Here is a 243,793-nt window from a genome sequence, read left to right on the forward strand (position 1 = left end):
TCCTCTTTCTTTAATGATGATAGATGAAAAAAACAAACAAACGTGTCTTACAGACAAAATGAACATCCTTGCTGCTGCTTATAAACAGTTGAGACATTTCTTTAAGAAAACCTGTAAAAATTCCAATTAGAGCAGAACTTAGGTCTAATAGGATTACACATTTTTTAACCTTTTTAGATTTTTTTTGTATTGAAAATACTCTGCAGATTTGACATTTAGCATTGGTGGTCAGTTACAGAAACTGTATTCAGCTCTTTATATTCAAGACACTCATTGTCTCTCCTTCTTACGTTCAGCCTTCGTTAGTCAAAGTACAACCCAACCTCTGACATTGACTCATTGTCTTACACAAATGTTTTAGATGTAATTGTTTGTTTGTACTGGACTAAGATCATATGTTGTTCTGAAGCTCAATGTGGCTCCATAAAAGTTTTTTTTAATAACTTTGGCCAGAAATGATACAGGATACAGGAGATTAGAGTTCTTAAAAATTAAGAACTTTTAACATGCTAGCCTTATCATTCTATGACACAACACAAACAAAGTGGGAGGACATATGAGGTTAATTAACTTACCAGCCACTGACTAAATGCACCTATGTGGCCTGTGTCATTTCTTAAAATGACTGCAAGCACATCAAGACTTGAGAGACAGAAGCTCCCAATTAAGAGGTAGTGATTGCCAAAAGGTGAGTAGGGTTCATAAATGACTTTTCCTGTAAACCCAGTAAACCCACGAATATCTCAAAGGACACAATGTATTTTTTAGCTGTTATTTCTAGAAATACAAACACTCACCTTGTTACATGAAACATAACAGTTTTTATTTTGGCCAGTCCTTGCTGTTGCTAAAAATGGTAATTATGAAGCAAAATGGAGCAATCCAGATTACTCCATTTGTTTATCTCACACATATCTGAACCAGAAAAAAGTTCCGTGCTGTTGTTGTTCAGGATGAACTGTGACATTCCTTTTACCCAAACGGGCAACCTTGCCATTACTGCCACCTTCTGAAAACACACAAATGTAACCTGTTTCTATGTTTGACAGGTCACTGTGATGCAATATTTGAAGCACAGAAGAAGTGCAGCGAGAGGCGATTGTGTTGTTCCTCCCAGGAAAAGTCTCCCGGGTTAGTCTGCAGTTCCTGTAAAAACTGCACCATAACTGTCAAAATAGGAAGGAATGGTCATTATGAATTTCCTTTTATTGTCATTGTAATATTACAATAATAAAATATTTCATCATTTCATATGTTGTTTTGGCAATATACAGTACAGACCAAAAGCTTGGACACACAGTTGTGTCCAAGCTTTTGGTCTGTACTGTATATGTTACTGAATACAGTCCAAACCTCACAAGCACAATTACTTCTTTAGACTACCCATTGTTAAATATGGGTAGTTTATATTTAACAGATATGAACTACCCATATTGTTCATCTATTTGGTGAACGATCACTAATTAGGTGATCATTCAAGTATAACAGTTACATTAAGTTCATCCCAATCACAGCAGTTTAAGATGTGCAAAAATCTTCAATAAGAGTTTAACTCCATCTTGATAAATAATGATTCTTGTCTTGTTTTTCTTCGATGATAAACGATACAATCTACTTCCAAATTTCTTCAACTATATGCTGTCAATACACAAAATCGGCCTCATCAACGCAACTATCATCTTCACGAAGGCTTAAAGTCTGCCAATACTGTTACAACCTAATTCTAGTACATTTCTTACCCTAACAAAAATACAACAATCATTTTGTGAATTATCCATTTCTGTAATTTTTTTTTTGAGGACCCACAAAACCTTGGGTGCCTAGGCTGCTGCCCTTATAGGCACTTTTCCAAAGTGCAGCCCTGTTTGTGAATGCCCAAAGTGTATGAACGGGGTGATGCTTGTTGTGGGTCTCTGTTACAACTCAAGGCTAATGAGATGCTCTTCACAAACCGCAGCATGTTTCAATAAATCCACGTTGATTTACTATTCCTTTGACTGATTATACGAATGTAAATATTCAGCGGGAAAATATATAGTCTGGCTGACAGAGTGTCTTTTGCGAGCACCGCCATGCCGCCACTGCTGGGTCAGAGCTCCATTGCCACTCACAATTATTTATTAGGCAACATATTCACTCTCTATCCATCACCGCATTGCCACCCGGCCCGGTCACATCTCTTAATGTTTATTACAGTGTCCCACCTTCCACCAGGAGAATGATTGACGCTTTCGGAGAGGACCGAGGTGGGACTTGCGCGCTCCTTCCTCTCCAATCGTGGCTCGAAGGGGGCGGAGGCTCTTCATCCCATACTCTGATTATGAGTCAGTTACCAGACATAAGCGAAACAATAACACTTGGTGGGCCACTTTGCGCTCAGATCCTTCGCCGGCAAGTTGATACTTTCAGCGCATCGAGCTCCCGATTATTTGCAGCCTATAGCGGAGGAGCACAACGCGCTCCACTTTTAATCAGATTAGGAACCTTTAATGTTCAATCCTGGTTTTCCTTCGTCCCTAACGTAGCGGTGCAGGAGTGGCCAAAGCCAAATGCAGCGATTCAGATCAGATTTCACCTAAACCAGCTGGGAGAGGGACCGACAGAGAGGGAGAGAGAGAGCCGAGAAGAGAAGAGAAGAGAAGAGCAGAGCAGAGCAGAGCAGAGCAGAGCAGAGAGAGGGTTTGTCAGTCTCCCTCCTCCCAAATCCAGAAAAGCTTACCAAGGAAAAAAGGAGGAGTGTCTGGGCTCAGATAGACGCGAGGAATCCAGAGGAATTTCCCGAGGATTTTTTTCTCTTCATTTCCCCCTCCTCTTCACATCAAATTAAAAACAACAACAACAAGAAAAAAAAAAAAAAGTTGGAGGGGAGGCAGCGGGGACCGTGGTCAGGGATGGACGAGCAGCCGCGGCTGATGCACTCCCACGGGGTAGGCATGGCCGGACACCCCGGCCTGGCGCAGCATATGCAGGATGGCACGGCGGGGACGGACGGAGACGGAAGAAAGCAGGACATCGGAGACATATTACAGCAAATAATGACCATCACAGACCAAAGCTTAGACGAAGCGCAGGCAAGGTGAGACGCAACTAAAAACACTCGTGTTATTTATGGGAAAAGATGGAAATATCAGAGGAAGGGGGGAGATAATACTCGCTTGTAACAGAACTGCCTGTAAATGAAACCAATAACGCCCACTGAAGTGCCGAGACTGGGCGAAAGCGGCAAACAAAACCTTAAAAACTTGGAAGATTTCATAATTTGACAACTTTTGTGTGATCATTTCCTATCAGAATGTATTAATTAGCGCCTGATTATTGCGGATTAAGAAAATCAGACCAGTTTTATCTATGAGGGGACTTGGCAGCTCAGTTACTCAGAGTCTTTTGGCTTAATTGTTACAAAGGAGCTTACATTGTAATCCTGTGCCATAATAACAGGATGCAGATCCTCTTCTGTGGTTTACACCCAGCACTAAAAATAAAGAGGGAAAATTAAAGAAATAAAACATGTAAATGTTTAAGAGGTGGGTTGTAACTGGATAGATTTTGCCCTATTAGTGTGTTATAAAAATATCTACATTTTCAATATTTAGCACAGCTAGTTCGAAAATTAGTTTTATTTAGATGCACCAATGAGCTTTTCTTGGCCTGTGCCGATTTCTTGTTTTGGTCGAGATGTAACCTGCCGATTCTTCAATCTCAATTCGCAGTTGTCTGACGCTGATATTTATTTTATTTTTTAATTCTACTGACCATAAAAGAGAATAAAATGATACCTCTTTGTTAATGGTGCTAGTATAAATGCAAAATAGAGTAAAAAAATATTACAAGACAATAATGGTGAATAAACTGGCCAGATTTTACTTGCAAGAATTTGACCTGCCAATCATCAATCAGAGCCAGTGATGGGAAATTGGTTGCCTCTCATCTCTGGAGGATTTAATTGTGCATATTTTACACTGCTTCAGTATTTTTGTTCTTGTTGTTTAAATGTTCCGATGAAAAACAATACATTATTTAAATTTGACCTGAAAATACCAACACAATGAAGGGAAAACTGGCTGATTCCAGATGGTGAATATTTTGCCATGCTCCTATATTTTTTTAAAATTATTGATCAGCAGTTAGAGCCCATGAAGGGAAAATTGACCAATGTTGGTCTTTAGATAACTCTGTGCACATTTTACCTTACTCCTGCAGTTTTAAAAAAATTAAACAGCTTAAAAGTGAGATTTTGATTTGATTTGCTGATCACAGATTAAAGTCAGTGAAGGAAAAATTGGCTGAATCAAAATCTCTGACTGAATAATTGGTGCATAATTTTACCCTGCTCTCATGTTTTATTTCTAATGACAGCATTAGAAATAAAAATAATAATAATAATAATAATAGATGTCTATGTTTGTTTGCTTGAGTATTGACCTGGTTATTGATGTGCTGTCTTCTTTTTAGGAAACACGCACTCAATTGCCATCGAATGAAACCTGCTCTGTTCAATGTCTTGTGTGAAATAAAGGAGAAAACAGGTAAGGACGCACATAGATGAGAAGCTTTTTGGCTGTAACAGCACCATCTTTGTGTCTCACCATCACTTTCTATTTTTTTAAATAATTGGATTCAGCTGTATAAATACCACGTCCTGTTTTTACCTACAACGCATCATAAAACATATGTGAAAAAGCAGAGAAAACCGGCTGCTGTTGGACGGCAGTGTTATCATTTTAACCTTCCTCACCCCTCTCTGTGGGGCTTGATTTTGTTGTGTTAAGTGAACAGTTTTTCACGCAGAGGTATTTTCTGTTTATGTTCACGACAAGGGTCAAAGCCACTAAAAGGAATGCGTGAATTATCACTAATTTAACAGCAGATTAAAAAAGGAGAGCGGCTCCTGTGATGAAAGGCTGCGAGTTGTCTCGGAGGGACGTGGCACAGTGGCGCTTTTCAAGGGAGGAAATAAAACAAAATATCCAATATAAGCTTATCTGAGAGCACAACTTTGAGGCTGTCTGCGAGGTTATTGAGAGGGAGTCACTTTGTCGACTGGCTTGTCGCGTCGCAGCCGTGCGAGATGGCTGAGAATAAACACAGGGGCCGAGCCGCATGGAGGCAATACTGTTTTCATTAATATAACATGAACTTCTCTGCGCTGACATTTCATCTGTATGAGTCAGGGTTTGGCACAGGTTTCTCTAAAAACAAGAGGGGAAACATGTAGACACTTGAGATTTTCATCAGATTTACAAAGAGCGCAGGCCCCTGCGGAGGAAGCTACAGTGCAGGCTGGGGGCCCTCGCTCCTAAATTGCAAGGCTCGGAAAAGTGAAAGAGTAATGCCTGGCTCTTTGTAAACTGTCTGGCGTCTCCCTGGGTTCAACCAGAGTTCGTTTCCAAAAAGAAGAACAAAGTGACTTGGACCTTTTCCTGGCTTTTCCCCCTTTGCCTCTCCCCTCTTCCCACCGTTCTTGGCAACCAAGCTTCTGACAGGAGAGAAGCTCTCCTCAGACTGCAAATTGTCCTCCCCTATGTTTAGTACCAAGTTTGGAAATGAACATGTTTCAAATGAGCTTTTATTTTTTTTCTCTTATTGCTTTGCTCTTTTTTTCTGTTTTACTCAACGAACATTCACCTAACCTAAACATCACAAATCTCTCGATGTCTTCTCCAGCTTCATGAAGAAAAGCATTTAGAATCTATGAATAACGTAAACACCCCCACTCACGCAAACACACACACACACACATGCACGCACGCACGCACGCACGCACACTTCCAGAGACACCGAAAAAAAAATTCCCCCTGTCTGAAATTGAAGAGCTGAGCTGCGGCTCATCTTCGCCTATAGGAGGGTTTGTGCAGACGAAACTGAAAATCCTTTCACTGCAGTGACAGAGAAAATGACTCAAACCTTCACCATGGCATTTACAGCCAAATGTGCTGAGTGCAGTGTATGCGAGTGGAGTACAGCCTGTAATTTGTCAAGACTTTTTTATATTCTTTATAAAGAGTCAGCTTCTCCTTGCTTTTTACATTGTTGCAGTCATAGTGTCTCCAAGAAGAGATGACGAGCACGGCGGCTCCAATTCAACCTTTTACCAAAGAGAGGAAGAGTTTCTCCGCATTAGCGATTATTTGCTGCATGTTTGAGCCATGTGCGCCTCTTTCTTGCTCTGTGTCGGCAGTGTGAGCGTTGACAGCAGCAATATGGGTCACTGCCGCAGTGAGGTGTCCATTGGCAGGCAGCTGACAAACAAGGCGGGAGTGCATGCCAATAGTGGACAGAGGAAGCCTTAACTGATGACCCCGCGCCACCTCGCTCCCCTTTTGATTTGTGCCGGGGTCGCTGCAGTGTCACTGCGTTGGAGTATTTAGCAAGCTTAAACAAGCTCAGGTTCACACGCCTGGCTTATAGGAAACCAACAGCGAAGGTTTGTGTTACCTCACTTAGAGACGGTCTTTTGGCAGCTAAGGTCGTGTTTCACAGAAACATCTTCCTCCCGCCCTTCCGAGCCCTCTGCCTTTTTTAATCTTAAACTATCGACATTGTAAGCAAAGTTACTGAGAGCACTCGGGTTTGTTTTCCTGCGCTCTGCTTCATATCCTGTGACTAGGGCTGGAAAGCGTCTTTGTTTGCTTGGAACCATTACGGCGAGGGAAGCTGGCACGTACAGGTTGACTAAGTAAGAGAAGCCAGACACCAAGTCGGTGTTTCTGGGTGTCAGATTTCAGGCCGACTCACTCCCCACCACCACCGCCAGTTTCTCTCTATCTGCGGGCCTGGGACTGTTTCATTTCGTCAGGCCTCTCTGTGTCAGCGGCCTCACGTTACATCCATGCAGACTCGGGTCAGATGGAGAGCTCCTGCATGACTAATGTGATCAGACGGATAATGCATTACACCGCTTGAACTTATCAAAGCTAGAGACCTGCTGAATCAGTCTGTCCTGCTAACAGCAGTCCTACCGAGAGTCTGCAACGCTAATTAGGCAAAACATTTTAGATATTCACAGCAATCAGAGCTCTTTAAGGCTTCTTAAAGGAATGGGAATGCAATTGAAAATATTACACTTTTCGGCATGAAGCAAACAAGAGCTGTTATTATTTAACAGCATGGCGCTGGCATGGGCTGCTTACAGGTACGGAGGAGAAAAGGGTTTTTAAAAAGTTACAGTTTCAGTATAGTAAAAAGAAAAAGAAATGGCCATGCTGTTCCTTTAAATGTTTAAAATAGTTCCAATGACCCGATGTGCAACAGACAAGATTTAAACATTTCTGATACACCTGCCAGGCAAAAGATCCCGTATTTTTTATTAATTTGACAGTAATATGACATAATTACATATTTAGTACTATACTTGTGGATGGAAATAACACATTTTAATCTGTAGTGTCATTAAGCATTCATGTAGGACAGACTGTGCACTTGCAAGACGCTTTCTCATAGACAAAGTTCAAGTTCGCTTTCATGCAAGAAAAACGGCTGTGATTGTGGAATAATCATAATTTCTAACTGGAGATATTATACACACTACTACATGCCATCACCTCTGTCTAGCACTGAGATAAGGAAACATAGACAGAATATTTCAGTGGAAGGTGAGGAATACAGTTTAATTTGTAAGCCCAGCGTCTGTGCTTTTTCTTATGCTTGTCAACCTCGGCTAAAGATGATGCCTTCATGTTGCTGAAAAACAACAAGAAGCTTCTCTAACTTCCACTTCCAGAAAAGATCGCAAAACTTTTAGCATATATGGCTAGAAGATATTTGAGGATTTCATTTTGTAATTATTTTTATGCATTTCAACACAGTACTCGTTAGCCAAATTTCTAAGAGAGTGTGTAAGTGATGGGAGAGATGCAGTAGACTAATGCCCTCCTCCCCCGCTTGCTGCTGCACACTGCTGATCAGCTGAATAAAATGAGGCTTCTACATGTTTAGCTCACTTACAATGAAGACATATCCACCCTTTCAGTTTTATGGAAATATTTTCAGCAGCGAAAAACTGTCCTGGTGTGAAAACTTATCAAGGTTTCACACTATTAAACTACAGTTGACAAACTACGAGTAACATTTCTGTTAAGCGGGTGACTGCTGGTAAATACCATGTGATCATACATTTGTTTTTAAGGTTGTCCTTAACACCCATGTCAAGTTTTCTGGGAACCTTTTTAAATAATTAGACATAATCCTGAGAGTTGCTTGGAAAGTTTGGCTTAAACGGAAAAAGAAAGAACAAAAACAAGAAACCTTTGCTTAGAAATGACTGAATTTAGATTTAAACAAGCATTTACTAATTTATGACTTGTCTGACTATTAAATAAGCAATTTATACGGTGACTCCCTCAACAGGCCTGATGTAAACCTGCAGGTGCATCGCGATAATGTCAAATGGCTATTTCCAGCATTTCCTTTAATATCAACACTAAACGATGATGGAGGTACTCGTTGAGCTCCTGTGCAGCAGTGGATAAACTGGTCACTATGGCTCCCAGTGCTGCTGTTTTTCAGTATTTAATTGACACGGCTGTCCATGATGAGTTCAGGGGTTAGTGTTGCCTCTCTTTGTTACTCTCCTCTCATATCCAGTGACAGATGGAGGCATTAGTCTCCAATGTGGCGCTGTCCTGAAACTAATGGCTATGTCCTTGGTTTCCCCGTGCTAGCTGGGAGACTGTATATCTGTCCCTGGCTTGGAAGTGCAGAAGCAGCAGTTTATCCCCCACTACCCCCAGCCCCTTCATGTTTTAGTTTCCACGGAAATAAGACCGAGCAGGACTTTGTCTGCTCTCTCATAAATAACCTCAAAATAAATAACTTCAAAATGAGAGTGAAGTTTTTTTTTTCTTTTTTATCTGAGAAAAGCAGGCTTTGATTTGTGAGCTTATATGAACCTCTTACCAGAAATGTTCATCCAAGTGAGGGATAATACCCATGTGATATATTTTTATGGAGGATGTGCAGATTGTAGCTTTAAAAGTAAGCTACAGGATATAAAAATAATCTGCTGTACTTTTTTTAATGTCTCATTTTATATTTGTACTTCATTACCCGTGCAGTTCAGGAAAACCTACAAGTATTTCAGCCGCTCTCCTGTCCTCCAGCATAAACTCACTTGCAATTAGGACAGCTAATATATTATGCAAATGTTGACTGGTTTAATTGAGACATGTTAATCATGTTTTAAGAGGCTAATTACAGCCCTGTATATCTGAGGTGGGAGTAGTAATTAGCCGTGATAACAGATCTGGCTGTAGAATGGTCATATGCAGTGTTGCGATGTATAACTACAGAGTACCTGTGTGCTCATTTACAAACATCTGAACATTTCTTTTTATTATTATTTTTTATATTGCTATGTTTAGCAAATGTCTAAACAATGCCTTATTGCTGGGCTTTGTTTTATTACTGCGTATTGTGTTCACAAGAATGAGATGAGGTGAGACATTAACAATATTTTTTAGGAAAAATAAAGTCAGGATTCTGTGACATTGCTTAGCTTTTTATCACGATATGTTGCGATATTAATTGCGATGGTGATAAAAGTGACAATAAAAGGTATTTTAAAAAATTCATTTGTCTGTTTGGCTGTTAAGCTGTCAGTATATGCAGTCAAAGCCTCAAGCGAACAATTACTGCTATAAAAATACAATGTGCCCATTATTAAAAAGGGTACATCACGACAACAGTTGCATTCATTAGTGTAAGTTGGGTGCAAAACAGTTCACATTATTTGCATTCAGTCATCTTTTGAAACATAAACACATTTATTGTTGATGAAATCAACAGTGGAAAAATAGTCCACACAGTTAAATAACAATTCTAACCATGGTTTTGATCATAATAATTATTTTTCATAATTATACAATTGCCTTTCTCTACTAAGAAGCAGAGGAAGGTTTTCATACACCTTTATAAAGAACCTGTGTAGAACAATATTATCTTTGTAAGTTTAATTGTATACAGTTAAAGTTTGGTCAATTTAAATATTTTAGATTTTGGACTAGATGTGATGCAAAGTTTCTGAGTATATCCAAAACAGCTGCCACCCTAACCTTCGTTACAGACTAACATTTAGCCAGACGCAGTATTCTCACAGTGCTTATATTATGTTCATTTCATCAACAGGTCAAACAAAGATCTGCTTCTATTCTTCCTTCAAAATAAAGGCCTGAAATATAATGTTGATATCCTTGAAATAAATAGTTACAAAATGCATCTGTTTAAATATGCCCCCAATTTTTTATATTTATATTTTGACTGTATTTGTCTTTCTGGTCATCTGATCCAGCAGTGTTGATTGTTCTGACAATTGGGCTCTTATCCTGCACACAACCCTGTTCTTAGTTTTCTGGCATCTGATCATATTTGGATCCATTACACTAAGAATGCCCTCCCACTTATCGAAAATAAAATCGCTTTAGAGAGGAAATTTGCTCCATGGCTGGAGTGGAGTTTCTTTTTTATCGGATGTTTATCTCTGGAGCAGCTTTTAGTGTCTACACAACAGCTCCGGTGACATTATTGCCAATTCAATTGCCTCAGTTATTGTTTTTTTTTTCGTTATTGGTGCTGTTTAGATTTGATTGGATTTTGCACAGACTTGTGGAATTGCGCCTCACAGTTTGACCAGTCAAAGCATACATTCTCATGTTGTTGGAGTTGAAACCTCTGCTGTCGGTCTGGGTCAGTGTGAGGTTGCAATTTTATAATGACCTTGACCAAATTTACAGCTTTATTTCTACTGGCCTTAAAATAACGTATCATATATATTGACTATTACAGTTACAGTGTTATCTGTAATATTCCTTTATTGTTATTTTTTGTTATTTATTTCCACAATTTACAGCAATGTAAATATGCAGAAATTAGAAAAGTAGGTAAATTTCATCCCCAGTCCTTCTCAATATATTGTCTTAAAAATATAGAATATTTGCAATTTTTTTGTAGTTTTAATTAAAAGTGCTTATTGCCATTCTGCTCTTTATCGAACTACACTACAATTATTGTGATCTTGTATTAACTAGTTAATTAGTGAAGCTATCTGCTCAGGTAGAGCATCAGTCAGCTGCTTAAGTGACAAGTTACTTGTAGCTCGTCTATAAGTGTTTTAAAACACAGTTTTCTCATTTGGAGTTATAGGTGGCACTCTTTTGGTTTCCATGCAATAACTGTGTATTTTATAGACAGATATTTGCCTGTTTTGTAAGTAAAGGATAACCATAGTAACCTAATTTCAGCCAGCTGAACAGTAGAGTGCAGCAAGAAGCAAGGGAGGGCCTCTGCAGCATTACTGAACGAGCCATGCAGCAGGAAAAACTCCTGTGGTTTCTCTGGCATCTTTTTAAAAAGACTTTAAACTGTAGGAACCTAATCATGTATAATTATAGCAGCTTTCAAACCACAACCTTTTAATTTTTGTTATACCTCTCAAAGCATCCCAACTATAGTTTTAAAATTTATCGCTTTAACATGATGGTTCCGGGTTGGTCTGTTAGTTTTCATAACATTATTAACTTGAAATATTCCTCTGTCTCATAAGCAAGGGGAAAATGCTGTAATCATCCAGTGCACGGCAACAGGTAGGGGAGGGGCAGCGTGGCATGGTCTGTATAGCCAGAGAAAACCCTGATCGCTCATGTACTATTTATGGCATTTCACACAAAAGAAATTACTTTAGGTATAGTGTGATGAATATGAAACAATATTTTCTAAAAACTTTGTACGCCTTGATAATAAAAAATGTCTAACATTTAGGTTATTATTTATTGAAAAATGTATAATTAAAATTGTGTGGTTACCCGTAATCAGACAAAAAAATAATTGCATATGCATTCATGAATGCTTGTGTAATTTGATGTAGGTGGGCTGCCTGGCTCGTCGCCACTAAGATGTAAGTGGCATGTTGGCAGCACGTTGGGGTTGTACAAAAGACCTCTCCCCCCCACCCTCCACTTCCACTCCCCGACTTCGATGAACAGTCAAACATAAGACGGCGAGCACTCTTCCCTGGCTGACTTAGTAAAAATGACACAAATTAATACATGCTGCTTAAACAGGAGCAAGATTAATGGTTGCCTTTCGCAGCGGCTTAGATCCTCTGTCAGTCGCTGCTCGCTGCCCAGATGGAATCAACACCAATCAATGAGGCTGCCGACTCTCACTGGATATCTGCTCATGATGTTGAGGGGTACACGGAGATGCACACATTTACATATGCTTTGAACACACAGTTACTTATGCCACGCAAAATAAAAATGATAAAAAAAAAAAAAGAATCACAAACTTCCTCCTGGTATTTCTTCCTCTCCCTTCAGGTTTCCTCTGTATAAACCGCACTGCATATCGTGTATTACATCCCATATAGTCAGATGTTCAATCAGGTGCCACAGAGTCAGATGGGAAAGAGCAGCAAGGCTGATGGCTCAGTCGTGATTGGATGTTTCAATTACTGATAGTAATGCCATGGTGTAGTGAGTCATGCAGTGCAGATAGCACCATTTATTTTAATCAGGACAGGGGAGAGATGGGTGTGGATATGTCTCCCTCATTTCAGAGGGAGTTTCACATTTAGATGCAAGGGAGTGCATTCCCCTCTTCTCCAAACACACACACTCTCTCTCTCTCACGCACACCCACACACACTTTTTCTTAGATGCATGCACAGTCACACACATACACACGCTCAGGTGGATTGAGAACGGAGGATAGGTTGCCTTGGGTAACGCGTAGCGACAAGGTACTCTCTCGGCGAGCTATTCTAATTTATGTTAATAAACCTTGCAGTTGCTGTGAGAGACAAAGGGGCCAGAGATGAGCCTCGGTAACCTCGGTACTTTCACTGGAAGTAAAAACACAGAAAAAACTGTTAGGAGATAGTGAACTGTAGAGAAAGACTCTTCTCACTGAGGCACAGAACGATGATAAATTTAGCCACACAAAGAGTTATTTTGTGGCTGCAGAATCAAACAGTCTCATGCTTGCAATTTTCAAGTTTGGTGTGCGGTGTTTACTATTTCTGTGTCAGAGTCTGTGTTGGAAGGGGCAGGGATTGGCAGGCGGGTTGTCTCCTGGGATCGTTGCTGCTAATTCCGCGGGGCTCCGAAGAGACACTGGATGCTGCAGCTTTGGATCACTTCCCAGGGCAGATGCGACACCACAGGTAGCATTTAACACAGTGGGGCAAAAGGATGAATGTTAACAGAGGTCAGGGTATGGTCTGATGGCCTGCAGTGCTAAGACCCTCTTGGTGAGATAGATAAGAGCCCTGAAATTACCTCGAAAAACGGCTTGATAATTTTTTTGGGGAAAAAAAAGTTTTGCTTTTTCATATCATTATGTTGCTTCTTTTAGTCATTAAATTGCCATCAATCTGAAAGCTTAATGAATATGATCTTGTTTTTACATTGTTCAGCTTTTGAATCCAAAGTGGGTTTTTTTTTTCTGCAATGCAAACCATCACCCCGCTAACACCAACAAGGATTGATAACACAACAACTCCTTCCGCTTCTGTAATATATCCATATCCCTAACCCGAAGAGTGAAAGCTGTGGATTTCCTCTGTGCCTGCTGTCTGCCAGCTTGCCTTTGGCGATGTTAGTTCTGGACAGTTAACTCCCACTGAAATTATGTTAATTGCTGTCATTTTCTTTTTTCTACTTGAGCATAATCAGCAAATTATATACTTCTGTTCATTTATTACAGAGCCACTCCTAACAGGGTTTTTACCCTTCAAAGATCAAAAGTTAGGAGGGGAGGTGGTTTGCTCTTATGTTTGTGTACTCATTTGTCATATTATGTATCAGCTGGCTATTACGAAAACTGTAATGTGCCATGAATAGTTTGGTGTAGTCAAATTACATAAGGTTATATCCAAAGATTTTAATTGGTTGCACTCCTCAGAAACATTCAGTAAACATGGAAAAAAAATGCCAGATTTTAATTTATGCTGTGAGTTTTATTTGCCTGGTAAATTTACGTGGTAGATCATTTTTGCTTTCTAAAAGCTCACTTGATGTTGTATTGCATGTGTGCATTGCTAACAACGATGCGCTAATCTGTCGTTCCTGTCTCCGACTCAGATCAGGATAATTTAAGATTAGGTATTTGACAATCAGATGTTCAAATCCAATTTTGTTTTTTTTGGAGGGCTTGGAGGGTTGTACTTATTTGTTAAAACTATCACTATGTTGGCAGTGCTCCCAGTGCTAACTAGTAATAACCAATCAAAGCCACGAGGACAGTGTTAGCAATGTCAATCATACTTGTGTACATGCCCCACTACAGCTAGGCAAGTTGTTTCTCTGCCATTAACACATTGAGTCACTGTCAGTACATGAGGTTGACTGACAGCACTAAGACCCTCCTCCTAGCTCTGATTGGTTGTTTAATAAAGATGTAAAAAAAATTATATATATAAGTTACTGCAGATTTAAGGTGAGGGCACAAAATGCTATAAATATATATAAAAGGCCTAGAACTTTAAGATATAGTAAAATAAGACACACACCACATTTCATCAGGAGCAAACTTTTTTTTTTTCAAATAGAGTCTTAGCAGGATAGCTTTAATATGCTCTGTTTACACAGGTTTAACTAGGCTAACAAAGTTGCAACAGTGGAAACTCTAAATACAAGAATTACATGTAATTTAATGAGGTTGAACAGATAGTTTTACATCCTGACCATTTGTATGTGGAAACAACTGGCCCACCAATTCTGCCAGCACTGGCACCCTGTACACAACTGGCTTTAAATGTGCTGACTGAACTGGCGTCGCTGTCTGCAGGGCTGTAAAAATAAATCGGTCATTACACAGTATTTCATGCCTGTCCTTGAAATTTTTAGGAAAAGTGCCATAACATTGTTGTTCCTCATAGTTAAGCTAAATTTGACAACACATTTGCTTGGTGAGTGCTCCGCTTTCCACTTTTTCTCCACATTGCACACACCTTGTTGATTGTTCTAGAAGAAAGTGCTTCTCCAAAACCTTGCTTTTGCTGCAACATGCGGTGAATAACACGGTAGAAGACAAAGTGCAAATATAGGAGCAACACATGGAACCTCCTGACGAAACACAGCCATGGCTGAGAGAGGAACTCAGCCACAGCCATCCTGTACATCCACGTACAGAGGAAAACTCATTTTTAGGAAACCTCTGTAGGATTTACATCTGTATACATTTATATTTCAGTTTAATTCAAAAATACTTTATTGATCCGAAAAGAAAATTTAATTTGTTTAGATGTGTTTGTATGTAGAGTTCCCATTGTAAAAAGTGTTGACATCTGAAAGGCATATTACTTTATTTGCTTATAATCAAATGTATTTATTTGCTTTCATCAACTCAAATCATTCATCAGCTGACAATGTTTTCATTGAGAGAATATTGCTAAACCTTGAATGAGGTCTTTTATGATTTCAGTTGTTGAAAATTAGACTCGTAAAATGTTTATTCTTTTTGTCTTGTGCACTGTAAAAAAAAAGTCTCTAAGTTACGTTAATATACCGGCAGCTGTGGTTGCCAGAATTTTACCGCATTTAAATGGATATATGTGCCCATATAAATTTTACCGTATTTATACAGTAAAGTTCTGGCAGTCACAGCTGCCAGTATTTTACTGTAAATTAGAGACGTTTTTCTTTACAGTGTGCAGACAAAAATGACAGAAAATATTATTCTCCTGCTCCCTAAGCCTGTTTAAATAATTAAAACTAATGTTTCTGACACATCAACAACTATGAATTGAAATTCTTATGACAGATAAATTTAGTAAAATTTATTTGTCATGACGGAAAAAAATGTAGACAATTGGTAAAAATATATCACATTGATTATTACTTTTAAAGTGATTTAGATGCCATGTTTAGGCTCTGGTCAGTGGAATATTTTCTTTAATACTTTAAAACATAGAAATAGCTAAATGTATCTCCTTTTTTTGCAGTTTCAGACAGACTCTTGAAAACTTTCTCATATCTCGCCCTTCCTATGACAAAGTGGGGAGTAGAGGATGCAGAATAGGTGACATCATCCAGACAGATAAGAAACAGATTGTTTTATATTGAAAGCTGATTAAAAAACAGCTGCGATTCTTCAAATTTAACTACGCGATTCTCAACATGTAATTAGAGCCAGTACCCAACAACAAAAACCTGGAATCAGGATTTGAGTTCAGGATTTCTCTTACAGAACAGATTTGACTTGACTTCTTTTTAACAAAAACAGAAAAGCTCTAAAAATATCTTATTTCTAGATTAAAGATGATGTGGAAATCCTCCCACCATTTATTTGATTAACTGCTGACATTTCTACCTCTGATATTATGCTTTTTTGTGAAGTGCTTATGTGATTCCCCTTTGGAACCACTTTGTGTGTGCATCTCTGCACACATAAATACAAACATGCACCATGTGGTTGTCTGCTGAACACAAATAGACTGCCTAGAAAACCGCTACATACTATCACTCCCAAAATAGGAAGGCATGTGTGATAGTTTAAACTGATAGGACAGGATCTGTCATTTTGCATTATGCTTGATCCAGATGGCACAAACACAAGTATTTCCAGACATCTTGGTTACTTTTAAAAATATGGAAGGTTTCTGTTAAGACTTTTGTTAAGAATTCAGAATGTTACATGTAACATATGCTGATTTCTTCCCAAGATTTGAACCAGCAGCCTCTCTGCTACACGCATGTTTTTCACCCCTAAAGGCAAACTCGTCCTCCTCTTCCATTATGTTTTTTATTTGGCTCGCCAGCATCACCGTGCAGCCTGTTTTATTGTACATGTCCTTCAGCGCCGTGTTTAGCAGTCTTCTGCCCCTAAAGACATAAAACTCCTTTATGTTCCTATTACTTGAGTTTACGGAGAGCATCTTCAGCCGCCCCGCCTTCCGATAAGATCATATTGATAGATTGATATTGGGAGAACCGTAGTGCGATAAAGGCGCGGGGGTTAAGAGCTTCTTGGATAGTTTAACCTTGATAAAACAGTTGTTTCAGTGAGGCTGATTTCGCCCCATCCGTCTTCATCCGTCAGGGCCCCGCTGAAGTATGCAAATGAAGGCAATAGAGGGAAGCGCCGTGTGCGGTTAAATGGGGCGTTGCGAATGTGCGGTGTACCGCGCCGACGGGGTGATACTACTTACTGTCCAAATTTAGTGTGTCTTTTCTGAACCCTGCTTCCTCCCCCCTCCCCTGTCTGTTTTGTCTACATTTCAAGGGAAAAAAAAAAATACATACGTATATATTTATACTTGTCCTGAGAGGATCTGTGCCCTCTCGTAAAAAGATTACAGCTGTAACAGAAGCAAAGCAGTTTATGTGCTTATGTTATTATTTTTAATGTGTTTTAGCTGGAGTTTAGAGGTTGCAGCCTCTTATTTGTGTCTCTCAGTGTGCAGCACAGGCATCTACATGTTGCAGTTGGTTTTATGGCATGCTCTCCCCATACATTTTAGAGCATGGCTGTTTATTGTGCTAATTAGCAAGTCTGGAGGTGTAAGGGTAATAATCTTTGTGATAATAACTGTTTATGCCTTAACACAGCGCTCCGTTCAGAGTTTATGTTGCTCGGGCAGCTTCATTTGCCTGATTAGTTTTGTACCTACTCAGCAGCATTAAGGAAGCTTTTTTGTGTGTGTGTCTGTTTGAGTCTCTCATTTATCTCACGTGTCTGTATATTGATTGATTCCCCTGCTCTCTCGTTATTTTTGCTCTGTTCTTCACAACTCATTTTACAGAAAGACGAGGCCAGGAAAGGGTTACCACATCTCCTGTCTGCTGTCTGATCAGCCGCCACACATAGAGCTGTCAGTCAGGAGCTTTCCTGCCTGCCCTTTTGTTATGGAACGCCAGCTCTGTGGGTGGGTCCTCTGGGTGATAGATGGCTCGGAGAGCCTATCGGACTGCGAGAAGCATCCATCTCTGTCTGGTGCCTGTTAAACAATCTTGGGAAAGCAGCCATGTAGTCCTAACTACCACTGGCCTCCACTAAAAAACCCCATTAACATTAATGAAGGATAGCTTTAAAAGTTCTTCAGTAATAGGCTTGAATTGGATTTATGAGTCAGATGGTTTGCCAGAGAGTTGCTCTTAAAAAAGGTCTCCGTTTGATAAATGGAAACGAGCATTTGAAGGGTTTCTTTTTGGAATTCAGCTTGATTGTTTTTTTTTCTTCCAAAATTTAATTTTGAAGCAGCACAATATCTCAAATGGCATTATCAATGAGTGTAATATGCCTATCATCTATCAGACTTGCTTGAATCCTATATTATGTGTTTAGTATTCAGTATCATACATGCAAATTCTGCCTAGCAATCATTTTTTCTGGCTGATTGGATAGACTTTCACTGCCCTCATTACCAAAACTGGATGTATGTTCTGCTGCTTGTAGCCAGTCCTGACATTTTCAAAGTCTTGCTCTTGTTCTGCGCTCAACTGGATTTTTTTTTTTACTGGACTTTAACATGAAATGACTAGCTACATTCAGAAGCAAAGTTTTCAACTTTGACAACTTTAAAAATGTATAGTGTTTATAAACTTTTGCGGTAGAAACTACATTATTATGATAGCAGCAACTGTCTAAATAATCTTCTTGCATTAGTTTAGCTTTCGTCTTGGACTTCCTGGAAAGCCTTTGTCTTCGCTCAGTCTTGGTTGAGGAGTTCTTGACTACAATAGAAACCACAAAGTGTGGTCGAGACATTGTGATGATGGAAAAGAAAGCAAGGAGTCAGGAAAAATTAGGTTAATCTTAATCGATGTCGTCATAGGAATATGCAACGATTCTGTGATACTCTGCAGCTCTGCTTCATTCAGATTTAAAATCAAGATGCAGCTTTGGTGGCTGCGAGGGAAAGCGAGGCGTTTGATGTTTTAAGCCACTGAAAAGATAAAGCTGCCTCATCTTTAAGCACTCTGCTGCCCCCCTTTTGAGAAAAAGTAAGTTCCTAATACTTTTTTTTTTTTTTAAAGGCCTTTCATCCCAGCTGGCACTGACCATTTCAATATCCTGCAACTACCACTTTACCTGTCTGCAAGGTCCCTATAGATGGTTGATGCGAAACTGCCATTAGCCGGCCAATTCCTCAGCCACAGATTACCGCGCCGGTACGTGGTAATCACAATGTTGAAAAGGTCTGATTGCATTCCACCCAACCTACAAAGTGTGGCATAAATGGGTTTTCTCAAAGGTCTGAAGTCGGTTGTTGGTGTGCCATCATAGTGCATTAGGACTGTCAGGAGCAAAACAGCAATTTTTGAAACCTCTCTGTGAATCTTAAAAGGATGCAGAAATACACTGGGAGGCAAACAAGGCCTTCCTGAGATTGTTGAGTCGAAGCGTTTTCTGTGCGAGCTGAGCTATAAACTCACCTGCACTGAAAATACATTTATTGTGAACATTGCTAATCCCCCTCCACCCGTTCTCTCCCTCTCTTCCTCCCCAGTCTTTTTCTCCTTCCTGGCTCTTCTGCTCACCTCTGATGTCATTAGCAAGAGGGAGGTTGAGGCAAGAGAGGAGTTGCTATTCTTAATGAATTCTGCTTTGTCTTTGGACTCCCCTACCTAGTTAACCCCCCTTGTGCTCAAGGTGTCAAATTAGAGCAGCTGGGGAAAAAAGAGGGGAGAACAAGGGGGGATGAGCAAAGAACATCGCATCCACAGCTCATTTCCCGACTCTCCTTCAAACCACCCTAATACAACATAATATTCATGAATATTATCCGTGTAACAACTGTGGAAAAAATGGTTGGATCTGCTTCACATATTCCACTTTCATGATTAAGAAGCTGGTAGGGCAGTTAATAACATGTTACTCGTGCACTGCTGTGCACCGATAAGGAAAACGTAACGTAGCACATCTGCAAGTTTCTGTGGTTTTTTTCCTTTTTTACTGTTATGAGAAGGATTTTTACATTTTAGCGCTGGCAAAAAAACTACTTGCTGGATTAGTTTTTTCTTGAGTCACAACCTCTTATCTTCTGCTCCCTAATATTTTTGATTTCTTTGCATGTGCAAAAATGTGTGGGAACATCATTTGTGCCGTTTGCAAAAATCTCTAAAATATCCTGCCCCTTCTAAAATAATTCACACAAAAAGAAGAATGCCCAGTTTTGTGACAACTACACAAAGAAAAGCATAACTACAAAGAAGGAATAACACAGCGAAATACATTTTTTAGAATTGCCCTGCATTTAGTTTCATCATTTATAAATCATCCTGACTAGCTTCTTCATCACTGCAGGATAAAAACAAAACAAAAAATAAAATCAATCCCACTACACGATGTGGCACCGCCAAGTACATTTTGGGTAGCAACTTTTTCTCTGTATCTCTTATATTGCATGTGGAAAACTGCATCGGTACTTCTTCTATCTTTCTGTAAATACCCGATTAACATCTACCCTGATTTTCCCTCCTGAGTTTTTCTCTCTGCAGCTCATCCAAAGTTGCCATGGGCCTATTCACTGCTTCTTTGAATAATACTCATTGTTCCTGGCCTGTCAGTTTAACTGTTTGGCCATGTTTTAGGACAGATGCTGCAAATCTATCTTCATTAAAATGTGCACGATATCAACATTGCAAAGAACTGTGAGGAGATCAAGCAACAGACATTAGATAAATTTATGAATATGATGTTCATACTCTTCATACCAGTGACCAGTGACTCCACTGGAAAATGTTTTAAGAGAGCATTGAGGTGCTTTGGTAAAGTTGGCAACAGTACTGCCTTGTAAGTACTTAATTTATCAAAAGCAAGTTTTTTCCCCCCAATAAATCTCTTTTGGTGGACAGGAAATGATGTGCAGGTATTTAAAATTATTTTTCCACTTCCTGTACATCTTGGACTTGTGTTTATGATGAACCAAAAGCGTAAATGCATGACTGCTGAAGACTTCAGTGTTTTTTCATTTATCATAAATCAACCTGCCATTGCCCCGGTTTTCTAATCTCAGAATATTGTTTTACATCATAACTCCACTTTAAACCTCTTCACAGTTTTATTTTTGACCTGTCTGTTGTTTGTTTTCATATTGTTCCCTAAAAAAGCTGTAAGACCTTCAAAGAACAGCTGCATTTATACTTAGATTATGTCACACACTGGCAGACTCTATTGACTTAATGTGTGACTTCTGAAGGAAGTTGATTGCACTGGGTTTTACTTAAGGGTAGCAGAACAAATGGGGATAAATGTAAATGCAGACCTTTTTTTCAATTTTTTATTAACAAAATATTGCAAAAACCATGTGTTGTTTTCTTTCAACACATCCTTCAGTAATTAAGCACTGCTTTGTGTTGGTCTAGCTTCTGAAATCAAAAGCGAAGTTAAAGTGTGTACATTTGCAAAGCATTTTATTTTAGAGACAGATCTAGGAGCTGTTTGAATGTTTTACCCTCTGGTTTGCTCGACCATGACCAAAAGTACATTAATATGCTCAGACATTTCTTCTTTGAAGAAATTTTATTGCTGGTTTTTCTGTACTTCTTCAGGAAAATACAGTGTTATTAATTTGAATGTAGTAGTGTAGAGCTCTGTGTAATCCTCAAAGGAATGTAAAACAATCAAACACATCTGACTTCGACAGATATTTTAATAAATAAAAGAAAAAACTGGTCTGTTCTTTAATCTGTTGCCTGAGTGGAGTCTCAGTTTAGCATTTCAATCACACTCTTTCCTTTTATCTGGCAACACCTGCAGGTTCATTAGCAGCCAAAACTATCCAACCAATCATTGTTCAAATAGTTATTTTAAATTCTTACTTCGGATCCCGGAGTCAGATATGAAATATGCCGTGCTGATAAAATTGATTGTTTCCATTTGATTAAATGCCGAAGCCGTTAAAATGGCATGTCTTAATATGTCACGTCAGGTGGCTTCCATTAAGACTGGGAATAAACTGATGTGATTTGTGACCCAGCCGCATTTGGAGTTACCGAGAGGCTTAACCCGAGCTCGCCTCCTCTATATTTGTTTTAGCTGTCCATGCAGCAGACTCTCCAGATGAGGTCGTGAACTTGCTGCACCGACTGTGTGTGAGTGGGGTGGACAAAGTAATAGTGCTAATGATGGTGATTGCAAGTCTGGATGGCTCACTTACACATTGCTCCAGTATCTGCTACAAAATAAGAAGAAAGAGAAAAAAAAAAAAAGATTCGACCTACGTCTTTTTTCCTTGTAGCTTTGGGGTCAGGTTTTCCTGTGAGCCATGTGGAGATGTTGTTGTTGTCTGCTTTCACCCGGGCATCAGTGGTTGATAGTCCTGAGTCAACAGAGAGACCCCCTCGTGGCTCTGCTTACTCACTCCTGAGCCCGGCGTTTAGTTTTCCTTGGCAGACCCGGGCCACAGCTCATTAGACTAAGAGAATGCGCTTGCCTTAATTAATGATATGTAAATATCCTTGAATTGGCCACATTTACATATTAAGAGAGATTTGTGGAATCTGTGGAGTAATATATTTTAATTAGGGATTAATTAAAAATAATGGGAATTTCATTTCGCCTGGCAGGTTGCGTTTGGTGCGCCGGGGCTCAATCTTTGAACGCTGAGGCAGATACAAGCATGTGAAGGAAGCTCAGTTCTTTCACCCACCGCTCTCTGCGCTGCATACAAACATGTGCCCTCACACACACACACATACACACACACACCCGCGCACACACACACTGGCATCACATTCCTTGAGATGCCAGACTCTTCCCAGGGGGTCTCCACAAAGCGCTGCAGCTTTCAAAAGCCGGCGAGGAGGAAGCTTGAACACCCACAATATGTTTTTTTGGGGATGGTCCCAGTTTGGCTCAGTTTCATCTCCTCTCATTTTTTTCTCTTCTCTGTGTAGTTTGGGAATGGCTCTCAGACACGGAACACTAGTTAGGCTGGCAATTATGTTAATGGAATGCCATTAGGCCATGATTGTATATGAGTGAACGGGGAGCGAGAGCAAGTTTTCGTGGCCCAAGTCAACGTATGCTTTGATCCACTTCTGAGAGGCTCTTCATGTCCTAACAGATTCTCTAATTTCCCAAGCAGCGTTCTGAGGTACAGCAAACAGACAGGATTTCTACACAGTCTGGAAAAAAAAAAGTATGGAATATGAGCAGAACATTTTTTTTCCCAAGGTCTGAATAAGTATAGAAAAAGATTTGGATTTCCAGGATTTATTCCCAATCCCACTGGCCAAATGTTGCTTTCCTCCTTTTCTACCCTATCTATAAAGTCATTTATTTGTCCAAACTTCTCTCCTTTCATTCCTCCTTGCATCCTTCCTTACATCAGACCTTATGTCCCTCTTTCCGTCCCCTTCTCTTCCTTCTTTCATTCCTGTTTATTATTCCCTGTCTTTCCACTCATCTCCCCTTTTTTTCCTTTCATTAATTTTTCCTTTTGTACTTCCTTGTTTCCTTCGTTGTGTGCTTGTGTTCCTTCCTTCCTTACTTTCTATTATCAGATTTTACTTCTTTCCTAGTGCTCTTCCTTTGTTCTGTCTCTCCTTTTGTCATCCCTCCTTCCCTGTGATAACCCGTCTCTCATCGTCTCTTGCCATTCCCTACTTCTCTCAGTTTCGTATTTGTTTCAGGTTCCAGATTTAAAGCCTCAAACATTGCATGTGTAACCATAAGTTCATATTTGTATTTTAAAATCTGCAAGCAGGACCTGTTAATTTTTGCAGGAAAAATGTGCATTAACACCATTCAGTCTGACCAATATGTCAAGGGTAGTTTTATTTCAGGCTATCTGCGCTGGCTAATGATGTACTCAGTGCGTTGTTTTTCCTCTGACAGCTGTGAAAATAAATCTGAATAGAAACAAAGAAACCATCTGTCATCGGCACCACTAATGGCAGTGATAGCACGACCACTATCACCTCATCTCCTAGGTGGAAATCATCCCCATTACCAAGCATCAGGGCTGCTTCCTGCTTCCTGATGCTCCTCACAGCAGCAGCATCTGCATCACACGCACATACATGCCATCTCAGTCCGCCTGCAAAGAGGGATTTTTGATGTATTTGATGAAGGCCATTTTTTTTGTTTTGGATTTATTTATTTATTTTTTGGTCATTTTCAGCACATTTACAAGCAAATGCCTGTTTTTCTTCCAGTTCTGCTCAAAGCAGCGAGAGCTTCTTTGGCATTTCTGATGTGTCGTCAGCGCGCTGATGTTATTGATCCAGGACCTTCCGAATTCATTAGGAGATCCAGCCCCAGCCGTGCTGCATCTTTATTTATGTTGCTGCGCCCTCCCTGGCCTGCCTCTATCTTTCTCTCTCTCTCTCCCTCCCTTCCTCTTTCATCCTCCATGCATTATTCTTTTATTATTCTTTTACAGCTGCCTTATCGTCTGCATTTTGGTGAGGATAAGACCTGTCAGCTTTGGGTCTAGTCGGGGGTGATGATGGGAGACTTCAAGGGGAGGAGGAGGCAGGAAGATGCCTGCTGTCCCCCTCTTTTTCATCATATGAAACGGTCCCCCTCCAGCTCCCTTCCTCCTCTCCACCTTGCTTCTTTCTTGCACTCTCGCCTTCACTGTCTCCCTTCGTAATGAGAATCTTTCTCTAATTGAGGGAGCTGCAGCGAGCTGGCCGAGGGCGGCGGGGTTAGATTGTGATACTGGCTACGTGACCGTTATGCTGATAGAGGCGGCAGATCAATAATTTAGGCCCTGACCTTAATGGTGGTGTTAAAACGCTTATTCTTCCGGAGTCTGGAGGCCTTAAAGGTGCAGAGGTGGATAAAGGCGCTGGATATGCAGGTGGGGGACGAGGGGGGAAGGGGGGCAGGAGATGGTGGGCGAAGAAGATAAGAGTGAGAGGTGAAGAAAGACGGGAGAGGGAGTGGGTATTTGCAGCCAGCCTCTCAGACTAGTGAAAAGGAGGGGATCATGTGTGATGTTTTTCCTGCCGCTACATTCACACTCTCACATTGTCACCAGCATTCATCCTCTTAGTATCCATATGAGAGCCATAAGCTTTTCTTTCTTTTCTTTTTTCATTATTTCTTCTTTGCATGCTTTTTGGTATCTGCTTGTAATCCGTTCTCATAACAAAAAAATAAATGAAAATATATAAATAAATAAAAATCCTCCAGCCAATTCTCACCGACAGAGAGAATGCATCAGCAGACTCCAGAAGTGAACAAAGACTGCAGTAACGAGTGGGTTTAATCTGGTTCTGGGCTTGTCTTGTGCCTCCTCGCTTTAGGCTATGCTCAATGAGGATTCGGACAGCCATCGATTTGATTCTGAGGGACATTAACGTCACAGCCACATGCATCTCCCTCCTCTCTCTCTCTCTCTCTGAAACTCTCATTCCCTGCTGGCAGGATGCGACCATCCCAGCTTCTCCACCCCCCCCTCCTTGCTCCTCCTCACCCACCCAGTCACCCTTAGGGGATGATATATTAGATATAACCAATTCAATTTTATGCAGCCAGGACAGACGCCCTGGGGACATAAACACACACATTTTTAATACACTCCTCACCAGGAAGCCCGATGCGCCAGAGCCTGCGGCTGCCCTGGGTCTCTTCTCACACTCAATTATTAATGTAACGGCCACAGTGGCTTAATTAAATAATAAAGAAGAGCTCACTGCGAAGGAATGGTACAAGGACAAGTCAGGGAAGGGGTGACTTCTCTAAATGTGTGGTCTTGACATGTATGAGAAGACAGAAACATTTGGTAGCAGAAGTGTCTCATTATCGCCAAATATGGCAGGAGAAATAAGTATAGAACAATGTTTTTTCTGGCAAAATGCATTTCTTATGGGGCTATTGACATGAAGTTTACACCATATTTGGGTAATAAGCCAAATATAGTTCATAAATAAAAGCAAATCAAAACAAATGTATAAATGATAAATGATTATGCATAATAAAGTGGAAGGAAACAAGAAGTAAGCAACACACAAAGGCCCGAAAAGCCAACAAAATTGCTTGAACTTATTAGTATTTAGCAAGTAGTCATCTGCCCTATCAATGCAAATTATTATAAATCTCCTTTAGTCATAATTGATGGCCTAAATACTGGTTTCTCATTTGCAAGGTATCATACAGGAAGCATTTCATAATGGATAGAATAAAAAAGCTCCTTGAGGACTTCACCTTATTACTGCAAACTATGATGATGCTCTTTGCTAAATAAACATTTCTAAACTGACTGTTCCTGTGAGCAATTTGAGAAACGGAAAGGAAAACCCTTTCATCATGAATCAACCGCAGCCATGTGACCTTTTTGAGATTTCTACCGGATGAATCGAACAAAGAAGAAGAAGAGTTGTCTCTTCTGTTCCTACCGCTCACAAATTGCTCTACATTGATCTGGGTTTTGCCTGTACATTTTTTTCCAACAAAACATTATGGAACTTACTCCATTACAAAGACTTATTTGCACACGTCGTCAGACTCCAAAAAATAAAACCACGTAGCAGTTTTCAACAGATCATCTAGACAAGCCATAAAATACTGAGAAGACACTGCACATCTCAACAGTAAATGTTGAAGACTTTAAGACCCCTGTGCGGATGAATGGGTGGAAGTCTTGCATGTCCATTGTGTCTCCATATAGTAAATATATTGCAGCGTGTTCAGTTGGTGTTCCTTATACTATTACATTTTATGAAGCACAACTAAACTTATTTGTAGATATATTTTATTAGATTTTTTTTTGTGTGGAATACTTGTTGGTTTCTTACCAACATCTGATGTGAATTTTATGTCAGTATCCCCTTTCGAAATATATTTACTTGACATGTTCAATACCAATTTTTCCTGCTGTATACATCAGTTGTTACTGTTTTTGTGACCGTTCATTTAGTTTGAAACCGTTTCGGTAACATAACACTCAATCAAAAAATGGTTGCTTCTTCAAAATAAATCATTTGAAAGAGAGGTGTAGGCTTTTGGCTCAAGACTCGATCTGCTCATAAATCAGCCGTCTAGAGAGTCGGGTCAAACAGGGTTTGTGATTCTTCAACTGCGTAAAAAGACTGATTTCCTCACATTATGGATTCCTGCCACCTCCAGGGCAAGCTGAAGGAAGTACTCTGTCTCCGACGTGATGAAATGTGGCGTTATCTTTTACTTTGTTTCATTAGATTCACTGGAGATTACACACCAACCTGAAAGACTGGATTTTCCAGCTCTCTAAGACGAGACATCCTCTGGCCTCGGGGCAAAAAATATATATATTTCCCCGCTCCCAGCTCTCATCCCCACCCCCGTTTCTCTGGGTTCATGTCAGTTTTAACTAGTAATTAATTATTCAAATTCTTTTTGAAATGCAGGCCTACATTTTGAGTGGCTTGTTCAAAGGCAAAAGCATTTTTTTTCTCTTTCTTTCTTTTTTCCCCACTAATGGCAAGTAAGCTCTGCCATTAGATTGAAAAATAGGCCCATTGTGTGTGTTGACTTGGTGGCTTACTGCGATGAAGGATTGCGACAAACTGGAGTGTTTAAATTGGCGAATTGAAATTAATGCCCCCTCAAAGCAGGGCTTGCTGACGATACATTAAAGCTAATACTCCGGCGAGGTCGAGCAAATGTTTGTTTATATACACGAAAAACACTCAGAGAGAATGAAATGATTGGATTTTGCCCAAGTAAACACTTACATTAAAGAGCAAAGAAGCAAATTGTAATTCAGTGAGGTGTGGGTGCTTCTTTTAAGTAGACTAATCCTTCCAGGCGTGCGTCATTTATGCTTTTCCTTTTTTAAATCTTCACTATTTTTCCCTTTTTTTTTTTGAAAACCACATTCTCATAACATATCCCACAACTTTCGCCTGCTGAGACACTGAGACGCTTTCAAAGGTCACGCCTCAACTCTGTCTTGTCACATCTCTTATTCAGGCGGGTTTTTATTTATTCATGCCACTTTTTGATTTTAATAATTTAATGCAGTGAAATGTTTCTTTCATAAAGCAATAAAGTGCTCGAAAAGGAGCGTTGACTTTTCCCAAATATATGGTCATATGTTTTTGTTGTTGTTGTTGTTTTTTTTAATGCATGTAAAGCTGTTGCTGTCAGTGGCTGCTGTAATGCGTATCGATTGAAATTACCCCTCGCCGCAGCCAGACGGTCCCTCAGATGCCGAATGAAGAGTGTATAAGAGGCTCCGTTTTTTGTACTTTTCCTCCTCCTTTAGAATTTACTGCCACTGGCTGAGAGTGGTATTTATTTTCCTCACACTCGGCTCCGCTATCCTGGAACTGGCAGAGTGATTTTGTAGAATAGAAACATTATAGACTGTTAGTGTCAAAGTGTTAAATGTGATGTATAGAGCTGGGGGTTTCAGAGGGAAGAGGAGGGTTTGGGGGGGGAGGTAAGGGGGTTGAGGTGGAGGCAGTAAGGAGGTGAGCACTGCCAGCCATGACTGGAGCAAGGTGCTCATGGGAGAGAGGAGCCATCCACCATGTGAGGGATGGCAGGGTAATGTGGCGGGAGGTAATGGCTTTTCTCAGTCCGCCGAAACAGAGGGGAGATCATTAGGGGCTGCTGTGCGGCACGGCGCAGTCCGTTTACCCCCCCGACTCCGCCGGCGCCTCCTGTCAGAGCAAAGGGTGTGGAGATATTCACTGTATCTGTCTGTCTGTTTTTACTGCAGCGCCACCAGCGTCACTCCCGAAGAGGATCGGCTGTTTGATTTTTATTCTTTAAACAGACTCTCCAGCTCACAACTCCCTGTGTAATATATATATTTTTTCCTATCCTTTCGGCTTCCATACTCGCTTCATCCTGTTCAGGGTTGCGAAAGATAACATAAACACAACTTTTTGACCGTTTCTTTGTGTGATCGAGTATTACTTTATAAGCGGTTAATTTGTTAGCGACAGAGGCGTCGTCTTGAAAAGGAAGAGGGATCAAAGCCGTCAACAACTCAGGGTACTTCAAAGTAACTACAGCTTTGTTTAATTGGAAAGATCATATAATCCTGATTTCGTGTCATTATTACAAAAAAAGCTAATGGCGCAATCAAAAAATAAAAAAAGATTCCTTTTGATCCTTTTTATGTAATTTTCTCTGAAGTGTACTTTTTGTTTGAGTAATAGTCATGATCCAGTATGAGATTTTGACACAACAACAATCTTTCATATCATCATTGTTGTTACAAACAATGAAATACAGTTGTGTAGTGTAATCTAAGTACTTTTAATTAAAACAGAAAAAACACAGTTATTCCTTTTGCAACAAAACCTATTGGGTTTGGCGGTTATGATATTTTCCAGTAAATTTGTTTTGTCTTCATACACAGATAGGCAAAATTTCAGAATGAACACTTGCCAAATTTGGTTGTAGTTTTCATTTAAATGTCGTTATTGTGCTGAATTGTATAATTTATATATTATTTAACATTATTATTATTATTATACATTATTAAACTTTTAATAGAGAAATGCACATATAAGAAGTAACACAAGCTAGCAAATTAGTCAGGCTGTTTGCTCAGATAGCAAGCCTCCATTCAACCCTTTGTGGACTGTTGTTGAAAATTCACCTCAAACCACTTCAGGTATTGATGTTTTTAATGGCGGTTGATGCATTTTCCACACACTTTTGGTTTAGCAATCTCTACTTAATTCAGTTTCTGCTTGATAACAAAACACTGACAGTATTTTTGTGTATCTAATTCAAAACATTTAGCCAGTAAAAGGTCAACAGACATGCTAACTATGGTAATAAATCAGTGCTACCATAATAAAATAGATGAGTTGTGTTTCTTTAGTTTCCAAGCTATTGCTGATTCTGTTTTTTTTTTACTAGAAATTGTTAAATTGTTTTTCTTGTAAGAGAGGGAGAAACACAACTTCGTATCAACAGGTGGGTGGCAGGGAGTGCCGTCTTGCTCTATAAAACTCCAGTCACGCAGGCACTTTCTTTAACAGGTCTATGAACAGACTTTAAACGGTGTGAGGGGAAGCTTTCAGCCCTTTTGAAAATATAAAAACTCTGCATACCTTGACACTGTAAAACTGTAATTTCCTAACAGAGACACTTTTGTTTGCAATGCCCCATTCATATGGATGCAGTCGTTCTTGTTCAGCTCATTAATGAACTTTGACAATTTCTTTGATTTTGTCAAAGGGTTTTACAGTACAGTTTCAGCCATTCACACTCGCATTTGTACACCAATAAGAAGATCTGGAGACACCTCAGGGTTAAGTGCCTGGCCTTGGGGTCATTGACATGCGTAAGCTGGAATTGAACCGACAGCCCTACAGTTGCATGAAGACTACTCTACCCTGAGCCCCAGTCGTGCCTTTGAGTCACAGTTGCTCTATAATTATGGTGTATTTCTTTACAAGCAATTAATTTACTAGAGACAGAAATAAAAAAAAAGTATCAAAGCCATCAAAATAATGTTTTTCCCAAAATTCCTATTTTTCATTAAAGAGACCAAAAGATGCACATTTATTGTTCTGCTCTCTTAACTGCTGAAAACCCTCACACGGAGTGGGGAATAAAATATTCCTTAGATCTTTAAATTATTGTTTTGGAAATCTATTTTTTTTTCTTTGGGTTCATTTGTGTCTTTGGACTCACATTGTTTACAAGTGATCATTTTTGTCTAAGTATATTTCTCCTCAGAAGTGGTTTCAGCCAAAGTTTGGCTAAATCTTTAGGAATTTCCGTCCATCTTCCCAGAGCAGCAGCAGCAGCAGCACTCTCTAAACTATTTACCGTGAGCAAAGAAAAAGAAGATAGACTTTTGGGGAGCTTTTTGTGAAATGTTTGAAGTAAAGGTGTGCTTTTTTTACGTCAGCATGGAGTCTTTGCTGCCGGTTAACAGCACTTTGAGCCGGCGTTCGATTTTTGCCCCGGTGAGCTTCCACTCCACCGTGACAGAGAAGATTGGACGTCATTAAGGTCTGCAGTCCTTCCGCTATCCGGGGGTGTGTGAAATAGGCTCTTTTTGGCTGCCAAAAGTGTGGCCTGTTATTGTGTATCTCCATCTTTCATGTGAATTGACACACATGCACACAAAGGTTTGCAGCGCAGATGACCAGAGCTGCCTGTTCATCTTTTGGTGTCGTTTACATGCTCTGTGTCCGCTTTTGCACGGCCCCTTCTGTGTTAGCTGGAGACTGCTCAGTGAGTCACATCCCTAACGAGACGACACATTGTCAGGCCGTAAGAAAAAAGAAAAAAAGCTTCTGAGAAATATGATCGCTCCTGTAAAACGGGCCAATTATACCCCATTGACAACCTTCAAAAACCCACTTTTATTGGCCGATTCAGCCAAATAAAATTTTACTGCGCAAGCTGAGCGGGACGCCGTCGTTTTTGCATTGCTTTTTGAAGCTTAGCCTTTATATGATCCCCGTTATTACACCTCTGTGACATTTAAACTTTATTGAACAGGACTTTAAAATCTGTATGCAGTCTATAAAACTGGAATTTATTTCTTTCAGATGGGAGGAAAGTCCTCCAGTAGTGCAGCGCTGACTGGAGCAGACTGACGTGGTTTTCCTAAATTCGGAAATTTCTTCTTTAACTCGTATATTTAAAATAGGGCCACAAATACTGTGTGGCATTGATCTTATTTTTAGCAGCAACCTTTAACAAACAGATATTAATGGCATCTTTTTCTGACAGAATGTCAGATTGCACACTTTGGCAGATATGGGGGATATGGAAAAAATATTTTCAGTAAAATCATGATTTTATTACATAGCATTAAAATATCAGAAGTTATGAAGAAAAGCATGTGGCAGGATTTACACCCCATAACATGTTTAACCTATCAGAATCAACTTTGTCCACTTAGGTAAAGCACAACATTCATTGATTACACTGACATACTAATGGAAGAAAAATTATGTTGTCTCCAAATGCTTTGCCTAACTGTAGAAACTAATTTATATTTGTAAGGTAAACAAAGACAACAACACTGAGGTAAAGTATATTACTTAATGACAGGGAGGTATGTAAGCAGAAGGAAAAACTGCATCATGATATTTGTGTGTTGGTTCATCACCAGGAATGACTCTTGCATAAATGGTGCCTTAGCTCAGCTTACATAGCTTTTTTAACTTTTGGGCTACATTATGAGCTACAGAGTCCATTGCGGCTCAGTGGTGGAGGAGTACAATCAGGAGGTTGTAGGTTTGATTTCAGCTTCCTCTTGCCATATCTAAATTAACCACAGGCTGCCTATGGATCTGTGTACCAGTGTACAAATGTGTTCACATTTGTGAGTGTGAATGGGTGAATGTATCTGTTCTCTAAAGCACTCTGAGTGGTCAGTGCTCAGTTACTGAAATTCACTGAGTTTATGTATTTATATTCTGCGATCTTTCTTCTTTGGCAGATTGTCAACATGTTCTAGTCCTTCAAAATCTACTATATCATACTGTTCCCTTTTAAATTTAGACAGCAATACATTAATATCAGTACAACTTAAATTTCATTCGAATCACGTAGTGTCTAAGCCCCGTCTGGCATCGTGTCACTTTGCTGTATTGACTTTCATTAGTATGTTCTGTAATTTTTTGAAAAATCCCCACAAATTATATTTGTTCACCTTTGAGCCTCAGAAGTTAGAAGCCAAGAAGTTAGAAGCAGAGATTCAGTAAGAAAAAAACATGGCATACTTTTATTTTCAAAAATTAACTTGGTGTGGTTTCTCTACTGAGTTATTGACTGGGGGTCTGCATACTAATAATCATCCCTTCAAATTTCTTTATATCTAATTTAGTAGATAAAAAAGAATAAATGTATTTCCTCGACAGCTTCCAGATGAAAAACTCCACCAGAAAATGGAAAGGCGCTGGTAGAAAAGTCCTGCCCCCCCCTTCCTCTGTGTAATTAAAAATGGGGTGCCTGTCAGTGGCTGCGGCTGCTTTGTGTGGCCCCATATGTTTGGGCGCTGATACAGGGAGGATTATTCTGTTTGGAAGCCTGATAACAGCCTGTTTATAACCTTGGCACAGACCGTAGCCTAATCTGGCAGCAACACTTCTCTCCCCACCTCCAACCCCCAAAATTTTCACAGAAAAACCATATTGGCTGTTTTTTTTTCCCTCCAGCTGGGAAAAAATGGTGAAAAACCTTATAGAGTCAGGTGTTTAGCCTATATCTCTCTCTACATGTTCGAATCTGCTCCACCTACAAAATAACCCAGTGGGGCTTCTTTTTCTTTTTGGATGGTTCTGATTGTGAATCCCAACTCAATTAAGCGAGCTGTTTTTTTGTCTGTCTATCACCACGTTTTTCAGATAGAAGGAAATATAATGCTTTCATTCCTGGGTTTCTGTGTCCTTCCTTTTTCAAGGTTTGAGTCGCAAAGAATCACTTTAGCGCTGAACTTTTTCTTCCTTTTCTGGGTGTCAGTGCTCTCTTTGTTGGAAACTTTCGTTTTTTTTGTTTTTTTTTTAATCTGCAGGCAGATTAATTCAACCTTTTGTTCTCTGAGCATATTGCCTTCGTGCTGGCTTTCACATGTCTGAGTGTGTCATAATTTCTATTCCACCAATGAAAACTGCTTAGTGACTGGAGGCCCTTTGTTCTTTCAGAATAGCACTCCAAACTCGACTAATTGCCACATGACTGACTTTTTGAAATTAGTGGAACTCTATTGTTATCACCCAGTATGGAGGCCACATTCCTAATATTTTATGCAAAAAGACATGCTGGTCTGTGCTTTAGTATAATTATGATAAAAGGCGATTATTGGTGATTAGCAACTGGGTGAATTTACTGCAACATGCATTTTAATATCTTTTATCATTTCTGCTACCATAGACTGATTACAAAATGCTTCTGCAGGGGCCCGATGAGTCAGGGGGCTTTAGTCCTATCTAGCTAATTTATCCCAAAGCGAAATATGAAACAATCAAAATAAGACACAAATAAAAAGGCAAATAATAGATGTAAGATGCTGCTGTGCAAGAGCTCCTAAAAAAAACATTAAACATCCCAGAGGGTATAAGAAACAACAGTGAAGTAAAGAGTGGGAGGGAAGGACAGAAGAAGAAAAATAATTACGCTAAAAATAGCCATTAAGTCCAAGGCTGTCTTGTGGCTTGAGATTTGTGATTTTAAAATACCTCAATGTTCCCTGTTAAAGTGAAGACAGACTAGCAAAATGCTATCCAGTTACTGTCAACATGTGTTTATGTCTGATGTACTGAGATTAGGATACTGTTCTAAGAATGAATGTGCACACTTTAAACTTTACTTCCTGTTGTATTGGTACTTGAAACTAATATACCTTTCGTGACTTTACGCTCCCATTTCGAACATGTAAACTGTTAGTTCTCAAACATTTCAGGTTTTAGAGAACATCTCGGTTCACCTCTTCATGTATTTGCAGCATTTATACAGAGTCTGCGAACATGACAGTGTCATTATTACTCAGATGAGTCCTGTGCTTGATTTAAAGCAATAACAAGAAACGCGTTTTGCTCCAAAACTGTTGAGGCAGAAAACTTAGCCCATGCTGTTCCACATTATGGGCGACTCGTCAATGAAATACCAAATTGTTGAACACAGAAACAAACCCGGGTTCCAGCAGAGGAACACTATTCAGTATTTTGCTTGTAAAAACGAATAAATGACTAAATATGAGGAGTCTTCCCATGCCGACCCCACATTGCTGCAAACACGACCCACACTTTGAGGATCCCTGTACCCAGATGATTAAACCACACTTTGCTATCTAATGAAATATTTTATGAGAAATGAAAATGAAAATACATTGTAATAAAATGTTAATTGTCACTTTTGTTTTAACAAAGATATTTTTTGTTTGCTGGAAAACTTTATTACAGCCAATTTCTCTTTATTATTTTATTTCAAGTAAAATGTGTAGTATAATCAGTAGCAAAAAAATCTGAGTGCTCAGCCTTTGGATATTATTATTAGACAATAAGTAAAAAATAAGTGTAAACCCTTGATTGTAAAAGTTGGTGCGATCAGCCACTTGGTAAGTACAAATTGACACATAGCTGTTATAAAATATAAGGTGTAGTAAGGAAAAATAAAATTTTACAGATAGGAGATGTTCCCATCTGTAAAAAGCAGCTACAGACTGAACAAATCATGTCAAGCACCCATCTCTTTTATCCTTTGTCTTTGATACTTCTAAACTTTATTATACTCCTGCCCAAAAGCCCTTTTTTCTAAATTTCTTAATGAATGGAGCAAAGCAAAGGGAAGTTTTCCACATGTAGGTACTTTGAGAGGCCTTTTTATAAATTGATGTATTTTTCAAAATGCTGTAAAGATTTTTCTTTTACTTCATCCATGATAATCCAGTTTGAGAAATGTATCGTGCTTGTGAATTCTTATGAAACCAGGTTTGCAATAATTCTCAATCCTGAACCTTTACTTGTATTTTTACACCTAAGCGTTGGCACATTTATTGAAGTGAATGATCTATACTTCTGCTACTATCGGCGGTGACTAAGTGTAATTACGTACGACAGCATATTTGCTTTTCTGCTCCTTCAGTCTGGGAACAAAGCTCTTCGCCCACATCCTGCGGCACGCATAATCCTTTGCAGGTCTCACCTTAAACGTTAACGTTAATAAGAGGGTTCCAACCTCGCTGATGAGTTACCCGGGTGCTGAATAACAGCCGCTCTCTGTAATGCACTGTATGCGAGGACCCTTAACCAGCAAGCTGCGGGGAGAGGGAGCGCTCGGAGTGGCAGGCAAAGAGAACTGTCAACCTGTCACATTTCTCCCTCCTCTTCCCCCTGATAAATTAAAGTTACACAGTGTGCGAGTTGTAGCAGCGGAAGGCTGTGCAGAAAGCCTGGCTCCTCAGGTCTCAGGAGATAGCTGGCAACTAGGTCAGACTGATAATGTAATCCGCTGACTAGATCCTGTGCCCACTACAACCAAAGTAGAAAGGCATGGCAAGTAGAAAAGAAAAAAGAAAAAAAAAAAACAGGAAAGGCAAATAAATCTCAACTTCTATTGGTGTGATTTGTGTCACATTCCCCTGCTGGTTACAGTTAATATGGTATATAAAGGAGTAATGTCAATGCTGCCTATTGTGAGCAACTGTATACTGATAACAAACCCACCTGCTTACAGTATGTGCACCTGCACCTGCCTGATTATTCAAAAGCTTCATCCATGTCAATAACCGTCACAGTCCTCACCGGGGAATCTTATTTACACGGATTCCCTTTTGCACGTTATCTTTGCACCACATACTGCACTGCACATGCACAGCAAAATAGCGGCAAGCAGGGTTGCTGGGAGAAAGTGACAAGAATAAGTCTCCGCATCAGCAAGGCGCATTTTCATTCCCATGCAGCACTCCACAGAGGCTCGGTGGGCCCACTGTGACAACTCTGCCTCCCTGCAGGTGTGGAAATGAAACAGCGCCTATAAATAGCCCAGCCAGCTGGGAGTAGAGAGCTGTAGAGCTAGAGGGTGGGGGTTGGGGGGAGTAGGGTGTGTTGTTGGTGGGTGGAGGTGGAAAGCGGTCCAGCTGGGGATGCAGGTGTGTAGAAGCTGACCGACAGAATACAAGTGTTGTCTCACCCAGGGGGCCAAGGGGGAGGCGAGGTGGAGCTGCAACGCGATCCAGTTTTAAAAGTGGAGAACCTATAGAAAAAAATACTCTTTAGTATTTAGTATAAATCTGGCCATTCTGTGAAGAACGATAGAAAACATTAGTGAACAAGCAACACTATGAAAACCAAGGAACGCAGAACACAGATGGGGGAGAAAGTTGTGGAGGAGCTTAAAGCTGCGTTAGGTTATAACACACATTTCCAAGCTTAGAACATCTCATGGAGCATTGCAGTCTATCATTAGATCCACAGCCTAAGTGGAACAATGTGTCCACAGTACTACTATTAGTCATGCACTACTCATTGGCTCTTAATGGAACAGTGTCAAGAAGATACCATTCATTTCAAAAGTGAAGCAGCGCCAACATATTCACAGTAACTTTTAAAATAACAGTTGACATGCAGTGTCAAAAAAAAAAACTATTGTTGAAAAAAAACCATAAGCTTAGGGGACATGTATGCAAGATGTAAAATGTAAGTGTTACATGCAAAACTGCAACTTCTTTGTGCAATTTAGAGATGGATCATTCATCAGAATAATTATCGTTTTAAATAACTGTCTGTTTTAACTTGTGACTTCCTGTTGACATACTAAACAAAACAATAACATTCGGTTAAAGAAAGACAGCAGCTTTAACATACAAATCACATTACAGTACAGTCACAGAGAAAATTAATATTTTGGTGTTTAGGCTGTCATTTCTGTCTTCAGGTTCTTATTTCTTTTTCTGTAGCAGTGCTGGATTAAGTAGACATCCAAATAAAGCTGAAAAGAAAATCAACATTTAATGCTGTTTCCATCGCTACCGTGTTTTCTCACGGCTGCAGACAGTAACAGAGCTTTCCAAGTCACAGTATTACCATGCCATCTGCACCAAAGGAGCCAGTCATACAGTGGAAATATTGCTCAGAAGTAAAGTGTCTTCCCTACAATATAATTATGTAGAAACTGGATACTGTATGTTCTGAATGCATGGCATCCGGTATGCTGATCTATTAATCCGTTCAGACAAGGACATCCTTGCTCTTCTATTGCACACCTCATTATATAGACACAGCTGAGCCCGGGATCAACACGAATGCTGCATGTTGTCTGAGTCTCTGAGTTGAGTGCAGAGTCTTAGCACAGAAAACCCAAACCTCACCAAGCTGCAATGATACACATGCTGCCTGTCTTCACGTGCGTCATTACAGACAGAGTTCAATAGTGACACCTGCTTTTTGTGCTCTCAGTTCAACATTTCTGTCTAAAACCTGGACGTAGTACTTGCTTCACTGATTGACCCACAACTCTGAACCTGCTCTCTTTTTTTCATTTGTTAAGCCTTTTTAAAGACAAAAAGGTGTAAGATTCTAACTGTAGAATAGTTTTATTCAGTTCAATTCAAATCAAAAAATACTTTATTGATGTGAAGGGGAAATTAAATGTTACTGTAATCAAATTTAGACACCACGATTTTATCGGATCACTATTAACACAAAAGTATGAAACAAACTGTGCATAACCTGATCAAAACCGTAAACCAGCAATCGCTTATAATGGTAAAAAATAATGCATAGATTATTAAACTTAGGTTTCTTCTTCTTATTTTATTTTAATACAAAGAGCAAGAAGTTAGAATAAAAAGCAGTGCAACTCAGTTGTAGTTTTTAAATGTTTATTGCACAGAATATCATACCCAAGCCATTTTGCCCTTTATGAAACAACTCTAGTGTATGGTTTTTATTTATTTATTTTTTTAAAGCATTATGTTTTTCACAACCAGAAATACTTCAAACCAACCTTATTTGTCTTTATTGCAATGGAAAATTTATAATGTCATTATATTGATTTTCTTGCAGTTGTTTTCAGTTGTTGGCATTTTGATAAATAAGTATGTTGGTCTAGACATGAGAAAAATAAAGGAGTCTAGAAAAACAAGTCCTGATTTTTTTTAAGACGGGACTTGTCTTAAAAGACAGAGAAATCTTGTGTGATTTTTTTATTCTCTCCCGTTCTGAATCCGTGTTGTGGAAATCGTAGGGTTCCGCTGTGTCATGACCTTGTAGGTTACTTTCCTGTTACATCACCCTATTATCTAATTTTTGTTTTCATATTAAAGGATCAACTTGGCAATCTATGAATTAAATTTGAATGCTCCGTGAGTGCTCCCAAATCAGATAATTAGCTAAATCAATCACACAGTAAATGATGCCATCCGTTTCACTTGTGGTTTTAGGCATCGATCATCCTGAGGAGAGTAAAGCGTCTTCATAGTGGTGTGAGATTAAGTGCTCCTATCAGGTCACTGCTGTGTTATTTGAATGGTATTTGTGTTGATTCTATCAGAGTATGACACAAATCTGGCACACATATCATCTATTCCAAGCTGCTAGAAAAAGTTTCTGGGAGCTTGGCTTATCTGGCCATCAAAATATGCAAACCATGGTGTAGGAAAGACATTGGGGCATTAATATTTTACTATGGTATTGTGTCTTCCCAAAACATTTAAATGAAAGTCAAATAGATCCACAATATGGGGACAGGGTTATTAAGAAAAGTATGTCTGAAGATTTTATCTGTTTTGTAACTGGAGCTTTTTAAAACATTGGAAGGCACTTATACTGATTTCTTGCACGTGCCTGTAGTAGAAAGAAGTGATTTTAATTTTGACCTCTCGCGGTATGTCAATAATGTTGTTTGAACTTGAATTCAACAGCCTTCTGTCACACGTGAGTCATATATTCAGATGGGACATAACGGTTTGAGGTGTGTGCTCCCAGTGCACAGGGCTGTCTGGCTAGTATGTCAGTATGTTCTTCTGCAACAGAGCTGCAGTGTCTTTATTGTCTGTAAGCTTCAGCTTTTAGGGCAGAAAATTCTGCTTTCATTTCCAGCAGATGACTTCATGGGGTGTTCATGTAAATGACATCTAGCACTTGCACATTGGTGCATGCATTAATACATTAATTCCTCACTGCGATGCGCCTTTTTTTTTAACGCTGGAGGCAGAATGACACATTCTCATCAAAAACATATTCCCCCACTTACAGCTCCACACCGTTCAGGCTCTCTCACACACCCCTGCGCGCACACACACATTTTAGTGCTGATTGACAGCAGGAGCTCCCTCTGACCTAGTATTCTGCTACAGTGGGACGATCCCATAGGCTTGTGATTAATGACTTAGGCTTTATCCGCTAGTAGAGTGGTAGGCCTGCCAGCCAGGCCACTTAGACTGCTTGGACCACTACCTCTGCTGTAAACACACTCTCGCTCTCTGCAACTGTTTTTCTCCACATCTCACTCTCTTGCCTGCAGGCTCTGCATCGTCATATTCATTCTTACAACTCTTAACTCGTTGCCCCACCTCCAACAAACACAGAGGCAACACACCTTTGCATTCACACAGTGTTCCCATGAACTTTTTCTCACCCTGTGGCAATCTCTAGTTGAGTTTTATTTGCATTATTTCTGAATCAGGACAGGTGTGACGCAGCAAAAAAAACTGAATTTGTTTGTCTTTTACATTCTTTGCTTGCTTAAGCAAATTGCTTACCCCAGAATTTTTTTTTTAAGCAAGAACTCTTCATGTCCCCAGGTCATAAGCAAAAAATGTCCAAGGCTTTGATTGCTTGCATTACTGTTATGAAGCAAACCGATCGTTTTCTCTAGCACAACTCACAGGAATTTCTCTCATTGTGAAAACATATAAAAAAGACAGGACTGTATGGCAGAGCTTAACCAGTCTGACTTATTTTCTCTTGACAGTAAGCTCCATCGCAAAAGCTCGGAGATGATATTTTTTGTGCTGAAGTAAATCTCTCAAGGGTAGCCACGTTTATGCCACTTTATAACCTTTTAAACACTTAGCCAGTCAGTCTACCTGCAAGAAGACACACTTTGACAAGACACATTAGTTTTTGATGACAAATTGAAGACATTTATGCTTTGAGCAACACTGTTGATTAGGCTGATATACAAGTTCTTTTAGCGGTTTTAGAATCCCCTCAGGTTAGTTTGATATGGTAGGTTATTTCCAGACACCCTGCGGGTAAGGATTCTTGAAAAGTTTTAAAAATGTGTTTCATCTAATTTTGTTGCCTTAGAACATCTTAAATAGATGTAGTTCTGGATACGTTTGAGAAAAAGAATGTGGAGTATGGAAGAATGTTTGACTTCCATTTTTCTACAAAGAGAAATGTAAGGCCTGCCAGCCTGCAATAAATGCCTATTTATTGCAGTTTTCACATTGGTCTACTGTGTATATACTAGATATATGTCTGATTTGCTTGAATACATTTCACCCAACAGTGTTTTGGCTTCTGAGTTCTTAAAAGAATCCACCACAGTTTAAAACTCAAACATGAGACAATATGCTACATGTTTAATCTCTAGACAAAATAATAAACTGGGTCTAAAATGGCAATCAACCACTAAAATTATATGCTGTATTTAGGAATTTTTTTATGCAAAAAACTAAAGGAACCAAATATCACAAACTGTGCTCTTGTGAATGTGTACTTAGTCTAGAATGCTCAATACCTTACATGGCAACATTATAAATGTTGAAAATAGGGCGATTTCAATGTTTTCAGCTATAACTCTGTACCACTCTGTAAAATCCAATGCCAATTTTATTATTTATGGAACATTAAATAAAATGTTTATTTTTATTTAATTTCCATTACAAGTTTATGTGTAATGGAGAAGTGTATATTTAACACAGTTTCTAAACAGGAATTTATTTTGCTGTCTGAAAGTACTATAATAAAATACTTACTGAGTGCCTTAACGAGGTGTTAAAGTTGGGTAATCTAAACAGAAAGGCAAGGACTTGCATGCCAAACCTTACCTTATATTCGGCTTACCTTTTATTGGGTAACCTAAATTTAATTTACCATACAAGTTAACCTACTTCTAGTTGTCCTACAAAGCATTTGATTGCAGTTACTGACATTTGCAAAATAGCTATTGCTATTTAAATACAGCCCAATTCTTTAGGTAAAACACAAATCCATAAGATAATGTAAAATTCACAGTAAATGCTTACATCTGCAATATAAAAGTCAAATAAAAATCTGCTTGTTAGATAAAACAAACATTGAAATGTGTTTAACTGTCGGATGTTTTATCTGGGAACTAATTGCTGGTCAATTAAAATTAAAGGAAAGATTAATTGACAAAAATAGCTCCTGACTGCAGCAATGGACCTGTAAGTTCACTGAACACATAATAGCTCTCGCATCCTAATTGGAACATAATTTTAAGGTGCAGAAACAGAATATACATCAAGTCTAAACCATAAAATAATTAATTATGAGTAATAACACCCACTGTGCTTTTCTTTATTGACACTTTAATGCCTGAGTATCATTTTGAGATGCTAGTGGGCTGAGATTATGGCAGTTTAACAACCTTTTGAAATCCTATTCAATTAATTAGTAAAATGCGCTTGATATTTTGGATTTAAAATGTAGTGAGTAAATAAAATTCTTAACTTGTGTTGCTATAGTTTGAAAGCATATGTAGGGAAATGAGAAACAAATGGTTAAACCCCTAAATGCACCTGTGTTACGTTGAAGCTCAGGTCAAGTACCTCAAAATTGTTCTTTCTGCACTTTGTTGCTCCTGCAGGTTTAATCTTCATCCTGAAAAAAGAATTTTCCAAGAGCCACTACGCTGCTAAACAATGTGCTAATATATTTAGCTTTGCGGCAGTTTGTCATGGGACTACAAAAGTCTCCTTTGTAGTTTTGTGGAGTGTGATCTGACCTTGTGGAAATCTTTATGGGTGCGATTCAGTCTATATGTAAAGGTTGATGGTAGTTAACCTGTCAGACCTTTAAGACATACTTCTAAAAGAAGAACAAATATTAACATTCATAACAGCCGAGGGTTTCTATTAATTGTAGTAACCGGGTCAGATGTTCCTTCTTTTGACATCTTGATGCACGGGTAATGCATGGACTCATAGATTCTCAGTTTCAGTTCTTTCTATATATAGAACGGAAAGCAGGATCGTATCTATTTACAGATGTCGGTTGGTTAACATCATTACCATGCCATTTTAAAGCACTCAGTGACTACTTGTGCTTTACGGAGAGAAGCATTGTCATCGTGGAAGATATTGCTCCCAGTGGATATAAGATGCATCTCAGGATAATCTAAGTAGCCATTCAGAGTCTCCCTTACTAGTAGGAAATACTGCAGATTTAATAATAAGACTCTTAATGAACTCTGCCCACCGGGCCTCAACATTTCACTGGATTGTTCTATAAATACAGTGCCTTACAAAATCATTAAACCTGTGAACTTTTTTGTAGCTTAGGTGGGAGAATTTATTTACAGGACATGTATGAGTTAACACCACAAATCTAACTTTTATGGTTATATTTGTGGCGCAAGAAGAAAGCAATAAGTCATACATGTAGTTTTCCACAAGCAAACGTGTGGAACAAGATACTCTGCTCAAAGGAGATCAAAATGTCACAAAATGACATTATGTGTGGTGAAAACCTGTGAAACCTGTTGATGGCCGCATCACGCTGTGGGGCTGTTTTCCTTCAGCAAGTCCAAGAGGCTGATCATAGTAGATGGGAGGATGGATGAAGCTAAAGACAGGGAAGTCCTTGAAGATTACAGGCTGTAAAAGACTTAGAACTGAAGTCCAGCTTCACCATATAAATGAGAGTAAACATAAAGTCATAACAACAGGATGGTTTCAGATCATAGCAGACCTAAATATGGTAATCTGCGGCAAAGCTTGAAACTTGCTGATTGTTTACGCAATCTATTCTATCTGTTTGAGCCTGAGTTGAGTTGTTTGTAAAGAAAAATGGACAATTGAACCATGCAAAAACCTGCAGCTGTAATTGCTGCTAAAGTTGGGGTTGCAAAGTATTGAATCCGGAGTTTCAACACGTGCACACCACACTTTTCAGATTTTAGTCATTGGGGAAAAAAAAAATCATAGTTTTACATACTTTCTGTTGGGCTACCAGATAAAAACCCAACAACCTATACAAAAGTTTGGAGATGCATCATGACAAAATAATAAGAAAAAAAACTTTTAGGATTGTGAATACTTTTACAAGGTACTGTGATGAGAGTTTTATAAAATAGAGGGAGCCACGTTTGCTCTCTGTTGATGGTCATATGGAATTCATGTTCACATGTTGTCGAGTGAATCTGAGCACAGTGAAGCAGAACTACAAGCTCTGCTGTCTATGACCGGCCATATGGCAGATGTCCTTGCGTGCTAGCTTAAGGGAGCCTCTCTCCCCGAAATGGAGCAATTCTGTCCAGCAATGAACCTATCTCTATCCGCTCTATATGTTTATCACACCCTGCCCCCATCAACTACCCATGTGTAGCAGAAGTCCCACCAGATCACCTTGTAGCAGGGACGGCAACTTATAACATCCCAGGCAGACCCTGTCTGCTTCCGTCACGTAGCCTCTGCCTCCTCGCTTGACGAAAAGCCCACCCCTTCTCGTGTAGCCCATGTGCCGTGCCTCCAGATGTAGCTTAATTTACTGCGACTCTGCTAATTGCTGTAATTAAGGATTAATTACTGTTAATTACCTTCGCATAAACTCATCAACAGTCAAAGAGCGGGGCCTTATGAAATGTGCCACGCTTAGGAACACACACCGAGGGGACTCGAGGGGGGTTTGTTTTATCGGACCTCTTGTTTCACGGTTTGTCCTGCTCAGTGGGGACGACTTGTCGGACAACAGTTGGGGCAGGACATTAACTATCAGAGGCGATGTCCTCTGGGCTCCGAACACTTCACACATCACATCCTTACCAACTGTTGTCCAGGACAGCATCCTTATGCTGGCTGTCGTTTGACTTTGGGCTGGCATTTATTTTCTGAACAAATGAAGGAATTTGGTGCTAGTAAACTCTGAATAATCTCTGTTAATAAACTTAGACAAGCTTCTACCAGTTTGGCTCTTTGATAAGGTCGGACCTAAACTGATATTTAAAAATCACTTTCAAACTTTAAAGTATGTGGATTTTCTAAAAAAAAAAAAAAAAGGTAGAATTTTAGCCTTTTGTGAATAAAGCCTTTAGTAAAAGCAGGTGGACATTACAACTGAGATGACAAATGATTCAGAAGTTGCAGAAGAGCACAGAAAAACTTGATTGTGTCCACCCGACCCGATTTTTGTTCCTGATGGCAGAAAAAGAAAAAAAATGCCCATGTCCACCTGCATGTTTCCATGAGCCGTTAAACACCCAAGTTCGCTGGGTTCTACTGAGGTTTTGTTTTTGTCCAGTTTGAAAAAATGAAAATGCTCTTCCCTGTGGTACATGTCCCTTTTTTGCACCTTTTTTTAGTAAAGTCTTAAAAACGACTGTCCTTCAAGAACAATGCTATAAAAAGTATTATACAGGCCAAGGTCTAAAGGAAATATGGAAATAAAAGGTAACTGGAATAGACACAAACGTGACTGGCAGCAGAGCAGAGAAATAATTTGTTAGCTGTTTTATCTTCCGATTTTAATAAGCAGAAATTTGTGTGATGAAACTCAAAGTTGACTTTGAAGAGTTGTTATTCTGGAACAATGCTTCCAGCCAACTTCAAAGCATTAGTCCTGCAAACAAACTCCTACCTAACTAATCCACCAAATAACCAATTAACTCAACATTAGTGTTTTTGGATAGTGAGAGGAAGCTGGATTACCCAGTGAGAACACACACCTAAACTGAGAGATCATGCAAACTTCAGACTCTAGGCCCAGGATTTGAACCCAGGACCTTCTTGCTGCCGTTTTGCTACAAACTCTGCCACATAAAACGCAAAAATATCTGAAGTAAAAACTGTTTACTCTTATTTTTGACAATTCGCATCTCAGTAAATTTTTTGTACACAATGCTATACAACTTCCTTGAGTGAACATATCAGCAGAACAAAATACAAAGAAATACTTTGACATTTGCCTATTTGCTGTTAGTATTCAATCACTGAACGTATTAACGGACAAATCCGACTGCTTTCCATAACTGGAACTGATGCACAACTATGTTGTGTTCAATATCAGTTTGCAGTTCTGACTTCAGAGATAAATGCATTAGTAGAAGTTAACACTTGGTTCTGCTCCATTTTCATCTTCTTCAGGTCATACAGGCAGTTGTTTATTTTTTTCCACATTCCTGTCTTTTGAGATGTTTCTGATTAAAAGAATGCAGTATGTTTAAACTTTAAAAACTCATTTTTTAGCTGTTGGTGGCTATCATTGTTAATTCATTTGTATGTATCTTGCAAAATAATAAATGTAAAGATTTCCTCGGAGTACAACTAGATAGGCAGCACATAGACCACCAGTAGTACCAGTGGTACCAGTTGCACAACCAGAACAAGTCCAGGCAGAGATGAATCCATGTGTTTATGCACCTGTCCAGTTCATAAAAGGATTATTTCAGATTGCAGAATTTAAAATTTGTCAAAATTTCCGTCGTCTGTCGGCTGTCACGTGCAAATAAAGTATACATAAAAATTATGCTTCACTGTGAATCATTCTCCAGGTCTTAAAGAAGAGTGTTAGCAGTCCTTTGTGTATTTAGTGTTTGCCTTTACACAGTGACACACACTCTCTCTCTTCCTCTCTTTCTCTGCTGGGATGTCTTTGTGTCTCTGCTTGCAGCCTCCAAGCTCGTGACTACTCCTCAGCTCCTCAGTTATTGAGCCACTGCTGTTCCCAGCACAGCCTGAAGCTGGTAGAAACTATACTAGCAGAGCATGAGTTTGATTCAATCAATGAGATATATATATTTTAAGACACCTTTAGAAAGACCGACTGCCAGGGGCTAATGTATCGGCCGTTTTGAATAATGAATTATTTTAATGAAGGCTTTTAAAAGGGGGTGTTTGGCGTTGGTGGCGGGGCGGTGCTCTGAATGGTCTTCTCCTCTGGCGCTGGCTGCCTCATTATCAGGCCAGCCCCTCAGGCCTCAAACTGGCCTGCTTAAGCCTCAGATGATGACGATAATTACCGTTATTAGGAGTAGCTGCAGGGGGAACTTGTTCTGAAAAACACCAAGCTGAGTTCTTCCCTTGCTTGCTGCCGCCACCGCTGTCGCATGAGAAACCGACGATCGCCAGTCGGAGAAAGCCAGAAAGGGAAAGAGACGGAGGGGAAGCAGGACTAAAAAAAAAAAAAAAGGAGGGGATGAGGGGAGCGGCCACCAAATCCGCCTAATGTGACGCCTGTCAGCTCGTCTCCCACCAGCTGTCACCTCCCAAATGCATCGGGGTTCATTTTTTTAATTGACACCTCGCTTTCCTATTCCATTTCTATTTTTCGCCTTTCATTCTCCCTCCATCACTCTCCTCCCTCCCAGCCTGTACAGTCCACATTTCCTCATCTAGGCCTGTCTCTCTACTATTTCTTTGGTGCTTTTTTCCCCTTGTCCTTGGTAATCCCCATCCCCTCACCACGGTGTCAGATACAACACTTCAACTCTGGCCCCTTTCTGCACATGATACTCAGATGGCTGATAAAACATAAAGCTGCTTTAGAGGAACTTTATGACTATGCCCTCGCGTACTGAAGCTGCACAGCTTCCCATAACCTTGTGACGGGAGGAGCGTTTTGGGTCTTACAATGTTTTCTAAAAGGTTTTTGATTGTTTAGTAGTTACAATATCTTTATGTCACAAGCAGCCTTTATGTAAATAAGTTGAAAAATGGAAAACTGTGTTTTTGTTTTTTGTTTGTTGTGTTTCAATAGAAGAAGAGAAATGCAGCATGTTTCTGTCATTTGTCCCTAAAGTCCTGCCTTGTTTACAATTTAACAGTTTTTTTCCCCCTTAAAATGCTTTTAAAATTGAATTTCCTAAGAAGCGTTAAAGTAGACAAACACACTTTTGGTTTGACTGAGTGAAGGTCTGCTACTGGTTTTATATTTACACTCCTTGGGAGTATATATTTAAGGTTATCCTACATTTAGTCCATACCTTGACTAAGTTGTTCCATGTTAAAATAACCACAAATCTTAATCTGTTGAAGCCCACCAATTTTACTACCATAAAATTATACCAGTATGGCTTTTATTTTTCAGTTAGAGTTATCAAGCATTTCATTATAATTGTAGTACCTTCCAAGCATCAGATTGTTCTGTCTTGATGTTATTGGTTTTATTCCTGCTAGGTCAGCACATCTAGGAAATAATAATCAGTATTTTTTCCTTTGCTTCAGAAAGTGTTTTTTTTTTTTTTTTTTTTTTCACAGAGCAAATGATTAGAACGCTTCTTGAAGTCTCATTAATTTCTGTATTTATGCTTTTTGCTCTTGGTGTGTTTGGGTCACTGGAAAAGTTTATATTGTTGAAACTGATTGGTAGCTGTTTAAAACCTTGATACTGTTAACCAGAAAATGCCTGTGCATATAGCTGGATAAATCAGTCTTTTACTTGTCTATTTGTGAAGAAATGTTTACGCTTTAAAATACCAAACTGATGCTACTGTTACTATTTACAAACATTTAATTATTTTTTTTCAAGCTGTGCATGATAAAAATCAAGAGCTCCAAGTTTCTGTAAATTTTGATATTTGACATAAACAATATTAACAGCGGCTTGATTGGCATTCTCGGTGAACAGAATCTGCAGGTTCTCGCCACTTTGTCGGACAGCTGCACATTGCTGCTTCTGATGAAGGCTATGTTTTTTGGGACTGTATCGAATGCAGATGAGGACAGGAGCTGAACTCCTGGAAGGAGCCGGGGGAGGGGAAGGGGTCTGTATTAGTGATACTTGTCATGTCTGCTGTAAATCACGCTGCTTTTTTTTTTTTTTTTTTTTTCTGGTTCCCAGGTTGTTGTTGTTTTGTCTCAGAATGCTGTGTGGCAGGGATGAATGGTGGTGATGTTACATTATCATGTGGCTGTCGCTTTCGCTCCTGCTGACTGCTCTGTGACAGGCCCACACAGAGAAACACGCACACACTCAGAGATTTGTGTCAGGAAGCGGGCCTGATTTATTAACTGCTGAAACCCTAGATGACGTGTGCCCACACAATCAATAGGGAGCACAGCCACTGCCTGGTCCTTTCTGGGGTCATGTGATGTGGATAAGAAAGGACACACAAACACACACATATCTGCACCACAGGCCTGCAGAGTGTATTGCATTACTTTATTGATGGGAAATGGATTCAGTCCAGTGTTTTGCTGCCAGTTAGAGGCAGAGGGGATAAACTTTCATCAAGGCCGCCAGGGACATCACTCCTGCCTTGTTTGATTTTAAATCTGCGTAATTGTGACAGAATACTTCAGCATCATCATTTAAACATGTTTTTATTTAAACAGGCTCTCAGAGCCACATGTGGGCTCAGGACGATTTGTCAATCTGGATGAACAGTTCCTTGCAAAAGCAACATACTTTTACAACTTATGTTTTGTTGCATCACAACTGCAAACTGTATTTTGTTAGGAATTTTTATGATGTACCACCAAAACGCAGCACGTAATTTCAAGGTGGAAGAAAGTAAGTTATGGGTTCCAGTTTTTTTTTGTTGTTGTTTTTTTTTACAAATGAAACTTTGAAAAGCATTTGTATTCAACCTTCTGAGTCAGTAATGTTGTAGCTCCACTCTTTACTGCAACCACGGTGTGCATCGACGTCTGTGACTGAAATTGTGTGCAGTTTTTAACTAATAGTTCATTCTCAGCCAGATTAGATGGAGAGTATCAAGTCTGCCACCAATTTTGTTTTGGATTGACGTCAAGACTTTGGCTAGACCGTTGTATGACATGACCATTGTATGACATGAGCGCCTCATTGAAGGTGTGATTATAAGTTTGAGAGTTGTTGTCCTTCCCCCACAGTCACAAGTTTTTTTAAAAATCTTTACCATTTGTTCTTTCTGGTTTCTCCTTGATATCTCTCCATCCATCTCCCTATAAGCTCTGACCAGTTGCCCCGCATCATGACATTATGACGCTCCCCCCGCCACGTTGGACTGTGTGCTTAGAATGAGCACACAGTCTTAGTTTTCCACCACACATGCCGTTTTGCACTCAAGCCACAACTCTTCCTTTCACATCTTTGCTGTGTCCCTTGCACTTGCAAAAAAACACGGTTCTTCTTCTTGCTTTGTTTCAACATTGGCTTTCCTCTTGTCGCTGTGCCTTTCATGAGGCCGGATGCTAAGTGCACAACTAAATTTGACACATTTTCCCACCTTAGTTGTGGATCTATGCAGCTCCTTTGCAGTTGTGCCATTAAAATTTCTCCACATCTTTAACCTTAACTTAGTTGTTGTGCGATTTATACAGAGACGAGGGGACTCTGACTACTATTTATTTGACTTCAAAAACCACTTTGTTACACTGGAGTTAAAGAGGCACGCCACACTTTTCAGATTTTATTAGAAAATGCCTTGAGGTTTGTGATTGTAATGACAAAACCTGTAAGACTTTAAGGGTTATAAATATTCTCACAAAGTACAGAAAATGTCACTTGTTCAGAACCACATATCTGGGTAACATGTTTTGTATTTGTCTGTATGTGTCCGGCGCACTTTAACTCCCCCCTTTATGAGTGGGTGCCTTGATCGCTGTGTTTATTTACAATCTTAACACTACGCCCCGGCTGTGCCTGTTGTTTGCAAACAGGCAGCAGTGGACACGAGCCAGCTCTTAAGGAAATAAAACAGGAGCAGGAATTCATTTTATCAGTAAATAAACAAAAGGCTTATTCTTAGAGGCCCATTTATTATTCAGGAAGCCGCTCCGGAGCTGTTTATGTTTCTTTTCTTTCTTTTTTTTTTGTTAACGCTTCTGCCTTTTTTGGGTTTGCCTGCCCACATCTCTAGAAAAGGAATTTAACAAGAGTATAGCACAAATGAAAAGGAGAGAAAAAGCGAGGTAAGGGGGGTTGGTGATGGAGAGGGGAATTGTGTCCTCTCATTGTTCAATTAAGCCTGTCAGTAATGATCAAGATGAGATGATGGCCATCTTCCTTTTATAGATACTAATCAGAGACTGATGAAGTAAGAGAACCCTCCTCCCCCCATCCCTTCCTCCTCTTCGTCGCGACAATAGACTATAAAATGTGTATTAAAGGTTTTTGGTGTTATTGTGCCGTACATGATTTATAGTAATAGAGGCCACTTCCCACTGTCAGGTGATTACGTTAATGTATAGTCCGTGGTTGCAAAGTTCACAGCGAAGCACTCCGACTGGCATTGAGGTCTAATCGATTTCATTGCTATTACTGAACAGGAATAAATAAAGCTGATGGCTGTGGTTAGGGTAATTATGCCACAGCACAGTGGATTGTTTGATTTTCCTTATTAATTGTATTTATTTAATCCATTTCATGCTTTTAGTTGTGCACTCAGGGAGTTGGAGGGAATGAATAAATCACTCTTAGGCTCATTAGATTCCCCCTCTGGTTGGGATGCTGTGACTGTTTTGTCAGAATCAAATTGGCGAGTGTTATAATTTCCCGCCGGTGTGATTCACATGAAAAATTTCCAGATATCCATCTACTGTCGTGCACGCAAACAGACACACACACACACACACGCCCCCACACACGCGTCTGCTCCCCATCTGAACTCCTGACCTTTTCCAGCCGTCTGATGGCCATTGACATTTGCCTCTTGAGCGGAGCTTGCTCACGTTTCGGAGCTGATGGGAATGGATGATGTTATTGCTGGAGGAGAAAAAGGGAGGGAAAGGAGAAAAAGGAGGAGGGGGGTTGGCGAGATGAAAAGAGGTGGGAGCTCCCCGTGCCGGCCCTGGAATCCATCTGGACCCCCTACTCGGCAGAAAGGTCACAGGGCGACCGAGCCTTACATCCTCCTTACAAAGGAGCCGTCGCCGCGACCTGAGCCTGTTCAGCTGCAATATGGCTCTGCTGCTCTGTCACACATCCTGCCATTCACCCTCACTGTCTACGCACATCAGACAGGAGACATGCGGAGTGTACTCTGGCACTAGGAGAGATGCATTGTTAAAAAGTGTGGCGCCTTTGTCCTTGAAGACAGTGGCTGGAATGGAGGGCTGCACCTGGTCGGCTGTTGTCTGCGTCTCAGAGGAAAGGAGGATGCTCAGCTTCTTTACTGAGGGAGCCTTCTGGTGGCTGAAACGGGCAGGACAGCAGCAATTTCCAGAGGTGGTAGAACACCTGCCTGCTTCAATCGTGCCGATAAATAGAACGGTGTCTGTACCTTGTTATTATTTGCAAGAAATTGAGGAGCCATATTAATCGTGATGCATTTTAGTTTGATCCATTTTTTTGAACCTTTTGTTCAAAACTATTTGTAAATAAACTGCTACACCAGGTTTCCTTGGAAACAGAAAAGTGCTCTTCAGATCGTCATAGAAATAGAGGTCTGTTTTTCTAATTAGAAACAATTTGTGATATTGTTAAAAAAGTGATAAACAACAAAACCTGCCATTTTAAAGGACTTTGGCATGAAATAATATAACAGGAATTAATATACAAAAGATTTATGTATATGAGGAGAGGCAGTGTCAAACTGCAAGCAGGGCATTGCTGTAACCAAAATCACACTTTATACTGTCATTAGCTTCCTATTTTATCATTTACTCCAGCTAGCTTGGCTTACACATGTATTTCCTAACATGTAGATTGTCTTAACAGTGACATTTCCAAAAGGCTGCCAACATTTTTAAGTCCAGCACAATACTTAACAGACTGAGGTTGAAAGCTTGCAGTGCAGCTGCAGTCCAGTTTGTTATACATCGTCCAGCTTTCTTGTTATCTGCTACAAGGCTTGCTCTCATTGAAAATATAGATTCAGAATCCATAATCTAGGTGTGGCCATTAAGGGCAAATGATAGTCCATCCAAGTGGCCAAATATGATTGGTCACATGTTTTGTCATATAAAAATAAACATTGAAGCCTACCACTGCATCAAACCTCTCCCTTTTGATTAAAATTTTGTACACATGGATGTTGCAAAGTGATTTGAAAATCTACTACATCTCATAACTTAAGAGAATCAGTATTTGATAACTGGGTAATAACATTACCTTAATGGCTTCTGATTAAGTTTAAACTGATTACCACTCTGCTCTTGCACGGTATCTGTATCTATACAGTTTACCTTTTAATGCTTATATCATGTTTTGTAGTTATTTAATTCTGTCTTCCTTACTCTATTATAGCTATGTGCTTTTAATCAACTACAATGCATCATGCATGCCGTATTAACGTGTTTTCTGCTAAAACCCATCAGCTGAAGACTAAATGCAGAGTGTACATACAGAGAGAAAAAGATGAGCTCTCGTTAAAGGGTTGTGTTCATTTTAAATGAATTTATAGATCAAATTGATGAAATTTTTTCCTTTTTATGGTCTTGCAGACTCTGAAGCTGCAGATTTTTATAGCACAGGCTTGAACTTTAATAATGACAGTCATATTTCAGCAAGTTCAGCCTGGAGCTTGCAACAGCAGGGACCGTTTTTTTTTTTTATGTGCATAAAACTCTTGCAGTTCAGTTGAAGATGTGTGTTTAAAGTCATGTTCGTTGTGTCTGTCCTCTGCAGTGCTCAGTATCCGCGGCGCCCAGGAGGAGGAGCCTCCAGATCCCCAGCTGATGCGACTGGACAACATGCTTCTGGCAGAGGGTGTGGCCGGACCGGAGAAAGGTGGCGGGTCTGCGGCCGCGGCTGCCGCTGCTGCGGCCACCGGCGGCGTCGGTGCAGATAACTCTGCAGAACACTCCGACTACCGGGCCAAGCTGTCTCAGATCCGACAAATCTACCACACGGAGCTGGAGAAGTACGAACAGGTGGGAAACAGTGATCTCAGTGTTTATTACATGATGAAAACACAACAAGGGTTCACGCATCCTGAAAGGTCTTTCAGACTCACTTCATTTTCATTTGTACTGCTGTTTTACTTCAACATATGCAATCTTTGCTACATATATTCTGGAGAGAATCACAATAACACATCAGATATCATTTGCTCTGTTCACTTAAGGTAATAAACAAGCATGTAAGCTTCAGTTAATAAGATTATCTACCTTGTTGATGATGCTTTAATCCATTTATTTAAAAAAAACACCCTCCCAACCTTTGTAAGAACTTGTTTATTTAAACTTTTATTCTTAGCCTCTGAAGCAGATGCAAAATTAATGTTGATGTAACGTTTGATGATTCTGCATACTTTTTTTTTTTAAATGTCTAAAATGTAATGGCAGTATAACAGACTCTAGTGTTGCATCAATTTTGAAAGCAATGGAAGGAAGAATCATCTGCTATAGATAAACACAGTGATTATTGCATAAATATTTGTTTAAGTCTTTACTGAACTCATTAAAAAGAAACTAATGTATCCAATCTCCCTTTCACTAAACAAAAGACGTTTTTGTAGGAGGGAAGATTTATGTTCTTCTTTTATATCGAGTGTTAAATGTTAAAACATCTGAAGCATTATCTAAATGGATAGAGGAAACCCTGTAATAAACATAATTAAATATACATGTTATGAATCATTTACTTTGACCTTTTTTGCTATGTGACTGTTGGTCAACTTGCCTCTATATTTGTATGGGCAAAAAATTAAGACAAAGTCTTAGGACCTAAACATATACTAAATGCCACACCATGTAGACTTGTTGGGCAGCTTTCGTTAACTTTAGAGGGCACCAGGTGGTTAGAGCAAATGTACTATATATATATACAGAGTCCAATGTTTGTGGGTTCTCTTCAGGTACTCTGGCTCCCTCCCAGGGTCTAAAAGCACTATTGTGATGGTGTGTGTGTGTGTGTGCATGGCTGTGTGTCTCTGTAGTCCTTGGAGCTAGGCAAGCCCCCCAGCCCCCTGCATAGACAAGTGGATGCAGACAATGGAAAAATGGCTCTTCGTCCACTGACTTTCTTTTCCTTGACTGATTTTTAGCTATGACTAATGTATTAGGGTGTTTTTATTGTGTAATACAAGCACAAACCATGTGAAGACAGGAAGCAATTAGCCCTGCCAAAAGCATTTATCACACATTTACCCTTCCTCACACAGGAAGGCTAAACGTGTGAAAGAAATCTGCTGCTGAATCTGCCTCACTGGCTAAAAATGATACCATTTTTAGTTCAGGCAATTAAAATCAAAATTTTCAAGGTACATTATCCACTACCAATTGCTTCATCTTGAGAAGGTGTGAATTTAACAAAATTGGACTTGAAATGAGGGACCTGAATAGTAATATAATAGCTAACAGATATTACAAAGCTATACTGTACATTGTAGGAATCCATTAAAGATTGGTTTAATTCAGTAAAATCCTGCGAGTTTAATACCAGCGATGAAAAATTCCAACTTAGATTGGCAATCATTATTAAAATGTAGTTGCTTTCAGATTTCTTCTGTTAGGGCTTTTTTGTCCCACTTAAGCCATCAAAAATACTTTTAATCTCAACGATAACTTGATGAAATACAAAATTCTGTTTCCAAATAATGATTTCAAACCAAACTGGCACAGGTCATGTCTAAACATTATTAAATTAACTGTGACTCAGTTTCATGAGCAACATCCAAGAGAATGAATAGAATCGTTTAAATAATACCTGTCTGACAACATAAAGTAGGTTAAAGCATTATCCACAAATGGAGAAAACATCTAGGGAACCTTCCCAGAAATTCAATGGCTGTCTAAAATTACTTCAACATAGCATCAACAATTTATCCAGGAGGGAACAAAAGAATCCACAACAACCAGCCGGACACTAATCTGTGCCACAACAGCAAGTTTATCTCTGGATTGCTTAAAAAAAAGCAAAATGAAGTTTTCTAGATGCCATGGTCCAAGTGTTTGCCTCAGATTGATTGAGGTGTCGTCACATGATCTTACAAGGCAATTTTTGCTTAAATATCCTCCGATGTGCCTAAACATTCTGGAAGCATTTGTGAAAAATATTCTACAGTGATGTGGACAAACAGATTGTCAGTTACAAATTGTAGCTGGATGTTACGTTTAGAGAGCAATTGGATTTTTTTTTCTCTTGCAAGAACATAGAATTTGCTTAAACATTTGAATGTAGCAAAAGAAAAACAGAAGAGATCTGTAAGGAAGCAATTATGGCACAGGCTGTCTTTCATTTAAAATATAATCATCTTTGAAAGTTCTTTAAAAGTTACATTTATTTGTCTGAAACTGGCAGACAAATATGGTCTCCCATGGTTTTTTGTCCTCCATGGACAAAAAAACCACATGCTGCAACTTTCAACTACTGTAATAATATAACGTACATTATTTTAAGGCTTTTTACACATTTTTACTTGATGAGAGGGCATTCAGCGTGGCAAGTCCTGTAACTGTTGTAGTGTCCAAAACTGGTCTCCCCTCTTTCTGTGCTGTAGGCCGGGACAAAAGTCCCATCTTCAGATCTAAATGGATAGTTCACGTAAACAATGGATGCACTGTGGAGCTTATTTTCTCTGTATAACAGTGGGATGCTTTGGAAATGAGAACTCGCAGGACAACTCATGACAAGCCAAGCTTTTAGCGACGCTATCTTTAGCAGGCAAGCAGCCATTATATCAGTCACACACCAGCTCTCCTCCAAAGACTGTAACGTCTTGTCATTCCCTTGGAAGTCAAAGCGTTTCTGGGTTTGTCATCTTCTCCGAGGAAGGCTAGTCATCGCTAACTGTCACAGTCGATATACACCTGAGCATTTTTGTGTCACCGCGCTATGTACACCCTGCGTTGGTATGAGTGAGTAGTGTCTTGCCGCGTGTGTGTGCAAGCAGAACGGCTGCTCACCGGATCACTCTGACTGACGTAACCCTGGTGTTGACAAGCAACAGACACCTTGACTCTGAATGCAGTCATATCCAGTGACTGATTCAGACACAGACAGAGGTAGACGGAAAGATGGAGTGAGAAGAGAGGGAGACAGTTTAAACCTCTTGAACGTGAACGGGACTGAAAGCCTGCTGTCATTTTACATTTCTCCTCACTTGTCACATCTTCTCTTCCATTGAAGAGAAGTGCTTTTAATATTCAGAGCACCACAAGTATTACTGCCTCCGCTGTATGACTCCGCTGCCACATTTGTTTGCCTTGGAACATGGCGCTGTGTCTGCTGCTTTAATTTAGACTATTCTTATTACCTCTAACACCACTGCTGTTTCACTGTCAGCGCTGCCCGCGTGAATTCGGGGCCGGTCGGGCGACCGCGCAGCCTCTCCAGAATCCAATTTCACCCCTTTGTTCTGTCTGAAGCTGTCGAGCCTCTGTGATAGTTATTTCTCTTATGAATCCTGTCTGTCTGTTCATTCAGGCGTGCAATGAGTTCACCACCCATGTGATGAACCTGCTGAGGGAGCAGTCTCGAACACGACCCATTTCGCCCAAGGAGATTGAGCGCATGGTCAGCATCATCCACCGCAAATTCAGCTCCATTCAGATGCAGCTGAAGCAGAGCACTTGCGAGGCCGTCATGATCCTGCGCTCACGCTTTCTTGATGCCAGGTCTGTGTGTGTCATTATGATTTAGTACAGCAAATTCTGCTCCTATTTTCTAATGGAATATGTATTTTTAGGGGCTTCAACAAGAATATGGGTTTATTTCTAGCTTTACATTTATTGATGGATTACATTTTCTCTCTTTTTCTTTATTTTTCCAAATTTGTTTTTTTATGAGATGCCAAATGACAACCAATGTCACCATAAAGCACTTCAAGGCAAACTATAGAAAATGTATATAATAAAATTATGTCCAAGTTCATATCTATCAATCAGCTTTATTAATCCCAAAGGGAAATTACATAGAAGCCGACATAAGGAAAGTGCACCGGAAGGTAAATAAACACTGCTAAGCACAGACACATTGAGAAATGAGAAGTTTCTATGAGAAAGACAGTTTAAGTGAGTACAAACGGCTAATGGCACCAACACCCAGCTAAACTCTGATGCAGTGAACCAAAAATACTTTTTTTGGGAAAACAAAAGCAGAGTACACAAAATCTTTTTTGCCACAATCCTGTTGCAATGTAATTGCAAATGACCATTTCAAATAATCTATAGATAGAGTAGTAATGGATCAGTCGCAAAGCATTTTTTTAAAAAACCTATTAGTTTTTCAAGAGATTAAAATAGCTTAGTCACTTCTTTGTAATACAGATATTCTTCTAAGTTTTCTTACATTTATTCTTATTTCTTTCCAGACGAAAGAGGAGGAACTTCAACAAACAGGCGACAGAGATCCTGAACGAGTATTTTTACTCCCACCTCAGTAACCCTTATCCAAGCGAGGAGGCAAAAGAAGAGCTGGCCAAGAAGTGCGGCATCACCGTGTCACAGGTAACCAGAAAGACCTCATCTACATGACTTATTACATTTTCCTGAAGAACATGAAGCAGTTTCCTTTCATGTTGGAATCATAATGCAGTGGACTGCTGTTAATTTTAAGCTGAATTTACTCCTGGGGAAAGAAGTAATTCAGATACAACAATTTGTATTTATAGCAGCAGTTGATGACTAAAATATTTTATTCAGGATAGGAGATGTTATCAAAATGACCTGTTTACCTGTGATCAAGAAAAGAAAAACATTAAATTAGAATAATTTGAAAATAATTAAATTATTTTAGTTTACATATTTAGCGTTTTGGAAATATGGACGGTGTATTTTTAAGCAAATAGTGATCAAAACAAATGGATCAGGATGATGTTGCTTTGTTTGCAGATAGGTCTTTTTGAATACATCTACAAATTTACATGGTTTATTATCTAATTCTGTATTAGATGATGACATTGTATCAAATGATATTTTTAACAAAATTGCTCCTGTAATTTATTTTTAGAACACGAAGATAGGGAGTGTTTTAATATTTCAAGTTATCTTTCCGCACTTTCACTGACACTCTCTGCTGTTGTAACAGGTATCAAACTGGTTTGGGAATAAGAGAATCCGATACAAGAAAAACATTGGCAAGTTCCAAGAAGAGGCCAACATGTACGCAGCCAGGACTGCAGTCAACGCCACCAGTGTGTCGGCTCACGGCAGTCAGGCCAACTCGCCGTCAACTCCCAACTCAGCAGGTGAGCTTCAGAGTCACGTTTCACAGTATTTTGCTTTAGTAAAAAAGAAGTGCCGCTGATTTGCAGGCCTGTTTTTCTATGTATGGGAGAGAATATGGATGCACAGAGTTTGTACTCTCACACTGAAACCACAGCTCAAGGTTTTGGTCTTTGCTTCTGTTTAGACTGACGCAGTGGCTCTTCTCTCCTTTACTAACCCAGATTTGCCTTGGCTTTCTTGTCTGTCATTGCAACACTTCTCATTCTGCTCTGCCTTTACAGTCTGTCTCATTTTCTGTCTCATTTTCTGTCTCCCTCTCTGCGTTATTGACCTCTCGGTCTCGTGGACGTTAATTTTTTCCTGCCTCCTGTCCGGTTGACCTCATGTATGCCATTAAGCCGCTCTAAGGGCAAGCGGAGTCTTTTGTCATATAGAGACTTTGCAACTGTATTGGATTAGGACCGGGCGTTGAAATCAAGTTACCTGATGCTCTCTTTACATCTGGGGAGCTGGGGTCCATTAAAGAACGAAGAAGATTCTTTGGGTCTTCCTGCACATCAATTATTACTTCCTTAATGAAACACTAGCAGCATAGACATTTAACAGTAATATAATCTGGAAGCCTTGTTTTAACTTAAACAGTTTAGCAAAGACGATCTGTCTCGTTGTTGTTGTTGGTGGATGTTTTTCTTTACCTACTGACCTACAGTGCCTGTCATGGGCAATTTTGTTGAAAAATATTTTTTATCTACAGTACTGTTAAAGATTTGTTCTGCTGTTTTTGTTTTTTTTGGGGGGGGGGGTTATCACAGTTAAATACAGTTTTCCAATGATTATTTTATTTATTAATGCTTAACAAAGGTAAACAAACCAACCTGGCTCTGTTTCAAAAAGTGATTAATAACCGCCCTTAACTACATTGAGTTCAGTGGCCCGGTTACTGCCAGACCTGTAGAATCACAAAGTCAGTCAAATAAAACCTGACAATGTGAAGTAAGCAGGAAGATGCTTTGTAATGTTTAATGCTAAACAAGGCAGCCAATTACATGGCTTGTTGGTTAGTCTCCGATTAACAAAGTTACACAGAAAAACTTAAAAGTAAAAGGATCAAAGTCTGTCATTTCATCTGGACATATCAAACAACATTTCTGAATTTTCAGGTGATCTAATCACATTTATTTATTTACATTCACTTATGAAATAAATATATGTTGTTGTTTTTTTACATATTTAGCCATTTCATAAGATAAATCTGTGCTTTTTACAAAACAGTAAGAAAGGTTGTAAAAAAAAAGTCATTTTAAACATTTGAAAAATAATAGGAGGTAATATGAAAATCCCTGGAAGTTCTCTCAAGATTTTATTTTTATCTCTTGATATTTAAATCCTCTCACAGGGGTTATCTATGTGCTTCAACTTTTTGTTGACATTATTTGAAAGTTTTTATTAAAATTTTGAAAGCACAATTTTCCATGCTTTTATTGTGCCAAACACCCACAGTTTACATTCAATCCCATTCAAACTATTACTGCCAGATAATTACAAATGCTCGATGGTAGTTGTTGCTGCCACACATGCCATAGTCAGTAATCCATTTTATTAATTTTTCACACAGGGCTAGGTTGGTTTGGACAGCTTTTTCCCTTAATAAATGAGATAATGACATGAAAACAGTTTTTTGGATCTACTTGGTTAATCTTTGATATTATAACTGTTTTGATGATCTGAAACATTTAAAGTGACAAAGACCAAAAAGAAGGAAGCTGTAAGGTTTACTCAGCTCTGTCCCATCCTCTCAGACTAACCAACTTAATGCTGTTTTGCTTGAGCATGATCATTTAAACTCCTTTCTCTGTGCCTTTCTTCTCTTTCCCTATGCTTTCTGTCTTCCTCCATGCCTCTCTGTATTCTCAGGTTCTGCTGGCTCTTTTAACATGTCAAACTCCGGAGACTTGTTCATGAGTGTGCAGTCCCTCAATGGGGACTCGTACCAAGGGGGGCAGGTTGGGGCCAACATACAGTCCCAGGTAGGCGAAAACTGATCAAATTTCCGAGACTTTGTTCAGTCGTTGACCAGTCTGGGGGTGCCCACGTTAGTTTGACCTACACACTGAGTCCGAGGTTGCCCTTAGCCTCCAGCGGTGCATTAATGTAGCAGCATTGTCAAGCAGCTGAATAGACGACGGCAGACAGTTTTGGAAACGTTGCAAGACTCATCAGCACTCCTGACACGGGTTCACATAGCCACTGGTGCACTGTGGCTCTGTGACCTTGCCCAAGTGGACAGTTATGACCATTACAGTGTTACAACTTTCACAACAGATTAAGAAATCAGCACCCAGGGTGGTATATTTTTGTAGTTTTGATGCTTTTAGCATCGTTTGCACCACTTCTTTTCAGTTCTGATCAGCTCTGCAAATGCTTTAGGTCACTCATAAATATGCAAAGGGGACAAGCCTTAAATGAGATAAGGATGTCTTCTGGCCTTGCCTTTATATTAAACATTTAAAAAGTTAGGCATTTTATAATGAAGCACATCTTAGAGTGAAATTAAGCTTTTACTTCTTGATTTAATGTAAGAATCAAGAATCAACCATTATCAACTGAGCAATGGCCATCATCGTCTCAATTACATTATCCTAGCAAAGTCTTATCTTTTGTTTTACTAACATGATATCCCACTGAATTTTTTTTAACCCATAATAGGGATTGCAGAGTTCTTATTTTCTTATTTAAAAAATCATGAATAGCAAATCTTTTCTCGCAATTTGATACGATTCAAAGTAAAAGATAAAACTGGCAGATAAGCTTGAACACCACAGGTTACCTGACAGTTCTGACAGACGCCTTCGCAGATAGTGAAGCGAACTCACTGCAGTCTGCATGCAACTGCTAATTTCTGACACTGATGACTTATTTACCTACAGCTACAAATGCTTTAATATTTGGTTTCACTCTATCATTTTGTCCTTTTGCTTTCCTCCATTGCAGAGCTTGTATTAGCAGCCAGATCATTCAGATTCATTGTTTGCAACCTTTTCTTGTTTATGATAGCCTTTTATTATCAGAGTGACCTTTCCTTGCACATCGCTGTCGTTATTGTACAGAGCTATTGTCTGACCGGGCCCTTTTGTCTGTGTCCCCCGCTGTTCCAGGTGGATACCCTTCGCCATGTTATCAGCCAGACCGGAGGATACAGTGACAGCCTCGCAGCCAGCCAGATGTACAGTCCGCAGGGCATCAACGTAAGACCTGTAACCAATCTCCCTCTGTTCTTCCTGACATACCCTTTGTTGTTCTGCTCTGAAATGATTCCTTTGTGGCAGGATGTGCATGATAGTGTTCAAATCTGGGTGCATATTGTGATAAAGTACCAGGCAGATCCTCCTAGACTGTTTGACATCAGACAGAAAAAGAACAAAGGACTCAACTCCCTCACCAATAATAATTTCTCAAAGAGTCACTAAATTTGCTTCTCTAAAAAAAAGTATAGATATATATACACATATGTTGCTGAATCTGAGACGAACCTTTCAATCAGTCAATCAAAAATTGGAACTAGCAACCTATGACTACTTTCTGGACTACAGCGCCGGATTGAGCGGGACGCTCAGCACTGGAGGCTACGTGTTAGCGTGCAGATCCACGGCGACAGGCTGCGCGGGGGTTGACCAGAATCGATACGACAGTCTCAGGGACAGAAAGAGCGGGGCTTTGGGCGAACAGTCCAAGCACATTGGCCAGATCAGTCATCCACAGGAACAGCAGCACTGACAGCCAAGCCTGCAACATGCCTCCTGCTAAAATAGGAGTGCTAATACATCCAACTTGCTGCAACACGCAACAGGCTGGATATTGTGCTGTTAAATGTAAAATGGGCTGTGAGTCATATAATGTAATCTGAGCCTATCTTCACACAAAAGACAAAACCAAGAAATTTGGTGTTTGTATGATAACAAGTAAAACTTAGTTAATAATATTTACAAAAATACTTTAAAAAATGCTTAACATGCAGCAATTGTTCTCACTGCTGCAAAATAATAAAACATATTTATGATGACAGTTATAATTATGCTTTATCCATCATTATTATTTGTTGTAATTTGAATTCTGATACATAGACTTAAATTAATATGTTGAACACCTTCTGAATTGAGTAGGTGTTATTGTGCAGAATACTGTCACACAAATGCAACAAGCTGGTTGTAGCTGGTTTATTAACTGGGCTGTCTGAATTGGCTGAGCCTGCAAATAGCTAACACTCATCACTTGTAGCTTACCCACTTTATTTTTAGTTCATTTAAAAATGTAATTTCCAGACACTTTTCAGCTGTACTTTCAAAACACTGTTACCGTATGACCAATTACTCTCATTTATGTAGAGTAAGAGTGAAAAATGTGCAGAAGTCTTTTATTCAGATAGTTGACTGGCAGTGCACAGCAACATATACTGGGGTCTGTTCTACTTTATGCTCCATAAAGCCACTCTGGCTTTTGTTTTGTGACATGGTTTTGAAAGGAGTGACATTTCAACAAATTAGAAACTGTAACTTTCTAAAACCTTAAAACAGTTTGATACTAGCCTGATCCCTTAATACACATGAACAAGTAATTACAAATAAGTTATTAATGTTGTGTCTCCTTTTATTTTATTATTTTGTATGCACAATCCAGAAAGTGGCTATAGGTACGTAAAATATCATCTTTTGTTGGCAAATAAAAGAGGACAGCTGAGACAGTAGTTAAAGATTGATGCATAAATGTGGACGGTCTTATATATTTTCATTTTTGATTGGATTTAAAACTTCCTCTATCAAAAAACCTGCTACATATTTTTTATCTATTGTAATCCTTAGAAGAAAATGTAACTAATAAATCCAAATCCAATTTAGCCAGACACCTGCGCGCAGCAAGGAAAAGCCTGTGCATCTAAGACTTTAATATCAAAATAAAAGTTTAGATAAACACCAAAAAATAAGAACACTTTAAACAAAAAATGCTTGCATAGCTTGTATGAATGAGGTTTTATATTTATAGAGCTAAATTTGTGGGTTTTTGCTCTGTACAATTTACTGACTGAGCTCTGGTGGCTCACCTCTCTCTCTTTATCCTTGAACAGCAATTACACCCCCTTAAATTGCTGGTGGGTGTCGCCTCCCTTGCAGACTGGAAATGTGTTTTTTTTTTTATTCTTTTTCTCTCTGAATGAGATGACAGACGCTCTTTACGCAAAATAACAGGGTTTGGAAATAAGAGGCTGCCAAAGCACATTTCCAGCGCTCACTAATAGCGTAGAAATTGCAATTAATGTCCTAAATGGTCCTTAGTCGACCTTTTTGTCGCGATTTGAGATGGCTTCCATTTTTAAAGAGCTGAATTTTATTGTGATAATTTATTCTTTTATCCAGCATCTCGGGGGTATATTCAAGATACATGAAAGCTCTGTGTATTCTGTGTTTCATCTCCTCTGTTTATCTCACATTAAGTCAGTTGCGTGAAAAGGAAAATGAGAGAAGTGGCACAGAAATATTTTTTAAAGCTTCTTAGCATTTCAGTGATCTGCTGTAGACGAAGTCTTTCATGCTTACATTAAAGTTGAGGATTTACCTCTTGAAAATACTGACAGGAATCACAATCTGCTGAATCTGAGAGAATTTTCCCTAAAGTTATTCCTAAAAATGCAGGCATGTCTCCATTTTTATGGTATTTTACGGTGGGACTAAAATAAACTTTAAATTTGTGAGTTTTAAATTCCATCTTATATATATTTATGAAGTGCTTCTTGTATGCTTTGTATGTTTTTAACATTGTCTATGTACTTTACGTTGTTTTTGTATGTTTGAAATATCTGGCTGTAAAATAAATATCCTCCCTGGGGGACAATAACGATATTGACTTTGCCACAAAGGAATCAACTTTGTGCATAAATTTCACATATTCTACTTTAATAATAAAAATATATTATGCTTAATTTCTGAAGGAAAAATGTAAAGAAACCTGTCAAGCCTCGCTAAGCATTTCAACGTTGGTGCTGCAGTGCACTTATGAATGTTGCGGGAACCAATTAGGAAGCAGTCCCATTCCCTGCTGAGGTGAAAACTGTCAGAGTTGGCGATCAGAAGCGAGCTTCATCTAATTTCAGTATTTCCGACATAGCTGGTAGCTGGTAGCTGGTGGCGCAGTCACACTAAAGGCCCGTCTTATCTTATATCTGTTATATTATATCCCTGTAGAGAGCGACTAAGAAAACATCTAGTATTCTTATACATCAGTTCAGAGAGAGCCTGTTGAATCTGTTTTTATTTTATTTTAGATTCTGTCTGAACAATTGTTCCTCAAGTTTTAGTTAATAACACTCTCCATTTGTGCCTAAGTGTTTTAGCAACAAACATGAGCAGAAACAGTAGAAGTCATGGTTGGCAATATCCAATATACTGTATAAACCATATTCAAATTAGCTGCAGATGTAATGCAGAAAAATTGCTATAAAGTAGTTGTTAAAAATGCTGTCTGTATAACAAGGAAATTGTATATTTCTGAGAATATGTGAACAGTAAAACACAAAATAATCTTCTGTTTTAGGAATCTATAACAATCCTTTCTTTCTTTTTTCCTTGATTATTTTTAGTAGATTTTGCCTTTAAAACTTGACCTGCTAAATGATAAAGTTATTCAATCAATACTGTAAGGGAATTTCTGATGGGTTGAAAAAAACTCAAATCTCTGAAAATTTACATGAAATATGGGTGGCAATACCTGTTCTTTGTCACCTTTTGTTTCCTGTGTTTGTGTCTTTTGTTTCCAAGTTTTCACTATGCTCTTTTCTTCCCTTGCATTCACAGACAAACGGCGGCTGGCAAGATGCTCCGACTCCTTCGTCAGTGACATCGCCCACAGAAGGACCTGGGAGCGTCCATTCAGATACTTCCAACTGAATATCTCCATCTCCACACCTCATCCCCGAAGAATAAAACAAAACATGAACGAACGTTGCTCCTCACAGTGTTAAAACCAAGGAATTCACTTCCCATATTTCGGCGAGGTCCTGTGAAATCCTAGCCCTGAACGAAAAATGTTTCTCAGCCTATAACAACAGACTTTTGGGATACAAATTTCAGTTTCACGAGAAAAATCCAACAACATTTCAATCAGCAGCTTTCACATAATAATCAGAGGGCTGGGGTTCCTTATTCACTTGTAATGTTTTCACTCAATATGATGAGATGATCAAATAAAGTAGATGAATAAAACCATTGGTTTAACTGAAAATACTTCATTCTACCTCTCAGCCACTAAGAAGAGTAAAAATAAAATGTCGGTGACCATTATTTGTTTTTGTAAAAATGAAACTTTTGTCTTTGCAAACAAGAGGCACATCTTCTTACATTTTGTTGTCTCTCACCTACTCTATGGTACGCCATTTAGACTTAAATATTGCTCAGTTGTTTACAATGTGTGCTCGATACAAGTATGTTCATCCTCCCCCTCTGTCTCCGGCAAGTCAAAACTGAGTTCTGTCAGGAGATTTTACCTCTAAGGTAACCCTGTGAAGTATGTTATCTGTAAAACAATAAAATAAATACTTGTCATCAAAACAGACAAGCTTGACATCGTTCATTAAGATGCAAGGGATATCAGCAGAAACTCTTTCACGCAGTCTTGACTTTGCTTCTGCAGCACATTGGTACAAAGGCAGATGCAAACAAAAAAAGTCTGCAGTACTGTAAAGCTCTTGTTCTTTTTAAAATCTCCGAGAACATCTTTTCACATTACGTTTTGCTGTCTTCTCTGTCTGATGATACCAAAATCCTCACATAACCAAATCAAAACCTTTACATGTCATGTAGCGTGTTATTTCATCAAATATTCACTGCGTTATTTCTTTGTCAGCTCATCTACATGACTCCTTTATTTTAAAAAAATTAAAAAGTGGTGCATTGAGAAGACTAAAATATACATTTCAACAAGAAAAATATTGTCATAATTGTTTGTAATATATTTTTTAATACACAGAGACACAGTCCACTGATACAGGAACATCTTTATGTTAACAGAGTTTTCCAGGCAGTTTTTTCACACAGTGGATCCTTCTTCCTGATTCTAAAGCACAGCTCTGGAGCCGCTCCGAGCATTAAGTCACTGATTATCATTACATAAAGAAGTATGACCTACGGCTCAGCTGATGGACATGTAAGGAAGAGCGCATTCCCATTTTGTTGAACTACGCCTTCTGGAGCGCATTCACCTTTGGTGGATTACATGATTCAGCAGGTACTTTAGCAAAACTAAAAACAAACATGAAGTTCATTATGACATTTATGAACAAATGTTAATCATTAAACATCCGAGATTGAACATGATATTATGTCAAATAATTGTGTTTTATAAGCAGCCCAACCTTGTTTATAGTTATTTTTTATGTTGTGTGACTTCTACTTTTGTATTTGATTTTATTGGCATGCTACTTTTTTTTTCTTTTGGTCCTCTGTTTTTGTGATTTAGCTCATGAACTTTCGACATGTGTTTATGTGCACCTGTTGTGCTTGACTTGCCTTGTTGCAAAGGGTTTTCAACACATTAAAATAATATGTACTACAGTGCAGGTATAGAACTGCTTCTTTTTCTTTCTATGCTTAGTCCTCATGATGAAATGAGGATGTTTCTCGTAAGCGCTTCATTGTTTCTAGAAATGTCTTCTTTCACATGCAAAATGATTGAAGTAAATGGGTATGCAGACATCTTCTGAAAGCATTTTCTTTAATGAATGTGCAGTCTCAGGTGCTGAGTTCAAAGACAGTACATTGGTAGCATCCCACTTGTACAAGTGTAAGTCTTGTCATGAAATTTTGGGAGCAGTTGGACAACTTTGTGGGAGCCGTTTAGAGATGGTCCCTTCCTGTCCCAACATGTCTGTGCATCAGTGCACAAAGCAAGGTCTACAAAGAAAATGGATGAGCAGGTTTGATGTGGATAAACTTGACTGGCCTGCACAGTCCTGACCTCAAACTAATCAAAAACCTTTGGGATGAAATAGAGCAGATACTGTGAGTCAGGGCTTTTAATCCAACAATCTGGTCATAAATTTGTATAAACACAATCCTACAAAATCTTGCTTCCTAGAAGAGATTAAGTTGTTATAGCTTGTTATATTAAACACAACGTATTAAGAATGGAATGCCACAAAATTCATATGTGTACTTATGAAGGCACATTTTCAGCAGTATGGTGTTTATCAGGCACTACAACACTTCAACTGAAATACACTAAAAACAATGGAAATATTGGAGTACGCTTGTGAAGCTTTCATAGCGGGGCTATGATATCATTCTTTTAAAGTGAAAGGCTGGCCAGTCCTGAATCTGTTTCTAAAAGATATTGTTTTATACTTGCCAAAATACAGTTTCTGTACCGAACCACAGCTGAAGCCAAACAAAACATTTGCTCTGTCTCCCTTCATAGGTTAGCTAAGAAACCTGCAGAACAGGTAATGATATTTTTTTTTCATTATATTTTTTTAATATTGAGGTTTATAAATAGTCCACATAAAAAGCAATGAATTTCTTTTGTTGTTAAACTGTTGCTTATTGACACTATGTATTGTTCCTAAAAATGACTATCCATCTCCCCCAAAATTATGCAAATTAAATTACATTGACTGTCACATATAAACTAAGTTCAAAGTTAAACTTCTAAAAATAATTTTGCCAAAATTATTTGTATGTTTGCAGTTTTTAAAGACGGACATTATTTTCTTTGAAAAAAAAAGAAATACAAAAAATATTGCAATTACTATGTGCGACCTGTGTGTAGTGATGCATCATGGGCCCTGGAATACACCAAAAGCAGTGAATTACTCAAACGTAAAAATAGAATTTTATTATGTACATTTTTCTCTATGTTTTCATTTTGCATCATGTCCGCTTGAAAAATATTAATTGTGGATTTTTGTTTAAGATAACATAAGTGAACCAGCTTTATTCTCTTTAAATGTTTTCTAAAATGGCAAAAGTTAAAAGTTTCTAAAGAAAAAAATGGTGGCTGTTAGATGGTGTAATAAAATATTCTCTAGGTAGATTTTATTTCTCCGAGAAATAAAATTAACCTAGATTTTATGTTTAATCCCCTATATTATTAGAGATAACTGATTGCAAAAGAGGCTCAGTAGTTGCTTTTATAAAATAAAAACAATGGAGCATGTTAGACTATATCATACTTATCTAAAGTAACAGTGGTGGAAGCCATATATCATGTCTTATTCTGGTTTTAAGCTAAGAATAAGTTTCACTGAGTTTTGTTGTCAAGATGGTTTTAAGTCGGGGATGGTTAAAAAAAAACAAAATTTTACATTTTAGGCTGTTTCTGGATTTAATCCAGGATCGCTGGGTGGAGCAAAGCAATCTGGAGTGAAAGAAAGACTGAAAGACACCAGGCTAACCCAAACCAAACACTAATCCATTAAGAGTTTGTTTTATATGGCCTGTTTATGACCAATGCTAACATTCATCCTGGATCAGTCACAACTGGACCCTCCAAGGACAAACAGGAAACAATAAGATGCATTCAGATTCACAGATGTATGTGAAATGTATTAATGTCTTAATAATGTTGTTTTTTTTAATGTCAGTTTTTTTTTTATTATTGATTTGGATATCTGTATGAAGTGCATAAAGTGCAGACAGAAAAAAATGATGATATCCTGTATTCAAATCAGACGTGTGACGTTATCTGGCTGGACAGTTGCATGTCTGCCAGAATTACTTTCATACTAACTGAATATCCGTAATTGGCCAAACAACATGCGGGCGAGGGTGCAAGGGAGCAGTTGGCGGTAAAGTCTGCGGACGGTCACAGGCTTTGACTGCTGAGCGAGTGTGAAATGCCAAAGCCAGACTGCTCCCCTGCACCCTGAGGGCACCAGAGGAGCCAGCCTGCTCTCCCCAGCAGAGAGAAAGAGGGCATCAAAAACAATCTGACAAGACTTCACCCAAAAACATCTTCTGGCTTGCGTAGCATCGCTCAGCACCACAGTGCTGTGGATGAGCCTGATTATTCCAGCTAGAAGCCCGCAGCTCAGCATCTGAAACAAAAACATGAAGTGAAATCGCTTGAACAGCGAGCAAGTGTTTTATCCTATTTTGAGGGATTTGGTCACGCAGGGTAGTTTTTACACCTCCTTGTTCCCTTTGAGGTGGTGAGAATGTGCAGGGTGATTGAAATCTAATGTTGCTGTTGACATTTGCCTCCCCAGATGACAATGTACTGCTGTTTAAAGGCGGTCTCCATGGAGCAGCATGGGTGGAAGGGCCCAGACACCTTGTCTTCCCTTTTCAACAGCGCCTAGCAGACCTCTCTAATGTGTAGTGACACAACAACCCAGACCCTGCTGCTGCTGGACATGCTGTCCACACAGTTTCCAGGGTGGTCTACTGAAAATACAGTCATTCACACGCTGTCACAGATTATGTTGTACAGTGTGGCAACACAATTTCCTTTAATAAAGAAGTACATTTCCTCTTCACGTGTTTTATATTTTCAAACAGTTTATTTTCTGCAGCCTGGCAAATGTGTAAAAGAAAAAGCATGAATATTTAGTTAGATGTTTAGTCAAAACCAGAATAATTATTTTTTTCTAGATAAGAATGTATATGTTATACATCATAATCATTAAGGTATGGAATGAATGAATGAATGAATGAATGAATAAATGAATGAATGAATGAATGAATGAATGAATGAATGAATAAAAATCCTGACAAGATGTTTAAATTATGCTGTAGCCTTATAGTTTGTGTCAGTTAAAAGTTTGCATAGATTAATAAAGTAACAATCCATAGTACATTATGTAATCAGAAACAGCTTCGTATTTGGGATGGTTTGGTGGCACCATAACTGAACTGCAAAAATCACAGAATAAGTTGAAAAATTAACTAAAGCATTGAAAAATACTTCAAAGACTCTAAAAACTAACTTAAGAATCTAACATGGATTTAAAATTAATTTCTAAAACTAGATAAAAACAATTGCAGAAACCTAGGGTTGCACCAAGTAATGTTACAGACTTTAAAAATCTACTGAGTGAAGGTCGTGAAAGTGTAATACAGATGCAGACTACAAACAACCATAAAAACTGCTTACTGTAGCATGACAAATAGACTAAGTCCTCTTTCCAAGATGTTTCCAACATGCAATAAACTTACAGAGAGAATAAAAAACTCTAAAGACTAAATCAGACATCATGTGTTTGGGGTAGACATGGTATAATACAATGAAAGCATGTAGATTTCTTCTGGTTTTACTTTTTTTGCCACACTTAAATGTTTCAAATGTTAATATCAGCCAAATGTTACCTGCTGAAAGACTAAATGATTTTTTTAGATGTTGATTTAAACTATTCAGAGACAAAAACATTATACAAGCCAACTTGACTCAATGTGGGAATAGAATTGTCCTCCTTGTTGAATCAGGGATTAAGTATATCAACTTAATCAACCACAGCAAGGCTCTGTTTCTCCTTGACCTATACAGTCAAGAAATTATTAATTACCAGCCTAACATCCTGAACTAGACTTCAAAGACCTCGAAGAGTGACCCATCCTACCTGGATAAGTCTGCTATATTTATATTGAGATACAATTATACATACTCAGACTGAATTTACTAATTGAATAATGTCTGAAGGCAAATGGTTACACTTCTTTTATTTCGTGGTCTCAGAATAAATATAAATCTATGCCAAACGTTTCATATTTTTTATTTGTAAAAGTTTTGTAATGACATGTAACATTTTCATTTACTTTATAATAATGCGACATTTTGTGTTGGTCTATCAAATAAAATCTATACAAAATAATACTCTGAAATGTGTGGTTTAAACACAACAGACAGATAAAGCTCAAGGGATATTAATTGCTTTACACAGCACTGTAACCCTTCCTTATTTTTTTTTCTTCATTGATCTATATTTAAAACAATCCAATATTTGAGTTTTCATTTTAAATTCCATTTGGTAGTCTTTGTTTTTAATTACACAACTGTTTCCACCAAACAGAATCTTTTAATAGTATCTCTGAAAACAAAGTTGCCTTGCAGACCCTGTCTCTTATCCCGGCTACACCTGAGCCAGTCAACAAAAAGTTGACACGTTTTCAAAGAGAAGCACTCGTATCCTGATGTTGCTGTAATATAAATGTTATGTTAGAGCGCCTCTAGCGGCCGCGGTGATACGCGACAGGCTTCACATTCCCTAACTCTGATGCTCCTCCTCTCTCATCACCGTGCCAAACCCCTCTGTGGGCTTGCACCACCACCTTCCTCAGACAAGACTCTTCTTGTGTTCGACGGGAAAACATGGCAGAAGTTGACGCTCAGGCCGATAGAAGAAGCGAGGGGATTGTGGTAATTTAAAACGAGAACTTCACAGGAAATGGACAAGTGCTCAGTTTATGCGCAATCAGAAACCTTTACGCTCCGTGTAGATTGGTTTTGTCTAAACTAAAGCGGCAGGCGGGCGTTTCTGCTGCAGAGAGTTTGCAGCGTGGAAGCTTGTGTGAATAAGTTTTGATTTTCACTGTACTCCACAGAATAATGTTCATGTTTGACTGTCTCCTCTCAGATCAACGATGACTGGCCAGGTTACAGTTTAGATCTCTTCAACTACCCAACTCATTACTCCGGAGATTTAGACTGTGTCATCATTCCACATGGCGTGATCATGGACAGGTACACGAGTGAAACTGTGTAGATTCCTGCGGCCTAAGCAAGTTTTCTCCTCACATGCTTCCCCTCCCTGCTTTGGTTGCTCTGAGGTCGCATGGAAGTCTTACGTGACCATTAACTAGTCACACAGGGGGAAATCAGATCATACACGTTATGTGAGCTCGACTTTCTTGCTTTTCTGTTTTCTGTTAAATGCAAACATAAAAAGTAACAAATAGGGAAAAACTAGAGGAAGAGTTGCAAAGCAAAACTGAAAGGTGTCTGTTTATCCTCAATCGCTGCATACAGCCTGATAGATATCTGCTATATTTAATGTTTAATGATGTATCTGATAAAATGTACCATTGAAGTCCTTCAAATGTTTAATTCATCAAAACTGTTATTGTAGCTAGTAAGTGTATAATTAATAAAACAATAAAAGTTTTCTGTTTTTGTTGTTTCCAAAGTATTTAGCTGTGATGTTTTGATTTAACATAACTGTTTCCTGTTCAAACCCTTCTCAGTCACTGTGTTCTTGCCCACTGCTGTTGGTTCAGATTGTATAGCACCCTCACTTCTGTCAGTCTGCCCCAGGGCAATTGTGGCTGTTGCCATATGCGTGTCAATGTATTGTAAAGCACTTTGGAGTCCTCTGACTTGATGAAGCCGTATACACATGCAGACCTTGTACCATCTTTTTCTCCTGGACTCTTTAGCGATGTAAAATTACATCAAGAAACACTGGATGTTACACGTTACACAGAGAACATGTAAGATTCGGTCTCCCAGCAATCTGCGCTCAGGCGAAATTTGGAGGTGTGCACACAAAGGGCCAGTTGAAAAATAACAGAAATATGGCAATTCAGTTAGTTCAAAGTGAACTAAAATGCATATTTTTAAAAAACGGTGTTGTACCCCACATCAAAGCTGGGGTCTTTTCAAACATGTGTAAATGTAAAAGTTGAAATTAAAAACTTTGTTCTAAATAGAAGGTGTAACTTTAACAGTCAGACATATAACTATGCTAGAACATATTCTATAGTAACATTCTTAACATACACTAAATATGTAGGTAGAGCACATCTCGTATAGATGTTTTGCTGTAACTTTGAATTATCAGTATACCATAGTTTTAGTTTTAACAGTGAGGCAGGGATATTTTAGTTGAAGAACTTCTAAACCATTCTCTTTCTTTTCTTTCTGCAGGACAGAACGTCTTGCTAGGAACATCATGGATGACCTCGGTGACCACGACATTGTGGTGCTGTGCGTGCTAAAAGGAGGCTACCAGTTCTGTGCCGACCTGGTGGAAAGGATCAAGGCTCTGAGCCGGAACTCCAACCACACAATCCCCATGAGGGTCCACTTCATCCGACTCAGGAGCTACCTGGTGAGCCCCCCGTCCCGTCCTCTTTCTGCTGCAGTAAAGGAAAGCCGCTGGAGACAGACTGACCTCAAGTGGCTTCTGTTTAAGGATGCTGAGGCTGCTTTAATGGTTGACATTATCAGCCTTGATGGGTTTGTGTCTCATGACTTAGTCAGAAGATGTGTGTGTTACGCTGTCAGCATTATGACAGTGGGATCTTTGTCTAGCTTTAGCTCCGATATGTTTGTTCAAGCGTGGGAGAAAATAAAACAACAGACAAATAGTTGATATGACTGTGGAGTTCCTTTATCGATCGGTTTGTTTTATGCCTAGAGATTATTCTTATTCTCAATAAATTTGCAATTTGAAGAAAAATAATGCAATTCAGCTTTTAAGATATACAATTTAGTCTTAAATGCTGCTTAACCTCATGTTAAAACACATTTGTTTCTGCAGAATGACCAGTCAACAGAAGATCTTCACATACTGGGAGCAGAAGACCTGTCTTTTTTAGCTGGAAAGGTAAGATTCTCACTGAGAATATCACTGGAGGAAAAAAATGTTGTAACCAAATGCACACATTGATAGAAGGCAAAGTAACCCAAAGTTGTCTAGAGATGACATTTATTGAGCCACTGCGCAGTGACCTCAAGAGGGCAGCCTTTCCTCTAAATTTGCTCCTCCTTCAACCTGACAAGATGGTTCCATAAAGCAGATCAAAGATGGCAGAGTCAGACAGCTCTAATCAGATACCAGCTGTTCTAATGCAATTGTTTAAAGGTTTATTCCACTTTATCTCAGTGTGACCAAAGTGTGAAGTTGGTGAAAATGTGAGGATATAGTCAGTATGTAGATTAGCAGGGTGACAGTAGCTCTGTTGCTTCAGACTCACTGCACAGCTGCTTATCTTGTTATCGCGTAATCACAGTTGGTTCTCCTTTGAGCTGGAGTGGATCCTGACTGTTTACAAAGCTCTGATAATCTCTACACTATCTCTTAAAGTGTCTTCTTGGCCAGTGCTGACCATGGTGGTTGATCACTATTTTGAGAGGTTGCAAGATCGTTTCCTAAACTGTCTAAAACATACTTATCTCCTTGTGGGCAATAATTAGTGCTCTTTATATGCATTTATAGAAAATTTTGGAAACACATTGCAAACATAGTCACACAACAAGATTAAAATAAAAACATTTTGTATAGTTACAACCACAAACTTCCATTTTACTTTGATTTTTTGTGATATACCAACACAAAGATGCACATAAATAAGTGGAAGAACAATATGCATTGTTTTTAAAAACCTTTTATCGATAAAAATATGAGAGGCATAGTATACATTCTTTGCTTTGATACTCCCAAATAAAATTCAGTTCAACCAAAGGCTTTAGGAATCAACTAATTAGTAAACTACAGTACTTCTAGCTGTAGGTATTTTATTCAAAGTAGAAATCGAACTGTTCTTTGAAGGGCTCAAAGGCTCAAACCACAACATGAGGATCTAAGAATACAGCAGGCAGGGATAAAACTCTGTAGAAGTCAGGACAGGGTTAGGTTATGCAAAGTCTCAAGCTCTTTATGCATCGTGCCATTCACACAGCTGTAAACCTGCCAAATCACACTGAAAAATCGCACAAAGAAAGCCTGTCTGCAAGCTACAGAGATTCACAGCTCCAGTTGGAGAATCTGTTGAAAGGATAACTGTTAGTTTCACGCTCCACAAATCTGGCCTTTATGGAAAACTGGCAAGAAGAAAGTCATTGTTTAAAGAAAGCTCATAGCTATGATTACTTCATCCTGTGAAACATGGTGCTTTCAGCATCATGCTGTAAGGATACTTTTCTTCAGCACTGACAGACAGTGAAGTTGGCCAAAGTTTGTTAATAAATTACAGTGCAACACTGGAATAAATCCTGTTTGAATCTGCAGTAGACGTCAAGCTGGGGTGAAGACTTAAATGCCACTAGCAAATAACCCTGGTCGTACAGCCAGAGCTACAATTGAATTGCTGAACTCGACAACTAATCATGTGTTAGAGTGGCCTATTCAATGTTCAGACCCAAAGCCATCCCGCAGCAAGATTTGACATTTGATATTTCCATACTCTTTCCTTCCAGGATGATTTAATTAATTAATTTATTTTATTTATTAATTGTTTTTTTTTTTTTTCAGAAAAGAATGAGCAAAAAATTCAGTCTCCTCAAAAGAGTTTTGCATACCTACAAAACTGACAAAGGATGTGTGGGTTTGGGTTTGAGGCGAATATAAATGTATAATACAATTTTCAAACGATGGCTAGAATAAAGTTTGGAAAACCATGTCTTGTGTTTCTCTTTCACGCTTAGTCTCTAGTTTCTGTTTAACAATTTAAAGTCACTATAAAATACGCTGATGTTTGTGGTTGAAGTGTGTCAAAATGAGAAAAAATAATGGGTAGAAAAATAAAATCCAAATGGACATGTGATTCTGTTATCTTTAGTTTATTCATTACTCAGTATTTTTATTTGGTAATTGTGTGAAAGTGCTAATCACGGTAGTTTTTTATGTGACATAAAATAAGCTGCAGACCAACATAAGTTTAGTGTAAAAGCGCTGAACTTTTTGGGTTTTCTATTTTTGCACCTTTTCTATTCAAAAGCTTTTAGAAACGTTCTCCTGGAATGGAACTGGATGCTCCTTTTTAAAGCATCCATTTCCCAAGACATTCTGTACCTGAACAAACACAATCTATCAATTTCCCTTCAAGTAAATCTAAGTCTCTAAGCCTTATGTTTTTATTATTCGCTAATAATTAAAACATAATTTTGCTTCTTAAATATGGAAGTATATTTGTACATGATTCCTTCTAGCAGCATCATATTTGCTAGTACCGTCATCACAATCTTAATAAATATACGTACAAATATACATTAAATTCAATTTGCATTTCCATTTTGCTTTTGTTCATCGAATGTAGAGATTTTTACCAGTGACTTCAGCTACTCTGCAAGTGTTTTCATTACAAATCTCTGAACATGTGCATGTCTGTGTGCACGGATATGAATCACCATCAATTTTTACCGTACTCATAAGTTAGTGAACCTATTTTTAGAGTGCCAATCTAATGCGTCATCACCTCATTTGATTATTCACATTTGACTTTTCCCTCAGCTGGACAGGAGTCTGTCCTGTAGCCAGATTCAGTCTACTGTACATACCTACTGTACTGAAAAGGACATTGAGTAGCAAGTCTGACTTACTGTTTTATAATTTTCTTGCAGTATTTCAAGTGTCTGTGCGAAGTTCTCAAGCTCCATGTGTCTGGAAGTAAAATGAGGCTGCAACTTTGTTACTTAAGACAGCCTAGCTTTACTGATGAGAGCCAACTGTGAAATTGTGAAATGTTTAAATAGGTGGTTTCACTTTTCCCTCAGACCCTTTCTACTTTTCACACACCTCATTAGTTTATATGTCTCATAGGTTCCTTATTTAGTCCATAGGACAAATTTAAAGGAATAAGGAGATGTAAACAAAGCACAATTACATGCTTGGATGAACATTTATTAGCAAACTATAATAAATTGTAGATATGTAACTTGTTTCCTGGCCTAGATGAGATAAAACAAAGCTTAGATTGTGCCTAGATTGTGATTTGTGGCAAGTTTTCAGTTGATTAGACAGGCATCTGCAGAATTTTAGCAATTGCACAGACATTCAGATTAGTATGGCTGATGAAAAGATTTCCAATCTTGATGATGTAGAGATTTTTCTGGTTCAGTCTTTATCTTGAGGACAGATGCATATTTAAGAAGATGAATAAAAGCATTGCTAATCTAAGGTCAGAGTTAGAACATGTGATTGGGTGTGGTGCTGCTGATGTTTCACTACTTCTGCATTAAGTCATCTAAAAATATATATTTCCTTTTAGATTTGAGTGTGCTTTCTGAACTAAACATGTTTTGATGTTGTGAATCATAGTTTATATATATATATATATATATATATATATATATGGTGTTGGTAGGGATTGTTCTCAATGCTGCATTCACATTCTCAATACCCACCATGGAAAAGACGGTTAGAGGCTAAAATCAAGGTAACAAGGAGGGAAGTGAGCCAACTGTCAGAGCTCCACAAGGGTACAATGAAAAGACCAGTACCCAGAAAGTACAGGCAGATGCCCATACCTGAAGCACTCGAAACTGCCAAACAGAGGCTCCAAGCCTTGGCCAGCCGCCTAAAGAGATACACAAGGGAGAATGAATCCAGAAGGATTAACCGGCTCTTCTCCACTCAACCAGCTAAGGTGTACTCTCAATGGCAGGGTAACAACAACAGAGTAGACCCACCAAGGCTGGAGACTGAACAATACTGGAAAGGCATATGGGAAAGGGAGGCGTCCCACAACAGCAATGCACAGTGGTTGATCTCTCTACGAGAGGACCATAATAACCTCCCTGAGCAAGCCTTGGTAACCATCACTGTGACAGACGTCCAAGAAAGAGTCTCAGGTATGAAAAACTGGACAGCACCAGGGCCTGACATGATTCATGCCTACTGGCTAAAGAAACTCACTGCCCTCCATGAGCGACTGGCAGACCAAATGAACCAGCTGCTACAAAGTGGGACTCACCCTGAATGGTTAACTGAAGGGCGGACAATCCTAATCCAGAAGGATCCATCAAAGGGTCCAGTCCCACCCAACTACCGACCAATAACCTGCCTCTCCACAACATGGAAGCTCATGTCAGGCATCATAGCGGCCAAGATAAGCAAACACATGGATAAACACATGAGCACGGCACAGAAAGGTATCGGTGTAAATAGCAGAGGAGCCAAACACCAACTCCTCGTAGACCGCACAGTTGCCCGAGACTGCAAAACCCGACACACCAACCTGTGCATGGCTTGGATTGATTACAAGAAAGCCTATGACTCAATGCCGCATACTTGGATCATTGAATGCTTAGAGATGTATAACATCAACAGGACTCTGAGAGCCTTCATTGCAAACTCGATGAAGCTGTGGAAAACCACCCTTGAAGCCAACTGCAAACCACTTGCACAAGTGTCCATCAAATGTGGCATATACCAAGGAGATGCTCTGTCCCCGCTACTGTTCTGCATAGGCCTGAACCTCCTCAGCCAAATTATCAACAAGACTGGCTACGGATACTGACTCAAAAATGGGGCCAACATCAGTCACCTTCTCTACATGGATGACATCAAGCTGTATGCCAAGAGTGAGCGAGACATCGACTCACTGATCCACACCACCAGGATCTACAGCACGGACATTGGGATGTCATTCGGACTAGAGAAGTGTGGTCGGCTGATCACAAAGAGGGGGAAGGTCATCCGCACAGAAGGGGTCTCACTCCCAGAAGGAACAATAGCAGACATAGAGGACAGTTACAAGTACCTAGGTATACCACAAGCAAATGGCAACCTCGATGAGGTCACAAGGAAAGGAGCCACAGCTAAATACCTCCAACGAATAAGGCAAGTCCTGAGAAGCCAGCTCAATGGCAAGAACAAAATCCGCGCAATAAACAACTATGCCCTGCCAGTAATCAGATACCCTGCTGGAATAATTAGCTGGCCAAAGGAGGAGATAAAAGCCACTGATATTAAGACTAGAAAACTACTAACAATGCATGGAGGATTCCATCCCAAATCCAGCACCCTGAGACTGTACACGAGCCGCAAGGAAGGAGGCAGAGGACTAGTGAGTGTGAGAACCACAGTCCAGGACGAAACAACTAAGATCCATAAATTCATCAGGGACAAAGCCTCAACAGACAATGTGCTCAGTGAATATCTCAGACAACAGGGAACGGAGGTTGAGGTGCCAGAGATACCATCATGGGAGGACAAGCCCCTACATGGGATGTACCACCAGCAAATAACCCAAGTGGCTGATATCAGTAAATCCTACCAATGGCTGGAAAAAGCTGGACTCAAGGACAGCACAGAGGCCCTCATCCTGGCCGCCCAGGAACAGGCCCTAAACACCAGAGCAATAGAGGCCCAGATCTACCACACCAGACAAGACCCAAGGTGTAGGTTGTGCAAGGAGGCCCCTGAGACAGTCCAGCACATAACAGCAGGGTGCAAGATACTGGCAGGGAAAGCGTACATGGAACGACATAACCAAGTTGCAGGCATAGTGTACAGAAACATCTGTGCAGAATATGGACTGGAAACCCCGAGATCAAAGTGGGAAACACCCCCAAAGGTGACGGAGAACGCCAGAGCTAAGATCCTGTGGGACTTCCAGATCCAGACAGACAAAATGGTAATGGCGAACCAACCAGACATTGTCGTAGTGGATAAACAACAGAGGAAAGCCGTTGTGGTAGATGTAGCAATACCAAGCGACTGCAACATCAGGAAAAAGGAGCACGAGAAACTAGAGAAATACCAGGGCCTCAGGGAGGAACTGGAGAGGGCCTGGAAGGTGAAGACCACAGTGGTGCCTGTGGTCATCGGGGCCCTCGGGGCAGTCACCCCCAAACTGGACCAATGGCTACAACAGATCCCAGGAACAACATCAGACATCTCAGTCCAGAAATGTGCAGTCCTTGGCACAGCCAAGATACTGCGCAGAACCCTCAAGCTCCCAGGCCTCTGGTAGAGGACCCGAGCTCAGAGGATAAGAACCACCCGCGGTGGGTGAGAAGGGAATTATTTATATATATATATATATATATATATATATATATATATATATATATATATATATAGTGGCAAAATGTATGTGATTTATTCAACAAAGTAATCTGCTTCTAATCAACCATCATTGTTTGCTCTGTTTCCTCTCTCCTCTCCCCAACATGCTCTCATAAGAACGTGCTGATTGTTGAGGTGAGTCAGTCTTGTACTTACTGTTTCCATTTTGCAAAATAGACTCATTGTATATGCACTGTGCTGACTGTTTTCCAGGTCGCGAGGGGCCATTTAAAGTTTGCCTACCAGAGAAACTGGGTTTTAACATGAGGAAAACTTTCTTTAATTGGCTGACCTATATTCAAGAAACAAGAGGCTGCTTTTCAGATCATGTTCACTAACTTTGTCATGCAAGCAGAAAAACTCAGCTCTTATATTAGGAATCAGTGTGCTGGACAAAAAAGTGAAATTGATGATCGTTAACTGTTGTGTAATAAGAGCAGAGGGAGACAGTGAGAAGATTCTCTTTCACTGTGATGTGAAACTCATCATTGTCTGCATTTCCACATCGGCATTTATTCCCAACCCAGTGTTTTTTGTTGTTTTTGTATGTGTTCCCGCTCACAGGGCATTGTTGGCACCGGAAAGACAATGGAGACTCTTCTACAGCATGTAAAAGCCTTCAAACCCAAAATGATCAAAGTTGCAGGGTAAAGAATGTTCACTTGTTTCATCAAATTCCTTCCTTTCATTCAAGACACATACAGACCAAACTACTTCTATTTTTTTTCTTCAATTATGACATTTTAATAAGCAGTCTGGCGCATATGGTGTCGAATAGTATCTGCTTTTGTTTCCCCAGGTTGCTGGTGAAGAGAGTTCAACACAGCTTAGCCTCTGTTCCTGACTGTAAGTAACTGATAAAACATTTTTCTGTAGCTGTAAGATGATTAGAAAACATTTTCAGTTTACATTTGTCTTTTCAATGCACTTCTTTCAGATGTTGGCTTTGAAATACCCAATCGTTTTGTGGTTGGCTATGCTTTGGACTACAATGAGTATTTTAGGGACCTCAATGTAAGTCTTCATTTCAGACAACAAAGACTCTGTTTAGCAGGAGGCCTTGGAATAATAGTCCAGTTGCACTGACTGTCACACGTGAATCAACTAAATACACTTTTGTTTTGAATGTTTTTGGCTTACATTCTGGAGTTTGATTGTGCTTTTTCCTCTTTCTTTTTTTTTAAAGCACATTTGCATTATTAGTGAAAGTGGAAAGAAGAAATATAAGGTCTGAAGACAAACGGCGACAGAAGGCTCTGTCATGTGAATGTCCTTATTTCAACAAACCCAGACATTTTTCTGCCGTTCTCTGACAAGTGGCTGTGATCGCATGTAATCCCCAACTATAGCTGTGGTTACATTTCATTTTACATGTTTATAGTTCAATAGGGCAATACACCACAAGTATTTGTGATTATATTTTTTAATATAAGGAAATAGTCACACTATATTTGTTTACATATACAAAAAGCTGCTTATATTTAAATAAGGCCTTGATAATAGGGATTTGTGTGCTGTAATATTGTATGTAAACAACAAAGAAAACCTTTACAATGAAAAGTATAAGATATTTTAATTCAATATGAACACTTAATAATTTTCCTTGATGTTTTTACAGTTTTATTAGGCTACTCTTCTGTCTATGCTCAGGAGCCAACAATGTACAGTAGTATTGTCTAAACTAAGTGTCCTAACTACCTCTGACTTTTTCTATTCCCAAGTGTTTGAGATGGTTTCTTTTAACACATTGTTTTAAAAATTGGGAAAAAAAATGGGTGTGGGGAATAAAAATATTTCAAATGTGAAAGTATTCTTATGTGGATGAAATGACTAATGGTGACCAGAAAAAAGTGATATGAAAGCACATTGATTTTAACACTGGTAGTTTTTTATGCACTAGAGGAAAAGTAAATGGGTCCAGTCATTCGTGCATCTAGGATTAAGGTTTTTTTTTAACAGTTCTGTGTACTGCTACTAAATGAGAAACATTCCAATGAGTTCTCGCAACTTAAAGTCCTAGAAGATCATATGTTCATTGTTCTTCACTTATCAGAAACCAGGGGATGGAGGAAACTGGGAAACCCAGACAGCCACACAATATTCTGGGTGATTGCAAGACAGACGTCATGTCTTGTCATATGGTATGTGTCAAGTCATCAAACCAATACAGTATTTAACAAGATAGATAAAATGCTGTTTCTGAATGATTACTTGAGAAGAAAAAAGCTATCAAAACCAACCTGAGCCTGTGTCAAAAAGTAATTGCCCCTTGAACCTGCAACAACTTCAGTCCATCAAGTGCTTGTATTAACAGTGAGTCTTTTGCTTTGCTGTCGGTATGAATTTTGACCCAGTCTTCTTTGCAGAGTTAAGCCACAGTGGCTGGTATGTGAGTATGAACAGCCACTGCATCTTAAAGTCTGGACTTGGAGTAAGCCACTCCAAAACTTTAATTTTGTTGTTTTGAGCCTATGAGAGGTGGTGTACTTTAGATCTGCTAAATAACCCAAATGCGTTGAGCTTAGTCACAAATAAATTTGTTCCTTCAAGATTTGTCAGTTCACAGAGTATTTTCCAAAAAGTCTGGGAAAGAAATCATAAGGGTATTCTTGGGAAATGTGAGATGGGCCTCTCTTTTTATTCATTTCTAGTTCCTCACTAGTCAATTTGGGTGGCATTAGGCTTTGACAAAACTACGAACCCCAAGAGGAAAAGAATTTAGTCAGGCTTCCCTTAATCATTGCCAAGCACGATGGGGGAACTGCTTGTAAAAGGAAATTAACTTGAAAACATGTTTTGGCTTACAATAATTAAAGGATGTCTTTTAGTATTTTCAGAACACGCCGCATCTGTGGTTAGACAAAACTTTGTCAGTTGGTCTGTGCCTGGATTTGATCTTTTTCTTTGGCCAGAGAGGGAACATAAAACTCCAAGTTAATAGTCTAGGGAGGCTTAAAAGGAAAAAAAAAGAGGTGACCCAAATATGAACCAGTAAAGGAACAAAAGCGAGTTTGATGCTTCGGGTCGCTTTTCTCGTTGTTTACACCTGACATTCGACTCTCACTATCTAAGCTGGGAACATGAAGTGCCAGAAGGACGAAACCGTTTTCGTCTTGGCTCTTACAGGGTCTTTTGGGGATTACAGGTAACTGACTGACCTTTCAACAGAACTGAGCTCAAACACAATAATGTCTTGATTAAATCCTTCAGCAGAAGAATATTACCACATTCTCTAGATGCAAGATTCTCAAACTGTTGTCCAAATATCACTGTTCAGATTCACAGGACATTTTGTACATGCCAACTGTTATGTAGCTCTATTAAGGAGTAACAACCAAAAGTGCTAAGTAGAATATTTTGAGAATACGCACTATAAAGTGAAATGAACAGTAAACTATGATGTCAGTCAAGAATTTACTACAGTGATTTATACAGGGGTTGGGCTTTAAAGATGGATGGCTCACAATACAATACAATATAAATACAAACTAATATCTTTTGGACTTATACAGGCCTGGAAAATACTGAAATTCTATATTTCCACAGACTGTCTACCTATAATTGTTAATTTGGCGTTTTTTTCTCCCCTCAATTATATGAAGTTCTATCCCAATCTTTGAAGGCAATTAAAATAAATATTCGTAGTAACCCATAACTTAAAAATAGATTTTAATATATATAGGCACAACCGACTGGACAGTACTGCCTAATGAAAGTCTCCTCCCTGAACTGACCTCTGCAACAAAAGCTGCCAGCTCCAAGAACAGGTGGCCCCTTATGTTAGAGAGGCATAAAAGGAACATTTGTTCAAGCCCTGGGAGACGGGGTACTGATTTAAATCCGCACAATTTGTCTCTTGGGTTGAGATGTAATTTTAATCGTAGCTATTCTTTGATCAGAAATGCAATCTAAATACACTGCGGTATGCGTGAAGACATTTTCCGCATCAAAATACCCAACTCGACCTCACATTGAACCACAGCATGTGATTTATTCTTCAACCTTGTGTGTAGAAACTACAGCGGTTTGTGGTTACACAGCATATGCGCAGTAAGTACAGAGCTTTTAAGCAGCACGCCAATGTGTATTGGCATTCATAGTTTCGTTTTTCTTTTCTTTTTTTTATTTAAAAACGTTTTGAGGGAACGATTAAAAAAAGTTTTGAAGACAAACTACTTAATTCCGTAAGCCCGTACCTGATTGGGTCGCTCAAATGAAAGGACGCCTGTGATTGGTGGAGAGAGCCCTATTCACTGAAGGTGGACTCCCAGGGAGTCGGGAAAGCTGGAAAGAAAAAAAAAAAAAAACTCCAGCCACAAAACTGCACCATGCGCCTCCACTCATTGGTTTTGGATTAATCACCGGGAAGTCGATAATACTGACATTTCATGGATTCTTTGGGCAGTTTCTGAAGAAATACAAACTCACACACGACGTGTTTAGTTTGTTTACTCGCTTTTAAGGACAACCGCTGCCCCAGTTTGGCTCCTGTTATGACGCTTCTCAACTACACAGGTAACTTTGTTAACAACTCCAACCATGTTAGCATAGATGCTAACCGCTAGTAGCCTGTTGCCGCAGCTGTGTTGTTTGTTTATTTTCTCAATTCACAGACACACGTAGCTGTGTACTAAAACGCGAAATGGTGGCATGGTGTCTCATATGTGCTTTCTAACTTTTCTCGATGATAATTTGTGAGTAGTAACAAACCCAAAGCGCCTTTTGTTGAGCGCTGGAGAACAACAGCTCGACACGCTGCGTTCGTACTCTTATCGATCTCATAGAGGCAAAAACGACAAGGTTCCTCAAAACACAAAGCTGCCGTTTTGTTATTGGAGACAGAATAACAACCAAAATTAACTTATACTTTACACACTAACTATGTAAAGTAGTTTTAAAGTCATCCACTGTTTTTCCGCCCTGGTGGTCCACTTGTTGCTGGCCATTCATTAGGCTGACCTGATCATCCATGTTTTGTTCTCCCGTAATAACGTTTTTATTTAGCTGTTGGGTTAAATATCGCTGCAGATGCGGCCTAGTTCATGTTCAGTGATGTGTGCGGTTGTGTTGGGTTAGATTACTTAGAGCTGAGATCAGTATCATAATGCATATTTTATGAAAAGGCTTCCGATACTCACGTAATGTATACGTAAATAATAACACCTGCTATGAATCCAGAAATTGTATTTAATGCGTTTTGATGCCGATACCAATGTAGAGTTGTTCTATTTATTTATTTTAATCAAAGTTAAAATAACCTTGTTATTAATGTCGATTGTTCATATTGTTAATATTGGTCTTTACGTTTGAATAGGTTACTGGATCTTTGTTTATTTGTACATATGAAGTAATGAAATGGGTTAGTTACAATGTACTAACTAATTTGTAACCTTCTGAAAAACAATAGAAAAACATTTTTGGCACATGAAAAATGTTTAAAATGTTCAGACTAAACATTCAAGCAAATCTTCCCTACTGTTGTCACAATGATACTTTTAAACAAGCAGAAAAACATAAAATGAAATTGTTCTGTTAGTGTGATAGTTTATTGTTAGACGGTTTCCTGGCTTTTTAACCAAGATCTGGTGTGATTACAGGAACAGATTTTGTAATCTGATTATGTAACCCATATACCATGTTACTGACTAATTACTAATTTTGTCCAGTGGAGCAGTTCTTTTCTTTCACTTTCTTACATTCATGTAGAAACCGATCAGACTTTTTCTGGATGATACAAATTGCCTTTTTTTAGGTCCAAATTTCACGTGTTAAAGAAAAATCCAGCATTTTACTTTCTGAGCAACAATCAAAGCTGAACTAATAAAATTCTGCCAATTTTCAATCAATTGCTAGTGCATCTCTTGTTAAATTGTTACTTATTTCTTCATACAATGGCACAGACTTACTCTTTTTTTTCTTTTTTTTTTTCTAAAAGCTAAACTATGAGTTAATAATACATTTAGATCTCAAACAGAGATGCTCTTCTTTATGAATACACAGATTCCCTGTGTCTCTCACTGGGAACCAGTCCATTCTGGGTCTCAGATAGTGTGGCTTGTCAGAACTGCACAGTGGATTCTTAAGTTTAAAGTTTAATAAATTAAACAAAAATACTTAACCTTGTAATATGTTTCTATAACAGATGGACTAGGAGAGCTAGCCGCCATGGAGGTATAAATCCAAACAGGACATCTTTTCTTGGATTTTGCGGGAGCTTTTCAATGTGGGCGTTTACGGACAGCAACATTTCCATTGAAGTTGAATGATGGCATTACGTTGGGCTCCCACTTTTGAAGAAGATGAGCGGCAACAAGCAAGATCTTCGTTTTGTGAGGTGAGAGCAGTTACCGTTAGAAACTTATAATATATTGGTGCTAACATTAGTATTGATGGTTTGATTTTCGTGGATGCAAATTTTGCTTTGAATTATTTTTGATCCTGTAAGATGTTTTTGCTGTTTATCTCAATACTGATTATTTATTCTAGTTTCATAATTGTGTGGTGTTACATTGGGACAGAGCATGGAAAAAACATAATTTTGGGACTAAAGACCTTTTGGAAAACTGAAAAGTTAGAATAATAAAAAAGACATTTTGAGGCTTAACACCCAAAATTAAAACTACCCCTTAAAGCACTGATGCAGCGCAATTACTTACAAATATATCATCAATACAAATGATTTGTGTGTATTATTCATTTCTCAAAGGACAGATTGGAGTGCATTAATTGTTGCCTAATAGATTCAAAGCATTTTTTATGCTAGCATAATATTCAACCAGTTGGACAGAGTTTCGCAGCAGCAGATGTTCACGCCGGACACAAATAACATTACCCAAATTGCTAAAGGTCACAGAGCGTAGGAAGAGGGGAAAGAAGATAATGGACATAAATCGTAACTGCCTTCTTCATCGCAATATTCACAAGATTTTCCAATATCATGTAGCCCTACAAAGCACTCCTACAAAAAACTAGACATGACTAAAAGTTTGTTACTAAATTAGTCTGCAGCGTAGATTGACACATTGAAAAGAAGTACTATAATTAGATTAAAAATGTATTTAAGCTTATGATTTATGGAGTTAGGCGGACAAAACGACAGTGCAGCTGCTTGTTTAAGCCTCAGATTTTTAAGATGTAGCCCCAGTAATACCAGACAGGGACACCATCTGCTCCTCTAAAAGTGTCACCTGCTTCAGATTTTCATATTGTGGTGAATATCCTGGTCGCTGGTCTGGTAAGTAAGTCACAGATTTTTGAGAGACTTGGTTCTTACACCCAGTTGTAGACAGAATACTGCTGTCAATGAACTGAAAATGTTAAGTTTCATAATAGCAGACCCCATCACACAAATGGAGTAGGCATAATTAAGCATCTTTCAGAATGCAGGGGTTAGCTCTGTAATGGCGTGAAGACAAACCCTTAGTTCAATCTGAGGAAATCCTCTTTTTAGTCGTCTGTCTAATCAAACTACCGCCTTAACCAGCTCATGCTAGTTTTGATCTGGAAAATCCCCTGGAACTTTTGAAAATTAAAATATTGGATGAAATAAATCAAGAATTTTCCAAGGAGTAGACTAATTTACAAATATGTCTTGGAAATTAAATGTGATAGAAATCAGTCAGAATAGGTTCTGACATGCCTTCCCCCCGCCGTAGAAAGCCTGTTTTTGCCTGAGCTGTAAACAAGGAGTAAGAAACGTGGTGTCTCAACAAAGCATTGCTCAGTTTGGAAGTTCTCAGGAGCTAACTTTGTTAACATAATGAAGGTCCTAACAAAATCACAAATTCATTATGTTGGCTCACAAAAAAAATATCCGACTGCTTTCCCATACTAGCTTAGTTTGGTCGACTTTCTAAAGTTGAGAGTTTTCATGCTCTGATTTCATTTTGAAAAAGATTTAAAAAAATATTATTTTTGATTTGTATCAGAAGCATTTGTTGAGGAATTTGTCTTGTTTTCCTCTTTTCTTTTTCCCTGGGAAAAAAAAAACAACTGACATTAAGGGTCTGTCTGGCTTATCAGCTGAATAGTGCGTGGTATTTAAACAAAGCACACAGATCTTCAGATTAGGTGCTGATAAAATTGCTACTGTTTGGATATCTCTATTTTTTTTATGCTGCTTTATTATATTTACTATATCAAGCTGACTTTTAGGATTCAACTGGAACTTTTAATTGTTCATAATCAGCTTTTTTCATATTGAGTTATACCTACTTTTCCTTTTCCAGTAGAACAATAGAAATATGCAGCGACTTAAATTGATTCTTGTAGATTAGGAAGTCCAAATCCATATTTAGAGCTGTAGGAGGGATATTGACCTCCCCCTGCCCTCAATCTCGTCCCAGCAATCTTAGCTTCATTAAATCTCATTGTTTGTCTCATTTAGGATGGCTGTCTTTTACAGAAGAGTCTGTGCAGGCAACGCATGGCTAACTGATGGCAATCGGAAGGGCAAATTTACCCTCAATTGGATAGAAGAAGTCTGTTACTTCCTGTTGTGTTAAGGTTGTGTCTGCAGTGTCTCTAGAGAAAACAGAAGAGATGGCCTGGGTGATTCAGTTTTTCCTTATTGTGCCAACTCTTTGAAGTAAAACACTTTCCTGTGATGTATTCCCTCCTGGTGTAGATAACTCATGAAATCTTAAATGGTGAGTCATTAGTGACAAACTAAGCAGAAAGAGCTGACACAGCAAGTCACTAATAAACAGTCACAGCCAATTTGGTTGGTTGCAATAACATTTTTTTTTTACCAACCAAGGTTTCAGGTCAAGATATAAGTTGGTAATTTACAATATTTTTGTAAATGTTGTGATGCTATGGAATAGCATGAGTTCCAATTTAGAATTACACGTAGTAATTTATTACTTTTGCAAAAACCAATGTAGGCTGATGTTAGTTTAATTAACATAATCTTTTTACCAGAAGTTGACTTTTTTTTTTAGTACCCGTGTGTCTAATATAATATTTTAATTTTAATCTAATTATAAAGTACATGGAAAGCCAGAGTTCCACCTTACATTGTTTATATTATAGTGTTAGAGTTTGTCTTTTAATTAGTCTACAGTGATAACTTTTGTTTAGTTATCACTGTGTCCAGCCTGCATGACAAATAAAAAAATGGAAGAATATCCAGATTTTGTAATAAATGTGTGATTTTCCCAGCTCTGCTAGAGGCCAGGAACAAGTATCCCAAAGATGAAACGTATAATTTCCCATCTGGTGTTCCAACAACAAGAACTAACATGTCTTCAGCTTTATCTAACCTCACCAGCACCTTGTTGCCTTCTCATGTGCGACACAACTTAGGATGAATGGTTGATCAACCGTTCATGGTAATTCTGTGCAAAATCTCTTGTTTCAGACATAGGTAGTTTATAGTAGATATGGACAGAGAGGCTAAACCAAAGCTGTGTGCTGGAACAAATAGATGACACTTTCATGTTGATATGAATCAAATCCGTCTGTAAATGTTACTGAGAGATGCGGGAGCTGGTGGCCTTGAACAGATAAGGCGAGCACAGCATGCTCCTCAGGTCATTTGACAGAAGTTGGTGTGTTTGGCACAGTTTCTGTGCTTTTCACTGCTTTCACACCACTGCTTACATTTGCTGAATAGTTTTAACCTTTATGGATCTACACAGATTTTGGCTGTTTTTGGATATTTTAAATTTTGCCTCTATGTATCATATTAGAAAAATGTTTAGCATCTGTGTTTGGTATTTGTTTATTCAAAACATCTCCAACATAGTGATTTTTTTTTCTTAAATTACTTAAACAAAATACCATTTATGAATTTTTTTTTGTAATGTAGTGGTCTTTAAAACAAACTGTCCAGGACTACGTGGAGAGCTCCACTGCTTGTAAAGAGTGAAAATGTGACAAAAATCATTTGTAAAACTGAAGGTAATAATACTGTATAAAATATTTCTGCTCATATAGAAAGGTGAAAATTTAAGTCCTTAAATAACACCTAAAAAAATAATCACATCCGTGTCTTTGAAGTGAATATTTGAGTTTGTCGATCTATGTTAAGATAATAGGATAAACACTGACACCTTGTTTTATTGTCATTTTTATGGCAGGTTCCCCACTTGATCCAAATAGATCAGTATCGGATGATTTGACCACTTTTTATATTTTTATAAAATGCCAAAAAAAAAAAAAAGCATAAACATATACAGAGAGAAATGCAACACCTTCTTATCTTATCCTACGTTCGGAGTAATATTTTTGTATGGTCAATATAACTCCTTTTTTTATATGGTATGTTAGGGTCAAACGAAAACTGGGCGAAACTATGTGCTAAATTTGAATCACACTGTAGTGAGCAATGAATCTTAATGGTTAGATCACTTAAAACAATGATTTGCACAGATGTCAAGCATTTCAAGTCAAAAATTTGTGGCAATTTAGTAAATTACGTAAAATTCCTGACGTACTGTACGGAAATGTTAGACCTGCAGGACTTAGTCTACGTAATACCTTCAGTGGGACTTCTGGTTTTATTGTAAATACAAATAAATTAGTGTGGTTTAGAGCTACTAACAATAAAAGTCCCAAGTTCTGTCATTGCTGTATAGGACACATGTAGCATGAATAATGATGCTTCTGACCTTGTCTGGAGCTCCAAGGCTGATACGTCAAGGACCCGCTGCTTTGCCCTCCATATCATTATCCCCGGCTTTTCACAGCATGGTGCTCGGTTTAACTGGGATGTGGCGTAGAATTTAGCAGCCAACAGAGAACCAAGTTTCCCCACATTTTGAGGTTGTGGTATTTTCAGGTCTGATGTCATGTGATGTGATAATGTGTCATTGAATAACATCAACAGAACTTTTGTGTGCAGAAGGATTGTAGGGCTTTAAATTAAGGGTGAAATGGAAATTGTGTTCTTGTCAGGTTGCCCTGTATTTGGGTACTAAAATGTGTGGCGTATAAACAGCTGTGTATGTTCAGTAAATCATCCAATTCTTAGAAGTGGCTTTGATGTGGTTGGTTTCCCTCAATCTCAGCCTTTACAGTCTTTCTTTAAATGGCTGCATGTGGTGAGGAATTAGCTTGGAACATTAAGCATTTGACGAAGATTGTAAACTTCTGTAAAGTTCTTTTAAATGTACAGTACCGCCAACAGTTAACCCATCATTCCTTCATTATTGTTCAGGCAAGCTATGAAGACAGCCCAGTTTATTAACATGTAGTCCTTAAGACTTTACAATACATATTTAAAACAGCAGCTCTAATGTCCTCTGTTTTAACCAAGGGGACATGTGATGTTTTTAAAAATTGTCAAACTAACAAAGATGTCTGATTGTCCAGCCTACCAGGTTGTTTTAACCTCAGCATTCATGCACTTAAAAAAATGTCATACAGATACAAAAAACGCATGTTCTAAATTTTCATGATTAAGTTACCACTACTAACCATGCTAATCCTGCTAAACATCATTGTAGGAGACTAAAGGAAGTTTAAATGTGTAACTCCTGTCATCATTTTACCTTTATTCTGTCCAGTGATTCCTCTGTTATACACGTCTCGGTGTTGTTGCCTCTGCTTTTAATATAAACATTTAACTAACGTGAGAAGCTATAAAATGGTATTTTAAACGCTTGTTGTTCTACTTGTTGTAATTCCCAAAGAGAAATTGAAAGTCACAGCTTTACAAGAACTGGAGGTCTGTAATTGTTGCACTCTAATTCAAACATGAAAACTTGTTTTTAGAGAATCACCTAAAATTGAGAGTTTCGTCTGCAGTTTTTTCCTGGAAGTACAAAGAATGGATTCACTAGAAGGTGTGTTTATTGTGAAGTGGCACCGACCCTGACATAGAGCAGATCACTTTTCATTTTCAGGAGACATCCAGCTGAGGGACAAATGTTCTCCCGGCTGCCTCACCCAGCACAAATATCATTCTGGCATTCTAGTGATTCATGAATGACTGAGAGGCATTCACTTGTGGACAGGAAAGGAGAGGTGTGTCCTTTTGATGTTTGAGTTCCTTTTACTCATTTCTGTAGCAAGTCAGCTTTTTGTCAAATTTTCCTTTGACCTCTTCCCACGCCTTCTCAGCCTGCTCTTTCAGGTTTTCCCAGGGGACCAGTCAGTTCTCTAACTAAAGCCGTGGTGCTTTATTTCGGTTAAACACAAGAGGAAACCACGGGAGAAATGCAGGTCTGGAATTTATTGACCTGGAATGTCACAACAGTATTAACTGTGCAAGTGGCAATGCTAACACCGCAAGGCATGTGTCTGCGAGGAGGCCCACTGCCCCTGTCTGTCCGCATCTAAAGATCAGAGGAGTGGAAATTACCCTCTGCACTTCCTTCTGAGTCTGATCTAGTATTGTAGGTCCTGCGTACCCTGGAGACGTGTTGGGCATTGATGTAGGCATTTCTGACAACCTGCTGATTTATAGCCCTCACCACAAGTACTATTTTAAGGATGAATTTCAGTGTTTGTCTACTGTCTTAAGGACACTCGGGGATCCAACAGGCACAAGCTTAAATCTGAAAGTAACAGAGTTGCTGAATAGACAAAGCTTGTTTATACACAGTAAAACCTGTTTTGCTAGTTGCATCAAAACACACAAATGTCAGCTGCACCTGCAGGTCTTTTTTCCCAGCCCACTTAGCAGAACAGTTGTTTCTTATTCAGAGGCATGCACATTTGAGCGCCTTCATATATACTTTATAGCAAAACTTGCCACTTCTGGTGTGCTTTGGGTTAAAGGGTTTGTTCCCTTTATCAAAAGTTTGCTGCTGAAAAGCAAAAATACTGCAAGATCTGAGTTAGGCTGCAACAAGCTTATTAAAACCTGCTTTGACACGGCACACACCTCCAGGCACAAACTATATTTGCATTAACTCAGTAAGTGTGAGAAGTAAGGTTCTCTTTTTATTAGGTTTCTGCACGCAAACTGTTCCTTTTCAATGTGCTTGACTTATTCTCTGCTTCCTGTTAGAGCTGGAACAGGTGGGAAACATATTTAGACTTATTTGCCTGAAACATGTTTGTACAGATTTTATATGTTCATAAGCAGGTAAACCTCTAGCAAAATCTTTGGTTGTGATCTACTCAGTTATTGCAGCATGTTGCACATTTTGGGGTTTGACATTTTACTCAAATATGTCAGCCACAGACAGAGATACAATTAATGCAAGCTCATCAAATTCCTCACATTGTGGGGAAAGGTCTGTCCCTCTGGGGTTGGGAAAAATGGTTGAAACTGGTTGGGGGTTGAGGAGGGAGTCTGCTTGTTTTTGGTTTAACATCTACGATATCCCTGCACATATACTGTTGCAGGGAAATTTGAGTAAATTTGTTTCTGCTGCTACACATATGAAACAACAAAGGTGTGAGGCTATAAATATACTGTAAACACAGGAGTGTGTGTCCTTAAAACCTGGAGGCTGGGAACTAACTGTAAACATTACTCTTGTTGTTATTCCAAACTTACAATATATCCCGCTTAAAAATGAATTCTACTCTAACATTTGCTCCACTAACAATTCCACTTGCATGTGTTTTAATTATTTTCTTCAATGTTTTGTGATCTTGTATACTCCTTTAATCTTTTTTTCTGCGTTCATTCATAATCAAGTATGAACATTTGATGGAGCAATTAAAATAAAAACAAAAAATATACTGATTAAGAGGAGAAGGGAGGGAAAAAAACCCCAAGATGAATATAATTGGATTTACCAAAAGAAATTCTAAGAAGTTGCCTTATGGCTGATACGGTTCACCTGAAGCATGCTGTAGCTTGTTTTTTTAGAGGATAGTTTCTATCTTGATTAGAAAACAACTACAACTTCAGCAAAGCAAATAGAAAAACTGACAATAGCATGTTCTATTGGTGTAAATGTATTTAAACAGAACGAGTTTGTTTGATTTCATTTAAAAAAGTGTTGCTAGCAGCTTTAGCACATAACAAATTAACAAGAAACAAGAAATATGTTTGTCCTGAAACTTCTTTTTTTATGGTAGTTTTGTTATCAGCTTTTAATCTTTTTAAGAGCTCTTAATTACAGAATAAAGTTGCTTTAAAAGATCAGAAAGATTTTATGCTCAATAATTTCTATGTCTTTCTTTTCTGTACAGAATGACTCTGCAGAGAGGCGAAGTTTGGCTGATTGTCCTGCAGTGCAGTACTCCACAGAAGAGGAGCCGTTCGCTTGGCCGAGGCCCAAAACCGTGCGCTTACGCCGCACATCCCTGGGGTTTGGGTTCACTTTGCGGCATTTCATCGTGTACCCACCAGAGTCGAGCCTGCACTGCTTCCCGGTAAATGTCGAGATTTTCTTTGATTTATTACTGTGAGTCAACAAAAATCCAGATGAACAAAATTATGTGGCCATAAGCACAACAGTCATGCTGAGTATCTTTGTGCGTTTACAGGAAGAAGATTGTGGGCGCAGAGGTAAGCAGAAAAACTCTTTAAACTTTCTGCACTGATTTACAACCAAGTCCATCCACTGTGCTACAGTGTTTCTGTGCTACAGTGGCCAACTTCACATTGTTTTAGTTTATTTTTATTTTGTAAGACATTAAAATAAAATACTGAAAAAAAAAGAGCGGGTCTGAATTTTCCATGAATTTTTTGTGTTTGACCATGTTTCATCATTTTTATCTTAATCTAACAAGTGAAGCATTAAACAGGCCCTTGTTAAAGTATTGCAACTTTTTTAAATATTCTGTCACGCTGTTTATACAGCTTAGGAATTATTTCAGTAAGATGCTGGAGAAAGTAACAGAGGAACTAGAACGATCTAGGGGTGTGTGCAGTGTTACCCCTTCATCACGTGTTGCTGTGCACTGATGGTGATCTTGAAGTCAGTTGAAATTACTTGTTGTAATTCACAAGATGTCATGAAATACCACAAATAAAAAACTTTAGTATTAAGTGAAGTATGCCATATACCTGATGGTGACGGACCACAGCAAGAGTTTGGATTTTCCCCATTCCAAAATACAAGTTGGTATGATTTTAATTTAAATTTGGGATAGAGACAGAGGACAGGAGGATGGAAATTTCTGCTTTGAGTGCATGACTCATTTTTACACTGGAAATCTAAACGGTTCACTTGATGTCATGTTTGTTAGGCAGGCCTCACCAGTGACACAGTCATGAGTATTTTAGTTTTAGTTTATGTCCCTTTTCCTGGTAGATGTGTGTTTAGATATTCGTGTCCTGTAACTGTAAAGTCTTTCATTTATGCAGATAGCAGATTACAATTGACAGTTTCTTCCTTCTTTCACAATATCTTTTTTATTTTAACAATGTGGAAATGAGTTAAGCATTCTTTAGTCTGTTTAACATTTGCTTACTGGTAACTTCCTGATTTAACTTTTAACATAGCAAAATGTTGTATAAGTAGACAAGAATTATTTCCATGCTGAAAGGATACTTTCTACTCATTTTCTTTTCTTTAAAGGCAGGTATGTCTCATAAACTAATTACATCTTTACTAATAAGTCCTTTTGTCAGAGAAAGTTTTGTTTCTCTGGACAGCTGGACTTTTCGAGGGGGCAATTTATACTTCTGTTTGGGTTTCAATGTGAAAAAATCCATAAACATAGATTTTTTTTTTAGGTGGTTGCACCCGAGCTGTGAAGAAGACATCAGTGTTTCATTATTTATATTTTTTGAGAATGAAGAAATAACATAAGAAGTTTGTCTTTTTCTGAATTATTTCTCCTTCATGTGATTTGTAGTGGCAAAGAGTCTGTTCACACATTAGTATGAGGGGCCGTTTAGGACAAAATTTACGTTTTGTCTCTCACACACAACCAAAAGGTCTCGCATACTCCAAAAAAATAGCCACGCACACTCCAAAAAATTACGTTTTGTCTCACACACTACCAAAAAGTCTCGCATACTCCAAAAAAATAGCCACGCACACTCCAAAAAATTACGTTTTGTCTCTCACACACTACCAAAAAGTCTCGCATACTCCAAAAAAGTAGCCACGCACACTCCAAAAAATTACGTTTTGTCTCTCACACACTACCAAAAAGTCTCGCATACTCCAAAAAAGTAGCCACGCACACTCCAAAAAATTACGTTTTGTCTCTCACACACTACCAAAAACTCTCGCATACTCAAAAAAATAGCCACGCACACTCAAAAATTACTCACGCACATTCAAAAAATACTCAAATTGCGTATACACACACTACTAAAATGTCACACACACATTCACAAACGTTAACTTTCTCGCTCACATACACTACTACCAGCTCGCTCACATACACTACTACCAGCTCGCACACACACAGACGTTTATCTCTCACATACACAAGACTAAAGTTGAACACACACACAGTACTAAGACTCGTTTTATGTATGTGTGAGAGCGAGACTTTTTTTGAATGTGTGAGAGCGAGACTCTTTTTGAATGTGTGAGAGTTGTCACGGAAGAGGCGGGGCATAATTTTTGGATCAAACTGCGCATGCGTAGATCCTAAACTATAAGTTTCGATTGTTGACTCACTGTATGTTCTATTACTTAGTATATTTGTGCTTTTAAATATATATAGAACGTTTAACTTTCTTGTAGATTAAATGTGCTATAGAAATAAATGAATCTGATTGATTGATTAAAAATAGCAAAATTGCTGTAGTACAATCTGTCCACTGGGTGCCAGTATTACAGGAATTATTAACCGGCGCCAACTAGTGCCGAAGAAGAAACAGTTTGCTATACCGAAGAATTGGTCAGGCAGCTGCCATTTTAAACAATTAAGAGTAAATAAATAGCAATTTTGCTATTTTTAATCAATCAATCAGATTCATTTATTTCTATAGCACATTTAATCTACAAGAAAGTTAAACGTTCTATATATATTTAAAAGCACAAATATACTAAGTAATAGAACATACAGTGAGTCAACAATCGAAACTTATAGTTTAGGATCTACGCATGCGCAGTTTGATCCAAACATTATGCCCCGCCTCTTCCGTGACAACTCTCACACATTCAAAAAGAGTCTCACTCTCACACATTCATAAAAAGTCTCGCTCTCACACATACATAAAACGAGTCTTAGTACTGTGTGTGTGTTCAACGTTAGTCTTGTGTATGTGAGAGATAAACGTCTGTGTGTGTGCGAGCTGTTAGCAGTGTATGTGCGCGAGCTGTTAGCAGTGTATGTGCGCGAGCTGGTAGTAGTGTATGTGCGCGAGCTGGTAGTAGTGTATGTGCGCGAGCTGGTAGTACTGTATGTGAGCGAGCTGGTAGTAGTGTATGTGAGCGAGCTGGTAGTAGTGTATGTGCGCGAGCTGGTAGTAGTGTATGTGAGCGAGCTGGTAGTAGTGTATGTGAGCGAGAAAGTTAACGTTTGTGAATGTGTGTGTGACATTTTAGTAGTGTGTGTATACGCAATTTGAGTATTTTTTGAATGTGCGTGAGTAATTTTTGAGTGTGCGTGGCTATTTTTTTTGAGTATGCGAGAGTTTTTGGTAGTGTGTGAGAGACAAAACGTAATTTTTTGGAGTGTGCGAGAGTTTTTGGTAGTGTGTGAGAGACAAAACGTAATTTTTTGGAGTGTGCGTGGCTACTTTTTTGGAGTATGCGAGACTTTTTGGTAGTGTGTGAGAGACAAAACGTAATTTTTTGGAGTGTGCGTGGCTACTTTTTTGGAGTATGCGAGACTTTTTGGTAGTGTGTGAGAGACAAAACGTAATTTTTTGGAGTGTGCGTGGCTATGTTTTTGGAGTATGCGAGACCTTTTGGTAGTGTGTGAGAGACAAAACGTAAATTTTGTCCTAAACGGCCCCTCATACATTAGTTCAAGAATAGCTTCCTTGAAGAAATGGAGCTGCAGCTCCAAATCACACCACCAGAGGGGTGTGTTTCTTCCAACTTTAGTTAATAGGAGACTTTTCTGTTTATTATGTAATGGGAATTCCCATGATATGATTCTTTGTGATTAATCTGTTGTGATTAAAGTGCCCAAAATAAGGTCACAAGTTTCTGTGGTTTGGAGCTTTAAAAAGCAGTGGGATCATTTGGTTCATCTTTAAGAGTCAAATAATGTGACTCTTTTAATAAGGTAACGGGTTTATAAGTTTGTTCTCCTCTTTATTTAAGTTATTGACTGTTGTATAAATTTTAAATGGCACATGCAGTTGCAAACAATCAGGTGATCTCATCCTCTAGTTCACGTCAGCTGGACTTAGCGAGGTAGTGTGTGCTGACTCACCACCAGAATGTTAACTACTGGGGAAGTATTTTAGCCACTCTCTGGCTGTGCCCACAGCTATTTCTCAGTTTACAAGGAAAGAGTGGGAGGTGTGCAGCTGAGCACTCTGTCACTCTTCTCCCTTAGTTTCTTTTGCCCCACTCCTCCTTTCTTTCTTTTCTCCTTTTATTTCCGTGACCATGCAGCTGCTAGGAGACACAGGCAGCATGAGCAAACAGGTTTTTCTGTGTTTGGTCATTCTGATCTGCGTCCGTAAAAACCCCACAGATTGACTCTATTAATGACTCATTGTCTGTCTTAGCAGTAGACAAGAATTATCCCGAACAAATACCCAGTGCACCATCTTATTTTAGGTAGTAGTTTTCAACTAAACTGTGTTTGTTTTTGTTTTATTTCTTGCACATGAGGCATTTTTTTTTACATTTTGTTTTTGGTTTGATTTTTCTATTTTTCTATGCTATAATATAAAATAATAGGCACATTTAAATCATAATTTGTCAACATTTTAAGAAACTGGAATAATTAATTTTCATTTTTGTGTTTCCACAGGGAGGCAGAGAAATAGGTTAGAACCGATGGACACTATTTTCGTGAAACAAGTCAAGGAAGGGGGTCCTGCTCATGAAGCTGGCCTTTGTACAGGTAATACTCAATCAGCGTTAACTATTTTCAGATTGTTTTTAAAAGTTTGTACATTTCCAGTCAAAGGCAGAAAGACTGTAAGTAGAGGAGTATTTTCATTGTACTGTTGCTGATCTGCTAATCAGCCAGAAGGTGTATAGTTTCTGCTGATTTTTATTCTGCTGATTTCCTGTTCATCTATTAAATGCTTTATTTACTTAGCACACTGTTTGCAAACCTTTGGATGAGACCTTTGTTGTTGAATAGGTGATCGAATAGTGAAGGTGAATGGAGCCAGCATAATCGGAAAAGCTTATTCTGAGGTGATAACTTTGATCCAAGACAGGTAAGGTCCAAGACATTTATTTTGGTTTATTTGGCGTAATTTTTCTGTTTAAAAACGCCCCTTTCCTTTTTTCAGTGGTGACGTTCTTGAGCTTTGTGTGATGCCAAAAGATGAGGACATACTGCAACTGGTGAGATTGAGTTTTTTTTTATCATATTTTAAAAGACTATGAAGAAAGAACTGTTTTTTAAATTTCTAATAACTTCTGGTCCATCCTGGAGCTGCTCTAGTTTTAAAGTGTTTATGTTGGGGCAGTAGTCATGAGATCCAGACATCCAGCCTGTCCCATCAGTACTCTCTATCTGGGCCTCCTAATCAGGCCATAAGAGACTTTCTGTCCTCCAGAACTGCAGCTGACACCAGTGCGGAAATGCCCTAAATTCACTGCTGGATGATGCATCACAAAAATACGCTTGGATGACATTAATATGAGATAAAATGTACACTCCAGTTTGGTAGGTCTTAGGTTTTATGTTAAAGGTTTTATATATTTAATATAAATATATGTCTGCAGAAAAGCACCAGAAATTTAGCAAGCTGCCTGACTTGGAAAATATTGTATTGTCCAAACTTTCCTCCTTCATTTTTTTTTACCCTAGTTAATGAACTGCAGCATGTTGACAGATTTTTTTGTTTTGTTTTATCAAATAAAAACGGAGAAGGTCAAATTTTCTTAAAGAAACCAGGGATCAATTAGACCAGCATTTGATTTGCTTTAGAGAGACCAGAGTTCGTGTCCTTCGTTGATCCGGACCTTCTGTGGAGGCTTGAATACACTCAAGCAAACTTTGGTGCGGACCAAACAAGTGGACCGAGAGCCACTTTTTGGGTTGATCTTGGTCCACTTCTGAACAAACTACAGGAAATGTACGCCCTTTTGGTCTTCATGAGCCACAGTTTGCTGGGAAATATGGTAAAAATGAGCCCTTCAGTGCTGCTAGCTCTACTACTGCATGTACTGATTAAACTGAAATCATACCTGGTTGATGATGCAACATGTTGTTGGTCAGAACATGAAGACCATCTTATCTCTTTCAGCTTACTGCACACATTTGCTGACACCGTTCCAAAGTTAGAAATTCTAACGCAAAGCCAGTGTTGTATGAACTGCTCTCAACATTCAAAATGTTATTGCAGTTGTAAAAATTGCAAGAACATTTTGTAGAAATGCAGTAAACAGGATTTCCAAACCTGATTTTTTTCTGGATCTGTGCTCTGTCCTGTCTCCGTCATTTCTGTCCAATGGGAGCAATTATTGTCACCTGCACAGGTCTGTTTACAAATTATAGTCCACTCGCAAAAGCAGTGCGAAAGCAAACTGCACCAAAAACTGCTAGCGGGGGAAAAAAACAAAAAAACAACTCAGTTTTGAGTCTGGAGAGTTTATAACAAGCAAGCGGACTGTGATTAATATACCTTTACTTTTGCTAAGCAATATTGATTTACGTAAACATGTCGCAGTAATATAACGTAATTTTTAAAGTAATTTATTTCTTTAAAACTGCCTTGCTGGCATAAACCTTATCTGTTGATATCATTTTGTGTTATGTTTTACTTTGACAGAAGTCTTTAAGCAGCGTTGTGTTTTAAATTTCTAAGCTCTTTTTTTTCCCCTGACACTTGGGTTTCCCCAAGTGTCAGAGGGAAACCCTCTTACCTTAGCAGGCTTGAAATCTCATCATTAATCTTTTATGCATGCTGCAGGGAGCGGTAGGTAGCTACTATTGATTCTGCTAAATCAAGATGTTCTCATCTGTTCCATATCCAGAGTAAATCCATTGCAGATTCTTTTTGCGCAGAAATCAATTTCTAAGAGCTTTTTATAGTCTGCTAGTGAGTTTTTGATTTGAACACTGCAATAAAATTAGGAAGATATTTGCTCAACAGGTATATGTCCCTGGAGATTTTTAAGGGCTACGTTGAATACTTATTATTAACTGAACACTCATCTACTTAGCACATGTAATGTGGTAATGATAAATATTTATTTGTGTATAAAGCACACATTCAATTATTTTCTATTCATTATTCTAAAATATTAGATATTGGAAATATTGTTACTTTATTTAATTCATTATCCAAATCTTTTACATTTAAATGATTGAATTCCTGAACACTAATTTCTAAGGGAAGTTGGGGGTTGTTTCTTTAAATAATCATTATACATTGTAATTTTATTTTGTTGTTGATCAATAAAATAAACAATAAAATAGCAAAACAATTATGATGCCATTAATTCAGGGAAAAAGCTATCCAAACCAACAAACCTTGGAGTTCTTTTTGGTCAGCTACGGTTTTCACCTTGTAACTTTGTCTTTCATGTTGCTGAATCATGAACTCTGACCCTCGCTCAGTTAAGCGACACCTTCAGTGGTTTAGGTTTTGTTGTGATTCTTTCATAATCTCCTGAATGAGTCCATGCATTCTTGGAGTACATTTGGTTGATCATCCTCTCCTTTAAAGGTTTACCTCTGTTTCATGTTTTCTCTGTTTGTACTGTAAATAGTGGCTCTCCCCTTGGTTTGCTGGAGTCCCATAGCCTTAGAAATGGCTTTGTAACACTTTCTACACTAATAGATGTCAATAACTTTCTCATCTTTTCTTGAATTTCAAGATCTTGTCAGACACTATCTTTTTGATTCTACAGATCTGGCAGTTATCAGGTGTGGGCTTGTCAAATTGAAGTCAGTTTTCCCAGTTAAAGTGAATCATGAATAGTAAATACATGATTTAATAAGATGATGCTCTTATATTTTCTTTCAGGATCAGGCTTTTGATAACTTTTCCCTTAATAAATGAAATAATATAAAAACCACAATTTATAATTACTCAGGTTGTGTTTGTTAGCTATTTGAATTTGTTTCATGATATGAAGCATTTAAGTGACAAAAAGCAAAAAAAAAAAAAAAAAGGAAATTTGCAAGGGTGCGAGTACTTTTTCACAGCACTGTATATGAAAATTTCATTTTTCATTTTTAGTAAGTTCATTTTATCCTCTGTCTTATCGAGTTCACTGCTACTCCACCCTCTTCCCTGAGAGTCCTCCTCCTGGTTTGCTTCTTTTTCTGTCTGTAGTCCACTCTCCTACGCTGTGATACCTCTCACCACATTGTTTCTCAGCCAATGAAAAACGGCAACACAAAAATATCTGTAGTGTACACAAGCAAACTATGATCTTTCTGCAAAAATCAGAGGATTATCGCAGATGCTAGCAGAGCGACACGACACTGTAGGCGGCAGCAAGCACTGAGAGCTTGGAGATGGGCAGCAGTTGCTTAGCAAAGAGAGAGACTAGAACATTTATGGAGCAGAAAAGGGAGGGAATAGTTCGCTATATAGCAGAGGAAATAGTGAGCAGAGAAAACGGAGGGGAAAGCGTGAATGATGAGCTTAAACCAGAGGATGAAATCAGCTGACTGCTCTGTGTTTCAAACAGGTTGACGCTTAGTGAAAAGGAGGGAGGAGGAAGAAGTGGGAGGGGGAGCTGTACCATCACAGCTGAATGTATAATCAGCAGCTGCTGCTTCTGTCATGTGAGCAGTAGCAGGGAGGGAAAAAAAGAGAGAGAGGGCGACATAGACTGGAGACACCTTGTTCAGTTAGCGTAATATTCTGTTTGAAGATGGATGAAGCCATGGAGACCTAACAGCAGTATGGAAACCATGCTTCAGCTTCTGCCACCTCGACCAGGACAGAGTGTCACAGGCAGGTTGTAACGTGGCAACCCTTGATACATCTTTGCTTTCTCATCCTTGTGTGCCGCCGCTGCAACACCAGTGTATTTTTAGCATGTCAATCCCAGGCTTTGCTATGGCTGATTCATCTTCTATGCTCTTGGAACCAGTTATTTTTCTTACAATATGTGCTTTCTGCTCTGCTGTCATCTTTTTCTCCCATGATTCCTCAATGCTCTCGTGTTCGTTTGCTGTAATGGCAGCCTTTTTCTAAAGAAACAACTAATCTGGTAAGAAAAGGGTACAATTGGTACCTGCCACATGTCGTACCTACTGTATCATTTTGCATGTGTCATGCATGTCATCAGCATCCCAGGATTTCTTTCGAGTGGTTGTAAATTACTACCACACAGTTGTCTTATGTTTATGATCAAATATGTGCTAATGGCTCAAATGTTTAGACTGCAGACATGGCCGATGCACTGTGCCTGCGGTACCTGTTAGATTAAAAGCTCGAGTTGGCTGTGAAGCCTCACCCTCTTCTTCATCTTTTTATGTCGGATGTCATCAGTTTCATAAAGACTGCTGACCTCTGAACTGGTTACAGTCATACTTAAAAAGGGAGGAACTTAGCTTAGCACTGATTGCTGTGGCTCACACAGTTTTATTGTAAGATTGTACTGTAACAGGGCCAAAGTCCTTATACCTTCCCTTAGTGCTTGTTGTAAGTATGTTGTGAGTAGCAAAAATAGATATTATTAACCTTTATATTTTAAGTTCCTACTTTGGATTTTTTTGCTAGGCTCGCCAAGGAAAGAGTTTAGACTTTGTACTAATCCATGATACGTAGGGAAGATAATTATAGCACATTCTGTATGAGACCTCGGCATCCTGCTGCTTGTAAGAGGCTAGTCTGTCAGTCTGAGGTATGTAACTGTGATCTATGTGTCTGTCCATTTTGTGATTGTATTTTGACTTTTTTTCCCCACCAAATATGATGTTGTTCATAGTATTTATAGTTGAATGTATTTCTGTGTCTTTGCAAACAATGGGAGAGAATATCCTGACCAGCAATTTTTAAAAATGATGATAAATGACCAGCTGTTTAGAAATAAAGGTTTTTTTTTCCTTTAGTATAAAGTGTGATATCCACTAGTAATACCAAGTCAATTCTAAATAAGGAGCAGATGAAGAGCTTTGACACTGCTCAGTTGTTTGAAACGCCTCCACTCACTCACTGAAGCAGGCACTGCCTACACATGCATCCAGTAACATTTTCAATATCACACTTGACTTGTCTTTAAGCATCTAGCGCCACACTGTTTAATGTTGCACCCACTTGCTGTTTGTACGCCTCTCTTGTAACATGGCTTTCTTGCTCTGTCTTCAGGCCTATTCCCAGGATGCCTACCTGCGTGGCTACAATAGCTACAGTGGAAATGCTAGTCACATCCCTGACCCACCAGTGGTATGCTATCCCAGAGTAGACTGTAAGCCAACGGGCATGGCCCAGGCGACAGACTCATCGGGGCAGATCTGCCGGGGACCAGCAGCATCACTTGATTATGGGTATCGTAAGGAAATCACCGTGCCCCCATCTCCTCCTCGCCAATATTCCAAAAGCCAAACAGCGGTGTGCATGCGCAACGACAGCGTTAGGACTGTGGTGGTTCCTCCCAACTCGGCACACATGGGACAGGTGGTTTCGGCACAGAGGGTTGATTTCATGGACCCTGCCTATGTTAGGGGAAGACCGGGGTCACTGGCCCAGTATCCTTTCCCTCGAAAGGTCGATGTCTATCCCAGCGGTCCGGGAATGGTTCCCTTTACAGGTCAAGCACCTAACTACCCAGGCAACCATCAGAACATTGATTGGCGCACTTACCAGACATACAGGGAGTACATTGACAACAAAGGTATCCATTCCCATGGTAGTCGGACAATTCAGGAGAGGTTGGACAATTTGCGAACTGCAGGTCATCCCTCCTTTGCAACTGCTTCTCACATTCCCAGAGGAGACTGGGTTCCTAAAGGGATACGGCGCAGGAGTACCTCCCATGAACGTTCGTACCACGGACCTCCACCCCATTTTCAGGTTGCACCACGCAGTGCTTCACAGGACCGGATGAGGAATCCAGAGAAAATAAGCAATCCAAGGAACTGGCCCCCTCGAAGTGTGTCCCAAGATGCCCTGGCTCTGAAAGTTCGATCCCATTCCATAGACTATGTTGAACCTGTTGAGTTGGCTCGGCCCAGTGAGAGGAGAGCAGGGTATTCAAGGGCAGACCAAGGTACAAGGCCCAGCCGGCAAGCGATGCCCAGAAACGCTGTGCCCTTCAGGCCTTCGGCTGGATACAGCGGCGGTATAAGAGGAGCACCAAACCCTTCTTTTTTCTCTAAAGGTCCAGATTCCCTTCAGACTCGCTCCTCACCAATGCTGTCTGCCATGCTTTTTGGGAAAAGCACTGAACATTCTTTTACCGACCAAAGAGTTTCAGTCCCAGCACACCATCTAGGCCACACTATCCAACCAGGTCAGAACAGGATGCGGTCAGAAACCATACAGATCTCTGAGGCAGGCAGAGAACTGGCCCCCTCGAAGTGTGGAGTTGGAATCAGGTCTTCATCATGCTCTGCTACAAAAGAGATTCCTCAGAGGCCTGGCATCCTCAAAACAGCCCACCAAGATTCTCAAAGTCAAGTAAATGGTCAAAGCCCCTCAGAACCTACAGTGGTTTTGAGGGAAAAACCTCACGGTGGAAAGAACCCCAGCCCACTGCGGCACCCCTCCTACATCCTGGCTGTGAATGATGAAGGAACGGACTCTACGGCAGACGTGGCGGCTTGCTGGCTTCCAAATGATACACGGCGAGAGATACACATGCGCCGCCTTGAGGAGCAACGTCACAACTCCTGCTCCAGCAACCTGGACGAGACCCTGGACGCCATTCCATTCATCGGTAAGACAGTAATCAGTTTATTGCCTTGCTGACCATGTTGACATGGCAACTGGGATTGTAGCTACACATAATAGAATGTCACTGTAAGCGCTATTATAAGAGTTTCAATAGACGTATGATGAACAACTTTAACAGTTGTTTTATTTGATGTGCTTAGGAGATTCAGAGGTAAACTAGCCTCTATAGGGAGATGTTATTGATCAGGCTGAGGCGTTCAGAGTGGGTTTGAGATGCTTTTGAATTAACCATGACAGAGTAAAGTGGTGTTTGTAATGTAGTGAAGTCCCCCCTGTTAATGCATTGTTTTCCTGGATGTTGTCTCTTGACAGTGAATTCATAGTGGTCAAACAGCAGAGTAATGGATGCTGCGGTGATTAAATTGTTGGGATCTCAGAAACTGCTGTCAGAGTGTTTACAAAGTTGTAGGGGTTCAGAGCGCACATTCAAATATTGATCAAATTTTACTGGTTGTTTCTGTTTTACACTGTAAGCTTTCTCAATATATATATATAAAAATATTAACCTCCATATTTGACTGGGTGTGAGCAAAGTACTACATTTAATTGCAATGATAAAAGAACATATAAATTAACATCTTTACACAAATGATCTTTCAAAATATCATATATTTCTGTTAATTGTTTCCTCCTACCCTTGTCTGTTATCCATTATGTATAATGAATATTTGTCTATCCTTCTGTTAGGCCAGAAAGAGTCGTGTTGTAGTTTTGTCTTGTATTCAGCAGTAAGCCGGAGTCAGCCTCACTCTCATACCATGTTTCATGCCTTTTGGCTTTCTCAGCGAGGGCTTGTCCATCGTACAGAACAAGCCATGCAGCATCTCACACACATCATTGTAGGCCACACTTCTCTCTTAAAAACCAACTCTTACTACATGTCATATGTGGCTAAACCGTTGCCGTCTTAAAGCACATAGTGAGCACCTTCATTTTCAACAGATATTTTACATAAACATTTCTTGATTTTTGTTCCTCTTAAATTTTTCTGTAATTGTCAATCTGAAAAGTAAAGATACGCAGACTGGACTTGTCAGCATAACCATCTGAAAATCTCTGGTGGGATTTGAAAAAGGTGGTCGCAACATGCTAACCCAAAAATGTAGATAAACAGGATGCCTCTGTTCATGGGGGGAGATTCCTCAGAAACCTTGTGCCAGAAACTGGTGTCCATCTATGAATCAGTTTTGTTTCAGATTAACGGGGCTCTACTAAATGCTAAAGATGCTTGTCATGAAGTTGTTGAATCCGTTTGAGACTGCAGTATTAACTTAGCATTTTGTCTAATTTGGATAAAGGTTGTTAGGTCTGTTCTGCTGTGGGTTTGGTTTGGATCAAGTTGACTTTAGTTGGAAGTCCAGGTTTGGACAAAGCAGACAACAATGATGATTCTTTTTTGTTCTGTGTTTTATTTATTTAACCAGATGACTTATTTAGAACAAATTATCATTTACAATAACAACACTGTGTGGGATGTGTATCTCAGTTAAGGAGAATAGTGTTTTAAATGAGTAAAATTTCATGTCTCCATGACTGGTACTTAAAAATCAGTTAGTTAAATGAAATACTCTTTTTACTAAGAGTAAATTAAATACTCTTCGTTAAATGAGGTTAGTATCAGATTTTATGTGCATTATTTTCTTGAGTGAGCCTTGAATTATATTTCATATTTTTCTTTAAAAATGAATAACTTAAATTAAAATCAGTTTTGAGGGAATTTTAATCATACTGTTACACCTACATTTTTTCAACACCCATTGCATTTTAGGTTTCCCTATCCTAAATATGAAACTCTTTCAAACCCCTGAATGGGGTATGATCTTTTCTGAATAAAAGCGAATGTTGCCTCAGATGAACAAGGACAAAATTAAGAAAAAACATGACAAATGAGGATTTTAATGTTTTCTGAGATCGCCTTAGAAGCACAGTTTGCTTTTTTAAAGTTAAAGGAACAGCAGCTATGCCTCCTGGACATGGCAGAAAAGGGTACGCTGTCAATGACTTTCATCACATTCCTGAGGAGGCAGGTGGTCAAAGACTCTCAACTGACAACAAAAGACCTGCGGCAGTCTTGGAGGCAGCAACCACTGAAATTTCAGTCTCTACTAAACTAAATGCTGAAGAGCTCCTTGTCTGTTGCAAAGATTTTCTGTCGTGAAAACTGGTATACTGTAGAGAGGTGAGATCTTTCCAGGTTAACGCAGAAAACAGATCATAAGGGCCTCAGAGACATAAGTGATCTTGCATTTTGATTTACTGATGTTTAAAAATATATATATTCTTGCATTTTGATTACTGATTGATTATAAAAAATTTATTCTTGTATTTTGATTTATTAATGATTATAAAAATAAGGATTTTTTTGTACTTTGATTTACTGCTGACAAAAAAGCATCAGAAAAAACAACTCCTCTTTGCTCACAAATATATGGATAAGGCAGAGACATTTGAGAATTCTGTTCTGCTGTAATGAATCAAAATTTTAATTTTTTTGCTTAAGAATCAACAGTTTGTCTAGAGGACAAATAATACATTGAAAAGAACATTGTGGTTAGCAAAGCATGGCAGTGTTTGATTGAACCTTAAAGTCCATAAATGCTTAATTTCCGAAGCCCTGGAAGATACTAGATTGGTCATCATAGCCATCTGAAAATCTGTGGTGGGATTTGAAAAAAGTGGTTGCAACATGCTAACCCAAAAATATAAAATCAAACAGCATGCCTCTGTTCATGAGACTTGGGGAGGGGGGGGAGAGAAATTCCTCAGGCACCTTGCCAAAAGCTGGTGTCCATCTATGAATCAGCTTTGTTTCAGCTAACGGGGTTCTACTAAATGCTAAAGATGCTTGTCATGAAGGGGTTGCAGAACCCAATTTGTAATTTTGGATGCAGCTGTATTCTCCCAGTCAGAAACCGTCTCACACACAATTGTTTATAAAGATTTTTCGCATGAGGAGAGATTGAAAAAATTATAAAATTCCTTTATCCCTAAACATTGGCATGACCCTAAGATCCAGATTTTGCTTTCTGTTCTGTCAGTCCTAAAGTCTCTCTTCTTCTGTCTGGTTCATATTTTTTGGGATGATTTCATGGACACCCAACATCTCCATTAAGTCTCTAACTCTGAATCACACTTACACTTTCCTGTCTGGTAGTTTATGACGCAGTAAAACTTAACTTCTGTTCTGCAAAGGCTACTTTCTACTGAATCATGATTTAAGCACTGCATCATCGCACATTGCTATTAACTGCTCTAGGTCGCTTTCGTAGAAGAAAATACAAGACTGTTACCCCCTAGAGTTTATCTATGATGGATATAAGTTTTAAAAATAGCCTTGGTAGAAGCCTTGTTAGAGAGATGGTGGCATCCTTATTTCTATGCCCAGTTTCAAAGTTGGGTTCAGGCAGGAACTAGGACAGTTGCTTTTAAATTTAGCTCCAAAAGCCCCTTGGCTACGGAGAACAGCTTTGTACTTTGAGCTGTTTCAGGCCTAAAGAGCCCAACAACAGTTGTCAATAGATATATTTAAAATTAATTAAAAAGTGCAGTATAAAGCTATCTGTTTTGCTGTTTTTCTCCTCCCTTGAGAAATTCCCTCAGATAATTGCTAAAGTGACAATCTTTTCAGAATAATCCAGAGAGTCTCGGAGCCAGTGGCCTGTTGTAATGCAGTATATAGAAATGCATTGTACCTGAGAACAGAACGATTCAAAGTTAATTTGAATGCTCGCACTGAATATTTTATTGATTCATAGATGAGCCAGTCAGCCCCAGTGTTGACCGAGAGGCTGCTCCTATCCCTCCCTCTGCTGTGATATCTGTTGCACCATCCGTAGCGACAGCACCCTCCAGTCAAGGCTCACCATGTCCAACTATTCATCGACAGCTGTCACATGACCAAGGTAAATGGCATTGAGTTGGCTATTGCCGTTATGGTTAATAGTATTTCTTCTTTTCTTCTGTAATATCACATCATTGTTTTGTCTTGATAGATGATATTGATCCTAGATTTAATGAAACTTTTTATGACATTTGGGTTGAAAAATAAACCGTAATTTCATATTTGTACCGTGTATGTTCAGAGTCTATGCGAAGTGCTGTGTTGGACTCAGACTCTGCTAGTAAAACAGAGCGATCAAAGTCTTATGACGAGGGTCTGGATAACTATCAAGAGGAGAGAAGAGGGTAAGTGCATGCTGAGATTTTTTTCTTTGTCTTTGGCAATTCATATTCGTCTGACTTTGCCTTTTTCTTTACCACTGTGCAAAAGATCTACAAGCAAGCATATGGCCAGCTTCAGAGGCCTGAGAAAGGTAAGGAGCTAAAGAACCATTTGATGCATGTCTCAAAGTTATGAACTTTAATGCACTCCATTGTATTTCAAAAAGCCGTAATTTTCTAATATTAAATCTTTGTTGTGCTTACTTGGTTAACAATTCTTTTAGGTTTGGATAAGTCTATTTCTGTCTGCAAATCTTTGTTGTATGTCATCCTCCCCTCTGACTCAGTTTCATGTCATGTTCTGCTGTCATGTAGTAATGTCAGAAAATGTCTTTATTTTTCACTTTTCCAGACACTGGACGGGCATAAACCCACTGGGGACTCTGGATCTCGTAGAGAGTCTTCTTTAGATGTATTTGCTGATTCTTCCAAGGAAGGGCTTCTTAACTTCAGGCAGCTTAGCACAGAAAAGAATAAGGTACTCTGTCATGCCCAAGCACTCCTTCATGAGCCCTGTTCATTACTCAAAATGTGACATTTAAGGATTTCTCTGTCTTTCAATTTGCAGCGTGTTGGTGGAGGCATGAGATCCTGGAAACAAATGTATGCTATTTTACAAGGCCACACCCTGACCCTCTACAAAGATAAGAAGGATGCCCTGTCTCACGCCGCATCCCAGTCTGATGAGGACCCACTCCGAATTAGCATCAAGGCCTGTCTGATTGACATCTCCTACAGTGAAACGAGACGCAAGAATGTGCTGCGGTTAACCACCTCAGACTGCGAGTATCTGTTCCAGGCAGAGGGGAGAGAAGACATGCTCTCATGGATCAGGGTGATCCAGGAAAACAGTAACCCAGATGAGGAGGTGTGTGTGGGTAGACAGATTCTTGTTGTGTTTGTGTGTGTGTTGCCAAGTCAGATCATTAATTGCCATCTGATGAGTTGACCCTCATGCTGTCATTATTTCCTCCACTGATATCATCAGTATGGTGTGCACCACCTGTTTAATGGAGGACAAAAACAAGCTATCTGATAAGATTTTACAGCATAGTGAAACAAATATGTCTGTAACCAAAACATAGATCAGTGATGGAATAGGATCAAAAGTATCATTTATAAAATGGTCAACAATGACTTGAATAAAAGCTGGTTTCAAACCTGTTTTACCTGAGTGGAAAAAAAAGGACGGGTGTGAAGGGGAAACATGACAATAGCCTCTGTTGATCACAAAGACTTCTTTCAGCTAGATACTTGGAGTGGTCTTTGTTCATCATAGGCCAAAAAGGATGTTTATTCACCCACTCATTCATTCATTCATCCATTCATTCATTGCACAAGGAAAAGACTGTAGTTACATAGAGTTTCAGACTGAGGGCTTTTGACTTTTTAAAAATGATTTCAAGGTTTCTAGAAGGACCGAAAAAGTATTTCGAAAGTCTTAAATGTCCAGATATTGACCAGATTTTCTATATGGGGCCTAAAATTACATTTAACTGATTCTTAAATGTATATGTTTCTCACTAATTGCTTTGTTTGGAAATACATTGTCCGTACGAATGCAAATTCTTTTTGTTACATTTATTATGGATATTGTTGATCTATTCAGGTGTTTTTGTTTGCTTTACAACTAAAAGGCCATGGCCATTCACACACTTCCTACTTTATCTAATATTAGTTGTTAGTTTTGAATTACCTTATTAAATGAACTTATCCAAGTTGTTTTTTGTAATTCTTGTATGTCGCAAATTTAAATCATAAAGATCTTAAAGCTCTCAAAAAGTCTCAAATTTACCAAATATTTGCATTGACCCTTATTGCTCTTTAAATACTTTTAAGTTTAAAAAATTAGCATTTGGATATTATCTAGTACGTTTTTATGTTAGTTGACTTGTAGTGATCTTTTTTTTGTTTGTTTTTTTTACTTAAACCTGGCCATATCATCTGTGTCCAGTCTTGATTTAAAAAATCAAAATTGGAAATGTCCAACTCCCACTAAAGTCCACTTCTGTTCTAACAGCCTGAATGAGAGGTTGATGGGATCTTCCCAAAACATTTTTCTTTTACAGCTTTTGTGCTTCCTTTGACTTTAAGTTATTTCTAAAAATAACTTTGAAAATGCTTCAATCGGTAATAGCTTTCACACCAGAAGTCTATCTGGGTTAATGCAACCTGATATACCTTAGAGATGTTCACGTGTCAGAAAAATATCAGATTTTTTGTTTCCTAGTCGATATGCTACCACAGTCAGAACTATGGTAGCAGAAAATTCACAGATTCTGGGCATGCGATTATTTTTGGTGTGTTTCTCTATCTTTTTTTTTTTATATGAATTGTCATATGATTTTTTTAAATTTTTTTTTTTACATTTTATATTATATTATCTGAGTCATCACTTGATTTTCTCTTGTTTTACAGAATCCTTCTGTTACCAGCCAGGATTTGATCAGTAGAAAGATAAAAGAATACAACATGATGAGGTATACAGGGCACTGCATTGCCCCCTAGTGGTTACCTAGATAAAGAAATGACTGTTTAAATTGAATGCCAAACAAAAAGTAAATCTTTGTTTTAATCTTTCTATCTTTGTATGTTGATCAGTGCTCCCAGCAGCAGATCAGAACCCTCCCCTAAGTCCTCTCGGCAGTCGCTTAGCATCAAGCAAGCATTCCTGGGAGGTAAAACAGAAGGCCGGAGCCACAGCTCCCATTCGCCCAGAACGGGAGAGGATCGAAGGGTGATGAAAGGTAACATCACCAGGATCATTTACGGTGGTTAGAACATCTGTCATCTCAGGTGGCTCATTTATTTCTGGCGCCGTTTACAGATGAATCAAGTCCACCTCGAGACAGGGGAGCTTGGAAAATCGGCATAGCTGGGATCATGAAGAAACCTTTTGAAAAGAAGCAAGCCGGCATCACTTTCGGTGTCCGTCTTGAAGATTGTCCACCTGCTCAAACTAACAGGGTGGGTTTTAAATGTTTGTTCGGTGTTGCTGTTCAGCAATGTGTCTTTTTGCATTGTTGTTGAGGTATGCGAGTTTTGTCCCACTGATTGTTGTGCAGTTTGTTCCGCTGCTCGTGGAGGTGTGCTGTCAAGTCGTAGAGGAGCGAGGACTGGAGTACACTGGAATCTACAGAGTTCCTGGAAACAACGCTGCCATCTCCAGCATGCAGGAGGAGCTCAACACCAAAGGCATGGCTGACATTGACATCCAGGAAGATGTGAGTGACTGACTGCTTGCTTGTCTCATATTATCCTCTGTAAGACCTGCTGCCATGCAACTCTGTTTATTTTCTAAATCTCTGCAGAAATGGAGGGACATTAACGTAATTAGCAGTTTATTAAAGTCATTCTTCCGAAAACTTCCAGAACCTCTATTTACAAATGGTAAGATTATAAAAGTCAAAGTATAGAAATAGTTTTGTTTTTGTGCTTGTACCAAATTATGCCTTTTTTCTGTCCTACTTTCAGAAAAATATGATAAATTTATTGAAGCCAGCAGAACAGAAGACTCAGTGGAGCGTTTAAAGGAGCTCAAGAGGCTGGTTAGTATATTCTGACATAAGGGACATTTAATTAGCATTAGCACTAAGAGTTGATTGATACTGAAACTATTTTCTTTTTTTTTACAGGTCTATGAATTGCCCACTCATCACCTTGAAACTCTCAAATTTCTTTGCGCTCACCTAAAAAAGGTTTCCGATAACTGTGAACAGAATAAGGTCGGACATGTCGCCATCAGATCCTGAGTTTAGCCTTTTAAGGATTTTGTCAAATTACCTGACTCGTCTTTATCTGGTGTCTTTAGATGGAGCCTCGCAACCTGGCAATCGTATTCGGTCCGACTCTGGTCAGAACGTCAGAGGACAACATGACCGACATGGTCAATCACATGCCAGACCAGTGCAAGATTGTTGAGAACCTTGTCCAGCAGTTTGACTGGTTCTTTATGGAAGATGGCAGTGAAGATCCAGTTGTAAGTGGTACTTTGTTCTCAGTGTGCTGCAAAACAGTGACGTGCGGTGAGGTGCAAAGCTGGTGAGGCACTGACTTAATCACAATCAGATGTACAAATGTGGACCACCTGCATGTTATGTTTACATAAGGAAATTTTGGTCATGCAGACAACGCTGGAGGGCAAAAAGACAATTCTTTTACATGCCATCCATAGTCGCGCTGCCGCCGTAGAATAATTCCGTTAACTCAATGAAACTTGGAAATTTAGGTATTATTAATTTCGTGCTGTGCTCCACAGCAAAGGGAAAAACCGTTCAAGTAACTAACTCAAAACCACGTATTTTCCTGGCCAGGCTACACGCAGACTCGTTGCCATAGCAACTGACAACAACGCCCCTAAAAAAACACTCAAATATTTCCCACACAAAAAGCAGAACATTCAGTCTGTTGCAGTAGTATAGTTTTAGGCTTAATGTTTATTTTGTGATTATTAATACGTGATTGCTGTGGTAAGAGGAGAAAACTATAAATATATCGCTGCACTTGACTTTATTGTATGGCTAGCTCGCTGTTACTGTCTCTTACTCTGCAGTTGTGGAGTCACAATGTCTGGGATCATGAGCGCCCCCTGCCATGAGGCAAGAGAACTGCCTGCCTCACCTCCAATCTGTTCTCTGATGTTTCTGATCGCTCCTCAGGACACGAAACATGTTACACACACAGTTGGGGACAAATAACACAGTACTTTGTATATAAGCTAAATTATGGAAAATCAGTTGATATATTAAATGTTTTTTAACCATTTTATTGGCGACGTACAGACAGGAGGAACATTCTCCCATAGGGTGGCAGCCAGTGCAGTTAGCGAGAGGTTGCGCAATCCCAGGTGAGGCTCAGCTCGCTGCTGCCTCATTGGCTGCGCTACCAAGCATTTGAATGGGAAATTGCAAAAATTCAGCGATTTTGAGGAACAAATAATCAAAATTGGTTAAGCTAAATGAAAAAGTAAATACTTTACAGTACAAACCACAGGGTGAAAATAGCAATATAAGTTATTTTATCATATTTTTCCATTATGACAGGTGAGGCTCTGCCTCATTTGCCTCCCCTGACCGCACGTCACTGCTGCAAAACTACTCAGATCCTTTGAACCGTTTTACGTTTTACTACATTACAGCTGGAGTTTCTGCACCAGTTGCAGTCTTACAGCTGCCAATTCGTATTCTCGGTGATACTGATTCTTTTGGTCTGAAATTTTGCTAAAAATAGCAAGGAAGTTGCTGAGTTAGTAACAGTGGGGTGACTGGTGATAACTTCAAATGTGCAGTCATGACCTGGTGGACCAATCTGTCAGTCAAACTTCTCTCACGGCAGAGCAAAAGAGCACAGTGGCTGATTTTTAGAACTTTGCTGAGGGAGAAAAGATCGGCTTCACATTTAAGTATCAGCCGATAACCAATCTCCCAAAATTATTGAGATCAGGGCTGATCTATTGGTTCACCCTTAATTTTACGTGACACACCTATATAAAGCTGTGGGTGTTTGATGAGTGGCATGAAAAATACATGATTTCAGAATGTTTTGCAACTTAAAAAAATCACCTTACATCCAGTGTGAGAAGGTAGTTAATAGCTCTGAGTATTGGCCTCTAATACCTTTTGCGTTTTGCTTACAGTCACTGAACACACTGTTAGCTCTTACTATCTACATACTTTCAAGTAATATGTAGTTAAATATAATTTTTCTGTTCTTCTGTTTCCCTTGTTGATGCTGCAGACTGTCGTTGAGCAGGAGAGCACAGTGCAGTCTCAGCCTGTGCCCAATATAGGCCACCTGCTCACTAACATCAGCCGGGTTCCTGCCTCTTCTGGTGAAGTCTCAGGTAACTCAGAAGCAGCTTTTCCCCTCAGCAGCCATATTCTGTATGCATTATAATAGCAGATAGAAATGTATCAAATAAGAGATTACAGTTTGAATTCTGAATGTTATAAAACATCTTTTAATTGTTTTAAATACTTTTAGTGAGAACAAAAACATCAGCTTTGTTTTTGTGAGTATTTTTACAGCAAGTTTTTTCAGTCATTTTTCAGTGTGTACCATCAAGTAGCTTAATCACTGAACAATTGCTGAGAAACACCTTGCAGCGAAGCTTTTTTTATTGATTTATTTTCTAATTTAAAATCTGTTTTGTCACCATTTGTTTCTTGTTTAGTTTTTTTTTTTATTATTATTATTATTTCTGCCCAGATATAAATTTGTCCAAGTTTTATTTCTGTTCATTTCTTTGCTTTACTCTTTATTTTCTGTGCTTAAGTCATTTATTTCTCCCCGTGCTTTTTCTATGTTGAATGACGACTCCTTTTCTTTCAGTTCTTTTCTTCCCCTCCTCATCATCTCTCGCATAATCCCGGCATGTTCTTTCCCAAAGAAAATCTTGAACGAGACAAAAAAACATAAACAATGGAAGTTGTAACCCTTTCTGACCTGTGCCCTTCTGTGTATAGTGTGTTCTTTCTCCTCCCTTATTCTTGTCCAGCACTCACTCATTACCCACTCTTGACACAGGCCAAGTGGGCGGCGTCTATCACTCGATGGTGTCCCTGATGGACTCTGTTTTGTCAGTGATGGACAGCTGGGACTGTAGGAAGAAGGACGAGTGTTGTGCCCAGTGTAGCTGCCTAGTCTGCAGTAACCCGCAGCTCTTTTAAATTTGGCCGAAAGGAGGAAAAAAAGATAAAGAAAGAAAGAGAAGTCGATGTTTGTCATTGTTCCTGTGCTGTGCACATCTCATATTTAAACCAGTACCCTAAACTGAGGGGATACAGAGCCACGCTGCTGCACTTTCTCTGAAAGCCCTTCTGCTGTCTCTTGTTGTCTTTTAAGCTGATCGCAAGGACAAGTAGCATGGTACGGACAACCTCAGGTTCTCTTCCGGTTATGTGGCATAATCTGTCATGATGTCTGAGGGCGGGGTCGTGGGGTTGGGACTGAGCTGGATGTTCGCCAGCACACACAAACAATCCACTCATACAGCCACATCCCAGCCCAGTTCTAACTAACTGATGGATGGAGAGGTGTGCAGGCGTTCAAGTTGCACATTAAGTGACTGTGAGCATGTAGATGGAGGCTAAATTGTTTCTACATGTAGATTTTTTTAAACTTTTATTTTTTTTTCAGGTGCCGCCTTTTTTATTTTATTTGTTGTCTGTGGTATTTTTATTTCAACATTTTTGTCTGTTTTACATTTCCCAACTTCACACCATTGACTACAGATACACCTAGCTGTACAGTACCTCATCTCCTTGTGTTACTTAACTCTTGAGAGCCAAGAGTTCTCATTTGTTGTGTTCCTAAGACCAGAAAGAGGAAAAAAACATCTAGGATTTTTTTCAAGTCTGATAGTTAGGTTGTTGTTTTGTGACTCCTACACAGAGTTTAATTAGAAGAACAAATGATTTATGAACCAGTCGGTTTTTGAGGCTCAGTGAAGCTGTCCAGGTCGTTCATTGCTGTTTGTTCAACCTGCAGCTTATTTATCTGAACTTCAACAATTTTTTTCAGATTAAAATAAGTCCAGCATCCCACTCCCTTCTTCCTCTCTTATATCTAAATATATTCTCATTTCCTTTCTTCCTGCTGTTTTTTCTTCTCTCTGTCTCTGTAACTCATTTCTTCCTACCTTCCTCCCTCATATCCTTCGTCCTTTCTTGTCTCACCGCCTCTTTGTCCTTCTCCTTCCATCTGTCTTATCCCCTTCTTTGTGTGCTTCCTTTCTTTCTTTGGTTCTTCTCTTCTTTCCTTCTCCCTTTCTTCCCTGCTCTATTGAAATAACTACCATAAATACATCCTAAAGTTTTAGATTTTCTATCTTAAAATAGCGATAAAGGACTGAGTGTTCTGGAAATTTGAGTTTGTAAAAAGTCCTGGAAACAGCAGTTGTACTTTATCTGTATTAATTAGCAACAGACTGGAGTTTTGATTTTAAAATCTGCTTGTCGGGGAAAGTCGAACTGGAAAATTGTCAGACTTATTTTTGCGTGTCTAACTGTAAACCACAGAAGTTCATTTAAGAGATTTTTAATTCAACAATTAAAATTAAAGCACATTAATCAGACAAGAAGAAAAGATAAAATGCTGCAGGTTTCTAGGTAGGGAGAATTTGATTGAATCTAACAGAAGGTTCATAGATTTCAACATTATTCCTACTAATGCATCAAGTGGCATGTTGTTTTTACTATTTGTACCTTTTAAAACATAAAAACAACATGCTTCATAGAACATGTTGATGACTTCATGGACAGAAAAAAGTGGGAGTTTTCAGTTTGTAAACATTTAATTAACATAAAAGTATTTACTATTCAACCTACTGATCACCTGTTGGAACCAATCAAGAAAAACAAAGCTTATTGATTTTTATTCCTGGCCAATGATGATCATTACCTGTACATTTTCTGCATATTATGCATTTGTAGGACTTTCTTATTATATTTTGGTTTTTATCTTGTGGCTTTTTAGTGCAAACATATTTTTTTTTGCATGCTATGAAGTAAAACGTAACCCTTTAAAGTGTTTTGATAAATTATTAGACTTTATTTGAATCCCCCTTTTGTTGCTTTTTGGAGTCATGAGCAGGAGTTGCTATAGTTTCTGTGCCGTCCAAAGCTTCTGTAAGTACTTGTTTAGAAAGGCATATTAGTCTTGCTTCTCATCGTTAGCTGCAGTTAAAGTCTATAGTTTTGCTGCACACTATTGTTTTGCCTTTTATGTTGTTTTTAGTGACAGACTACATGTTTAAGCTCACGGCAGGAGTTCTCTGAGAGAGACAAATCTGTTACATTGAAGCTTGCCTGCACCAGCTCAGCGGTATCGCTCACAACACACTCACCGATCCGATACACTCAGGGCCACCTGAAATTTCCCAGTTAGAGCTAACTCATTGACTCCCCCTCCTCTGTGACGTCTTGAGTTGGGAAAGAATGCCTTCAGCTGGTCGGTGGCTACATGTGATGCTCTGTGACTGCCGTGTTTGTCCCCGATGTGCCGTTGTTCCATCGATACATGGGCATGAGCTGCTTTTTGTGTCGTTCACTGCCGGGTTTTCACCTCCTCTCCTTCATCTCAGGCACCTTCTGCTGCTCTGTTCACTTTTTGCATTTAGTGCTGACTTCTTGATTCTATTCCTGTGTCATCTTCTTCAGTCAGAAATGTGTCATCTGCTTTCGTCCAGCTGCTCTCATTATATCCATCCTGTCTCTTTTAATCTCTGCTTCAAGTGTCTTGTTTTTGTCATTTAAAACTCCTTCGTTTACTGATGAGTATCTTGTTTTTGTGCAGACACGGCATGTCCTGACTCCAATAAATCCAAGGTAAAAAAACATTTTAATACCTCAACACCTTTAATTTAAAAAGTCAGACTTGTACATTTCAGGTTTTTCTTGTTGAGTAGTTTGAAAACTGGTTTCTCAGAAAAATAAAAAATGAAATTTGACCAGGAATCTTTTTTAAGCATAAATGTATATCTCATGTTTTGTACATCTGCTTGACCTAATAGTTGTCCACCTTTCACTGATGGAAAGGTTATCCACAACAGGTCATTGTTAGGCAACATAACTTTTCAGAGAGATGTATTTAAACGTATTAGCGGAAAATTGAGTGAAAGTAAAAACTGATTCCCTACGGAGAGATAACTGTGGCAAGGAGATTATTGGGAGACAAACCCCATTCAAGAGTTTGGGGTATATTCATCAAGCCCCAGAATGCAGATGAAGTCTTTACTCACGCCACCGTCTAACTGATTTTCACTGTTTCTCCCTTGTGTGTGAATTAATACGCCCTACGACAAGACTATAATAATGTTTTTGTTTTCCATCGCCAGGGCTTGTGGATTTCAGGGAATCAGTGTAGCAAAGAAATGCTGCGTTCCTCAATCTTTGCCAACCGGAAACGCAAAAAGAATAAAGAAAAATCTCAACTCAGCAGTTCAGACGATGACCTGGACTCTGGTTTCAACAAAAAGGAACTCCCAGAGGAGGGTCAGCGGCCTCTGTGGTCCCAGGTCAGCCAGGCGGAGGACAGCGGCCAGACGGACGAAGACGGCGAAAAAGACAAGCACAGGAGCAGCTCAGATGAAACCATCAGGAAAGAATCTGAGTCGGTTGCCTCCCTCCCTGGAGAGCACGTTCCCTCCGGCCATCAGATGCCTCCATTTGCCTCTCCTTCCAGTTCCCCAAACCTCAACTACCGCATGGCGGTAACTCATCAGTCGTCTCTGTCGGACCCACCCTCCAACTACGACGACACCGTGTCGGACCTCGGTACGATGAACAGCACCAGCTCTCAGGCCTCGGTGCCCAGAGTGAGGAGGAACAAAACCGCGGTCCTGGGTGCGGACATGTGCCCGGGCGGACTGGGAGCCGAGGTCTGCTCCATCACCTCGGATTACTCCACCACGTCCTCCATGACGTTCCTGACCGGAGCTGAGACTTGCACGCTCAGTCCCGAAGTGCAGTCTGTGTCCGAGAGCAGAGGGGGAGAAGACGCCGATGACGAGAGGAGCGAGCTCATCAGCGAGGGCCGGCCCGTGGAGACGGACAGTGAGAGCGACCTGTCTGTGTTCACCATTGGAAAAGCGGAGAAGAGCGAACTTCCGGAGTCCACCCGACCACTCCCGTCGCACAGGCTCATCGAGTGTGACACACTGTCCAGGAAGAAATCCAGCAAGCAGAAAACTGAAAGCGAGACCTCCCTGGACGACAAAGATCCCAACAGGTTGTCGCAGGCTGTAGGTTCGGCAAAAGGTCAATCCAGTGGGAGTCTTAGCTCGTCATCACGGAGCGAGCTGGATAAAATGGAGCCAGCATGGAAGTTGAAGATAACCGACCGACTGAAGGTCCGCCTGCGAATGTCCGTTGATGACATGTTCGGCGTGGGCAGCCAGAGGAGCCGATCTCCAGAGGGCCGCAGTAAGAAAAAGAACATCAGGCGTAGACACACGATGGGCGGGCAGAGAGACTTCGCAGAGCTGTCCACTCTGGGGGACTGGTCACAGCCGGTCAGCTCGCGCTCAGAGCTGTCAGCCGTAGATCGGCTTAAACCAAAGTGCAGCTCTCAGGACTTCTCCATCGGGGATTGGATCGCCCGCGAGCGCCACCGCACCAGCAACCCAGAAGTCAGCCTGGACCTCTCAGAACAGCTTGGGGCGCTGTGCGGCTCAAACTCCCAGAACTCGGGTGCCTCGTCCTCCTCTGAGCTGGCGCGCGGCCCCGCTGAGGCGTTAAACGGAGAAATCTCACAGAGCAAAAATCTGAGCCTGTCAGCCACTGCTCACCCACACAAACTCACCAGTTCCCAGGTGGTCCATTCACGTTTCTACCAGTACCTGTGACAGGTGTGTGTGTGTGTGTGTGTGTGTGAAACGTATTCCTGTCTCTATATTCTCTGTCACGTGACCAATGTTGTTGAATGAGCATGTTTACAAACATTGTCTGGAGTGTGTCTTTTACCAGGTGTGAGTGCGGTTATAAAAACAGATGAATCATTTATCTAACCTCTGAACAAGGCATGGAACAAATGTTTATATCTTTTTAATTTTCTCATTTTTTAATGACAAAATAAGTCAAAAAAAGGACCTGTTGCTAATGAAGCGATGAGCTAGTGAAGTACGTTGAAGGATGAGTGAACGCGGTAAGGTGTAGTTGAAATGCCATAAGGAGGATCCAACTTAGAATAATAGGAAGTAGTTTAAAAAAAAAGTACAGATTTTTAGTATCGCAGAGGAACTATTTTTGTGTAAAGAAAGTTACAATGTTTAAAGTCAGCGAGGCTGTCGGTAACCAAATGAAGAATGTACAGACATGCTTGCTGTAACACTGACTAAAAGCTTTACATGCTTGTTTTCATTCTAAAGTGTACATATTCTTATTTTTCTGTGTACTTGAAGTGTGTTTTTGGTACAGCCTGTGTGCAACTGACTGCCTACAAGCTCTCTGCTGTCAAAGGGGCCTTTCCAAGGGTATAAAGGTGACCAGAAGACACTGGACTTATGCAAATTGATACGGTTCATGTTCATTCCTGCTGTGTGGTTGAAAAAAGCCGTAAACATCCCTTCGATCCACGTGTTAAGATGTGCTTTTAGACATGGTGGATTTAATTTTTCACGCATCTCTCAATGAGCGGCAGTGGAATGAAATGAAAAGTTCTGAGGATCAATCAGGAAAAGAAATGTTTAATTACAAAAAGAAAGTGCCTCACATTGAAATGTTAAGGGTGCCATACTGTCTTTCTTGAAGATGTTGCTGTGAATGACGGTTTTTGTGTTTTTTTTGTTGTTTTTTTTTTTTTATCATCGACTCAGTCATTCTGCTGGTAACGAAAAAATGCCGAGCTTCCATTCTTTAGGCATTCCACTCTGGTCTTAAAGTTTTATACATCCTCTCGTTTTTCATCTCTTGGTTTTAACGGAACTTGAATTTTAAATGTTCATTGTGATAATTAAGAAGAGTAATTTAAATGTACAATAATGCCATGTTTTAGCTGCTTTACGTTGCATCTCCATCAGATCACAGGATTCGAGTACAGTATTGTAAAACGATGATGATGGTGGGTGTTGTTGGCAGTTTGGTACTTCTCTGTGGAGAGAGGTTCGCCATGGGAAGACAGAGGAGGGATATTTCATTGGGTTATTTGTATGGATATGATGTTCCTCAGATTGTGAAGAATGTGCACAGACTCCTGAAACACTGGAAATAAATTTTATGGTAGAAATTCAAGCGTGCAGTATTTTTTTTTTTTTTTTTTGTCCTTTCTTAGTATAAAAATCTACATGGAAACCTAATTAATGCTATATGAATATTTGATATAAAAATAATGACAGATGATTTGAGAACTTTCTTTAAAAACTTGGACCAGTACCAAGAAAATTAACCAATTTAAATCAACTTGAATTATAACATTGATACAACCCCAGTTTCAATGAAGTTGGGACATTGTGTAAAACAAAAACAGAATGTGATGATTTATAAAACCTTTTCAACCTATATTCAATTGTATAAAATTGAATACAGGCCTTAATCATGCAAGAATCTTGGACATAGGGCGTACTATTTATTTTCCAGGCACATAGTGTCATTTTATAGCATAATCAAGTAACTGTTACCTTTGGTTTGTATAAAAATTTGACTTTGCAATTTGATGCCTTAAAATTGCCGTTTCTTTACTTCCTGCTTTTTCTAAATATGTCAAATTAAAAAACAATCTGAATTCTGGGAAATCTCCAAAAATTAATCTTTTTCTTTTATTTAGGGTAGCTCACAGGGAAGAAAGTTGTAATCTTGCTCAAGAGACTTGATATATGAATATGTAATACGGTTACATGTAATCTAACGCCACAACAAGGATGAATGTGGAAAAGGTCCAGGGTGAAAGGGCCACAACAAACAACTTTGCTTTTACATGAAATTAACAAGCCCTTTTCATACTAGAAGTCTGTTTTTAATCATAAATGTAATAGAAATTAAGTTTTTATCTGTCAGGTAAGATGCAATATTTCTTGCTGTACGCATTAGTCTGTTGGTTTAGACTTAGGAAACAAATTTAAGACAAAATACATTTCAAAATGCTTTATATACAAGTTGAACATATAACATGGAGACTTTGTCAGTTTTATACACTTTATACAGCAGCTGACTGGAAACCACAGACAATACCAACAGAAATGAAGTAAGGAGGAAAGACTTGGCAGAACATACAGCAAAGAACTTTCTAAATGCTGAAAATTACGTTTAATGTTGGGAAACTGCAAACTAAGTAATGGTTACATATGTGGGACTGTAATATACCGTTGTCTGTTTATTTTATATGGCGCTCTTTCCAATGTATTGTGAGGTAACAAAAAAAAAAAACTGTTAAAATCCATAGACATCTCTTGCTCTGTTCGGACCATGTTTCCTCATTTCATAGGGTCGTGTGGGCTCCTAACATGAACATCTTCCCCACAGTAAGGCACAGTGACAAAAACAAGAGCTCTATAGAGAAATGTGGGCACAACGAAGGTATTAAAACTTCATTATTTATACAATCTTTGAGTGTAACAGCTTTAAACATTGTGCCTTCATCTTCTAAAGCCACTATGGACTGACACATTAAGACACTAAACAGAGAATCTGAAAAACAACTCTGAATAACCAGGAACACAATAATTTTAGTTAGTTGGCAAGATTATCACAAACTGGCAGCCATCAAAAAGTTACATCTTCTCATGGGAATAATCTGCAAAGCACTTGTTTTAGCCTGCCTGTATGGGTTGTCGATCCTCTGTTTGTCCACCAGAGGGAGTACTGGTCCAGCTTTCTGGAGAGAGATGACAGCTGTTCTGATCGGAGTTTTATTCAGCCTCTGCCTGACCGGTTTCTTCAACAGTAGCCAGCGTGAGTTGAGCACGGGGGGATTGGGGCCGACGCCCTGTTTGCACATGCAAGTGCTTCAAAATAGAGCTAAAATCAGATTGGACGGCAGGCGGCGTAGACTTTAGGTTAGAAAGATTTGTTGCATATTGTGCTGTGATAGAGGAGGTGGCCACGGCTGCCTGGCGGGCCGAGGTTTAACTATCTTCCTCGACCTCATCCTGGTCGTCACGCTTGGGCGTCTCTGGCTCCCGGAAACACTCCTCAAAGAAGTTGACAAGGGACTGACTCAGGTGCTGCTGTGTGCCTTCGCTGTGCAGGAAGTGCCCTTCGTCTGGGTAGATCTGTGAAACAGGAACGGAAAAAAAATATTTAAACTTAAGCAGTGATTCAGTCTACAGTAGAAAAACAAGGATTTATAATCTACACGGTAACAGAAGCTCACCTGTAGAGTGTAATTGGCCTTCTCGCTGATTAAATGGTTGATGAATTTTGCTGTGTGCTGGAAGTGAACCTTTTCTGTGTTGGTGGAGAGAACAAGAGCGAAGACACACATGAGACTGAGAAACACGGACTCTTATCACTTGTCATGTTGTAATGTTAAATCATAAACAAATAATTATGAATATGATACCATCAGCTGTCGGGTGAATTATTAAGAACTGTTTCTCCAGCAATCGACCCGCTCTGTGAGCCAAATTAGCCATCTGGAGGAGAGAAAAAGACAAATCTATCTGAAGTTCAATCAGTATTGACCATTAACTTGCATGTATAAGTGTGGTATAATTTGGGTAGTAAATATTAAAACATTTCACCGTATATACTCTGGAATCTGTCTTTGGGCCAAGGTATCGCTCTGAAAATGCAGATGCTGCAATGTTGTGGGAAAAAGTAATTAGATGAAAAACATTTATGCTTTAGAAAAATAATAAGAACGTTTTCACATTCTGATACTTTATCAGAAGCATATTTATTTATTTTATAGAGCATTTATTGGACTAACACAAAATAGGGCATAATTTTAACGTGCAAGAAGAAGAGTATAAATCTCTGATTTTTATTTTTTTTGACACTACGGTTTTACAGACCATGATGAATTTCAAAATTTCATACATTTCTAAACTCACAATTTTGGAGTTTTACTTTTGAGTACAAAATATTAACCCTTAAGTACCGTACTTGAGTGGAAATGAGGTCTTTTGTTCTCTAGATCACATAAGTCATGAGATGGAAGAATGCTGAAATTGACTTCTTATTTGTCAGAGAGTGACACCTTTTGTCAGACATTCTCTACAAAAAACCCTATGAATAAAAACTGTATTGAAACTGAATCTGAGGCCCGGTCAAAACTGAAGTTAGAGTTAGAACCTTTCCTTAATGACAATACATTCAGTCTGTAAATCAAAAGCCAAAATACTAAAATACACCACAGCCATAAAATCAACCTCTCATGGTTCTAATTGGAAATAAAGCACATTATTTAAATCTCATTAAATCCATAAAGACCACAAAACATTTTATGTATCATTAGAGCTTGTCCTTGAGAATTTTTTCAGGTAAATCAAATGCTTTTTTCACATTAAATTAATTTAATTTAATTAAATTTAACTAATTTCTTTCCCCATATTTATAGAGCCTTGCAGAATGGTAAAATCAAATTTCATACACCGTCCTCTACTACTCTGCTGCTTGTTGGACTATCAAGTACAGATACAATGCAGACAGGATGTGAAATTGTTCAAGAAGCATCAAAGCTCTTGCGAGGTTATGTCAACTCTGCTCTTAAAAAACCCTGGAAAATTATACCATAAAGCTCAAAATCTGTGATAGGTGAGACGGCCGCGCCACACTTCAGCTGAGTAAACTCTTCAGAGCTCAGAAGCATTGTGGCTAAGTATCCGCCGTAGGCCTGAAAAGAAAAGGACAAACAGAAACACGGATCCACTGAGCAAGCTTTTAGTTCAATGAATGCGGAGTGAAGATCCCATTTAACATGAATGCCATTCCTCTTTTACCTTTCCATAAACTCCCATTCGATTCTTATCAATGTAAGGTTCTTTGGATATGAACCTGAAATGAATAAAAGAAAAAGGAAGATAATGAAGAGAGCTTGAAAATAGCCAGGCCCTTGAGTTATAGCCACTCACACTTGTAGTAAAGGTTTCACCTGAGTGCCTCCAGCTGGTCCCTCTCCTCCAGCTTGCCCAGCCTCCTGCGGACCTTGTGGAGCAGGTTGGTACCCTGGAAACCGCTGCCATGGCCGTCAAAGCGGATAACGATGGTGCTGAAGCTGCTGACGAGAACCGTGGCAAAGTCCACCCGGAACTGCTCCGTCACCATCTGCCCACCAGGTGTGCCATCACTGTGAGGGAAGACATTTATTTTACTGGAGGATTGCGCAAGTTGCAATATCCATCCATGTGTTTTTAAAAATATATATTTTTCTAGGTTTAAATTATTACATTATTTGACTACAGTAAGTAGTCAAATAAATATTAGCCCAATTAACCAGACCACTAGGTCATGCAATGTGGAAATCTCTTAGTGCAGACAGCAAAGTGTAGGGTGAGATCAAGTAATTATTGATAAGATTTTTCAGTTGCAGTGGCACATCAGACTGTTAATCTGAGGATTACATTGTGTATTCTACAGTGTCAGATGTGAAGGATGCCGATGCCAGAGGATTATTTTCCGTTCATATTGTGTCTTTCTGTGTCCTTGAAATGAAGGAGGCTGGAGACTGCAGCTCCAAGAAGGAGCTTTGGGTAAATAGGAACATTACATGGGAGAATCAAAGCAACTCCAGGTATGTTTTTGATGATAACATGATATGAAGCTCAAGAAAGTCAATTTTGCATAAGAATTTTGCCATGAGGTTTTTGAGATTGGAGTTATTTTAGGACACTAGAAGCCTGTTCTGAACTTTGTCTCTCTTTATCTCATTATCTCATTATCTCTTCTTCATATTTTCTTTTTTAAGCATCGTGGTTTGCCTTGTGCTGCAGAAATTTCGTAACATCTATCTTAAACTGTATCTAAGATTGTTTATTATAGCTCTCATCTCTGTAAAGCCCTTAAGCTTTTAAAAATAATTTTCTCTGAGTGACAACTTGAACTTCAGCGAAATTTGAGTCAGTTCTCATACTTTATTTGCGATGTGCCAATTAATCTGGCACATTTCTATGTATCCACTTTCAAGAGAGACTTTTTTTCATTAAGAGACTTTTTTTCATTACACAGACTAGATTTTTTGCCTTTTCCAAAGGCAAAAGGCTCTCGTTGGTGTAGGCACTGTAACACTTTTTACATGAATTGTTGGAACAGGAAAAATGTACAAAGCAGACCCTTTTAGAACTCAGGTATGTCACAAACTATCAGAAGCATGAAAAGTGCATTTACAACACAGATCTGTTCTAGCAATAAAATAAAGGACTGTTATGTCAAATGTGTTCTCTAAATTTAGTTTAGACGAATTTAATCCTTCAGTAATGGTCCCAAGAATTGCCAACATTAGTTAAGTTAATGTGTAATTTCAAGTTAGTGCTTAGGGGTTCAATCCTTAAGAAACAAACCGATGAAGTCACACTCACACTATCAGCAGTAGAGGGTAGTGGGCCGTGCTTGTAAAACCTGCTGGCTTTAGAATCTGCATCGTCAGAGCTACAAAAGAAAGGACACAGTCAGTGGGCGTCCCATGAAGTGACCACACACACATCTGGTGTACAGGGTCACATACTGTAATCATCGATGGTAATGGTCTTATTCTCCACTTTAGGCATCTGCATGTTGTTGTACGTGTCGTTTACTCTCTTGTTTGTCTCCACTTCAAACACCTCTGCAGATCAAGACAACAATCAGTTAGACGCTGTCGTTAAGTGTAACCCAGCCAGTATGGAGCTCATGTGGATCCTGCATGTTCTGCTGAAGCAGGATGACTGCTCAATGAATGGTCCTTTACCCAAATGGTCCTTTATCGGATCAGCCTAAAGAAACCATGAGGCTGGGCATCCTGCAGTACCTTGTGACTTACAGCCCTTACATTCTTCCTATTCTGTAACATTAAAGCACCAAAATTCAACACAAACTAGTGCATAATTGTAAAGAGGAAGGAAAACGACGTAAGAGTTAATTTTTTTAACAAATAAGAACTGAAAACATATATATATATATATATATATATATAGCCACTTTCGTCCCCTGCGACAGACTGGTGACCTGTCCAGGGTGTACCCCGCCTCTCGCCCGGAACGTAGCTGGAGATAGGCACCAGCAACCCTCCCGACCCCATTAGGGACAAGGGTGAACGGAAAATGGATGGATGGATGGATGGATGGATAGCCACTTTCACTCTGATATCTAGACCAGTCAATTGCCTTCTGAAGTCACATATTTAGTTAAACAATCTGTCTTTTATTTAATAACATAAATTCAATTGTTCAGAGATGGCATTCTGAGTTTTGCTGGAGACCATGCGTAAACAAACAAAATCGTGAAGAACACAATGTTTAATCTTATTCAGTCTGAGTGGCACAACTAACTGACAGGCCAAGCAAGGAGAGCATTACTCAGAGAGGCAGCCAAGAGGTCTGTGGTCATTCTGGAGGAGCTGCAAAAATCCAGAGCTCAGGTGTGAAAATCTTTCAAAATGGCATCTATGACTGGTGCACTTTGCAAATATGACCTCTTTGGAGGATTGGCAGGATTATTGAAATGTTGCAGTGATAAATCTAAGTGAGAATCTGTGGCAACACTTGAAAACTCCTGCTTGTTGATATTTTCCATCTACTATGTTTGAACTAGTGGATTTTATCTTGCTATTTTTTGTAAGGTGATAAGGACACAAATTTCACTCTCTAGTTTTATAAAGCTTGTAGAGACATCCTCACAAAGAATTCAACAATTATGCACTACTTTGTGTATTTCATTCACATAAAGTTCTAATAAAATCTATTGAGATTTGTGGCTGTAATGTCACTAAGTGCAAAAGACTTCAAGTGCTATGAATATTTTAGCAAGGTACTGTTTGTGGGTGTTGACTGGATCTTAAATGGGTAATTACTGAATCAGTTCAAAATGGGCAACAAATCTAGGATCCATTTTTACACAGAGCTGCCATCAGCCCTTAAGAGGTAATTAGCTATTAATTATTATGCAAACTGTGAAAATTTTCATCTGGAGTCACCTTTTCAGCTGATTTCCTACAAACAGGAGCCCTAATATGTAAATGTTGGGTGGGAACTAAAATCAGTTGAGCTATTGTCTCTGAAAATCAAAAACTTACTCTCTTTGTCCCTTGTTCTGTAAACAGACACACTTGGTATATCTGGACCTGAATAATAAGTGAGACAATTGGTTAACAAAGTATATAAATTAATTTATTATAAAAAGCAACATACTTTGACACGTATCGTCTTGTCTATTAAGAAACACCCACATAGTAAATGTCATCAGCTACGCTAATGTAAGAGTTGTCACAGAATTAGATAATTCACTCTTTTCAGTCAGTAAGAAGCTGGCTTAACGTTATATTTTTCCAACCAGTTAGATTTTAACTGTCAGTCTGACACTAATAAAAATAAAATCTATTGAGCTTTCCACTGAATACAGATTTAATCCTGTGAATTTTCTCTACCAGAAATACTGTAGGGTGAAGGTCGAATGTAGATGTCTCCCACCTTTGCAGCTGAGCAAGAAGTACTCCATGTTATGGCTGAATGAAACGTCCACATAACCACACTTGAATTCGCAGGACAGGCAGCAGCGGTTGAAAGGAGCAATCGTGTCAGAGCTGTGGGATAACACGGTGTTAATACGGTCCTCCAGAGCTCTCCAGAAACTCCAAAAAGCAGCCAGACGACTTTTATGAGAATACTACCTGTACAAGTGCCGTCGCTTTGGGTCGTCTTCTGTGCTCAGAAAATATCTGAAAATCATCAAGATGTCAAGTAACTGTGAGTTTGAAGACGGAGCATACTTACATGTGGAGAGGTATTACTTACATGAGGTTCTTTTCATGACTGTAGGCCAAGATGCTTGTGACGTCCCAATTTCCAGATGTTAGAGAATGAAGGATGTCTGTGCTGCTGTTAGGCTAAAAGATAACACACTGAAAATGTTTTTCTTGAACCTCACGTATTTCAATAAATGAGAGTCATGCCTGCACTTTTACCAAAGAGGTGGACACAGAGATGTGGAAGAATTTCCCTCTCCCTCCCTGAGGGATTGCCCTGGTGAAGAAGAACTTGTGTCCATCTTTAGAAAACAGTGGAGGTTCATTCTGCGTAGATGAGAGAAGTAATTTGAGAAAAACATTTGCTCTGAATTTAATATCAATGTAGTTTTTCAGATAAACAGAGGGAACATTTTCTAACCAACTACTTTGGCACAAAGCAGGAGGGGGTTTTGTCTTTCACATACCTGTCGATGCAGCCAGCTGTTACTCTCATCTTCATGTTTCTGGAAAGAATAACAATGACAGAACATAAAACTACACCACAAAAACCCATCCAACCCTGCTTGGAAAAACTAAGAGTGAAAATAAAAATGTTAGTCATTCACCTCTTTACAAAGAGCCATATGGAGTGATTATTCATAAGGGCAATTAATGCCCTCAAGCAAAATAAAACTAGTAAAATCACAAATGCAACATAAATGCTGAAAAAGAAAAAACTAATCGAAAAGACAACTTATAATTTTTGATAAATATCTGCTAGGATATTATTCTCATCTTTAAAGAACTTCCAATTGACTTGTATTTCTGGGTTTTAAAATAAAAGAAAAACATTTTTCTGTGGGATGTTGATATTACTGAAAAAAAAAACAGTATCCAACTTAATAATAAGAAAAATAAGTGTATATTAATATTACATCTGTTACCGTCACTCTGTTGTGAAAAATAGTCTATAAACAGGATATTTATAGCAATTGCTAAATGTGTCAAAAACATATATATTGAAGGAAATATTTCAAAATTTGAACATTTGATGTTAAAAGATGTGTAATCTTTACATTATTTGCAGTAAGGATTTGATGTTTAGGTTTCCACGACATTGTCTTGTCTGTTAAACATTTCAAACATTTTCACACTTTACTTTTAATTTTGTGTCAGGGTGTAAGAAAAGGATACATTTTTGCCAAATTACTGAATAAAAAAACTCAAGTGAATGACTGTTTCTAAACAGAATACTGTGTGAAGTTTTTATTTAAAATAAACTACAGCACCAAAAGAGAAGAAGACATGGAGAAGAAATAAATTGCCAGTACAAGCAGCGAAATATAACGGAACATAAGTGGCAGCAGAAATGTGTCGCAGTTTGTGTCACCTTTATGCAGACTCCAGTGGTGGTCTCACACAACGTGAGGATGGAGTTGTTCTGGGCTCGGTTTAACCAGTTAACAGCCAACTTGGTGTTGGTGGCCCACTTCACCATGGTGATATAATATTCCCTCCTGGAAAAGAATATATCATACCTTTGACAGCCTCCGTCCCTTCTAACAAACTACTTCGATGATAGTCACTTGTTGTGTCACAAACACAGAGGTGTTACCCTATCCGAGGGTCGTTGGGTTTCTTCATCACCACTGTGTGCAGAGGACCATGGAGGCTCACCACAGACAGGTGCACTACAGGATTCTCTTCTCCAGCCTGAGAAGAAAACCAGATTCTGAAGGTTAGCCTTAGTTTGTAATCTGAGACTGATGTGTTTAAACGTCATAATGGTGTTCTGTTTTAAGTAATATATTTATGTTTTAATATTATGGACAGACTGATGAGAGAAACAGTCAAATTAAGGAGAGAAAATGGCCGGAGTAATGAGGAAAATGTGTAAAAGTTTATAAACAATGAGGTGAAAGTGACACTCGTGGAAAGAGCTGCGACAGACATTTCTCACGTTAGTATAAAGTTTCAAGCTCACATGACCTTGAAACTTCGTACTATAAGATTTAACAACAGAGAAATTCCATCTCTTTTAGCAACAACAAAAAAAATACTTCTTCAACATATGATTTTCGTTTTGTTCTTAATGTTTTTTATTTTAAATCACAAAAACTGATTTTTTTTCCCTCCAGCTGATCCCAATTTTCCCTTCAACCTGAGTATTCAACAGAGAGAGTTTCATGAGGTGTCAGACATCAAACATTTTTCTAAAAAATAAAAAGGTAGGACTTCCACTTCCTGAACCACAGGGAATCAAAATAACACCTTTTATCACATATCACACTGTGAAAGCCCCTTTCACCTTTCACTTGCATCAGTCTCTAGTCTGAGACAGCATGTTTGTTTGTTATTTGTGAAAGTCATGCTGCAGGTTTACATCTCTGGAGGATCCTCACTACAGCTATAAGTTGCCCTCTTTGACTTCCCTTTCATCTCATGCATTTATTCAAAGCAAATCAATTAAATCCACCCTGAGTTTGCTGAACTGTATAACAGTCGTGATGGTTTGAGCTCCAGTCTGACCTTTGGGTAATGATAGTCCTGGCTGCCAGGATACGGCGTGCCAGTGAAATATGGAACTTCCATTTTTGGCACCAGGGTATCATTGATGGTCAGATAGGCCAAACGGAGTCCGTCTGGAGACCACCAGTGGGCAATGTGAGTCTGCAGGATCTCCTCTGTTAAAACAAGAATAGAGAGTGTCAAGAAATATACAAGTTTTTTGTTTTTTTTCTGGGATACGGCAAAAGTTTGGAAGAGTTGAGAAAAGGCAAACATCTACAAGTGACACTCTTACTTAGGAAAAATGTATTTATCAAAAGTGACATCCTTATCTAAAACAAAACAAATTGGAGAATTATTAAGTTCTGATGAAGTGACATAGCTTTATACATAGATTTTAAAGCATGTTTCTTAAATTTAGACATCAGGAGATGTAACCATCTCATAAGAATAAATGCTGAAACAAGCAAGAACTACACAAAACTTGGTGATATTAATTGCATTGATATTGAAGCCCAGCAGTTGAAAAAGGCATTTACACCATGTGAGAAAGTCCTTTTAAAAAACATTTAAATTAAACCAATAATTGGTTTAATTTAAATGCCAGTGGAAACAGTACCTACATTGTTTTGAAAAATATACATGGTACTAGAAATTCTGTATGATAAACCTAATTTTCAACCATTCTTTAAATTACGAATAAACTTTCAACAAAAATGCTACAGAAACAAAACTTTTTTTCTCTATAAAGCCAGTTCCAATACGCAAATTATAGTTTTAAAATGTTTTGCTATTTTATGATTATTGGATCAGTTTTCAGATAAAGCATAAATAATATTAAATTAACTAAATCCCTTTACAAAATACTATATTATTCCCCGATGTGCAGCAGCTCGTCCAGCAGGGGGCAGAAGAACTCTTTTAAAAGTACTTTGACTGCAGAACAGACTACTGCACTTACATGTGGTGCTCCAACCAACAACCTTCTCTCAGTAAAAATGATTGGATCAGCCTTGGTGAGCAGTGTGGTCATGTTTGTCATCAGTCTATAATTATTTCTGACACTGCTCCAAATGTGAGGTCAGAGTGGACTGAGGAAAACATTGAACACCGAGTACGTTTAATAGATTTCTAACTCTAAGGTTGAGTGGAGAATGTTGGAGTGCAGAAGGAATTTCAAGGTTAGTGGCCGAAATAAGCTCTTTCTACACCATCTGAGCACAAAACAGTGCATGAATAATGTGATTAATGTTAGTCATTATTCTTTGGCGGTCGTTGAATAAAACTGTATGTTTTGAGCCCTAACACACCCTGTAATATGCTCACCGTTTGTTTCCTCCTTTACATGACAGCCTCAGACAGCAGAGAAGAAAACAGCTTTTCAAACTTCTTTTTTTTTTAATTAGCAGCTGCAGTATTCAGATTTTTAAAGGATATGAGTGGATATGCAGACACACCACATCCTAATAACACAACCTTCTCTTCAATCTCAGAGGCATCACAAACGCCTTTTCAGTTTCCATTCTCTGAATTTAGTTGTCTTCATCTGTCAGTCATGAGTGTAAGTCATGTTTAGTTTATATAATTTCTGTTTTGACAACTGAGGACTAATTACTAACACTAATAACATCAAAGGTTTACAGATTATAGTTGGCTGAGCACTGTTCCCAAGAGATCACATGTAAATTCTTTGCTTGAAGGCAGGTGTTTAAACAGAAAAATGTAGTCGACACGACACATCAAAGAGCAATTCCAAGCATGTAAATTGCATTTTCTCTTTAAATATCAGCATGATATTCTGTAGCTTCAAAACTGCTTTTCACCTTTTTTGGCTGTTCCCAGTACATAGAAAAATGCCTTTGGGAGAATGGATTAGGAGGAGGGATGTGCAAAGCAAAGCTTTTAAAAATGATCCATATCAGAGTCCCAGCTTAAACTCAACACTGGATATAAGTTAATGAAGACTGATAGGGATTGCATGTCAACCTCATTTATAGTGGGGCTTTTTGTACATTTGTGAGCGTGATTGGTCATAGCAAAGCATTTTCCCATGTGGGTTTCCTCAAACAAAGTGTGTTTACACTTAGCTCTGATGTTTACAATGAAAGAGAGAATATATTGGCTGCTGCAGATCTCTGCCTGTTTTTATGATGTGAGTGGCTCTGTTCTATGGGCTTAGATATTTTCTGCCAGCTATTTCTGCAGGGGAGAGCTGCACAAAGAATAGCTGAAACACTAGTTATTATGTTTTATGATGTTCAAAGTTTGTGAAGCAGAAGAACATTTTTTGTGTTTTGCTCTCAAACAATAACCTGGAATTCAACTGAAACAAACAACAAGACAAGTCATTGTGAGAACATTAAAAGTACCATTTCCAACTTAGGCAATGCTGTGTTGGGAAAGCTGAAACTCTGGTATAAAATCGCAGTAACTTAAAATAAATGGAAAGTGAACGCTGCATTTAGAGGGTGAAATAGGTGGCATATATTGTGTTTTTAAGGTGTCAAACATTACACTGAACTGCACTTGGTACTGAGAAAATACCCAATCTCAGGTGACTCAAATTATTATCCGGGACAAAGGAATTGATAGGGACATCCATAATAATACAAAGTTTTTTTAACCAGTATTTTTATCAAAAGAGAAGTAATGAAACTGTAACCGAGTTTATGTACTTACTGATTATTAAGTACATAATCAGTACTTACTACTAATTATGTAGTAAGTAATAAAAGCATGTATTTTGGGCATATATGTTTGAAGATTATCTCCCAGTTTAGTATTTTTTTCGGCTATTGTTAGCCGCTGGCAATTTCTTTTACAGTTTTTTTGTAATTTTTTGGCCATTTTTATGTTTCTTCATTAGCCACTGTTGTAAATTTGTGTCATATTCTATGTTTTTATAAGTGCCGTGAGATTGTTTTATGTCTCTTCATTATGACTGTAATATTTCGTATATTTGTTACATTCTATGTTATGGCATTTATTAAGATGCCATAACATTTTAATAAATACTTGGTTGTCAATAAGCCTTGCATGTCTGTATTCAAGGTAGGTTCATCCTGTAAGAGCTTTTTCCAAGTATTGACTGACCTAAGTAAAGGTATACAGAAAAAAAATAAAAGTGTAAAAATAAAAGTAAATTAACTGTTTTCCAGTTAAAATCCTTGTGATAAAAAGTAGCAGGAAAATGCAAGAAGCCAAATCTTTCCCTAGTTCAGAATATAGATTACATCTGTCATGTTGTGTTGTCTGAAACAGACATAATTTAATGAAAGAAATGAAAGACTCCCTTGTTCTGCTGGGGGACTTCAACGCTCACGTGGGCAACGACAGTGAGACCTGGAGAGGCGTGGTTGGGAGGAACGGCCCACCCGACCTGAACTCGAGCAGTGTTCTGTTGCTGGACTTCTGTGCTCGCCATGGATTGTCCATAACGAACACCATGTTCAAGCATAAGGGTGTCCATATGTGCACTTGGCACCAGGACACCCTAGGCCGCAGTTCGATGATCGACTTTGTCATCGTTTCATCGGATCTGCGGCCGTATGTCTTGGACACTCGGGTGAAGAGAGGTGCGGAGCTGTCCACTGACCACTACCTGGTGAGTTGGCTCCGGTGGTGGGGGTGAAAGCCGGTCAGACCTGGCAGGCCCAAACGTGTTGTGAGGGTCTGCTGGGAACGTCTGGCGGAATCCCCTGTGAGACGGAGCTTTAACTCCCATCTCCGGCAAAGCTTCGAACACGTCCCGGGGGAGGTGGGGGACATGGAGTCTGAGTGGACCGTGTTCCGTGCCTCCATTGTCGAGGCGGCCGGTCGGAGCTGTGGCCGCAAGGTTGTCGGTGCCTGTCGCGGCGGCAACCCTCGAACCCGTTGGTGGACACCTTCGGTGAGGGATGCCGTCAGGCTGAAGAAGGAGTCCTATCGGGCCTTTTTGGCCTGTGGGACTCCGGAAGCAGCTGATGGGTACCGGCGGGCGAAGCGGCATGCGGCTCGGGCGGTTGCTGAGGCAAAAACTCGGGCGTGGGAGGAGTTTGGAGAGGCCATGGAGAAAGACTTCCGCACGGCTTCGAGGCGATTCTGGTCCACCATCCGGCGTCTCAGGGGGGGGAAGCGGTGCAGCACCAACACTGTTTATAGTGGGGATGGTGTGCTGCTGACCTCTACTCGGGACGTTGTGGGCCGGTGGGCAGAGTACTTCGAAGACCTCCTCAATCCCACCAACATGCCTTCCACTGAGGAAGCGGAGCCTGGGGACTCTGGGTTGGGCTCTCCAATCTCTGGGGGCGAGGTCGCCGAGGTGGTTAAAAAGCTCCTCGGTGGAAAGGCCCCGGGGGTGGATGAGATCCGCCCGGAGTTCCTTAAGGCTCTGGATGTTGCAGGGTTGTGTTGGTTGACGCGACTCTGCAATATCGCATGGACATCGGGGGCAGTTCCCCTGGATTGGCAGACTGGGGTGGTGGTCCCCCTGTTCAAAAAGGGGGACCGGAGGGTGTGCTCCAATTATAGAGGGGTCACACTCTTAAGCCTCCCTGGCAAGGTCTATTCAGGGGTCCTTGAGAGGAGGGTCCGTCGGATAGTCGAACCTCGGATTCAGGAAGAGCAGTGTGGTTTTCGTCCTGGTCGTGGAACACTGGACCAGCTCTACACCCTCAGCAGGGTCCTGGAGGGTGCATGGGAGTTCGCCCAACCAGTCTACATGTGTTTTGTGGACTTGGAGAAGGCGTTCGACCGTGTCCCTCGGGGAGCCCTGTGGGGGGTTCTCCGGGAGTATGGGGTACCGGGCCCTTTGATACGGGCTGTCAGGTCCCTGTATGACCGGTGTCAGAGTCTGGTCCGCATTGCCGGCAGTAAGTCGGGCTCGTTTCCGGTGAGAGTTGGACTCCGCCAGGGCTGCCCTTTGTCACCGATTCTGTTCATCACTTTCATGGACAGAATTTCTAGGCGCAGCCAAGGTGTTGAGGGGATCCGATTTGGTGGCCTTGGGATCTCATCTCTGCTTTTCGCAGACGATGTGGTCCTTTTGGCTTCATCAGATCGTGATCTGCAGCTCTCGCTGGATCGGTTCGCAGCCGAGTGTGAAGCGGCCGGGATGGGGATCAGTGCCTCCAAATCCGAGGCCATGGTCTTGAGCCGGAAAAGGGTAGAGTGCCTTCTCCGGGTCAGGGGGGGTGTCCTGCCCCAAGTGGAGGAGTTTAAGTATCTCGGGATCTTGTTCACGAATGGGGGAAGAAGGGAGCGGGAGATCGACAGGCGGATTGGCGCAGCGTCTGCTGTCAAGCGGGCGCTGTACCGGTCCGTCGTGGTGAAGAGAGAGCTGAGCCAAAAAGCGAAGCTCTCGATTTACCGGTCGATCGACGTTCCCACCCTCATCTATGGTCATGAGCTTTGGGTCATGACCGAAAGAACGAGATCGCGGATACAAGCGGCCGAAATGGGTTTTCTCCGTAGGGTGGCTGGGCTCTCCCTTAGAGATAGGGTGAGAAGCTCAGTCATCCGGGAGGGACTCAGAGTAGAGCCGCTGCTCCTTCACATCGAGAGGAGCCAGTTGAGGTGGCTTGGGCATCTGGTCAGGATGCCTCCTGGACGCCTCCCTGGTGAGGTGTTCCGGGCACGTCCCACCGGGAGGAGGCCCTGGGGAAGACCCAGGACACGCTGGAGGGACTATGTCTCTCGGCTGGCCTGGGAACGCCTCGGGATTCCCCCGGAGGAGCTAGAAGAAGTGGCTGGGGAGAGGGAAGTCTGGGCCTCCCTTCTGAAGCTGCTACCCCCGCGACCCGACCTCGGATAAGCGGAAGAAGATGGATGGATGGAAAATCAAATCTAGTCTTCCCCCAAGTTCATGCACTGTAAAAAAGTTTTCTTAAAAATGACTGCAATTTACAATCACATTATCATTACAGTCATCATCCCAAATTGCTTCGAAATCAACTACAAGTTAATAATTCTGGATTGAGAACTCGGAACAAAAGGCGCATGAACTTTATTAGAAATGAATTAAATGGAATTACTATTCTCAGTGCATTTGTAAAGAAAGTGCCATCAAAAGGGTTTGTAATTAGAACGTCTGTCCCACATATGCTGTAATCAGAAAATGTCTCACATTAAATTACAAGTTTGCTGGCTTTTTAACATCTGTTGGATGAGATTGCAGCACTGTGCACATGAATTAATTAAAAGTGCTTCAACACAAAGACAAGTGATGGGAGGTAAAGGGAAGGAGGCGCACTGAAATGTAGCCAGCTGTGCAGCTTCAGATCAAACCATGCACACATAACACACCGTTCACCTCAGGGAGAGGCTGCTGCTGTGGGTAGAGGCACGAATCCAAAGACTCAATTAAAAATTTGTTTCAAATGTTGTTGGGTAAATACAACACATGTCAACAAGGATACAGATTATGGACAAACAGGTTTCTGTTTCCACTGGAAGAGCCCCAGATCATAATCATTCAGCACTCAAGGCAGATGAAGAAAGAGGTGGTTGCTGAGTGTAAAAAATGCAGAGAGTAGGATTTATATGGAAGCAGCTCCAAATTCTACATTTTTCAATCTTCTCATAGTTTGCCCACTTTGTTGAGCTGAAATGGATGGAAATATTTTGACAGCAAACTGGCTCACATATAAATTATGGAACAGGAACAAGAGCAAAGATTTCACAAATACTCTGGAAGGAATTTTAAAAAACTCAATAAGCTGAATAAACTTGTTACACGACTTGGGGTGTTTCTATACAAAGTTAAATTAATACTCGAATGAATGAACACATAGGTAATTCTGCTACTGCTCTTCTAAAAGTACTGAGTGCTATTTAGGGGTATGTGTGACAGGAGCACTTTAAAAAAATTGCAAAACACAGATTCTTATTATGTGTAAAACATAATAAGAAGTGATTACTTTCTTTTTACTTCACGTTAAAGTATAAGCTTTTGGTGTTTATTCAAAATATATATGTATTCTTTTAGATTTCATCTATTTTATGCCTTTAATTTGTGTTCTCTTTAATTAATTAATACTTCAGTATAGAAATAATAATAATTATTTTTTGTAATTATGGAGCCGCATTTATTAATAAAGTTTTGAATTGAAAATTAAATAAATCCCATGAACATACATTTAATTTTCATTGTTATTTTCTGAAAATACTAAAGTGTTCAAGCAGAATGAATACTTTAGCAAGGTACTGTCTGTAATAACTCATAACGTGGCTTTAAAAACCTGAATTTAACCAAAGTGGGAGTGAAAACAAATGCTGCATTTAAAAGTATTATATTAGTGTAACAGGTTAATTACATTACTTTAAGTTAAGCTTTGAATTCCACCAAGTGAGTCATTATTTGTTATGTAAAATAGTTTTTTTTATTAGTACTAAGTATTTGACATGAGCAGTGAGTATTTCCTATTGCACTTGAATGCACCTCAAGCAGCATAGTTAGTCCTGCTGCATGCAGGAGGAAGTTAAATGATGGTAAGACGTGCAACACGTTCGGTCCAGATGTAAAACATTTTTCTTGGTTAACTCACCTTTCATAAGTTTTACATTTATACCTGTGTTTGAAGGGAAATGTCTTTTCTTTGACCGTTTAATGTCATGACAAACATGAGTAAAACTTCATCAGATTTTTTTTGCCCGTAAAATCTGACAAATTTTGGTATTATAAAACAACACTGAAACTGCCTTTACTCCTGACAAGTAACGAACTTTTAATGAAAACATTTTAATCATTGTTCTTACTGTATGTGTACAACTTTGTGCAAGTAGTGATGATTGTGATGTCATGTTTTCTTGTCATTCCCATTTTGAAAAGTGACATTTTTACAAGTGTCGAGGCAACAGTGAATGTTTAAAAAAATTACAAACTTGTGTCCAAGATGCCACATAACAAATTGCATATTTTTATATCATAAAAATCTCCAAACTGTTGACAGACTGATACCTTACCTTCATACAGCCAGTCAGTCAGACCATTAAAGATGACCCCGTCTTTACCGGTTGATACCAGTCGGATTGATCGAGTCTCCAATGTTGCCCTGTAGTAGATGTTGCTTTCAAAAATGAAGATCTAGAAGAAAAAAAAATTGTTTCTATGTCAAGTAAACTGTCTTAAATTACAGTGATGTAAAAAACCTGAAAGATTTATGAGCCATTGACTGACTCAACATCACAATATGGAGTTAATCGTAATATTAACAAAAATGCAGCCTTCCTCTATACTTCCTATATGCTCTTCACTGGAGGAAATTTACCAAAACGTTAAAGAGATTTTATGTAAACGGATTATTTCTACAGACAAAACAGACTGTGAGGCTGCTTAAAATTAGAACACGTTGTTGGAAGATGGGCACCTTATTCCTCAGGCAATCTACTTTAATATTTTCTATGGTATTGCCAGCTTATTAAAGATGGTTGTGTGATTAATTTGCACAGAAAGTGTACATTTTATGGGAAGCTACTAATACATTAGCAGTAACAAGACAACAAATTAAAACAAAACCAGACTGGGTTAATATGGGATTACAGCCTGAAGGGGAAAAAATAGACCAAATCTTGGGAAATTAGAGAAATATAGAGAAGTAGAGTGTTGACCAGAATCAGCTAATTTTCACTGCTGAGTGTGTATGATACTGGAGGAAAGAACACCAAAAGTTAGTTATTATCAGAATCTTTAGGTACTTTTGAATTTGAAGTCAGAGGAAGCACAAAGATGTAGGAAGCCATTAAACAGAAAACTGCATTTTCTATGACACGTCAAGACAAATTTGCATTTCATTAAGGATGTTGGAGACAGCCAGGCGGAGCAAAACTATCAATTGATAACAGGAAGGCTAACCGGTGTACAGCAAGGTTTCTCTGTTTAACATATTTGAGCACTCAGGTTTTGGAAATCTGAGTTAAACATCATAAACATACACACAGAGGCTGTTGTTTTTTTAATGTTAACCATGCTAAATGTTAACAAGATGTTTAACATGCCAGCTCTAGCAAAAGCTCGTTTCACAATGTTTGTACTACTGCATATGATGTTGCTTCTCCTGGTTGAAGCAGGAAGGCTTTTACATTGTGGCTCTCACAGAGAAACTGTGATAGGCCTAAATCTAGGTCGAAGCTTTGAAAAAAAAAAAAATCAGAGTTGGAAGTCATCAACATTCTCATCAGTACATCTCTAATCAATACAGAACCTGGTAAAAAGAGAAAAGCTGCTGGGTTGCTTGTGTTGCAAAACAGCTCCAGGTCAAGATTCATGATCTAAAGTATTCTCAAGGCTCAAAATATCAACTTACATTTGCTGAACTAAAACCAAATGACTGAGCGAGAACAAGAAGCTCTCTGCGGTTAAGAAGCTACCAAAATCTGAAGTTTCACTAATTTAGAAAAATATGTTATTCCCTTAGCCTGCATTCACTTTTTCAAAGACTTTTAAGCTTTATAAAAACAAGAGGTAAATAAAGATGAATTAAAGATTTGAAAAGACTCAATTCTTAAAGGCACAGAAATTAAAGTAGTAACAGAACAGAGATAGCCGTGAAGCTCAAATTTATGACTGATGGTTATGTACCTGAAATTCAGGTGTGAAATGCTCAATTCGCATAAGACTCCTTTCAATTTTATTTAGCAGAAGCCAGGCTGCTGTGTCAGGATGACCTCTTTTGTAGGTGTGTGTTGACCTAGCTTTTCTCATTACAGTGTCATGGTAGAATAAAAGCTAGACATTTAATGAGGACATTGCAGGATCCATCTCCCTGTACATTTGATGCTTCACCAGGCGCCGCTGCACACAGACACACACCTCGCTTTTATATACTGATGTAACACTTGATGATGAATTGCTTCAGTTCTGATAAACTTAATGGGAAATCATTACATTCACAAACTGTGATGGGAGGGAAAAAGCAAACATGTCTGACATCTCCGGGTCAGATGGAGACAAAAAACAAGAGCTCATCTCTGTTTTCCTGCACAGCCTCAGAGGCTCATTAAATCAAGAGCAGAGCTGCAGCTACAGCTCTCTGAAAGAAACAATCAGGTGTACCATTACCGTATGTAAATGAATCTACTGTCTTTCCCAGCAGACAGAGTCCCATCACACACTCAAAATGTTAATGTTTTCTCAGAGAAATGCATCTGTAATCTAAGCCGTTATCCAATAAGAGCAATTATGATAGAAGAGAATGCTTTAAAGTGGAGCTGAGGAAACACAGGAGTGTGGTAAAGTTAAAAACAAATTTAAAGACAAATGAAAAAGGGATACAGGAGTGAAGAATAATAAAAAAGATTGTAGATACTTGAATTTATTGCTATTTTTGAATCTTATTAGGGGGGGAAATATTTTTAAAGAAACGACAACATGCAATTTTTCTGATGCTGGTTGTTTTCTCTGATTGTTTTTTGGTCTAAATACATATGAAGTAAGATAAAATAGCAAGTCTTTTTCAAACTGTAGAGCAATGTAGAGCTGAACATGATGTAGTGAGTATAGGAATAAACTCGAAGTGGACCACAGAGGCCTTGTTATAAATAACAAAAGATAATCAGAGTTTGTCTTGTGGCTTTTTTGCAAAGATATTCTCAAATGGGTTATGTAAAGCTTTAAAACAATACAGAGACACAAAACACAAAAGAAAGATTTGGCCCCAGAGAGGCAGTTTGTGGCCTAAAAGGATTAGACAATTTCCTGACAATAGTAAAGTAATAAATAATAAAATATACTAAATATGCAGATAAGTAATACGCAAGATTAAGTCGAACAAATACTCAAAATACAATATAAACATTTAAGTGTATTAAAAAAGACTATTTTGCATTAAACATTTTGCTCATTCTCAGTAGATAAAACTATGAAATGCAAAGCCTGTGATCTAGTCTGCATTTAGATAGACAGAATTAAAGACATAAATGTGTTTTGGTCTTTATAACAGCAGAGTATTTACTGCGTTCATTTGATAGAACATGAAAGGGCGGCACGCTGGCACATTTGTAGCACTGTTGCTGAGGATTAACGAGGTTTGAATTGTCAGGGACCTTTCTGCATGAAGTTTACATACAGTATGCTCCCGTGCATACATGGGTCCTCTCTGGGTACTCTTTTAATTAAAGCTCAAGTGTCTGAAACATACTGTATATTCCACTCTGTCATTAAAACTATATGAATGCAAAACTGAAAAGCTGTATGTCAAAAACTAAAAGATGATTCAGTAGCTTGCCACATTAAGACTAACTGTTTCAATATGCCTTCTCATATTGTTGCTTATTAATCTTGAACCATTTCATCACAGCATAGCTTTGGGTCATTAATATTTTCAGGCATATGTTCTATCTGATAGGAAATTGATGCTCGCTGCATGAATGACTTCACAATGCCAAAACTGTCATGAGGTGCGGTGTGGATGAGTGGTGAGGCAGACGCGATGGAACCAGGTTAGATGAATAATAATGATTTAATGACGAAAAAGCCAACACAAAGTCCAAAACCAGGCAGCACTGCAGAGCAGAGACCAGGGCTCAACACAGGTAGCACTAGCTATACGGAGGCAGGTACCACGGAGAGACAGCATGCACAAACGAGACAAGACAAGGACCCGACGAGGACGCAGACACACAGGTGGCATTAAATACACACAGGGTAATCACAGAAACGAGACACACCTGGGAACAATCAAGGGGAGAACAGGACAACACGGAGACACAGAAAACTCTAAATAAACACAGAAAAACACAGATCCTGACAAAAACTGATGGTGCTACTGTGTTGGGTGGGATGTTCTGCTCTTTTGGGCTCTCCTGCACGTCCCTGTCTTTGTGAGGCTAAATGTTTAAAATGTAATCGATGTGCTTGTTAAGTGGCAGTATGATCATGCGACAGTATGACTGTAACCTGGCTGGTCCATTGTTACAAAGAGTTTCTTTATTTCAGCTGTTGTGTTGTAAAAATCCTGTTGCATGTCCAAGTTCTTCAGCTATCAGACTGGCATCCTTTAAATTTGACTCAAGAATATTTTGGTGTGAGTTAATTGTTGAATCTAAGAGAGCCAGATAAGACTATGGCTGCATAACAAATATTAAGCATATGTGCAGATTCACTTTTTTGTTTTTCCCATACATGTGCATTATGGCAAAGTATCTCTTTGGTCCTAACTGATCAAAGTGACGTAGTCTAGTGATACATTTAGATTCAGTTCTGCAAACCTAAAATGCTGCTGTATGTTCTGTTTATAGAGAGGAGTCTTTCTCCTGGCAATCCTTCCAAACACCCACACCAATACCAGATGGATAATCTTATGTCCCAGCTAAAACCCTAAATTCAAACAGGGTGAGTGTTTTTACACATATAGCAGTTTGAACCGATAGTTGTTTTAATTTTTATAAGAGAAGAAATGGCAGATTTGGCTAATAATATGTAGCTGACCATTAAATACCCTGAAAGCTCTTTTCATTCATTCAGTGTTTGAATGTTTTTAGAGCCACTTGTTTGCTGCTGTTGAATTTACAATAACTGAACTTTATATTTAAAAATCTGTTGTATTTTTTTCTCCACCGAATTAATTCAGTTAAGGGCAATTCACAATAACACCTTTTCCCATCTAATGCAATTTTTAAAAAAATTTTTTAAGATCAGGAACCAAGCCGCCCACTAATAAGAAGCTTCAGTTCAGCTTCCTACTGTACCAACATTAAATCCAAAGCTGCTCTAAATGGCAGGCAGGCATTTTATATTAGAGCCCCTCAGCTACAATTTAGTGTGTAATTTATTTGTGGTACATAGCCAAAAGCAGGCAATTTACTATTTCTATGGCTCCACATTTTGGTTGTACAACATTTTCAAAGCATTTTTCAAATGTTAATTTAAAAGGAATTTGCTGCTAAGGGTTCATTCGTGGTTTAGGACTCTTAGACTGTATTAGAGTTATATATAGGGTTATACAGTATATAGTTAATTATTCAGAAACATGGAAATCACATAGTTGTTTTTTTGCCCTCCAACTCATATAATGTTGATTGAAGTTATTGAGATACTGTGAGCTTTAAAGATGTTTTGGCATATGTTGCATTATTGGAGGTTAACTAGAAAACGAAAGGAACCTCAAATCAAACTACACCAAAGGGCAACAAATGGCTGTGGCCACCATATATATAACAAAAACAAAATATCAGTATAATAATGAACCCTGGGAGTAAATATTCACATGTTTTAAATTTGTGACACATAAAGCAGATTCTGCTGAAAATAACAACTATCCACCATAGTGACATAGAGGTGGAAACATCATTCAGTGGGAATACTTTCCTTCAGCAAGAACAGCGATATATATATATATATATATATATATATATATATATATATATACATATATATATAAGAATAGATGGGAAGTTGGATGAAGCGAAGAATGGGGCAATCCTGTGAGAAACCCGTTAGAGGCAGCATTTGGTACAAAAGAAAATATTGTTTATTGTTTCTTCTCTTCACAATCATCCACACTTTAATTGATTCATCAAATATAACCTTTTTTAAAACACATTGTAGTTTGTGGTTGAAAAGTGAAATGTGAATACCTAAGCAGTAATCTGCATAAGGTTGTACTGCTAAATACTTGGCCAAATTTGGCAGCACAACCAAAAAGTCCCGTGCCCTCTGCTTGAGTCAGCCACTGGTTGCACCACAGAGATGCCATCTGCCTCTGTGGCTCCGACCAACTCATGAGTGGCGTAAAAATAAAACTGCCTGACATTGATGGAGGTCAGAGCAGACAGAGTTTCAACTTTTATCGCTCATAATATTTTCGCTGTACAACAACAAAGTGTTAATTATTGCCACAGCATTTGTCAATTCAACTGAGACACATCACAAATATCTACTATTTAATATTCTGCCGTGTCTACGTCTCAGTGCCACCAATCAGCAGGTTTGGGTGCTTACCAGCTGCTGGCCTTGGGGTCCCCATCCAGCATACTGCAGGACAGCTTCATTCACCTCAGGGAGATTTAAAGGCCAAGACTCCCTGTGAAGAGAACAGTTTGTGAAATCTGCACTTATATATACACTTAATCACATCAACAGTGCACATCAATTGTCTTTGTTCCCACAACATCGCTTCTAAACACAAGCACTGCTTAGTCAGACACAGATGGGTGTAGGGTTAAAAACAGCCTATAAACAATGCAGTCCACCATACTGAACTGAGCTGAAAGCAGGTCCCTTAAGGTAGCAATGGGAGCAGGTAAATGTGGCTGATGTCAGTGAACTGACGACAGAAGGTCAGATTGAGGGCAGAGATCTGTGAGGGAAAGAAGGAGGAGAGAAAGCACAACAGAGGAGACTCTTACTGTGTCACGAGGCTGTAAATGATGTACTTGGCCAAATAGGAGTATTGGTAGATCTGTTGAAACAAACCGAATCAGTTAGACAGGCAAAACCTCACAATCTGAATATCATAGGATGCATCAGTGATATTTATTGCCATGGATATTTATTTACCGGTTTTACATCAAAGGCAAACAGCACATGCTTCATGTCTGGAGACAACTGATATCTGGCAGCTTTTGACCTCTCCTGAAAAAGATTTTTAAAAAATAAAACATTAGTAATACAACTAATGTAGTGAGGCTTGATTAATGTTACTTTCAGAACTGTTGTCATAATAAAACAATGGATTTTTCTTGTGTGTAATTTTCACTGATTTGAAGAACTTTGTTGATGTATGTCATTTATTACAAATTTCAGAAAACAGATTATCCTTTTTTTTATCAGGAACTGTCAGAGCCGGCTTGTCTGCATGAGTGCACTTCATAGATTTCACAGACAGTTCTTGAACTGAGGCTGACTGGCTGTGGAGCTCATTTAAAACATGAGGACTACGTGCCCAGATATTTGATGACCGAACTTCAATAGACTGAATGTCTGGAACAGGAAGGGAAACCTGAATGTTGAGAGAATATAAACTGTAAAACTATTCCTACCCCTGAAATATTTCAGCCTTTGTCCCATTACAGCCACAAACTTTAATGTGTTCCATTGAGATTTTATGATACAGACCTATCCAGAAAAGTCAAGCAAATGTGTGAGTTGCATGGGACCATCTACATACTTTATGAAGTCTTTATTCTACAATCATAGCAACAAGTCTTTGAGGTCATATCTCTACCATCTTTGAACATCTACTGACTGAAAGTCTTCTCCAAAATAATTCAAACTCAGTCACAATGGATTGATACAAAATATTAAATTGCTCTGATTGTATATTTTGGGTTGTTGTGAACTTCCACCATAGTCTTACGCCCTTTCCAGCCATGAGCAATTTTTCTTTTAGCTTCATTTTTTGTTTTTTCATCCTTCGCCAGCTTCCTTGTCCATGCTGGAGGAAATTATGGTGGTGCTGCCACCATAATTTTATCTAAATGGCGAATATAATGCTACATATAGCATTTCAGTGTGGAAAAAACATTGAGTTCATGTCTTATTTGCTCAGAGCCCCTTCTTCCAAATGTTTAAATGTACTTAAAGCTAAAATAAAGCAAATAGAATATTTTGGCTTGCTTTCAACATTAGATTTCTTCTTTAAATGCTCGTATAAATTTGTACAATGCACAAGATCCTCTTCCTAATCTGTGAACCTATCCACCTACTCCACAGTAACCATGGGCCATAATGCTTTCCTGCTCATGCTGTGGACATATGTTTAGATGGACAAACTTGTATTGGTAGGTTTGAAGTTAGGTCATGCTTTTTATTTTCTCAAGATGGGCTGGACAGTGTTTGTTGAGATGTTCAGCAGGGGGTACTGCTTTATAACCTAACTATGCTTCAAACTTCTCCACAATGTCCTCCATGAGCTGCCTGCTCTGTCTCTCAGTCTTCATGATGCTGTTTGATTACTAATGTTCTTAGTAAAAGTTGAGCATTCACAGGATAACTGGAGTTTTACTGAAATTAAATTAATGACAGGTTGTCTCTGTAAAACCTTTCAGATCCTATTGATAAAATGTTGGAAAACCATGGAAAATCACTTTCCTTTTATATCACACTTGTCCGTTACATTTTATTGATCTATTACAAAAGTTCCTAATGAAATGCATTGAACTTTGTGGTTGTAAAAAGACAAAAAACAAGTCAAAAGGTGCACTTTTGCAGAGTGGAGTAGTATGAGCTTAAGGAGGAATCAGCACTAAGCTGTAACTTGACAGAGATGAAGAACATGAACTCCTGTCTTCTTGTGTAATTTAGCACTTAATGCTTCATCTCTCTCAGTATATGTATTTATCTTTCCTCTCTAGTTCTGATAGCTCGGTCATTATAAAACATCAAGTCGCTGTTTTCAGTGTGTAGTATGACTGATATCATACGAACTGACCCGGTTACATTTGTTACTTTTTAACCCCCTAGAGTTGGAAACATAATTTCTAGCCTTGTCACACACTGATATGTGGCAACATTTCCTTTTGTTATCATCTGAATGCCATGATAACAATTTGAAGCCTTGGTAAAAACCATCTACAACCTCTGTCAATATCTAGTTTAAATGGTCTAACTTCAAGTTCACAAAAGCTATACTGCAGCTATGCCATAACTTACACCTAAAAACCCTGAAATTTCTTTCTTTTCCATACTTTTGCTTTTTCTATATATATTTTAAAAAAGACAAGTTCCATCCATCCATCCATCCATCTTCTTCCGCTTATCCGAGGTCGGGTCGCGGGGGTAGCAGCTTCAGAAGGGAGGCCCAGACTTCCCTCTCCCCAGCCACTTCTTCTAGCTCCTCCGGGGGAATCCCGAGGCGTTCCCAGGCCAGCCGAGAGACATAGTCCCTCCAGCGTGTCCTGGGTCTTCCCCGGGGCCTCCTCCCGGTGGGACGTGCCCGGAACACCTCACCAGGGAGGCGTCCAGGAGGCATCCTGACCAGATGCCCAAGCCACCTCAACTGGCTCCTCTCGATGTGAAGGAGCAGCGGCTCTACTCTGAGTCCCTCCCGGATGACTGAGCTTCTCACCCTATCTCTAAGGGAGAGCCCAGCCACCCTACGGAGAAAACCCATTTCGGCCGCTTGTATCCGCGATCTCGTTCTTTCGGTCATGACCCAAAGCTCATGACCATAGATGAGGGTGGGAACGTAGATCGACCGGTAAATCGAGAGCTTCGCTTTTTGGCTCAGCTCTCTCTTCACCACGACGGACCGGTACAGCGCCCGCTTGACAGCAGACGCTGCGCCAATCCGCCTGTCGATCTCCCGCTCCCTTCTTCCCCCATTCGTGAACAAGATCCCGAGATACTTAAACTCCTCCACTTGGGGCAGGACACCCCCCCTGACCCGGAGAAGGCACTCTACCCTTTTCCGGCTCAAGACCATGGCCTCGGATTTGGAGGCACTGATCCCCATCCCGGCCGCTTCACACTCGGCTGCGAACCGATCCAGCGAGAGCTGCAGATCACGATCTGATGAAGCCAAAAGGACCACATCGTCTGCGAAAAGCAGAGATGAGATCCTAAGGCCACCAAATCGGATCCCCTCAACACCTTGGCTGCGCCTAGAAATTCTGTCCATGAAAGTGATGAACAGAATCGGTGACAAAGGGCAGCCCTGGCGGAGTCCAACTCTCACCGGAAACGAGCCCGACTTACTGCCGGCAATGCGGACCAGACTCTGACACCGGTCATACAGGGACCTGACAGCCCGTATCAAAGGGCCCGGTACCCCATACTCCCGGAGAACCCCCCACAGGGCTCCCCGAGGGACACGGTCGAACGCCTTCTCCAAGTCCACAAAACACATGTAGACTGGTTGGGCGAACTCCCATGCACCCTCCAGGACCCTGCCGAGGGTGTAGAGCTGGTCCAGTGTTCCACGACCAGGACGAAAACCACACTGCTCTTCCTGAATCCGAGGTTCGACTATCCGACGGACCCTCCTCTCCAGGACCCCTGAATAGACCTTGCCAGGGAGGCTTAAGAGTGTGACCCCTCTATAATTGGAGCACACCCTCCGGTCCCCCTTTTTGAACAGGGGGACCACCACCCCAGTCTGCCAATCCAGGGGAACTGCCCCCGATGTCCATGCGATATTGCAGAGTCGCGTCAACCAACACAACCCTACAACATCCAGAGCCTTAAGGAACTCCGGGCGGATCTCATCCACCCCCGGGGCCTTGCCACCGAGGAGCTTTTTAACCACCTCGGCGACCTCGCCCCCAGAGATTGGAGAGCCCAACCCAGAGTCCCCAGGCTCCGCTTCCTCAGTGGAAGGCATGTTGGTGGGATTGAGGAGGTCTTCGAAGTACTCTGCCCACCGGCCCACAACGTCCCGAGTAGAGGTCAGCAGCACACCATCCCCACTATAAACAGTGTTGGTGCTGCACCGCTTCCCCCCCCTGAGACGCCGGATGGTGGACCAGAATCGCCTCGAAGCCGTGCGGAAGTCTTTCTCCATGGCCTCTCCAAACTCCTCCCACGCCCGGGTTTTTGCCTCAGCAACCGCCCGAGCCGCATGCCGCTTCGCCCGCCGGTACCCATCAGCTGCTTCCGGAGTCCCACAGGCCAAAAAGGCCCGATAGGACTCCTTCTTCAGCCTGACGGCATCCCTCACCGAAGGTGTCCACCAACGGGTTCGAGGGTTGCCGCCGCGACAGGCACCGACAACCTTGCGGCCACAGCTCCGATCGGCCGCCTCGACAATGGAGGCACGGAACACGGTCCACTCAGACTCCATGTCCCCCACCTCCCCCGGGACGTGTTCGAAGCTTTGCCGGAGATGGGAGTTAAAGCTCCGTCTCACAGGGGATTCCGCCAGACGTTCCCAGCAGACCCTCACAACACGTTTGGGCCTGCCAGGTCTGACCGGCTTTCGCCCCCACCACCGGAGCCAACTCACCACCAGGTAGTGGTCAGTGGACAGCTCCGCACCTCTCTTCACCCGAGTGTCCAAGACATACGGCCGCAGATCCGATGAAACGATGACAAAGTCGATCATCGAACTGCGGCCTAGGGTGTCCTGGTGCCAAGTGGACACCCTTATGCTTGAACATGGTGTTCGTTATGGACAATCCATGGCGAGCACAGAAGTCCAGCAACAGAACACCGATCGAGTTCAGGTCAGGCGGGCCGTTCCTCCCAACCACGCCCCTCCAGGTCTCACTGTCGTTGCCCACGTGAGCGTTGAAGTCCCCCAGCAGAACAAGGGAGTCCCCAGGAGGAGCACTCTCCAGTACCCCCTCTAAGGACTCCAAAACGGGTGGGTAATCTGAACTGTCGTTCGGCCCGTAAGCACAAACGACAGTCAGAACCCGTCCCCCCACCCGTAGGCGGAGGGATGCTACCCTCTCGTTCACCGGGGTAAACCCCAACGTACAGGCGCCGAGATGGGGAGCAACAAGTATGCCCACTCCTGCCCGACGTCTCTCTCCCTGGGCAACTCCAGAGTGGAAGTATGTCCAGCCCCTCTCAAGGAGACTGGTTCCAGAACCAGAGCCATGCGTCGAGGTGAGACCGACTATTTCTAGCCGGAACCTCTCGACCTCACACCTCCTCCATGGGCTGCCACCTTATAGTGGTGGAGGGGTTTGAGTGCCCCAATGATCCTAGGAGCTATGCTGTCTGGGGCTTCATGCCCCTGGTAGGGTCACCCAAGGCAGACAGGTCCTAGGTGAGGGACCAGACAAAGTGCAGCCCGAAGACCCCAATGATGAAGGAAAACCTTGGACTTGGTGTTCCCTCGCCCGGACGCGGGTCACCGGGGCCCCACTCTGGAGCCAGGCCTGGAGGGGGGGCACGATGGCGAGCGTCTGGTGGCCGGGCTTTTACCCATGGAGCCCGGCCGGGCTCAGCCCGAAGAGGAAACATGGGCCCCCCCTCCCATGGGCCCACCACCCGTGGGAGGGGCCAAAGGGGTCGGGTGCACTGTGTGATGGGTGGCGGCCAAGGGAGGGGACCCTGGCGGTCCGATCCCCGGTTGCAGAAACTGGCTCTTGGGACGTGGAATGTCACCTCTCTGGTGGGGAAGGAGCCGGAGCTAGTGCGTGAGAAAAGACAAGTTCTTGCAACATATTCCACTAGTATCAGTCAGGCATACTCACAAATAGTTGACTTGGCACAATAGTATCCTCTTTCTGCGTTTCAACATTAAGCCGGAGAACATTCCCATCCCTTGATCGATACAGCAGGTCTTTGTCTGTCAATTTAGAAATCAGACATTACAGTTTGAGACTTACATCGCATGACTCCACTAGTAATTTCCAAAGCAGTTTATTTCACTTTGTTTGGTCCAGATTCGGAACAAAGTTGTGAATGAACCAGCAAAAACTATGGTAAACAAGTCTTTGCTGTTTATTAGGATTAAAGGTTAATTCAATCCTTTATTTAGAAAAGTTGTTGGGTTACATAGATAATCACAGTATTTTATTAAGGCTGAAGGCTTAAAAGAAAAATTGCATATCATTCTTTATCATCACGAGGCCACACTGAAGGACTCATTTGTAATTTAATTGCCTCTTTACCGATAGAATAAATCCTTTTGATTGCTGAACAATAAATAAACATAATTACAGTAATAAAAATCCAGTAAATATAACCAGAGAGAGAGAGTACCTGGCTCAGTCAACACTGTATGAGTAAAGCAGAGGTGAAGTGACACTTTTCAGTCCTATTAACAATGGCTCCCAAACTATATGGAAATAAACAGAACATTTAGAAATGCAGACATGGTACAATATGAGCCTTAATTATGTAAAATCCCTTTTGGGCGAGGCATTGAACTCAGTCGGAAAATTGCTTTTAACAAGTTTTTGTGAAGCTTAGTGTAATTTTGCTCCTTTTTCTTTAATTCAGGTTTTACCTAAAAACTGCTACAGTTCATATTGTTAGTTATGTATTCTGTAATATGTTGTGTTACTGGCAAATAGGGTAGAAGCTTCTTTTTTTTTCATTGATGAATGTTCAAATCACTGGCATCCCCAATCAGTGTTTTATTAAGATAACTTTGGGTCAGTAACTATGTTGGCTCACTTAATTGGGTCCATCACTATGGTCACTGATGCTGGACATCTAACATGCTCTGGAGCTAGTTAGGTTTTCTGATTAATTACTGCCTCTCAGCCAGTTAAAACACACTGTTTACACTCCTTTTCTTCTCCCACAACATCTTAATTTCACTGGGAAATCTCTGGGATATGTCTCAGCAGAGTTGATCCTTTTATACCTAAAACAGAGACTCATTACTCTGAAGTGTGTTCCTGTTAGACATTAAAGATTACAAACTAGCATTAATTGCGTCTCTTAATTAAAATGCCTGCCTGAGAAAAGATACCCTCATTATTTATCAAGTGTGTGTGTGTGAGTGGCTCATACTCTACAAACTGTGTTCATTCTCAAATTAGTGGTCGCTTGTATACTTTATTTAAAGGCTTTAAAACTAAACCAGCTAGAGCATGCCTTATGTAATATTCTATCCAATGTTCTATATAATGGATGGCAGAAAATGAAGGTAGATATTTATGATATCCAACCATGCTTGACTGAAAAGCTTTTATCTTTATTGTAGATAAACCACAGATAGGGCAGTATTTCAACCACTTGGATCGTAGCAGAAATGAAAACTGAAACAAAATATTAGTTTTATTCATATCTTAATCATTTGGCTGTTAAATTGATAAGCATTTTTATTTGCACAGCTGCCACTTTATTTCTATGGCGAGCTTTCTTTGTACAGAAAGAAAACAGAACAGTGGGATCTTAACACTGAATCATGACCTACACATTGAATAATAATGTAGAGTATGAAGTGTGCTGGGTGAGGCATTAATTTTCCAACACAAATTCTGCAACAAAAAAAGTCAGAGCCAACCATGCTCCAAATCTCTAATGCCTTTGATGTTTTTAAAACAGCAACCACAAAGCTATGTCTGTTTCTTGAATTATTCCAACAAGCTATATTACCTTGCACGAAAGGCAAAAACAAATACTAATTAGAAGTGAAATGTTTGCAGTTTTCATATTCCCTGTACTTTATCTGGAAGAAGTTTTTTTTTTTTTTTCCCCCATATTTTAATAAAATAGATGGGACTTGAAACCACTGCGGGCCCCATTCTTTTTTATACATTCCGTCATATCTCAAAAACATGAACGCCAGAAAGAAACGCCAGCACCTCTTTGTTTTAAAGATCAATGTGAAGGTTGAATCATTGTGTTTTGAGCCAGGAGTGTGTGAGAAACTCAGAGGTGAGTAAGAGACTTCAGAGGCGGAAAGTGATCAAAGAGCAACAGGGATCAATTACGCACCGCTGTGAATGAAGTCCACAAAATATTGATGAGAGCCGCCCGACTGAGAGGCTGTCCCGTCGGATTTCTTATCAGAAGGTCATTAGCAACAAATGAATGCTGATTGCATTAACTTAAATGACAAGAGCAATGTCACACAATTGATTGCAGGAGTTTCGTCAGGTGCTGAAGGCGCTTTCATCACAGTTGCAAATGAAGGGCGCAGACACGTGAGAATGTAAGTAATTATATGTTAATAAGGAGGTAATGTAAGTAATCACAGGATAATCTGCTCGGCAGAAAACGGGGACAGATGGTTCTGTTCATTACATGCCATCTCTCAACTGCAATCAGACGTACACATGCAAGTTGATTTTAAGCAGGAGGTATTATAAGTTAAGCTATAAGGGCTTCAACAGAGTAATGACAACAAATAACATATTTGAAATGTTTGCATTTGGTTTATGAAAATAAAGCAAAAATAAACTTTGATGAGACTTAAATAAAAGAAGCACATTAGAAATGCACAATAGAGTAGTAGGATTAATTCAGTACAAAACCAGGACAAGTGTTGAGTTTGTCTTTTTTTTGCATTACAGATTTGTATAAATTAACAAATAATTTGTAAGTTGCTCTTTGACAATAGCTTTTTATCCACTAGATGTTTTGTATTGCTTTGTGCACTGCTAGTGCAAAGAAAATGTCTGTTTTCAAAAACCAATTAGACAAAGTAATTCTTTACAATCATGTTAAGTATCTTGTTTTTGTGTTTTTCTGCTAGTGCTAACTCATCGGAGCATTCAAGATATTTAAAAAAAAAGGCCCCATGTGGGGGTCAGTTCAGTTCAATTCAGTTAAAAAAATACTTAATTAATCTCACAGGGAAATGAGAGCTCTCATCTCTGTTTCTTCAAAGAATCCTTATAGAACCGGATTGATGTGTAGCAGTCTGTGTTTCAGATATAGTGTTGTTTTAAACCTGAACACATGCAGGGCATTTAAATCACCTTCAAAATCATCTTTATTTGCCAAGCATGTGAACACAAACAACCAGCTTGACTTTGAGCCTGCTTTTTCTCTCAATGAAGATATTAAAAATGTGTAAAAAAGGAAAAATATAAAATAAAAAGTTCTAATTAATGTAGAATTTAAGCACACAATTCTATGCTACACAACAAAACTTTAGAAAGTGACACCAAAACAAGGGTGAGGAATTCCATCTATCACTAAAGTCTGCCATTTGGAAAATTATGTTTCTCATTCAGCTACAATTAAAGTAGGATGGACCAGATCAAAACTGAATAATTTAAATATCAAAACTCCACAGTGACTTGATTTTTTTAGTCAGTCTTATTCAGGCATTATTGAACAACAACATAGCTATTTTCAAATGTTGTTGTATAACGACTTCATTAATTTACAAACTAAATCTCTAGTAGGTTCTGAACGACATACTGTTTGAAATACTGGAAAATGATGATAAAAATTACATAATTGTCATACAATGTAAACATTCCTTCTTCACAGTTATAGAAAGTATAAAAAAATATCTTAATATACAATATATGTCAACAAGAAGCAGTTTGATGTGGCCTTAATTCAATAAATGCAAATGCGCAGCAGGTGCAACGTTCCCCACCAAACACACACACACACACACACACACACACACACACACACACACACACACACACACACACACACACACGCCCACACATCCCTGTGGAGCAAAATCTGCTAATGACACTGCAAGGCAACCAGACCAACTACACCATTTACCTTAGTTTTCATGGCATGAGCAAAACAAAACAAAAGCAAAGTATAACAAAAGACTTTTCATTTGTTTTCTGTCAGAGCGCTGTGCCTTACTGCACTAATTAAAGTATACATGTATTCTGCTTAGGTTATCATCTTTACTTGTTATAATCCTCAAACTTGAACAGAGCTCAATGTTAAATAGAAAACATAAACTAATCACAAATGAGTTAAAGCTGTTCCCTGTGGAGTTGTTAGCAACTTGACCTGGTGACATAGGAAAACCATTCACCAATAGAAGCTTTGCTAAATTATTATTGTGCCCTTTCAAAGGTTTGATTAAAAATGTTTTTAAGTTCACACATCTAGTTAACAGCTGGAAACTTTACACTCAGCTTTGATTAATTTCAGAGGTTGGACTGGTAAAACTGCTGCAGTCTGGACTAAAAACTGCTGCAAAAGTTTGGAGAATTTTAGCTGCCAAACTGACCTGTCCAATAAGAATAAAACAAAGAAGGAAATTATCACCATGAAAAAAGACAGTGCAAGATTACTAACCAATTCATCCGAACATACAGATAAATTAACTCGACTTGTAAGCAAATATCATTGTTTAGTGAATCTACTTTGTGGCTTGATTTCCTGCAGTGCTTTTAACTACAATGCTATAGCTTGTCTCATTAAATGCTGTTGCTCCCACTCTTCCCCCATCCACAAACACACTTGCTGCTCAAGGCTTGTTTTCAGTCTGCTGTGTGTGTTGATTCAACAATTAGTCTTGGCTTTGTCTGCTCTAAACCAGTAGAGGATTAGAGTTGTTTATGTGACATTTATTTAAATTGGAGAAATGTTAAGGGGTCTTATTGTGTTTAGAGGTATTCAAATAAAAAGACAAAGAAGTTTGTGCTGTCAAATAAAGACAGATGCAGGGCTCAATAATGATTAGCCTTTTACTTTGTGAACCTTTAGGTGTTCCTTTAGTGAGAGCATAAAAATTTTTTTTTTCCTTATTTGACTGCAATCCATTTCTTCTGTGACCTTCACCCAAGGAGGAAGGATCAAAATATCAAAATGTAATAGAAATCATGGAAGAAAACTCAGTCAATTGTTTCATCATCTTAAAAATTAACTGCTATTCTTTACAAGCAACAAAAACTCACATACTTGTTTTTTTTTCCAGTGTGTTTGAAGAGGCTTGCAGTCTTTTGTCTTTAGAGAATTGGCTGCGGTGGAAAAGTGGCAGAAAGTCTTTAGAGTGCATGAGAAAGGCTGAATCCCATTTACTACTTTTGGGACGTGGGCTGAATTTAATGGAACTTAAACATAGATATTAGTTTACCAGAAACAATAACTGACAGAGTATTAAATGCATTTTGTCAGTATTTCATCTTGCTAAACTGAAATAAGTTTGTGGTTTCTAAATGAAATTAAGCAAGGATAATCTTAATCTTCTTTATTAAAACAACATTGTTTGATGCTGACTGCAGAAAATGTAAGAAAGAAGAAGCACCATGTTGTGGTGTAAAATAATATGGATCAATCTTCCTAGTGAACACGAGGGGACGCTAAATTTTCTGATCCAACATGAATGAGCTACATAGACAGTTTTAATCTCTGCTGTTACTTCAGAAAAACATCAGGAAAACTAAAGTACTAAGCATCTTTTGCACGTTATGATGACTTATCTTTAATTCGTTAAACTTGCAGCTGAAATTAGTCTGCATTATGTCAGAATTTATTTGCTGTTTGAAAGCCAATAGTCACAGATATGTGACAAAGAAACAGTATTAGAGACAGAATAAATACTCAACTACACTTGTTCTTAAATTAATGAGGCTGAAAACAAAGAAAGTTCAGTTTTTTGTTTTCACTCACAAAGCTAAACTGTTACACCTTTTTAAATGAATTAGTTCTCATCTGTGGTTCACATCCTACAGACACAGTTTGAAAAAAATATTTCATTGTAGACACACTGTTAGTGCAAGGTTCACTTGCCTGAACTACTTTAAATTTATCTGGGTGCAAATGAGTTTATCTGATTTTGATCTCTGCTCAAAGGATTAAAATAACCTGTTTGAGTTTTACATTTGCACTAACTACAATCTCACTACTCGTGCGCTCTTTTCAGTGCTGGTTCGAGCCACATGGATGTTCAGGAAGCTGCACCTCTGGAAAAAATATGTCAGATTTTAATACCACCGGTACATTGTGAGTCGAAAAGGAAAATGTCAAACTGTCTGAGTATGGGTTGTGTTTTGACAAAGAAGTCAGTTTTTAAATGTCAAAGCTAAACTGTAAACGCACCACTGAGCCATTTAGCATCTGGGTCATGGATTCGAAGGTCCGCGCCGAAGATGTCTTCAACTGTTACTTTCTTCTTATGAGCGAGGCTGTCATCTTCACCTGTCAAATGCATCAGAGTTAGATAAATAAGCAAGGATCTATTAAATCCTTTACAAAATCTTCTGCCGCAGAAATCAAAAATACAGATTGGCTTAATTAAGACACATAACCATTGTTTTTTTTCTCTTTATCTGTTGGTTTATCACAGTAAAAACAACCAAGATTTTGGCTAGAATTTATAAAAGCTCCAGGAATTTTGAGTTCAACTTCTAACTTCTAACCACATTTGCAATTTTCAAAGAAAAAAACGTAAGAAGATCAAGCTGCTGTGAGATTTTCATCATTTTAGCATAATCGGCTATTTTGAAGACATCGCTTTAGTTCTAACATCTGTTCCCTGCCTTAAACGTAGAAAATGCAAAGAAAAAGAAATCCCTAGCGTTGTCCAATTGGTCTGTGAGCAGTTGTTCCCAAGCTGGGGTTTTTATCTAGCAGAAGGTTGGCAGCGCCTTGTTAACCCAAAGGTCAAAATTAGACCTGAAGCTGGCAGATGAACTGCAGTTTGAGCAGACGATGGGGGAGTCAGGCCAGGAGGAAGAAAACAAGGCAAATGTGTGAAGTTTTTCAGAGTTTTCTGTTGCATCTTTGTTTAGAAACAACAGCTATCACAAAGACTGACAGCCTGGTATTATTTTGCAAATGGATAATTAAAATCTTTTGACAGGCTTCAAGTTGTTTGCGAGCAATAAATGTGTGAAACCACGTCAAACATTTTAAAGTGTTTATCAGCATAAAAGAAATCAGACACGTTCTCTCCTCTTGCAAGCCAGGGTAGCATGAGAAGGCTGATTTGTAGAGGAAAATTGGATCTGACATCAGGCTGGAGCTGTTACTGCATTATCATCCCAATTAATACAGGCATGAATGGCATTGCACATTAAAATACCTTTTATCCAGTGAAACGATGAGCCTGTCTCTGTGCATAAACCAGCACAGAATCACCATCCAAAGATATGGTGTTGTCTGTAAAAACACACCCCGCTGGAAGAGGGTCATCAAATTAAAATAGCTGCCTGAGCTGCAGGAGCCTGCAGAATGATGCTGCTGTGACAAATCATATGAGGTTAGTTTGCAGGCTGCAGGGCTGAGTGGAAAGTCAGCCATGGGTGCAGGAAAACATGTGTATTCATGCTGAGGAACAGGTGTCTCATCTTGTCTTGTCCCCATGGTTACATGGAAATTATGAGTGTTTCACAAATTTAATAGATTTTCATTAATCTGGAGTGGCAAAACAGTTGACATGTATCAAAAAATAAACATCCCTTCCTTTTTACAGTAAATGGTGTTTTTTTTAAAAATATGATCAATCGTTTTCTGATCACAGCTCCAAAAAACACTCTGCTTTCTGATTGTTTTCACAATTTTTAACCTGCAGTAACTATATTAGATAATTCTCTTACAGTTCAATCAAATCATTTAATTTGATACACTTTAAATGTTTAATCCCATAGTGCAAAATGTTTGTTTTTTTTAATTTACATTATATTCAAAGAAACTATTAATTCATAAGGTCTAAAGCATAACTGCAATTTGAATTATAATTATAGTGCAGCTACATTTATTGGCTCAACTAGATGCCCTAAAATAAATATTTTACTGCATTATTGCTTTGACTTCTAATGTGCTTAATACAATTAGGATTTTATTAAAGAGTAACAGTGTGGTAATTCAACTTCCTCATGAGTCACCTGAATTTATTTAGATTTTATGGCTGCAGAATTATCAAAGATGTGATCAATTAGCATGTGCACCTGCCGTTTCTTTGATGTTTCAGTATCTGACAGTTCTTCAGTATTCCTGTGTGTTTTTGACAGTAAAATAAGAGTATAAAGGCCAAACAGCAAACTCGTGTCAAATCCTGTCACTGCTTCCTTGATGGTAATAAGAGTGGTAAAAATGACCGCACTTACAAACACAAAATTTCAGTGATCAGAAAGTAAAATATGGAACAATTTCAATGAGCAAATACACCATGAGGGAATATGATGGATTCCAGGCAATGACGTAATCGATATGCTAATTTGCGATTCATGTTATGACCTATATACATACACCCTTACGCTTCATTGCAGACAAAACATGATAAATCAACAATTAGTTCAACTTGGAGCCGTGAATTTTGTCCAAACTGTTATTGTGTCGAACTATGAGCATGAATTAATTCATCTTAACTTGGCCGAGCTGAATCTATAATCTAGTTGTTCTCCAGAGAAACAGGAAGTCATAGATAACATTAGCTCAAAGAAAATTGGATGATTAATTTTTTTTTATAACATACATAATATATACCAAAATACTAATTTACAAAATAAATATATTAATTAAAACTAAAGGTTTGATATTTCTTTAAAAAAAAAAAATTCTGAAAGAATATAGGAAACCCAATTTATGTTAATGGTTTGCAGACATCAGGACAGAAAATGAGGCCAGCACTGCATATGTAAAATGGTGTGAAATATGTAGTCAAGTGAAAAATTTAAAGCTTGGTGCAACATTTTTTTAAGTACCTTAAAAACTGATTAAAACTGATTTTTTGATCAGTTTTAATGACATTTTTACAAAATGTCCAAACTACACAATTTGTCACATAATGCAAATCAGTACATTTGAACCTGTATCATTACGCATCATTTGCCGATTAGAAAAATTAAATTAGAACACACGCAGTATGGAAACTAATTGTATAAATGTCAGCAATGGATTTATGGTAATATTCTTAGTTAAAAATTTGACCCAGTTCATCTGCAGTGGTGGGAAGAATTGGAGCAGATGTAATGACATATTTTAATGCAAATCACACCAGCTGACACAAGCACGTCTCAGGAGACAAAAGTTTATAGTGTGCTTCCTTTATTTTTCTTTTTTTCATGTTTTCTTGCATGCAGTTCTGTGAAAAGATGAAACTCTGATGCCCGGTGTGATAAAATAGTGCAGTTAAAAGATGTCGAATAATCATGTCTGGTTGAAGAGTGAGAAGATTTTCCTGCAGTTTGCGTAAACCCACAAGATTTGTTGTCATTTAAAAAGCAAGAAAGCGCCTCCAAAAAGCTTGAAATGCAAGTAAATGACATGTAAAAATACACTATTTATATGCATCAGTAGGAGGTCATGTTGTCTTGCATTATAAAACAGAGTACTATTTTTAAGAAAGTGTTGACTGAACGTTGGAGTTTTGTTGTGTGATACATACTTGGGGTTAGTAAGATAACAGAGGTGACAATCAGGGAGCATATGATCAGGATGACCAGGAGGGCGATTGCTATCCCCTTCCAGTTCCTCTGAGGCGGCGCGCTACCCACAAGGTCCTAAAATGACAAAAATATGAAATGGTACAAACACATACCATGTTAATTGACATTTTAAATCTTACAAGGTTCTTTGTTCTCCTGATCCTTTAAGCTGGTCAGCTAAGTTTAATGATTTGGTTAAAATAAATCCTTGGCTTAGCCAAAGTAAAACACCTATCTTGTAATAAAACGTTTTTAAAAAACAGATCATGTGTTTCAGGCTACAGTTTCACCCTCCCTGTTGAAGCAGTTCAGAAAAATACTGCAAGATTCAGTACAAACAGACAGATATGAGCACATACGACCACCTGGTATTGTGGTGAAATACTACCACTTAAATTAGTGCTTTTCAACTTTTGCATGACTATTTTATTTTTAAATCAATCCTACCAATCTTCACAGCCTTCCTACTGTGTGCAATAAGCATTAATCATCCTATGTTTTGCATCATTCACTATTTTAACTTGTCTATTTTGAATAAACTCTGCAAGACACCATTATATTTTCCATTCATCTTTTGTAGTGCGTCGCTTTCTTCAAAAACCTTTCTGGTGCACCCCGTTTGGAATCACAACCTGAATCCAAAGTGAAGAACTTCCACAAACCCAAACCTGGAGCAAAAGAGACCATCGCAGTCACATCATAAAGAGACCATAAACCAAATGATAGTATCAATGCTTTTCTCTGTGGCCAGATGTGACTTAAAGCGATCCTTAAAGCGATCCAGATTTACTCCTTGTCCTCAGTGGATTCAGATGCGAATGCTGGCAGATTCTTACGTTTTTAGCAACAATGGAACGTGGAACGTGTTCTTGTGTTTTAATCATAAAATTGTAGAAAATCCACTCTTCTTTTGTGGTTGCAATGCCTTGGAAAGGCTCAGAAACAGCTATTGGTGTGAATATAAAAATATTATGAGCATGGTTTTATTTTTGATAAATACAATGACTAGATGGTCATTGGACAATAAAGTCATTTGAAGTAGTTGTGAGTAGCATCACAAAAAGTAAAATACAGCCCTTTCACAAACATAACATTTTCACGAGACAGGATGATCTATCTCAGGATGACCTTGGATGCACTTGGTGTTTTAAAATTCATCTCATCACACATAAGACACAAGCATATTGTGGCGCCGCAGCTGGAAAGCAGAGATTGGCCGCAGAACATCCCATTCTCTGACAGACAGATGCTTACAACTCAACCACTTTTCGTGCACTATAACTCTGCAATCATTGAGCCGCTCCCTGCTGCTCATGTACGAGGAGTCCCCGCAGCTTTGCCTGATAGCTGGAGTGGAGCGAAGGCTTCAGAGCAGGCGCAACGGGCAGAATAATGAGCCGCTCCCCTCGCGCAGCCCAGCAGATGGTAGATAGCTAATCAGCACTGTTTGAGGAGCATCTACTGGAAAAATCCACAGGACACAGAAAACATTTTAAGAGCAGACATGTGGGAGGCGGTGGACTGGTAGCCAAAGATGACTGGCCCAAACCCAAAAGCATATGTCTTCAACTTTTTTGGTTAGGGAGGCAATCTGAGTGCTGTTATTGTGTGATTCCACTGGCACAAACATACACCATCAACCACTTGTAAACATATTGTGTCCATTTGAAACAGATGGTCTACTAAGTAGCAATGGATGAGAGCTAAATGCCAATTTACTCAATGTTCAGGCTCGTGGCTTTGTTGAATGATTACTCTGCTATTTGTGGTGCCAGTCTGTAGATAAATCATAAAAGCCTTCTACTGAAGAATATATTTCTGATAAATGATAGATAGACCAGTTCCATGTAAACCAACAAGTCCTGCTTTTGTTCTTGCAGCATTGTTACCATAGAAAATGTGATTGAATGACTAGTCTTTTAAGAATGTAACAAATAAACAAAGTACTCCAAATTAAATTGAATTTGTTTTTTTTCTTAAATGCATGCACATAAACTCATCCTCCTACACTTGAAGCCCTAAATAAAAATCTGGTGCTTCATTCACCTTTCAAGGTCACCTAATTTAAAAAACAAAAACAATGCCTGACTGCACCAGTGGGGAATCTAAATGTCACAAGGTATAATTAGATTTATACCTGTCATTGTGTGAGGGAGGAGAAGAAATCAATCAAGCAGCAAAAAGAAGATGAATAATTTCTTAATGCAGGTCAGAGACAAAGACCTGAAGAGTAAATACTTGGAATGCGTTATGGAAAGACATGGAAACTCTTTCACTTTCCCAGAGACATTACCCTGAAAGATCCCCAAAAGATGATCTCTGTGGAAAAACAGAGATCAAAACAGAATGGATATTTGAAATTATCTTTGTAAGATGTTTGATTGGCCTTAAATGAATAAAGATATCACAGTAAATACCAAACAAAGTCTTCAATACCAAAACAAAATTCTCAAAAACAGCATAGTGATACGGTGATGGCAGTGTCATCCTGTGGAAATAATATAAAACGACAGTAAGCATACCATTAAGGCATCGTTAAAGTGACTTAGAGTGACATTTAAGTTCCTTTGAGCGGCCTAGTCAAAGCTCAGACATCAGTCTAAGTTTACATGAATGCTGTGACCAGCACATTCAAAATGTCCCAAATCCTCTCTGTGTTTTGTCATATTTGCACAAATTAACAAGACATTTAAGTTACTGCTAACTTAAAAAAATAACGGTTACCTGAGTTTTCTCTCTAGGCCTTCTCCTTTTTGTTAACATGTGCTTGCAGTTAAAGGGATAAATGTCATTTGTATTTTTTTGCATCAGTGATTTCATTCGTTATCCTCAATAGCCTATAATAATTGACAGATAATTTTAGAAGAAAGATATTTTCTAACTTCACTAATAACCTAAAAGTACAGCTATTCTCACATTCAACCGATTTGTAGCAGCCTTACGTTTTAATGAGGCTGTGTTCTTCCTAAAAACAGATCTGGTTTTAGCAGGGATCCAGGTCAGGCTGATGCTTGTAGTGGAGAGGCTGCCAGTTGGAAGTGAAAAGGTGACTATAAATCAACACTGATAGGGGCTTCTGTGTCTAGCTCAGCAACCTGGGTGTGCTGGGTACCAGACTTGGGATTCTAATGAACATTTCAGACAATAACTACTCCATATTTTTGCCTGCATGGCATTAAAACCTCATTTCATCAGGTTAATCCTGGTTAGGTGTCTGCACTGCTTCATTTACATATTCATTCTGTAGACCAGTAAAATATCCAAATAAGCAAAAGGTCACCCTCTCCATGAACAGGCCATTAAAAATGTCTGCATCATACCTGAGCTAAATATTGAATCATAAATTGTTTATTCTGCTTATGAGCAAGTTTGGAATAATTGTACCTATATCCACTCAATAGTTTAATAAATACCCCTTCAGAATAAAATGTAAGGTTTAACTAGAGGGCTTCTGTCTGGAGATTTTAAATTAGAGGTCACGATCTGTGTGCACAAACAGCAACTTTCCACATTAATCTTCCTGCTCACAGATACTGAGTAGACTACGGAGCTCCAGCCACCCGTATCGGTCCAGCTGTTCATAACCGTGTTACCAATTAGGCCTGGTCTCCGGCTGCCTGTCGTGGCGAGAGTGCTTATGGGGCAGCTCAGCGAACCGTCCACAAGTTAACGAGGGGTCCATGTACACGTGAAAATGAGACAGCTCGACTGTTCGGCAGAGAGCGTTCGCTGCAAGCATTTTTGAAGCCTCCAAAATGCAACGCTGCCAGTTACTTTCAATTAAATGTTAAAAATGATCCTATGTTTTCTTTGCCTTTGTACCTCTTGTCTCTGCAGTTTGCCTAACAGCAAAGTAAATCAATACTGGAGCCAGCGAGTACACATAGAAAACCAGTAGTTGCATCAATAAGCTGATTTATTGCTGCAGAGGAAAAATGTGTTCAGAATAAGGTGAACATCCTAGATTTAAATGATCCTATTTCCCATATGATATCATACTTTGATGGGTAAGATATACCGATGCCGACCTCTCCCTGAGCTAGAAATAACATTTTCCGATACTTTGGCAGGTTTGCAGATAATGGTGCTGTTCCTGCTTCTGCTGCCTTGTAATTTAAAAGTGACAAAGAGTTGAAGCGCACCCTCAGAGAGAGATGTCCTATGTTCACTATGCCTATGTATTATAGAGGGGTATCCATAGATATGATATGTTAATCTACTTGCTATTACTCTGTTTCCAAAAAAGTTCAGACATAAGCTGGGAATGTAAATGTGGATGAGGAAATGGTAAGTAATGTCAAAAAAAAAATGTGAGGTAAAATCACTTTGCATGAAAAACTTTCAGTTATGCTCTGGGCGTTTTTATTTTGTTTTTAATGTATCTAATGCTGACATAACCAGGAGAATGACAAATATTACAGTGTTGTTTTTGAATCCCTCAGAGAGATATTCAAAAACAGAAGAAAAATATCTCTTTAAACAAATTCCAGGTAAATGTAGCTGGTGATTTCACCTCTAAATTAATAAAACATGGACATTTTTATTATCTTTAACAAAAACACTTGCCAGTCATTTCACCCCTCCACCATGTTGAACTTTTGCACTGCTGGTTGTGTCTCAAACAACTTTTTGGACATAAAGATGAGCTGCTTTTAAAGGAAGCTGAAGATAATAAGTAATTATTTAAGGAAATGAGTTTATGTCTATTAGCATAGTTAGTTAGTTTTGATTTTAATCAGGGTTCCTAATCTGTCAGATTTTACCTGAACATAATTTTTATTAAAGGCACAATAATTGAAATAAGCTGCAATAGAACATATGCACAATTTAAATAAATAAATTTATTTGAATTGAACATTTTAGTATTTATTTAAATCCATGCATAGCTAAACTCATGCAACATGGTTAAGTGCATGAATTTCTTTTAATAAAGTATGAAAAGAAAGTAGATGGGAAAGAAATGGCAATGTGGGGGCACAACATTGGAGTATTAATGTGCAGCGGGGTGAACTAAAGCCCATTAAGAAAGGCAACTGAGTTTAAGATACAAAGAGAATGACAAAGAAGTGCCGAAGTACGCACTTACACCATAGAACAAAAAACCCAACTTACTATATAAATACAGCCTATATTTGAAAAATAATGTACAGAATATCTACAAGAAATCGTTTCCTATGTGGGAATGATTGCAGGAGGAAAGTCGTGAATCTCTTGCTTTCTTTTTCAGAAAATGTTTGCTTGCAAATAAGAGGGTGGTTCTATTTTTGTTGGTGCAAAAGACAGACTAGTCCAAGAGTTAAAGCATCTTTGCCATTTTTGATACATATATTTATAATCCCCATGTGTGCCGCTGGTATTTACAGTATTACAAAGTAGAATGATAAAGTAGCTAAACGGGTGTATTTGATAAAGTGAAGAGGTGACCCAGTTTTCTGACAGTGACCACTTTCTGCACTTTTGATCAGCTGTCCTGGTGAAATCTCCCAGAGAGTGGATGTGAATCTGATATGTCATCAATGTTCTCTGAAAACACCATCGCTGTCAGAAAACACAGAAAACGCTACACAACATGCTCTCTCTTACAGCTATGATCTAAAAAGATATGTAGACAAATGTGTCTCTTTATTATTCACCCAATTTCTGTCCTTCTACTTCAAATTCTGAAAAAGGGGTTTGTAAGAGTCAGCCTAGAACATAGCGAAGCGTGCTTTAAAACTGCACCTTACTCTCAAACAGTCTGCTGTTACTAAGTACATACACTCTGATTGCTTTGCCTGTGCAGAGGGGTTTATCTCTGTGTGAAACATAGAGCGTTTCACCCACCTACTCAGGCACTAAAACAAAGCTCCAAACTCAGGCTGAAGTCACTCACATAAAAATGTATAAAAAAAAGATTAGCATTGTTTCCAGAATAATCCCACACAGGCACACGCAATCCATCTTTATGTTCTCAGATGTGTTTAAGCAGCTTTCACTGCCTTGAAAGATTACTTGCCGACTTATAAAGTTCTTCCGTTTTTACTTTTTTAACAAATGCAGTTTTCAAATGAAAGCAAAAAAGCTGGCGCTATGTGAAAAAGTAATATTAAACCTAACATTTTAGGGGTGCCGCCGTTGGTGGCAACATCTGTGTATCCCAACTTTGTTTGAGATGAGCGATGACATTTTTTCTTCAATTTCCTCATATGGAGGGCATCATCTGCTGCTTTTTTGAATCTTGTTACTTATGCCACTTTGTCATTCATCCTAAATTGATTTCCTGGCCGAACAGATCAGGCGGTAATCTTGGGTGTGGCTCATAAAAGTGAGGCAAAATGATTGGGTTCATCTTTTCATTCTTGATTTAAAAAGAGGATATTTATATTTTCACAAAGGGCAAGGTTGGTTTACACAGCTTGGAAAACAGCTTTTGTATCATCCTTGGCTGGTAAGAAAATTAGTTTGATGACCTGAAATATTTAAGTTTAAAACCTGTGGGAAATATTTTCAATTATTTTCCTCTTGGCCATCGTCTTCTAGGAGCATGCATTAGTGCTTTACAACAGTGCATCGATATATGAGAAAAGCCATTTTCACCTCCTCTCCGCTTCTAAATAAATCCAGGCCATTTCAGCACTGACAGCTACAAAGGACAGACAAATCCCACAAGGAGAGTCAACAACATTTCTCTCTGTCTATTTGTTGCTATTTCCATTCTGTTTTGGGGGGAAAAAAGCTCAAACAATGGCACATCTTTTAAGGTCAAGCTTCCTTTACCCCCCACCTCTCACTCTGTCTAATCCTCTCTCCCTCCTACCTCCCCCTTGTCTAACCATCTCTTTGTCTCTCTGCTGAAGTGTGAAATGGATCTTTCCTGATCTCTGAGCACCTGGTTTCCAAGGGAACCAAGAGAGTTGTTTGAGTCAAATTTGCAGCAAAGATGGAGTCCGCTGGTGAACAGTACAGCAAGAACTAATATTGCTGTTAAGTGTGGGAGGAAGCATGGGGTCTGAAGAGATAAAGTCTTCAAAAAGACTCCAGAAAGACAATAGAGAAGAGGAACACTGGAAACAAAGGCAAAACGCTGCTGTCTAAAGATACAGGACACTTGACACATGATATATAGCTCTGCTGTAATGTAGTCACTGTCTAGGAGCAGCAAACCCGAGAGCAAAGCAGTAGTCTGCAGACTTGGGGATAAACTTTTTCTGTGGAACGGCATCAATAAATTATGTGCATTCATGAGTGAGATTAAGAATTCATGCAGCCTGCCTTTTGCTTCGTGAATAGCCGGGCATCAGCCTGTCTGTAGATTTAACTGTCCGGTCTTTGAACGCTTTTGGAAAGTCGGACTCAGAGGGACAAACTCAATTGAAGCTAAATAAAGGCAAGGACAATGTGGCTCAGGTGGTGAAGGTCAGCTTTCAAAAGGACAGTCAGAAAAACCTGTAATGAAGTAAGTCCCACAAATCTACTGTCATTGTTTCCCCTAAAGGCTACACATATATATATATAGATATCTATATAAATATAGATATCTATATATACTGTATCTATATCTATATAGATAGATATCTATATAGATATCTATATTTCTTATAGATATCTATATCTATCTATATAGATATAGATATCTATATATAGATGCAGTTCTTATATATAAGAACTGCAGTGCAGTACGGCGGGAAAACAGCAGAGAGAAAAAACTATTTGATAAGTACAAGTAATTTAGCAGTTTAATGATCCTATATGCATTAGGTGAAAGGGACTTTATGTGCTCATTAAGAGATCGTTCTTCATATATATATATTTTTGCCTGAATTACTGTAGAATGGACTCATCTTTCTCAGATTTCTTACAAAATTTCGGAAGCTTATTACCAAGTCAAAAATAAAGAAATACACCACTGCATGTATTCCTACTGGCTACCTATAACATTTTCAATTATCTTTAAAATATTACTGCCCTTAAAATAATACATTAAAGCTACTGATCTGGTTTGTAGCCTCTCAACTATGGGTGCCATGTTATTATTAAAATTTTCAAGTCATAGTTTGTGACAAAGGGGAAAAGGCCTTCTGTTTACAGCTTTTATGTCACTCTCCTCTATTGCTTTCAGGAACATAATGTCACCTTTAAATTCTTTTCTGTAATCTGTTCACGTTGTGAAAGCTTTTGGCAAAACTGAGTATGTTCAGCATCTACTACCTGCTTATTGGAAGCAATTTTTTAACATTATTAGGACAAGTACTCGTTATTATCAAAAACAACTGGTTGTTTAAAGATGGATAGTTGAACTCAGCTGAACATAAAACTGGAAAAACTAGCCGGAGGAGCAGAGGTGGGCAAAAGCAGAGTTCATAATTTGAGATTACGTAAATTCTGGATTAGTAACTGCTCCTGGACTTGGTTTGGTTTTTGACACGTGTAGATTTAGGCCAGCTGCTCATTCCATCACATTTAGATGACAAAAATCTGTGGTGATCTTTGCAAGAAAATGATTTGGCCTGACCCTTGTTATTCTTACCAAACCCAGACTCCTGTTATTTCTTCACATTCTCTTCATCATAGCACTTCATCATAGCACCGACCCATTGAGGTCACCTGGACGTCGGCGTTCATATTTTTTAATGATCTACAGGTAATGGAATGGTGTTTGTGACACAAATGTAGTGCAGCAAGTGAGGAGATGCATTGCAAGTGCACAGAATAAATCTTTCACAACATGTCAAAAATATTTTTAAATCATTTAGACCTCTGGCTTTTATGCCATTATCTGAGCCCATATGGAAATAAATGATTTAATAAGTGATGAGATGTTTTTCTCCTCTGTGGTCCAGACACTTAAATCCTTCCAGTCAACTACGCTACTCCCTAAATTGACAATCCTGAATTAAATTAAACCCAGCCAGCGCGTCTCAGTTAAAAATACCGTAAGCGCCTCAATCTTATTATGGATGGCCTCAAAGGAGCAAAGTTGTGCCTATAAAACTTTACCAAGTGTGTGGGAAGGAAAACTCAAGGGATCACCAAAGTTGGTACTGATAACAAGAGAAGCAGACGCACTGTAGGAAGCTTTGACTAAAAGATGTCTTTATGAAGACACACTAATAGTGGGGTTGGAAAATGATTCAAAATGATTCTCCATCTGAGTTTAAAATTTAAAAAAAATGTTAGTTATATGTTCAAAATAATTTAACAATAACATCCCTTCCCACTTTTCTGTTTTTCATGAGACCTAAATGTTTTCTAAAGTGTGTCGTTCATTTGTGCAGCAGTCCTCGGCTCCACTGGTTAGCAGCAGGTGGTGGTGACTGTAGAGTTTTAGAAGCTTGAATCCATGCAGTGAAATGACAGTGAAGCCAAGTGAAGTGAAACACTGGCATCAAATAATAATCCCCGAGGGACAGGAGGGACTACATTCTTATGCACATCTAACAGATGACAAATTGCTGTTTTAAACATTGTTCTTTTCCTCTGAGATGTAACACCAACAACTTCTCAGTTATTTGCATTTTACAAGTGAAACCACAGCTAAGGGTGACTTCACAGGCTTTACATGGTGTGCCAATAGTGAAAGCACACCGATTCACCGGCTCATCTCTGCTGAAGTTAATTGTTGGAAAGAGTCCTCAAAGCAGATGGGCAAGAAAATCCATCCCAGTCTATGTGGAATAAATAAATATTAAAGCAGCAGGAAAATGTCTGGAAAAGAATTTAACAGGTTTTGTGTTGTTTTCCTGTCTTGTTGTGGAGTGCTTACTGTATCCCTAGAGATATACTGTCACAATGCAAACTTCACCTCTTTACTCCCACTTCAATAGTCACATATAAATATTTTACCCAAACCTAGAATGTTTAAATTATTGTTTTCTCTTTGTCCTGTGAAGGACCTCAAGTTACGACAATGATCAAGCGAGGTGCCAGCTTGTGACAACAGCTGGTAGCTTGTTCACGAAGCTTTTGCACAAAGCATGCATTGAAACGTGCAATGCATGGAATCACAGAAAAGTGAAAGTAGAAGTACACCAACAAGAGTAACACATCCAAAACAGAGTATTCCACAATATGGAGGTTTACATCATCTAAACTTAAGAACCAACAAAAGCAAAGCCTTTATGCACAGGACTTGAAACAGCAAAGTGAGGTTTACAATGCCATGGACTGCCAAGGTGTCATCTAAGAAAGAAGCAAGTTACTTATTCAAAAGTATTTTACTTTTTTGCCAACAGAAAGGAGCAGAGGGAAGCCTTTAATAGCATCTCATGGCTCCAGCTTCACTTTGAATATCTTTTTTTCCCCCCAACAGATCTCTTTTTTCCTTTATGCTTGAAAAACATGTCTTTCTTCACAGTCTGTGACATTGCAGTCAATGAATGGTTTCAAGCACAATGAGCCAGAATGGGCACATGCCAAATATCTCCAATCCACTTGTATCATTTGGCAAGATATCGGGAGGTGCAAAACACGAACTTTAAAACCTTTGGGAGTGGTGACGGAGACGAGATATCTGTAATTTTATTGTTAGGGCATAGGTACATCCATCTGCACCTCGTTCAACCTTAGAGTTTCTGTTCATGTCCAATCATTTAGAGGATGTTTTTTAATCAGAAATGATCTTCACAAAGTAACATTTTAAAGGTGAGGCATTATCCAAAATCAGCTTTTTTGTGCTTTATTTTATGCTATATTGTTATTCTCTCAGAAAACATACCTGGAGTGTTGCTTTGAATATTTCATGCATGTTTGAAGTATTCTTCAAGCTCCTTTTGCAGTCATTTGGGATGCTTAAATGCTTGCTCACGACGCACCGCATATTTCCACAAAGCTCCTCCTTAGAGGTGCAGTCTCCAGCCAAGTACCCTCCTCCAAAACTCCCCCTCTCAGCTCCTTTAGACTAGTGACAGCAGCAATTAGCAAACACTGTACTCAGGGATGTGGCACAGAGCGACATTCTTTTACACTGTACATTGTGTTGCCCAAGGTAGCATTTGTGGACTTAAACGTTTATATGCTCCACAATTTTGTAATTTTGCTCGACAAAACATCCCTAAACCTCAGATGTAAAAGTTAAAACTTCACTTGCCCAGTTTTGTCTAAACAGAGCAGGTCAGTCAATGGCACACTCTTCCTAGCTACGTCTCCTTTAGGTGCCTCCAGCCACCAAAAGAAAGTTAAATGTGAAGCTCTGAAATAGAATTAGAGAAACTGAATAAATCACATGGAATAATGAAGAAATACAGCTGCTGTAGTATTCTTCCCCACAGCCTGGAAACATCAGTGGGATAAAAGTGGACATGAAAACATGAGAGACAATGTAGACACAATAGAAAAGCTAATAACGAAAAATTTAAAATGAGTTTTTCTTCAAGATTTAGATCCATTTCATGAAGCCTATAGATAAAATACTTTGCTGATTCTGCCAAATTAACAAATAGACATATTCAATAAGAAACTTGAACCTGGTCAAGGTTTTGATTCAAAGAAGAAAATTTTATTTAAATTTTCAGCTTGCACCAAATTGTCTCGCTCTTAAGATAAAAATGGAAGACATGCAGTCATTTTGTCCCTTAAGAGGAAATAAACCACAGCGAGCCCAATATTGCTTTGACATTCAAGTCTGCAAATAAATGACAACTTCAGACAACCACTCACATTTCGCTCCCGTTTTGTTGCTTTTAATCAGTCTATGAATGAGACAAAGAAAGAATGAAAGGGGGAAAAAAAGTGTTTTCTCAGAGCATATAAATTACCGCCTGCATCTGGACAAAACGGCCGTCGTATCTTTTAATCATCAGAAGAACAGCAGTGCACAACAACACAACTGAAGGTGAATCACTGAAGAATAGATCAGTTCAAAATACATCTCTCGCTATTCCTCCACCTTTCTTTTTTGTTTCCTCGGCTGAATGTATTCCTGAAAAATATGTAGCTGAAAATTAAATCCACTCCGAGTTACAGGAAAGATAAGAGCTCTATTATGCTCTCAGAATAATTGTGCACAGATGTAGCTTGATGAAAGTTTGAAGAAGAAGGAGACAAAAATGGAACTAAAAAGTGGATTTAATGATGGCATATTTGTGTTGAAGTGGGGTGAACTGTTCATGTCGTACCAAAGCTCAGCCAACAGGTTTGTTTTGATGCTACCTTGAACAAAACAATCAGTGTGCTTTGAACAGCGTTCTGTACAGTAATGAAGGAAACGCGTTTTCATAGAACAAACCCAACAATAGAGCAACAGCATACTGCTTTTGGACAGCTGTAACAACGTCATCTGCAACAATGTTAGGGACAGTTTATAGCACAGCTGCTAAGAAAAGTAAAATCCTTCAATTCACATGTTCTTTAGATTAAAACTGAATGGACCGATTTGCTGTTTAATCCCCACTGACAGCAGGCGGATTCTTAGAGGAGGAACTTCAACTCACAAATGTACCACTGCTTTCCTTTCTTGGCATTGATATGTTCACCTCTCTCTATCTCTCCGTCCTTGCATAATTGAAGAGCATATATACAGGAAGGTATCTGAAACTGATATTACCAAAGAGCACGTCTGTTGTTCAGGCAAAGGTACAAAATGTCCATACTGGAAGAAAACAAGAGAGGACTAAGGTTCAGTCAGATATAAAATTCATATATGGTTCCTTTTTAGCAGAGGTGAAATGATTGCTGCCTGTGCCAAATAACAACCGAGGATCACGTGTTGCCGCCCTGATGTGCAGACGAGCCTTGTGTGCATCTCGCTTTCTGCTTCGATTTTCTTTCAAGCTTCAAAAGGAGCTCATGCTCCCTTATTTTTGATCAGAATTTGGTTAGGGATCAGTCGCGCTGCTGTTGACTCTGCAGTTCTGCTTTCATAAATGTGCAAGCGGGATGCAAAAGTAAACATTTTAGGCTTGAAATATTTAGAAATAATAGGGAAAACGTCTTCCAATAAATTAAACAACAGCAAAATATCACACAATGAAACATTGGAGAGGCAGATAAGGCTTCTCAATTGATGCCCATTCAGTTGCTGTAATGAAAAGCTCTCACTTCAGCCTTTGTAAATGCATTTTAGAGGTAAATACTCAACAATTATCGGCTGTTACACAACTAAACCAATAGTCAAGGGCTTCCCTCCACATTTGAGCAAACATGGATTTATTTTTATAGAACACCTTTCAACCTGAATTATGATACGAGTGTTAGAAGCATGGTTACGTAAACCCAGAAGTGGTCTGGGTGTCTACATGCAGCTTTGTCCTTTTTTTTGTTCCTCTGTTCCCTCACACAAAGTGCAATTACATATGGAGCAGTATATTTATTTTCCTGGTCAGATAACCTTGAGAAGAAACATCATGGTTGCCATGTTTTTAAATACACAACATCTAACTCATTTATATCAAAAAAGTAAAAGAAAAATCTCAACAAAATCCACAGCTTGATCAAAACTTCTATAATAATGTTTTCTGTAATATTTAGAGGTATTTTGACTTTGATGCATGCACTTAAAAAATGTAGACCAAACTCTTGCAAAATTTTGCTTACTGCACAACATTTGATACTTTTTTTTCATGTTGCTCTTTATGTAGTAACACTGGGAGTATAAAGTTGATATTAGCTGTTTTTTTAGCCTGGATAACTGCTGGGGTAGCTATCCTGCGCCCAGCTGCTTAACAGATGTGCCGCTGGTGGCTTATTGGTCAGTGTTACCAAGAAGCACCTCCAAAAAAGATTCTCCGGGCAAGCTTTTTTATTTTTCATTGATAAATATTTTAAATAACAACTTAAACTCTGTCGATAATATGACAGCTACAATAGCAGTTTAAGTTATTTCAAACGAAATTAGTTGTGACTATAAAAATGTTGCTTCTAGGCAATGCTTTTTTTTATTTTATTTTTCAACACCACAACTCAGGAAATATTTCTAACAGTAAGTTAAGTCTCTCATGTCACCAGGAAATAGGAGTTTTTGTTCAGGCAGCTGACCAGCACTGCACAGCAGCAGATGGGGGAGCCAATCCTGCCAGACTTGGATTAAAATGTTTTTTAATCTAAGTTTTAATCTACATCTGCGCTACTTAATCTATGAATAGGTTGCGTATTTGATACCACTAACCCTCCGTAATTAAGTGCACGAGTTGCTGCAGCTACATATAACAGTAAAAACAAAATAGCACAAAAATGTAACAAGTTTCTCCTGCAATTGAATTTTGGAAATTGTCATTTTCATGTGTCGTTTATCTTAGCAAACCTCTCGTTAACAACACTGCACTCAACTGTTTTTGTAACGTCAAACAACAGGCTGTTTTTTTTAATAAAAACAACTCTGGCTTATGGAGAAAGATATTGATGCGGAAGTTTAACAGTCTTGCATACATCCAAACTGAAGCCGTTCTGAACGTCATAAAAGTAGAAACATGTGAGGGGAAAAGTGATGGAACGGGAACAAACCTTCACCAATTTAATATGTGCAGCTTATTTGGACGCACAGTTTGCGGCAGAGCTGCGATGCGTCGTTAATGGGCGATAACGAGCGCTAAGTGCTTAATTAGGCGAACAAACAGAGCGAGCGACTTTCGCCTTGGGACTCACCTGGTCGTGCTGCTGCTGCTGCTGCTGCTTCTGCTGAGCCACTTTTCCCGACCCGTTCGCGTCTTTCGTGGAAGTCATGGCGGTGAATAAAAGACGTTTAGGGTTAGGGGTGGAAAGAGGAGAGTACTTCTGCTGCCTGCAGGTGCAGAATAATGAAGCGATAGAGACAAGGAGAGAGAGCGCGGAGACTAACAGACCGACACACGGAGAGACAGGAGGAGGGAGAGACAGCCGCTCGAAGTGCTGAAGGAGATCCAGTGATTTGGTAAAATAATGAAGAGACCGTGGGCGCAGAGTTCAGCAGCAGATGTGGCTGAAAAGCTGCGTGGCGCTGAGATGTGGGAGGTTCAGCATATACCTACCTTTTCAGGATGTTATCACCGACTCCTGGCTGCAAACTGAAAACAGTTTTCAGGTTTGTTGATGGAGATGTGCTTAATCAGATGCATTTGTTCAAAAATCGTCAATTTCAGCGCAAATCAGGTTCAGTGGACGCGTATAAAATCCCTTCCGAGGCAGAAAAAAAAGAGAGAACAAAACCCAAGCTGCTGAAAATTGAGTCATTATCTTTGAAACAGGGGTTCTATTTCTACAGGTTTTTAAATTTTACAGTGCGTGCACAATTATTAGGCAAGTGAGTATTTTGACCATATCATTTCTAGAAATACAGCTGGAAAACATCCCTAAACGTGAATGCTTAATGAATTTAAGCATAGCAGGCGTTGTGTAGCTGCATAATGAGGTAGAATGTGATCTTCCTGGTCAACACGTTGTATCAAGATCTGCATAACTGTGAGTCACTTTTTTTCATTAGGCAAAATGAACCAGAATGAGATTTTTTAACTGACTCTGAAAAGTCATAAATTATCAACAGTCTCTCAGAGGGATGCAGCACTCTTGTAAATTGCTGATATTGGGGTGCGATCACAGAACCCCCAAGTATTTTGCTGTAAATAATCAACAGGGTCTCAAGAAACCTGTTGATAGAAGACCCTGCAAATTAACTGCCAAGGATTTCAGGGAAATCAAGCATGAAATCACCAGGAACTCGCCATCTTCCAGGTCTGTTATATTGCAGAACTGCAACCTACCTGGAGTTCCTAGAAGAACATGCTCAGAGCTCAGAGTCGTTATCAAGTTGTTTGTTTATAATTCTAAATGAAACAGACACAAATAAAAAAATGAAATGGCAAATTGTGTTTTTCATTTAGTTGTATAATTTCTCAGACAGAGTTTTACCAAAGTAAAACTCAGGTATATATCTTATGGTAATTACTACTGAGTACAACAAGTTTTAATCTCCAGAGGGGATGTTTCATTGGCATTATTTCACCCTTGGCAAGTCCTTCCTTTTGGGCCTGAAACAAATTTCATATTCCAAATTAACACTGTGTTCTAAGGAATATGCGTTCATTAAAAGTGAGTAAAACACTGTGTGTAAACATTTTTATGTCATTAGCCTTTTGTTGTGTATGGCCAGTGCTTACTTTGTAGCAGAACCACAGATATTTATGAGTCATTTTTCCAAATTCTTCACCCCTCATCCCAAGTCCAAGTTAAGTTGTGAGTATTTTGCCTCCAGTCCAAGTCAAGATATATATATATTTTTTGCTCTGTCCAATGACTGAAATGAACAATATTCCACTAGATACTAGATGTCTGTCCTGTCTAAAACACAGAATTTCTCTTAGTTATAAATGAAAGTAATTAATCTTCTCAGAACGGCAGTTGATAGCATTTTAGCTGTAAAGGCTTCCTGTGTGAAGCATTAAATTAGCTTTGTTAACTCCTGAGGACACACATGTACAGAAAACCCACTTGGAATTCAATTTACCGAAAATGTCCCTTTTAAAAAAAAAAAAAGAAAAAAAGAATCTGCCCCCTAATAAAATAGCACCCTGTGTGGTGAGCCACATTACTCACATCAAATTGAACCACTGCCTGGCACACCTCCATTTTTGTCTCCACTTTAGTATGGGGAGCCCAAGGTTTTGTCCTTCTACTTGGGCTTACATTAAATTATACCAGTGTTCATTTGCAACTGCTCAGCTCTGAGCTGCAGTAACTGATAATATGGAGACCTGTCAGCTTGTATCAGATCATTATAGGCACTCATTACTGGCAAGACCATTACACAGGAAATGGAAACAGGAATCAATGCAAGAAAAAGAAAATGCCTTTGTGTATTTGATGTGGTGTGTTTCATGTGGGATTTGTAGAGTTGCTGAAGTCAGAATGCATTTGTGATTAAAAAATGTTCTCTATATCATATAGTTGATGAAGATTTGCATATATTGTGCCCATACCTGCAAAAAATCATTTCCAACCACAGCTTCCTGACAGGTTTGCAGTATTGTCTGCCAATAAAACAAAGCATTGCCGCTGGCCTGGCTCTGGAGAAGCACAGTTACCGTCCTCCCACATCGAGCAGAAATAGTTCCAGTTCTAAAACACTGTTTGTGCTGTAAGAATATGTCACATCTATGCATGCACAAGCCACATCCCTGTTAGCACAGCTTGTCTGCTTATTTGAGCTATACACACAACACACACACACACACACACGCCTACAAAGAGCTCTCCTGCTAGTGAAAGTATTTTCTCAGAAGTCATGCACAGCCTCTGCAGCGCTCCTAGCCTTTTGAACCAGTCATCTGTTAGAGGAAAAGGAACAAACAATCTCAGATACGGAAAAAAAGAGAGTCCATGATGTGAAACAGTGGCACAGGAAAATGCTGGGTATCAATCTAAGGGGGATATTTTATCTGCATACGCAAAGCAGTGCATTTTGTAGAAGATTATCACCTTTGCAGAGAATAAGTTTGGCTCCTCTCCTTATTATCCCAAACAATGCCAACTTCCACAGGCAAATGTACCTCAGAACTAGTGTATATCTGCAGAATAATAATGAACTAAAAGTAATAAGATTTAGTTAGAAACTCCTCATGAACTGTAACTCTTTGTTCTGCCATTTAAAGTACCCACTCAGCTGAGCATCCCACTGATTAACACACTCCCGGCCCTCGGGTTGTTCTAGAAAGTGTTTCTAGCACTAACTAACCCAGAGCCAGCCGGAGGCGTAAGTAGACTAAGTCGTCGCTTGTGGTCCCTGAGCTAAGCGGGGGGCCACCCAGAGTCTTTAAATTTTCACAGTATTTACCCCTTTTTTTGGCTACAAACACAAACTTTGTTGTATTTTATTGGGATTTTATACTATAGACCAACACAAACTAGCACACAGTAGTGAAGTGAAAGGAAAATGATGTAGATCTTGCAACTAATAAAAATCTAAAAAGTGAACATTTCAAGAATGAGCTGTGTTTTTAATTTACTAAATTCATTCAAGCATTAAAAATAAAAGTATTATTAATTAATAACAAAAAGTATAACATTTAGCTAACAAATGTCTTAACGATGGTCACAAGCAGTGCTTTCAGGAACGTAGTTCGGGCCCCACTTGTTAAACCTTTAAGATGCTGTTTTAAATGCAAACTGCTCAAACAATTAAGCAGTGGTGGTTGGTGGGAGACGGGCTTATTTATTTAGATAACCACTTTCCTGTCTAAATGTGACTAAGTGCTTTGAACAGAAACCACAAATACCAGGTCAGACAAAATAAGCAAAAAAATCCCCAGAAAAACAAATTATTTCTTTAGAAAAAAAACAATACAAACAAAATTATTTAAAAATGCAATAAAATAATTTAAATAATAATGTGAAACTATCTTAAATGACAGATTAAAACTAAGCTGCAATAAGAAAATTAAAAGCTAAGATGAAATGCTATGTCTTAAGCTTTTTCCCCTTGGGGACCCAGAATTGAACTAACTTCCAGGTGGCTCCCAAATCAAACTCTGCTGAGGGGCCCACTCAGCCTTGAGCTGGCCTTGAACTCACTTTGCTTTCTCCTTGTTTTCACACCTCATTGAGTTACAGAAAGCTAAATTGTTCATAAAACAGATGCATAAAATACAAAACACAATAGAAAAGCACTCCAGCATCACAAAGTTTCATGGCCTAAGTTTACCCTGTGGCTATGTATAGACATAGTTTCAAATTGCAACAGATTAACCATGTTTTGGCAACAACAACAACACTTTTAAACTTGATTGCACAAAACCCAACACTGGTTGCACAGTTCCTCTCATGGCCTGCAGGGAAGTCCATGAACAGCTCCCTGCCAAGACTAAGTTCAGCACCACTGCTATGAACAGCTCCACTGCCTCCTGAGCTTGAAAGCCTGTTTAATCCTTTATGTGTGACGGTCACTTCTCTCCCTTTATCATCAGCTCAAAACAACATGTTCCCAAAAGTTATTTAGTGAGAGATTAAATCTCGCTTCACAATCTGGAGATCTCAAAGAAGGTAAAAAGTCTAAGCAAAAAGCAGCAATGGAGATAAATCTGGCATTAAATAAAAAGGAAGGCAAGCAACCGAAAAGCGGAAGAAAGGAGACAGGCTCTGGTAAACAAAAAGCAAGAGAGGGAAAACATGAGGGATTGTCACAACATGCTGGATAGGAGTGAATTATAACTTGAAAATGTTCATTATTAATTTGATCTGTTTTGAGGAAAAACGGATCAGCTCAAAATCTACAGGGGAATATGAGCATCACCTCTGTATCACCTTTTTGCAATGACTTAGTACTCACTCAGTCCTAACGTCATACATTTTTTGAATATGTCTTACATTATGAAGCCTTCTCAGACAGACCCTGTTAAATAAATCCATCTGCTCTGAGCTTTGAATGTATTCCTACTAAAGTTTTTTTTATTTTCAAGGGAGTATCTTTCAGCTCTTTATGTAACTGCCAATAGACCTGACAGTCTTCTACTGTATGCTAGCTCCCCCCAGTGATCACTACTTATCTGACATCTTTATGCTGCTCCAGATTAAAATTAAACAAGAACATGAGGTACAAAAGAGTGCATTTTGTGCATAGTTCTTTTTAGTTTATTGCAGAAACTTGAACAAATTAAACCTTATTATATCAGCTGTAAGAAGATTTGAGTGGGCAAGGAACCCCCTGTGCGTCCCTGCTTAGGTTTACTTGCAGCCAAAGTCACTAGTCTGAATAAGGAGAGAAAAAATGAGGCAGCACATCTAAACAAAAGCTGGCTGACATATTTCCTGGAAAGGTGATGCTTATCAGCTGCCCTCTGGAAAACAATTATCCTTCGATGTTTGCATAAATACATCACAGAGGAGTTATATTTCCATTATAAAGACAGGGCAATGCTGCTACTGCGATGAAGGACATCAATACGTGGGCAATCTAATGCAACATAAACCAATGCTGCAATGAATATTAGATTTGCTGATCTTTAAGGGTAGTTAAAGTCAATGGAATATTGAAAAGATTTTCCACTTTGGTATTAAAAAGTCATCCCAGCATGTATGACATTTATAAGGTCAGTGTAAAAACTTGATTAGTTTATAAATTGATCATTTGACCTGAAGACTCGTGTTTATTTCAGACTTTGTCATAAATATCATGGTGAGCACTTTACATTGTGCTTCTATCAAATGGCATCGGAAGAAATGAAAGGGAATAAAAAGTGGAAGAAGCTAGCTATATTATGATTATGAAAGGCTTACTGTTGTCAAAGAAAAGTCTTTTCATACTGATGAAACTACTGTCAATATGTATAAAACTACAAGTCTGTTTCTGAAAATGCAGATACTGTAAAAATGCTGTTAAAAGAGAAGCCATTGGTTAAACTTTTTAAACCAATGTACCAATCTCACAAATTGGTACAGTGTGAAAGTTTTTGAATGTTTTTTTCTTCTTCTTCTTCTTTGAGTTTCAAAATGTGGTTGTGCCATTTCTACTTCTTAACAACACTGTAACAATTTAGAACTGAGTAAGTCAACTACTGTTATATTTACATGTAAAATTTTCTCCTTCCTTCATGTTTTAGTGACATTATAAGCAAAGTGAATTTTGTTTCCTGTGCTTTTCAATTTGTATAAAATTCTTAAATTTTAAAAACGCTCTAATTTTTTTTAATGACATTGTTCAATCTTTCAGATAAGAAAATAAATTGACAAGATTTTTAGATCAAATTGCGGATTTTAAACATGTAAACATTTAAATGCACCAAAAGAATAACAGACACATTAAGATTTGGGGAAATCATTTCTGATCAAATTTGTGAAAAATAACTTAAGTAAAATCCAGATTTGACCTGAGAGATGCCCACTGAAAGAGTCCAGTTGTTTCACATAATCCAAGAGTGCTTAGATATTAGAGGAGACAAGTACTCAAAGATCAGGCTCCACTGTGGCTCATATACTGATGCTGCACATCAGCAATTTAACTGCAGTAGTCCTATAATAATGCAAAGCCAAGCATGCAAGATCAATATTAAAACTATGCAAGAGTCGGTGTCAAGATGAACAAATGGGAGTGGATGTGATCCAGCGTTTCCTTACTGCATTGAGACAGTCTGAGTTGAAGGTGTGCAGGTTTACACACGAGACTGGAACAAACTAATGATTGGTCCAGCACATAAATGTTAACCACCAGATATATTTCAAGGATTCCCCCACAGCAGAAGTTAATTACATCAAAGTGATGACAATCATTATTTTCTATGAAGAGTGAATTTTGTGCTGCAGTCATGGACGTTATAGATCTTAGTTCCATCACAGCTTGTTAAATTTTGTTTGGAGTTCAGTGAAACTGGGACAGGACAGGGTGACCCTTTACCGACAGGAAAACTGACTTTAAAACATGCAAAGGAAGGAAATAAAAGTACATCAGCGTGAGTGACGTTTTAACTGCTCATAATGTATTCTGATTTTAGAGGCCCATCAATCCGTGACGGCTGTTGATTTAGGAACAATCTGCTCCCCCTCTGCCACTCTGCCGGCTGTCAGTGCAGCCAAATCAGCCATCAGTCATGTCGCCTTCGCCCTCTGGCCCGCCGTGACTCCTTCAGCTGTCTGACTGGCAGAACACCTGTCTCACTCTGAGTAAAGTGCAGCTGCCATCTAACTCTCTCTCTTTCTGTCTTTCTCTCACTTCCTCTCTTTCTCTGTCTCTCTCTCTTGCCGCTGCAAAACACAGCTGAAGCACTGAAACGCAGAGTGGACCCGGCCTCATACTTCATCGCAGATCGTTACTGTACTCTCAGGTCATCAATCCGACTGAAAACAAAACAAAAAATAAATAAAAAATACACACGCTTCTGTGCATCGCAAAGTGATTCAATGCAGAGAAGTTCCCAGACTGAAGGCAGAGCTACTTTCTCACTGTCTGGACATTACAGATGGGTAATTAACAAGAGCTGGAGTCTTTAATCAGGCTGATTATTGGTCTTTTACCAAGAGAGGACGTTCCAGGGGAAACAATTAATCTAGCATTGTCTTGTCTAAAATTGTTTGGACACACATACGTGCACACGGGCTTACAATAGAAAATAAATTAACTTTGTGTAACTCTCTGCCCTCTTAAAATCCCTTCTTTATCCTCACTGATAGGCTTCTGGGAAGGCAAACCTGCTCAGTTGCAATGGAGCACTTAGGAAATGTATAACTTTTACAGACAAACTACTTTTAAAGATAAAACTTTAAACACATAATGCTTATTTTTTTGAATATGCGTGAGTCTATTTGACTTTATACTTTTCAATCTTTAAGCACATAATGCTTATTTATTTTAATGGTCTATTCTATTTAAATCAGGGCTTTTATTTTAGGAGGCTTGCCAATATGTTCCTCGCAGAGGCAGACTCATTTCCCAATAATGTGTTGTTATTTCTATATTATGGAGTAAGGAAGCAGGTCATCTCAAGCTCCTCTGCAAAAAGAGGAGGGTGGCATCTTGCCAAGCTGACCATAAGCAGAAAACAAGGAGAAATGAGGAAATAAATCATATGGATTTTATTGAATTGTGCTTACTCACTACTACTGGTGCTGCCTCCAGGGGGAGCACCAGTACTGGCTACTCAGAGTGTTGGTAGAAAATGGATTGTTAGCTGGACTAAAGCTGCTTACACCAAATATGGACATCTGTCTACCATCTTGTAACACTGGACATGGACTCTGGTGAGAGTAAAGCCAAGATTTGCTTGATGTTTGAAAGAAAAGGCTCTCCAAACTATCACTGCATTAAAACTGGTATCTAACCATCCAGGAACTGTGGCCATCAAATCAATGGAACATCACTTCTGTTTATGCAACAACTAGAACTGCTTAATCACAGTCAGCATTTAGTATCAATGTCTTTATATCAAATCTGCTTGGATATATAGGCCACATTTTTCAGGTGCGATGCATCAACAAATATTGTCAGAAAATAACCTGAAACTGTAATGCAGTCGAGATCCTTCTTGATGCAAATTCAACACATACACATTAAAAACATTTAATTCAGGTAGTAATTCAGTTTCAAAGCCCAGTTTAGCAACAAAGGCACCAACAAAAAGAAATATACATATGAGAGAAAATCTCTATCTTAGCTAAACAGAAATCAATCCACATGATTGATTATGGGTTAATCATAATCATATTTTCATAATAACATCCAAATCATGCACCAACTAAGATAAGCCCAAAAGGTGCCAAGAAGGATTTCTATAATTAGCAACAGCATGAGCTGAATTTGATTTTCCAAAATGATCATCATTGCTGGTGAACTCAGTGTCCACAAGAACAAGTACAGAAGCACAGAACACATGATTCAGGCAGAATGAATGCTGCTTGACAGCTGCACCAACTCTTGTGCCAGAAACCTGTGGAGTGGGGAGTCCAGCATGATGCATCACATAGATGTGAGCAAAGCAAATTGAGGATGACATAAAATCCCAATGTATTGATTGAATCAGATGAAGGCCACTGCCCTACCCACACTGATAAGCTAAACAAATAAACTGAACCTAATGTGCAATAAGAGACCGTAACAACAAAACAACTTATAGATATCTATGAGTTATTAGATAAAATTCTAATAACCAAGAGAGAAAAATGGCACCTTATGAGCTCCCTAAAGCCAGGGCTCCCAAAGAATTGTTAGATTTTATTATTATTAATTATTATTATTATTATTATTATTATTATTATTATTATTATTATTATTATTATTATTATTATATTTGCGCTGCTTTTAATTTTAAAATGTCATGTATTACAACATAAACACTTTCTTTACACAAAAAAATCTCTATTTATATGGTTGATGTATGAAACACCAAATGATAGACAGGAAACTAATCAAAAATTATGAGAAATGACTTAATAGTTTTGTACAGATGTCAGCCTTGTATTATGCTAAAATATTGCAAATATAAGCAGATCATTTTAAAATGAAATTCAAGAAACTGTGATTTTGCTAAATGAAAACATTTAAGATATGAACGTCACATTCACATGATATAGCATCAGTTTTAATCAAATTCTACAGAAACATTTATGTCTCTAGACAAGTTATACTTAAATAGACAGAGGCATTAATAGCTTTAGATTGAACAGGTTGCAGACCCTTGCTTAGGGAATGAAGGAGGATGTAGAAACTTTTTCTATGTGTGTACAACTGTAACTGAAAAGAACATAGCTACACTACACTATATATTTTAAGAAAAACATGCCCGAAAGCTTAAATCAACTGACCATCAAACAGAGGGTTTTTGCTGATGCTCCACTTCACAAGTTTTTCCTGCAGTTTTTTTTTCAGTCATTACTTGTTTGTGAGTCCTTAAAGCTTTAACTTCAAAGCATTTCTTTGTTCTTTACTTTCAAAGACTCCAGTGTTGCTTTCACAGTATGCTTTTCAGGTCACTTTAGGTCATACTGACTCCATCCTATCTATCAACTCTCACTGCATCTGAAAACATTTTATTTTCTCACAGTTGTGAGATTTTGCTGTTCAGCAATAACCTGCATTGCACCTTCACTGAGAGAACCTCTGACCACACAGTGTGGGTTCACAGAAAGAGCTTCTACACACAAATGTTAACTACAAGTCTTATAGTCTCAATTTATGCACTGACAATAACAGAATAGTCCATGAATGCATATTAAATCAGATTTTGACAAATTTGAGCCTTATCAAACTGTGTCATCTTGATTTTGGATGTGATTAACATGACATCACAGCTAATAGTTTAGTCCATAAAATCACATGTGTTGGGGTGTGCGTGTGTGAGTGTCAAGATAAATCAATACTGAACTTAAGGTTTCTGTGAATAGTAGTTTGCTTTATTGCCTTTTTTTCTTATTTACTTATGACTGTCTCAGACTGAAAACAGTAGCTTTCACTGCAGTACAATGTAGTATGCTGCTAATTGTCCCTTAAAATAAATTTCTATATCTTTCATATACAAAAATAAAAGAATTACCCTATAAATCTTACACAACAATCCCAAAGCCCCCCACAGGCCCAAAGCTGAGTCAATGCAACATTTGTCTCTGAGGTAAGACTTGATTTAATCAACAAAACACACCACAAAGCAGAAAAATATACAGATAAACTAATGCCAAAGATGCAAGTGACTCCTACGAGGACAAACTGTGTCCTTGAGGAAAACAGCTACAAGAGAAACTTTCTAAAGTCAACTGTCAATATCTACCCTGGAGAGGTTATTCAACTTTTGCACACAATCCTTGCAGTCCATTTATAGCATGTCAAGACCCTTATTCTTTTCTGGTTTTAGATAAGGTTGAACTTTTAATCTCACCTCAAAGCAGCTTATGTCTTTATTATAAATTCAGAATCTCAGTCGCCTCCAAATGAAACCCAAAGACACACCCTGGAGTTTCCAGGATAATGATTCCTGTAGTAAAATAGTCTAGGAAGATACCATCCTAAAGCTCTCAGAGCTCACCGGATAAAAGCTGCACAGGAAGCTGGAAGAGTGAGGGATGTTGTGCAGTGAGAAGCACAGATATCCTCATCCAGAGGTTAAAGAAAGACGCTGTCAGTTATTTGAACTTGTTCCTGTAGCGCCTTGCAAAAGTATCTACCTTTCAAAGTTATTTTGACATGATGTCGTATTGGAACCACAACATAATTTAGGAAGTCTCATTTATAGTTTGCCACCCCCCAGATAGGGGACACCACAAACATGTTGGTCATATGAGACCAACATGTTTATTTGCTTTACCTGAAAAGTGCTACAGTATTGTTGAGTCATGAACACAGATTTTAACTGAGGCAAGCTCAGCATGCAGCACTTCTGATGTTGGAGTATCATTATTTAGCAACTATTCCCAGACTGATGCATGTCTGTCACTTTGTCATCTGTTCTTTAAACTTTTTACATAAGGCTATAATGTATTTTGATTTCTTTCAGCATTCTTAATGTTGTCAGACAGGTTTTATTTAAGTTATTAAAGGTGTGGCTCTAAATCATCAATTCATGAGCAATTAAGGAAAGCAATTATATTTTCACACAAGGCTGGATTAATTTGACTAGCTCTTTTACTGTAATAAATGTAATCATCATTTTCAGTTTACATTACTTGTTTAACAAAGCATTTCAGTGTCGCAAAAAAGTAAAAATAAAATAAGACTGTAAATGGGCAACTGCCTTTTTAACAACACTGTAACAGTCACTTCAATTGCAATAAATTGGGGTACAAAAAAATAAGCAGGGTGTATTTGTCATTGTGTTTCGTTTTAACTCAGTGTGTTTAACCAAATATCAATATATCAATATAATATCAATGTCAATATAATAGCTAATATTAGCTAGCAAACCCATGTGATCTCCCTGAGAGAAAACACAATCAGAAGACAGTAAACGATCACACCGGGCACAACTTAAAGACATTCGATGGCAAAAGTGAAATAATTAAAAAGAAAAGTGAGAAAATGCTGCCAACACGGAAGTTATAAATTTGTTAATTAAGAATGCCACACAGGTAGCAGATGCATATTAAAAAGAGACAAGCAGAGTGTGTCAGAATGAGTTTACAGAGCATCATTTGCAGATCCAGTCCTCATAAAACGAACTTACAAGCCTCATAAACTTTCTGTGTGGGCATCAATAGCTTACAAGAGGGTCGTAAGATTGAAGCAGCAAAAGAAAGTTTCAAGTTGTGGGCGCATTTTTGCAGCTGTTTAAGGATTTAGTTGGAAACCAAGCAGAATGGTGAAAAGCAATACAGCAGAAATCAGCAGCAGCTTAAAACTGGGAGCTGCAAAAGACTAAAAAGCAAAGGTCATAACTGCAGAAACTCAGTTTGCTAGAATTAAAATTAAAGTTTAATATATCAGTATGATTCTATTCCTTTAAAGAGTTATCAACAGAGATACACTGGAGAACAGTTTAATAGCAATTGGAAGCTTATGCGTAAATAGAGCTTCATTCATTTATTGTGGTCTCCACAGATATACTAACAAAGAGATTCAATCTAGTTCGATTATTCTCTCCATCTCTTTATTAGTTCTAGTAATCCACATAGAGTTTTTTTTTTTAATTCATAAAATTACATATGTTTTTATTGCTCCTAAATTTCCTTTTGCCGTGAGTTATGGTTTGTTGTTGGTGAGGATGACGTGGTAGACCCAGGTTGTGGTGAAAATGATGTTTTAATAATGGTAACGAAGAGAACAAAAGTCCAGGCAGCACAGGTGAGCAAAAGGCACATAGCTCTGACACTGGTAGCAACTGGGAAACTCATACAACTGGACAGCAATAACATGACATACAACTACGACCCAACAGGGAAACACAGACACACGTGGGATTAAATACACAGAGTAGTCAGGATAATGAGGGACAGCAGGAGACAATTAAGGGCAAAATGCAACACAGACACTCAGTTGATTAGGAATATACACAAAAAAACCCACATTTAATGATAATTAAAAGTTTGGGCCTGCAGGGAAGGATACATTTGTCAGGTTCAAAGATTTTTAAGTTTTATTGTGCAATTTGGAAGAAATAAGCCTCTAATGAACCAGAACATCAAATGTTTTAAATAAGAGACTTTTGAACATATGTAAAATATTGTTCAAGTTTAAAAAATGAGAAAGCAAAAACATCCATCAGCTTCAAAAATAATGTGGTTAAGCTACAAATGGAGCAGCTACTTTTTTTATATATAGGGTCAGGTTTGTTTTTATGTCTTTTTCCCTATTAAGAGTGAGATAATTTTTTGGATATGTGTTTTGTGTGATTACGGGGTTAATTTGTCTTTTCTTAAACATTTTTTATGCTATAAAACATGTAAGAACATTTTAAAAAAACAAAATAAAAGAAATCTCTAAAGGGCCAGAATCCTTCTACTTGCTCATGCCGGTTGTTCTTATAAAAAAAGTTACTTGACGGAGAAACCTTAATGCTTTATTTGGTCACTTCATTACTTTGCCAAATTATCAATCTAAAAAATGTTTTTAAACATCATGCACGCAATTCGCAGAAATACAATCCAAACAATAAAAAAGATCGACTTATCTAAATCTAAAGCCGATTTGGTGGCCTTAGGATCTCATCTCTGCTTTTCGCAGACGATGTGGTCCTTTTGGCTTCATCAGATCGTGATCTGCAGCTCTCGCTGGATCGGTTCGCAGCCGAGTGTGAAGCGGCCGGGATGGGGATCAGTGCCTCCAAATCCGAGGCCATGGTCTTGAGCCGGAAAAGGGTAGAGTGCCTTCTCCGGGTCAGGGGGGCTGTCCTGCCCCAAGTGGAGGAGTTTAAGTATCTCGGGATCTTGTTCACGAATGGGGGAAGAAGGGAGCGGGAGATCGACAGGCGGATTGGCGCAGCGTCTGCTGTCAAGCGGGCGCTGTACCGGTCCGTCGTGGTGAAGAGAGAGCTGAGCCAAAAAGCGAAGCTCTCGATTTACCGGTCGATCTATGTTCCCACCCTCATCTATGGTCATGAGCTTTGGGTCATGACCGAAAGAACGAGATCGCGGATACAAGCGGCCGAAATGGGTTTTCTCCGTAGGGTGGCTGGGCTCTCCCTTAGAGATAGGGTGAGAAGCTCAGTCATCCGGGAGGGACTCAGAGTAGAGCCGCTGCTCCTTCACATCGAGAGGAGCCAGTTGAGGTGGCTTGGGCATCTGGTCAGGATGCCTCCTGGACGCCTCCCTGGTGAGGTGTTCCGGGCACGTCCCACCGGGAGGAGGCCCCGGGGAAGACCCAGGACACGCTGGAGGGACTATGTCTCTCGGCTGGCCTGGGAACGCCTCGGGATTCCCCCGGAGGAGCTAGAAGAAGTGGCTGGGGAGAGGGAAGTCTGGGCCTCCCTTCTGAAGCTGCTACCCCCGCGACCCGACCTCGGATAAGCGGAAGAAGATGGATGGATGGATGGATGGATTATCTAAAGTCTATATGCCAATAATTAAAATATGCTCGTGCAGGTAAATTCTCAAAACCACCAAACATTTTAGCTTAAAAATCATCAGCCAGTAAGAATCCTAATTTAAAGAACTGCTGTGGAAAAGAATTAAATAAAAGGTTCAAGAGAAAAAAAACCTCACAATCATCCCACAGTTGCTTTTCTTTAAAGAAAACAGATTAAAAATAAGCTGATGAGCAGCACTGATGAACAGGGGAAAAGTTACAGCTATTGCTGCATCAACTACTCCTGCACACAATATGCATTGCATTAAATATTTATCCAACACTTACAGCACAGAATTTAATATACAGTATGTACAGCTTAAAGCTGATGGATCTCAAAGCAACACTCAAGAAATATTGTTCTTTAAATATATATACAGTACAATACAGCACAATGTTTATAATAAAATCAAGGCAATGTACACAAATATAATTTCTGAAAATGTCAAACCTTGAAAAATATAGGCTACAGTAGCTGAAACCAACATCAAGTCCAACTATTGTTAGCTAAAAACTACTATTCCCACAAGTTTACCATGATAGAAACAGTAGATTACAAAAGTATTCCCTGGGCCAGTGGGTCTGGGTTTCAGTTGCCACATTCAGATGGTAGGGACAGAATTTGGTGTAAAGAACATTAAAACATGGATCCTTCAGCCAGTCAAAGGCATAGACTGGTGGAGGTAGTGTAATGGTGTGGGAACACTTCAGGGCAACATCAGCTGAGCACGCTTTAAATGCCTAGCTTGAGCTGGTTGCTGACTGTGTTCATTTCTTTAAAGCCACTGAATATTTAACTTCTGATAGTTACTTCCAGCAGGATGATGCACCATATTACATTTCCAAAGAATTTTGAACATGGCAATGAGTTCACTGCAGTCCAATGTCCTCTACAGTCAGCAGATCCAAATCCAACAGAGTCCTTTCAGGTTATGGTGGAATAAGGGATTGGTTTCATGCATTTGCAGACAGCAAACATAATCTCAATATAAACCAAAATGTCTGAGAGAGGCTTCCTACACCTTGACAAATCGATGTCACAAATTACGACTATCCTGAAGACAAAGCAGAGTCCAGCCCAGTAATAATGAGGTGTATCTAATTGTTTGGCCGGTGAATAGTGTCTCTCAACTAAGTTGTAAACAGCAATGCAGCAGTAATGAAGTAATTAAAACACAAACTTGTCCTACAATACATAATCAGAAAGACCTAAACTTAACATTTGACAAGTTTAACAAATACAGGCTATAATTTGGTGCCCACCAGTGTCAATGATTACAATGGGAGCTGTCATCAAAGTGCTCATTATATCATCAGAGTTCTTTTAAAGCTAAATATTTAAATAAACAGCCGTGACACTTTCTCAAGACCTCCTACAACATTTTTTTTTAAGTTTCAGCTAAACATGTCCCTCAATGCCAAACTGCAAAGATATATAATTAAAAAGAGGCTCAAATGATAAACACGTACCTGAAAGGAATTAGCACTTACCTTCCATAGTTTCTCCACCCGTGACAACTTGTGTGTTTTCATTTTGCCAGAGAGGCAACGACGTGTGATGGGGAAGCAGCAAGACACGGTAAAAAGTAACAAAAGAGACACACCTCAGGAGACCACTAAGCGTAACCCCAGCATCAGCATCCACACGCCGCGCAATTAGACAAAGTGTGTTTGCGTTTTCATGCGCGTGTTGTCCCTGCGGCCTGTTCCTAATTGCAACATTGCCACGCTTCTCCCCAGAAAAGAGCATAAAACCCAACACCTCACCTCCGCAGTCACAGCGGAGGAGGTCGGATCACTGAGGGAATATCAGACGTATCGGGGCTGCTGCCGCTCGTACGCGTTCCTGCAACACAACGCTGAAAGGAGAGTGGGGAGTGCTGCCAGAGCGCTCAGGCCCTCCACAACAATCAGCACTGAACCACTTACCTGGGCCATTAGCTGCATCTTGCCTTCAGCACAGATCAGCATTACACGCCACACACAGAGCTTCTACCAATTTATGGAGCATTTCAAACAGTCAAAAGTCTCTCCTCAACTTTCCCTGCCAGCACTGTTTTCCCCCACAATACCAACTTTCTCTGTCCTGATAAGAGCTTGTCTTATGGGGCTGGAATGGATGCAGGGCTTTCAACGTGCTGATGCAGGCAGTCTGTGTGTCCCTGAGGAGATGATACACGTAAGGTGTCACAAAACTGTACATACAATCTGCACCCGCAAGGCTTTGCAGGAATGATAAATACACCATGTGATGTGACAACTCCATGTTAAGCTTCTTTGGCTTATAAATTATTAAAAATCAAAGACGGCAGAACATTTCTCCTAAGAGGAAAAAAAGAAATCACTGAAAAACTTTTAATAAAATATTGTTGCTATTGGGCAAAAAAAATAAAAGCTATATGTGGAGATTATACCAGCCAGACCCTCTGGCAAAGGTACGGAGACTCTGAATTTATAAGCCTTGGACATCTTATATGATTTTGCATAACTTACAAATGACAATGTCACAGCTGCAAAATATACCATCATAAACAAATGGGCGAATTTAGAAAATATATTCCAACAATGCAAAAGCAAACCTGGTGAGCAGAAAAACATCAATCCAGGCAGTTCGTCGCTCCTGTTTTAGGTGGTTATACCATTTGACATCCTGTCAGCTCTCAGAATACTGAATCACTCAACAGTGCTCCCCACCAAACAGTCATTATTTCCCACAACTCTGCTCAGCTCCATGTGAGCCATTCAGTTGCCAGCTCGGAGTGAGGTGACCCACCCTGAATGAGCTCTGCGCCTCGTTCAGACTGCTGAGCCTGGATTCAGAATCCATGAGAGAAATATCAACTGGAGATGATTATTTTCCTGCTGCAAAAGTGATGAAATACAAACTGTGTCTTCAAAGAAAGTAGTTGAAGCTGACATGCGCCTGTCCTCAAATCGAAAGCCCACAGGTAAAAGCAGATATATGCAACATGCTACTGCTAAAGAAGACACAGAGAACAGCTTGGAGATAAAGTAGAATACCACAGCCAGAAACCCACCTTCATGGCAAGAGGGACAAATGGTCATGTTCCTGTCACTCCTCTGAAGACTAGGATGCACACATGGGTCCAACAAGGACGCAGCGTGAAAACCTATCTCATGTGTTATTCATCACAAGACTAAAACAAGAGCCTCGAGGCAGAAGAGAGCCCTCTGTGCCATCATTTAAACCAACAGGCAGACCTGAAACACCATACCAAAATTAAACTTGTTACACGGGATCCAAAAAGTAGATAATAGTGAAATTCCAAAGTGCTGAGTTCATAGTACAGATTTAGGAATACTTTGGTTTTAGATAGATAATTAGACAGACAGCTCTGACAACTGATGTCTTTTAATATATTTCCTCTATTATTTAACAATAGAAAACCAACAGCAGTTTCAGTTCTCTCTCAATCTGTGGACAAAAACTGCTTCTACTTTAAGTACCAGTTAAAACCCTAGTAATGAACTGGGATTAACCAAATCCTGTTACAAGTTCTAACTAGATTAGGGCCACAGTCTTCTCATCGGCACACAACTTTATTATTGTGGTTGATTTGAGTGTTATTATTCTTCTTCTCAAGAACTACAAAGATTTTCTAAAACACTTAAATTCAAATTTCTGCCAGGTTTTAAAGTCTTGCAAATATTAAGCCAAGCAAGCCTGCAAAAAGACATCCCTGACCATCTTTAATGTCGTCGGTAGCCTATGAATGTGTCTACATCTCAGTTCCATGCTTGTGTGCATCCGTGTGTCTCTTTGGGGGGGAATATTATGCCAGGGCCAATAAGCGAATCTGCCTCTGTGACACAACACATTACTGCTGCCTGGTCTCAGCCCAGAAGGGGGGGGGGGGAAAGTATGAAAGGACTCAGGAGACGCTGTAGCTACAGCCGCTGCTGTTATACCAGCCAACAGAAATGTTGTTGACAAAAATTGACTTCTCTCTCTCTCTCTCTGTTATTCAAAAAATATTCTTCCTGTTTTATTCGAAAAACAAAGATTAGTAAGCATGACGTGCTGCGGCACCTCTTGCTTTCTGGTTTCTTGTCACACTCATTGCAACCGATATGGTGGCTTGCCCTCTCACCTGCTTGAATTAAATGTCAGAGTTCAGCACAGTATTGGTGACTTGGGCAGAAAAAGATTGTTTTCTGTATCCTCAGGTCAAAGCATGTTTGATGTGACTTCATGATTGTATAATTTTTTTCAAAACCTTTGAGATGTGACACTATCACTTTTCTCCTGGCTCAATATTGGGTCTTTTAATTACATGACTTTATTTACATTAGCTATCAGGAACAGCAATACTCTTTATGTGTTGGAGTAAGAGAGGTAATATAAAGATAACAGGGAGGAATATTCCCACTGCTGGTGCTGTATAATGTGTACAGCCCTCCATTGACTGTAACACAACAGTCTCTAGTGGTAAAGTGGACACAGTGCATGTAGCTCTGGAAAAATTGCTTCCTGTATCTAAAACATCCTCGGAGACAACATGTGCATGGAATAAATCTGTTACTGTGGAGGGTAGGATTTATATAACAAATACACTCTAATGGTTGATGTGCAAAACTCCTGAAACACTCCAAAGGCACAAGATGTTACAATTTATGTGGTTCCTCTAGCTTTATCTAAAAAATGAATGCAACCTGGGGTTATAAAATAAAAACCAGACATGGACACAAAAGGCGAAGACGATTCCAAGAAGCAAGCTGGGTTATATTTAGCTAAATAAAAGTGTTTAAAAGCAGCAGAAATCTTGATGGTCCTCTAAGACGTGAACTACAAAAGAAGGAACAGCAGATCTGACTGGTATCATTAAGATGATGCAAATGATTTTGGACAAAATAAGAGTTTTTTTGTTTTTTTTTCAACCAGCTCAAACTAGTTGAAGCATAAATGAAACATAATAACAGGCATTCGGAGTGTAATGTGAATGAAATTGATCTAAAACTCTCACATGGAGGCTTAATGACACCTCGCAATGTTATTTCACCTGATTTTAAGAGCAGGTAATGTACCACAGGAGAATAAAGCTCACCATCATTAGTGGATAAAGAGACTTTTACTGCATTGAAATGATAGTACCTGTCTGCCTGCGTAATCTTACAGTAAATCAGAAAGAGATAGAGAGACATTAAACAGAGAGACAGACAGCCTGCTGAGATGCTGCTGACAAGTCTGCTTAGGGGCTGGAGGGGAGCGGGGAGAGAGGGGGATGATCGATGGTGTGTCACCAGAGCACAGAGGTGCTGGGCAGGGGGATGGACAACCTGTTGAGATGCTTTCTGGAACCGAAAAGCAAAGATCGATAGTGAATAAGTCTGTCACCAGGGTATAAAACACATGAAAAGAAGAAAGAGCATATATCAGTAAATACTTATTCAGGGATTTATTACAAAAATCCCCACTTGTGATCATCTCTGGGGATGGTATTTGCCGTGACACGAGCAGGGGAAAGCTGTGTCATCTCCAGATGGCATTCTGAGCCACCAGCAAACTGCAGCGTGTGTATGAACGGTCTGGTATTTGATACATTGTAAGGACCATTTTCATAACACATACTACGCTGTGGGGACCGATTGTACAGTTTGGGGATCAAAGAGGAGAAGTGCTGTTTTAGGGTTAGGATTTAAGTTTAGGACTAAGGTGTGATATGTGTTGGATTTAGGAGTAGGCACGCACTGGTGATGGGCAGGTTAAGGGAAAGGATCAGAGTTAGGCTATAGAAATTAATAAAGAATGAATAGAAGTCGATGCAAAGCCCTTGTGAAGATAGAAAGACATACTGAGTGTGTTTGCGAGTCCACAGGGCTCACAGCCTCGCCCTCCCCACCTTTGCAACCATGGCAACATTGAGCAGGAAGTCCTGCTGCGGATGCTTTGTTGTCCTGCGGGGAGCAGCTGCACTGGGTGACAGCATGTCTGCCTTCAGTGGCCTTTACCGAATACTGGCTGAAATGTTCAGTAAACTCTAATGTTTTGATTTCAGGTTTGGATTTGTACTTGTCACTCTTTCCGAAGCACAATACTCTGTCTTTGTGTCTTAGCTTTTAGTTTGGTGTTTAAAAGGTCGGGACTCTTTTGTACAAGAAAATTAAGTTAAGTATACAAAAAAATACGATTTCTGATGGTGATCTTTTTTTTTCACCGCCTATTATCAATCAACATGAAACAAAAGTGTGCCACCTCACTCTTTCTTGTTCACATCAGCTTATCTTACTACATCAATTCATCTGTAAGGTCCTAAAAAGAAAAGTACCTTTTGAGTAATCTTTGTTGTATTTTGCAGGGATTGTATTTAAGCAACATAGAAGTGGAAGCAGAAGGGCAACAGATACACTGTTTTCAAATTAAATTGAAATGATATATATGACTTCAAGCATTTATATCTTTATTTTTTTTGCAACCTCCAGTAGGTTTTCTTCTGTCCAGCTTCCCATCTGCTTTGACCAACATCTGTGTTCAGTATGTGTGGTGTTTTCAGGGTGATGTATCATCTGACCAAAACACCTTCTCCCACATGTTTACTATTTCCTCTTTATTGATTGAGGCTTGTAGACTTCTTATGACTTTCTTTCAACCGTGGGTTTCTTTTTGTTCTTCTTCCTTGCACAGCTAATAGTTGTCAGTTTCACCTGAGCTGTGGTTCTCAGCAGCTCTTCCAGATTTACCATGACCCTCTCATCTGTTTCTTTGACTAATGGTCTCCTTGCCCAGCATGTCAGTTTAAGTGAACCGGCCTGTCTTGACAGCTTTGCACTAAAGCCACGTTTATTCCTTTTTCTCTAGATGAATGAACAATGCTCTGAGCTGCAGCTTCTCAACCAGCCTATTGGGTGGATCTGTTGGGGTTTTCTGATGATATTTGTCAGATATGTTCTCTAAAAAATTTCCAGGGCTTTCAGAGCACATCTGTGTTCATGCTGAGATAAAATTACAAACAAATGGGCACTATTTATTACTTTGGTAATTAATGATTAAACCTAGTTTTGGAGTGTCAGAGTAGAAGGGGCGGAATATAAAAACATGCAGCACTTCAATTATGTTTTGTACATAAAAATCTCAAAACATGTTTCCTTTTCCTTCCATTTTACTAAGATGTGCCACCTGGTTGACAATCGTAAAATACATTTTGCTTGTATAACAGCAAATTTTAAATGTTTCCAGGGGTGTAAATACTTTTGCAAAGCAACATGTTTTTCTTTTGTAGGTGTAAACCTAAGTCTAAATTATTTATTCGATCAGACTTTCTAATCCTGAAAACTATAATCATCTAGTTTTATGTCTATGTTTAGGTTTCTGTGGGTTTTTTTTCTTCTTTTATGATAAGCTGTCCAATATAAAATGTTTTGTTTTTGTTGACAGCAGGAACTTTTTTTCTTTTTAACATCCCTCTGGCTTCTTGTGCCTTCATCAAACTTCACTTGAGCAGCACAATTATTTTTAGACAGCGGTGGCTTTGCCCTTCCAAATCTGTCACTCACAGCACTGTTCTTCAGTGTTCGCCTGATGGCGGACTCACTCACAAGATCATTAGAAAACGTGAGAAATCATTTTTATCTGCTTAGATTAGAGATTTTCTTTTGTAGGTGTAAACAAATATACTTGCATTGTGAGTAATAGACTTGAAGAAATGTCTATGCATGAATGTTTTTGGACTATGGGAGGAAGTCAGAGTACCTGGAGAAAACCCACACATGGGACAACGTGTAGATCTGTGCAGAAATGTTACAGGCAAAATTAAAACCTACAATGTGCGAGGCAACAGCTCTAACAAGTGTTATTACTTTACGCTCTCTTCTTTGTATTGACTTGTTAAATAATCCAGTGCCATTTTAAATTAATTGTAGAATAAATACGTTTAAGATTTTATTGTGAATACATTTTTAAATTAGGAAGGACTGTGGAGATTTAAAATATAATTTATAATATTATCCTGCCAGGTTGACAGCAGCTCAAAGCAGCACTAAAATAAACACTGCTGAGCTTCATAGTTTAGCACACAGGAACACACAGATTTGACCTGTCACATACAACGACTGCTGTCCTCCAGATCGCTCAAAAATGTCCTTGTGAACTTTTTAGAGTTAGCCAGAGCAATCTCTTATCCCTCCCAAGTACCGTCTCCAAATGTCCACAACATGAATGCATATATGCTCAACAGAGTCTTTTCTAAATGTCTGTCAATATGTGTCAAAGTTTTCTTTTATGAACTATATTATATTGCTGATTTAGAAATAACGATTTAAAATAATACATACCTACATGTAATCAGTTTTAAATTAAAGAGGCACCATTCATTAAATCTAAATTGTGATTGCAATTTCTTTTTGCATCATCACAACTGCAAAGCTTTGCTTCAATGTATTATTTAGGAGGATCTGACACCACAAGTGTCAGGCATTCATCATCTGCATGGCTAAAACATATCTGACCATTTAAATGGACTTTAACTGCCCTTAATAATCAAACCTGGTTTGATTATTCTTTGGTTTCTGATGCTGGAGCTCATGGAGAATGCTGGGAACACAGTGTCATAGTGAAGAAAGAAAAGTGTCTTGAAAATGAGCATTATTCACAATCGATTCCACAGTTTTCAGCAACACTATTAAAATATTTTATTGAAATCAAGCGGCCCTGCTTTATATAATAAATAATTTGTGAAACTCTGAGTTTGGAACCTGTATTATTTTGAACTTAATTATTATTTATCTGGCAGCAACAATCAGTGTAAATTCACAAAGACACTATTCAGATGAAAAAAAAAAAACAGAACTGTCTCTTACTAAATTATTGACAATATCCTCTATCATTATTAATAATAACTTCACAGAACCTGACTTCAAAAAAATCTAAACCAAACCTTTACTGAAATTACTTATGAATAGATCTTTGATTAATAATGAATACGTTCTTGATTATGGGCTTTTCAACAATTTTCTTACTTCAATGAAATTTTAATTATAGTGTAAATAACTGTTCATCATAAATAAATATAAATCTTCATAAATATACAGTCATTTGTTTGCTTCTTTAATTTGCAATAGAGATTGCTGGATGACAAATAAAATTCAGCTTTTTGAAAGATTACAAGGCTGACTTCTTTATGATAATTAGTATTTTGTAGCATAGCAACACTACATATTTAGAATTAGCATTACTTTAGAGAATAACTTTTCAATAAAAACTGTATTCATTCAGTCATGCACAACATAAGCCACCATCATTCCCAGTTTTGCGTCCATCTCACATCGTTAAAATGCACAACCGTCCCTCGCTGCACTGTTGAGAGAGCTTTGGCGTCTCTGGACGGATGATCATTCTGGATTACTGCAGCCCTCAGTGAGCAGTCATCACCTGAAGAAAACTTTTAACCTCAACGCAGAGATAATAAGGACAGCCGAACGCTTTTCGCTGCCTTCTTTTCTTTTATCTGGCTGCTCTTGTTGAGGTCCGTCTGCCTGACTTATCTCAGTTGCACATCTCAAAGGAAGCGCAGACCTGAGCCGAGACTCTGGAACTGGGCCAAAGTCTCCCGCTCAAATCTGGAATATCTCTGAGCAGAAGGCATATGAGGAAAGGCAGAGTGTGCGTCTGAGATGGAGCGCGTGTGTGTTAGCCCTGGGCGATCTCATGCAATGTGATTAAATTTCACTTTTAAGTCTAACAGTCTTTACAGTTGTGGCTTGCTTCTTTTACTCGTAATTTCCAACTCGCAGTATCTTATTTTACAATTATCATGTTATTTTCTTTCTATAATCTAAACATGCAACTTACTGGCTATGATTAGAAAATGACAGACGCTTCCAAAGAGTAAGAAATGCATTACTACTGATAACATTTTAAAAACACATTGGGAGTACAGAGATCTAAAACAAAACATTAGTTTCTGTTTCCAAATTTGTAAACTGTCTGTCTATCCATCCATCTATCCACCTGTGACTGGATCATGGGGGTGACATCAGGCATCCCTCTCTTCACCAACCCTGTCTAGTTCATTGAAGGAGCAGGGAAATCCTTGGCTAGATTGGACATAAACCCCTTCAGTGAGTTGTGGATCTGCGCTAGGTGCTCCTCCCGGTGACATATGCCTTTAAAGAGAACAGGAGGCATCCTGATTAGATGCCTGATTCACCTCACCTGATACCTTTCGACAGAGAACCAATGCCTCTACTCCCAGCTCCTGCTTCTCACCCTATGAATGAGTCCAGCGGCTCTTTGGATAAAGTTCTTTTCAGCCACTCGTATCCAGGAAGACGTCGGATCAACCTTTCACAGATTACAAAGACGGGTAATTATTCCTATTACGGGTCAGTCTGTCCTTATCTTAATTTACACCAGAACACTGTGTTGAAAATTTGACTTTTAACCCTGTATATACCCTGTCTCAACAAGTCTTGATTAAGTCTAACAATTATTCAGCCACATTCAAGATCAGTAAACATTTCCATGTGAACTTTTCAACCACATTCTATGTTGCTTAAATATAAGGCAGTGTCTTTTCAATGGCTTTTCAATACATTTCTGCAGAAAGAGATCATAAATGGTTCGCACAAATTATCCCCCTTTAACTCTATCGAGGCTCTAAGTTTTCTACTATTTGTTTTTTAATGAAGCATGCACACTTATTCAGTACTTGTTGTTATTTATATGCCTGCTTTTTAAACAGCTATATGGAGATGCAGTAGTATAAAGGATCACCCTTCAAGCTGAATCCCACCCCTATGATTCCTGTATAACATGGACGCATCAAACAGGTATCACTGTAGCAACAGCAACAGGCGAGGTAAAAAGAGGAAATTAAAGTGCTTCTCCAGAATAATTTTGTTGTTTAAGACAACAGCCTTGGGGTAGAAAACAAGTCATTTATTTGCAGCATGCCACCCTGACAATGAGGTGGCCCTGAGGGAAATGAGCTTTCACTAATGACTACTAATAGTTACACATGGATACACAGCTGTCATTATTAGGTCACAAGCAGCGAGAGGTCTGTTGGAGCTGTCTTTGGAGAAAAAAAAAGACTGTTTTATGTACAAAATACAAACACAGGAGAAAATTAGGGCTGAAAAAAGCATTATTATAATTATTATTTAGTAATGTTCACACAAGCTGTCAGAGACTTTTAGCACATGATCAAAAGAGGGATATATGATTTATGAGCCTACTTGTTTCTATTCAGTTAACACAACAAACTGACAGGAAAAATATATCGCTTGCTCACTTTTCTTTCTTTTATTTTTTTTTATCTGATTACTGTTTATGCCTGTCTTAAACTGATCCTAATTATTCTCTCAGTGGGACTTAATTAAAGAATGGCGATTAAACAGATGAGAAAGAAAAATACGCTGCATAATTGTTTTTATACAGTGTTGTGAAAAAGTATTTGGAACGCTACACATTTCTTCTCTTTTTGCATTTTAATCTTCCTTGAGATGTATCATATAATCAAACTATTTCAATATCAGACAAAATCTACCTGACTAAACAAAAAGCAGTTTTCAAAAAAAGTATTTCATTTATTAGGGGGGGAAAGCTAGTCTAGCTAATCTAGCACTGTGCGATAAAGTAAACAATCCCTTCGCCTAATAACGGACGCCATCAGCCGTAATTGATAACTATGTTTACGTCACTGTGGAAGAATTTTGCTCCAGTCTTGGCCAAATTGTTTTATTTCAGCTACAAATGGGGGTTTTCAAGAATTAAAGGTTTATCTCAGATCATCCAACAGTGTGTTCGTTGGATTTACGTCTATACTATGACTAAGTCATTTAGCTTAAATCATAATTTGAAAACAGCTGTTTGTATTTAATCAGTTTATCTTAAACTGATGATCAACAACATCTAAACGTGACACAAAAGTAAAACACGAGACATCTCAGAGGGTACAAATACGTTTTAAACATAGCAGAAACTGACCTCGATTATAAGGGTTTCAAATATCAGCCCCAAATGTGAAGAAACAGAAATGTTTACATTTTCTGATGTTAATCCAATCATACAGGAAAGGTTAATGTAGGTAGGATCCTGTCAGAGGCCCTCAGGCTTTGATCTGTGGGCAAAATATCTCAATGTTTAACCTTTAGGCTTGGCAGTTAATTAGGTTTGTGTTTGCAGAAAAGGAAGTGAGGAGGAAAATAAACTGTTTGTAAAGTCTAACCTATCTGTGACTCTGGATTTAACACCAAACCCTCATGGATGCATACAAATAATCAAAACAATTGATCGATTTCACAACAAACACAAAAATCTCTCGGAAGCCCAGAAAAAAATGCATTAATAAAATATCACAATTGCTTGCAAAAAAGTAAGTTCTGTTATTTGTGTCCTTAACTTCATGTGAAGTAACAGCATTATTTCAAATGTAGCCTGTTAAGGGCTAAATTCAGATCAAAGAGAAGTGAATCGTGACAACTATTTGAGTTATTGTTTCTGCTTTTCCATCTTCAGTATGAATGACAACACCAGCAGTGTCTTAAATCTTTAACCAAGACCTGTTTTGGAAATGGAGCTCCATGAAATGGACTCCCCATCTCCAAAGGCACAATGCAATTTCATGCTCCACCACAACTCCAGGGAACCTCAGCAGTGAATGTCACCTCAAGGTTAACAGCCTAAACTTAAGGAATATCTCGGAAGTCCAGCGGGGCAATAACAGCTGTAAAATCCAATCTTAAGGTTGTTAAAGGAAAAAAAAGAGTTTTAATGAGCCAGCAATGAAGGAATGGAGAAAAGATCTTCCTTCTTCTTCTTCTTTTTTTTTTTTTTTGCCTGCTTTGTGTCGAGCTAAGCAGTTCTTCTTGTTATTGATACTGACGGCTACAGAGTGAGTACTCAGTCTGTTGCCAGCCTACTCACTAGACTAACAGATGAATAAATCAAAGGACCATTAAAGATACATATTTGTTCAAGGCAGGAAACTTTTTTTCTCTGCAAACAAGCAGAGCAAACCAAAAACATTCTGCAGTTTTGGTTTGTTGGCTGATACCACGGATGGTTAATTAGTAAATACCTCTGCTCTAAGCTCCACCAACTTCAGAGAAAGTTACAAAAATGTATTAGGATAAGAACAATTTTGATTGATAAAAAATGTCATTAAAAGGTTGTTTTTATACTGTGCTTGGTAGAAACTGTCTAAGATAAAAACAAGCTTTATACAGATCTTTTTAAATGTATTCATACCCCTGATGCAAACAGCCAACCCAAAGGAAAGCCTAGAGCAACTAGTTGCCTTCGGACTTCACCTAATTAGTAAATAGAGTGTAGCTGTGTGACATTTAATCTCAGTAAAAACACAACTATTCTCTGAAGGCCTCAGATGTTTCTCAGGCAGATTAGTTAGCAAACAGCATCACGGAGAGCAAGGAACACACCAGACATGTCGGGTCAATTAGAAAACTAAAACTCAGACAAACACAACTATTAGCTGTATGTTCCACCAATCCTTTTTCAGCCTGTTTGACTGATCTTTAGCTATTCTTTGTAAAGACAAATATGTAAAATTTCAAAGGGTTATTGCAGGCATCTTAAGTACCCAGCTGGCAATTTCACTTTTACTATATAAAGATTTTAAACTACTTTAATTTTGTGGCTAATTGCGTCAACATCCAAATTAATATTCCAATTATAACTGTAGGTTGAATACATGCACAGCATTTGTAATGTATATTAGAAATGTAGGGTAACTTGATGTTTTTTAGGTAAAACTTATTGATTTATTGTTTAATGTGTCTTGTAAACTTTAGACAATTGGCATATATTGCTGTCATTTAATAGCTTTTTCAAATTTCTGTATTTTTAATGATGCAATGTCCATTTGAATTGTTTCTTTAGTATTGGTTTTTACCTTTATTTTGATTGTTATCTTCTTTCTTTAGTCTGTGTAATCTGTAAACTTGATTACAGATCTGGATTGGAATTTGTTTTTTGTGTTTTTTCATTTAGTTGTATATGTTCCGCCTTGTCATTTGTTTTATTGATCCATACTATGTTTGAAAGGTCTTCACAAGATCACTTTAGTTATTATTCAAATAAATACATACCAAAGCCAAACATTGCTCTGCAGAAGAGCAAAAGGCCCTTTTATGTTGGTGCACTTCCTTCTCAGAAGTGCAAGTTATCTCAGAAAGCACAAGCCAGAATATCAAATGTATTTTGCCTGAGCCCGGTGGATTAGTGTTAAAAATAATCCAGATGCCCCATATTTTCTAGACAAATCATGGAGTGATGTAACAGAAAAGAGATTTCTGCCACTGTGAAGTACTGTGCACCTTCAGGACCTCGGTCAGCACCACAAAGGACTCAGAACCATCACAAACCCCCGGAAAATGCACATTTATGTGCACATGTTAAGAATTGCAACAAATAGAGAGTGAAGTAACTTGGATGATAACAGTTATCCATGTTTAACTGAGACACACAAAGTAATCGTTCAAACAAGCAACAAGGCAAGGACCTTTAGACTTATCTACAAAAACATGTTTAAGTTTCAATGACTTTCTAAAGGGAAAATACTTAAAAAGCACTTTTGGGATCATTAGAATCTGTCAATATGGTGTAAATAAACAACAAGTGTCTTACATCCTCATCTTCCCGTAAGCACTTTTTCCTGTACTGGACGTGAGCTCGGCCCTCTGCTCCCTGGTGAGATGACTTGGTTCCGTTCTCCTCGTCTGCGACCTGTCCTCCAAGAAGGTGGCTGGCCTCAGGTGGGTGCGGAAACGAATTGGTCGTATTGATCTTCCCGGTGATTCTCTGATACAGCGAAGCCATGTCGGTGCTGCGTTTTCTTTTTAATCAGGTTAAAAAACACTTTACAGCATGGCAGGGTTGCAGATGAGTCTTGCGTTGTTCGTTTTGTATTAGTTTTTCGAGCGCTTGGGAGATACAAAAAGACAAAAGGGAAGGCAGTTTTACCTCTGATAAGATGAGAATGTTTGGCTTATTATTAGGCGCCCACAGATGGTATTGGCAGAGGACAAACAAAGTGATGAACCGATAATAAACTGAATCCTTTGTAGACGTCCTTTCCCCTTTGTCCAGGCGCACGGCGGATGGTCTCTAGAAGGTGTCAATAGTTGCCCTCCTTTGTATTCAGAACACGTTGTCTCCTGTCTACAGTTTCCTGATGCCTCCTCACAGCCAGATAGCAGGCGGAAGCGCTGAGTTTCCATCAGATATTCGATCCTCAGCAGACCCGGAGGGATTGTCCAGAAAAACAAAAGAGCCGAAGATAATCATTCGTCTCTTTTGGCTCTAATTTTCCATCGCTGCTCTTATGCACAGGGAGGGAGAGAAAAAAAGTGTGAAGGACGCAGAGAGAGCCTGGCGGTATTCTTCCCAGACGCGCTCTGCCTGAGAAGTGACCTGCACGGAGACAGGAGCCGCTTTTGCTGCAGGGGGTCTGCGCGCCGCCGAACGCGCAATCACTCACCAAGAGTGCGCGGTTTCTCTGAATGCGCTTTCATTTAAATGCTCTGTTTAACAAATGTCATTTGTGAATGCTTTTACGTACGTGGAGGCTCGACCCCCACTTCCCCCTCTTCTCCAAAATGATTGCACGAAGTCCCACAGGACGGAGCTCGAGTGCCTCTCTGTGGCGCTACCGGGTGATCACACACCTGGCAGGGACTCTACTTCGGGTGTAAAACCAAAATTTACTGTTTTTCCTTTACTTATTGTTTAATATAAATGCTGGTTACAAAATTATGCAAATTTCTTGGACTATTTCGTTTTGTGTAACAACCACAAACGTTAAAAAATAATAATAATTAAAAAACAAATCTGAGGACTTTAATTGATAGACCAACACAAATTACCGCTGACTTCAGGAACAACAAAGCAAGATGATGCCCGGTTTTCAGAACTTTTCACTTGAAAAACATGAAAAGTGTTGCATGCATCTATGTTCAGGCACCATTTATGCCCTTGAGAAGTCAGTTAATTAGTGGAGAACAAATGAATGTCAATCTCTGTATAAATACGACACATCAAAGGTCTTTTTTGAGCACAACTGTGACCAGACAGCATTGTGAAGATGAAGGAATACACCAGAGAGACCGGGGAAGATATGTTCAGCAGATTAAGTCAAGTTTAAGGCCTCAAACAATATCCCAACCTTTAACAATGCCCCTTTAAACATCTCACAGAGTTCAGTCCATCGTGTGAAAACAGAAAAAGTATCACACAAATTTAAACCTACTAATACATTGCATGCACCTAAGCTGGCAGACGAGTCATGGAGTGTAGTAATCTAAGAAGTCGATCAGAAAATATTAAAAATACATGTTAAGTTTGGTGGAAAACTAACACCGTCCAACAGCACACTGCAAAGGGAATCTGATCAAAGTTAATGGGGAGCTGGTTGGAGCTAAATTCACAAAAAAAACCAGCTAAGACACTGTGAAATATATCAAGTTTATGATTGTTACATGACGAATGTTATTTAGTTCAAAAAGTATGAATACTTCTGCAAAGCAATGTAGAAAAAGCAAGTCCTATGAGAGTAAAGAAGAGATCAAACATCCTCCCAAAATAACCAGAAGTGGTATTTTTTCCTCCTGTGTGTGTCAGCTAACATAAAATTGTAGTTGCATTAAATACTTGTTAACATCTTGCTCCACACATCTCTTTCATCTGTTGTCATTTCAGTCAGCTTACACCTGCATGTTGTTCAGCTCAGAATACTGCAAGTGATTTCATGCTTGAAAACGCTCACTTCTATGTAGCTTTCTAATAACGGCTTTTACACGGGAAGGAAACGGGAGCTTTTTTGGGGTCAAAATGTTAAAATTTCTGCCATGCCTGTCATGAATGACCCAGGCCAACATCCAGGCAGTCTCTCACTGTGTCATGGCTCACAACCTATCACTCCACTTGAGCTGAGCTGTATTTCTATGAAATAGGTCATCTTCACGGGGGCACAACTTCAAAAGCCGCACTTAAAGAGCAGCTCAAAAGACTTTTTGCTGAATGCCACTGCTGCAGGTCTGCCATTAGGTGAAATCAAGTTTACTTTGCAACCATTCGCAGAAGGGGTTGTTGAGATGGGGCAAGTGCAGTGGTGAAGATGAAAATATTCCGTTTTGAAGTGTGAACAAAGCGGGAGTTTCCATTAATTTTCTTTTATAAATGGTGAGTCGCCTCATGCTCTGTGAGGCTCACTGATTCTGAGATTGAATAATGAATGTAACCCAAATAAAAGGAAACGGGTATAGAATACAGAATATATGTTTGAAAAACGATAACAAATCCTCCTATCATCCTTCCTGTTGCTTAAACCAATTTCCCCTTGATGCATCAAAGAGTATACATTTCTCTGTATGCTTGTGTTGTTTTGAGGGCTGAACATCTTTTGACTTCCTGCTGTCTCCCCTAACCACACTCCTGTTCCCTGTCATTATTTGTTCCTCTGGTTCATAAATGCCTTTCTCAGGCCCGTGCACCCCTGGGAAATAGGTTCGAGCCACTTGACATCCACCTCGGCCTCTCTGATAGATGTCCTCCAATCTCCCTCACCTTGTTGGGGAGCTATTGTGAACTGCCTGACTGCGTTAACGCTCCCCTCAGGACCGAGCCAGGGAGCCAGAGCTCAGCTTGACTTCCCTATCGCCTTGTAACAGATGGAACAGCCGGCTGAAGCTATGTACTCTCACAAACACCACTGCAGTCAAGTTCTGCATTACGGGGTGGTGGAATATTTGGAGAGGCTTGTAATAAAAGCTATAAAGATGACGACGGCAGTGGCTTGTGTAATGCCTCTGCGGGTAGCCGACGGCGGTTGTTGAAGCTGGAACAAACTACGACCTATGCAACAGCGTAATTAAATTTCCTGCACACACCAGATGCATTTTAATCTGAGTGATAAGGTGCAGATCTAAAAGCTTTACGACACGGCAAGTGAGGGCTTTATGAGGCTTTTCAATACAATGAATTCCCTGGGGTGAGTTAATTTTCTGTTGCAGTGAAATATTCATACAAGTGTTACCGGGAAATCTACTCCAGGACTGCAAAATAAAAATAAATAAATAAAAAGTGAAGTTTTCTTCTAATTCTTGAAATCAAATGATGGTGTGTGATCATGTTACTGCTCACAAACAAACCTAGATCTGACCTTTAACTTAGAAAATACTGTTTTCTTTCACCTCGAAATTCCCTTGCCAGACTTTTAAATCCAGTGAAGCCCTTTTATTCCTCTAGTTGGTGTCCCAGATTCTCCAAAATATGAAAAATACTTTGCTCTTTGTTATTGTACATTCTATTGATATGAAAGCTGAGGAAAAACCCACAATTTGTTGTAAGAAAGTGTTGCATGCTACGTTATGTCTGTGTTTGTCTGTTTATGTGTAAAGCCATCTAAGATTTCTGTTTTCTTCCATCGACGTTGGACGTGAGTTAAAAGCTGAGTTATAGATTATTTCCATTCCTTCCCCTGGCAGCTCTGGTGTTGGACGCTGACAGGTCCAGGAGTTTCTAAAACTTTGAGTTCCTCCTCCGTTTTTTCTCTCTTCTCTTGGGCTAAATAAGTAAGCTGTAAAACCCATTTTCCTTGACTCCTGAAAGACCAAAAACTCTTGAGAAATTATAAACCCCTTCACTAAGAAAAACAAAACTTTTACAGTAACTTTTGTATAGATTCGTTTTGATGTTTTTATTTATCACTGTTAGCTTAGATTAAATTAATTACTCACTCCCACGTCTCTTTTATTCTTTTAATGGTCTTTAGTTGATGTCTCACTTTAGTGATGATTCTGCAAATGTGGAATTCATTTTAAAATTATGAGGGTAATATTTGATGTTGAGACTGACTGCTTTATGAACATTAAGGTAATTTTATGTACTTTAACTATGCTCCAAAGAATGACAGATAATATGCAGGCCGCTGCATAAACATTTTTTTTATTTTTATTGGGGGTTTTTTTGCAGAGAAGCCAAAGTTAAGTTATAAAACTTTTAAAAACATTATTAGCAATGTTCAATATGCAATAACATAAAACACAAGATAGTGTAATGCACTTACAACAAGCACATTGATGAATTTTGCATAAACTAAAATGGCCCTACTTTGGTCTGTTTTGATTTGCATGCAGCTCAGCACAACAAAATGACACAAATTAATTAGACAGGGGGAGAAAACAGATCAATCAGGTCGTGTCTGCAGGGACTATAGTAATATTTAATTTCCTCTGAACATCCCTCAGATGAACAAGAAAATTACCAAACCCTCTCGCTACACGTCGCTGACATATTGGCTTTCCAGCCCACCATAATCACATTTCTGCACAATTTTCCATTTGGTACTGGTGGACCCTAATGATTTTCCTTAAAGCTGAACTGAGCCAACTGTGGCAAGAACATTTTTTTCTATCATCCTTCGGCATATGTGTGTCAGATTATAGTCTCTTCTGTACTCCAGCCTGGACACATGGACTCTTATCTTCAGACTGTCCCCAGTTTACCCTCAAACTTGATGGAACATAAATTGTGATGTTAGTCAGTTGCATTCAATTGTCAGAGTTTAATGATACCTATTCCTTCATAAGGGTACAAAGAATTAATTTTATTAATGATTGTCTAACAACGGAGTACAACTTTCAGCTGTTGAAAGAAAGAAAGGATTTTTTTTACTTGCTTATTTCAAAAATGCCAACAAAACTACATTATGTGCAAAAATATAAACAGCTCGCGATCTCAACCCAGACAGCCTGCCTCTCCACAAATTCAAATTATTTTCTTGACAAAAACTCCTCTCAAATGGAAGTGTGTTAACAGAACGTGCAGCTGCTTATCGGGAATTCAGAAAATTATGGAGAGAGCTCTCTTACCTTCCATACAGATTCTGCAGTGCTTGGAGAAGTGGTTGTCATTTGTGAAACAAACAGGTGAAAAGAAAGGAGTTCTTCTCCCCCACCAGAGACAGTCTGCTTTCAACACTTTTAACCCAAAGATAATGATACAAGGAAAGGGTAAAAGCAGGATGCTAAGCTACACAGTTTGTGGCATGACTTTGGCAGATAGTTCTAGCAATGAGTCAGCATCAAGACCATCAAGGCAGCTGCAGCTGTTGGTTGTGAGCACCGATTTTTGTATGTCTTCTGGAGTATGAAACATCTGTTGACATAAGTAGCTTTCCAAATAAATCAATCTTTACAAATGTTCCCCTTGCTTTTTTCCCATGATAAATAGCTGCAGCAGTGACACTTTTCTCAGTGTGTGAGCTTAATAAACAAAGTCTGCATGTACATATTTTAACATCCCCTTCCATCCATGTCTGTAGCTTTAGCTTCAAGGGATTAAAAACACTTGTTGCTGAGGCAAAATGAACTGCAGACCGACTTATTGAATCTGAGAGATAATATTTTCACAGCTACATCACTGTAATGTGGGTTAACCCAAAATATATGAAGAAAAGTGAGCTGCTTCCAAACAATCACAGCAAGAATTGCTAATGACAAGTATTTTGCTGACCAATTTTAGGGGTATAAGACAATAAAGCTTGCAACTGGCTTAAAGAGTAACAGGGCTGGTCAGAACAGGAGCATAAATCACATCTGCCAGAGTTCTTTTAAATACGTGGGTAGCATCCTTATCTAATAACTCAGTTCAACTTAGTTTATTTATATAGCACCAAATCACAACTCATGTCATCTCAAAGCCCTTTAAAAAAATCATTTAATTCCAATTATACATTCTATTTGATTCTAGTTATCAAAAACAATGTTATCATGTTTAGTTTATTATTAAAATTGGTTCAAAGGTGTTTCTGTCTAAGTAAATCCAGCAGATTGTCAGTCATTGATTTGCTGTTTTCACTCTTTCTGGACAAGCATGTGGTGACAGTGGACAGTTGGTTGGACAACAGACTCCTCATTAGCAATATTTCTAGTGATTTCTCCTCCTGACTTGACAAATAAATCTTTAACTCGTGCACTCATATTTAACAATGGAAACTTTGCTGTTACTTTTTGTTTGGTTTGCCCTTTTTATATGTATTAATACCACATTTCAGTGTTCTATTTATAAGATAACATTTTAGCAAATGTTTGTTTTACACTTGGTTCCCTTGCACTCAGGGTTTTTCTTAAAGGAAATACAACTATTGTGAGCTACAAGCCTGAAGATAACAGAAAAGGAAAAGTTGTAAAAAGCATGATACATGCCCATTTATCCAAAACAAATGCATGTGATAGTTTTGAAGGCAAATATAAAGCAGTGATTATGAAGCTCTAGAACAGGAGTTCTAATGTATGAGCAAATAAAAAGCACATCCTAAAAGCATGTTGGCATGATGGCATGCTTACTCAAGCAATACAAATCCACGAACATGGAGATTTATCCTTTTTTTATGGATTTTATCAAAGTTTTTCGTTTTTCTGCAAGTTAATGAAAATAACAAGATTTTCCGGCAGATGGTATTTATAACTCACAATAAATCCATAATTTTCTAAGCCCTGCGTGCATTTATTTTTATTTTTTTATTTTGCATCAGCACGTTGCCTGTTGGAATCTTATCTTCCACGCAGGATAAGTGCAACATATTCCAAATGAATAGGAGCTATGCACTGAGCCCAAATTGAAATGGCAGACGATAAGTCAGCGAGGAAATGGAGTTTAATGCTGGCTGATGTTGTACGAATAGACTTTGACTGGCTTTTTTTTTTTTAAGGGAAGTTGCAGACGACAGCTGTGGATGGTGGTGGATGATGAGGAAGAAAAACTACGGAAGAGGGAGAGAGTGACCAGAAAAAAGAAAAAAAAAAACAATTTTGTCATATGTGAGGAAAAGAAGTATGCATAACCAAGGGATGGGCGTGAAAGTGTTTGTGATGAATGAAATGAAAAATCCTGTATTGCTAGAGTGAGGCACAATCTAAACTATTCTGCGTCTCCTGATTTTTCAGTTGCAAACAGCTCTTTTGGTTTTCCCTTGCGCCTTGAAAAATATGTTCTCTGATATAAACAAATCGCATCAATATCGCACTGCTGCTCTGTCTGAGATAGATTTTTCTTTAGCTTCAAAGCTTATATAGAAACAGCAAAAAGACTTCCAGGAAATTCTCTTTAGTTATTCCAAACTTCCTCTGTGCATCAATTACACCCTGTTTGTCCGCCAAAATGAGACCAATGCTTAGTTTAAATTTCTCAAAACAAAGAATGAAAGTGTGGTTTAATGTTTCCTTTAATGTCTTAAGAATTGTATTACACAGACCCTTTCATTCAATGCATGCACGCAACTATGCGCAACTTTTGCCCAACATGTCCAGTCCTCTCTCAAATCATTAAGTGGCGTTATCACAAAGAATAACAATGAGGCGGTAGGTGTTCTCCACAGCATATGTAACCAAGTCTTCATTAGAAGTCGGCACTGGAAAGCAAATTTAAACAACAAGCGTTTGTCAATCAGGATCCTCAAAGGGGGACACCGGGACCCACCGCTCTCCTCCTGCCTGTCCACTTGTTATCAAAAACAGCCAGCAGCCTTTTTTCGTCAGCAGCAGGAGACTCACCCATAAATACAGACATTCCCCCACAGCGTGCCGTGCATGCTAAAAGGGCCCCTTACCCTTCTGGAAGAAGTGCTGGTGTCTATCTTCAGCTGGGTGGCAATGAGGACAGACATGTTGAGAAGTGCCAATCGTAGTCCCCTCTTACTGCTGTCCCACCTTTTGTGCAGTGAAGTTTGGGGGCTGCTGGAGGTGTCTGAGACACCACTCCTCCTCTCTCCCTCTATTCCTTCAACTCCAGCCCTCCCCTGCAGCTTACAAGGAAGGGATGACCTGGGGGTCTAGAAGCCCAACCACAACACTTTCCTTCCTCTACGCCGGCTGGGCGAATCAATCACACACACGCTGGCATTGCCTACACAGAAGGGGAGGGGGGCGTTGACGGGTTTAGGATAAGAAAGAGGGAAGAGGAGGAGGGTCCGTCTCATCTGCTCAGGCTGCTCCAAACACTACTTATCTCTCTGGTCCTTACTCCCCCCCAACACTACTCCTCTTTTTTCAGCTTTGCTCTTACACATAATCGTAAACTCTCTTAGCAAGAGTTTTCACAGAACAAAATGGAGTTCAATGTGAGAAAGCCTTTCTTTCTCCCTCCCTTTCCTTTACAAACACACACACACGCGAACACACACTCAGTAATGGGGCTCTAACCATCAAAACCAATACTGCATACTCTGCATTTTTCCCTCTGTGTATGCGCGTCCTGGTTGTTGTGTTTTCCAAATGCTGGTGTACGCACATCAAAAAACAAATCAATTCAGCTGGTTTTGCAGCTGGGTTTTGATTAGGCACAAGTAATATTTATGCCGCCTGTCCTCCACATCATAAAACACGCCTCCTTCCTTCCTTCTCCCAGTCAGACACAGTCACTCATCAAGTCATGCTAACAGGACAGGAACCTGGCAAAGGAAACACATCTGATTTATATATGTTGCATTTATGTCTTGTATGTTGAAATTTCCAGGGATGAAGTTGACTAAGCGGCTCATTCATCTAAAATTATGCCACCGCCTTAACAAATGTTTCTTAATGAAAACTCAAAAATCACTCTGCCTCTTTGGAAAGTGGAAATGTTGGAGGCTGCTTGGATAAGTACTGATAACTCATTAATTCAAGAGCATATATCAATATTTTTACAACTTTTAATTACCTTCAGGCTTATAGCTTGAATACAGTCAGGAGAAAGTCCCATGCCTCTCATGGAGATGAATAGAATGGAGAAAAATGTAAGAGAGCATAAAGGAAAAGTAAGTTGAGAATCATAACTTTATATGCGATGCCGTACTTGGATATTAGCACATAACACAATGGGTGTCCACGATGAAAGTAGTAGTAGCAAATTCTCCTGCTCAAATTTAGGTTAAGAAAATGAAGATTTATACGGCAATTTATCCAGTGCGGAGGAGAAAGTCAGGAAAAATCTTGCCTACTAAGCTAGTGAGAGCAGTAGCTTAGAGAATCAAACAAACCAACATTTTATGCACGTATTTAAAAGCCTTTATGTTGTGCCCTGTAGTGAAAAAGACAACTTGAGGCCAAATCTGTAATTTGAAATGCCAATGCACTAGTTCAACATGACTTCTGGTGTGGTTTAAAACAGCATTGTTATTTTGACACTAAAGGTATGCATCAGAATGTTCCTCCCTATAAAATATGTGACCAGAACAGCCATAATTTATGTTAGCAAGCCATACAGAGATTCAGTAATTCTCAGTTTTCTCCGCATAATCGTCCTGGTTTTATACACTACAGCAAATAAAGTTGACAAACAAAAGTAAGCAAAATCTATTGACATCGCACTTTTCCCAGCTAAAGGCAACAAAGTGCTTTGCTGAAGCAATATACTGACATTCATAAACCAAAACAAAAACAAAACAAAACTACAGATTCCAATTATTTCCTAAACCTGCAGCAAAATGTTTATTACAACTGAGAGACTTTCTGGAGAAATCTGTCTTCTTTACCAGTTTACTTTCCCAGAGATCACCAACCTTTCTTATACAATTTTAGCAGCAAACTACAACTTACACTTGTTTTCTGTGTAAAACGTGAACAATCACACACATTAATGTGAATAACAAATTTTCACATTAAAATGTATTTTTTCATGAGAAAACTGTGTCCTGTGCACAACTGTAGTACATCAGACACTACATGGATGTGGCTATAGAATATTTATTTTCTTGTTAAAGCTTGGAGTTAGAATAACTTATTTGGTTTGAAAATAATGGAGAGGGTGATTATAGATTGTTTATGTTACATTGTTTCAAAATTTGTAGGTTTTATGAGTTTGAAATGTGACGTTTGCCCTTCAAAATGTGGATTTAAAAATGGGTGAATCACAAAGCTTCCCACAGATACACTCTCTCCTTCACTCTCAGCAGAAATGGACTCAGAAACCAAATCACTCCTCAGACTGATGCTGTAATTTGACAATTTGCTTGCACATTAAATAAACCTAGAACAAGTCCTTGCATTTTGCAAAGTGCCACCTGGATTCTAACACTCCTATACAGAAGTTGTATCATTTTATGGCCATGAGCAAAATGTTCACTATTTCAGCGTGACCTTCACAATCACTCAGTGAAAAAGTGAATTACAATAAAGTATGAGGCACCAAACTTTTTTTATTTCACGGACAGCGGCATGTTTTATACCCTTAACTGGCTTGGGGTTTCACAGCACCTCATAAATACTTTTATATAAAAAGTCAGCCAAATCTCTTTTCCACAGTGGCTCATGGGCCCACTTATAGCAGGAATCTCCCTCCCGCAGCTGCAGCAGTTTATCTCTAATGGCTGATGGGTTCATATTTTACGTGCTTGATTCCAACACCTACAACAATCACTCAACAGCAGTTACGGCTGATAAATAACCCTGCGTATTTACAGATAGGCCGTATAATCACAGAACATCAGACAATAAAAAAATAGAACAAGCAACAGCTGCGCTTTTCTTTTTCTCTGTAAAAAAAAGAAAAAAAAAGCTGTCATGTAAAGACAAGATAAAGATGAGCTGAAGTTCTTATTTGCATGCACACCACAAGAGATTAGGTTCTCATCACAAAGAGTAATTGCCCAGTTGCCTGTATGGGGAATAATAAAGTCTTCGAGTTCATGCAGGACATGGTGGTTATACTTAAAGCCACCGCTGGTAACAAGCTGATTTTGTGCCGCCGCGTTCCCTCCCGAGGCCTTTTAAACAAGCTCTGCTTTGGTCATCCTCTTTATTCATTTTTGCCACATTAACGGCCCTGACACACACTTCCATGATTATGAATATCGCCGGCTCACAGTAAGTCACTTTAATTGCAATTAGTGTAAAAGGTCAGCGCGGTTATTGCTCCAAAGCATGGAGGTGACGGGCCATTTTCTCATACTGACAGAACATTAACAATTCACAGCCTGGATTTCCTCGTGTTTGTTTCTTTTGCCCCTCGCGTCATCACCTGCAGTCCTTCTCCTTAGGCTGATTCCCACAGTGTGAGCTGCTGTCAAAGCATTTTAGAAGCTGCTGTCACTTAAAAATTCGTATATGTATGGGAAAGAAATCTGTCTCTATACCCACTTAGAGATTCAAAATATTTGTGCTTTCCTTTTTTATTAACATACCTCACCTAAAAAATAGCACTTAAATGACTCAAACTCTCACCATCTTTTTAGAGTTTGGATGATTTTTCACTCCTTTAAGGACAGTGCTCGTGTTTTCTCTACAAAACATTTGCTGTACATTGATATCGTTGGCATAATTGATGCATTTTATCAAAGGAAAGCATCAAAGTGTGTGCATTAATTATCCATATACATTTGAACTTTTTTGCGTTTTAATATTTTAAAATCAAACTTCAATTTCATTTATTGATATCTGAAATGATTTACCAACACAAAGCAGAGCATAAAGTGGAGGTAACATTACACATATTTTTTTAAATTATATTTACAAATACAGAACTAAAATTAAGTGTGATTTATATTGATCTACCTTGAGTTTTGAGCAGTCAGTAACACTCAGTCAGTATCACAGTGATAGAAACTGCTCCACTATAAAATCCCTCAATATAACTAGAAAAATGCTACATACAGCAAAACAATGTAAAAAGCATACTGAATTTGTCAATATGTATTCAATACGTATTGTAGTCTGTGACAAAAAATTCACTCCAGAACAACCCACATAATCCACACAGACAAAGAAATCAAAGTAATCATTTGCAAAACAAAAAATAAATAAATGAAAATTTTGTGGGAAAGGTATGAAATACTTTGTGGAAAGCCTTGTATGGCAATGACAGCTTATATAGCCTCATCTAGCCAAACTCATTTCCTTCCAGGACTTCACAGCTTTTTTCTTTCTTTCGCAGCAAACTTTAAACAACCTTTAGCAGCCATTTTTTTCAGCAAGTCTTACGCTGTGATTGTGCAAAGAGACCACTGTGGTTAAAAGCATTGCCATCTGTTTTAATGGGAAGGAAACAAGCTATTTCAAGGTCTTTCAGAAGCTCTTTGAGAGTTTCTGCTGGCTACTTCAACTTTTTTAATGATTCTTTTGGGTCCGCTGTCAGTAAACTTACGTGGGGTGCCTGATTTCTGGTGAAAGTATGTTCTTTCCAAATGCATTCCCTGGAACATTCAGAGGTTTGTTTCTTTAAAAGGGACAGGGAAGCTTGTCAGAGTGATTGTTAAAGTGAATGAAACAGAACATTCCTGGAAGAAAACCTTTTAGAGGCTGCAAAGGAATTAAGACTCAGACGGAGGTTCATCTTTCAGCCCGACCAAAGAGCTTAGACATACAGCCAGAGACACAATAGAATGGTTAGACCAAAGCATAATTAAATCCATTTGATAATATGTGTGAAAATCTGAAAGACTTAAAGCTTTTTTTTATTTCACAAATATGTAAAATGTTGTCTTCATCAACCACATTTCACTAAAGCGAAATAGAATATATAACACTTTGTGTGCTACTGCTAGTAGCCTTCTGCTATATATATATATATATATATATATATATATATATATTTAAAATATATATATTATATATATATTATTATATATATATATATAATTATATATATATATATACTATATAATTAGTATATATATATATACTAATATATATATATATAATATATATATATTAGTATATATTGTATACTAATATATAATATTAGTATAAAATATTATACTAATTTATAATATTATAATTAGTTATTATAATATTATAATAACTAATATTATTAGTTATTAGTCTAATAACTAATAATATTAGTTATTAGACACAATAACTAATATTTAGTGTTGCGAGAATACTAAAATCCTAAATCTAGAACTTTTTTCTAAAATGTGTGAATTAAGGTTAGGAATGGTATGGAAGCTAAAGAAGCAAAATAGACCACTTAAACACCAATAATCTTGGTGTTGACTTTAAAAAGGCAAGCTATTCAGAAATGTAAATGTAGTTCCCCTGTGTATGCTGTTGTCAATTTTGAGTGCACAATTTGTGCCGAGTTTACATTTTGACTTCAGAATGCTCCAATATGTCCTCAGCCCTGGTCCAGTCTTGACCTTCAGGCAAACTGGTGTGCCCTTCTCTTGCTAATCGAATCAAAAGCTCCAAGCAGCCAAAACTCCACCCAAAGATTCTTCTCTATTTAGTATGCTCTCCAGCTCCAGCTCAGGGCAGGGCAGTGGTGCAAAGATATGAATAGAAAACACATCGACATTTGTCAGAATAGGAATGAGTCGAAGCGTGCATGCTTATCAGCCTCTGCTGTGTTCGGATCATCCAGATGCAATTGCCCCACCAGCCCCCTCAACCCCTTTCAAAATGAGCAACTATCTGGTCATCTGTCACAAGTGACAAGGACAAAAGAAGACCTTCACCCCCGGGATCAACGCAGGAGCATGATAGGGTCTGGGATTAAAAGCCTTAGGTGCTAGAGGGTAGCCAGGAGCTGCAGAACCTGGAAAGTTTTTGTAAACAAGGCTCTCATCTGTGCCAGAGCCTCCCCAAGGAGCCAAAACACAGCATTGCAGTTAGTGGTGACAAATGACTGCTGTTGAGTGGTGTTGTCCCTTTCTACCACGTATCCCTGATTGTTCCTCTGTCTACAAATTTCATTTCATTGAACAATGTGCTATTTTTCGTGGCTGCATTATCACTTTCATTGCAGTCATTGGGCAGAATAGGCAGATGGTATCGAAGTAAGCGCTGTGTTTACGTGCACTTGAGGAAAGAGGAGTCATTCTGTAATGGTTACTATACTGCTGCAAAGCAATACAAACATTCAAATTGCATTGGTTCAGTTCAGGAGAACTGGAGACTCACCTGATGAATGCTGAAAGCTTTGGAAAGGCTGTTCGTTGGTACGAAAACTGCTGCATACAAAACCTGTCAGTGGAGCTCCACCCCAGAGAAGCTCAGGGCTCTGAGTCCTTGAGCCACTCTTGACTTGATACAAACTGACTGAAAACTAAAAACTAAATTGGTGGTTAAGGTTTCTTTTTTTCTCCTAATGCAAAAATTCCCAACTCCAGAGATAAAAAGTGCTGCAAAGTATTAGCACAACTTTGTAGATGTTCTCATAAAGATATGTGCTGCAAGGCATTTGTGCCTGACTACGAGACAGTAAAACAGAACCGGCTTCGCCTCCAGACTCATGCCTTCTGGCCTCTTAATAAATGTAAACAGTGAAAATCCCTGTGGAATCCCTCTGCCATTTAAAATGTCAAGTTGTCCTCCTTCCAGCAAGACTGACAGCTCAGAAATAACACTGCAAAATATTTAGTTTTGAAGATCCAAAATAAAGCCAATAATTTCAGCAAGATCTCATCCAAAAATAGCTAACAATGTCTTTAAAAAACATTAAACTCAAGGTTGTGGCTACAGGTTTATTAGTTTTAACAGCAAACATGTCGCGTGAGTGTTATCTACAGTAATAACTCCTTTACCTGTAATAGAAAAAAAAAAATCATATCAAAGTGAGTTTGTAAAAAAGCAAATAAATCATCAGTGGTGGAAGTCAAAAGAAATTAGGTCAAACTGAAAATATTCACATCCATAGGCAGCGATGTTGCTGTGTCTCAGCCAAGCCGCTTCTATATGTGTACATATAGAATCATATAATGATTAAGAATGAGACTGAATATAAGTTTGATCAAATCAATTATCTACAGTTTTTATCTTTTAAAGATTTTTGTTGATCTAGTGGCCTTTATTGAAAAGTATATAGAAAGGAAATAGGAAGGAGAAAGAAGAAAGACATGCAGCGAATGGCAGCTGCCCATCATCCACCTCTAAGCCACCAAGGACCCTCACTGACTATACACTGGTTAATATCTGTTGGTGCACCGATTGCTGTTTTCTGGAATAACTTGCCAGTGGATCTTATTGCATTAAATATTAAGAAGGGTAAAAAACGTTGCTTTCTTCACACACTCTTTGTTAATTTTTTATGTCTTTTGGAAGATTCCTCTGGCTTTTTACCAAATACATGCTGTCTTTAAATGTGTTCATAAATTTATCTATCTTATCATTTCTTGATTTGCAAAAGAGCTTTAAGATATATTGAAAACTTTTCAGTTGAAGCTTGATATTCACCCTTTGATAATTAATGACAGATAATAAATTACTTGTATAACAAATAACTTGAAACAGAATAAGTAATGAGATCTGATTTTGTTTTGAGCAGCAGCATTACTGTATCAGTTTAATTTGATCATATAAGAAGCAAGAGGAAATAAAAGGGGGGAAAAGCCAAAGGAAATTAATGTGGGCGTATTTTATATAAGCTAATAATAACAGTCTTTGTAAAAAAGGAGCTATCTTTTTCTCCTTATCCTTTTCTGCCAAGAAACCCAACTAAATGGTGCATAACAAATTTAAGAAATATATTCAAGCACTTATTCCAGAAGCTGTTCTGTCCTGAGAGATGGCTGAGCTGTCCAGAAATCCCAGTCACACTTAATGATTTTTTTTTTTCTATGCAAATTGACAGGAGATTATGGAAGAATATTCTAAGGTATCTTTGAAGACTGAAATTGGTCTCAGAAACTCCAGAAGTCAGGGCTTTTGTGGCATTAAGCTGTGAGTGGTGTGACCAGATATAGGTGCGAGGGAGGAGTTTCTTCTGAAAGTGGTAAAATATGTTTGAATCAATCTGGTTTGTGCAGCGAGCAAGAAAGCCTGATAACGGCGTGGTCTCCCCAGCAGAGGGCAGGCTAACTCTAACTTGAACTGTTCTTGAAAGAGTCCTTTAACATCTACTCTTTGTAAATTTAGTTTGGCACCAACAGACTACAAAAGCCACGAAAGAACCTCAAACACACAACGTAAAGGAAAAATACATGTTATAATGAACTAACTGGAAAAACAACAATTTACCTGTTCTGTTCTATTGGTAAATTCATTAATATTAGTAAATATACTGTATATATACAGTACAGACCAAACGTTTGGACACACCTTTTAATTCAATGAGTTTCCTTTATTTTCATGACTTTTGACTTTGTAGATTCACACTGAAGGCATCAAAACTATGAACAACACATGTGGAAATATGCACTATACAAAAAAGTGTAAAACAACTGAAAATACCCCTTATATTCTAGTTTCTTCAAAGTAGCAACCTTTTGCTGTGATTACCGCTTTGAACACACTCTGCATTTTCTTGATGAGCTTCAAGAGGTAGTCACCTGAAATGGTTTTCACTTCATAGGTGCCCTGTCAGGTTAATAAGTGGGATTTCTTGCCTTATAAATAGTCATGAAAATAAAGAAAACCCATTGAATTAGAAAGGTGTGTCCAAACTTTTGGTCTGTACTGTACATATATATATATATATATATATATATATATATATATATATATATATATATATATATATATATATATAGCGCTCCATAACATATATGTTTTCCTTGTAGTGACATCAACCAGACGAAATTGTCATAAAGATTCCCCAGAGTACCACTAGAAAGAAATCTGATTTTATGTGTCAGCATATTTTGCCCCTTTTGAAATGACAATCGATATGACTTCTGTGTAATATGAGTTACCTTCCATTTTGTGAGTTGGAAATGACATTATAGGAGAGTTTTGCTGGACCATTACTGGAAACACGAGAGGAGAAGAAGAAAAAAGATCGTTTTTCCCACAGTAAGTTCATTTGTTATGTTTTATTTGGGGTCAAAAGACAGGGAGAGATATTAAAAGTATACCTAAACGAACTGGTCCATGGAGGTGTAGCCTACACAATTTTGAAAATTCATATTATTTACAAACATTACCATAAATTAAAAGTAAAGCTGCGAATTAAGGTTTTGTTTTCAAATCTTAGAAAACATTGCACCAAACAGCGAGCTTTGCACACATCTAGTCACAGAGTCCTTTTCTGCTTAATCGGAACCAAAAAGTTTCAGCAAGTAAAGATAAAATCATTTTACTCCTTCATTCCAGCACATACTACGCTCAGAAAATCTCCTACAGTCTTCCAAGAACAAAACGCTGCATTTCTACTGATCGTCCTCTTTCACTGGAGATGAGATGCAGCCCTTTATCAGAAATATATATATATTTTTTGTCATATAGTGGATCTTAGATCAATGCATACTAATTAATTTCCAGCTAAATTGATATGCATCTTACCGTGTCTCCTTTGGGGGATCCCCTGCGGTAGTTTCCCGCACCTGCTGATGAGTTCATGGTTCTATCTAAAAACCCCGTCTGCAGGAGAAGAATAATCAGCACAAGTCGCCTGAATGATCACTTCGGACTCCAATCTCTCTCTTTCGCATTCTTTTTTTTTTCAGTGGCTCGCGTAAAAACACGCCTACGGTCACAAAGCCAGTTAAACACGGTGGCTTTTCGTCTGTAAAAAAAGAAAACAAACCTGCACAGTGAGGCACACGAGAAAGAAGAATCGCAACACCCGCCTACCAGTGAGAGGAGTCCAAGTATGAGCGATGTACCACCCACCTGTGGCGACGTTTTTTTTCAAAGTGCTGTCCAATGATAAATCAAAGTATGCGCAAACTCATTCCAGGTAGCTGTGCGCGTTTTGTGCCTGCGCAAAGGTAGACCGTCACGCAAAAGTTCCCAGTCGAAAGTAAAGATTTCCAAGAAGGCAAAAAAAATCAATAAAGGCTCCTGAAGCCTGAATTTCAGGTAGGGATGAATTTTCTCACCAACCTTATCTGACAATCTAATGTAGCTGCTGTGTGTCTGAAATATGGTGGCAGCTGCAGTAATAAACTCTTCTGTTAGTTTGTATGTAATCACGTTTTTCACAAAGCTTTGGACTCGATGCTTTTCCGAGATTCTATTTCTGATAGGGTTAGAGTTAGGGAAGTTACATGCAGCATAAGTAGCCAACAATGTTCACTTTCTAGAGTGGCTGAATTTTTCTCCACTCCACTCAACCCCTGTGAGTGTGCCTGAACTACTCTGTTTTGGCTCATTTGGGCAAGTATTTTGGAATGACTTTACATTGTAGCTAATTTGTTTTTTTGTTGATGTTGGGTTTTTTTTTCATAGCAGACAGGACTATTTTATGATAATGAGCCTGAGCTTCTCTACATAAATTGGTCAAGAATATGTCAGAAGGGACAAGGGTGTTAGAAAATGGATGGATGGGATATATACTGTATATAGCTTATAGGTGATCTAACCTACATACCTACACAGATATCTGTGGTGAAAGCAAATATACTCATGTTTGTAACTGAAATATCTCTGTAACCATTTAGAGCTGGATAAAAAGCATCCGTCTCTGTGTGCAGAGCGTTAACCCTCTGCATTTATTTTACAGTGACTCCCACGTTTAGCAGGTAATTAGCAGCTTTTAATCGTGGCTAGTGATTAAAGACAAAACCGTGTCACCTTTTAGCCCCACAGTGGTTAGGATTTTTCCAGGAGCTTAATGAGGTAGAGGATGCAGAAGAGTTCTTTGCTGAAAGCAAAGTAAGTGAATTCAGCTAAGCTGAAGGAAGAAAAGCGGTGCTTTCTCCAAATACTAATTATCCTGGGCTGGAGAGTTTAAAGAGGTAAGATATAACAGACAGATTATTGCATGAAATAAAGCATGACTCTTTACCTGTCCTAGAAAAATATGACTGATTTTAAGACCTGATTTCACACAGACGTTCACAACAACGTGCAAACTCCTGCAACTTCTCTATCATACAAATTCAGTGGAATTCATGAAACACATGATTCAGATAAGACGCATCTTTCGGGTTAAATTATATTATTGCTACAACATAAAGTGCACTGATACCTCTTAACATTTAGAGATTGGATTAAAAAGCAGGAATCACTTCAGGAACTTGTGAGCATACATAAATTCTACTTATCACATTTTAATTTGCATTTAACTATATGCTTTTTCTGTTAAACTTTTTTTTTTAAGAAAAAAAAATTATAAATGTTATGGCTGGATGTATCAAAATGTGTGTGATATATGAGACAGTGAACTTGGTAACATGAAAGCATTCCTTTCCAGTCCCATATCGGTTACAGATCAGCACCATGGACAGCAGCCAGGCAGCACTGTGGCGGTGTTAATGGAAGAACTGGGAAGGGTGTTCTGAAGCCACAGGAGACCAATTATAGTTGTTATAGTGTAGTGGAAATGCTCAAGTGGAGTAGAGGTTTCAGACCAGGAACTGAATTACACAGAACACAAATAAATTGGGAGTTCAGATGGATTAAATCGAGTGGAAGAGGCAGAAACAGGCACATCTGCATAACAAATGTCACGTCTTTTACTCTTGCTCATGGTTATGACTTTGTTTTTGCAGTATTATCAACATGTCAATGAATACACATTTTTGGATTACTCATGGGAAACAGATTTTAAGCTGTATCTACTGATACATGTGAGTAATTTGCTTTTCTGACAAGTGCAACTGAAAGTAAATGATATCCACCCAGTTCTGATTAAAATCATTACTGAACTCTCAACCTTGCTATCAGTAACACATTTCCTTTCAGATTAGAGAGAACTGTGAAGCTTCTGTTGAATGTATTAGATCATGTCTCAGTGTCTGCAAAAGACCTTAAATTACCTGAGACTAAGTACGGTACTTGCTTTTATGAAGAGAACATGAAAGCATTTTTTTTTCCATTTGCCAGCTCAAACGACATTTGAAAAAAATGTTTTAAATTGCTGCAGTTTTAACATTGATAAATCAAAAATCCAGTAGCTACCAACATTATTTTTGGAATCAGAATGCATTTCTCCTAAATGCGAGTTATTTATTCCAGCTTCAACTTTAAAATGCCAAGAGGAAATAAACCATTAAACCCTTGCTGAAAATCCAATTTCTTTCCCTGTGGGTCTTCCCTTTTTCTCATTAAAATACCAGCAACACTGACCACAGGAACTGTTGGGCCAGCAGAGAAGGTTTTGCTTCAAAATGTGTGACTTAATGAACTTGATGCCTCATTGTTAACATCTGGGGAACAAAAAACAAATGTGGAAAGCCAGGTCCTGTCCTGATAAAGACTTTAACAGCTGGACAAAGCCGTGGCATTGGTAAAAAAAAAAAAAAAAAAAAAAAAAAAAACAACAAAAGAAAAAAAACGTCTCAGCATAAAGGGCTGACATGAATGACCCAACAGCATGCCAGTGTCCTTAACTTTTATTTTCACTCCCACTTTTTACCTGGAAGTACTTAGCGTTCCTGGTTGTTGACACACGGGTCATGTAATGTCTGTAATGCTCGAAGAAAAGCACTTTAACAGGTGACTCACTTTCCAAAGATCCATTTTGAGAAGAGCTTCAGTACAGTTAATACACATTATCTTTAAAGGTCGGGTGAAAACTGTTTTATTTTCACCCGTCAATTAGTTCATTTTTTCAATTCAACAGTCAAAGCTCAGTTTTTTTATACTAACTGCAAAAATTTAATAAAAATGGACAAAAATGCCGTTCAAGAAGACAAAAATATTTGGTTTCTGGAAATTAAGATAAATAAATTGATTTCAATCCATCTATTAATAATCAACCAGCATATATTAATTCACAGTCTCCACCTTTAAGCAGGCCATGTTTTAAGGGTATAAAGATAATCTCTCTAAGAAAGAAAAATATGAAAAATATGAAGGCCAGACTACAATTTCTCAGTTCGATAATAATACTGTCAAATGAAGTTCTTCCTTAGCATGTTGTGTGTGAAGTCAGTTTTCTCCAGGATGGGGCACAGCAAGGCTCAGTGGTAGCTACTGAGCTGTCCAGGGTGTAACTCCAAAAGACCTCAGACCATTGCAGCATATCTGCATGTCTTCTTTCCTGTCTCTGAGTTAAGCCACAAGCACCATCAATCTGTAAAAAATGTATTCTGTCGCCTCTAAGCATGCAGGCAGGCGTGCCCTAGCAGCCATAAGGTTTGATGTCAGTACCTCATCTCAGCCCTGGTCCTCAATCTTTTAACTACAAAGTTCAATTTCTTATCAAAAACTATTTTAAATTGTAGAAAACAACATGTGAAACAGAAATAGCATTGGCATCATCGGGGTTTTCGGGTGAATTCAATTATTTGTTAATAGACTAATGTCATAGTTAGACATTTCATTTTTCAATTACTAGTTCTACCTTTATTTTAATTTAAATTGCATAGCTGGGAATAATGTCAATAATTTATTTATATTAATTCAGTCCATAGAGGGAGCAAACATTACATTGATTTCCAGATCCTGGGCAATATATGGATTCTACTGATTTTTTTTCTCCTACAAACTCTAAATCAAGACTCTCTTTAAATATGTGAAACCAAATACTACACGTAAACCAATACACCAGAAATGATCCCACATTGACCTACGGCCTGCATCAGTTTTCAGGGCCAAGTCTCTGACCTTCCTGCAATTTAATCCAAGCCTGTGGTCAAGAGTAACGTGTAGACTTCCTCTCTTATCGTCTTTCAGCTGCTCATCTCCAGAGAGCTCCTATTTATCACTGACAACCATTCGGTAATTACAGAGCACCTTTACAAGACTATATGTCCTGGATTTCTAAGGAAATAATGTGGCTCTTTATGTGGAAGCCTTTCAAGATACAGTAGTGCATTAGTGTAATAAGAACTGAAATATCCACTCTGCAGGTAGTGAAACCTCTTCTGCTAAGCCATTTATTGCAGAATGGATCTGGACATGGGTGTTGGGAGAGTTTACTTATCAGGCACAGACCAGTGAAGGAAACATTTTCTTTTATTATGTGGAAGTGCTTATGTGCCACTTTTGATAAAAGATGCTTATTTGCATTTGCTTTTGTTGCCAATCAGCTAAATGTCTTTATAAAGTTTTGTCAAGACTTTCACAGATGCAATAACCCCACGGAAATGATGACAACTTCCCTTCACAGTCAGGAATACTCAGTGACTGTGATTGGGGAATAAATTGTGTCATTGTGTGGTTGTGTTGCTTTACATTCCCACAAGGAACAGATTGGCCTGGATTAAGCTTTAAAATGAGCCAACAATTCAATATTGTACAAGCTGTCATGCTCTGTTATAGAATTTATCCACTCATCGATAAGAGGAGACGAATAGGACCCAAAATAACCCTGGAAGACATCTGATTTGTGTGGGCTCAACTGATTATGTTTAGCACTTAAAAACAGACCAAACAACATGAACAAAGTACACACACCGAAAGTGACTGTGAGGAAAGCTTCATATTTAATGGCTAAATTTCTCAGTTTTTTCATCTGAGCTGCAATCCTGTCAGCTTCACTAAAGTGCTGTGAAAAGTATTTTCGCCCTCACATATTTCTTCAGTTTTTGCTTTTTTTTTGTGACACTAAAATGCTCCTGATCACCAAACTAAAATTAATATCACACAGAGATGACATAAGTAAATACAAAGTTTATTTATTAAAGGAACTAAATCTGTTCAAACCAACAAGTCTTTATGTAAAAGCAATACATGTAAAATTAATAACAGCTTATGCCACCTTTGTTACAACTGGGTAAAACTGCAATCAAAAATTTTCATGAAACTGATTCTGGGGACTAATTTTGACACATTTGCTCAATTTCTCATAGATGCCAGTTTTGCCCAATCCATGTCTTATTGTTGACTCGTGTTGTTGAGCACTGACCTTAACTGGGGCAAGTGAGGCCTACAGTGCTGTAGATGTTGTTCTGAGTGTTATTATGCCTTCTTGAATGAGTTGAATTCTAGGGGTAATATTGGTATGGTGGTAAGACCTCCGGATGCCCATTACAGGCATCAGAAGCCCAAGATGTCATCTCTACTCCAATCAGGTCACCTCACAAAGCTAAGTCACACTCTGACATAGTTCCATCTCATTATTCTGTGGACACTCATTTCATGCATCACCTTGGCAGTGCATTGAGATCACTTTATGGAGTGGAATTATAAAGGGTAAAGTGAACGAAATAGCTCATGTTGACAGAAATGCTCTACACAAACAAAGGTCTACATCTTCCAACTCAGGACAATTATTCACTATCAACACCTTTTGTTTCTGGATGCTTTGTTGTTTTGATGAAATGGGAATGAGCCATTCATCATTTTGAATGTAAGGAGACACTCTGGATTCTTTGCTGCTTTACTTTTGTAAATCTAACTACACTCTGAAAAGCCAGATATTTAGCTTTGAAGTTGAGATGTTTTGTGGCTTATGATTAATGATATTTGGGATTTGGGAATAATCGGTATTGTGTTTATGAATATTTCATTGCAAAACAAACATCCATATTGAGTTTGCTGTAAGTAGTATGGAAAGGGCAAACATGAGAGATTGTGAAACGTTTACTAGGATACAGAAAATTGTAGTTATTTGACTCATTTTTATTTCTTGCTTTATTCATTGCAATTAGCTGATGTAACATCTTCTCCCTTATGAATCTACAATATTTGATCATGCTTTATGGTGGACCAGAAGTACATATACTTTAATCAACATGCATTACCAAATGGATCTATGAAGGTCTTTTTGTTTCTTTTAATATCAGCTAGGCCTGTCGCGATAAACGATAAATCGATTAATCGTACGATAAATTAAAACTATCGACGTCATTTCAATTATCGGCATTATTGTCTCTTCCGGCCTTTTTCTCTTTCTGTTGATGACACCGAATGAAAAAAGGCTCAACTCCGGTGCTCTCCACTGACTCCTCCCTTCCTCATTTCCTTAGTGTAAAGCCCAGCGCACACTGTCGGCCCATTTTCAAAACCTGACAGATCACACATTAGCCGACAGAAATCCTAGGTATAACGGTTCGATCGGGTTCGTTCCTGCCGTGTGGTGTCCAACAATGGGCACAAAATAATGGCTACAAGTCCAGTTAAGTAATTTTAAAACCAGACATTAATCAATGCTTTACTACAATCTACCTGCAATGCATGTGGCTAGTGTCAGCGTAAAGTCCTGACTGAATGAAAATCATTATAACCTATTTACGTCACGTTAACGAGGAACAGCTGAAAAGTTACCAGGTTTATCAACTGCGGTAGCAATTTCGCTCCAACTCCTCCCCTTGTCATTTCTATATTCTTTGCATGTTGAATAAACATTAATGTTGTTTCCACGTCGGCTGGACTTCGGGATTCCCCGACGTAATTTCCCCTCAGAAAACACGGAGGAGAATCCTCGCTTTCTGATTGGCTACCTGTCACATTCAACAGGCTGCGTTAAGCTCCCAGTGGGGGAAAATCCTGATTTGGATCGGAGCGGCAACGATGATCTACCGTAACACACCACACAATCTTAGAAAGACCAACGTTCTAAGATTGTCATAAGGGGAAAAATAGGAGCAAAAAATCTTGTAGTGTGAACTATTGCATCAGGTAGTCGATGTGCCCATCTTCTCCATTTAAATCTAATGATTACTGAAGGGCAACATAGTATACAGACTTCATAATCTGCCCTCTTTTGGTTGAATGCAGTATTTATTTCCACTTTGGCTTTATGTTGTTTAGTTTTTATCAAATATATTTTTTGTTAATGGAGACTGAGAATCCATTTTATATTTGTTTTTGGTTGTTTTGTTAATTTTGTTTATCAGCTCCAGTGTTAAATATTCTTTTGAAAATAAAGTGTATCTATCTTTGGCAAGAAATCGCATGCATTATTACGTCATTTCCATTAAATCAGTGTAAAAAGGTCTTCAGACAATATTATCGTTTATCGCAATAATTTTTTGAGACAATTAATCGCTCAGCAAAATTTGCTATTGTGACAGGCCTAATATCAGCCAACTTTATTGGAGGACAAAACAATGAACTAATAAACAGACTCTGTTGGACATTACTACACTACTACACATTTTTATGGTTAAAAAAATTAAGATTTTATATTCTTTGAATGGCATACTTTTACACTCTGATCAAAAGAATAGTGCATATTATGTATCTCATGAAAGACAGAGGTGCACTGTTATTTCCACTCTATTAGCTTGCTGAATTAAATTGGCATGGTAAAATGTTTTGTAAATATAGTGAAATATAGTATTTCACACTTGCAGAATGTCTTCAAGACACTTTCCATCTGAGGTTGAATCCAGTCTTTTGATGCGCTGTTGTGTATTTATGTGACTTCCAGAGAACTTTGGTGCATTTTGAAATGAAAAATCAAACAAAGAGAGCCTCAAGACATTAGGTTGCATGTTACCAGTACAGCAAAATGAAAAGTGAGCCATTTAACATTGGTAAAAACAGAGGAGATGCTATGGGGCAACAAACATGCCTTTGTGTCTTCCTTTCTAATATGAACAGATTACATCCTACTGTATATCCTCCCACCAAAATGAAAATCCACTCACATCCTGACCTGTTTATTTGAGGCTCAGAGGAGACCTACAGCACAGCTTTTTGTTAAACCTCAATTCATAATTTATAAAATTCAGCGATGCACCAAACAGAAATTTTCTTCTTCCTACCAGAGATCTTGAAAAATCAAACCCCTGTGGTTCCTCATAATTTTTTGTCTGGATGGTTATAGCTAAATACTATATATATATATATATATATATATATATATATATATATATATATATATATATATATATATATATATATATATATATATATATATATATATATATATATATATATATATAGGGGCTGCACAGTGGCGCAGTTAGTAGCACTGTTGCCTTGCAGCAAGAAGGTCCTGGGTTCGATTCCCGGCCGGGGTCTTTCTGCATGGAGTTTGCATGTTCTCCCTGTGCATGCGTGGGTTCTCTCCGGGTACTCCGGCTTCCTCCCATAGTCCAAAAACATGACTGTCAGGTCAATTGGTTTCTCTAAATTCTCCCTAGGTGTGTGTGTGAATGGTTGTTTGTCCTGTATGTCTCTGTGTTGCCCTGCGACAGACTGGCGACCTGTCCAGGGTGTACCCCGCCTCTCGCCCGGAACGTAGCTGGAGATAGGCACCAGCAACCCTCCCGACCCCATTAGGGACAAGGGTGAACAGAAAATGGATGGATGGATGGCTATATATATATATATATATATATATACTGTATATATATATACACGTGTGTGTCAGTCAGCACATCAGGTCAATATAGAATTCAACAAAAGATTGTTGCTTTACTTTTTGTTACCCTCAAGTAGATAAAAAAAAACCTGGAAAAACTTTTGTTGGATGTGTGTTGCCTCAGTCTCATCACCTGCCTCATCAAACTTTGAAGTGATCCCTTCCAACCCAGCAAAAAGAATTCTGGCAATCCCCTAATGGACTCCGGGTTTGTATGACTTATTCAGTAGCCTCACATTCAGCTCCACACTAGAATTTGAAATAGTTTTCACCCACTTATTTATTCCTTGTTTTGTTCCCTGGATTGTTCAAAATCATATTTATGATCATGAGAATAAAAAAAAAAAAAGAACTTCACATACAATATTGTGCTAAATTATCGCTAAATTGTCGATTCTAAGCTTGTTTTTATTTATCTCTGGAGATGAGCACAACTTATTTGCACAGATTTTTTTTTTTTAACCTTTTAGCAATATATAAAAACATAAATGTACATTTTATAACTAAAAGAATGGTTTTGGACACCCAATCTTAAATTAGCTAGTTTTATGCCCTTTTGGAATAACTTAATCTGGGACTCTTCTAGGCTTAATAGGTAAATTAAGTCAATAGTTTAGACAGTTCAAATAACAAAACTGAACTAAATATACCAAAAGGGTTTTGGTTACCTCTTGTCTTAGAGATATGTTATGGTTAATATGTTACCCATTTAACATATTTAACATATGTTAAATGTGATAAAAACACATTTGGGCGTGCTGTGGTGGCGTAGGGGATAGCGCGACCCACGTTTGGAGGCCTTGACGCGGCCGTCGCGGGTTCAATTACCAGACCCAGTGAAATTTGCCGCATGTCTTCCCCCATTCCTGTCAGCCTACTTTCATATAAGGGACACTAGAGCCAACAAAAGACCCCCTGGAGGGGAGGGAAAAAAAAAACATTAAGGATTTTTTCAGACTTTATTCCTATTTCATTATACCATTTTATATCCCTTAAAAATAATATTTTAGAGCCATTTATCAGACTGTAAAAGACAAATGTAGGCAGAAATAGACAACAGTGAAAATCACCACCCAATACCCCAATGCCTGTGAAGCTTTCATCTTGTTGGAGAAAGGATGAGGTAATTTTTGTACTTTGACCCTCAATACTCGCTGAGCTGTCTGCAACCAGAAACTGAGTCTGAAAGGGCAACAGGTTGGATCTGAGCAAAACACCCTGATAAATTCCATCCATCCATCCATTTTCTGTTCACCCTTGTCCCTAATGGGGTCGGGAGGGTTGCTGGTGCCCATCTCCAGCTACGTTCCGGGCGAGAGGCGGGGTACACCCCGGACAGGTCGCCAGTCTGTCGCAGGGCAACACAGAGACATACAGGACAAACAACCATGCACACACACACTCACACCTAGGGAGAATTTAGAGAAACCAATTGACCTTACAGTCATGTTTTTGGACTGTGGGAGGAAGCCGGAGTACCCGGAGAGAACCCACGCATGCACAGGGAGAACATGCAAACTCCATGCAGAAAGACCCCGGCCGGGAATCGAACCCAGGACCTTCTTGCTGCAAGGCAACAGTGCTACCAACTGCGCCACTGTGCAGCCCCCTGATAAATTATTAATTATTTTTGTTTTAAGGTCTTACTGACATTAGATAGACACCCATCCAGAAGATTCCAAATTCCAGCAAGTTGATTAGTAATCTTGATACTTTGTGGAAGGCATTCACAATATGCACAAGCCTGTGCAAAAACTAATTTAGCTAGCTCTGGTATGTGTTTAAAACCAATGTTAATGTTAGCATGCATATAAACCGTCTAACAATTTTGAAAGCAATTTTATTGGGGGGTTTGGAAAGTCAGTGAATTTAGAGTTACTTTACATTTAAACAGAGCTTCAAAATCCTATGCTGATACAGTGAATGATAGAGATTAAAACTTGCCTCTTTTCAGACAATATATCAAAAAGACTTGCAGCTAAAATCAAAGGGTGCTTTTGCAAAGTATTGACTCAAAAGTGTTACATATACCGTAAATACCATGTACCACAATTTCAGAATACATTTAAAATGTATGTATAGTTTATGTTCTCATTTATAATACACACTAGTTTGTGTTGGCTTATGACATGCCATCATAATAAAAGCCAACAACAATTGCAAAAAAAAAAACAAGTGTTTTTATAGGAATGTTACAGGTCCTGAGTGTCAGGACTGCTGTAATACTGATGACACAATCTGAAGTAAACAATTCTGAAATAAACAGAAGTCAGCAATGATGACTGAAACGCTGCCCTTAGCATCCAGATTGAGTGTTTATTTTATATTTGTTAACAAACAAACCTTTTACAGTGTACAATATTAATGTTTTACATTACCATTGTCTTATAAACTTGGTCTACTTCCATCAAAGGCAACAATGAACCACACACCCGTGGGCCAGACAGGACAAATCAAGTGCCACGAAGCTTTACTGCATCTAGTTCCATATCACCTGGCATAACCATTAAAATGTACACTGATTTTAACTGAATATTATTGAAACAAAGCAAAATAGAACTTATCAAACATGGAGACGTTAAGATATAACGGTCCTCAGCGCGAGCTGGCATATTGCCAACGTTACCCTCGCCTGATAAAACTGGCAACTATTAGCAAAACGGTGCACATAAACCGTAACTCAGTGATATATTCTGATCGACTAATATGTAAGCATCTTACAGGGTAGTTTTTGTGTTTGTTTGTTTGTTTTTACCGTATAGTAAAAACCTGAAGGACAAATAAACAGAAGTCAGCAATGTCGACCGAAGCGCTGCCGTTAGCATTCAGGTTGCGTTTGAGGCAAACCGGAAGTCCATCCAACCTGGAAGCAACGCCCCCCAAACAAAGGTTCCGCTGCGCCACTACCTCTCCCGTCACCACCTCAGAAAACCACTATAAATGCAGGCAGATCGAACTCTGAAGTGAAGGGGGCGCTATTTCCTATATTATCCGCGGCCTCCCGTTTTTATTTTCTTTTTAAATCTGTGATATAGCTTCATCTTTAGGAAGGAATTTCACTCTCAGCATCTACTTGAACTTCTCTCTTTTATTTACTTCAGCGCAGCTCACAGTTTTTAACAAATTGCGTAGCTTTCTGTGTAAACTAAACTAAATCTGCTTCTTAGTTGCATCTTTTCGAGCCTACTGCTGCGTCTAGTGGCGTGGGGGTGGTAACACAACTAATACTAATACACACACACACACACACATTTCTTGTGGTCAACCGCTGACCACAAGAAATAGGCACCAGAATGAGGAATCATACCTAATTGGTCATCCATGAAAGCCATCACATTTATTAGTTCTGCATGAATCAGAGTTGCACATTTATTAGTAGAATAACTCGTCCATCTCTCTCACAGTGCATGCTTCATAAGCAGATGAACAAATTATTACAGAAATTGTTCCCTCATCCTTAACTTCCCACTCCGCTAAGTGCCTGGTGGCAGCATTTCACTTTTCTCTTTCCAACAATTAAATCCACAGGACATAATTTCCATTAACTGCTTGTCCTGTTCAAACAACATGCATAATAATAAACACGGAATCATGCAGAAGAGCTCAGGCAAGTTTTATTAGAAAAAAATAAAGCATAACATAACAGTTATTAATCTGCAATATTGTGTCTGACATATTGCCTTGTTCAGAGCGGTAATGAGAGAAATATAAATGTCTGGAAATCACATAGAAAAACAAGTCGACGCTTTAACTCATTGCTTTGTAAGCACACAACACACCAGTGTGAAAGGTGAAATATGAGCAAACTATTCTTCCTGTCTGGTATTCAGTGTCACACTTGCAGTGCACTGTGTGAATATTCAGCGATTCTGCAGTCTCATTTTCATGGACAACAGGCTGTATAACACAGATAAATCCACCTTCTTTTCTTGTGATGTGTGATTATTCATTAAAAAAAGTTTCCTTCTGCTGTCACACAAAGCAAAACAGGGAAATGAGCACAACAGTTTTCATTAATTGGTTCTAATTAGCAGCCGGAAAAAAAAGTCAATAGAATATTAACGTGAAGGCTAGAGGTTTCCGTGTTCATTATGGAAACAGTGTGTGTAACAGCTTCAGCAGTTTAATGCATGAGAAAGCTTGAAAACTGAAACAAACTATAAGGTATTTTTTTCGAGTGACTTTTTAAAAAAAAATCTAGCCTTTTTGCAAGTATTGCCTTTCTCACATTTTACCAATTTAACATCAGAGGCTAAAATGTAGTTTATGAGGCCTGTATATGGCAGGTTTACCTTGTATCTTCCCTTTAGCTCTAATCAGCTTCCATACTTCTATCAAAGAAAACATCCCCATTGCATGATGCTGCCACCATCATGCAGGAATCAGAGTGATGTGTGCCATTTGCTCCAATAAGTTCCGTAACGGTCTCGTTTGACCAATGAATGATTTTCCTTTCACTTTGCAAGTCTGTGCTAGTCTGTCTTCTGCTATCTTAGAAATCACTTTTGCAAAGCTTTGGAATTGCCAGTAGCTTTGCGGGCAACAACATTAATGTAGATTGAGAAGATTTTAATTTCACATGGAGATGTTCAAATGTTTCAAAAGCTGAAAAGTCCAATGTTCAGTAATATTTGAACATATACATGAAAGGTCATATCGGTTTAAATGTACTTAGCAGCAAGTGTTATGGACATACAGTATTATCATAGTTTTATCAACATTATGAACAACATAATCCTGAAGTTGTAGAGTAAATTTACTAACCCTATAGGGAATTTCTTTTTTAGATTTATGCATTCATCTCCTTGGTTGATATAGAACTTCTGCTATCTATAGACTTATATAATATCACAAAGCCCATCTCAATTTTCTTTCTCACATTCACTTCATTTTCCTATGTAATTCAGGCGAAACTGCATCAGTTCAACTCTGTCACGGCCCAGTTCCCTTCTCTGCTGGGATTACACTAAAAGCATGCTTTCCACAAATTCATTTCTGTTATATTGCAGCATCAGGTTAGAGAAATCACAGGCATTATTTGACTGATTCATACAGCTGGTAAATGTATTTGCAAAAAGACAACATTTAATGGGCAATGTCACAAACGAAATTTTCTGAAAACTCAAGACAATCCTACATGGCATTTCTCACAAACAAAGTCTCTGAGGCAGATTTATTTTATTTTTTTTCACAAATGTATCTTAACAACAAAAAAAGTTGACAATGCTGAACTCCCACATGGGAGTCCTGGAAGGTTGATTTCCTCTTTCTGTCAAAATGAAAAAAAGTCTACTTTGAAAGATGAAAAGAAATAGGCTCAAACCAAAAAAGTCTGAAATACTTTATTTTCCTTAAGAAAAAAAATGGTGGGTCATTGTGAGGGTAGTGTGCAGGCAAAAATGGGCAAAAAGCTCACCTTGGATTGCAAGAACACCACCAGTAGTATTATACCAATGTCTGTGTGTCTCTGAGGATTTCAAGTGCCGTAAAGGATCCCTGATATTAGAGAACTTTCAGAGAGGGTGTTAGTGTGAAGTGTGAGACAGCGCAGAATGGGATTTAACCTTGACTTTAATAGGGCCTCTTGGGGATGCATGTGTGGGAGCTCACTGCTTTTCTTACTGTTTTTTTTACATAAAAACTTGGAGCAGGGTACAGTGGCTCTACACTGCGACAGAAGTAAACGCATTACAGGTCAGCAGCTTGTTTAATAGACAGAATGCTCCATTTAAAAGCTGGGTAGATGTTTCTTCCAATCACATCCAATAACACTAAACAATTTTAGTCGCAACTACTTTTATCCTTAACTATCATTATGTTCTCTGCAGCACTTTGGGTTTTCACCCCTTTCTCCATTTCTTTCTCTATAGTTTTGAATGTCTTGACCCCACAGTGGACACAGGTCACAGGGTGGTTTAATATAAAAAAATGTTTTCTTTTATGTCGTCTAAAGAACATAGAAAGTGTAAGAAAATATTTGGTCATAATAACCCCAAATCAGTTTTTCTTCTAGGCTGCTTCATATTTCATAGTGTTTCATCAATTTTCTGTAAAAGCAGGGGAGATTCGAATAGTTTTCAATTTAGTTCTGCTTGTTTGGGAAGCACCAGTTTATGACAAATTTATTCCAAAGACACTTTTACTAGATAAAAAGGTCCAATTTATATCCAGTTATTCAGAAAAATATAATAAAACCTTTCCAGTTCATACGAGTACAATACATCAGAATGCAGTTTAACCCTCCTGTTATGTTCCGAGACAAATTGACCCGTTTTAAAGTTTAAATTTTTCATTAAATAGTTGGAAGTTGTTTTTCTTTTGCATGAAGCTTTTTATATTTGTCTTAATAGGTGCACTCTACATAGAAATTGAAAATGTATTCACTTTACACATTTGCACCACCCCCTGCGTCTACTTTTTGCATAGATACTGTTCGGGTCAATTTGACCCGGCAGTCAAGTTAAAGTGCAAAAAAAGATTTAAAAATGTCCAATTCTATATGTTTCCTTGTAGCTATGAACCATATTTCACCACACACACACAAACATAACACACCACACACATACATGCACACCCCGACACACACAAGCCCACTTTCTCACTACTCTCTTTACTTCACTAGGAAACAGCGAGAAAGAAGGCGTTCATATGACTTTTGAAGGGAATCTTTTCTGTTCCTGTAGACAAACTCCACCCACACTGAGTGACACTCAGCAGAAGTGGAGGGAAACATAAATACTCTCTGCATGACTCATTTATCTTGATTTTAATCAGCGGGTCCATTTGACCCTGAACAGTATATGTGTCTCAAGTTCAATTATAAAGATAACCCATTGAAAAAAAAAAAAGTGTAATATAAAAAAAAATTACCATAGATCAATTTCAAGGAAATTATTGTTTTTTTGTGTCTAGGTTTTTATCAGTGGACATAAAAAAAAATGCAAATTCCATTTTTTATGTAAAAATGAGTAATGGAGTAGGTTGTCATCACTGACCCTTAATTTCTGAGAAATAAAAAAACATCATTGCACAAATAATGATTAAAATGGTTAGTATTGTAGTTAATTACAGATACAAAAATGTTTTGGTGGAATATTTTGGTTTCTGAAACTATTGCATGATTAAACACTCACCGGGTCAAATTGACCCACGAACATTATTGCTGTACCTCAGAAACGAACATAATAGGAGGGTTAAATTAAATGCAGTACAGTTCAAATTATGTGATAAATACATAGGCCTGGCAGTGTTTGTGACCTTGTTGTCTATACGGTGCCTTGCAAGTATCGACATCTCAAAATGACTACAATCACATAAAATCTGAATATAATAATTTGGAATTTGTGATTGTAAGATCTTATAAAAAGTTTGGAAATCCTTGTTGCAAGGCACATTACCAAACCATTTGGTGTTTGCTTGTGATTCCAAGACTTTTAATGCCTACAAGCAGATGATGGGTGATCCACAGTGAACTTTGTCTCTGTTCTTAACTGCATCACCGCATAAACAATAAGCTGCAGCCAGCAGAGAGCCAGCAGTCCTAAAGAAGAGCCAATTCTTCATAGGAATCTTTGATGATGAAAGTGTTGAGGGAAAATTAAGCCAGAGAGACTCAGAGAAAAAGGGAAATTAGTCTTTCTCGCCTCTCTAGTTTAATATGTTCTGCATTTTATTGCAAAATGTTGGTAGGCTACTAAAGTATGAAGCAAAAAATAGTTTTCTTTGCTTCCTCGCTTTTGTTTTTAAACTTTTTTTCTCCTATGATTTGCTTTTTCTTTGTGTGTTGTCCCATGAGATTATTGCATAACACCCAGCCTCAGATGTCATGAAACGTTTCAGAAAAGTATATCTTTAAAATCAGCTAAACTGCCTTCTTGACAATCCACACCCTGAGTGTAGTAAACAGCAGTTTTATTCCTTCAGGAGGAAAGTCTTGACTAAAACCTGGTCATCCTGTGCTGAACCTTTCACTGTTCCACCATTTGCACAAACTTTCTTAGAGCAACCCCCATTACTATACCCCCTTTTCGTTCTCTGTCCCCTATTTTCTTCTAACTCTTTGGATATGTTCCCCTATGATTATAAATAGATTCTAATTAGCTCTTCCAGCCATGGGCAATAGAATTGTTCATCACTGCACTCAGAAGACTTCTTACTTTAAAGCTTGTGTAAAAGCCAAAAGAGTATCAAACCCCCTCAGCTTCAATTTCTTTCTTTTTTTTTCGTAGAGCAGTGATTAATTTTCATCAGTACAGAAAACAATATCTTCCTTGTATTTTGAGAGTAGCCTTAGGTCAACCAGACCAAGTGAGGAATAGTCACACAAACTCAGAAGTTGACATTTAAACCACTTTTTAGTTTAGTCGGTGTCTGATGATCACTTACCTGGTAAATTTAGCTTTTTTTTTTCCATTTCCTCTCTATGTTTTAATAATTTTAAGTCCAAATTCAGCACTTGCTTATACAAAAAAAAAATCTATAACCTGATTCACAAAATTTCACATTTTTGATGATGTTCCCAAAATAAACCCCTCGAGATAAGAAACCTATTAGGCTTAACCATTTTTCCAGGAATATTGTAATATGATCACGCCCACATCTCCACATTACACCAGAGGACAGTCGCCTGTGACGTCTTCTTAATGCTATACTGAGATCTGGTAGGTTTTTTTTGTTTGGGAGTAATTCAGCTGTAAATACTTGAAAGAAGGAGCAATTCTCAAGATGAGGAAGAGAGTAACAGTAGGCTAAGGCTTTATCTCTGAAGCCCTACTCCTTTCCTCATCTTGTCAGTGCTGACTTCTGTGAGCAGTTTGCACCAGTATCTCATTTTCTCAGTTCATTACACATCAAAATTAGCCTCAAAGTCTCAGTCAGGATTGAGTCCTTCAGCCTCCTACGTAAATAACACAGGCAGTCAGACTAAATGTGCTGCTCTGCAAATTCAAACCAAAAATGCTCTGCTATCTAGCTAATGACTCATCTTCCTGATAATATGCCTTTTTATAATTGCAAAACATCTCGTGTCCCTTGAAATTCTTTGCTTTTTTACATTTCAGCCTTAAATTTTAATGTGTTTCTGTGGGGTTTGTGAGACAGTGTAGCTCATAACAGTGACATCAAAGGAAAATGATACACTTTTCCACATTTCAGGGAAAAAAAGGTCTGAAAGGTGAGATATGTTTTCAGTATTGTTTAATGTGACACCGCAAAATACAATCAGGTACAACCATTTGTGTTTATACACATGCCAAGCCTTGCACATGTCACAGAGAACTGTCTGATCCATAATCCAAAACAAGAAAGAGAATCACGCCCAGGTGGGAGAATCTGTTGACAGAAGCATCGTCCCTGCTCTCTACAAGTCTGGCATTCATGAAGAATACCCATAAGCAAGTTTAGATTAAGGTTTAAAAATAAGTCATGTAGTCAGGACTACAACCTGTGGAAGAATGAGTTGTAGCAAAAAGACAACACCGTGGCCCATATACCAGCACTTCACATTACACACAGTTTCAAATTTGAAACATGGCAGTGATGACAATTTATGTCTCTGGAAAATTCCCCAAAAGGAATTTCAAGTGTAATTTCTGCAAAAGGTGGTTCTCAAGGACACCTCATAAAAAATTTAGATTTTATTTTTGGAAGATTTTCGAAAATTACGTGTTATCAGTAGACTACATGCTCTGCTTTTTGCTGCTCTATATTTTTAAATCCAAATTATATGCATGAAAACTTGCGATTGTAATGTGGAATTCACTGAAAACAATTTTAAGGGGTGCAAAACCTTCTAAATGGAGGGTTTTCACCACATGCTGCTGAAAAGTAGTAATTCAGCTGTTGGCTAGAACTTTGACTGAGAATAGGTAACATTATTCAAATAATTGAGTTAATAAGCAATTGGGACTACTCAAGTATAAACCCTTTTAAGTCTTTATGAGGAGACATTTTCTTCTACCAATGTTCACACCAATAAAAAATACATTTGGGATACAGAAAAATGCGGGCTTAATTGAAAGCATGTTTAACACCAGCTTAAAGGTGTTAAATATGAGACTGGCACCAAGCCTCATAAGTACATATATTTACAGATTTATTAAATATGACCATAAAGATGGAATTGAACAATACATGTTCCTCTACTCACAAAGAGCTTAACCAGCATCTGGTTTCATATTTCTTGACTCCTTTATTATATTATCATCTGTTTAGCAGGCAGCTGGCCTTTTATTCTGCAACTGCCTTTTACCCTACCTTGAGTACCATTAGTATTACATCTCTAAAACACACCCATTATAGAGAAACATGAACATGGAAAACAATCTGTGGTTTATGAATCTAATATTAACAGAATTTTCTTTCTTGTTTAAGAGCAGATACTCTTTCAAGATGCTACTCTTTCTGTTTGCTACATTTTTGTGCAGTCCACTTAGAGACTTTCATTCTCTCATCCTGTATGTAATGCTGTATTAATAACGTGCTTTTACCGATGCCTTTAAACCATCCTTTCTTATAGAGTGGAATTATGATAGCTTTATTTTGGATTGTCTCTAGTCAAACTAATGCATGCAGTCTAAATACATTTTCATGGGGGCACAGAACAAAAAAAAGGAAAAGACTAAAACACGACAATATCTCTTCCTTTAATATATTAAGTGAGCCAGTTCTGCAGGTTTCAGATCTAAAAGTGTTTTTTTTTTTGGTTTTTTTATCCTTGTTAAGATACAACTGTGAAGGTACAAAATGAAATTGGTCCAATTAGTTATGATTTCTGTGTCACCACATATCATCATAAGAAAATGATTTGCCATAATCTCTTCAGCACATATTACAGTAGAGGCCAGGACCAACGCTACAGGGGCTTAGGCCTCTGCTGGCCCTTATCTAGAACTGTCCATGAACACCCGCCAATGAATGAATCAGTGCATTTTAAAACTTTACACCCACATGGTGACTTGCAAGGCCACAAAAATGTGGGCCACTATCCTCACAAAGTATTTCTTTTAATCTCTCAGTCACTGTATTCTTTTAAAAATGTCCTTACTGCTGATGGCCAAAGGGCATCAATTAGTCTCAACAGCTTGAAAAGAGCTGCTTGAGTGTCTACCTACGGTACCTGGGTGTAATGATTGTGATTGTGCTTTAGCATA

At 38.8% G+C, this 243,793-nt stretch overlaps 4 protein-coding genes and 2 long non-coding RNA genes across 14 annotated transcripts; 3 read left to right on the top strand and 3 right to left on the bottom strand.

Moving 5' to 3' along the window:
* The first annotated feature begins 2,332 nt into the window (after positions 1-2,332).
* pbx1a (pre-B-cell leukemia homeobox 1a) lies at positions 2,333-67,119 on the top strand. Of its 3 annotated transcripts, XM_028021009.1 has the most exons (9): positions 2,333-3,076; positions 4,453-4,526; positions 53,040-53,284; positions 56,781-56,971; positions 57,667-57,802; positions 58,383-58,542; positions 60,437-60,549; positions 61,678-61,767; positions 65,365-67,119. In XM_028021009.1, the coding sequence occupies exons 1-9, from the start codon at positions 2,892-2,894 to the stop codon at positions 65,455-65,457; spliced, it is 1,287 nt and encodes a 428-aa protein (XP_027876810.1). In that variant the 5' UTR covers positions 2,333-2,891; the 3' UTR covers positions 65,458-67,119. The 3 variants fall into 3 exon arrangements, with proteins under 3 accessions (XP_027876810.1, XP_027876812.1, XP_027876811.1); XM_028021011.1 differs by lacking the exon at positions 60,437-60,549 and having other exon boundaries at positions 2,334-3,076; XM_028021010.1 differs by lacking the exons at positions 2,333-3,076; positions 4,453-4,526 and adding an exon at positions 48,882-49,001.
* LOC114146715 (uncharacterized) lies at positions 51,450-51,835 on the bottom strand. The gene is made up of 2 exons (XR_003595948.1): positions 51,694-51,835; positions 51,450-51,605 (listed from the first exon to the last, which is right to left on the bottom strand). It is a non-coding gene; the product is annotated as an uncharacterized LOC114146715 (long non-coding RNA).
* On the bottom strand, positions 66,988-84,575 carry LOC114146716 (uncharacterized). Its single transcript, XR_003595949.1, has 2 exons — positions 84,488-84,575; positions 66,988-69,599 (listed from the first exon to the last, which is right to left on the bottom strand). It is a non-coding gene; the product is annotated as an uncharacterized LOC114146716 (long non-coding RNA).
* Positions 71,787-82,098, top strand: prtfdc1b (phosphoribosyl transferase domain containing 1b). The gene is made up of 9 exons (XM_028021013.1): positions 71,787-71,917; positions 72,135-72,241; positions 73,424-73,607; positions 74,040-74,105; positions 80,409-80,426; positions 80,856-80,938; positions 81,091-81,137; positions 81,229-81,305; positions 81,478-82,098. Exons 1-9 carry the CDS (start codon positions 71,870-71,872, stop codon positions 81,523-81,525), a joined length of 678 nt encoding a protein of 225 aa, XP_027876814.1. The 5' UTR covers positions 71,787-71,869; the 3' UTR covers positions 81,526-82,098.
* Positions 84,576-84,630: 55 nt separating the features above from the next.
* On the top strand, positions 84,631-123,059 carry arhgap21b (Rho GTPase activating protein 21b). 4 transcript variants are annotated; one of them, XM_028021001.1, is made up of 24 exons: positions 84,631-84,806; positions 86,434-86,625; positions 94,389-94,571; positions 94,686-94,707; positions 99,042-99,134; positions 99,381-99,459; positions 99,535-99,589; positions 104,524-106,093; positions 109,866-110,012; positions 110,193-110,295; positions 110,381-110,423; positions 110,684-110,809; positions 110,900-111,199; positions 112,750-112,811; positions 112,933-113,078; positions 113,159-113,298; positions 113,397-113,555; positions 113,643-113,721; positions 113,806-113,879; positions 113,967-114,056; positions 114,143-114,310; positions 116,068-116,173; positions 119,626-119,657; positions 120,167-123,059. In XM_028021001.1, exons 2-24 carry the CDS (start codon positions 86,554-86,556, stop codon positions 121,673-121,675), a joined length of 5,358 nt encoding a protein of 1,785 aa, XP_027876802.1. In that variant the 5' UTR covers positions 84,631-84,806; positions 86,434-86,553; the 3' UTR covers positions 121,676-123,059. The 4 variants fall into 4 exon arrangements, with proteins under 4 accessions (XP_027876802.1, XP_027876805.1, XP_027876803.1 ...); XM_028021004.1 differs by lacking the exons at positions 84,631-84,806; positions 86,434-86,625; positions 94,389-94,571; ... (2 more) ...; positions 99,381-99,459; positions 99,535-99,589 and adding exons at positions 102,707-103,168; positions 103,397-103,423; XM_028021002.1 differs by lacking the exons at positions 84,631-84,806; positions 86,434-86,625; positions 94,389-94,571; ... (2 more) ...; positions 99,381-99,459; positions 99,535-99,589 and adding an exon at positions 102,707-103,423.
* An 834-nt stretch (positions 123,060-123,893) lies between these two features.
* On the bottom strand, positions 123,894-224,077 carry LOC114146711 (dipeptidyl aminopeptidase-like protein 6). 4 transcript variants are annotated; one of them, XM_028021007.1, is made up of 27 exons: positions 224,025-224,077; positions 223,781-223,858; positions 162,717-162,831; positions 159,428-159,526; positions 153,190-153,284; positions 147,605-147,679; positions 147,454-147,506; positions 147,047-147,128; positions 141,073-141,193; positions 133,153-133,307; positions 132,239-132,336; positions 132,014-132,140; positions 131,109-131,147; positions 130,861-130,968; positions 130,691-130,782; positions 130,567-130,614; positions 130,367-130,479; positions 129,973-130,020; positions 128,428-128,526; positions 128,282-128,351; positions 126,859-127,053; positions 126,707-126,761; positions 126,498-126,600; positions 125,507-125,562; positions 125,326-125,398; positions 125,137-125,210; positions 123,894-125,035 (listed from the first exon to the last, which is right to left on the bottom strand). In XM_028021007.1, exons 2-27 carry the CDS (start codon positions 223,835-223,837, stop codon positions 124,889-124,891), a joined length of 2,397 nt encoding a protein of 798 aa, XP_027876808.1. In that variant the 5' UTR covers positions 223,838-223,858; positions 224,025-224,077; the 3' UTR covers positions 123,894-124,888. The 4 variants fall into 4 exon arrangements, with proteins under 4 accessions (XP_027876808.1, XP_027876809.1, XP_027876806.1 ...); XM_028021008.1 differs by lacking the exons at positions 223,781-223,858; positions 224,025-224,077 and adding an exon at positions 214,195-214,312; XM_028021005.1 differs by lacking the exons at positions 223,781-223,858; positions 224,025-224,077 and adding an exon at positions 206,214-207,079.
* Positions 224,078-243,793: the final 19,716 nt, after the last annotated feature.

This window comes from Xiphophorus couchianus, chromosome 6, assembly GCF_001444195.1.
Source record: "Xiphophorus couchianus chromosome 6, X_couchianus-1.0, whole genome shotgun sequence".
In the NCBI taxonomy this organism is placed as follows: Eukaryota; Metazoa; Chordata; class Actinopteri; order Cyprinodontiformes; family Poeciliidae; genus Xiphophorus; species Xiphophorus couchianus.

Coding starts and splice junctions, on each gene's coding strand:
- pbx1a (XM_028021009.1), top strand. CDS start 2,892: ATGGACGAGCAGCCGCGGCTGATGCACTCCCACGGGGTAGGCATGGCC. Junction 57,803..58,382: donor GCGGCATCACCGTGTCACAG/GTAACCAGAAAG, acceptor CTGTTGTAACAG/GTATCAAACTGGTTTGGGAA. Junction 58,543..60,436: donor GTCAACTCCCAACTCAGCAG/GTGAGCTTCAGA, acceptor CTGTATTCTCAG/GTTCTGCTGGCTCTTTTAAC.
- arhgap21b (XM_028021001.1), top strand. CDS start 86,554: ATGATGGCATTACGTTGGGCTCCCACTTTTGAAGAAGATGAGCGGCAA. Junction 113,880..113,966: donor TAAAGGAGCTCAAGAGGCTG/GTTAGTATATTC, acceptor TTTTTTTTACAG/GTCTATGAATTGCCCACTCA. Junction 119,658..120,166: donor CTGACTCCAATAAATCCAAG/GTAAAAAAACAT, acceptor TTCCATCGCCAG/GGCTTGTGGATTTCAGGGAA.
- prtfdc1b (XM_028021013.1), top strand. CDS start 71,870: ATGGCAGAAGTTGACGCTCAGGCCGATAGAAGAAGCGAGGGGATTGTG. Junction 72,242..73,423: donor CATGGCGTGATCATGGACAG/GTACACGAGTGA, acceptor TTCTTTCTGCAG/GACAGAACGTCTTGCTAGGA. Junction 81,138..81,228: donor CTTAGCCTCTGTTCCTGACT/GTAAGTAACTGA, acceptor CACTTCTTTCAG/ATGTTGGCTTTGAAATACCC.
- LOC114146711 (XM_028021005.1), bottom strand. CDS start 206,405: ATGGCTTCGCTGTATCAGAGAATCACCGGGAAGATCAATACGACCAAT. Junction 127,054..128,281: donor TACCCTCTACTGCTGATAGT/GTGAGTGTGACT, acceptor CTTCCCTCACAG/TGATGGCACACCTGGTGGGC. Junction 126,601..126,706: donor GAATGGGAGTTTATGGAAAG/GTAAAAGAGGAA, acceptor TTTTCTTTTCAG/GCCTACGGCGGATACTTAGC.